The sequence below is a fragment of the Heloderma suspectum genome, chromosome 2, assembly GCF_057233095.1.
Source record: "Heloderma suspectum isolate Gila_16-S chromosome 2, 16-S_ref, whole genome shotgun sequence".
Lineage (NCBI taxonomy): Eukaryota > Metazoa > Chordata > Lepidosauria > Squamata > Helodermatidae > Heloderma > Heloderma suspectum.
Genome location: NC_139459.1, coordinates 53,306,514 through 53,594,871, shown reverse-complemented (window position 1 = coordinate 53,594,871; position 288,358 = coordinate 53,306,514). Strand labels below are relative to the sequence as shown.

The following is a 288,358-nucleotide window of genomic DNA, read 5'->3' as shown; positions in this document are numbered from 1 at the left end:
CTTAAATAAATTATATGCCGCTTTTCCACAAAACATGCCCAAAGCAACTCACACCCGAATACAAAAACAAGAATGGATATCAATACACTACTTTAAGAAGGATGCAGACAAACTGGACAGGGTTCAGAGGAGGGAGATGAAGATGATCAGGGGACTGGAAACAAAGCCCTGTGAGGAGAGACTGACAGAACTAGGCATGTTTAGCCTTGAGAAGAGAAGACTGAGGGGAGATAGGATCGTGCTCTTCAAGTACTTGAAAGGCTGTCACAGACAGGAAGGCCAGGATCTCTTCTCTGTCATCCCAGAGTGCAGGACATGGTATCATGGGCTCAAGTGACAGGAAGCCAGATTCTGGCTGAACATCAGGAAAAACTTCCTGACTGTTAGAGCAATATGATAATGGAACGGATTACCTGGGGAGGTGGTGGGCTCTCCCACGCTGGAGGCGTTCAAGACGAGGCTGGACAGCCATCTGTCAGGGATGCTCTGGCTTGGATTCCTGCATTGAGCAGGGGGTTGGACTCGACGGTCTTGTAGGCCCCCTCCAGCCCTACTGTTCTATGATTCTATAATTGGAATAGTATGTCATTACAATAATAAACAACCCAAACAATCAATTTCACTAATACTAACATTATAACATTTTCAATTCACTACAAATTCGGCGATATTTACAACACAGTATAACTGTTATTATTTATCAGTAAAGTGTGAGCCAGATCCAAACATACCAAACCTTTCATGGCTCATACTGTTCCATCAGAGCAGATCTACTCCACAAACACATAGTGATTTTATGCCAGTTTAAGTGGCATAGCTTTTCCTGAGGAATCCTGGAAACGTGGTTTAGTGACATTCTGAGACGACTCTGTTGAGAAACCAGGGGTTTCACTCCAATGGGGCTTCAGCACTCTAGGCTGATCACGAACTGAATACCACCAATTCCAGGCCAACCGAGCAGAGCATAGAGACACAGAAATTGAGCAGCACCACAATCTCCACTCTACGCACATTCTGCTCCTGCTCAGGAAATGGCGGTTTTCAGTTGGGCAACAGAAGTATAGACGTGCAGAGTTTTCTTTGCTCTGTGTCTGGACAACCATGGCCCCACCCACCCCACTACTCTTCCCAGGCTTCCCACAGGCAGCTTTTTGGCCACTGTGTGAACAGAATGCTGGATTCGATGGGCCTTTGGTCTGATCCAGCATGGCTCTTCTTATGGGGTGGGGGACACCATCTTGTCCTTTACAAAATGTCTTGGGCTGGTCCTGTTTAGAAGGCTAGCAGGAGTAGGAATCTGGCTAAAACTGAGAAGAGTCTGAAGATGGGGCTTGTGGACGAAGGGCCCTGCCTCCCCTTAGTTTGAGCACTGTTTATTATTTCTTTCTTTATTACATTTATTTCCCATCCTTCCTCCAAGGAGCGCAGAGTTCCACCACCACCACCACTTAACCTCACTACAATCCTATGAGATAAATAAGCTTCATGGCTGAGTGGGGATTTGAACTCTGGCCTCCTCAGTCCTAGACCAACGCTAACCATGATGGCAAGCTGGTTGAAGGGCACGTTTCACCCACTCTCAATTGTGCCCCAGGCTGTATCCCATTTACTTTAGTCCTGGGGTCTCCAACATGGTGCCTATGGGTACCAATGTGTCCACGGACACCTCTCTTGGTGCTCTCGGACCCTCCTGGTTTTTATTTTATTTCTTACGATTTTTTTTCAAAATGGGAGGGTGGCATGCATGCATGCTGCAAAGCAAAGTGCTGTCCTACAGTAATATCTGTATTGGGGTTCAAAAGAGTGGCTTTGTGTTTGGGAGCTCAGATCCCACTTCTGCCTTGGGCAAGTTTTAGTCTCAGCAGTTTGCCTTGTGGGAATTATTTATATTTGGTGGCCAGCCTTGCCCCTCATGGCAACTATTTTTATGAACGGGCAAGGCTTCTATGGCAGGCATTTTGTAAGAGTGTCTATAACAATCAAGATTCCAAAAGCGCCCTCTGACCCAGAAAGGTTGGAGACCCATGCCTTAACTCATAGAATTCAATATTGGCTGTTGAAAACTGAGGCAGCCCCTGTCTGTACAGTCTCTCTCTCTCTCTCTCTTTACTTACTTACTTACTTACCTACTTACAGGATTTATATATCACTCTCTATCTGGCAAGATTCCTGAGTGGTGAACAATAAAAAGAAAGAAAAAGGAATCAAAATACAGAATTAAAACATTTAAAATCAGATTATGCTAATAAAACCATGTCTGGTCAGTCAGGAAAGGCTTGTTTAAATAAAAATGTCTTCAGTAGGCACTGAAAACATAGCGACGAAGATGCCTGCCTGAAATCAACAGGCAGAGTGTTCCACAGAGAGGGAGCTAGAACACTGGAGGCTCTACTCCGAGTGGACTCTAAATGGACCAGGCCCATGTGGAACCACCAGGAGCACCTCTTCTGTTGACAGTGATTGGTAAGGGAGAAAGCGCTCTCTGAAATATTCTGGTTCCGAACTGAAACCTTGAGTGTTTCTTGGTCTGATGATAAACAGGTAGGGCATATTGCGACTGAATCTTAATCTTATTAATTGACAGACAGACAGACAGACAGACAATGCATATAGCTTCACTCCCTGTTCACAGACTAAAGACCCCTGGACCACCATGGTTTTTTAACCACCTGATGCTGACTTTTAATCATGCTACTATTGCCTAAAAGAGTCAGGAGATGGCTAGCAACATGCACTGAGCTCAGCACAGCTATTGACCGCCCTTGGGGAGCAGTTTCCACATACATTTCCACATATGATTGGATCACATACGATTAGATATGATTCCACATACGATTGGATCAACGTATGGGCTGATGAAAAGCCTGGCTGGAAAGGGCTCAGGTTGTGAAAATAACTCTTACATTATTGCACAAAGGATGTTCTTCCTTGCTTGTTTGAAGCTGACCATTTCTGATATCCCTGCAATGACATTTCACCCAGTGGCATTTTGCCGGGAAATAAATGAATGAATGAATGAATGAATAAATAAATGTCATACAGTTTGGTATCACCACCATTGTTTTTAATGTGCTGGATTGGGTACTCTGCTCCTGCTTCTATGTGGCAAAAATAGCAAGCCATATCTGGGAATGCCTAGCTTTACAACTACATTTATTCAGAGAAAGAGGTAAATGCACATCTATCAGTTTGTTCGAATTAAATAACTAATTTTATAGGAATTCTAATTAAACATTGCTGTTTCAGTGTTCTGTTTCTTGCCAACTATATTTGCAAATTCAATAAAAAGCTGTGCTGAGAACAAAATGCATTCTTCATATGTACTGCAAACATCTCAATGCATGGTCTGAAGACACATGATACTGCCAGCTTGCTAAGCAGGTCAATGTCTAGTCAATGCCTGGATGGGGAACCAATGACTGGATGGGGGACCACCCCATGTATGCTGCTTTGAGTTCCATGATGGAAGAAAAGTGGGATCTAAATGTATCAAGAGGTGCTCTGTTTCAATCTGGCTTCACATCTGGATATCGGACAGATACAGCTTTTGGTCACCTTGGTAGATGATCTACACCAGGAAATAGACAAGGGAAGTGTGTCCCTGTTGGTTCTGCTTGGTCTCTTAGATTTTCATACCATCAACCATGGTATACTTCTGGGTTGTCTCTCTGACATAGGACTTGGAGACACTGTTCTATGGTGCCTCCAGCCCTTCCTGGAAGGGAAAACTCAGAAGGTGGTGCTGGGGGACTCCTGTTCAACACCCTGGCCATTGGCCTATGGTATCCCTTAGGGTTCCATCTTGTCCTCCATGCTATTTAACATATACATGAAATTGCTGGGAGAGATTGTCCAGAGTTTTGGGGCTCAGTGTCACCAGTATGATGACACCCAACTCTATCTCTCCTTTCCATCTAATTCCAAGGAAGCTATTTTAGTTCTAAACTGTCTGATGTCAGCAGTGGAGTGGGTGAGGGAGAACAAATTGAAGCTTAATCCAGACAAAACAGAGGTGCTCCTGGTTAGTTGAAAGGCAGATCAGGGAACAGGGATTTAACCTGTGCTGGATGGGTTTACATTACCTCTGAAGAGTCAGGTTCACAGTTTAGGTGTGCTCCTAGGTTCAAGCCTGAACCTGGATGCCCAGGTTTTGGTGGTGGCCAGGAGTGCATTTGCATAGCTGAGCCTAGTGGATCAAGTGTGCCCATTCCTGGAGAGGTGTAATCTGGCCACCATGATGCATGCCTTCGTTACATCCCATTTGGACGACTGTAACATGCTCTACATCCCGATGCCTTTGAAAAGTGTTCTGAAACTTCAGCTGGTCCAGAGTGCTGTGTTCAGACCATTGACCAGCCACATGACTCCCTTGTTGCAACTTCACTGGCTGCCAGTTTGTTTCTGGGCACAATTCAAAGTGCTGGTTATGACCTATAACGCCCTATAAGACTTGGGACCAGGCTACCACACACTTTTCAGAATATGAGAAAAGAGAGCTTGCTGATCTATTTCTATAAATATTTGTTCATGAGACGAGACTAAAGGCTGATTCACACAAGACAAACAAAAGGGGTTTACACAATGCACCTCAACTGAACCAAGTCCTCCACAGATGCAGATGCAATTTTACAGGGACAATATGAACTTGTGAAGAAATAATAGTAATAGTAATAATAGTACAAAAGGAACCCTCTTGTAATGTGGGAATTGATCTCAGGTATTGTGAAACTTGGCTAGAGATTTTGTTCTTTTGTTCAGGGCATGTTCTAGCCCACTTTACAGTCCTAAAAAATTAACTGGCCAGCAACTAAAAGGACTCCTGAGCCTCCCTTATAGTCTTCTCATGCCAGAAAAGATGGGGGGGGGGTGTTAGGAAAGAAATATCACCAATCCTTTCCGACATGAAGGGAGTTCTAAAGAAAAATAAGTTTGTAATTGCTAACTTCATCCCCTTCTCTGCCAGTATCATGGACTGTCCAACATTCACAGCTTTTCCAGCCAGGGGTGTTTCCCTCTGAGGTTTACCAATCCCTAGTCCTTGAGCACCAGGGTTCTTACAGCATGATGTGGGAGGCCTCCCTATGGAGGTACAAACAGCTATTGGCGGAGGCGCAAGCTTGTTCCAGCAAATACGTGACACCTTTCTGTATGCCTCTTGAGTCATCATGCTGAATGAAGTCCCAACTCTCCCTCTCATAATCTCTCATGAGCTTTTAATCTATTGTGCAACAGTGATGCCTATGGTGGGTGCTTATTTGCGGATGTGCTGTCCCTTTCTTGTTGAGCTCCCTTTTCCACTGATTCATTTGGTCTTGTGTTTGGACTGCATCCTGTTTGTTTTCTCTTAATTACACTTGGAGAAGTCCACACTTTTTGTGTCTTGGCCCCAGGAACGTTGTTTACAGTAAAGGTTGAAGAACTTCTGTTTTAAATCATTCAAGTCTACATGTTCTGGTTTCTTGGATGTCTTCTACGGTCTGGTTTTTACCTTCTGGGAGTTACTTCCCTGTGGTTGCTACTACCCAAGATCACGTGTGGCGGGGTTAACAAAGCAGTGGCCTCCCATGCCAGCACTGCTGCTTCTCGGGGATGAGGGAAGCTGGTGTAGCAAGTAACCATGTTTTTATCACCTCCCACACAGTCTCACAATTTCAATATTCCCAGAGTGGAATGGGAAGGAGCTATGGGGGAAATAATCAACTACGCTACTCTTGCAGCATAAGCTCTGGCCTAGGTTATAGGATGACTAGTTGGCTCGATTCTAGGGATTCCCACTGAGGCCACAGAGGAAAGGATCTGTTAGTGCTTCCATGTGTAGGTCTGCACTTAATTATTCTGAAGAGAAAAAAGAAGTTTAGTCTGCTATTACTATCTATGGTTGCTGCTTCGTTGCAGGATTTTCTGCCTGTTGCTTAATACTCCTGATCCTTGTTATTTTCACAAATCCTGGACTTCATGGGAACAGAAGAGAATGTTTGCACTTTGTGTTCACCATCTCTCCAGAACAGAGTTAGAGAATGTGGAAAATAATACACTATACCCCAGGGCTGGTGTCAGGGATAGGCATTGCTGGGCACTTGTTGAGGCCACACCCCAGCAGGGGACCAACTTACTGTCACTGCCTGTTCACCTGTTCTCACAGCAAGTGAGCACTAACAAGACAGAAGGGATGGAGCAGCATCCTGCACTCATCCTGCCCTTTCCCTCATGGTGGCTCTGTGGACTAGGCCCAAAGGAAGAGGGCAAGCAATTGGGGAGCAGTGCCAGCAGCAGGGAGGAGATGGGCCCACTCAGGGATAGGGAAAAATGAGGGCATCTTGACCAAGCGCACCCTCCCCCCAATACCAATCCTGGAACAGTGTATACTACCTCGCGCCAGTTCCAGGTTTTGGGCAAGACACCCTCAATGGGCCCCCTGCCTCAGTGAGCCTACCTTCTCACCACCATTGTCACCAGCTTCCCTTGCTCCTCATCCTCTTTCTCGTCGTTGATACCACTTCCTTCTTTGACAGGAAGAGAGCCAGTGAGCAAGCAGGCAGCGGCACCTGCTCCTCCTCCTCCCACCACCCTTATCCGGGCCAGAGTGAGAGGTAGGTGAACAAGCAGGTTGCGATGGTGAAGAGGAGGATTGTTTTCAGCGGGTCCCTGCCAGAGTGTGGGCCTTCAGCAGGTGCCCGACCATGCCTACCCTTGACACCAGCCCTGATACTCCCCCTTTAACTCTAGTATATGAAGGATGCCCAGACAAACTTCAGAACCTTTCAGGTATTACAAAAATAAAGCTTAACCCTGAACTACTGAGTGGGAAGTGTGAGCCTAAGGCCACGGTCACATCTTCTTGCAAGTTCTAAACTATAAGCATGTTTACCTTTAAAAAGAAGCAGATGCCACTGTCCTGCCATGAAAATCTGTAAGGTTGGCAGCCACCAGAGGTAAGGCCTTCTGAGAGGTGGCCCCTGCCCTATCGAATGCCCTCCCAGGAAGTATAGAGATGGTTGCATCTGCTGTTGTTTTAAAGAAGGTTTTAAAAGATGGTTTGTTTTCTTTGGTTTTTAACAAAAAGTGTGTGTGTGTTTGTGTGTGTGTGTGTGTAAAAGAGAGAGAGAGAGAGAGAGAGAGAATGTCTCTATATGCTGCTTTTGTTAGAAGTTTATTTTAAAATTGGATTTAAAATTAATGTTTGATTTTATGTAGTTGCTATTCTGATATAGAATTGTATGTTTTATATTGTAAGCCACCTTGGGAAAACAGCAGTCCTGAAATGCATTAAAATAGCATCTAAGAAATGTATTTAAATAAACAAATAAACAAACAAACAAGTGATGCAGGAGGGTTCCACGCTGATGTGGCATGGCACGTTGTACAGAGTGCATGCAGCCATGCCAGCCCTACAATAATATTACATATCCAACTGTCATGATTTCAGAGACTGCTCTGGGTGACCCACATACATCTGACTCTAAGAACAGCTGTGGAGTAACAGTTAATGCTTATGAATGAAGGTGCTTCCAGACAGAGGGCTCCGAGCACTACCAATCGGAAGGCACTGTGCAGCAATTCCATCTTTTCTTCCTTAATAGATTTTCTGCGGTAAGAAAAAAGACAGAAGAAGTGGTGGGAGAACACGGGAGGGCTATAAGCAGTGGAGACGGGTGGCTCCAATGCCAGTGGAATGGTGAATCCACTCTGGGTTTCAGTCAGAACTCCAAAGGAGGTATACAAAGCACCTTGGATAGCTCCATTAGAGTTATCCACATTTCATCTGACTGAAACATGGAGCGGATTCACCCCACTGACATCAGAGCCACCAGCCTCCACTGGCTGTGAGTGGAAGACATAGTTCTGGGCCAGATCTACATGGAAACGGAATAAGAAGTGCGTTTCCGTTACAGCCAGATTTACACGGAATCGCTTTAGTCTGTCAGGGGCACATGAAGCAAGAAAAGCAGAGTATATGGTACCTGAAAACCTACTTTCACGGGTCACACAGCACGTGAAAGCCCCATACTTTGGGGATGGGTGGGAGGAATAGAACTGAATATCATCAACCCCATAGGTGCTGCTCAGCGAATGAGAGAGGCTTGTTCCCCACCCCTGTCCACGCTCCCCTGCTCAGGGGAAGTTTACTGGAAGTGCTGAATTAAGCTCCCATAGTTTATCCCACACCTCTCCCCTCTCATTTGCCACTAGGATACTGTGAACGATTAAAGATTAAAACTGGGCTTATATGGATGGGGAAAATGCACAGGCTGCATTCTGTGAATCAGTAAAACCGGTACTGCGGTATTTTGACCAATTGGAACAGCGAAACTGCAGTTTTCACTACATGATCTCAGTGGGTAAAACAGCTTGTGAATGCTTGTGAACGGGAAGTAGTGCTAAGTGGGAAGAAGCTTGTGCCCAAAAGCGCTACTGTGAATGTAAAGAAGCTACTTTGGTATTCTGAATGATTGAAACAGCGTTATTCTGATACTGTGAATGGGGAAAAGAGGCTATTCTGAATGACTGCAACTACCAAGAGGCATTACTGTTCTTCATAGCTTCGTAAGAGTGGAGCTTTGCCTTTGAAGCAACAAGCTTCAAAGCCTGTTCAGAGTGGAGCTCTGAAGCAACAGGTTTCAAAGCTCCACTCCAACACCCACCCAGCTGACTCCAGGGTATTATTAGCTGGCTGTTGGGGATGACGGTGGGCGGGGGGGGGAGAAGACAAGTCTTCCAATCCCTGCCCTCTGGTCTGTGGTCTAAATGCTGGACACAAAGACAGACAGGAGGTCAAAAAGCTTCCAGGGGAGTCCTGGCAATGCTCTTCCAAAGTAGCTGTTGCTGCAATGGTGGCAGAGAAATGGGCAGCAGAGGAGAGGTGGAGGCAGTGAGAGACCTCAGTGCGCATTTGCTGATCTGGAAATTTGAATTTTCCCGACCCCTCTCTGCTCCCATGTTCAGCAAAGTGCAACTGAAGGCAATGAGTTACTTCAGAGTAGCCATAGCCTCGTGTCTACCCTTTCAAGATGCAAATGGGGAAAAACCTGTGTCCCAAAAGCACACTACTGCCAATAGTGGAAAATAAGGAAAGGGGGGGATAGCTCCACCCGTGGACCGAAGGTCACAGCCATGCACAGATGCACCGGCACCCCTAGGCATGCCCAGCATGCAGGATTTAATTCAGGTGAATGGGGCTGTTCAGCATATTGGATAGCTCCTTTAGAGTTCTGGCTGGCTCTGTCTGAAATCCGGAATGGATTTACAGCTCCACCGAAATCAGAGCCACCAGCCTCAGCTGGAAAAATCTTTTAAAAGGCAATTAAAAAAAAACGTTTCTTCTTCTTCTTCTTCTTCTTCTTCTTCTTCTTCTTCTTCTTCTTCTTCTTCTTCTTCTATAATAAAAGTCAACGTATGTTATTGTCCAAAGTGGACAGAGTTACTATAGAAAACAGAAATGGTTTCATGTGGGCCTTTTGCCTGAATTATTTCAATTTATCAGTTCCTAAAATAAATGCGTACATTTGAGGGGGTGGGTAGGAATTTCCCTTGAACTGATTCCAGACAAAGAGCATTTCAGAGGGCACATGATTTCCCCCAATTCTGCACCCCTGCCACCTTGCCCTTGATAAGTTCTCTCTGTTTCTGTGCTGCATAAAAAGCTTTTTCTAGAATTTAGCTAACAGAAGCAATTGCCTGTAATAAGCATGTATTATGTAAGTCTAGTGTCGTGCTTAACATGGTGGCATTTGTTTCTTTGTTTTAAACTGTGACTACACTGTCACCAAAACACTGATGAATGCTGTTGGCTTGGCCTCAGCATTTGGGACACCCTTTGTTTCTGCAATGGACTGATCATCTAGGAGAAGGAGATACTGATTCCATGATCAAAAGTCTTCATAACAAGCATGTTCAGATGAACACAAGGAGGGTGGGCCAGGGATGTGTGAAAGAACCTATGCACAAATGGCAGAGTCCTTGCCGTGCATAGAGGACCAGTGCACATCAGTTTACCTCACAATCTGTGCAGCTGAAGGTGTGGAGGTTGTGTATGTGTGTGTGGGGGTGTCAGTGGACATGATCCTATAATCCCCTCCAAGCATTCAGCATTCAGTCAGTGCAAAGAGACTCTGTACAAAGGCCCAACAGAGGTTTATAAACTATGGCATGCAAATTAGCCAAACATAATTGACCGATTATTACAACCCAAGATTTAATAGGTTATTTCACAACAATATGCCACATTTGGCCTGTCTGCTGTGCCCTTGACCTCCTGACCCTCAACTATCTGCCTCCTTCACCTCTTGGCCTTCCTGTTCTTCCTTCCCAGGAACAACAGATAGCTTCTCCCCCCTTTCTCTAGCTCTGAAGTTCTCTCTCTCTCTCCCTCTCCCTCCTTCCCTCCCTCCCTCTCTCTCTCTCTCAGCAAATCTTATCTTTTCCCTTTCCTCACATCAGCTGCACGACCAGTCAGTATTACATGACTGACCCTTTCATCTCAGCAATTAGGTTGGTTATTAACATGCTGTGATATCACAGCAGCTCAGCTGTGTGGAGGTGGGCAGCAGGGTTGGGGGAGCTCCCAGGTGAGTGACAGCTATCCTTGACTACTTAATAGGCTATATGTAAAAGATTCGGTCAGTCAGAGACATCCCATTTAAGAGGCACTTAAATGGACAATTCCAGCACCCATTACAACATGTGGTTTGGAAATCTAAGTGCTGCACTTGGGAAGAGGAGGCCAGCCAAAGGCCATACCCCCACTTGGGAGAATCTCATCTTTAGATAACTTATATCTGTACGTGTCTTCATTTTTAAGCCCTTCTGACACTAGAGGTTGGGAAAAACCAGCAGTGAGTAGCAGCTGAGCCTGAGCTGGGAAAAATGGGCTTGAATATTGAAGCAAGCAACAGTTAGGCTGGATAAATGGAAATATTTTGCTATAGTGACCAGATTCCTTTCACTGGGTTGGATCCAGATTTGTGCTCAGGGGGGTTCTGCGAGTGCTGGAGGAAAGGGGCGGGGAAGCAATTTTCTTTGATTTCCCCCTTTCTCACGCAGCCATCAGCACCGACTCCCACACTCTTTTGGAAAGTTGAGGGATGCTCCAGAACAGCATCGGAGGTAGAACTGAGGTTCCAGGAGGAACAGGGCATCGGAGAAAATGGCGGCCCTGCCCCCTTCCACCAGTAGGAAGCCTTCACTGGATCCCAGTTCCCTCCATGAATAAAAGGAGCCCTTCTGTTCAAGGAGGGGCAAGTTAAGATCCAATTTGTAGCAAATTGGATTTCTAGGTGAGAAGACTTGCACTCTAACAGACAGTGGAGGCTGGTGGCTCCAATGTCAGTGTGGCAGTAAATCCACTCTGGGTTTCAGTCAGAAGCAGCCGGAACTCTAAAGGAGCTACTCATGGTGCTGAGCCCGAACCTCAAAATGGGTTCAGCACCTTAGATAGCTCCTTTAGAGTTCTGACTGAACCCCAGAGTGGATTCACCACCCTGCTGACATAGGATCCAGCAGTCTCCACTGCTAACAGATAATAGTTTATGAGCCTGAATATGGATTCAACATTAAGCTTTGATTAAGCTACCTAGAAGCAACTGGAGAGCCAGTGAAGAGCCAGTGTGATACCTTATCTTTAGGGCTGCTGTTGTTGTTTTTGGTCAAGGTTACGAATGCCTCCTCTAAAATTTCGTAGCGGATCATCTGCACTTCTACAGTGGTGTGTCCTTCCAAATCACTGCTGACAGACATGAGGGGAGGGGGAAGGAAATTGTAGTTCCCATACCCAACCCACAGAGCTCTCTCACACAATGTGGTTTTTGCGCTAATTCTGTACCTTGTAAGTCACTTGGAGATTATTCTTGCAGAAAACATCAACACATAATTGCAAGGAGGGATACAGTGTCAGCTCCAAGTTTTGGGGGCATCTTGGGCAAGATACTTTCAGTGGGGCCCTCTTGGAGTGTGCACCCCTCCTTCTCACACTGCCACCGATGCCTGCTCACTTGCCTTACCTGCAAGGCAGCCCAGAGGGAGAGTGTAAAGCAAGTCGGGGACACCCCTCCGTCTCTCCCCACTCTTCTCATTGCTTGCATGCTCAGGGCAGGCAGGCAAATAGGCAGTGACAGCACAGAGAAGGAGGAGGGACAAGGCTAGGAGCCTCTGCCAGGGGTGCTAAAATGGCCCCTCCAATCCACCTCCCCCTGATTCGCAGGTGGCAAATTGGGTTGGCCATTTTGGTTCCAATTTGGAGTCACCATCTGACTCCCAACATGGTTTCAGGGGACAGCGAGTTTACCATCCTAGCAGTGGCAAAGGAGGCTTCTTCTCACACCCTTTTAAAAGCTGCTTTTAAGGCTGCCGCCTTTGCCAGGGGCTTCAGCAACATGGTAGCTGCCAGCACCCTTCCCTGAGCCACCCTGGAAAGGCAGAACGGCAGCTCTGCTGCCACACCACTGAAGCCACCAAAACACCTGGCAACTTCAAAAATGGTTGAAAAAAGTTGGAAAGGAAAGATAAGAATCCAATTGTAAACCACCACCACCACCACCACCACATCACCTCCTCTTAAATCTTTACATCTTGGGAGCTCACCTCAAAATGCCCCACCAGAATTCTGGCAAATCCGCAAAACCAAACAAAAGGAGACCAGCCCCAGTAGGCGGTGAGCAAACCTGGCAGGTTGTGGGCCTGAGCAGGTGCCTAGGGTGGCAGTTCTGTATTTGAAGGCCTGTCCTGTCCAATTCTGGTTAAAGATTCTAGAAACACATGAGAACTTTCCCCCATCGACTGTTAATATCTGGACAGCAGACTGAATAGGCAGGCACACAGGTCACCTGGACACAGTCTTCCACACTATGGTGAGATTGACTCTATTTATATTTAACTTATAATAAGTTCTAAATTTGTATCTACAGCTATAAGTTAGCATATGCAAATTTTATGCAAATCACTGTCCTCTTTTTGGGTGATGCTTTTCCTCTTTTGGGGCAATGCATAAGTGGCCACCGTACTGACGATGCCAACCCCTGACACCGGCCCTGTGAAATGGTTAAATGAATACTAATATTGTTAATGTTAATCTCACTAGCCAAGGGAGGCAAAGAGGTACTAAAGGATTTCCTCAGACTTTTCAGAACTAGTTTTTTAACCTATTTCTGACACCCTGGGACTCACTCCTCCCTATACATCCACATAAATCCACTCAGGGAGCACCCACTCAGTGGGCACTCTGTGGCAGCAGCAGAGGATGCCGCCACAGCCCTGTTAAAGGACTCGTGGTTTTAAGGGGGATATGCTTTGCTTTGAAATAACATTTCTCCCATAAATGTCCCAGACAGTCCAGTCCATGGCCTATGAACATCATTGGGTACATAACATTTTCTGCATGGAGGAAGGTGGGTTGTTGGGAGGAATTCTGCAGATGGGAGCGTGTGCATAGGAGAGATGGGGGAGGATTCAGCAGACACCATCTGCGGAGTCATAGGGTATGGCAGATCTGCTCCTGAGTTTGTAGGCAGAGCTATGACCTCTGTGGGGGAATCCAAATGGGGATATCTCCCCCCTCACTCCTCCCAGCCACTATGGAAAGTTCCATGGTGATTCCTCTTCTGAGGTCACAACAGTGACCTCAAAAGAGGATTGGGAGGGTGGAAAGGGGCAAGATGGTGGGTGGGGAGGGGAGGGGAGAGGAGAGGAGAGGAGAGGAGAGGAGAGGAGAGGAGAGGAGAGGAGAGACTTGGATTTGCTGGATCCACAAGCCTCTTGGACTTCATCCCCATTCCCCCAAAAAGGTAAGTAAGCTAGATGGGCTGAGAGGCTCATCTAGCCAAAAATATCACACAGGAGGAGTAGGAGGTGAAAAGGTCTCTGCCGTTCCTCCTGCCCTGTCTCTCAGGTCTTAGAATAGATGCAGGGCTCTGACATTGGAGCTTTCCATCTATATAGAATCACACTTTTCATGCATATATTTGAATAGCTATCTAACCATTATTGTTTTTAGCATACTGCTCTTATATTAGATTTTTTAAACAATCTTTTGATTTGGAACACAATGATAACAACAACAAGCAACCCCCCCAGCCAAAAAAAAAAAAGAAATAAAAAAGTGGGGAAGAGGGGAATTCATATCATGAAACATATCAATATACATATCAATATTTCTTCCCCTGCCCCTTTCCCCCTTTCCCCTGTAGATAATGATTACTGTTCTTATATGTCTATCAGGTTATTTTTTTGTGTATGTATGTGTGTGTGTTTTTGTTGTTGTTTAGAAAAATGATCCTTAAGATGACGTTTACAAATAAGAGGTTTAAAATATCCAATGATCCAATAGTATGAATTTCAATTATTTTAGCAGCTGTAGATTTAAAATGTGAATTTTGGACTGGGCATTCAAAATGTCGTTCAGTTCTGATGAGGCTGCTGCAAACTATCTATGAGTGTGCCTTTTCATTCAGGCCACAGATATTATTTCCAGATCAATCAGTCAATCAGTCAGTCAGTCAGTGGTGACTGCTAAACTGTTATCTTTCTTCAGTATGCCCCTAAACCCCATCTGTCCTGAGACAAAATAATATTTGACTGCATAATTCATAATTACTCAATTCAGAGCAAGACAGTGAAGTGACTAAATCAATGTTCAACTTATTAACTGGCTTGAAAGAAAATGCTATTCTTAAGATGGGAATCCCGAGAAAACTCCTGTTGGTTCATATGCTGGTCATCACCACAAAAGTCCAAAACAGAGTTACCAATTTATTAAAAATTGAAAGTCACCATATAAGACTGTGTTATTTTTCTTGGGCGCTCTAACAATTTCTCCAATAATGGGATCTCACTGATTATTTACTCCATAATAGTTTAAAAGCAAGACAATGAGATTTTTTTTTTTAAGAAATAATCAGATGACAGGCTTACAAAACAAAAGGTGTAGGAATCAGGACTCTCTTAGTATGAGCTTATCCACTTTCTTTCCTTTCAAACCATTGGCCATGGACTTTTTCTCTGAGGCTGCTGTGCCCAAGCACAATGTAGCAATTAAAGGAGAAACTTTCAGCCTTCACTTTGAATTTCCTTGCAGATGTTGGCTTAAGCCAACCCCTTAACCTCTCTGCAACATAGTTTTTGTGTGTGCATTTATGAAGCCTCTCTCCCCCCCCCACCCACTTCTACCACCCTCCTCCAACTCCCCCTTCTCTCTTGACTGTAGATCAAACACTTCCATGACATATGGGCAAAGTATTTGCCAAGAAATTGCTGTTCTCACGATGGGAAATTGCAGTTCCATTTCTCCCTTGTTTCACACACCAACCATGTCCAGCTCCCCCACCCCACCCCCTTTTAGGGCAGGCTGAGAGGAGAATAAGGATGAATGGGAATAGTTTCCTATTGCCACCCTTAAGGTCTTGTTTTTACAAGGAGATCACTCTTCTGTCCACCCCCCCTCCGTTTGCCCAAGTAATAGGAAAGTCATCTCTAACCTCAGTTAAAGAGGATGAGGGAGGGGGAGAAGTCGTGAAAAGATATTCATTATCTTTACAGTTCTGTTAATAGCTAGTCCCCAGGGCCTATTCAAAATATCATTAACAATGGAGCTCAACAGAGGTATAAATGTCAGAATATGACCAAGGTCAGGCTGCTTTTTATAAGCTTATGCCTTTCTTATTACAATTCTCATGTGCCTACTTTATTACGCACTTTCCACTTTTGCCTGTTAGGTACACAGCTCTGCTCTTGTGCTTGCCAAAACAGTTGGGGTGGGAAAGAAACACATTTGTTTGTAGCAAATGTGTAACATAAATGAAGTGTTCCTGGTCAGTGGTATGTCCTTAATTTTGGGACACAACATCCTACAGAATGAAATTTCTTTCAAAAATCAGGAGCACCCCCCTTTTTTTATAAGTGGATCCACTCCTACGACACACCCCACTACTGATTCAGCATATGCTTGGCAACACTTAAGATTGCAAAACACCCATTTTAGTCTTATTGGGTGACATCCAACATTGTATGAGCGGGCCTCTGCTCATGCAACAGGACTTCCTCCTCCTCCCCTTTACCCCTGTCCCTCAAATCTGCTCGAGAGGGTCCCCCAGAGCAGATTTGGGGGGCTGTAGGGGAAGGGGGAATCCATTCCACCAGAAGGGCCTGTTCCACTAGCAGATGGACACAGTTGGATACAATCCATTATTTATTTTTGCCAATCTTTTTATGTTTTCTCTGTATACAAACCAGCACATTTTGGAAGAGGAAGTTACTTTTTGGCAAGACAGTTGTTTTATTTAATAATGACAAGTTTAATACGTTTCAGTGTTCTATATAATTCTGTAAGGATCTTTTGTTTTTGCTTTTTAAAGAGATGATAGATTTTTTCCTACACAAGTGTGCAAAATTGCTAACCAGATATAGTCTGTGGTACCTAAGTGCTCTTCCCGCTCCCCCATCAATGCAGATTATTAATCCAGTTTTCCATTGAGGACTCGTTCTTTATTAAGATTAAAATATAGCACATCTGATTAGCAGTTAGCACACCTGCCATTTTTTCATAGATTTCAATTAATTTTCTCAGTTCCCTTGTTGATTGCTTAATACTGTAGCAATACAAACTTTATTACTTAGACTTTTAGCTTTGCTGTCTTAAATCTGTATTTTAAACTCCTGCACTGCTGCTAGGTTTTACTGTGGTTGTATTGTTATATTGTGGTTTTAATGTTCTATATATTTTAAATTGTTCTATTGTGTGCTGTTTGGTCTTAATTTTTGTGAACCGCCCAGAGAGCTTCGGCTATTGGGTGGTATAGAAATGAAATACATACATACATACTTAGAGCCATAGGAAATCAGAGATAATTTGTCTGATCATGGTTTCATATAATACTGTATAGCCTGCATATACTTTTATTTTGATCTCATGTGTTGTAATCTGTATTCCTCCGATAAAATTACTTTCTCTCATATATACATATATATGGCTTCACATGGGTTAGAAAATCCTTAGTTTGATACAGTGAAGCCTTCAAGCAAAGTTATGCAGCCGTCAGAATTGGGTATGTTGTGCCCACCCTCTCTGAGAGGGCATGGCACACAGGCACAGCCCCTGCCATATTGCCTCCTGAAGAAATGTCTGATAGCCTTGTCCTCCATTAATTTGTCTAATCCCCTTTTAAAACTGACCATCTACGTCTTATGTCATAAATTGAATTCCATCATTTAATTATGCACTGTGTGAAAAAGTACTTTCTTTTATCTCACCTGAATCTCCCGCTATTCAGTTTCATGGAATGACCCTGGGTTCTAGTATCATGAAGAGGGAGGAAAACTTACCCCTATCCACTTTCTCAACACCATCCATAATTTTGTTCACCTCTATCATGTCTCCCCTCACTTACCTTTTCTTTAAGCTAAACAGTCCCTAATGTTGTAACCTTTCCTTGTAAGAAAGTTGCTCCAGCCCCTTGATCATTTTGGTTGTCCTTTTCTGACTCTTCCAGTTCTATAATATCATTTTAGGTGCACTGACCAGAACTGTACACAGTATTCCAAGGAGAATCACAACACAGATTTGTATAGGGACAGTATGATATTAACATTTTTTTCCTGATTCCTATGAATCCCAACATAGGGTTTGCCTTTTTCATGGAAAAATTCACTGGGTCAACATTTTTATCAAGCTGCCCACCACAACCCCAGGATCTCTTTCTCTGTCAGCCACTTCCAGCTCAGGCCCCATCAGCATATATGTGAAATTCAGGCTTTTTGCTCCAGCATGCATCGCTTTACACTTGCTTCAATTGAACTGAATTTGCCATTTTTGATGCCCATTCTCCCAGTTGGAGAGATCCATTTGAAGATCACAATCCTTTTTTTTGTTTTGTTTTAACCACCATAAATAATTTGGTGTCATCAGCAAACTTGGGCACCTCCAGATCATTTTTGAACAAGTTGAAAAGCACTGGTCTAATACAGTGCTATTACACTGGTCTAATACTGGTCATTGGGGGACCTCACTGTTTACATCTCTCCATTGTGAGAACTGGCCATTTATTTCTACTCTCTGCTTTCTCTTCTTTAATCAGTTACCAATCCATAAGAGAATGTTGCCTTTTACCCCATGTCTGGAATAAGCAGATTATTAATCATCTTTCATTATCATCATTAGCAAATTGTTAAACAGCCTATAAATTTATTTAATCAGCTGGCAGCATTAATAAGAACCATTAATTAAACTTGGGGAGAAAAAAAAAAGCATATGCATTATGAGTCAATACTACTAGGCTTTACACATCTGGGATTAGGGAGAAAGATTTTCAAGCCAAGATGTCTACAGATTTCTGAGCCATGAGAGCTCACTTTAGATTTTAAGCACTCTCCATCTCATAACTCTGTCTATAGTTGCTATGCCATCACAAAACTATTGAAAGTGGGTTGGCACTGGCAACATTCATGAATGCTTTATCTCTAACTCAAGGTCATTCCAGATTGACACATTCACCGTGTGTCAATTTGGTTCAATGAATTGGATCTTATTTGTAAGCCTGGCAAGAAGCCAGTGGAATGTGTAAGTGAACCCATTCACAGAAATGGATTCCATTAACACCACTGCCACAAGGGAACTGTGTGAAACTTGTCCTGCAGTGAATAACCAGCTATGTGAATTGGCTGTCAGTGGTGCTTAAAGATTTCAAAACGTATGGGAATCTAAAAAAAAAAAGGAGAGTAGGCCTCATCCTAGAGGTGGTGCAGGAAGGAACATTGGTCGATATTGGTACCTATGAGATTAGCCCCAGAACTTATTTCCAGTATTGGGCCTGAGCCTTAGAGCATGTGAAATAATTATAAAGTGCCACTGAGCATATGCAGAGTATATTTCTCTTAACAGTAAGTAACTGAAAGCCAACCAGATATATTTGAGATTAAGAGGTTCAGCTTCCAGGTAACAGGGTGCACATTTAAGGCATGGATATGCTCTGATATATTCTTATAAATGAACTGCCGGGGAGGAAGAGCAGAGGCTAGCTAAAGCTGTAGGGGTGGCTCTCCGGATGTTTTGGCCTACAACTCCCATCAGCCCTAGCCAACATAGCCAAAAGTAACTGCAGGCCAAAACTTCCGGAGGGCCACAAGTTGCCCACCCCTGTAATGGGACAATTTTGCAGGCACACCCATACTTAGCACAGCGGTTCCCAAAATGGCACCAGTAGGCACCCCTAAGGGCACCCACGAATGAGTCCCTGACATAGGGCCTCACCTGTAATGGCACCTGTGGGCCCTCAACATCTTTTTTAAAAATTGTAATTATTTTTTAAAAATATACACATATGGATTTGAATGAAATGCATACAACTTCCCAACAATTATACATGGAATTCAACAAATTCTGTGGACCAAGTGGACCAAATATCCAAATAAGTATCCATTTGAAGGTGGCATCTATACATCACCAGTTCACATATTGAAAGCCTTGTAGGGTCCTCAATCCATTGCATTATAGGAGGTGAGTGTTTATCCTTCCGGTGTTGTAATATCAGTTTTTTAGTTGTCGAAAGGGTGCAGAGAATGCATTTATGCTGACCATTTGTTAATTTCCATGAAGCAGGTAAATAATTTAAAAGATCATGTACACCAGTGAATATTAAAGACTGTTCCAGTACAAAATTTATCTGTGTAATAACCTCTTCCCCAAAAGAAGCAACTACCGGACATTGCCAAAACATACGTTTAAAAGAAGCATTAGCTGTATTGCACCACTAGCAGTTAGCTGAATTAGACAATTGCTTATTAAAGGGACATTGTGGTGTGAAATATACACAAAACAAACATTTTTGCTGAATAAGATGCCGCCTAAGATCCATAGATATGACAAGTAGATGCAAATGTAGTGATCCACTGATTAAGCATTTTGTGGTGGTGCATGGTTTCAAATTCCCAAATGTGCCCACAGGTCCAAAAAGGTTGGGGACCCCTGACTTAAGGGGAACTAGAGCTTATTGCCATTCTCACAGGATCTGTTGTTTTCCAGAAAGCCTAGAGACAGCCCTAACAGCCACGATACATAAGCAAGGAAGGCATGGAGAGTACTAGCAAAGATCACAGCTGGGTGGGCAAAAGTACAAGTTTGGAAACCGTTCCTGGTATTTTCTGAAAGGGAGACATTCATTGCATTCTATTGAAATGTCATTATATGGAAAAGGAACAATGGACATGTGTCAGGAAGTGATGCTGTTTGCACACCTGTTCTACAAAGGGAAATAGGTTCAGGTGTTATATTGGTGGGTTCCACAAAGGAGAATGTCACACACAACATCCTTTTGTGGATATGGAACCAGATACAGTTGGAGATCCACACAGGAAGTTGGATCCAGATTTAAGTTGGATCAACGCTACAGGCAGAAATGGACTTTCCTGCCCTCTCCTTCCCATGGCAGCCCCTCCAGCCCACAGAAAATGCTACACAGAGAGTCAGGAGGGTGAGCTGATTTGCTGGTTGAGCTGCATTACTATAAAAAGCCAGACACCAAATTACCTAAGGAAAGATAACATTTCTGTGGCAGCTTATCTGATGGACCTCCAGAGTTCTCTTGATTTTACATAGCGCTTGACCATGATCCAGTTCCCAAGAAACTTGTACTCCATCCTTTTTTGCAGAAAGTTTATACTATTGGACCAGATAATAAATTGACTAATATTGTGTGGTCACTTTTTTAAAAAACAAACCAATTGGAAATCCAGCTCTAGCCATGAAATAATATACTACTTGGTGCAAGCAATGGTACCCCAACTTATCTCTGTGTCAGGTATAAATGATAGTCTGTTTTGCTCTTATAGAATTGGGTCTGTATATTTAAAGAATAGACTTATTGTAGCCTTTAGAGAAGGGTTTAAAAGGTCACAAGCTACTTGTTTCCTTCTGCACAGAAGGAACAGAGCCCAGTCAATTGAGGGAGAGAAACTTATCACTATCAAGGGGTCCCAGTCACAGTGAAGTACTGTGTTAATCCTTACTGTCTCAGACTTCCTCTGATAAATTTCACCCCGGGCTCATATTATTTTTGTTTTGATAATGCAGAGACTGCACCATAAGAGCTGACGCAGAAGTAATACCGGACAATCAATTGTGGGTTTGTTCTTTTTCCTTTTACCTCATGCAACCAGACTTTCATAATTTATGATATGATGTTACCACCGTTGTGCAAAAGACGAAGGCTGGTTCCACACTGATAGGAAGGCTCTTGAACCAAGTCAAAGAGAGGGCCAGCCAGTAATCTTTCCCCTGAGCCTCTCTCTGTCTCTGCTAAATGTTACAATGAACAGAAACTTGATCCAAATTCAGGCAACTTGAAGGAAAATTACCATAGGGTCCAAATTAACTGGGAAATTCCCCTGCACAAATTCCATGGAAATAAATGGGAGCTGCCCAAATGGGGCTTGTGTGGAAGGATCTCTGTGTGGATTGTGTCCATAGGTTTGAATCATCATCTCTTCCATTTTATTCCAGGTAAACAGGAATTTACCAGGCAGGAACCACAGTGTTCTGAACGCATTTTTTCCAGAAAGATGTACAGTTGGTTGATCAGCTGAAGCTGACAGAATGCGTTCCTGCCACAGCCCTAACCTGGTCTTCTGAGAGGATACTTGGATCAAGGCGGGCATCAAAGGTAGGCGTGGTTGGGCATCTGCCCAGGGCCCACACCCCAGCAGGGGCCCACTGAGAAAAGCCCCCTGTATTTACTCCTCCTCTTCACCATTGGAAGCTGCATATTTACCTACCTCTCACTCTGGCTCAGGCGATGGTGGTGGTGAGAAGGAGGAGCAGTCGATGCTACAGATGCTCACTGGCTCTCTCTGCCCAACCAGCAAGCAAATGGTAGCAAGGATGAGAAAGAGGTGGAAGAGCAGTAACAGCTGGGGATGATGGTGGTGAGAAAGCAGACTCAGTGAAGGAGGGAGCCCATTGAGGGTGTCTTGCCCAAGGACCCCCCAAAACTGGGAGCTGGCAGTGGCTTGGATCTAGGAGGACTCCCAAGCTATGAATCTGAACGTCTTTTAGTGGGACTGTTTCTATGTCCACTTCTCCACTGGAATTAGTGCTGCCCATCATGAGCAACTCTGTCTTGTCTATTGCTGTTCAGTCGTTCAGTCGTGTCCGACTCTTTGTGACCCCATGGACCATAGCGTGCCAGGCCTTCCTGTCCTCCGCTCTCTCCTGGAGTCTATATTGAGTTTCAATTTATTCACCCCCATCCAATCCCTTACTGAATTGAGGCAGGTACCCAGCAGAGACTTCCCATCACCTGCTTCAGATGGAAAGGGGAAAGAGAGCTGGGTCTCATCAGCATGCAACTGCACTTATGTACATTTTGAAGAATTGGCATGCTACTAACTGGCGCTTCATTTGACGGAACCATCACATACCTTAAGGTTATTTACCATATATACAGTAACAACAAAATTAAAAGTCATTTGGGATAATCAGATTCAGAACTAGAAATGATTTGGATATTTAAGACCATTTCTATGGATTGCAACAAGGATTATGGATTGCTATCTCATTACAGAATGTAGATGGCTCATTTGGTGCTAGAGCTAATGTTTCTGGTTTGAGGTTCCACTTAGAACAGGGTGGACACAGACGGTAGATTTCTGGACAATTTGCAGTAGATTGGCAGGGATTTCTGACTCCCAATCGTTTAGCAATAGCAGCAACAAAACACTTTCTCTTTCCCCTGCCCCACGCTAAATTATGCTACTGAAAAGAAGAAAGCCTGGGGTAAACGAGAGCGAGTTTTTGTGAGCTCTATTCAGTTCTGCGACCCAAAACAAATTCCTGAGCATTGGGCTCAGAAGTCTTTAATTCTAATGCCTTTTGTACCAGGCTCTGGTTGGTGGGTCTCAGGGTTCTAGCAAAAAACAAAGTAGATCATCCTGCAAGACTGAAGTCTGCCTACCTCAGCATAGGCTGGGCCATACATGGATGTACTCACTTGATTTCTTGCCCCTAAATCATTATACTTGGAATGGCTAAATACTAAAACCAAAACAAAGACTGTGGGGGTTAAAAAGGGGAAGGGAAGTCTACATTTCCCTCATTTTTTAAACCATTCCCCACTAGCTTTCAAGTATGGGCTAACAAAGTAGATATGAAATCTGGACACTTCCGGAGAACTGTCTTTGAAACGTGGACCATAAGGACTTCAGGTTGGGGAAACTGTGCCTACATAAATTAGGGGAACTGTAAGGATTAGAATGTTGTCCACTAGGTGGTGCTTTATCTCTTACGTTACTTACCATAATTACAGTGTAATTATTTGATGCTGATAAGGATTATCCACACCTCTTTTATCTAGTTAATAAACAGCACAGTGTTGTTGTTTGGGTTAGTGTGTGAAAGGCAAAGAAGTCACTAATTAGGGTCTTATGCAAAGCGATGCTTCGTAGATTAGAGGATCTTAGCATTGCTGGAGCGACCTCAATCAAAGCTCATGGACACAAGCCATGCACTTCAGCTACCACATCAAACACAACATCCCGTACCAAAAAAAAATGGAGCCCAGCATCATGCCGACTTTCAGCAAGGTTAGATTCACATGATTCGTTTGTGGATTTATTAATTTCTGAGCACTGATTTTCACTTAAAACTTGCACAGTTGTGTATGGAAGACTACGTTATTTCTGTTAGAAAAAGAAGGGAAACATTCTCCACATGCTATGTCAGTCTGCCTTTGGAAAGGTTTGGAATCTTCAACTAGTCCAAACTTCTGACCAGAGCTGGTCCTTTTTGGAGCATGTGATGTCTCTATTGTAATGTCCAGGTTGTGGAACTCCCTGACCTGGGAGATCCATCTGCCCCATCCCTACTTCATTTTACCACTTCCTCAAGACATTTTTATTTTGACAGGCATTTTGCCTGACCGGAGGCTGATTATTTCTGACCCGCATTCTAGGTGTATCCCAAATTTGTATCTGTTACCCTTTGTAGGGCTGTGCAGGGACCCCCTGAGCTGACTCAGAAGCCATTTTGTGGCTTCGGAGGTGGGCCCGATTCGGCTCAAGCTAATTCCAGGGGGCCCTGACCCAACTCAGCCCCAAACCCAAAGTGGGATTTGGATGGCCGAATCCTGCTTCGGGGGGCCCTGACACCCTTGCGCAAACCCCCAGCTCCTTACCTTGCCACCTCCTCCTCTGCCACCAGCTCCTCGTCCTCCACTGCCGCCGCCTTCTCCACTGCTGTTGCCTCCTCCTCCTCCATCGCCGCCACCTCTGCCATCACCAGCTCCTGAGGCCTGGATGCGTGCCAGCTCTTATTGCACGGAGTCGCCATTTTTAAAAAGGAAGTTGCCACTTTAAAAATGGTGACTCCCTGCAATAAGAGCCAGCGCACATCCAGGCCTCAGGAGCTGGAAGCAGCGATGATGGCAGCAGTGATGGTGTGGCAGCAGTGGCAACAGACCCAGTGGTGGAGACGGCAATCGTGGCAGTGGAGGTGGCGGCAAGGGAGGCAGCAGCGGAGGTGGCGGTGGAAGCAACCGTGATCCAGGCGGCTCTCAGGTAAAGGCCTGGAGGTGCTGGTGCACCTGGGCCGGGGGTGCCGAAGCACCGAAGCTCACTGAGGTGCTTCAGAGAGCCCCTGACGCACTCTGGGTCACTTCGTGTCCCCTCCGCTTCGCCTTGGAAGGGGCTCGAAGTGACCTGAAGCAGCCCACTTTGACTCGGCCTTTGGGCTTTGGGCCGAAGCGGTGTACAGCCCTAACCCTTTATATTCTCTCTCTCTCTCTCTCTCTCTCTCTCTCACACACACACACACACACACACGCACACACACATACACACACACACACACACACACAGATGGCATGTTTTAGTTTTTATTTTCACTGTTTTTTATTTTTTCATTTGTTAGCTGCATTGGGCATTTATTGAAAACAAAAAGGGAAAATTAAAATATTCTGATGAATAAATAAATATGCAAGCAGCAAGCATAACAAATATGCCATCAGCCCTCAAGGAGGCAGCAATAAGACTGCTCTTAAAGAAGCCCTCCTTGGATCCCCAAGTTCTGAACAACTTTCGCCCAGTCTCGAATCTGCCATTTTGGGGCAAGATCATTGAGCGGGTGGTGGCAAGGCAGTTGAAGGCACACTTGGAAGAAGCTGATTATCTAGATCCATTTCAGTCAGGCTTCAGGCCTGGACATGGGACAGAAACAGCCTTGGTTGCTTTGGTGGATGATATGAGGAGGGCTTTGGATAGGGGTGAATGCTCCTTCCTTGTTCTCCTCGACCTCTCAGTGGTTTTGATACCGTTGACCACAGTTTCCTCCTGGACTGCCTGCAGAGGATAGGCATTGGAGACATCGTATTACAGTGGTTCCAGTCCTTCATCTCTGGCAGGTACCAGAGGGTAGCACTGGGAGAGGAGGTGTCGGACCCATGGCCGCTCACGTGTGGGGTGCCACAGGGTTCCATCCTCTCCCTGATGCTATTTAACATCTATGTGAAGCCGCTGGGGGCAATCATCAGGAGGTTTGGGGTGTGGTGTCATCAATATGCGGATGACATGCAGCTCTACTTCTCATTCAAATCTTCACCAGGGTTGGCCATGGAATCCCTGTCTAAATGTCTGGAGATGGTGAGTGGCTGGATGGGGAGGAATAAGCTGAAGCTGAACCCTGACAAGACCAAGGTACTTTTGGTGGGAGACAAGAGGAGGTTGGGGGATGTTGACCTGGTGTTGAATGCAGTACGGCTACCCTTGAAAGACCAGGTCCACAGCCTGGGGGTCATTTTAGTCTCCCAGCTGTCCATGGAGGCTCAGGTGTCAGCCGTGAGCTGGACAGCATTGTACCAACTCCATCTGATACGGTAGCTGCACCCCTTCCTTCCCGACCATCTGCTCCCATCGGTAGAACATGCCCTGGTCTCCTCTCATCTAGACTACTGTAATGCATCTATATGGGGTTACCCTTGAAGATGATTTGGAAGCTGCAGCTGGTGCAGAACGCGGTGGCCCACCTGATTAAAGGCAGCTGCCCGTGTGATCACATCACTCCGGTGCTGAAGGAGTTGCACTGGTTACCAGTTTTTTTCCAGGCCAAATTCCACGTGTTGGTTTTGACCTTTAAAACCCTATACAGTTCCGGCCCAGCCTATCTCAAGGAGCACCTCCAACAACACCGGGTAGGCCACTTAACAAGATCAGCCTCGGATGGCCTTCTGTCCGTCCCATCAGCCAGGACAGCTAGGCTGGTGAGGACGAGGGAGAAGGCCTTGTCTGTGGTGGCCCCCACTCTGTGGAACTCCCTCCCTAGGGAACTCCGCCATGCCCCTCTTTAATGAGGTTCCACCATGCACTGAAAACTTGGTTATTCAGGCAGGCATTTGGGGTGGGTTAGGGTATTTTTAAATAATGTTTTAATGTATAATTTTACTGTTTTAAATTGTACCATTGTACATCACCCAGAGTGGCTGGGTGACTGGCCAGATGGGTGATTAAGAAAATCAATCAATCAATCAATCAAACAAACAGAGCTGTGCCAAAGATTTCTTCCACATTTTCTTTTTAACCATTTTCATTCAATTTGATAGAAAAGAAATGGCTTTCAAAAAGCAATTCAAAGGAGAAGAAAATTTCAGAAAAATTCTCATGGATATGGGTTCACGGTTCTTGTGCTTACCTTACATCTGACATGGCTGAAGGGTGTGCACAATTGTCCTGTCTTTCATTGTACAGTCATCTCCACTGTAGGCCCCTTGGCTTCACACCCCTCAGTTAAAGCCCAGGGGAAGAGATCATGAGGTAACTCCTCCCCGCAGGTCTTTTTCAGATTAGGCAGGCAACCTGGGAGACTGCAGAACAATGGAGAGATGTGCAATAGAAAGAAAACACACACACACACACAGCCCCCTTAGCCGCCATTTGAGCTTACACCACCAAAAGAAATTCTAAATAAATTATAAAATGCCCTGAGAAGCAGGCAGAAAACTGAAAGCCTCTTTCATAGGGGAAGAAACTTTCAAGAAACTGGAGGACAGATTTTGGCACAGCACTACTCCAACTCTTCCCTGGAGCTTGACACAACACTGCTCCCCTCACACCTGCTTTGTGGAGGATGCAAAATGGGGGCTAGGATGCCAACACATTTGCTGCTGTTGCCACTTGCAGTGGCAGTGCAAAAAAGCAAAAACCCGTCAGAAAGAAGAAAGAAGCTGTGCTACAGCCCCTGCCAATGGTTGAGCCCTACCTGTGAAAAACTATTGGAGAATTTTTCCTCCCCCTGGAGAAATTTGGTGAAATTGCCTCCCCCCAATTTTGCCCACAAATAGTGTGGATAATTTCAAGAGGCCATTTGTACACCATTCTAATAACAAATGCTATACCTGAACTTTAAAGGCCTACAGTTATTATTATTATTATTTGCATTTCTATACTGCCCCATAGCCGAAGCTCTCTGGGTGGTTTATAGAAGCTAAAACATTAAATACAATATAAAATGTTTAAAAACCATTTACAAAAAAGCACATAGAATCATAGAATAGTAGGGTTGGAAGGGCCTACAAGACCATCGGGTCCAACCCCCTGCTCAATGCAGGAATCCAAGTCAGAGCATCCCTGACAGATGGCTGTCAAGCCTCATCTTGAAGGCCTCCAGTGTGGGAGAGCCCACCACCTCCCTAGGTAATTCATTCCATTGTCGTATTGCGCTTACAGTCAGGAATTCTTTCCTGATGTTCAGCTGGAATCTGGCTTCCTGTAACTTGAGCCCATTATTCTGTGTCCTGCATTCTGGGATGATCGAGAAGAGATCCTGGCCTTCCTTTCTGTGACAGCCTTTCAAGTACTTGAAGAGCACGATCATATTCTCCCCTCAGTCTTCTCTTCTCAATGCTAAACATGCCCAGTTCTTTCCGTTTCTCTTCATAGGGCTTTGTTTCCAGTCCCCTGATAATCTTTGTTGCCCTCCTCTAAAAGCACATACAAGCACAGACAATATACACAAACAACATATAACTAAAAACAACACTGAACATCAGTCATAACTAAAGACACATCCAGGACTTATTAAAACTCATCATGTGCTACCAAATGCCTGGGGAAAGAGATAGGTGTTAACTTGGCACCTAAAAGAGGATAATGTTGGCACCAGGCAGACATCATTAGAGAGCTTGTTCTACAGATGGGGGGCAACCACTGAGAAGGTCCTCTCCTTTAGTGCTGCCTTCTGAGCTTCCCTTGGAGGAGGCATATGGAGGAGGGCCTCAGATGCTGAATGTAGTGTACAAGTAGGTTCGTTTTGAAGACAATTTGAACAAAATTACTTAAAAATACCTCAGAAAGATTCCAGGCTTTAGAGAATCATCACAACTAAGCACAATGATAGTGGAGCACTTGTAGGGGTACATTTCAGAGATGGTTTTTCTACCATATTTGGCATTTTTAGAAGTAGGCCTGTCCAACACAGTGAGCTCAAGGGTATTAATATCTATCTTGCATGCTTTATAGGTAAGGGTCGGTCGGTGTCTGGAAGAAGTCTATAGTCAATTGGAGTATTATTTTAGGTATATGAGAAGCCTCCATGCAGACAATATGTTTGATCCAGTCCAAGTCTGGTATAAAGAACCATAAAGAACCACAAGAAAGGGTGAGCAGGAGGAGGCCCATCAACAGTTAGCAGCTGGACAGCAGACTGAACAGGCACACGCGTCACCTGGCCACAGTTTTCTCCACTATGTTGAGAAGTTTTGCATTTCTATTTAAATTATAGCAATTATTTCAAAATTTGCATCTATACGTATCCATTAGCACGTGTCAGTTTTATGCAAAACTTTGTCCTGTGGTCCTCTTCTGTGGCAATGTCTAAGTGCCCCCCTCAATCTAATTGTGTATAGTAAAATATAAGTAAATATTCCTTTTCTGCACTTTGCAAAGGAAGTCCTGAAGCTCCAATCAGTAAAGTAAGTCTTACAGTCTTAGCTGCTTGCTGCTAACTCAGGTAATCAGATTTGTGATCCATCATTTTGGGTGTTTAGAGGCAATCTTAAGATTCTAAAACCAAGCAAATGTTTTTCAGAAGTATGGACCCATCATTTCATTTTGATCACAGGCAATAGAATATTTATGCTGGCACTTAGGAAAATGTCCACTGTATTCAATGGATATCATCAAAGGCTACCATCACTTATTTCTATCCAAGTAAATATGCTTAAGATCAAGATGCATCAATCAATGAAACTACAGCAAAAAAAAAAAAAAGTCTCCTATGCATTGGCCTAAACTCTGTTGTTTTTCAAGAGACCTGCATTTGTTTATCAAAGGAAGATTGTCTTTCTCAACCTGCATGAAACACAAATTGTAGTTGTCAGCTCCACTGCTGGTGAAGCCTGTTCATGAGATCCACCACTTTTTAAAAACAAAGTTTACCTATTGCCTTATGTACATATGGAACTTACTTGGATTTGTCATGGATATCTCTTCTTCCCTTTCCTTGAGCAAACATTTTTTGTTGCTCTACAAGCAAAGGAAATCCTTCCTGACTTATAATTTGTGTTTGAGTTCTCACACTGCTTTGCTTACAGTATCCCAGGGCACTGATGGAGAACAGGATCCTATTCCACATTGACGCGTCCCCCCACCCACCCAATCTCCTCCAGATTCTCAGAGTTCAAATTGTTGACAAGATGGCTGTGTGTATGTGTGTGTCTTTTAATGCAGGGCACATTTCTCATTCATTCCCTGCATTCTATCTGTGGCTTATCATCTTCCAACACTGAAGACATATTTAGGCATTTAGTACCGTTGGCACCAAATGTGTGAAGGGGCAGGCACAAACATGCAAGACTAGCCTCACCCCCCTCAACGATGCCTGATGGGCCAGGGTTCCCATCCCCGTGGAGGAAACCCTACATGCATTGAAGTGGCTCCCTTCAGACTGAGCTGATCCCACATTGGCTGAGAGGGGTTGCTAGTAAAGATGACACCATGAAGAGGTTGGGGCTAGGCCCACACGTTCAGGCTGGCCCATTCACATGTTTGGTAGTTAACGCCTGAAGAGGGCTTATGTTCCACTGTAAAATTACTTTCAGTCCTGACACAAAAATAATGTAATGCATAGGAAACTGTTGTTGTTGTTGTTGTTGTTGTTGAAATCATAGATCTGAATCTGCATCATTTGAACCATACGTTTCTTAGGGATGGTTCAAACATGCATGTTCATTATGTGATGACTGTGGCATCTAATATTTGTCTGCATGAGTAAATGAGCAACCACATATCCAGTACTACGGACAGAACTTTCCATTTATTTCATCATCATCACCATCAATCATTGTCAGCCTAGCAATAAGCACTTTTACGTCACTCTTCAGTCAGTGAATTTATGGAGGGAGGCATTATCCCCACTGTGACTGCTGGTCCTGCCTCCCCCACCAACCTCCCCCACCAAGATTATGTTTTTAATCTTTGTAAACTGCTCGGAGACCTTTGGCTATGGTGTGGTATAGAAATGTAGTAGCAGTAGTAGTAGTAGTAGTAGTAAGAAGAAGAACAACAACAACAACCTCCACACTTTTTGTGAAAGGTGTGAACAGGGTCTCTACATGCTTACAGCTGTGCATGCATAAAGTCTTCCAATTGTATGGATGATCTTATGGGTATACAGCTGTACATGTGTAGAGGTCCCTTTCATATCTTCCATTGAATGAGCAGAGATCAAGGGTGGGGCCAGTGGGTGCAATCTCATTCCCCGCTCCACACGTTCAGTGAATGCATGGAGAGAATGTGCAAAACAACATGTGCAAAAAAGCCACGAAATTTAGTCTTACACAGTGGCAGAGGTTCAGGAGGGGTGAAATTGGCCCTGGAGGGTTCTGGGGGTTTGAAATTGGCCCTGGAGGGTTCTGGGGCCTTGCAATTGGTCCCCAGAGCCCCCAAAGTTGCCCACTCATATATGTAATCTTGTGGGCTACCATCCTTCTGCCCCTAACTAGCACCAGTTAATGATAGTTACACCATTATATCCTATTGTGCTCATTTAATGGAAGCCATTCATTCTCCACCATGCAGCATGCTCAGAAAATCACCCAATTTACATAAATTACTGGTTAAAGAAGCACTTAAACAAGATATTTGCAACTCAGGGTCACACCAATGTAAATAATCCCATTGCATTACTTGCAGTTACCTTCAAGAAACCATTTCTTTTAAGAGCACAGTTACTAAAAAACCTTATTGTATTAGACAGACAGTAACATGCACTTCCATTAATATGATTTAATTAATTGAAGGTTAAAAAAAAGGAAAAAAGAAAAGAATGTTTTATGCAATCTGTAGGAAAAGCTACAACAGACCTAAGAACAAGATTCTGTAACCACAAATCTGCTGTTCTTACTATCCAGCCATCCAGCAGCCACCCAGAGCTTATCATGGAAAAACCGGGTTTCCTGAGAGTGCTTAAAGTCCAATTCTTTTCCTTAAGTCAGGTTCTCTGCACTATAGTTGCTGTGTGCCCCAACCCCCGCATTGACCTCGGGTATGCTAGCCTTGCCCAGGGGTGTGCTTTTCACCATGACCCCGGTCAAGGAGTGTTTCCTGCCCCTGTGTTTCCCAGAACAAACCAATTAGTGTCTACTCAGAAGTAACTCCCACTGTGGTCAATGAGGCTTGTCCCCTGAATGTGCACATCAGAATTTACAGAGATCCCCCCCAAAAAAAATTGAAATAGCATGTTTTAAAGCACTAATTCCCTAAAGGCTGGAAAGTGCTTTCTGGAAGCTGCAATTCTCCATTGTTTGGTTTATTACCATTTGGAAGTAACTACGTCCACCTTTGATCATCTGATCCTGCACAGCATTGGGTTAGAAAGGGGGCTGATTGCCCATCCCTTTATTTCTCCTCCCTGCCTTTCCCAGAACAACATAAGTGTGTCTACTCAGAAGTAATCCCCATTGTGGTCAATGAGGCTTGTTTCTGAAATGTGCACTCCTGAAGTTACTGAGGTTCCCATGAATAGAAATAACACATTTAGGAGCCTTAATGTCAAAGCTTTGAAGTTTCAATTGACTGCAACACGGCAGGGACAACGCTGTGTTCTTTGTTGCTTTAAGGAGGTAATGAAGTGGGGTGGGGAGAGAAGGAGATTGTTTGAGCTTCAGCAGGTTCAAGGCAGAGAGAACACTCTATTTTTGTAGTGATGGTTGCTTTAAGAGAGTAAGTAATGGGGTGGGGGCAGAGAGAGAGAAGCAGAGTGATTTTATCAAAGGAGAAAGGGGGAGCCTCTTATTCATTGAGCACCCCCTGCCAGTTAGATGACATTCACTACAACCCCCCCACTCCACCTGGAAGTATGTTCTGTGAAGTGACTTATACTGTGCGGTACACTCACTCATAGCGATGGCAGAGAATTCAGCCACGGATTCCAGTGAGGCTGGATTCTTTAGAATCCGGCCCCCCAGAATCCGTGGCGGAACGGCCTCCTGCCCCCCGCCCCCCCCGTGGAATCCCCCGAGATGGAACTTACCTGGGGCGGATGCGGTGGATTCAGCGGTGGCGGCGGCGGCGGCCCCCGGTGGCGGCGGCTGGTCTCTTGGCCAGCCGCGGCCGGGCTGCTGCAGCCGCCATTGCCATCCTTCGAGCCATGATAGGCTGCGTAAGTCTTTACGTAGCCTATCACAGCTGGGGAAAAAAAAACGGAGTACACAAATGGTGGCGGCTGCCATTTGCGTTCCCTATTTTTCGCCGTTCCAGCCTACGTAAATATTTACATAGGCAATTATGGTGAAAAAAAAAGGGAATCGCAAATAGCATAGTGGGCGCTATTTGCATTCTTTTTTTTTTCACCGTTTTATCCTACGTAAATATTTATGTAGGCTTTTACAGCGAAAAAAAGTGAAACGTAAATAGCGCCCACTATGCTATTTGCGTTCCCCTTTATTTTCGCTGTAATAGTCTACGTAAATATTTACGTAGACTAAAATGGCGAAAAATAAGGAACGCAAATGGCGGCTGCCGTAGCTGCCGCCATTTGCGTACGTGGTTTTTTTTTGTGTTTTTTAACCCAGACATGATAGGCTACGTAAGTCTTTACGTAGCCTATCACATCTGGGTGGGAAAAAAAGACCAGATTGCAAATGGCGGTGGCGGCAGCCGGTCAGAAGACCAGCCGCTGCCGCCACTGAAGCCGCCGCCAGAGCTGCCACTGTCCGGAATATCCGCCCCAGGTAAGTCTCGTCCCCGGGGGGGGGGGGCGGGGGGCAGGCCATTCCGCCATGGGGCAGGCCGTTTCGCCATGGATTTTTGGGGGCCGAATGCCAGTGCATTCAGCGTCACTGAAATCCATGGCGGAATTCTCCGCCATCCCTATGTTGTCATGGAGAACCCCCCCAGACAGTTGCCTATCAGGGTCAGATCTGTTTAGCTTCAGCAATAGAAATGCATCATGTGCATTTACATCATGCTCTGAGTCAATGGAAAAGCCCTACTAATGCGGAAGCTGTGTGTGCACATTGTGCTCAAGGCAGTTTACAATTTAAATAGTGGCAGTCAATCTAAGAGACACAATACCAAAAGGGAAAAGGGAACATGGAAGGGAGATGAAAATAAACAACTTCAGGAATCAGTTCTTATGGTTCTTATTGTTACACAGGAACAATGGCCGTTGCAGGATACAATTACAGGAGAGGAAAAGCTGATGGCAGTTGGTCCCAGCCAAATCAATGGAGTAAGCCTCACTGGCTTCATTCGCACATAATGTTAATCCATGGTTGTTGTGCTGTGTGAACTCAGGCCATGGTTTGTTAACCACAAACACCACAGAAAGAGAACCCATGGTTTGTTCTTGGGTTGTCAGCTCTGTGAACCCAGAACCGTGGGTTGTTGATGGGTTGTTTCTGCAGGCTACAGAGGCAGCGGGCAAGTGCTGTACATGCCACTACTATAATGCTGTAAAGGCATTTGGGATACAGGGAGGGAGCAGGTAAAGGAGGAGGGGAACCACCAATCCAGGGATTGAGAAAACAAATCACAGACAAATTGTGGGTAGGGCAACAAACCATGGGTTAAATAAGCCATGGATTAGCATTATGTGTGAACTAGGCTGTTGTCTGGCCTCTCCTTCTGATGACTTTGGACCAGGGTAAGTCTTCTTTGTTTTCTGTAATTCATGTACAGCTCACTCATCACAGCCTAACTCCTGTGTAATGAGTCCGCTAATGGCCCAGGGATTTTTGTCTACTTCAGCAAAAGAATAGCGCCCCTTACAGACTGGTAGCCGGCTGCAGTTCTTTTTGGTGGTGGAAGCAAATCTCATAAGAAGTACCGGCCCGTATTTATGGTATCTATTTCTCTCATATTACGATGGAAGCATTTGTCAGCCAGCTCTCCTTGGATGCTCTGCTTATGAAGACATATGGCGGCTTTAAAGATTAGCACAAATATAACAGCGCAATACTTTGATTTAGTCCCTCTGTTTGAAAATATTTGATTCAGTGCCAGCTCTGGCTATATATCTTTGCTCAGTATTACTGCAAACACCCCACCAAAGCAAATGGGAATGGGTTATCCAACAGGTTTTCTCATGGCCTGGAGCAAAGGATGTCATCTATTTATACTTTTGCATCTTATGCAGATGCCATCTGGCTAGATTTCTGTCAGTTATTCATTCTATCAGTTAAGCTTGGTGAAGGAATGAAAAGTAGTTTTCTTCTGTCTTCAGGTCCCAAGCGAGACATGATGGATGTGTTCTTTCTTGCCCCAGGATGCTGTGGCTCCTAAACTTCATTGGTCGGTTTGCCTTCAAGCAGCATGATGTCACCACCACTGCTGACTCAGTGCAGCCATACATAAACAGCAGCCCAAGGTGACATATATGTTGCTGGACTGGACTACTTCATATTATAATTGGAGAGACTGGGTGTTTGAATGCTCCCCCCTCCCTAACATGCTAGTTTTGAATGGGCAGGGTATTAATAATAATAATAATAATAATAATAATAATAATAATAATAATAATTTCAGTCCCCTACCTCAGCCTTCCCCAACCTGGTGGTTGGATGACAACTTCCATCATTCCCATTCAGCATGCCCACTGGTCATGCTGGCCAGAGATGAAGGAAGTTGTAGTCCAACACATCTGGAGGATACCAGGTTGGGGTAGGATGGTATAGATACTACTGAGCTAGATGGACCAATTGTCTGACTCAGTATGGAGTAGCTTCCTGTGAGCAGGATGAGGCCATAGGCAGTGGAGTATAGGTTAACCTATTGTGGGAGGTAATAGAGCTATGAGGAAAGGGCAAACAGTCTGCCATGTAGCTAGGGATCACACACACATATCCCCCTGAGGGGGAGTGAATACAAGTAATGTACTGGGCCCAGAAGATCTTGTTGGCAGTCTTGAGGAACACCCATAACTGGAAGAAGCAAACGGAGTTATGATACAGGCCTGGTGTCAAGGGCAGGCATGGTTGAGCACCTGCCAAGGCCCCACACCTCAGCAGGGGCCCACTGACAAGATCCCCCTGGAGTTGTACCTCATCATCACCATTGCAACCAGCTTGCTCTGGCCCAGACAACGGTGGTGGTGAGAAGGAGGAGCAGTAGATGTCATTACCTACTTACTCATTGGCTGTCTGCCTGTCAAGCAAGCAAGTGGAAGCAATGATGAGAAAGAGGATGTGACTGAGACGAGCTCAGTGAGGGAGGGAGCCCATTGAGGGTGTCTTGCCCAAGGGCCCTCAAAAACCTGAAGCCAGCACAGTTAAGACATACTGGCCTGGTTCTCATGTCACAACAACCCAGGGTTTGGGGTTATTAAGAACATGGCAATGTGCTGGTGTACATTACCCAATTACTCACTCTGCAAGCAGGAGTCACTAAACAGCCTGTGGGTGCTCCGTACCTGGATTGTTTAGCATGACTTGTGATCCGGGGACCCTGGGTACCAACTCTAGCTTGTCTCTCCCCTAAAAAGCCAGCATTCCTGGTTTGTATGTCATGCTAAACAATCCAGGGATGAAGCATTCCTGGGTTGTTTAGCCACCCCCACTTGCAGTGGTGGTTCCAGGTATGTGAAGGTCTTTGGGCAAGACCCCCTTAGTTGTCCCTTCTCTCAGTGAGTCTACCTTATCACTGCAATTGTCACCAGCTGCTTTTGGTCCTCATCCTCTTTCTCATCTGTGAAGGTTTGAAGCCTACAGAGGCAAGGAAAAGGAAAAGGTCATGCCTAGAGGCCTGAAGTTTTTGTTGGAAGGGAGTATCCCTCAGAGGAGTAGTTCAATTTCCCTGGTTAAGTGTCAGTTTCATTTCCCCAGTTAAGTTTCATTTTTTTTCAGGTTTGAAACAGTACTTTCAGTTTTGAGGGTGGAGGGTATAAAAAGAGAGCAAGGTTGCCAATAAGAGTCAGCGAGAACAGAACATGAAGAGAGAGCAGGAAGAAGCAGTCTGAAGAAGTATTAGCATAGCTAGGGTAAAGGAACTTGCATTTCGCAACTTTTATTTTCTCTTAAGGCCTTTGTATCACTCAGCTCTATTGTGTAAATAACTTTAGTTGTGATTTGCTTGCTTTAATTTACCAGTAAACTGTTGTGGTTAAAACCCAAGTGTCTGAAGTGCCAATCACCCCCATGTCTACAGCCTAACCCCCATGTTATTGGAGAGGGGAAGGTAAAAGAAGGAGGGTGGGGCTCTTAAGGAGGCAAGAGTTCCTTAAGGAGTTGCTCAGGGGGTCCAGGTCATAAGGTGAAACCCTGGCATTATCACTGCTACCACTTGATTGCTTGGCAGGCAGAGAGCCAGTGAACAAGTAGGCAGTGGCATCTCTTGTTCCTCCTTCCCACCATCACCATTGCCTGAAAAGCCAGGGTCTGGGTTTGCATGTCATACTAAACAATCCAGGGATGAAGTGTTGCTGGGTTGTTTAGTTACTCCCACTTGCAGTGGGAGCAATCAGGCAACATGCATCAATGTGTTTCCGCTTTCACAATAACCCAGGTTTGTTTGTTTAAACTGGGTTGTTGTGTGTGAACTGAGTCAATATGTCCATTATTAGATTTTGTAAATAACTCTAGCCAACTCAGTTCAAAAGAAGGGAAGCTTACTTAAACACCTCTCATCTGAATATGACCTACCATTTTCCCCTTGGTTAATCAATGGGTATTGTCTCTGAGTATGAACTGCAGGGTGAGGACCTTTGAGTAAAGGTTATGATAATAAACCCAGCTCTTTCATGAACATGGGCAGAAAGGGGCCTTGGAAACCACCATGGTTTTCTAAACAATGAAATGCAAGTTTACTTTAGTGACAGATCTAGATAAACAGACTAAGGCAGCTGTAAAAAGAATTCCCACTGAAAATGTGCAGTTTCCACAAACTAAACAGATCTCCAATAAAGAAACCACAGAATATTTAGATGCTGCAAAGGATCTTCCTCGAGGGTCCTTCAGATTTTAAGAGGAAGAGGCACACATAAAAGGCATGAAACCTCACATTTAGTCAAGGAGTCTGATTTAGTATTTACTGTATCAATACACTTTCCTTTATCAGCTAAGCCTGAAATAGAAAAGATACTCATGGTGAACATGGATTAAACAAGTATGTTAATCAGACTGTTGTTGTTGTTCAGTCGTTCAGTCGTGTCCGACTCTTCGTGACCCCATGGACCATAGCACGCCAGGCCTTCCTGTCCTGCGCTCTCTCCCGGAGCATGCTCAAGTCCATATTCATTGCATCCGTGATGCTATCTAGCCATCTCATCCTCTGCCATCCCCTTCTCCTTTGGCCTTCAGTCTTTCCCAGCATCAGGGTCTTTTCCAGGGAGTTTTCTCTTCGCGTTAGGTGGCCAAAATATTGGAGCTTCAGCTTCATTATCTGTCCTTCCAATGAGCACTCAGGGTTGATTTCCTTTAGGATGGACTGATTTGACCTCCTTGCAGCCCAGGGGACTCGTAAGAGTCTTCTCCAGCACCACAGTTCGAAAGCATCGATTCTTCGGCGCTCAGCCTTCCTTATAGTCCAGCTCTCACAGCCATACATTACTACTGGGAAAACCATAGCTTTGATTAGACGGACCTTTGTTGGCAAGGTGAGATTCCCTGCATTCAAATTTATTTCTACGATATTGTGAACTAAAACTATTTCTTAATGATGACGCCATGATAGGAATCAGCATAAAAGTCCAAGCCATGTGGGATAAATCATCTCCTTGTGCCAGAGCTGAGACCCACCACTGTTCCCAGTGCTGGTCCAGGAACAACCATTCCAGCATAAACACTCCTTCCTAGCAGTTCCTACTTCCAACACGGCTAAGAAAGGTCACTCAGGAGCCAGAGTGGCCCAAGATTTTGTTTTTCTTTACAGCACTGGTCAAATTGCAATTCTCATCACCACCTCACCCACATGTGAAGTGTCACTGCTGAACATATAAGGAATATCTGTAGTAAGAGAAAATGCCATACACAGCCCCTGTTGCCTCCTCCTATCGACCTCTAGGCTACTCGGGATCCTTTCATTTCTGTTCAGTGCATCCACAGTCCTTGGCACAGGTTGGATTTTTTTTCTGGACAGGATGTTGCCAGCCCTATTTGAATGATGCTCAATCCATTTTCATATCAAAGACAGCTTATTATCCTTATTCCTGCAGTGTGATGTGAACTATCTTGAACTTACATATGAGCAAAGATACGGGCTCCTTCACAAGTCACGTCAAGTGGTTTTTCACTATGTCAATTGCTTGTCTTCACGATGGATGAGGCTAAAACATTGGATGGGAGCACGTGTCTGTAAAAACGCAGTGTGTGCCAGTAAATCATGGCCAGTTTGCAGCTCCCCAGCACATGTCCACAACCTCTTCACAGATGTGTCTCATCCCTTCGGTGTTTATTGCAGGAGATGCTGTAGACACACTGATAACATGCTTGCTGTGTAAAGTACAAATTACAGTATGAAGTGAACCTAATCTGGATACCTCTTTCCTAGACCATGGGAAATAGATTTTGCATCACAAGACTTCACAGAATCCTTAGAATATCTTCAGTGTCTCCAATTGAGGTCTTTCTGTTTGCAGTCAGCAGACACCACCATCTGGGCATGACTAAGCCAGTTTCACACCAGATAAGCCCAAGTGATATTTTTGTTCTCTTCACAATGTGTCCAGATTTTAATGAGGTAGTGTGAGAGGCAAACAGAAAATTAGATATTACAGCCATATATCCTCCTAAATTACCAGGGCTAATAGGAAAAAGAACAAAAGCAATAAACCTCCTAGTAAACAAAGCAATAGATAGAGAAGGGAAGAAAATAGGCAATCTCTGGGGATAAATCCTTGAATTTGTGACTAAGACTATACTACTGTAAAAGATAGAAGTTTTGGAACGTAGACCTTATATGGCAACGTTCATACTAAATGATCGCAAAGCATTTCTGTACGTGAGTATCATATTACTGGCCCAAGGACTGCAGCTTCCTCTGGAATGGAGAGAAGCAATTGCACATATCATTGATCTACAGTGTTCAGAGCAAGTTATATCTAGTATTATGATTAAGCAATGGGAAATTAATTGGTAAAAGACCAAGTTGGAATTTGGTTCAGTTAGGTTTTTAACCGCTGCTTCTATGGAAAGAGCCATAAATAGGGCTGCAACATTTACTTGATTAATGGATTGGATTGATTAAGGTGCTCTTCATTAATTAATTCTATAGTATTATATTTAGGATTCGATCTAGATTTAGTTATACTTCAGACAACCCACTGAAATCAGTGGAAAGAAAGTTAGTCCCAACTCAATATGATTAAATCTGGTTCCAATCTATTTATTAATATAAGTACTTATAAAGCTATAGCTGGCAGGCAGCATCTTAAAAGAGGTATTCCCCTTTTCTCTAGGAAGGAATATCTATTCTAAGAGGATGGCTGCTATGAAAAACATGTCTATCATCTAAAAACAGAGAAAGTATGCTTCCTTTTTCTGAACTATTGTTTTTATTCATGCACAAATTTAATTGACAGATTAATCAATTAAAATCCATATGATTAATCAAATAGTATTACTTCAGTTGGGTGACAGCACTGGTTATAAGCTCCGCAAAACTATGTTTTAGAAGAATTTGTGTGAAACAAACATTTTTCATCACACCACACGCGTTAATTAGTTTACCAGTGCAATACTGTCTGTGTTAACAACTGCTCTGTAAATGCATTTCATTTCCCTCCAACTTCACTGTTTACATGTGTATATATACCTGTAACTCAGGACAATACTTCATGCATCTGATGATGTGGACTGCAGTCCACAAAAGGCTATGCTATAATAAATGTGTTAGTCTTTAAGGCAGGGGTGGGCAATGATGGGAGGTCTGAGGACCATTGTCAACCCCTCTCATGGGCTGCACCACCCTACCCCATGGTGCCAAAAACAAACAAATGGCATATGTAGTGGCTACAGCGTGCCCAAAGGGTCAACATTAACTTGTGTGCAAGTTAATTTTGGCCCTTTTGGTGTGTCATAGCCATTCCATTTTTTTCTGCAGTATTGCCCACTCCTGCTTTAAGGCAAGGGTGGGCTACTTGTGGCCTCCAGCTGTTTTGATTTACACGTATTATCAGTCCTAGCCAGCATAGCCAAAGGTTTATACTTTAAGGTGCCACAAGACTCTTTGTTGTTTGGGCTGCAACAGACTACCCCCCCTCACCTTCTGGAAATTGCTTGATCGCTTATTGCATCCTTGTATCCCAGCTGCCTTTCCCTTGGTTTCTTGGACTTTGCTTCTTGAATCACATGTCCATTATTGTGCTGCTCACTACAGTAACGTACATTCTAAGTGCTCAGTTCCAACATTTATTTTTATAGTCCTAAGTTCTTTTTAAAATAGGCTTTAGAACTATGGATTTACAACAGTATTTCCAGATGTACTATAACCTCATTTGTTTATTTTTGAGGCAATGTTATCATCTACTGACTCACAAATTTCCTTCTACACTTATTTGGCCCTGGGAAACCTTGTATTCATACACCTAATCTTAGAACCATCCATTCAAGGGCCAACTAGGACACTTGTTGCAGCCTGTCCAAGAAGCAGAGGTGGAAACGCTGACATCATCTCACAGTGGAGGCAGTAAGAACTGAACGATGCGTTCAGAACTTCTTATCAAATCAACTGTCTTGGGAATGTACAACATCAGAATGTACCATCTGAGTATGCAGAACCAGTGTGTGTTGGCCAGCAATAGAGGTTCTCCTGAAGAATAATCACGTTGGTCTGAAAGATAGGGCGTGGCGCTGGCTCCTTTGCTTTACACAAAAAGCATCCTGGTTTCAACATTTTTATATGGCAGCCTCTCCCAATGCGGTGTCCTCCAGATGTTTTGGGCTACAGTTCCCATCAGCCCCAGCCACACGGCCAATGGTTGAGAATGAAGGGAGTTGGTCCAAAACTTCTGGAGGGCACTATGTTAGGGAAGCTGGCATTTAGTGATATTTTGACTAGCCAAAGCAATTGAAAATATTCTTGATTCATTCATTCCGACTTTCTCCCACTCTCTGTGCATTCTTGGCAGGAAAGGACAAAGCCACTGTTTGCTTCAGACGTATTCCCCTTTGCCCCACTACTCTCTCCATATGAAGCTCTCTGAGGTATGCTACAATCTCCCCAAATGTAGGATTGTTTGCAGTAGCCGCTAATTCACAGTTCCTACTAGCGACAGTGGCCCAGATAGAAAAGACAGCAAAATAAGTAGAGCTCTGCTGAATCTAATTAAGGACCCAGGTCTGTCCTGTGGCCCCCCGCATGCATTCCAGGAGCCCACAGCAGTTCAGGAAGGCAACAGCCCTCCTGAGCTGTTGCCCTCCCCCCAGTAAATGTCATTGAGTGGACCACTGCCTCTGATGGAGGTTCATTTAGATGTCATGCCTAATAGCCATCCAGCCATTTTCTCCTTGTGTTTGTATAGTCGCCTTTTAAAGCCTGCTAAGCCCGTGGGCATCCCCATGACTTGGGGCAGTGAATTCCACAAACTGACTACACTTTATGTGCAGAAGTACTTTCTCTTACCTGACCTGAATCCACTAACAATCACTCTCCTGGGGTAACCACTATTTTTATTATTATGAGAGTGGGAGACATCTCTATCCACTTTCGATACAAAACACGCCATTTTATAAACCTCTGTCAGGTCCTCATGGAGTTCCCCTTTTTGCTAAACTAAAGAGACCCAATTGCTTTAGTCATTCCTCATACAGAAGCTGCTCTAACTCCTTGATCATTGTAGCTGTCCCTTTTAGGGCAGAATTAAAATAAGTGGCCATCTATACACCTGAAGTTCTTAGTTTTTGACCCCGACAATGAGGATCCTAGCATCTCTTGTAGAGCGAGAGAAGGTTGAAGGTCGATATCTTCATATCAAGGACGAATTATGTATTCCACATTTTTGTTGAAACACATGAAGACTTGTCCTGAGGGTTCTGTCAGGCTCATAGGGCAGATGCCCTATGCTTTTCTGACATCTTCATCTTCTGCTTTCATTTCCCTCTTTCACAGCTGCCAGCAACAAGCATACATAAACAATGACTCACATTTCCACCTTCCCAACAAGATTTTGACTTCAAAATGATCAACTTTGAAAATGATACCTTTTATAGATGCTTTAAAATATGCCTTTAGGGTACAATCTAAAACTTTGGTTGGGGATTGTGGGAGTTGTAAACTAAAGCATCTGGAGGACACCAGGTTAGGGAAGACTGTTATAGGAGATTATCAAATGCTGGGTAATATGTCTCCAAATTTCAGCCACTTGCCTTATTTGGTTTTCTTTCTGTACACAAGAAGTGCCTGGGACAAAAAAACAACCCTCCCCCCCCCCCAACAACTGAATTCTTGGTTTGAGGATTTATTTAATTTTTTTGTCCTAAACAATGTAACATGCTGGGTAAAAATTTTCCAGCAAAACCGATCCAGGGAAGTGGATCTGACTACCCTTATAGAGTTTTCTTACTCAGACAAAACCAAAAAGAACCTGGGACAAAAAGTACCTTAAAAAAAGATTGATTTTTGCTATTTAGGCACTTCTTTGTCCCAGCCAACATTAACATATTGGCATAAAAAAATGCCCCAAGATACAAATAAGCAGAATTAAGTGCAGTTCTTCAGTAACTACACATACAGCTTTGTTCTAGGGACATTTTACTACCCTTAGATACATTTGAATGTGACTTTGGGTAGCAAAAAACCTCTAAAACTATTTATGCTAGTTTCTTTGGTTTTGTTCCATGAAGATTTAGAGCATCTCTACACCAGCCTAAAATCCTAGATTTAAAATGGGGCTTTCTGCTTCCATTTTAAATGCAGGATCACAACAGACACCCTTTACACATGCTTCCTTTCCCCCTCCTTCTCCCCCTTTATCTGAGTCTTCCATATGTTTCATTGATCTAGCTCCTTTTCTTGCAGTCTTCTTTTTCACAGAGAGAATTCAAAAGGAACACAGGTGGGGTAATTTGATACCTCATTATCTCCGATCTATTTAAAAATGGAATAAAGGTCATTTAGTGCAGGAGATGCCCTGGAGCTTAATGGCATTATCTAAAGGGCCCACAAACTTCAGTGAGTGAGCAATCTCAATAGCAAGATAAAAGCTCCATGTGAAGAAGCCCACAGACTAATGAGTCTCATAGTCAAATCAAGACATTTCTTCTAGCAGAGGCAAGATCAACTCAAGTCAACCTGGGCTGGATCTACACTTAATGCCTTTTTTTCCACTTCCAATGAGGTTTCACCACCCGCCTTTCACACTACGCAGTAACCGCCTCAAATTGGAACCGGAATTTCCCACTTCCGTGCTCCCGCTTTCAATACCCTATTTCACCTTAATGTGCTCTGATTTTCTGCCTTCACTACCATATCCAGTCGTAGTCCCCTCCCCTGCCTGCCCATATACAGCAGTGTTTGTATTTCCCTCCTGCCCAATCACAGCTCTCGACGGCCCCATGTCTTCTTCCAGCTACTGATTGCATAGCTTCCTCAGCAGCCCCCATTTTCTCAGCAACAAGCAAAGGGCTGGATGTGTGCATGCTTGTCTGATCTCGGAAGCCAAGTGGGGTCAGCCCTGGTCAGTTGTTGGATGGGCGACCGCCTGGGAAGTAGGCTTCCTGCACTGAGCAGCAGGTTGTTATATCCCTTCAAATGAGACTAAGTTTTACCCCCTCCTATCCCCCACTCCAGATTTTTTTTTAAAAATTAAGGCGTTATCCTCACAGAATCAGGGCTTCTCCGCGATGTTTTTTTTTCTAATTCAGGCATGATCTTCAAAGAGTCGAAGTTGTGAAGTGTCAAATCTTCAAAGATCCTGCCTGAATTAGAAAAAAAAACATTGTGGAGAAGCCCCAATTCTGCAAGGATAATGCCTTAATTTAAAAAAAAAACATCTGGAGCAGGGGATAGGAGGGAGTAAAACTTAGTCTCATTTGTGGGGATACAACAACCCGCTGCTCAGTGCAGGAAGTCTGCTTTCCCAGGCGGTCGCCCATCCAACTACTGACCGGGGCTGACTCCGCTTAGCTTCCGAGATCAGACAAGCGCATGCAGGAAAACAGCAGGAAAACAGCACAGTGCTCAAGTGTGAACCGAGCTCGTGCATTCAATGAAGCACTGCAACGGGGAAAATGGGTGAGTGTGAATAATCACATTTTAATGTGAGAGCGTTTAACCTGACGGGACACCAAATTCATTGCGATGGTGGGCACAATGTAGATCGGCCCCTAGCTAGATAATATCTTGTGGGGCAAATGGCAAGCCATTAGGCTTAGGAGTGAGGTTCCTGGAAGGATTTAGAAGGTCTTGGAAAAGTAGACCTCACATTCAGTGACACTTTGACATGGCTCTTTTCCTTCTCTGTTTGAATACACTTCTTAAGGAAGCGTATCCAGAATGCATCTTGGAATACATTGGCTATGGCAGGTAAGAAGTACAGGCAAAAATCAAGTATGGTGAATGTGCTTCCCATGATTTTTAGTTATATAAAGAAGTTAACATATTGGCTTTGGAATGATGGCCTTCCAAGAGGATCTCAAAAGTGGCTGTCTTGTGTGAAGAGAAAGATGGTTTGGTTCTCAAGTTTAATTACAACACCCCGCTGATTCACCTATGATGGCGTTGGGGCCATTTTTCTATGGTGTGATCTTCTACTGCTTGAAAGCATGGAGAAAGAAGCAAACATGTAGGTGGGGCAAATTGTATGGGCCCTTCCCATCTGATTGGGCCAGAAGGCAGAGTGACAATTGAATAGAAAATACCTGCGCAGCTGGACATGTGGTTGCCCTGTCACAGACACTCGCTTGCAGTGTGGAATCACAGCATGGAGGAGCGGCTCCCACACCACTACAAAGATGTGTAAAGGATGCCTAGGTCAAGTAGACTGAAATATAAAAATAAGGGAAGGAATAGGGCTACAAAGACCTAAGCAGGCTTAAAGACCCCAGAGAAGTGGAATGAAAAGTCTGCAAAAGAAGAGGGAAGATGTCATTATGTCAGTAGCCCACAGCTAAACTTTTCATGGATGAAAAATAGGTAGGCATGAATGGATTAGGAGGAATGGGCAACTTGTGGCCCTCCAGATGTTTTGGTCTACAACTCCCATCATTCTCCAGCATTGGCTATACTGGCTAGGGCTGATGGGAATTGTAGGCAAAAATATCTAGAGGGCTACAAGTTGCCCATCCCTGGAGCAGCTGCTGCTGTTGGGCAGCCTCTGTGGACTTCAGCAGCTGACACGTCCTGCTACAGCACTGAAAAAAAACTAGTCTCAAAATGGATATGAGCATCTAGAAAATATTTATCAATCCATTTAGAAAGTCTGTAAAGTGCCCAGATTGTCAGATTGATTATGTACTTTGCAGCCAAAGATGGAGAAGCTCTATACAGTCACTAAAAACAAGACCTGGAGCTGACTGTGGCTCAGATCATGAGCTGCTTCTTGCCAAATTTCAGCTTAAATTGAAGAACGTAGGGAAAACCACTAAACCATTCAGGTATGACCTAAATCATATCCCTTATGAATATACAGTGGAGGTGAGGAATAGATTTAAGGGATTAGACCTGATAGAGAGAGTGCCTGAGGAACTATGGACGGAGGTCCGTAACATTGTTCAGGAGGCAGCAACGAAATCCATCCCAAAGAAAAAGAAAGGCAAGAAAGCAAAGTGGCTGTCTGAGGAGGCTTTACAAGTAGCTGAGGAAAGAAGGGAAGTGAAAAGGAAGGGAGAAAGGGGAAGATATATCCAACTGAATGCAAAGTTCCAGAGAATAGCAAGGAGAGACAAGAAGGCCTTCTTAAATGAACAATGCAAAGAAATCAAGGAATACAATAGAATGGGAAAGACTAGAGATCTTTTCAAGAAAATCAGACATCTCACGGGAACGATGGGCATGATAAAGGACAAAGAAGGCAGGGACCTAACAGAAACAGGTGAGATTAAGAAGTGGAAAGAATACACAGAACTATACAGGAAAGATCTTAATGTCCCTGATAGCCATGACAGTGCGGTCACTGAACTTGAGCCGGACATCCTAGAGAGTGAAGTCAAGTGGGCCTTAGGAAGCGTTACTAACAACAAAGCTAGCGGAGATGACAGTATTCCAGCTGAGCTATTTAAAATCCTAAAAGATGATGCTGTGAAAGTGCTGCACTCAATATGCCAACACATTTGGAACACTCAACAGTGGCCGCAAGACTGGAAAAGGTCAGTTTACATTCCAATTCCAAAGAAGGGCAATGCCAAAGAGTGTTCAAACTACCGCACAATTGCGCTCATTTCACATGTCAGCAAGGTGATGCTCAAAATCCTACAAGCTAGGCTTCAGCAGTATGTGAACCGAGAACTACCAGAAGTACAAGCTGGGTTTCGAAGAGGCAGAAGAACTAGAGATCAGATCACCAACATTCACTGGAGGACAGGAAGGCCTGGCGTGCTATGGCCCATGGGGTCACGAAGAGTCAGACATGACTTAAAGTTAAGAACAACAAAGTGCCCAGATTTGTGGTACGACACCAATCTTGGTATGGAGCCATACAACTGACTTATTAGTTCAAGGCCTGCATCTTTCCCTTAGCCACATTATCCCCACCACACATACAAGCACACAATGCAAGTGGGGAAGGGGCGCCCTTCTAGTAACATAGATAGAGATACTGTTCTGCAAAGGAGGCTGGTCAGACAATTTTTACTTGCATTGAGACATTCGTCAGCCTATCTTGTTTTTGTTTCATTATATTAGAATGGAAAGGAATAAGATGGTTCTGGCAGCGAAAGAAAGAAAGAAAGAAAGAAAGAAAGAAAGAAAAAGAAAGAAAGAAAGAGGTTATTTCAGATCTGTATATCACAGTTGAAGGTGTAAAAATAACACCTCGTTGCAGTTTGCAGCTCTGCAGGTGAACTGCATGTCAAGATCAAACTGAAAGGAAACCAGCTTACACTGCATCTCATTGCTGAGTTGCCCTCATAAATCAGAATCACTCTCACCTTGCCTGATGGCTTCCCAAAGTCAAGTGGGAAGAAGGAACACACTTAACCTGATTCATTATTCGGAAGACTGCCAATTTGCCATGGATTTCCAGTGCCCAGCAAGTGTATGTGAAGAAGGGGCTATTTTGCTTTCTCTGCAATTATTTCCATGCATCACCACTGATTAAATTATCAGAAATGTTGCTGAGTTTAAACACCTCCGTGGCACTCGTTTTCTGGAACCACATTACGTTGCCTGAAGGACAGCTTCTTCTAGTTCTTTTCCCCCCTCTTTTTTTCCCAGCAGCAGCTTCCATTACTCATCCGAATAGAAACTTACTTAACAAACACACACTGTATGTATCTTTAAAATGCAGTTAATAGCTCCCAATTGTGTAGTGGAGGGAGAACGCAAGGAACAGCAGCCCCAGAACTTTTTTTTTCCAGAGTAGGAATGATAATATCAACTGCCGGGGTAACTGATGGACCATCCTTGCTCTGGCAAAAGAATAAGGTGATAACCAAGCATTTACGTTTTACTTAAATTGTTTTTCCTACCCTGAGATCTTTTGATATAGAACACGTTAGAAATATTGTAATGAATGAATGAATGAATGAATGCATCTTACAGATTAACACAGAGGAAATCAGAGAATAAGGAAAATAATGAATGGGGGGCTGGATACTTCTTTCCTTTTCTTTGATGGGGTTCCTTCTTCGCATCAGCAGTTTAAATGGTAACACTTCTCTGTAAGATTGTTTGCATTTTTATTAAAAATCTAACCATTGCATTTCAGCTGGCTGAAGATCTTTTGTTATAGCTTGATGTGTTTTACAAGTTGAACCTATGCAGTCAGAAGAAAGCACCACTGAATTCAGTGGAGCTTACTTCCAAGTAAGTATGCATAGGATCACAGTCATGCCAAGTAAACTGTGGTATTTTGTTAGTGCCTTCTTTGTTCTGGATGCCTGTGTTTTATGACGGGGTTTTTAACCAGAGTGTTAGCTCCTTTGAGTATAAACAACAGAAAAGCAGGTTATAAACACATCCCGGGTGCTTGACTATGGGTTCTCCTTGGGGGTGTGGCATGGGGGCTGTCATGCTGAGCTCTGGCACTTCAAAATTTACCATTACACCCAATGATAGCTCATGTAAGAGAACCACACCAGGATCTATTGTTGGGAGGAAACTGGAAAGCCAAGAAAGTGTATGCCAATGTTTTGCATATGTTCAGATCTGGACACTTTGCCTATGATTTCATAGTTAGCAGCACCACTGTCTGAGCCTTTCTGTAGAAAGCTAGAATCTATGAACGACTCAGTGGCTCATCTGGCAGAGTGCCTCATCTTTTTGAACATATCCAGGGCCTGAAGGTTCATACCATGTTTTCCCCACTGCTTCTCAGTCCAGACTGTTCAGTTTACTGGGTCTGAGAGAAAGAGGAATCACTGTGCTGATGTTGCTAGGCAACTCAGCAGACATCACCAAACACCCAGTGCTTAATTTCTAACATTTGGAGGCACTGGAGCTTAAACTTTCCTGGAAGCCTCTTTCCCAATTCTAGAAATGTGAGAGCTACTTGAGGCTACACAGTGACAAAGGGAAAGCATTCTGTATGTGCTTCAAGGAACTCTTGTATTATTAAAATGTTTTATTCACAGATTCTATTCAAGACCTGGGCTGCTAGCATTAGAACAGGATCCAGGGCTGAGCTTTCTCTCAAATTCATCTTTTGGGGAACATTAGCATTGTGGCTGCCATTGTTGAGCAGAATGATTCTTGTCCTTTCCTTTTCCAAGCCCAGCAACAGAAGAGAGGCAGAAATCCAGGATAGCTGGGTAGAGTGACACCGGGTCAGGCACAGTGCTCAGAGAGCGCGCAAACCCAGGTTGCTCTCCAGGGCAGTGCTCAACCGTAGAGAAAAAGGTACAGGGACTTTTCATGAAATGCAGCCAACCCCACATTTATACAAATTATGCCCCCCATAGCCTTTAAAAAGGTGCTAATGGGACATCACAAAAGGAAAGTGGTCCAGGGTCCTTCTGCCTCCCACCTGTAATGTCAGCACTGCTCTGGGGTGCTCTGTTTATCAGGCCCTAGTATGGACATAAACCAGAGAATTGTGTGGTTAGCTCCCTAAAGCGAGTGGGGTTTGGTGCGCACATTTCTCAAATGGCAGCCTGACTATATCCCAGACTTTTCATTCATTCATTCATTTCATTTCTATACTACACAATAGCCAAAGCTTTCTGGGTGGTTCACAAAAATTACAACCCACAGATACAAGATTATAAAAACATAATAGAAAATCAGTAACATACAAAATTTAAAAACCATTTAAAACAGCTAAAAACAGTTCGAGTAAGATACTGGGACCAAATAAGACATATGCCATCAAATGCCTGGGAGTAGAAGAAAGTTTTAACTAGGCACCTAAATATGACAATGTTAGTGCCAGGTTGAGTTCAGTGTGGAAAGCATTCCACAGTTGGGGGCCCACCATGGAGAAGGTCCTCTCCTTTGTTGCATCCTCTGAGTCTCCCTCAGAGGAAGACTTCAGATGATGATCATAGCATCTGGAAACAGGTTTTGAGGCGGTTCTGTTTAATAGAGATTTTCATGAAATTGGGTTAGCTCCTCCAGGGCCAAACAGTAGCTAGTAATGTGGTGTATACATTAAAAAAAAAAAAATCTGTTTGCATGGGGCAAACAAGTAGAACTGAATGTCATCAAATGGGTAGGTGTGAGGAAGCAAGGAGGCTTACTCTCTGCCCCCTGCCCTGCTCAGTTAAGCATTTAAAACCAGTAAAGCTCTGCCTACCTTTGCACTTCTAAACATAACAGCTTCATTATGTTCCCCTCTCCACTCAGAGAATATTTAAAGGGACAGGCAGCAATTGAGCACAGAGCTGCATCCTTTCAAAGCAGCTCCCCACTCCTGTGTTCTCAGTGAATATTTAAAGGGGCAAGCAGCAACTGAGCGCAGGGTCGAAAGAGCATCCTTTCAAAGCAGCAGGGCTGAGTCCCATCCCCAAGGCAATGAGTTACTTCCTGGTAGAGATAAGCCCCTGCCCCAAACAATTCTTCTTTTCCGCAAATCAGTGCCAGCTGAAGCTAGCTGCGGTCACATGGACTCCTAAACTGCACTGAAGCCACTGTGGCTGGAAAACCTGCTACAAACAGAGTTTCAAAAACAAAACCCGGATTTAGGGCAAGAAATGCCACATTACTATGGGGAGAGGCATCCACCACCTGACATGATTGACTTGGGGGTGGAGCAGAACCAGAGTAAAAGCCTGGTGTAGATGAGCCCTGGGTAGGTTCAGATGTGGGTAAGTTCAAAACTCCAGCAGTTTCAAAAACGGTGTTCAGTATTGTCCGAGGCGGATGTGTGTGTGCACCATTTAAAGGAAAAGTCAACCATCTCACTAACGCCCTTAGCCGTACCTAAAGCTCTCTGGATTGGATCCGATATCTGAGAAATTACATTACCATCATGCATAAGCATCTTCGCAAGCCAATTCTCCTGAAAGCCTCAGCAGCTGGATGAACACGACGACTTAATAACACAGATCTGTTCCATCTCTCTCTTTCTCTCTCTCACACATATGACAATCTTTTTTCCCACTAGGCAATAACAATATCCAAACAGCTGAGCTTCCTCACTGCTCCAGCCAAAGTTAGCTCCCCCCCCCCCGCACTTTTCTTCCAAGAGACTTAAGAATGACAGCAAACAAGGTTTATTTTCATGCTGTCCCTTTCAGGCGCTGAGAAATCTCTAGAAAATGGACTGCAATTGTTTGCAGTTCATGTTCCATCCTCCTGCTTAGCCCTTCAGAATGACTGCTTTCACTAACCCAGACATAATTTTTTAAAGCTAACTTTGCCCTGTTGAAGTAGTACCTCCAGGATACTGTTAAAATAAAACTAATATTTAAAACTACACTTTAATCGTCTTGTTAAATGAAAGAGAACATTGTATAAGCTTAGCGGGAGGGAAAAATGGAAACGCAAGGCTAGGGGGGAAAACAAGGGCAAAAAGAGCTTTGATCCAATAGAGGATTCATGTTCAGCCGGCATAATCAGAACCATATGCAGAAACTACAGGATTTTCAGCTGCTCTTTAATTAAATATCATAAAAACAACCTGACATCACTTTGTATACAGAGGCACTTTGCATAAGTGCTTAACACTAAGATAATTAGCATTATGGAAAGGCCTGCACTATTCAAACAAAAACACCCCAGTTCCTTAGACAACATTGATCTAGTCTACATAAAGTTCTGTGGGCCAATTTCTCCAAGTAGGACATGCACTTTGCAAAGCAAATAGGAGAAAAGATAAGCAGACAAACATTTGTTGGGTTGGCTATACAGAATATGCTTAAGCTCCTTGAGTGCAAAGATAAATAGGAGCCACTCAAAGGCAAGTTAGATGCTAACAATTTCCCAAATGTTTCTGCTTTCTACTTGGGCTCATTTCTTTGACAGTGTTTCTTTCAAATTGATAACAAAGTTGGATAATAGGGTGCCTCCAGATGAAGCTTTTGTTGTGAAACTTCCCTGCTTCGTTCACAGAATTCTGTGGGGTGATCCAAAGGACAGTGTCCTCCGTTTCTAACCATCCTGTGGTTTCCCACACTACATCTTCTGTTATTTTTCTTACCACAGAAAATCCATTAAGGAGGGAAAGACAAAATAGTTGCACAAGGCCTTTCAATTGGTAGCACTAGGAGGCACCATAGGTCTGGAAGCACCATCTGTCTGAGTGTGCAAACCTTAGCCTGCAACACCGGGGGTGGGTAACTTGTATGGCCCCATCCAGATCACTGGGAGGAGGGGGCAGAGGCTTCAACCTGACCATCCTTCCAGTGATTTTGATCCAGGTAGCTGAGATGGCAGCAAGGTTAAAGCCTCCTGCCTGCCCTGTCCCAGCAATCCTGTTGGGAAAGGTGTGTGGGGATGAATGTCCTTGTAGACCCTCTTTCCCAGAACTGTTTCTTAGGAAACAGGAGAGTCATTATAGTATGCCTGTTTTGGTATGTTCAACTTTGTGAGATCAATTTGATCTGCCGGCTTCAGCGGAATGGCAGTACTTGCAATTGAAACATTTGTTGGTATCTAGATTTGGTCCTGCTGCTTTTACTATCGTGGAGTCTCCTTCACTACTGGAGTCTCCTTCGCTATTATAAACATTTATTATCAATGAATAGATATGATAAAAGTGGTTTGCAGTAGGAATGGGACAGGAATTGGAACGTCCTATTTTGTTTAATCAATGGACTGCCGTTTTGGCATCTGTATCGGACATTTCAATGGATCTTCAGTTACGCCTTATTCAGCAAAAGCTCTTGTTTTGGGTCTATTGGACACCACAATGTCTTTTTAGGAAAGACTTGTCAAGTTTGGCTAATTGTTGGAGGAGTAATGCAGTCAATGCTTCTTTTATTCATATGTTTTGGAAATGCCCAATGGCCATCTCCTTTTGGGAGGATGTTATTGTATGGATACATTTTGTATTGGAAAGCTCTTTAATATTTACTGATGTAAATGTTCTTTTAAACTATTTACCTGCTTCTTGGAAGGTAACACATGGTCAAGGATTTTTCGTGTCAATGGATTTTTCATGCCCTTTTAGTTGCTAAAAGACTGATACTATGATACTGGAAGTATAAAAGCTCACTGCCTATAACACAATGGGCTAAAGACTTAATAACATCAGCAACATTTGAAGGAGGGGTATATAGGTAACTTGCAGATGGACTTATATGCAGATATTTGGTCTGCTTTTACTGAAGTTTATGTGTAACCTATCCCCCCCTTTTTCCTTTCTCGAATATTGTAATATTAGAAACTGAGGATTTTTGAACACGTATTTTTATGTTTATTTCATTCCTTTTTTTTTTTTAGGTTTTGTAATATTTTCAGTTTGTTTTGTAAAAATTCACAATAAAAGACAGGGGGTGGGGAATAGTATGTCTGTTTCCCAGCAGAGCCACCAGCTGTTTAGCAGACTGGTGACTGGTGAGAGCCAAATTCTGCAGGGAAACAGGGCAGATGGGCTTGGATCTCCTCGCATACACTTTCCCACCAGAACTGGTTTTGCTGAGACAACAGCGATGTGAGCAGGGGAACTGGGGGTGGGAAGAAAGGCACCCACAGCAGGATGCATACAGCCCTTGGGCCGTGAGTTGCCCATCCCTGGTATACACACTTACTTGGGAGCAAGTCCATTGAACTCCATGGGACTTACTTCCCAGTAGATGTGCACAGGATTGCAGTGTTAGGTATTTAATTATCTATCGTGCTGCATTTAAAATTTTGACCAATGCACACCAGTTTTTGGTGCATCTGAATTATTTTAACTTGACTTTTATCTGTGCTTTTAAATTTTATCATGTCTTGTCCTGAGCCTGAACAGGTGAGCTAAAAAAGTTGATGCAGCACAAAATTTTAGTATGTATGTCATAGTGCTGCTTTTGCGGATGAAGGAAAAATGCGCTAAGGCAGCCTTCCCATGCTGGGGCCCTCCAGATGAGTTGGACTGCAACTCCCATAATCCCCAGCCAGCATGACCAATGGTTGGGGAAGGCAGAGCTATGATGATACAACAATAAGAATCAAAACCACAGGAATGTTTTGTATCAAAATATGTGGTATTTGTGCACATTTGTATCCTGCTTTCCTCTAAAGGAGTGCTTTGCCCTATAAATTAAGTGAGGTATAAACTGGGAAGGGAAAGTGGTTCAAAGTAAAGCAGTGAATTTCATGGCAGAGTGGGGACTGAACTAAGGTCATGCCAAACATTTTCTTAGAGAAACCTTAGTCTTGCAAGTTGGGAGGGGGCAAAAAAGGGTACCCCGAAACTGGGGAATTATTGCTGGAAGAGGGCAATAAAAAAATCCCCAAATGTTTCAGAGGCAGAGTGGTGGCAGAACTCCTTGCTATGGTCAACCACCATTTTAGTCCCCATAATGCCTCTGAAATTATGCTACCATCATTGCAGAAGCATTCTGTGGGAGGAAATGATGACTACTGGCCAGTGCAAGTTCTGCTGGCACTGCCATAGACAGCAGCAAATTAATTAAATAAATAAATAATACATGATGATGGGACTACTGCCATTGGCAAATGGGAGGGGGGAGACCAAAAATACCAGCATATTTCAGCTTAAAGCTCTTACTGCCAGTAACTAAGAGCTTCACCACATGAGGCTAAAATCCCGTATCTTTACCAGGGCTTCTGCTTCCGGATTCTTTGCAGGATTAAGATGGGCTCCTTTACACAGGTGGACATGTGCTGTTTTTATTTCCTGGCAAATTCTGTATGTTTCATTTTACAGCCACTAGATGGCACTGTTGTTATAGCGCCATTACGGAAGTACACAGCAAGTAAAGTGCTTCATCGCGCTTCCTAGAGAAAAATTGGACTTTCCCTGCATTTTACAAAGGAGGGATGAAGATAATAAATTACGGGAGGGGCCCTGGAGGTTGACAAAGCGTAAAGGCCATGTAAATTTCCGTAACAATCTTGATTGCACAATAGAAGCCCATGTGGAGAAGCCCTAAGCCTTAGGAGAGGCATTTCAACCTTTTAGAATGGAAACAAACCTGGGAAAGCTGGTAAACCATGAAATGATTGGCAGTTGGGAAAAGGGGGTGTGTCTATCTGGAGGGCCAAATTTGGTCTGCAGGCCCGAGGTTCAACACAGCTGCCCTAAGACGTCTTAGCTGTTATTTGGTTTTGGCTTTGAACTGAACCTTGCACACTTTTTACAGAAAGGGTCGTATTTTCATCCATATTTTTATACTTTCATAACTTGGCTTCAATATCCTATTTTCAGATTAATGTATTTTCTTCTTCTTTGTTTAGCCCTACATGGTTCCGGTGTATTAAGCAAGCTGAACTATTGTGGAATTCATACAGTGCTATAAAATGCGGCAGCAAATGTTAAAGTTAGCAAAACAAAACAAACACATACTAGAAAACCCTAGGGTCATGAAGAATGTAGAATCATAAATTTGTGACTGCTGTAATGAGACTTCCATATAACAAATATAATCTTGTTAATTTTGGCATTTATTTTACTTCTGCCCAGTTTTGAACTGCACCATCTGTCCCAGTAGCAACCAGCATAGACTAAGGCTGAGCCAAAACTACTCAGTTTTTCAGAAACATTTTGGTAGTCAAAAATGCTCCATTTTTCTACAAGTTTTGCAATGCCTCAAAACATATTTGCCTGTCAGTTTGCACTTCAAGGGCATTTGTTTGCCTTCAAGGGTATTGCCATGTAGCTAAATCTCATAGACAATATAGTATAGTTATGTCAACCCATTCACAATGTGATCCCCAAAGAAGGAAGAAGTAACTGGGGGGCCGGGGAAGCACTGAAGCAACTGCAGCAAATAAGAAAAACAATGACATCAAACAGAATAAAAAAGATATTCTCACCTTCAAAGCATTTGGGGGAAATACTTTTACCCTGCCCACCACTGCAATTTTCAGCCTGAACACTGAAAGCTTAGAATAGCTGCTGCAGCTCTAGCATCATTTCCTCTAATAGCAAACTCAGGTGGCTGAGTGCCTATCAGTTTGGAAGAAAAGTGGGACTGCCCAAAATAAAGTAGTAATTTCCAGTTCTCCATACTCAAGAGGATTCAGAAGTATATAAACTGGTAAATTCAAAGAAAAATCATGGTTAAAACAAATAAAAAAAACTGGCAAGGGTCAGAGAGCATCTCAGATATATACTGACATGTAAGATGGGTGGTGGTGGTACAAAATGTGTGTGTAGGGGGAATGAGAAGGAATTAGCCTATAGTAAAAAAAAAGAAGAAGAAGAAGAAGAAGAAGAAGAAGAAGAATCTTATAGTAGTAATGTGGGATAAAGGTTTGGGGATGTCATGAGATTAAAATTCTCCTCTCCCTGTACATGCTTCAGGAGGAAGGAAAGGAAAAGGAGACTTTTTACTTTTTCCCACTCTCCACACCGCTGCCCCACTATAAAATGCTCATGTTCAGAGGAAGGATGGCCACGTTCAGGAGAAAGGATGGTCACATAAAATGCTCACACTCAGGAGGAAGGAAAAGGACCTTTTTTACTTTTTCCCACTCTCCACACTGCTGCCCTGCTATAAAATACTCACGTTCAGGGCTGGCAGAACCAAACTTGAACTCGCTAGTGTTACAGGCATATAAGAAGTTGCCTTATCCCTGGTCAGACTGTTTGTCCATCTAGCCCAGCATTATCTAGTCTGACTTGCAATGCCTCCCCAAGGTCTCAGGCGGAGCTCTTTCCTGCCTCTTGATCCCTTTAGAGCACAACAAGGGAAAGCCTTCGGGGGGGGGGGGGATGAAAAAAGGTGTCCCTTACTTCTCCCCTCTCCTGAAGCTACCCATTCCTAATGAGTCCTGAAAGGTCCACAGTGATTCTATTCCAGGCTCACAGGAGGATCCTTGAACAGGAACACTCCTCTTAGGGTACAATCCTATGCATGTTTAGACAGGGAAAAGTCCTACAACTCTCAGCATGCTTGGAATTGTAGGACTGAGAAAGAGTTGTAGGACTTTTTCTGTCTAAACATGCACAGGATTACACCCTTAGGGGCTAGGGACACACTGCAACATTTCTGTAGTACATTCCACCTGAAGACTACTACCTCCAATCAAACATTATACAATGGCAGGTGGCATACATCAGAAATTAATAGTCCAAAAGAAAATAGCCTTCCACTCACACATTCCCAACCATGGAATTCCTTTGAAGGTTATTGCAAAAAACTCCAAGGCTCTTGTCCTCCAGAACAACCTTCACTAAAAAAGAAAAGAAAAAAGGGCTGTATGGGAAGGCTGAAGAGTTATGATTTTGTACTTTGCTCTGTTTTGTTGTAGGAAGTGGTATGCCAGATGTTATTCAAAAAGATTCAATGAGATTGCCTTGAAGAGGAGAGCCTTCCTTTGTCAGATATCGTTCTATGGGCTGGGTGGAAAGCAGGGTGGTGGCCACTTATACATTGCTAAAAGAGAGAGGACAAAAGTGGATACAGATTTGCATAAATTTGGTACATGCTAATTTGTATGTATAGGTGCACATTTAGAACTAATTACTATGGTTTAAATAGAAATACATCTCAGGATAGTGGGGAAGACTATGACCAGATGACCTGTTGAGTCTGTGGTCCAGGTGCTCACTGTGAATGGGGAACTTCAAGGCCCCTTCCTGTTCTCCCTTCTTTCCCCACATGATATTTTATTTTGAAATAAAGTTAAGAAAATAAAGGCAACAAAAAGAACATACACATTCATAAGTCAAGATCACTAAAGAAACAAAGGAATTAAGTAATTTAGGTATATGTAGTCTTTGTGTATACTGGTTTTTATGTTTTTAGATTTTGCATATTGTATTTTTAATGTTTTTAATCTTTGTTAGCTGCCCAGACAGCTTCGGCTATGGGGTGGTATGGAAATGTAATAAATAATAATTATTCTTATTCCTAGGGAGCAATCCTATCTATCTATCTATCTATCTATCTATCTATCTATCTATCTATCTATCTATTTATTTATTATTAAATTTATTAATCACCCATCTGGCTGGTCACCCAGCCACTCTGGGCGATGTACAACATACAATAAAAACAGTTTAAAACAATAAAATTCTACAATAAAAACATTTTCTAAAATACCCTAACCCACCCCAAATGCCTGCCTGAACAACAACGTTTTTAATGCACGACGGAAGCTCATTAAAGAGGGGGCATGACGGAGTTCCCTAGGGAGGGAGTTCCACAGAGTGGGGGCCACCACAGAAAAGGCCCTCTCCCTCATCCCCACCAGTCTAGCTGTCCTGACTGATGGGACAGTGAGAAGGCCATCCGAGGCTGATCTTGTTAAGCGGCCTGTCTGGTGCTGCTGGAGGCACTCCTTAAGATAGGCTGGGCCGGAACCATATAGGGTTTTAAAGGTCAAAACCAACACCTTGAATTTGGCTCGGAAAACAACTGGTAACCAGTGCAACTCCTTCAGCACTGGAGTGATGTGATCTCGCCGGCGGCTGCCTTTAATCAGGCGATTAAACACTGTTAGACACTGTTTAGAGGGCCATAGGATATGCTGTTTTCCGGGAACCGACCTCTGAGCCTGTGCTCCAAGGTTGGTTCCCGGAAATCTGACCTCCCCCCTCGTCCGTGCTGCCTCCGAGGCAGCACGGAGAAGCCCCGTCCTCCGCGCTCAGAAGATGAGCATAGAGCAACTGAAAAGGGGCGTTCCGGGGGGGGAGAGCGGAGCTGCACGTATGACACATCCAATGTGTCGTACGGCAGCTTCCTCTCCCAGTCGCTCCCCCTGCCACCAGACAGCCGAAAACGGCTGTCTAGCGAAAAATAGCAAGGCAGGACAGGCATGGAGGGAACAATCCCCCTGTGCCTCTCCTGCCTTGCTTAGGATAGGTGGTCGCCTCTGAGTTCGGAGGTGGCCGCCTATCTAGTTAGGATTGCGCCCTTAGTATATAACTGATATGCTTGTAGAACATCTCCAGTAAAACAGCTTAAGTAGGAGCTTAATACCTAATGAAAGAGTAAAAATCTTTAAACCGGACTTAAACTGGACAGCCCTTCAAATTGTCCTGTTCAGCTCCTTGCTATGCAATACGTATGCGCGCGTGTGCGTGCACGCACACACACACACACAGAGTTAGTTGCAATTGAGGAGTCAATTAAGCAGTGCCAAGAGTAAAGCAGAGCTTTTACTGTCAAATAAAGATTTTTGAGAGATAAGTTAGGGACGTAGCCAAGGTCAAGCGCACAGGATAGCAGGCAATCAGAACCCAGAGGCAGCGTCAGGCAGAAGTCCAAGGTTGATAATACCTTGGACTTCTGCCTGACGCTGGTCCCAGGGCATAGCCTGAAGGCACATGAGGCAGACACCTTGCTGAAGCTAAGCAGGTTTGGGTCTGGTCAGTGCTTGGAAGGGAGACCATCTGGGAACCACATGTAGCCACCTTGAGTTCCATGAGGGAAGAAAGGTGGGATATAAATGTAATAAATAAATAAATAAATAAATAAAAACAGAGGTCCAAAAATGAGTTAAGAGCAGGATACATGAAGCTGGAGCTGGGAACCAGTGATGCTTTCAGCAAAGCCCAGACAGAAAATGCAGGCTTATATTCCCAGGGCCGCTCAGCTACAGCAGCTGCAATTGGGGCTCAATCCTTACTCCTGAGGAGTTCTTCCTTGGAGTCAGGTACTTTGTCTTAAAGGATCCTTACTGCTCTGCCTCTTAAGGTGACAGCGCCCTCTGGGACTGGGTGGACACTCAGCCTCTGCAACACAACTTTCCTATTCTGGCAGGGGCAGACCTGTAGTCTTCTCCCCTGAGGGCCCAGGCTCCCCCATGTCTCCTGACAGAGGTGGCTCCAGGGCTTCGTCTTTCTGAGGGAGTTCTAGCTCCTCAGAAGAGGCATGACACAAATAGAGGATACCTTCAAATAGAGGACGGCCCTTGTAAAGTAGACACATGGCCACTCCGGAGTCATTTAAACACATTTTACATGACAGTTCTAACCATGTTGAAAGCCTCATTCTGTAGGCCATGGGTGAGGAACACATGTTGCTGGACTGTAGTTCTCATCAGCCCTAGCCGGCATAGCCAATAGTGCGGAATAATGGGAGTTGCAGTCAAACAACACTTTGCCCATCCCTGCTGTAGGCTCTAGTAATACAGTGAGCCCAGTTTTACCTTATCAGCTTAGTTCACTCCATAACTGGAGTATGCAGATGATGAGTTTTCCACCTAGAGACATCACATGGGACTTTTTAAAGTGGTTGCCAAATGGAAAGAGGTAACCTGTTTCCATCCAATATACTAGAGTTGGGGTAGGCAACCTTTTGGGGCTGGTGGGCACATTTGACAATTTGAGAAACTGTCCTGGGCACTACCACAAAATGGGCACACTGCAGATGAAAGCACCAGCTTGCAGCCACCTGCCATCTTCATTTCCTAAGAATGTCTCTGAGCCCCATGTGGGGCCCAGAGGCATTCATGGGAAAAGAAGATGGGAGCAGCTAGAGGATCTCACTTTGCTTTGAAGCATTCTCAGCTGTCAGTAAGAAATGTGGTTACTTTAAAAAATTAAAACAAACAATGGGAGGGTAGGACACCTCGGCGGGCACCAAGGAAGGTGTCCGAGGATGCATGATATTAGAGCGATACATATGAGAGGCTTTGTCAACCTTCTTTTGGGGGAATATCTTACAGCTACTCATGAAAATGATATAGAGTTTATAAGAAGACACCTTTTTTCCCGAAGCTATGGACTGCAATGTTTACTCTCCCCTTAGTTTTTATTGCTGCTGCTTTGGTGGTCTGGTTAATTCTCCTTTCTAACCCCGAGGGTAGATCAACTGTAGGCAAATCAACTGTCTGAAATCTTTAAAGTCTTGAGTGAAAAACGCTGGCCGCTAGGGGGATCACATGCAAAAACTTTATTAGAAAAAGATAAACCACTGTTAAAAGTTCTCCTAAAGTACATGTAACCCCCCCGCCCTCCTTTGTAAAATGTTTTCTTTGGAGTAGATAGATAATTAATTGGAGTTTAACAAGATATACTAAAGTCACAGTCTTCTTCCAGATTGTTCAGATATCATCGAAGAGGTCTTCAGGATCACCAGTGTTTTTTTCTGCCTCTGAAGGCATCCCTTTTGATGACCATGTGTTGACTGATGATTTTGATGAAGCAGAATCAAGTCTAGAAATTTAAAGCAGATACATCTTATTTATATTGCTTATTCTGAAGAAAGATACAGAGACAGAAAGGAAAGTTTATCTTCTAACAGCCTCTTTAGAGATTGTATTCAAGTTTGGGAAAGATAGAATTCTTTGTATGTCTCGCTTAGTCCACTGGCAAAACCAGTAATTAATCATTCAGGCAGAAATCATTCAATTGTCACTTCTCCATTTAATTTGTTGCTTTCCAATCCTGTTAGCCCATTCAAAATGACAATCCAACCTGTGATGCCAACATGAAGCATAAAGGAGAAGCTAGTAAGTAAATGGAAAACACAGCTAAGCGGCATGATAACTAAGCAGTTAGTTGGCTGGATGTTTCCTTACTTTTCTTGTCTGTGACTTATAGCTATATTCTAATATTCTGATATTTAGAGGTAAATTCCTAAATTCCAAATTTTGGGTCTCTACCTTCTGTGTATGCCAATATTTCAGATATTTCTTTAAAGAAGAAATACTTGCAGATGTCAAAACCCCATTTTAAGTTTGCTGATATATAAGGGTTCATCGGGCCTATTTTGTGCCATTTAAGTCTTGAGAAACATATTTTTTAGTGATTCCCAATTTCTTTAGCTGTCATTGCTGTTGTTGTTTTAATTAGAAACATTAGAAAATTCTTGGGCTTAATACATTCACTAGGAGCTGGCATTGGAATTTCATGGAGCCTCCTGCCTTTTACCAAGTAGAGAGTATCCCATGTAAAGCGAGAGCTCTGGTCATGCAAAACCCCTAACCCTCTTCAGACAAACTCTTCACATGTTCAAACAGGGCCATGTCAGCTAGCCACACCTCCAACACCAGCAACATGCCCCAACATCCACATGTTCACCTGACTCAGTAAAAGACCTGCTATACATATACAGTCGTACATGCATAGGGACTTCAATGCAATCATGACCTTTCTTAGCCACCCAACAATAAATGGGGTTTTCAGTATCTGGCACATACTGTTTTTGCTGCCACCATTATATTACCTAATATAGCTTATAATAGCATAGTAACTTGACTGACACATTTAAAAAGCAATCCTATGGCCACTAGACACTGTCTATAGGGTCAAAGGAGTTTTTGGTTTCTGGAAACTGTGCTCCTCACCCCCTTCCCTTGAACCCAGTGTGGTTCCTTCCATGCTGCCACTGCCTCTGCATTCATAAACTGAGCATGGAAGGGGGTGAAAAGGGTGTGGTCCCAGAGGTGGGGAGGAGACCATGAAAGTTGCTGTACACAGCTTCCTATTGGGTCTCCGGGCCCCTTTCCTCCCTCTCCTTCAAAATGCACATTGAGCCACAAATGCAGGATGGCTGGAGCATGGCGGAGAGGCTCCCCTCCATGCTTCATCTGCCGTGCATTGGATAGGCATCAGACTCCGAGGTCGGAGGCTGATGTCTATCTTGATAGGATTGTGCCCTTAGCAAGATTGACAAGGCATCAAAACGTATATATCCAAGAAACAGGTAAACTTTATCTCCACTGTGGCTTTCCAGTACTGTTTTGCTTTATACATTTCTGCCATAGATGAAGAGCATCTTTTGGGAGTATGGCATTTCCAACATCTGAAAATGTTTGTACAGGGTATATTATCACATTTCAAGGAATTAAATATAATCTGTATAGAAGCTTGGTTAAACAGAATGACATGACACAGGCTTTAAATTGATTCACAGAGTTTTTGGAGACTTCAAATCCTAAGTTCACGCCCTTTCCACTGCTTCTTAAAGCTATCTGTAATTTGTTGTAACCTATCATTATATTGCATAATTTTAACACTAAATCTTTAGTCAGTGGCCCAGTTTGCATATCAAGATAAGCCACGGTTCCAGAGAATCCTGGCTTATCATGACTGAGCAAGCGTGTTGGTGGACACTGCCTGAGAAGCCAGGGTTTCCTGAAACCATGGCTTAGCGGGACATGCAAAAATGGGCCCTCCATCATAGCTTCCAATATTTTTAACACAGTGATACATTCTCTAATTGATTATTAGAGCTCAGTTTCTGCAAGACAAATGCTTACACTTGAATATATCAACAGAAGATGGTGATCAATCTGGAATTATTTATCTTGTTTATTTCATAAATATTTTGTAAATATTAGAGAATTGTTTACAATTAGCTGTTCATACCTAGATACGACTATTTTTTTTTCTACTCAAACATGTGTCCCCTTTTCTGTGGGGATAAATTATTCAGGCAAAAACTAGATGGAATCCTTGAGAAAAAGGAGTTCAGGGGCTGTGGGTGGTGCAAGAGAGGTAACTGTTATAAGTCACATGGCAGGGGGGCACAGAATTATACCTCCATGAGAGTCCATTTATATGGAAGATCCACCTCACACAGGATGTTATTTGCATCGAGGATGAGCTCGAACCACACCTATGCCATATTTTAGAACATGCTCCTGGTGAATGTATGAACCAATACTGTTTCCTTTTTATTAAAGCCCTGCTACTTCTCCAAAATGTCCTTTTTATTAAAGCCCTGCTACTTCTCCAAAATGTCTTATGGGTTCAAGGCTAACATATAGACGTGTTTTTCAGAAAATGTTATTACCTGTTAAAGTTAAATGTGAAAAGAATCTTCAGCTTGCATGAATTCCCATTGACTTGTTAGAAGTCAATAGAATTGTACGATACGTTGAGTTAATGGGGGCGGCAATAAACCTACTGCCAGAACCCAGGGATACACTTGCCTTCTAACCTCAGTACAGTTTAGCACCTTCCAATATATAAAAAAATAACTCTTGACTATGAGTTGTGTGCCAACTGTACAGAAAAGCTGGGCCATGATTTGAGAGGAAGTAACAGCATTGCTAGGTATTTGTTTTCTCAGCTGAAAGTGAGCCACACAAAACTGAAAAAGCAGATGTGAGACATCTCAGTAGACAAAGCAAAGCACCCACTAATTATGTAGGGTGACGGAGTGCCTATTCTAATGATGGCAGAAATGAGGTGATGTGACAGATAAAGTAACTTAAATACTCTTACACTCACATGAAGTTCATAATTGCTACACACATCTCAAAATTTCAAAGCTCTTGGGATATTTAGCCAAAACTCAGATATATACTGACATCTCTGAACAGACATGCCATACGCCACTATTAATAAGACAAGGAATAAATTGTTTTCCTTTCTTTGAAATAATTTCAGATTAGAGGCAAAATTTGCCAAGACTTTGCGTAACATCCGCATATGTGTAGAATTCTTGGTTTTTAACCATCCTGGCACATCCATCATGTTATGTGCTGGCACATCCATCATGTTATGTGCTGACATATTTACTGGAGCTTTGTTCTCAAATTCCCAATGGAGGATTTGAAGGAATATATGTTGCAGTATGGTCCATGTATTATGAAACATTTTTGTAGAAATTTTAACAGCTACACTGGAAAACTACTTGGACTTGGTTATGTTCTCTGCTCTATTTAAATTTATTATTAGTTAACCTCTTCACTGGATGAGGATGATGTGAAACTGTCTCACAGGATAAAGGTTTGTATTTCATTGTGGCGTTTTCAGATGTGGTTCCTTCACATCCCATCACTCTGCAGAATAACACATTCTATATACTTATTCATGGGGGGGGTTCCTTATTAAGGGAACTGCCAATGCAAAATTCTCATGCCCAGCATACATGACTACAAAATGATAAGAAATGCCCAGCCTATTGGCAGATATTGCAACCAGGAAGATAAGCAATCCTTCATTACGTTGCAACCTGCACTTAGCCACTTAAAGGTATGGCTGACCTGAAACTATCCAACCAGTTTCATTTTTTGTTATCAACATGTTTTCCACATTTTTAAAAAAAATCTCTTCAAAACTGTCACCATTTTTCATTTGAGTAAAAGTTGGTTGAAATCCTGGACACAAAGGGGTCATGGGGATGTTGGTAGAGCAAAAGATTGAGTTGTTGTAAGCCACATGGGTGCCAGGTTGGGGTTCGGGAGAGAACGTGTAACTACACAGGTTATATAACAAGGGAGGCTGGCTGATATTTTGCTCAGTTTGGTTGGGAAGTTTCTGTGAACTTGCTCCTTGCATAGTTCAGGGTCTGCACAGCTTTCTAGTTCCCAAGACTCTAGAGCTTCCCTAGTTTCAGTCCTTGTGGGAGTGTACAGCTCCCTGAAACCTTGCAAGAAAGCAACGAGAAAACAGTCCTTGTGGCTTCCTGAATAGCTCTCTGTGACCAGTGTTGTGTGGCCCAATCTTGGACAAACTATATATACATTCACATAATGTCTGACAAAAAGAATTCACCTCATGAAAAAAATTCCCATTGAACCTCAAAGCTCAACATGGAAACCAAACTCACAGAAATGTAGTTTTACCCAACAAGGAGGCTAGCTTGGCTGCTCCCTTCCCTTTCCTAGCCACATGACTAGGAGAGAGGAGCAGGAACCAAAGCTCTCTAAATATATGTGACAGTGTGGGGAATAGGTAATGGTGGGATGCCAAAAGGAGTGACAGTTTGTTTTTTTCACACACTCTCTAAAGTCATTTTCAAAATAATCCACAGGTAATGTAATGGTCAGGAAGGGATTCAAGACTACGTATCCAGCATAAGCTTTTGGCAAAAGTAAAAACTGCTCCTACATTAATATTAACTACAACAGGCATAATGTATCTGGAATTTCCCCATAAACAAGATCTAAAGGCACTAATTCAGCAAATCACATGTGTGAATTCCAGACTGAAAGCTTCATAATGGCCACATATTTTGCTTCTTTCAATGGCTACATTACATTTAACATTTGGGTTAGATTAAAGAAATGCATTCACTGAAATATGCTTGGATGAAGCTAGGGGGTTATTTTTAAAATGATAGGTGCTATCATAGAAATTAATTTCTCATAAATACACACTGCCCTATATAAATAAAAACGTCCCCCCCCCAAATGTCAATACTGTAAAAAGAAAAGTCTGAACTTAAGTATATTCATTTTGAATATATAAAGTTTAACAAATAATTCTGCCCTTAACTACCTCACATTGCTCAATGATATAATATTAGGAAGTTTCTGTTGTGTAATTCATTGGCTTGCATCCACTGGTGTCCATCCTCCAGCAGTTTTGGGGAGTACAGGGGAGAGGAGAGGAAGGGAGAGGCCCTTTGCATGAACGGCAGTCCATGTTGGGTGTAGCCTATTATTATTACATTAGGAGAATTAACATAGTGATATATAGCTTACTATATGTAGTTAAACCCATTGCTGCTTGGTTATCATAAATTCAGGCTTTGAGAATTAAATATGTACACCATAAAAAAATCTACAGGCCTGAGGTGTGTTAACAAGAGACATACATTCTTGTGGTTCATTTACACTTAAGCTCATTCCTACATAAAGAAACTCGACCACACATCTTGACTGGGAAATACTTTTGCAGCCACTGTCTTGGGGGTGGGGGGAGGATCTGATTACTTAGTCATAACCACAAAAGTATACACAGCACAAACTATTTGGTTTGCCTAGCTATTTTGACAAGGGCTTTTACAAACCCAAGACATTATAAACTCTTCTCTAATATTGCAAGATTGGCTTTGCTACTTAGTTTCTGATTATATTTACAATGATATGCTGATGCGCAATACTTTTTTCCATGGCAGCAAATCTACAGCAGCTAATCATCTTGAGCAAACTCAATCTTGTCAGACAGCGTAATAGGAACATGCTGCTTATGATGTCATATTTAAAGGCGTCACTATCAGCCAAAAGCTAGAGTTTAGGAGCAAGATTAAGTTTGATCATCTTCTTAGATACGAAGATTAGGGATGGGGAAAATATTTGTTCGGTTTGTTTGTAATTATACACTTTCTAACCTATATCTCAATTGAAATTCAGTTAATCCTTTGAAATTCACATTTCTCCAAACTTTTCACTGGAGATTTCCAATAAAAAAGGTGTACAAAATATGTACATTAGAGGAAAGTGCATATAAAAATGCAGATAATAGTGAAAATAATGCTACAATGCTTATTATGGGAAACTGCTTTCAAAATTGTGTATATTAGGCAAAATTGCATACAAAAATACATGTTTTAGGAGAAATGTATGCAAAAATATTTCATGTAAACTCCCCCCGCCAACCTGATGTCGAAAAAGGATGAACCAAATCTAAGATTGGAGAAATGAGAAACCCAAATTGACAGATTTGTCTATCCCTAATCAAGATACCACTATTGCTCAGCTGCCTGTGAACACAGACTACTCATCTAAATTTTTTGTTTTATTATGTTGTATTTTATGGTTTTAATTGTTGTGAACTGCCCAGAGACCTTTGGCTATTGAGTGGTATAGAAATGTGATAAATAAATCTTGCTGGGTCAGGAGGACAAGTGTTTGGGACCCAGGCGATCTCCTGTAAATCTTCCCTTTACATTGTTTTCCCTCACCCAGTTAGCTGCTGTGACTGGTTCAGAGAGAGTGCATAAGAATGCCCAAGACCTCACCGTATAGGGTTTGAAAAGTGTTTCCTATTTGGCTGTTGTGCTAAAGTAGTCAAGGTACATTCATTCAGAAGATGAAGATCCTGGGCCAGATATGACAGTGCCTTGTACCAAAAGACCAAGTAATAATTAATATGGGAGGCAACTCCAGACTTCTCTTATATAGGAACTGCTAAACTATGATATTCAAGTCTCATGCATTTGAATTGGGTTTGAAGGAGAGAAGTTCTTTGTTGATTTCACTAATGCCCCCTAATTCAGAACACCATAAGAACTTGCAGTGATGCAGAAAATGATGTAGCACACTGTAGTTCTTTGAGGCAGAAAATTGGCAGGGTGGGATCATCCCTATCTGTTGCTTCAACAAACTGAGATTTAACTGGGCTTCTAAAAACTTCTTAATATTTTAAAATTGATCTCTCTCTCCATTCTACTCTGCTTATGAGCTTCCCAGGAACATCTGATTCACCAGGGGTGAACTCTGGAGACAGAATACTGGACTAGATGGTCTCTTGGGGTTATCCTTCTTAATCAAATCATACATGACCTTGAATCTCCTTAGACTATTCTCCCCTGAAAAGAGATGCTTTCTTGGATTATTATGAGAGAGTGACAGGTCACGTGCTTCTATGAACACTAGTCCTAATCTTTTAAGATGAAGACATATCTTCGTGTAGTGCCAAGGCACATGATATTATTTATTATTTATTACATTTCTGTACCGCCTCATAGCCAAAGCTCTCTGGGCAGTTTATGGAAGTTAAAACATTAAAATACAATATACAAAGTTTAAAGCCATTTACACAGACAATATACAGAAACAACATATAACTAAAAACATTCAGTCATAACTAAAGACACATCCAGGACTTAACAGCCACCATGTGCTGTTTTTTAATGAATAGAGATCCTCCTCTATTCATTGAAAAACAAAACAAATCCCTTCTAGTTGCAATGGAAACTTGTTTTTTCCCTCTTTAAGCACTCAATCCTATACGTATCTACTCAGAAGTAAGCCCCATTTACTTCAATGGGACATAGAATCATAGAATAGTAGGGTTGGAAGGGACCATTGAGTCCAACCCCCTGTTCAATGCAGGAATCTAAGTCAAAGCATCCCTGACAGATGGCTGTCCAGCTTCATCTTGAAGGCCTCCAGTGTGGGAGAGCCCACTCTCTCCCTACGTAATTGGTTCCATTGTCATATTGCTCTAACAGTCAGGAAGTTTTTCCTGATGTTCAGACGGAATCTGGCTTTCTGTAACTTGAGCCCATTAATCCATGACCTGCTCTCTGGGATGATCAAGAAGAGATCCTGGCCTTCCTCTCTGTGACAACCTTTCAAGGACTTGAAGAGCACTATCATATCTCCCCTCAGTCTTCTCTTCTCAAGGCTAAGCATGCCCAGTTCTTTCAGTTTGTCCTCACAGGGGTTTGTTTCCAATCCCCTGATCATCTTCGTTGCCCTCCTCTGAGCCCTCTCCAGTTTGTCTGCATCTTTCTTGAAGCGTGGCGCCCAGAACTGGATACAGTACTCCAGATGAGGCCTAACCAGTGCTGAGAAGAGGGGAATTACTACTTGACGTGATTTGAAAGCTATACGTCTATTAATACAGGCCAAAATATCATTTGCCTTTTTTGCAGCCACATCACATTGTTGACTCATATTCAGCTTGTGATCTACAACAATTTCAAGATTCTTCTCGCTTGTAGTATTGTTGAGCCAAGTATTGGCCATCTTGTACCTGTGCATTTGGTTTCTTTTTCCTAGGTGCAGAACTTGGCATTTATCCCTATTAAATGTCATTCTGTTGTTTTCTGCCCAGCGATCCAGCCTGTCAAGATCACTTTGAATTCTGTTTCTGTCTTCCAGGGTATTAGCTATCCCTCCCACTTTTGTGTCATCTGCAAATCTGATAAGCATTCTCTGCACCTCCTCATCGAAGTCATTAATAAAAAATGTTGAAGAGCACTGGGCCCAGGACTGAGCCTTGTGGTACCCCGCTCGTTACCTCTCCCCAGTTTGAGAAGATCCCATTGATAAGCACCCTTTGAGTCCGATCCTGTAGCCAACTGTGGATCCACCTGATAGTTGCAGATTCCCAGGTAAGTGTGTATGGGATTACCGCCCAGTGGTGCAATCCTATCTGCGCTTACCTGGGAATCAGTCCCATTGAACATGCATAGGATTACACTATACATGTTTTAAAACACATATTATTGACACCTATAAAATATCTGCATGCACGGCTTAATAAAGCTGTCCAAAATGCCAATAGGGTTGTTACCATCTGGGGGAATGAATGCTTCAATCTACAAACGACTGCCATCAATTTTTGTAGTAGACCAGTCTGACTCTTCCTGCCAAGAACGCTGCCATGAATTCTTCATAAACTTGCAAAGAGTAAATTATTTAACTTGGAAGCAGGTTTCCTGTCTGCAAACAAAGGCAGAACCAACAGAGGAATGCTCCGTGAATCGCAGACTAGTACTTCACCCCCTGTGGTATATTAACATCCCAGTAAGACTCATGGATGCTCTTTCTGTCCTCTTAATCCAGCTGTAGAATTAAGTATCTCCTAGTAGGGTGACGATATCCAACCCTGGAGTCACTGTTTGTCCCTGGAATGTTGAAATTCATTCTTTGTGAGAGCTGCATCCCTGTTAGTTTCACAGAGCTCACCTAATGAAACAGCAGGGCTACTACAGACATGTGGGGAAAACAAGTACAACATATCTGTTATCTGGAAAAAGAAAAGAAAAGAACAACAACCCACAATACAGCAGCTTTCCCCAACCTGGTGACCTCCAGATATGTTGGACTACAACTCCGTGCTGACTGGGGGATTCTGGGAGTTGTAGTCCAACACATCTGGAGGGTGACAGATTGGAGAAGGCTACACTACAGTCAGGAAAATAATCCTTGTCACAACTTCCCCCTGCACCCATCCATCCCACTTCTAACCCATGACAAATGAGGGGAGGTCTCCCTACCTCCTGGCTGTATGTGGCTAAAAATATTGCCCAACTGGTATTTAGTCTGTCAGTTTCTGTTATTTAGACACTATCGACAACTTCCTACTATGCAGTAATATACTGTTTTAGCCTTTGATTTCATCTCTCACTACAAAGTATATGAAATCTGTTTGGTCATTGCAATTGCAACACAAATCTAACCTGGTGAACTTAATTCTGCATATTTTAAGATTGCGGGAGAAAGAAAAGAAGGATGCTAAATGAACTTGCATGATATGAACAAGACTGACACAGCAGTGAGCACAAAGCAGCATGATGACGAAGGACATTTCTGCTCTCATTACGACAAAGCTGATTTTTTTTTTTTTTTGTAACTGATTACTTTTATTGTCGGTTGATTATTACTTGTATTGTTGTTTTATTATAAGCTGCCTTGAGGCCTATTTCTGGTGGAAGGACAGGATATAAGTGGAAATATTAATAAATAAGAAACTCACAGGGCATGTGTGGACCAGATGCAACCTATGTAAAATAAGCCAGAGTGTTGCACAGATGAATCACTGAAATACTAATGACCCATCACTCATGGATTATTAGTAACAGGGCCTCTTATCTGAAAATCCATGTGGGTTTTATCCCCCCCCCCCCACAATAGTACAGAGAAACAGGAAGAATGGCTGGCTGACATTTGTCAAGCATCAGTCTCTCACTTGAGGCCTTCACTTTCTTCTTCCGGAGGATAAATAGCAATTGTATGTTTATGGTTCAGCATCACAGTGAAAGCTTTCATCTTCTGTCTTTCATTAACTAGCTGTGTGTCAGTATTTACATTGTAAAACCTGCTTTTAATATATGTGCTGAAAAATGCAAGATATGAAAACATGGCATCCAGTTTACACATTGGAATAATCTTTCATGCTGGACAAAAAAAAATCCAGAGAGACCTTAATTAATGGGAAATGACTGAAATCAGCAAAAAAAATTTCTGATTTACTTGCTAAGGATTTTTTTAAAAGTCTTACTACATTTATCTTTCTGTCTAATGAATCCAATGATAATTAGATTATGAAGCCAGCAAAATTTAGCTATTTTGGTGGAAGTCATATAGAGCGTTGCTAATGTTTTTGCTGATACTGTGGCAAAATAAATTCAAAATTTATCCATGGTCTGTGGGTATGCCATTATTCCCAGATCATAACGACCACATGATAGAGCTTTGCACACAATCTTGTTGTTAAATTTGGTTACACCCATAACCAGGACAGCCCAAGTGTGGAGGCAATTTCCCCTGGCACCCTGCAAAGCAAGGCCCCTCTTAGCTCCTGTGTATACCATTGGCCTCTGCCCCAGCCCTGCCACATTGCTCACCACAGCCCTATACATCCACAGGTCCTTGTAGGGGGCAGTGGCAGGGCCTCCAATATCACATCTGCCCATGGCTCTATAAGCCCTCTGGGCAGCTCTGGATCCTGCACTGGTTTCTCAGCTGTGCACATGACAAATTTGGCTGTTGGAAGGCTCAGAGGCAGGTGATAGTCTACATGCCAGAAAGATGTGCAAACTTCCATGCATTATGGAACTCTTTATTCCTGACATCACTTTCTGCAATTCTAAACAGTGCTCTAAAACACCAGATTGAAAGCATGGAAACTGCCATGCAGACTATTGCTTTAAAGCTAATAGATTCCATTATCTGTGAGAGTTCTGGCTTTCCCAGGTCATTATGATCATGTGACTGGGCTTCTCACACAATCTTTGTAATCATGTCATTAAATCCATGACCATGAGACAGATTTTGAGTAAACAGTACTAAGTGGCATTTGCTGATTTTAATCCCTAGTTTAGTAGACTTTTTGTTTGGTTTTATCTTTGTATTTTTAGTTGTTTTAATGAATTTTGGACACTGCTTTGTAATTTAATAATGAAGGGTGGTATATAAATATTTCAAATAAATAAATGTTACAATAGTTATGCAGGTATTAGAACAGTGTATTTTCTGCAACTGAATTAAGTATTAGCTCATAGAAGGCATTGGTCTTAAAGATCTAATCCAGCATCATAGTCAGGAGGTGATTTAGAAGAGGCAGGGCCAACCCAAGATGTTTTGCTGGTGGAGGTGGAGGACAAGATGACGCCCCCACCCTATTCCATGTACAGAAGCCAACCAGCCTGGCAGTCAAATCTTCTTCAATCCTGGTGATGCGACAGTGTCCTCCACTGTTCCTGAGGGAAGTAGGCTTGTGTAGGGACCCCAGGACAGGCTGTGTGGCATATGCAGCTCTGTCCTCACTCTGGCTAATGGTAGGGCTGGCCCCAACAAGAGGTAAATTAGGGACTAAACTTTTGTAAACCGTTTTAACTTTTGTAAACTGCCCAGAGAGCTTTGGCTATGGGGCGATATAGAAAAATAATAATAATAATAATAATAATAAATCCATAAGTTCCACTAATCCAGCCCTGTACCATAAAGCATCTAGTCCTTTTTACTCTCATCATTGAACTCAGTGTGTGTGTGTGTGTGTGTGTGTTGTCTTAGTGAGAGGAGACTGGTTTAAGAGCCATAAGCATTTTCTTATGACGTTTGCAGCTGTACACAAAAATATAGGTTTTCTATAGATTAAAATATTATTCAATAATAATCATGTGTACCCAATTCTTGAGACAGATTGTTATTATTATGTTCATAGATTTTGCTGGAGGGGATTCTGGATGTGAATGTGCTGGTTCCAATGTAATGATTATTTCCTCCATGGATGACTAGTAATTCTGGCTAGCATGTCAGAATTAGCCTAAAGCCTTGCTCTTAAGGCACTGAATAAAGGAGATCCACATTATTTCCCCCTGTTCTGCCACAAAAACCTTTGCAGACCTAGATACTTCACTCTAATGTCCTTTGCTGTTGCAGTGCCAGTTCTGCGAGCGTACTGTATAGAAATGGTTCTTCTATAAGTCTCTTAGGAAGTACATTAGTTTTAGATAATCATCATATGACAGAGGTATGAATACCTTTATATAGGTATTCATTTCTACTCCTGGAATAATATGTGCATATTAACAGTTTAGGGAAACAACAGGAGTAAAAGAGAGAAGCAAATACTAATTTAACTTTAAAAAGTGTAAGATATGCATTGGAAATTGTTTTTTGTGTTTATCCAGTGGAGCAAAGAAGAGATATGTACAAAGTATAATCAATCAGTCCATTATATGAAGCACAGGGGAACTTTCATAAAACTACCATCAATAGCATTGGCTGGTGAAGTTGGCTGCAATTCTCCCTCCCCTCTCCCTTAAATTGCTAGGGGTAGCCAAAACAGTGACAAAAAGAGTAATGTGTTGGGTAGACAAGAGGTTTAAGGAAATGAATTGAGAAGATGTTGCCAGCAGACAGCAATGGCTAAATGTAGTCTCTTCTAGATAGGAGACAGCTGTATTCCTAAATCTATGGCAGACAACCTTACTCAGGATTTCTAGCCACACAGGGCTTTTGATTGCAGGGGTCTGTAAAAATGTTCTAGAAGCAGCAATATTACTAACAAGCTTTCATATCTTAGGTAGGAACAAAAGAAAGATGGATTAGAGAAGTACAATACTGAAAATGTAGTTGTGCAAACATATGACCATCGGTTTTGCAACCATTTATCACAAGTGACATGATAGCTGCCAACAAGAAATTTCAGAAGATCATGTAACTATTTAAATATACTTACTGAACATTTATGAGCCCTTCTCAGACACCTGATCTAGGTGGAGCATGTGCACGTAACAGAAGATGGGTGAAGCAAAATTGCAGTGGTAGGCTCCATCCCCAACCTATGCACTTTCAAAAGTCTGTGTAGCAGCTTCTCTCTGCCCGGCACTTCCAGCATTCAGGTTTTTATCCAATGCTTCTGCCCCACCACCACCTCCTCTCCTCCCTCAGACTGCTTAAGCTATTTGAAGAGCCCCTGCCCTGATTCCCTTTCCTTCTATTTAACCAGCCCTAACTGTGGCTGGCTATTGTTGCTGGGCAACCCATACAGTCCTGGGGGATTGTATGGTGATCCCCGATGGCTCCTCACAGCGGTGAATCTAATAAATATATATGTATTGACATTGGTTATATTAACTGCTTATTGAAATGCTGAAAGCAGTTATCAGCAAATGTGTGAAATCTGGAGACTGGTAACCAATTATATTTCTGACTAAGTTTAATGTAAATAGTGCTAATGAATCAATGAGCTAAGGAATTAATAAACCAATGACCTCTGACTCTGAAGTATAATAATACTTACTTAGGTTTCTGTCCTTTTAAGGTGAATAGTGCTGTTGCGTTATGAAAAGTGGAATGGGTGTTCTTTTAAATACTTGCAGGTTTGGCGCTGTTTCGGTGTATTTTATGTTTGTTTTTGTGTAAACATAGTAATTTCTTATACCAATATTGTATATTCTTCTTCATGGTCTCTGTGCAAGCACATATATGGGATCTGTGCCCTGCACAGCAACATTCTGAGAATTCTAGAGCCTTCAGACTTTACCCTTGATGTAGGAAACCCTGTACCTCAGCATGGCTCAAGGGCAAGGCCAAGGCACTCTCCTCAGTTTCTTTTTGACCACTGCCTGAATGGCATAACAGGGAACACTTTAAAAGAAACAAGAAGTCAAGTTTTAAAAAATCAGTCTAATTTTTTCTTCTTGTTTTTCTGGAGCCATGAATCTTGCTAAGTTAGCAGGTTATGTGACTACGGTTATTGTAGCATCTGTAACATCGTAGAGGATTCCATCACTTGGCTTGTGATGTTACTATTTTTTTCCAGGGACTGCCTATGATGTTACACTGCTTTGCAGCTGCTTCTTTCAGCCATCTCATAGTCTGAAGGCTACAGGAGAGTGGGCAAGGTTGCAAATGCAAGCAGGAATGGCCTGAATATTTTGTACTCTGGCCATAGGCTGTGCAGATTAGTGCTGTGCTGAAACCCTACTTGCCCTTTTGCAGCCTCTTCATTTCCCTTGGAGACGGTCATTTTTCTGCTTCTTCTGTTGGGGTGTTGAGAATTTTGGAGAATTTCCAGCTGCTTGAGCTTCTTGGAAAGCCCCCTAGAGGACTTAACCAGGACTTCCTCCCTTGTGGTTTCCCTGTGCTGCTGCCTGCAGAGTGCCTGAAAGCTGAGAGAGGCATTTCTGGTTTTTGCTTTGTTATTAATAGTTATTAATAGTCCTTTTAACAACAACAACAAGAACTCCTGGTTCAGCTTCCAGGCACATAGCAGGCAGCAGCACAGGGAAGCCCCAAGGGCAGAAGTCCTGGTTAAATCCTCTACGGGGCTTTCTACGAAGCTCAAGCAGCCAGACAGGCTGCAAGGGCAGAACAGGGGAAACATGGTAAAAGAATGAGCATCCCCCCGCCCCCCGCTTCAGCCACCTCTTCACAGTAAGGAAAGTACTGAAGCCCTGCACCCTGAGAAATTTCTCCAAAACTCTCATCCCTTCCCACAATTTTTGGGTGCCATTTCTTTTTGCCCATCCCCGCCAACGAATGGTAAAAAATAAATAGACCAAAAAATTTGACACAGTGGTACTGTAGGCCTCCTAAGCTAACTCGACAGAGAGTGACTTGCTCAATACTGTCATCCTCCATTCTCTGACATGAAATGGAGACAGAGGTGGTATAATAACAAATAAGCCTGGGGTTTCCAACATGGTGCCTCTTTTGGGGCCCGCCAGGCTCCCTGCCTCTCCTATTTTTATTCTATGTTATTTCTTAAGATTTTTTTTAAAAAAATAACTGGGAGACTGGGATGCAAAGTGAAGGCTGGGATGCAAAACTGGGATGCCCTCCAGCACCATCTTTATCTGTGTTCAAAAGAGTGGCTTTGTGTTTTGGAGCTCAGACCCCACCTTTGCCTTGAACGTAGGTTCCTGGGCAAGTTCCTTTTCTTTTAGTCTCAATAGTTTGCCTTATGTGAAATTAGTATTTTGTGACCAAACATGCCCATCATTTTGTGAGAGCATCCTCGACACTCACATTTCCAAATGTGTCCACTGACACAAAAAGGATGGGGACTCCTGAATAAGTAAAGACAGTAAAACTTTTATGTACCACATTTTATATATGCTAGTAATAATAATAGTAATCAGTGCAATTACTTATCTGGAGATGAGTTCTTGACCTATAAGGGAGTGGTCAGATGAAAAACACAATGGGAAGGTTTCCACCATAAGAATCTGGAGCAAACTTCCCCTGAATCTATTATGATGAATGGCTGAACACTAACAGCCCCCCCAGTTAAATATGTTAAATCATTTTGTGTGACATGCCATTAGTCTGGACCAATTGGTAACCTGGGGAAACCTATCACTAACACATGTTACTACATTGTGGGTTACTCCAGACAAAATTGTTTGCCAGGCAGAGGTAGCTACCATGCAGAGTAACTTAAATCAGCTATTGCCTTGGATCTGTTCATGTGTAACCTCCAAAGGTGAATGCTGGTACCATCTGTACAAAATAACTGCAAAGGAGACTATTCAAAGAAAGTGCAAAAGGCCTTTGTCTCTATCCAGACACTGATACTAGGCAGTACTCCTTGGAGAATATGTTTAATTTAACAGTTTGTTGTCAGGCTTTCTTGGTTGTTCCTTCACTGAATAAAAGATAAAAACTGTTGTCTAAATGTTCCTCATGCACATAGTACAGATCAATACAAGACAAAGAGGAAGAATTAAATCGATAAAAGAATAATGAACAAAACTAACTCTGATTAAATCACGGAACACACATGGATCAAACAGCCTCTTAGGTACTTGGCTTGCTTGACAAATTTAAGTTAACACATCTCTGCATAGCTGAAACCCCAAAGCTTTCAGAGTTATTGTATTGTATTTATTACATTTATATCCCACCTTTCTTCCATTGTGGAACTCAAGGTGGCTACATGTGGTTCCCAGGTGGTCTCCCCTCCAAGCACTGACCAGACCCAGACCTTAGCTTCAGCAAGATGGCTGTCTCATGTGCCTTCAGACTATGCCCTGGGACCTATTCATTTATTCTCTATCTAGCAAAGATGGTTCTGTTAATGGGGAACCCTCTTCCTTCTTACATTTTTGAAGAGCAACTTCAACAGTCAAAATATATATGCCTTTTTTTAACCTTAAGTCTCAACAAAGCATTCAAACTGTGACAGCTAGGTATTCATCCTCATTCTTGTGACAAGGGCTGACTTCAAATTGCTGCACCAGCCTTCACCTAGTACAATATTTTAAGAAATGAAAGCCTTCTGACTTTAAGGAATGATTTCTTTAAAACAGCTTCTCTGTAATATTGAGCCAAATAAGTTTTCTTGAAAACTGTCAAGACATTATGATAATTCATGGGAATCCATGTTCTCTGCGTTGTAACGTTATTGGATATCTAGGTGCAGCATCCTCTCATTTCCCAGCACATGTGATTAATTTTTTCCTGCTTTCTGTCATTATTTGATTCACCACAGAATATACAACCCTCATCCTCCGAACAATAATTGCTGTTTTGAGATTAGAGCACCTTGATGGTCCAACTCTCTACAAAGCACAACCCAAATCTGCTTATCAAATAAAAGACAGGAGAAAAAACATGAAATAATTCTGATTTTATTCAGAGGCATAAATTAGTTAAAGATACTGAATTTACTGGAACTTTTACAAGATGCAAGTTTCTGAGTAATCAGGCAAGTTGGAAAAGTAGTTAGCTGTCTATGTAGGCAGAAAAGTTGTTTTGAGATAACAGCTTCCATTACCTTTCATGGCTTGAACAGAATAGTTCATGGCCTGAACAGAGGCTGGGCCAGTAAAGAAAGAAACAAACAAAGAAACAAATAAATACAACCCCTCACCATATTTTGTGTTTCCTGTTCTCTGGGACTAGCACAGAACCAATGGTTGGTGCATCATTAACTGGTTCTTTTCAATTATCTAGGAACTACCAGATTTTATTCTTTCTAGTGTTCTTTGTACATCCAGTCATATTGTCTCCTCTTATCTTCCTTTATACATTCTTTGATGCACAAACAGCTGAGCCAGAATTTGTAGCTTGTTTGAAATTCTGTGTGTCATCAGCAGACTGATGGCAACACACTCCAGAACTCTTGATGACCCCATTCAATGGTGTCATGTAGTTGTTAAATAGCATGGGGGACAAAACCAAGCTCTGTGGAATCCCATACTGGAGAATCTATGGGGCCAAGTAATATCCCCCAAGCACCACCTTCTGCAGCTGACCATCCAAGCAGGAGTAAAACCACTGTACCGGAGTACCCCCCACTACCAACTCAGACAATTGCCCTGGAAGGATATAATGGTGATGGTACAGAAAGCTGCTGAGAGATCAAGGAGAATCAACAGGGTCACACTGCCCCTGTTTCTCTCCTGACATAGGTCATCCTACAGGACGACCAAGGCTGTTTCCATGCCAAAACCCAACCTGAACCCCAACTGAAATGGATCCAGATAATCAGTCTCCTCTAAGAGCATTTGGAGCTGGTTGGGAACCACCACCTGCTCAAGGACCTTGCCCAGGAAATGAATATTTGCCACTAAATACAAAAATTTTATCTTGGAAGTGCTAAGATATCATAGCAGGCCTCTGATAACTCTACAGTGCCAGCATATAATCATCCTCAAACAACCCTGAAAGTTCTGCTGGGTGGCACATAGAGAACTCAATAGAGGCAGAGATATAGTGTTTCTTTTCAGCCTTCAGTGTCCCTGAATATACTTGACCATAGGCACATACCAGTATTCGATTGCATCTGTCAGTTGTTTTCCTCCGCTTGTGCATGGATGAATGGGAGGAGGGACAATGCAAACTCAAAGTTATACTCATGCTCATAACAGCAAAACATGCTTCGCTTTTATATCTGAATGTAGCAATTGAATTTTCACTGACTATACATTGTGATAATACACACTGGGCCAGTTCATACAATCACCGCAGCTTAAACAAGCCACAATGGCTTGTTTAAGACATGGTGCGTGCTGAGCACAATTCGAATAATCACTGCCTGGTCGCAGCATGCTGTACCATCCAAACATGGTCTCCTTAAACAATCCTTAAACAAGCCATGGACTGTTGTTGGGTTATTTGTTTAACCCTCCAAGAAGCTATGTTGGCCAGGTTCGGATGACATGACAATCCACGCCTAGGCAGTGATTATTCAAATTGTGCCCGCTGCTCACCACAGCTTAAACAAGCCATGGGGGCACCATGTAAATTGTATTTATGTATCACAAATGCAATGCATATGTTTTTACTATTTTCTGATTATCATTTTTTCTATATATTTTTGTACCTGGAAATAGTGGTTGCAATTTAATACATTTATAATTGAAGAATTTGTCTGTTACTGAATAAATTTCTGCATCTCTATTTTTGGGAGACTTTTTGTTCTGGTACATTTTCTATGTGGACATACAGAAGTGACACAGAACAACCCTGCTGAGATTTGCATATTATAATATAACTTAATAAAAATGGGGACAGCTTTAATGTCATATCTTTGTGGAAGAATAAAGCTCTACTCTTGGATAGTAAATTTATGCTAATGACTCCATAGCTCATCTAAAATGAGAGGCAAGAATGAAACAGTATAGTGTCAAAAGCTAGATGATGGTGACCCTGTAGGCATATGCCACTGATCAACTAATTACTGTGATTCTGAAGGATTGGAAGCCCCTGGAAACAGCAAGCAGTTGACTGCCAGGACAGAGACATTGCATATTTAACAGCTGAAATCTGCTGAATGAGAAATTGTCATGTGCCATGGTACCTTGTGCCTCTTCGGGGGAGGAGGCATTTATTACCTAACACCATCATATTAAAGAACAAGACGCATATTCATAGATTGATACACAATATTTACTGTCTTCAGGCAACTCTGCATTGACTTTATGGTTAAAAAAACCCCGAGTGATTATTTTTTAAAGAGATAATATAGGAATGGGGAAGAGTTAAAACATGTTTGATCTCTGATTTTGAAAGCTGCCCTCCATCTGAATTCCAGTTGCTTTCAACCAAAGTATCCTCTTCAAACAAAAACAGCACACAACTGATTATCCAGTTCAAATGAAAGCCCCTCTTTCACAGAGAATGGTAGTTATTATATAGAGGCTGTAAATTGCAGAGAAAAAACAAGCCAAGTATCTGCAATCCTCTTCAGAGATAAATGCACCTCAGTGGATTTCAGTGTATTTAGACAAACCTAATTCTACATAAGATTGGGCTGAATTCATCTGAACACTGTGAGTGCACTTATGACTACAAAATTAATTCTAGGCACAAGACTATTAATTCACAAATCCAGTCTCCCAGAATCTGTTGAGAGTTGTTACCCACTAGAATTTGCATTCACAGGACTTGCTCCCACATATGGCTTCCTACACAAAATCATATTGAGAAGTGATTTACAACAGAATCTTCTTTGAGTCTATAAGTAACAAGTTGCTCAGTATTCTGAGCCAACAGCACAGAAATCATTCTTACAGACTGATTTTATTTTATTTTCAGTGTAGTGAAATTAGGAGCACTCCCTTGGAAAAAAAAGGACTCTAACAGGATAATTGGTTCTATTTTACCCCTCTTTTAAGCCACAGAAACAAAAATAGGGACTGCATATGCGAAACAAGATTGTTTTACAGCACTACTCATTTTAATTGCCTAATTTCTTCTCCATCAGAATTCTTTCAAGAAAGATTTGCTCCTTGGTCAAATATGCCATGTGCTAAAAGCTAACACAAAGAGGTTCTTCAAAGCCAATAATAGTACATTTTGGAAATGAGTTCCAATGTGCTAATAAACCTTTAAGTACAGAAGTGGCAGCAGGTGTCTCTAATAACATATGATGTAAAGATCTATTTGAATATCAAAGAACATATTGAAATACTTTCAAAATTGCAACCATTCAGATGATATAAATTCGGGAGGGGAAGAAATTTAATAACTCCCCTACCGCAATGCTTTCTTACTTTCACTACAAGTAAAACGCTCACAAATTACTTGAAATGAACAGGCCTTACTGGGAGATGACAGTCAAAAATTGAACATTAGCGCACTGTTATAGAACACTTGCTTCATTGTTTGTGCTTTGAAACAATTTCTTTAAAAATGACATCATCAGACTTCAGTAAATAACTGCACTTATGCATCTTTTTATCTTATACATAAGACATGAAAGAACAAGGCAGGAACACTCATGAGGCTGCCAGCTGCTTAGGAGGAACTGTAACAAGGTCTTAGCAGCCCATGATCACTTGTTGTTGTTGTTCTGTCGTTCAGTCATGTCCGACTCTTCATGACCCCATGGACCATAGCACGCCAGGCCTTGCTGTCCTGCGCTCTCTCCTGGAGCATGCTCAAGTCCATATTCATTGCATCGGTGATGCTATCTAGCCATCTCATCCTCTCCCATTCCCTTCTTCTTTTGCCTTCAGTCTTTTCCAGCATCAGGGTCTTTTCCAGAGGGTTTTCTCTTCGCATTAGGTGGCCAAAATATTTGAGCTTCAGCTTCAGTATCTGTCCTTCCAATGAGCCCCCGGGGTGATTTCCTTTAGGATTGACTGATGTGACCTCCTTGCAATCCAGGGGACTCGTAAGAGTCTTCTCCAGCACCACAGTTCGAAAGCATCAATTCTTCGGCGCTCAGCCTTCCTTATAGTCCAGCTCTCTCAGCCATACGTTACTACTGGGAAAACCATAGCTTTGATTAGACGGACCTTTGTCGGCAAGGTGATGTGTCTGCTTCTTACTACGCTGTCTACGTTTGCCATAGCTTTCCTCCCAAGGAGCAAGCGTCTTTTAATTTCATGGCTACAGTCACCGTCTGCGGTGATCTTGGAGCCCAAGAAAATAAAATCTGTCACTGCTTCCATTTCTTCCCCTTCCATATGACAGGAAGTGATGGGGCCGGATGCCATGATCTTCGTTTTTTTAATGTTGAGTTTCAAACCAGCTTTTGCACTCTCCACTTTCACCCTCAACAAGAGGCTCTTTAGATCCTCTTCGCTTTCTGCCATTAGGGTGGTATCGTCTGCGTATCTGAGGTTGTTGATAATTCTCCCAGCAATCTCAATTCCGAGCAGTGATTCATCCAACCCAGCATTTCTCATGATGTACTCTGCATATAAGTTAAATAAGCAGGGCGACAATATGCAGCCTTGTCGTACTCCTTTCCCAATTTGGAACCAATCGGTTGTTCCATGTCTGGTTCTTACTGTTGCTTCTTGACCCTCGTACAGGTTTCTCAGGAGACAGGTAAGGTGGTCTGGTACTCCCATCTCTTTAAGAATTTGCCAGAGTTTGTTGTGATCCACACAATGAAAGGCTTTAGCATAGTCAATGAAGCAGAAATAGACATTTTTCTGGAATTCTCTTGCTTTCTCCATGATCCAGCGAAAGTTGGCGATTTGATCTCTAGTTCCTCTGCCTCTTCGAAACCCAGCTTGTACTTCCGGTAGTTCTCAGTTCGCATACTGCTGAAGCCTAGCTTGTAGGATTTTGAGCATCACCTTGCTGGCATGTGAAATGAGCGCAATTGTACAGTAGTTTGAACACTCTTTGGCATTGCCCTTCTTTGGAATTAGAATGTAAACTGACCTTTTCCAGTCTTGTGGCCACTGGTGAGTGTTCCAAATTTGTTGGCATATTGAATGCAGCACTTTAACAGCATCGTCTTTTAGGATTTTAAATAGCTCAGCTGGAATACTGTCATCTCCGCTAGCTTTGTTGTTAGTAATGCTTCCTAAGGCCCACTTAACTTCACTCTCGAGGATGTTCAGCTCAAGTTCAGTGACCGCACTATCATGGCTATCAGGGACATTCAGATCTTTCCTGTATAGTTCTTCTGTGTATTCTTGCCACCTGTTCTTCATCTCATCTGCTTCTGTTAGGTCCCTGCCTTCTTTGTCCTTTATCATGCCCGTCTTTGCACAAAACATTCCCTTGAGATCTCCGATTTTCTTGAAGAGATCTCTAGTCTTTCCCATTCTGTTGTTTTCTTCCATTTCTTTGCATTGTTCATTTAAAAAGGCCTTCTTGTCTCTCCTTGCTATTCTCTGGAACTCTGCATTCAGTTGGATATATCTTCCCCTTTCTCCCTTGCTTTTCGCTTCCCTTCTTTCTTCAGCTACTTGTAAAGCCTCCTCAGATAGCGACTTTGATTTCTTGCATTTCTTTTTCTTTGGGATGGATTTAGTTGCTGCCTCCTGAACAATGTTACGGACCTCCGTCCATAGTTCCTCAGGCACTCTGTCTATCAGGTCTAATCCCTTAAATCTATTCCTCACCTCCACTGAATATTCATAATGGATATGATTTAGGTCATACCTGAATGGTTTAGTGGTTTTCCCTATGTTCTTCAATTTAAGCCAAAATTTTGCAAGAAGCAGCTCTTGATCTGAGCCACAGTCAGCTCCAGGTCTTGTTTTGACTGACTGTATAGAGCTTCTCCAACTTTGGCTGCAAAGGACATAATCAATCTGATTTCGATACTGACCATCTGGTGATGTCCATGTGTAGAGTTGCCTCTTGTGCTGTTGGAAAAGAGTGTTCGCTATGATCAGCGTGTTCTCTTGGCAAAACTCTATTAGCCTTTGTCCTGCTTCATTTTGTACACCAAGGCCATGCTTGCCTGTTATCCCGGTGATTTCTTGACTTCCTACTTTAGCATTCCAATCCCCTATGATGAAGAGGACATCTTTTTTGGGTTTTAGTTCTAGAAGGTGTTGTAGGTCTTCATAGAACCAATCAACCTCAGCTTCTTCGGCATCAGTGGTTGGGGCATAGACTTGAATTACTGTGATGTTGAATGGTTTGCCTTGGATTCATACTGAGATCATTCTATCATTTTTTAGATTGTACCCCAGTACTGCTTTTCCCACCCTTTTATTGACTATGAGTGCTACTCCATTTCTTCTAAGGGATTCTTGCCCACAGTAGTAGATATGATGGTCACCTGAATTAAATTCGCCCATGCTTGTCCATTTTAGTTCGCTGATTCCCAATCCCAAGATGTTGATGTTCAATCTTGCCATCTCATGTTTGACCACCTCCAGCTTACCTTGATTCATTGATCTGACTTTCCAGGTTCCTAAACAGTATTGTTCTTTGCAGCATCGGACTTTCTTTTCACCGCCAGACACATCCACAGCTGAGTGTCCTTTCAGCTTTGGCCCAGCTGCTTCACTTTTTCTGGCGCTACTTGGAAATTCCCTCTGCTCTTCCCCAGTAGTATATTGGACACCTTCTGACCTGAGGGGCTCGACTTCTGGCGTCATATCTTTTACCTTGTGATACGTTCCATAGGGTTTTTCTTGGCAAGAATGCTGGAGTGGGTTGCCATTTCCTTCTCCAGTGGACCACATTTTGTCAGAACTCTCTGCCATGACCTGTCCGTCTTGGGTGGCCCTGCATGGCATAGCTTATGGCTTCACTGAGTTACGCAAGTCCCTTTGCTATAACAAGGCAGTGATCCATGAAGGGGATGATCACTTGTGCTGGTGGGCAAATCTTCTGGTCCTTCCTGGTTTTCTCCTGCTCAACCCGAAGCTAGTGCAAGGGAGAGGCATCTAGGGCGGCCACTTATGTGTCACTCAAAAAAGAGGGTGCACATCTGTGTATGCTAATTTATATGTCTAGATGCAAATTCAGAAATTATTATAATTTAAATAGAAGTATAATACATCTCACCAGCGTGGGGAAAACTGTGACCAGGTGACCTGCCAGCTCAGTCCACTGTCCAGGTGCTGATGATGGGCAACTTCAAGGGCCCTGCTATCCCTTCTTAGGGTTCTTTAGCTTTAAACCTGACTTGGACCGGTCAGCCCTTCAAAGAGAGGATGCCTTCAAACAGAGGACCGTCCTCTGTAAAGTAGAATACATGGCCATCCTAGAGACATCTAAGGATCATCCCTGGCCTTGGCGTGCCACATATGGTTCAAGAGATTTCTCTGCTGGCACTACTCTCAGTTGAGGATCATGCTGAGAGGGTGGCAGCTCATGCATATGATATGAGCAAACTTATATATTTCTCAGTTTTGCTACATTACACATTTTTGGCATGTTGGCATACATTCTGACACAGCAATGCTGTTTATCACTAGATGTGTTGAAAAGTTACTATGAGACACTGTTCATTACAAAACAGTGTTTCTTCCCATTACATTTTTTTTCTGCCAACGCTTTGATAAATCAACATGCTTTAACAGCATGTTTAGCTCTAAAGCGATGAGAGGAGGCATGTCTCTCTGCTTTGAAATCTCAGAGTCCAAAATGAAGTATAGAAAAGGAACAACATCCATTTATTCATTAATGGATACTTTGGTACTGTACTAAAATTATTTATACTAAGCTTTGGGGGAGGACAACACAATTTAGAAAAAATAATTTTTTTCTCATAGCAAAAATGAATACTATGAATAGTACAGTTCCCTTAGGGATCACCTCATCCCTTGTGTCCCTGCCTGGTCTTTGTGATGTTGGAAGGAGAACATAAGGTATATGGGGATGATGTCCAAAATAATTTTTCCCATCCTCTGTGCTCAGGTAGACATGCTTCACCGCTTGCACATGAACATTTTGGATCTCACCCATTATGTATAAACTCTGATCTAAAAATCAGCCACTGTTCTTTACGATCTGATGTTGTCTCAATAAAGCAGTGCTCAGCAGGAAGTGTGAGGGCCAAATTAGACCTATCATGTAAGATCTGTGATCAGGATCTCTTGTATGTGTGTGTGTTTTTAAAAAATAATTAGCAGCCCTTTGGAAGCTTTCATCTGATGTGAAATGAACAATGTTGCCTAGGTTAGCCAAGCTATCTCCCTCCCACCACCACCCCAAACTTGCCACAAAAGGAGACAAAACCCCAAAGCTAGAAATGAACACTATCAACCCAGAACACTAACTCTAAGCGATGTAGCACACCATCTGTTTCATTTTAACTGAGATAAATTCATTTTCACTTTTAGATTATCAGACGATATCGGGGACCCACAGTAGTTTTGGCTCTATAAATTAGGTGATAAACAATTGGGGTTTTACGGGATTCTGAACTCACCAATGATACAAGCCAAGCTAAGCAATGCAGCAGGGTGGAATAACCTCTGCATCTAATAAATCAGTGGTGGATGAGAACGGAGGACACAGGCAGGCAGTTGCCGGCCAGTACAGAGCAGTTCGTCCCCATTTGATGGTGACTGACTGTAACATGGCTATGGGGTGACCAGGAAGACCAGACTGGCTAGGACTCCTTTTTGGGAATACATTCTGTGGCAAACTTAGGTTTGCTATTGTATAATACATGAGCCATTAAAAGGAACCTGATTTAGAGATCACTTTACACTCACAGAAATGCATAATGTAAGTAGGCTTTTCATTCAAATATGAATAGGCAACCCTGGTTTCCAGAGCTCTGAATAATGCCCAGTTGACATTCACAATGCCACAACTCAATACACCATTATGTGTGCTAAGCTGCAGCTATGTATTCTGGACACAGCTTGTTCTGACCTCTGCTAGTATAAAGCAGGTGTAACAGCACTGGAATTATTACCTTACTCTTGCATCTATCCTAAGTTAAAAAGAAACAATGAATTAGCAATAGTCCATCAGAAAATACACTACTTAATTTTCTGCACAAAGCACCTATTGTCAGGGTGGACACTGAGCCCATAGAATCCCAGAGTAGTTCTGATGCTGAGGAAGAGCAGTCGCTCCTTCGGGAGAGGAGCGCGCTCCTTTTTTACCAGGACCAACAGCTGACAGAGATTCCTCCCACCCACATTCCTAGTTTAGAAAGCAGTCCAGGGAGTGACTCAGCACAGATAGCAGATTGGGGGGGATGCGCGGTGCAGACGCAGAGAGCGGCGCCAAATGGTTCGCGCTCAAAGAACGGTTGCGCCCAGAGGATCCAAGGGAAAAGGGGAGGGATTCTCCCTAGTCCTTATATTCAGGGGTCTGCCAGTAATTGCCTTTCAAACGGGGACCAACTGTTCCAACTTAGGGCATAGGGATGCTGCTGCTCAGATCTAGTTGCTACCTGTAGAGTTGTAAGTTGTAAAAGAAGAATAAAGCTTTGAAAAGAATCCCTTTGTCTGCGCCTGGACTTGGCTACTGGATTAGACTGAGAGAGCCCTCCAAGGAGCCCTTGACACCTATTGAACATTAATGGGTTATGAATGACTTCTTACCCAAATGGGCAATGGGTTCAAAATGGGAACCTTGACACTTCAAGGTACCTACGATAGCTTCAATCTAATTTAAAAAGTACATAATGCATGCCATCAATTCTGCAGCACTGCAACAGAGGAGGGAGGAGGGAGCAGAGAAGAAAATAAAAAAGGTAAAGGTAAAGGTGTCCCCAACCAGTCGTGTCCAACTCTAGGGTGTGGTGCTCATCCCTGTTTCTAAGCCGAAGAGCCAGCGCTGTCCGAAGACGCTTCCGTGGTCATGTGGCCGGCATGACTGAACACCGAGGTGCACGGAGCGCTGTTACCTTTCCCGCCAAGGCGGTACCTATTTATCTACTTGCAATTTCTTGCTTTCGAACTGCTAGGTTGGCAGAAGCTGGGACTGAAGATGGGAGCTCACTCCATCATGCAGCACTCGGGTCTCGAACTGCTGACCTGCTGACCTTCCAGTCTGCAGTTCAGCGTCTTAACCACTAAGCCACCACGGCCCCTCAGAGAAGAAAATACTCTTATACATACAGCAGGATATAAACTTATGCCCACTGCCAGAAATGTAAATTAACCATATCATAATCTTAGCCTATATAGTTATTATGTTCCATTCTTCTTTCACCACGCAGGGTGCTGTATTTAGTTTTCAGTAAAGATTTATCCATTCCCAATTGTTTGTGAAAGGAGGAAAAGTGACATTTATGGTTTTCCACTTCACTGAGATACTATATCTTATATGGACACTGTCATTAAAACGTCTATGGGCACTGTATTGTTTGATTCTGTTGTGGCAACTACAGTATTTTCCATACGGAAATTCTGAAAAGTACTTACTAAATCTTATGTCATTTCTGCCACAATGAAGATAGTCATAAAAAACTAAATAATTGTGTAAAAATACACTGAATTTTAAGAACTTTGCATTTTTGTCATTAAAATAGTTTATTAATCTTATAGAAACTGAAGGCAAAGAAATGATATAAATGCTAAGGTAAAATGTGTGGCATATTCACACACAAACATATTGATCAACTTGAAATATGTATGTAGTAGCAAGTATTTCTGCTGTGAGAGTAGAAACGACTGCATAAGACAGCATAAAAACATAAGGAGAGCCAGCGATGTGGGATCAGACCACAGACCTATCAAGTCCAGATTCTGTTAGCACAGTGGCCAGCCAGATGCCTACAGGAAGCCCATCACAGGATAATAGCACCCTCACACTTGTATTCCCCAGAAATTGGTATACAGAGGATCCTGCCTCTGATATTGGAGGTAATATATAGCCATCATGCCTAGTAGCCTTTGACAGTCTTTTCCTCTATGAATTTGTCTAGTCCCCTTTTAAAGCCATCCAAGTTGGTGGTTATCACCAAGACATACAACAGATTCTCCAGTTCATAAGAAGAAGCAATGTAAAATATGCTGTTATTCACTGAATTCTACTTTCTAAAGATCTGCAATTCTGATTTTCAGGAACAGTAGCTCATAAATATTCCTTGTCATGTTTCCTTTCCAAGGCTGAACAAGCAACATATACTTAGAAATAAACAAATCTTGGCATGACAGATAGAAATAGTTAATGAGACATATGTAATGATGGAGGGGTCAACAAAAAGGGCCTGAAACTGAGGAAGTAATATGAGACATAACCAGAATCTATTTCCGATTGCAATCAGTGAAATATTGGCAAGTATGTGTAACTTTATCTCTAACCTGAATGCTGATTCATGCATTCTAAACTAGGATGTAAGCAGGTGTCAGAAAGATGGATAAGTATGCATTGTCTTTCTCTAAAATGTAATCTCTTTGAATAAGGTTTGCAGAGCTTTATATGTACCATTTGAAGTATCTTTGTATGCCTATCTGGGTGTCTGGAAGGAACATTTCTACCGCAAATTGGGTGGCCTAGCACCTTAAACTGTAAAAGAAGAAGAAGAAAGAAACAGTACCCCTATCCCTTTGAAAAGATCACATGAATAAGTCACACATTTGGATCTAGGAACTGAAATGGAAGATTTTCAGTGGAACTGTTTTTGAAGAGGATAAGGTCAGCTCTTAAGAAGAAAAGTTAAAATAAAGATATTGATTCAGTCTTTGCAGGATTCAGAGTCAAGGCATGAAATATTGATAACAATCGATAGAGCAGCAATCAAAGCAACTGTGTAAGGTGGGAACAGAGAAAAGCGACTAACCACATAAGGGTGGTCTGTGCTTTATATTTATGAATACTGATGGCATATAGTTGCATGGTTCTCAGTTATTTGAATTCTAATTTGTTTGCTGTTACCTACATTGAAATTGTCATGAATCTTTAAAATATTATAGATACATGGAAAAACTGATCTTATATACTTTATTAGCTAGTTGGTCTCCAGCTATTCTCACTTTCAAAGTTCTTTAAATTATGTTTTGGCTTAGCTGGGAGAGCTGGTGTAGCCTGACAAAGGTTCTTCAGTATATAACGAAGCTGTGGCTTTGGACGTTATTATCCAGCCAAATGGAATCACTTCTGTATGGCTAACATCACTACTTGCAATGCTTGAAGGGGAACTTACATATTCCCCTGCACATCCTTTCAGTGTGGGGACAGATTGTGTATTACATGGAAGTTGCTCATGTTGTCCTTAAGTGAAAGTGTATTTAGCTGGAAACACCAGCTCAGCAATGTCAGAAGCCACCCTAAGGCTGCAATCCTAAACACTTCCTAGGGAGTAAGTCCCTACTACACAATGGGATTTATCAGTGCTGGGTTCAGGTTTTGGTGGGCCCTTGGGCAAGACACCCTCAATGGGCCCCTTCTGCACTGAGCTTACCGCCATTATTAACAGCTGCTATTGCTCCTCTTCCTCTTTCTCGTCATTGCTATGATTTGCTTGTTTGACATTACAAGTTTAGGAAAGAGGTATACAATTGTTAGTATTCAACTAAATGCATGGATCAAATGAAAACCCATTCCTAATGCCACGTAAATTAAAGTATTTTGAAAATCTGCATAAAAGGCTCTATGACACTTTCAGTACATATTTTCAAAGTACTTCTTTGCCTTGTCCTCCATATCCCTTGTAATCCTTCAAACAAATGCCTGAGCTAAATATAGTTAAATATAGAAGCACAGTATAGATAATTTCTTTTGCCATTTTCTTTCATTTTTATCTTGTAGTTTTCCTCAAGTAATCATACTATCCACACTATAAAGGCATCTATTTTGTCAAAACAGATCAGGTTATTGCCTTCAAGAGTTCTCCTACTCTGACCCATTAATTTATATCTTGGTATAAACATTTTAAAGAAATACTTGGGTTTTGATATTCCTTCATTTCACTGGTTTAGACCAGCAAGCTATGGTTTTCCCTGGCCTACAGTTATGACATAATTGCTGAGAGAGAGAGAGAGGAGAGATGACCTAGCTATGATTTAAGAGAATACTAACATCTCTAAGGGAAAGCTTGTAAAAGGTCACTAGTAATACCACAGTAAATAAAAAGTCTGGAGGACAAATATGCTAATTGTTGGAGCAACAATTCTTTTGCTTACCACCTGGTTTCATCTGTGTCATTCTGAGTCTGCTGGATTTGCATCATGTCTGATTTTTTCCTCCTATGTATGTACATTAAAAGCAAAACAGACTAATATGTTTATTTATTATTATTATTTATTGCATTTATATCCCGCCTTTTTTCCTCTTGCAAGGAATCCAAGGTGGCTTACATTATCCTCCTCCTCTCCATTTTATCCTCACAACAACAACCCTGTGAGGTAGGTTGGGCTGAGAGTCTGTGACTGGTACTACCCCATGCTACATGTCTAGAAAGTCTTACCTCAATCCCATTCTCTCATGGGCATAGTTTTTACTCACTAGCACAGACTTATATCCATGGCATTAAGGCCTATTCTTGTGGAGCTTGGATAGTCCCCCGATTCTCAGTGGACCTATGTGTAATGAGGCAGGTTGGACAAGGGCAAAAGCATAGGTGGTGGAAAATTCTCTGCAAAGACAATCGAACATGGACTAGAACACATGATCGTGCCTACCATGTGGTGCTGAGGACTGCAAAAAAGGGTTTCTTCACTGCCTCATTGCATCCTCAAGTTGCTCTGTGTAGTTCAAGTTCTTTCAACATCTACCCCAGTAAATGGAGTGTTGGAGCCCACGGATACTTGCTGTGACATATTTGCAAGGCACTTTGGGGATAAAATTGTTCACCTCCAGGCTGATGGTGCCACAGATGATGCTCCACCTGGTCCATCTGTTCTGATATTGTGGGGTCATTTTCAGCTTTTGAGGCCTGATGATATGAACAAGTTGCTTGAGGTGGTGCATCTAATTACTTACCTTTTCTACCTTTGCCTAAAGGGCTAATTTGAACTAGATAGAGGGGAGTGTCCAGGTGTGTCCAGTGTGTGGTAAATGCATCGCCGTGGGAGGGGCGGGTGCCTGATGTCTTGAAGGAAGCAGTGGTGCACCTGCTTCTCAAGAAATCCACACTGGACCCAGAGGTTCTTAAGAACTACCACCCGGTCATTAATATCCCCTACTTAGGGAAGATGCTTGCAAGGGCACTAGCTTCACAGCTTCAGACACTCCTGGATGAAATAGATTATCTAGACCTTTTGAGTCTAGGTTCAAGCCTGGTTTGGGAATTGAATCAGCCTTGGTCACCCTGACAGATTACCTGTATCAAGAGAAAGACAGGAGGAGTGCAACTCTGTTGATTCTCCTTGATCTCTTGGCAGTTTTTGATACAATTGACTACAGTATCCTTCTCACCGGTCCCACAGGTTGGAAGTTGGGGGCATGGTGCTACAGTGGTTCCCCTCCTTTCTCTGGGGTTGACTATAGTATCCTTCTCACCAGTTCCACAGGTTGGAAGTTGGGGGCATGCTGCTACAGTCATTCCATTCTTTTCTCTGGGGTTGTATCCAGAGGTTAGCATTGGGTGACCATATCTTGGGTCCCTGGCAGTTAACCTATGGGGTCCTGCAGGGTTTTATTTTGCCTCCAATGCTATTCAACACATATCTGAAGCTACTGGGAGTGATCATTAGGAGATTTGGAGTAAAGTGTCATCAGTATGCTGATGAGACCCAACACTATTTCGCTGTATCATCTGAGCCAGAAGAGGCTGTGCAGGCCCTGGAACAGTGTTTGGTTGCAGTGGTGGGCAGGATGATGGCAAGTAAGCTGAGGCTGAATCCTGAGAAGACGGAAGTACTGTGGATAGTTGGTGCCCTTGGCTAGGAACTAAGCAACCTGCCTGTTCTGGATGGCATCGCACTCCCTTGGAGGGAGCAGGTGTTTGAACACACTCGTAGATACAACACTGCCAATGGAGGCACAAGTGGCCTCCTTGGCAAAGAATGCCTTTTTTCAACTTCAGTTGGTTTGCCAACTACAGTTGTTCCTGGACAGGGATAGCCTGGCCGTGGCGATACATGCACACCCTGGTAACCTCAAGATTGGTCTATTGCAATCGAATTTATGTGGGGCTGCCTTTGAGTCTGGACTGGAAGCTGCAGCTAGAACAAAATTCTGTGACTCAGCTGCTGAATGGGACAGCCTACCGGGAACATATTACACCAGTTCTGAAGGGGTTGCACTGGCTGCCAATAAGCAACCGGGCCAAGTTCAAGGTGCTTGTGCTGACATATACAACTTTACACAGCTTAGGACCTGGATAACTGATGGAACACTTTCTCCCTTATGTAACTGCTTGGATATTAAGATATTAGTGGAGATGCCCTCTTGACAGTGCCATGTTTGCCTGGGGTTCAATACATGGCAACTCAAGAGAGGGCACTCTTGATATAGGCACCCAAATTGTGCAACCCCCTCCCTATAAAAAGTCAGTGCTGAGTATTACAGACTTTCAGAGCCAGCTAAAGACCTCTTTGTGCACCCAGGCTTTCAACTGAATCTGTGTTGTGGCATCTTGTAAACTTAAAGGTAAAGGTGTCCCCAGCCAGTCATGTCCGACTCTAGGGGGTGGTGCTCATCTCCATTGCTAAGCTGAAGACCCAGCGCTGTCCAAAGACACTTCTATGGTCATGTGGCTGGCATGACTGAACACCGAGGTGCACGGAACGCTGTTACCTTTCCCGCTGAAGCACTACCTATTTATGTACTTGCAATTTCTTGCTTTCCAACTGCTAGTTTGGCAGGAGCTGGGAGTGAAGACGGGAGCTCACTCCATCATGCAGCACTCGGGTCTCGAACTGCTGTCCTGCTGACTTTCCGGTCTGCAGTTCAGCGTCTTAACCACTAAGCCAACACAGTCCCCTGTAAACTTACCTCCCCTGTAAACTTACCCCCCCCTTGTAAACTTACTTAGGCACAATCCTATTGGGTTTGGAGGTGGCCACCTATCCAATGCAGGGCAGGAGAAGCACAAAGGGGATTGTCCCCTCCACATTTCAGCAGCCCTGCATTCATGGCTAGACAGCCGATTCTGGCTGTCTAGCTGCGGGAAGGTGGAGCTGGGGCGGGGGGGACGCTGGCCGACACATAGGAAGCATCAGAGTGGCACTTCCACCCTCCCTGCCCTGGCACACCCCGAGGATCACCCTGTTTTCGCCACTCCGCTCCTCTTCCAAGCACGGAGCCGTTCCGCAATGGCTATGAGGCAGTGTGGGAGGGGATGGAGGTCGGTTCTCAGGGAACTGACCTCAGACCGTGGGCTCCAAGGTTGGTTCCTTGGAACCGACCTATCCTATGGCTGTCTAGCTGCTGACTAGCAGCCATAGGATTGCACCCTTACCTGTGTTTCTGTTCTCCACTGTTTTATCAGTTTATGTTGTATGATTTTATTGTGTTTTATTAGTTTTGTACCCCACTTTTGGATTGTTTTATAATGAAAAGCAGGTAATGCATTGTAAAAATAAATAAATAAAACACCTGTCACTTTTGGGGCTGGTTTGGGGGGCTAGTTTTTGGAACTGGGGCGACACCTTTCCACTGCTTCCCCTTTGAACACTGCTGCCAGCAAAATAAGTACATGACAAATAAGTGATTTCTTGGTTCCCACAGAGCTTCTTCAAGGAACAGGCATTTAACACTCCACGCTATTCAAGAGGAGATGCAGCTGTCCTTTTTAATGCCATTTGCCTTTATGTTATCATTCTGATCTCAGGCTTCCTCTCTCACAATTTTTCCAGGTAGTGTGCAACAGCTGTCAGTCTCCCTCCCACCATCTAGACTTCTTAGCCTCTGTAAATTTGGAACACCATTTGGCTTCCTCTCAGTCTCTCCACTTTCTCTCATACTTCCCCCTTATTCTGGTTCACAGTTTATAGAAAAAGGAGCAGTCCTTCACAAAGATCTCAGAAATGATATAGAATTACAGAGGTGGGAGCGGGATGTGGACAGCACTGAAGCCTTAGCCAGCACATAGGGCTTTGCAGTTGATAATTGCAGTGGCTAAGACAGGAAACTAATTCAGACAAACTAGTTCATCATTTTTCGGAGTTGAAAACAGAGAATAGTCTTCTCCTAGATCTGAGTACTGGAATGTCTGAATATCCTCTCCATAAAACCTCACCCTGCAATGTGCAGTACTTTATTAACTAGGAATTAAGGGCTGGATCTCACTGTTACTCCCATGTGCCAGGTGTTCAGTATAAGTCATAGCTACTTCAATTTTGGCTTCTATTAATTTTGACAACAAAATTGCTTCTATGGCAAGTAATGTTTATAAATCTGGAGAATCAATTTCACTGTTCCAGGATGGTTGGAAAGAAGGCTAAAGGAATACTAATATGCCTCCACCCACCACCAGAATTCAACCGCACAAAGCCCTAAGGAATTGCCAAATGTTCATAAATTCAGCAGTGGCAATAAATGGCTTAATATTTTGCTTTCAAATTTCCTAGCTGTCATTCTGACAACTGATGCAGACTGTCAAAAGTAGGACATGAAGGATATTATTACAGTTAGGGCTTACATTGCTTGATTAATTTTCAGTTATTGGCTAGGGCTGCATATGGGATTAAGTTATTCTGGCAAAATTACTTTTTTCCTTTCCTTTTCATTTCTTTCATTCAACAGGCAGTAATGAACTATCAGTTTTAACACTCAAGAAAAATAATACCTGATAGGGATTTAATTCATGGCATGGCAACAAACTTATTGTCATGCTGCTCTTCAATTCTACCTTCTGCAAAATAATTCATGTACTTGAACTATGGGATGCACCCAACATTAAGATATAGACATTTAAGAAGGAACTTTATCAGGAGGAGCAGTCTGAAAAACATGGCAATATTTCAGTTTTATGATAAAAAATTAACAGAATTAAAAATTCGTATTTGCCTTAAAAAATCAAATCAAATGAGACTTTCCTTTTGAAAAATTGATTTCATCCTTTGAAAATGTAGAAAAGAAAACTGAAAACTTCTTTGAACAGAAAAGTCAGTGATTTTATGATTATTTATTACCCTTTTCATTTCTAGCATGAATATCAAGTGGTGAATTGAACTGAATACTGCTAATTTCATTTTATAGCACAGAACTGGAAAAGTAAGACGCTGTTCATTATATTAAAAAAAAACCCTAGCTTTTAAGATCCAGTGAAAAATGTTGGAAAATATAGCCATTCAAAATTTGCTGCCTGTTAAACCTTCAACTAAAATAAAAATAAGATTTGTGCACAATTAATCATGAGTTAACTGTCCCAGCCAGAAACTACTTTGTAACATTCACTGTTTCAAAGAGGAAAATAAAATCTGAGAAAAAAGAACCTAAAATGGCTTTTTTTTTTTGCCTCACACATAGATACAAACTATTCACCTGGAAAAGGAGCCTTTCCTGTAGACCAAAGCCTTTGTTGGATTTTCATTGTAAGTCTCTGAATACCAGTAGGAAAGCAAGGACAATGTTAAATCCGGAAGAAAGGAAATTGTCTGTTATCAGGGAACTATTGATTGCTTCCAAGTCATGATTTCTTCCTTTATTCAGTTGTCTGAAAATACATTGCCTTGGCTGTACTGAAAAGAAATACGCCCTTCCTTTGTTTCTTTATTGCAGCCTGGCTTTCGCTTTGCTAATTTTATAGCTTGTTATAGCACTTTGGAGAACCTATGGAAGCCACATTCCTAGACTGGCTGGTAGTTAGGGTAAGGATAAGAGATGGCTGCTTTTATTATTTCCCTCATAATTTCTGCTTTATTGTACAATGAAAACTATGTTAGTAGCCAAAATATTCTAACCCATCCAGGGACGTAAGTCACTCTTACTATCACACAGGAAGCCAGTATCTCCATCTCAGATCTGTGGCTAAAGGAGCAATCCTATGGGCACTAGACACTGTCTAGAGGGCCACTGGATTTTTCAGTTCCTGGGAAACTATGCTCCCCACCCCCTCATAGCCAGAGCTGTTCTCTCCCCGTCAGCTATGTTTCTGCGCTTGGAAATGGAGTGCAGAGATGGTGAAAAGGGGCAGTCTCAGGGGCAGGGAGGAGACCACAGAAGCCACATTAAGCTGCTTCCTATGCGCTGTGTGGCCTCCCCCCTTCCTGCGCCAAAGCTTCCCAGCTAGACAGACAAAATTGCCTGTCCAGCCAAAAATCAACAGCCACCCTGCACTGGATACTTGCCAGCCTCTAAGTTCGGAGGCTGATGAGAATCTCCATAGGACTGCACCCTTAGAATATAAAAAACTGTATTCTACACACTCCTGAGGATGCTTCAGTAGCTGGCATCCAGTCCTAAATCATACTGGCTTCCATGATCTCCAAAGAATGAACTGGCAAACTTAGCTGTCAAGAGCCAGTTCTCAACCCTAGGCAGGCAATACTTTGGGTAGGCACCCATGCCTTTTAACTCACTCATACTGAACCACCCCTTTATGGATGCACATTAGGGACTTAACAAGTCTTGTTTGACTGTTTGTGCAATCAACTGGTTTTTGTTTGACCAAGATTTTCCTTATGGTATTTATTGTGTGTTTACTTTTAATAAAGAGCTCATTTCATAAAGTATAGATTTATAATAAAATACAGGACATTTATGGGCATAGGTGTCTGCAGAAGTCCAAACAGTACAATCAATAAAATCTGGGGACCACAGAATCTGGGCCTACTCTTGTTGGTTTTATCTGCATTTGTCCTGTTCAAACATTATGCCAACGAGTGCAAGTCCAATGGCCTTGGAGGAGGGACAGATGTGCCAGATGGGTGGAGGAAGGAACTCGCATTCTTGCTAACATACCATACAGATGAGAGAGATTAGGGAGGGTATTGTACAAAAGGTAAGTGACTTTTTTCCAGTCATCCAACTGCATTGTGTTCAGGTATCTATTTTATTTGATCAATACCCAATGATATTAACATAAATTACATTCAGCCTTGTAGTCATCAAACATGTTTTGGAAGACTGCTAAAAGCCTCATCTTTCTACCACTGTTGTGTGAACAAAGGGGTGAAATATTCTAAAGTGAAACACACTCCAAGTAAGCAGGGATTTCAAGCCTCAGTATTAGTATTAAGAATTGCCCTTTTTCCAAAACATTGCAGGCGTATGTGCATTATTTGTTATTGTTTTTTAAATGAATACGTTGCTCTTCAATATTTCTACTTCCAAATCATATAAGATAGCTAAAACAATACAATAATGTTTCTGTATAGAAGAATTTTTTTTAAAAAAACCCCAGAGCAACAGGCTAAAACAGTTTAAATGATATGTAAAAAAAGGCTTGGGGAAATTAAAAAGTCTTCCCCCTGTGCCAGAAAGATATAAGAGTGGACAGGTCAGCCCTCCTTGGTCGGACATTCCAAAGAGCACAGCTGAAAAGGCCCCTTCCTCAGATGTCACTTGCTGAACCTCAGAAGATTGAGGTGGGGTGGTGGTGATGGTTACTAACAGAAGGGTGTCCAAAGATGATCTTAGTGTACAAACAGGCTTGTGTAGAAATATTTTAGATGAATATACATACAAGCTGTGCCTTACTACAGAACATTGTAGTTCCATAGCATCCATTTATCAAGGGAATTTTGATCTGGCAACTCCTAATAAGCCCCAGTTTTTTCACACACACACACACACACACACACACACATACACACCCAATTAATGCTACCAACTAAAGTAAAATACAAGGTATTAACTAGAAAGGGTTTAAGAAAAGAAAACATCTTCCCTCATTTTCCATTCAAGTAATTCTTCTATTCAGTTAAAAAATTATCCTCTAAAAGGTTCATGCAAGAAGAGAGGAAATCATGCTATGCAAATGCAACTACCTTTTCTCACGTTGTACAATGTCATTCTCCTAATGCTAGAATCCTGATGCTAGAATCCAGCATATTGGGTTCCATGAGTGCTAGGCTCTTGCACAATGTTCTGCAACATGTGCGCTCTTACTTTAAGGCCAGATTTCAATCTGTGCATGCTGCGCTACTGCTTGCACAACATTTCAATGGAACTGCGCTCCTCTGCAAGCACATATCTGAATCTAATCTTAAATGTTTCATTGCACCAGGGGCAGAATTCTCAGCATTTGGCAAATTTGTAGCTTTACATAAAGATATGCAGTAACTTCTAGGAAAAGAGCTACAACTGTTATGATCAGTTACTTTAGTGATCCTTTCCCATACATGCACTGAAGCAAGGATCAATGAATAAATGAATACAGATGTCACACTAAGTGATGGAGAGAAAGCCTCTGTTTGAGAAAGAGCAGAGCATTATTTGTTTTATACAGCATGATACCATCTATTTTTGAAACTTATTTTTGTTAGTTTGAGTTCATGTCAAATATTGGCCACTTCTGCTAACCTATTTAGATCCTGTGACTTTCGAACAACAGGCTCAGCTACAGCTATAGTTTCACTAAGAATCTCCGATGCTTTCCATGAAAACATGGATTAAAGGGGCATGGTCGGAAAAAAGTTCTGCCATTATATGCCTCGCAATTCTATTGCTTTTAAAAATGACACCTGTTGTGCAAATACTTTGAAAAATAGTATCCATGATCTACTTGGCAAGGTCTACGAATGTGCCAAATTTCAAATTGGTCTGATTAAAATTAAAACAGATATAGCAAGTTAAAGAGTGCTGAACACTGATACATTTGCCCTTTTTACTCCAATTTTTGGGCAGGCATATAAAATTCTTTCATATTAGTGCAATATGAAAACTACTGCTATACTTTATTCACATGTCCTTCCAGCTGAAGGAATGCTTTTTGATGGGCAAAAGCATACTGAGCTATCATCCAGAAATCCCTGTGTGAGCCCAGGTATGCTCCATTACAGGCAAATAACTGTACATATGTATAGGCTGGCAATCTGTGTACACTGTACATGGATTGTGCAAGTTGGATGTTACATGTGAATGACTTTATAGTGTATTGAATGTAATGTGTGAACACCCCTGTTCTCTCATCCTCTTCTACACCACCGAATGGTGGTGTAGTTTGACTCTAAGAAGACTCTCACAGGGAGTACATAAAATATGAAGGTAGAGAACTATCCAAATTGTTGCAAACGGGCAACAATTTGGATGGCTTTATAAGGGGATTAGACAAATTCAAGGAAGATAAGGCTATCAATGGCTACTAGTACTGATGGCTATATGCTATCTCCAGTATCAGAGGTAGTAAGCCTATGTATACCAGTTGCTGGGGAACATGATCAGGAGGGTGCTATTTCACTCATGTCCTACTTGTGAGTTTCCCACAGGCAGCTGGCTGGCCACCGTGAGAAGAGAATGCTGGACTAGATGGCCCCTTGGTCTGATCCAGCATGGATCTTCTTATGTTCATTACTGATCATGGGACACCTCTATTAAGGCATCAGCGTTAGCTTCCAATTTCCGGGCTTTGTGGAGCTTGAGGCAACATGAGATCACCTTAAACTAGCAGGTTTTTTGATCATTTAATAGTCATTAAAAACAGTTAATCCAGCTTTCTGCATTTAGAGTCCCATAATAACTAACAACACAGATCTTATCCTCCCATTTTAATTCATTGGCTTAAGTTGGAAACACAAAACATGAGGCAATGGAAGTATTCAATAATACAGGTCATCGGCTTTGCAGAATGCCAAATTCAGCAGCAACTACAGAAGAAGAAATACAGTATCATAATAGTTTGCCAAAAATTAAACGTGGACACTCCTGTGACATTTTTGCCTGCTTTTGTGCTTAGGCATTCAGGAAAACCTTGTTACATTTATACACATAGAAATCTACAGGTGGCCCCATTTACAAATTGGCAAGTTCTGCAGCTATGGGGGAAGCCATAGCAATGCCCTTGATTTGCCAAATATCATTTAACAAGGAAAGTGGAATTTAGGTAAGTTTCACTGATGGATTCAGAGGAGATAAGAATATTCAGTTTGAACTGCCTGCATTAATTCACTAAGACAAATCTGAAACATTAATACAGGTATTTTAGTTGTTTTGCATCAATGTATACCAATAGCTTAGCAGGGAGTTTCAAGAGCTATTGAAAATACCTGAATCATAGAATCATAGAATAGTAGGGATGGAAGGGGCCTATAAGACCATCAAGTCCAATCCCCTGCTCAATTCAGGAATCCAAGTCAGAGCATTCCTGACAGATGGCTGTCCAGCTTCATCTTGAAGGCCTCCAGTGTGGGAGAGCCCACTCCCTCCCTACATAATTGGTTCCATTGTCGTATTGCTCTAACAGTCAGGAAGTTTTTCCGGATGTTCAGCCGGAATCTGGCTTCCTGTAACTTGAGCCCATTATTCCATGTCCTGCACTCTGGGATGGCCGAGAAGAGATCCTGGCCTTCCTCTCTCTGACAAGTCTTTCAAGTATTCGAAGAGCACTATCCTATTTTCCCCCTTCATGGATCACTGCCTTGTTGTGGTGAAGGGGCTTGTGTAACTCAGTGAAGCCATAAGCTATGCCATGTGGGGCCACCCAAGACAGACAGGTCATGGCAGAGAGATCTGACAAAATGTGGTCCACTGGAGAAGGAAATGGCAACCCACTCCAGTATTCTTGCCAAGAAAACCCCATGGAACGTATCACAAGGCTAAAAGATATGACGCCGGAAGATTGGCTCCTCAGGTCAGAAGGTGTCCAATATACTACTGGGGAAGAGCAGAGGGTATTTCCAAGTAGCGCCAGAAAGAGTGAAGTGGCTGGGCCAAAGCCAAAAGGACACTCAACTGTGGATGTGTCTGGTGGTGAAAAGAAAATCCGATGCTGAAAAGAATAATATTGTTTAGGAACCTGGAATGTCAGATCAATGAATCAAGGTAAGCTGCAGGTGGTCAAACAAATGGAGACGCTCTATACAGTCAGTAAAAATAAGACCTGGAGCTGACTGTGGCTCAGATCAAGAGCTTCTTATCACAAAAGTTCGGCTTAAATTGAAGAACGTAGGGAAAACCACTACAGTGGAGGTGAGGAATAGATTTGAGGGATTAGACCTGATAGACAGAGTGCCTGAGGAACCATGGACGGAGGTCCGTAACATTGTTCAGGAGGCAGCAACTCAATCCATCCCAAAGAAAAAGAAAGGCAAGAAAGCAAAGTGGCTGTCTCATGAGGCTTTACAAGTAACTGAGGAAAGAAGGGAAGCGAAAAGCAAGGGAGAAAGGGGAAGATATATCCAACTGAATGCAGAGTTCCAGAGAATAGCAAGGAGAGACAAGAAGGCCTTCTTAAAAGAACAATGCAAAGAAATTGAGGAAAACAGTAGAATGGGAAAGAGTAGAGATCTCTTCAAGAAAATTGGAGATCTCAAGGGAACGTTTTGTGCAAAGACGGGCATGATAAAGGACAAAGAAGGCAGGGACCTAACAGAAGCAGATGAGATGAAGAACAGGTGGCAAGAATACACAGAAGAACTATACAGGAAAGATCTGAATGTCCCTGATAGCCAAGATAGTGTGGTCACTGAACTTGAGCTGGACATCCTTGAGAGTGAAGTCAAGTGGGCTTTAGGAAGCATTACTAACAACAAAGCTAGCGGAGATGACAGTATTCCAGCTGAGCTATTTAAAATCCTAAAAGATGATGCTGTTAAAGTGCTGCACTCAATATGCCAACAAATTTGGAACACTCAACAGTGGCCACAAGACCGGAAAAGGTCAGTTTACATTCCAATTCCAAAGAAGGGCAATGCCAAAGAATGTTCAAACTACCATACAATTGCGCTCATTTCACATGCCAGCAAGGTTATACTCAAAATCCTACAAGCTAGGCTTCAGCAGTATGCGAACCGAGAACTACCAGAAGTACAAGCTGGGTTTCGAAGAGGCAGAGGAACTAGAGATCAAATCGTCAACTTTCACTGGATCATGGAGAAAGCAAGAGAATTCCAGAAAAACGTCTATTTCTGCTTCATTGACTACGCTAAAGCCTTTGATTGTGTGGATCACAACAAACTGTGGCCAATTCTTAAAGACATGGGAGTACCAGACCACCTTACCTGTCTCCTGAGAAACCTGTACGAGGGTCAAGAAGCAACAGTAAGAACCAGACATGGAACAATCGATTGGTTCCAAATTGGGAAAGGAGTACAACAAGGCTGCATATTGTCGCCCTGCTTATTTAACTTATATGCAGAGTACATCATGAGAAACGCCGGGTTGGATGAATCACAGGTTGGAATTAAGATTGCCGGGAGAATTATCAATAACCTCAGATACGCTGACGATACCACCCTAATGGCAGAAAGCGAAGAGGATCTAAAGAGCCTCTTGTTGAGGGTGAAAGAGGAGAGTGCAAAAGCTGGTTTGAAACTCAACACTAAAAAAACGAAGATCATGGCATCTGGCCCCATCACTTCCTGGCATATGGAAGGGGAAGAAATGGAAGCAGTGACAGATTGTATTTTCTTGGGCTCCAAGATCACCGCAGACGGTGACTGTAGCCATGAAATTAAAAGACGCTTGCTCCTTGGGAGGAAAGCTATGGCAAACCTAGACAGCATAGTAAGAAGCAGACACATCACCTTGCCGACAAAGGTCCGTCTAATCAAAGCTATGGTTTTCCCAGTAGTAATGTATGGCTGTGAGAGCTGGACTATAAGGAAGGCTGAACGCCAAAGAATTGATGCTTTCGAACTGTGGTGCTGAAGAAGACTCTTACGAGTCCCCTGGACTGCAAGGAGGTCAAATCAGTCAATCCTAAAGGAAATCAAGCTTGACTGCTCATTGGTAGGACAGATACTGAAGCTGAAGCTCCAATATTTTGGCCACCTAATGCGAAGAGAAAACTCTCTGGAAAAGACCCTGATGCTGGGAAAGACTGAAGGCAAAAGGAGAAGGGGATGGCAGAGGATGAGAAGGCTAGATAGCATCACTGATGCAATGAATATGGACTTGAGCATGCTCCGGGAGAGAGCGCAGGACAGGAAGGCCTGGCGTGCTATGGTCCATGGGGTCACGAAGAGTCAGACACGACTGAACGACTGAACAACAACAATCCTATCTCCCCTCAGTCTTCTCTTCTCAAGGCTAAACAAGCCCAGTTTTTTCAGTCTTTCCTCATAGGGCTTTGTTTGCAGTCCCCTGATCATCTTTGTTGCCCTCCTCTGAACCCTCTCCAGCTTGTCTGCATCTTTCTTACAGTGTGGTGCCCAGAAATGGACACAGTACTCTAGATGAGGCCTAACTACTGCTGAGTAGAGGGGAACTAGTACTTCATAGGATTTGGAAGCTATACTTTTATTAATACAGCCCAAAATAGCATTTGCCTTTTTTGTAGCTATATCACATTGTTGGCTCATATTCAGCTTGTGATCAACAATTCCAAGATCCTTCTCGCTTGTAGTATTTTTGAGCCAAGTATTTCCGGACTTGTAACTGTGCATTGGTTTCTTTTTCCTAAGTGCAGAACTTGGCATTGATCCCTATTAAATGTCATTCTGTTGTTTTCTGCCCAGCACTCCAGCCTATCAAGATCATTTTGAATTTTGTTTCTGTCTTCCAAGGCATTAGCTATCCCGCCCAATTTTGTGTCATCTGCAAATTTGATCAGCATTCCCTGCACCTCCTCCTCCTCCAAGGCATTAATAAAAATGTTAAAGATCACTGGACATAGAACTGAGCCCTGTGGTACCCTGCTCATTACCTCTCCCCAGTTTGAGAAGATCCCATTTATAAGCACACTTTGAGTCCGATCCTGTAGCCAACTGTGGACCCACCTGATAGTTGTTTCATCTAGCCCACTTTTAGCTAGTTTGCTAATCAGGATATCATGGGGCACTAGAATTGTTTTAAAGTCTGCTACATACTTCATCCTTTCATTGGCAGAAATCTTCTTGCATTAAATTTATTATTCTTTCAATCAGACATTTTATTGGTAAACCAAGGGGGTTGCCATGGGCTCCCCTATGGCTCCAGAACTTGCCAATCTATAAATGGGCCAATCTCAACATCTCTATGCATATCACACCTCTACTCTCTTGTATATATTGTTCCACCCACACATTTCAGCCAGCAAAGCAGCTAAAGAGGCAGAACTAAACATGATAGAGAGCTGCATCTCTATCTGCAATGTACTTCCCTCATTTCCCTGTCAATTGTGCTGTGATACTCATCTGTGAAATGCACGCACTTCACTAGAGTGGTTAAAAATGAATAGTTTAAGAAAAATGTGAGATTGGATATTATATATTTTAAAGTATAGTAAGTTTCTTTAATTACCTGCATAAAAATGAAATTTGAATTTCTACACACATGGTAAAGCCTAGCCTCTTAAAATCTGAATCCTGACTATCTATTAAACACATTGGCTTGAATCCACTAGTGCTCTTCTGCTAGTTGAAAGTCTCTTTGACTCATGAAAGTGTTGCATGAGAAAAGTGACTCAAAATCTAAAACTCTTCCATTCATGTAACATCTTGCACAAATTTTTGCACAAGCTCTCTCTCAAGACCACTTGAATTTATACGTTTTAGTTTGCATCTTATTTATTCACCATATTTCCCATACATTGCCACCAAAGGAGGCCTATGGATTAGACAGGCTTTGAGCTTTTTCTGAGAACGGATACTAGGAAGTGAGCCAACAGCACTACCACCAGCCTTGTATTTTGTCACTAGCTTACTATCTAGGGGAGGAGAACCTCCGGCCTTGCCCATATAAGAACATAAGAACAGCCCTGCTAGATCAGACCAAGGGTCCATCTAGTCCAGGATTCTGTTCACACAGTGGCCAACCAGTTGTTCACTGGGAACCCATAAGCAGGACATGAGTGCAACAGCACCTTCCCACCCATGTTCCCCAGCAACTGGTGTACATAGGCATACTGCCTCTGATACTGGAAGTAGCATGTAGCCATCAGGACTAGTAGCCATTGATAGTCTTCTCCTCCATGAATTTGTCCAACCCCCTTTTAAAGCCATCAAAATTGTTGGCCATCACTATACCTTATGGTAGCGAATCCTATAGTTTAACAAAGTGCTGTGTGAAGAAGTACTTCCTTTTATCTGTCCTGAATCTCCCACCAATCCATCTCATGGGATAACCCCAGGTTCTAGTATTATGAGAGAGGGAGAAAAATGTCTCCCTATCCACTTTCTCCACACCATACATAATTTTGTGCACCTCTATCATGTCTCCCCTTAGCCTCCTTTTTTCCAAGCTAAACAATCCCAGCTATTGTAACCTCCCCTCATGGGGGAGATGCTCCTGCCCCTTGACAATTTTAGTTGACCTTTTCTTCACTTTTCTCAGCTCTACAATATCTTTTTTTAGGTGTGGTGACCAGAACTATGTGGCCCAGGTAGTCTCCTTGGATTCCTCCAGGGGACGGGGATTGGCTTCCCACTTCTATCTCTGATCAGAGATTGCAGAAAACAGCAGGGATATGGTCAGTGGGTGACTCAGCCAGCACCGGGAGGAGGGCTGCTCTTCCCACTGCTGACTGAGTTCATTTGCATACCACCGCTATGGGGATGATACGCACCGTGAAAAGCCAGTGACCTGGCCGATGCTGGGAGGAGTTACTGCTCCTCCCGATGCCGTCTTGAGTGCCTTTCTCCATTCTTAGAGAGGCAAAATGGTAGGGGCCATGCCCACTGACATCATCAGGCCTGCAGAGGGACCAGTGGGGGGCAATTCAGTCAACCACCCACCTAAAAATGGTTCCCCACCCCTGCTGGTATCTATAGGAGACAAAGAATTCTATACAAGTGAGTCAGTGGGCTGGCAGAGGAGGGGTGGAGCATTATTCCAGGTTATCTGAAAGACCGTATTCTCCCCTATGAACCTACTGGTGCCCTGATATCTTCAGGGGAAGCCCTTCTCATAACCCCACCATCATCACACGCACGCCTGGTGGGAATGCAGGAGAGGGCCTTCTCAGTGGCTGCCCCAAGGCTCTGGAACTCCCTTCTCAGGGAGAGTGGCACCCTCCTTGATATGCTTTTGCAGGCATGTACAAACTTTTTTGTTCCATCAGGCCTTTGGGGATAACTAGACTGGACCAGTGAAAATGGGACGTATGGATACTATTTTTGTTGTGGTGATTGTCTTTTAATATTTTGACAATTTTAATATGGATTATTTAATTTAATTTTAAACTTTTGTACAGTTGTATTTCTATTTCTAGGTTTTAATTGTATAAGTTTTAACGTTGTAAAGCCACCTTGAGTCCCAGTATTGGGAAAAAGGCTGGATGAATAATAATAATAATAATAATAATAATACTCCATCCTTCCTCTATGCCCAGCATAAAACTAAGCAGGCTGCCAGAGGAGGGATCCCCCTCCTCTGCATCCAGCATAGAAATTCTGTGAGTTGCTGCAGGAGCAAAGGAACTCTTGGTCCCTCCTCTGCCAGCCCCAGCAGACTAGTAATTTTTTTTTTTTGCAAGCTAGTAACTTTGTGGTTCTGACAAACTCTGAGAGTTCTGACAAAATGTGGTCCACTGGAGAAGAAAATGGCAACCCACTCCAGTATTCTTGCCAAGAAAACCCCATGGAACCTCTCACAAGGCTAAAAGATATGATGCCGGAAGATGAGCCCCTCAGGTCGGAAGGTGTCCAATATGCTACTGGGGAAGAGCAGAGGGTATTTCCAAGTAGCGCCAGAAAGAGTGAAGCGGCTGGGCCAAACCCGAAAGGACACTCAGCTGTGGATGTGTCTGGCGGTGAAAAGAAAATCCGATGCTGTAAAGAACAATATTGTTTAGGAACCTGGAATGTCAGATCAATGAATCAAGGTAAGCTGGAGGTGGTCAAACATGAGATGGCAAGATTGAACATCGACATCTTGGGAATCAGCGAACTAAAATGGACAGGCATGGGCGAATTTAATTCAGGTGACCATCATATCTACTATTGTGGGCAAGAATCCCTTAGAAGAAATGGAGTAGCACTTCCTGGCATATGGAAGGGGAAGAAATGGAAGCAGTGACAGATTGTATTTTCTTGGGCTCCAAGATCACCGCAGACGGTGACTGTAGCCATGAAATTAAAAGACGCTTGCTCCTTGGGAGGAAAGCTATGGCAAACTTAGACAGCATAGTAAGAAGCAGACACATCACCTTGCCGACAAAGGTCCGTCTAATCAAAGCTATGGTTTTCCCAGTAGTAATGTATGGCTGTGAGAGCTGGACTATAAGGAAGGCTGAGCACCGATGAATTGATGCTTTCGAACTGTGGTGCTGGAGAAGACTCTTACGAGTCCCCTGGATTGCAAGGAGGTCAAATCAGTCCATCCTAAAGGAAATCAACCCTGACTGCTCATTGGAAGGACAGATAATGAAGCTGAAGCTCCAATATTTTGGCCACCTAATGCGAAGAGAAAACTCCCTGGAAAAGACCCTGATGCTGGGAAAGACTGAAGGCAAAAGGAGAAGGGGACGGCAGAGGATGAGATGGCTAGATAGCATCACGGATGCAATGAATATGAACTTGAGCACGCTCCGGGAGAGAGCGCAGGACAGGAAGGCCTGGCGTGCTATGGTCCATGGGGTCACAAAGAGTCGGACACGACTGAACGACTGAACAACAACAACAAAACTTTGTGGTGTTATTTATAAGGCTATACTTAGACTGATCAACCATGAAGCTGAATGTGTGACTGCTATGTACGTGTGAACAATGTATAAATATAATATGTGTATGGATGGGGGCCCAGCATCTCTGCAGAGGCACCCCCCAACAGGGGTGATTCCAAGGGGGAGGGGTTTGCTGAGGCATGAAGGTTGCGGGAGACTGGCAGTCCAACAGCGGAGGTTATCCACGTGCAAGCTAATCAGTTGGATAGTAGCCATCCAGGGCCCTCTTCACCCACAGGGATGCCAGGGCAGGGGGAGAGGGAGTTAGAAATACGAGATCCCAGGGTGAGATGTTGGGCTAGGCAAGAGGAATGTCAACATGTGAGGCGTTCCAAAAGGCTGGCTGCACAGGGAGGTCCCTCAGGAAAGATCTACCCTAAGGGAGGGGCTTAACTAGCCACTTAGGTTGTCAAAGAGATGGCTGGCCCCAGTTTTTGTTGACACTATCTAACATACTGCATTAACTAAAGGGAGCTGCTTGTAGGCAAAGTGGTCCTGTATTATGCAAAGCTGTCTAGGGACTTGGTGTTTCCTTGCTGTTTGAGGATTCTAATTGTAACCTGAGGCACTGCTAATCTAACTGTAGTTTGCATAATAAAAACAGTTGTTTTGCACTTCAACTTCTCTGATCAATCACAAAAGAGACCAGAAAAGAGACCCAATGCTGGGCACCTGAAAGTGTGTGAGAGTGGGTGTGCTAGTGCTGTGTGTAAATGGATTATGGATATAGAATGTATTACCCCCAAATCCCACAAACACATCCACAAATTTTATATGTATTTCCACATAAATCTAAATTTCATTTCCAGGCCTTGCCCCTTACAGCAAAAGCAGCTTGCAAATACAAAATGTTTGGTGCTACTCTTTCTTTCTTTTTTAAGTGGCACTTATTCCTTCAAAAGGAATACATTTTAATTGGGTCAACAAATTTGTCAAAGCTAACATAGCATTAATTTTAGAGCTCTGAAACTGGGTCAGATGTTGTAGCTCAATTTCTTTCATGCTACTTCATTCACAGCTTTGATGGATTCCACCAACTATTAACTGGGTAATTTCACAGCACATTACCTCTAGTCAATTAAGCAGGTGAACAGCCTTATTGTAACCCATATGACGCTGCCTGTGTGAGGAGCAATAACAATGTAGATGACAGACTTTCTCCAGAGACAAATGTACCACCTACTCAATTGCTTAGGGACCGGACCTGTTTGCCAGATAACACAACACAAAGGCTACCATTAATTGCAGTGACACTTGCACCAGTTCCCAAGGGCTCTATCAATGCTGCACATGTGGACTTCTGCTCATGCAATACAGCTCCCCCCGCCAGATATCTTAGGTTTGCAGGATCATTTACTTCTTAAGAGTTAAGCAGCTTTTAATATATTTTTTAAATTAGAAACTGTGCCAGTTTCACAAAGAAAATCTGATCCAGTGTTTTCCATAAATGGAAGATCTCTGCTACAATCTCTGTTAGCTGGTTTTCTTATACCAAAGGACTGATGAGTGGCCCGAGAACTGTTATAATGGTATTCTCGACTGCGGAAAAGTTGTTTAGTCACTGAGCAATTAAAATATGGCTTAGGCTGCATTCTTAGGGCTACTTCACAGGACCACTTTTGAGGTGAAGGACTCTCCACAAAATGACTCTTCTTTCAGTATTAATGTGATGAAATGGTCTTCTGAAGACATCCTATAATACTATAATTCGAAGTTACCACATCCTCAAAAACACTGGTTTTGTAGCCATTCTGACCATGTGGTAATATTTATTTTTACCTCGTCTTTCCCACAGGACCAAGGTGGCATAAAACTTATAATTTTACAATGTCTTGCACATGCTTTGCTGTGGGAGTACAACACCCCACAACAGATACACATCAACAACCTAAAATTAAACTAGAAAAGGGACTCCCTGGATTCATTGTGTGATGAGACTGTGATGGGTATATTCCCCACCTCACAGGTGATGTGGAAGCCCAATTTAAAAGTGATATGGACCATCACTTATTCACATATGCAGTCCATGTAGCTCCTTGTTTAACACCATGGGTTGGATCCAAACACAGTCATTCTTAGAGAAGACATACTGAAATCACTGAGACTTAAGGTAATGACCAACTAAAACTCCACTGATTTCAATGGGTCTACCTTCATTCTGACCAAGTCTGGATCTTACCCCAGGCGTACCAGGCCCAAACCCATGCAGCATATCAGCAGTGCATCAGAATAGGTCAGCATGCCAAAGGCATGTTATTTTTGCTTTATTTATTTATTTATTCATTCATTCATTCATTCATTCATTCAGTTCATTTCTATACCAAAGCTCTCCGGGCAGTTCACAAAAATTAAAACCACAAACTACAACTTAAAACAATATAAAACATGAAAGCTTAAAACTACAATAGAAAAGTACAACCAGAATAAAACCTAGCAGCAATGCAGACATTTAAAATACAGATTTAAAACAGCAGAGCTAAAAGGCTAGAGTGCTAAAGGTGCCAGGCAAATCTCCCTATGGCTCATTCACACGGGGTGAAGCTGAACATCTTACACAGAAACCATTTTTCCATGTCACATTTAAAAGGAGACCTCAGAAATTACAGTGTTGATTATCTGGTAAATGGTGTGTGTGTGTGTGTGTGTGTGTGTGTGTGTCCATGTGTCTCAGAAGTGCCAGATTTTGTAATGAAACAATTGCTACAAGAATGTCCCAAAATAAAGGTGATGGAATAGTAGGCTTTTGCTCCAATTAAACCACCACAATAAATGCGATGCCCACAGTAGGCCAGGTAATGTAGAGAGACATCCATAAACCAGATTGTTGGTAGCACACACAAAAAATGTGTTGGGTTGCTTAGAACAAGGGATTGCTGTTCTCAGTGGAAGACTTAGGAACACAGGAAGCTGTCTCATAACAGGTCATGCTACTTGTTCATCTCGCCCAGTAGTGTACACTCTGGTTGGCAGTGGTTTTCCAGGCTTCAGGCAAAGGGCTTTCCCTTCACTTGCTACCTGATCCTATGAACTAGGCACCAGGGACCATCTGCATGCAAAGCATGTACTCTGCTACTGAACTATGGTCTCTCTGTAAATCACAGGAGCTAGAATATGAGGGGTGGGGAACAACTAAAGGTCAGGGATGGGTCTGGTACAGGATGTGAAAAGGATTTAAGCTCTGGTATTATGGCATATATCAGGCTGCATTTCCCTTTCTAGGATCAATGCATCTGGGAGACAATAGCCCCAATCCACTTGTATCATTAGTCATAACTCAGTCTGAAAATGGATCTTGAATTAAGCCCCACTGAACTCTGTAGCAATTACTTCAGAATAGACCTTCTTACAATTTCTTTATAAATTGTACAAAAGCAGTGGGGATTAAGTTAGTTACGATTAACTTGTTTCAATGGTACTTTGCCATATTGTCAGACTGCCAGTCCATTTCTGGGCCCAATTCGAAGTGCTGGTTTTAACTTTTGAAACCTTAAATGTTTGGGGCCAGGTTACTTGGAGGAACAACTCCTCTCATATTTACCTATCTGAATATTAAGATAATCATATGAGACCCTCCTCCAGGTGCCTCCATCAAATGAGGCAACGTGGGTGGCTACAACAGAGGGCCTTTTCAGTGGTGGCATTCCATTTGTGGAATGTTCTTCCCAGAGAGGCTGGCCTGGCACCTACAATATATTATTTCCAGTACCAGATGAACACCTTTTTATTCTCCCAAGCATTTTAAGAACTGTTTATAGTGTTTTTAGTACTTCATTCCATTGCTGGTTTTTAAATTTGGTTTTATGGTTTGGAATGGTTTTGTTCTTTGCTGCTGCTTTTATCTTGGTTTTATTCCATGCTGTTATTTTTGTTTGTTTGTTTTAATATTTGTATTTTATGTTTTTAATGTATTGTACACCACCCAGAGAACTTTGGTTATTGGGTGGCTTAAAAGTACAGCAAATAAAATAAAATAAATACATACATAATATCATTAGGATTTATCCAGTTAAATTCTCTCAGCATTGATAGAGAACTTTTCTATTTCCAGAAATCAGGTTTATTCTCAGCTACATTTCATATACATTGGTTACAGAGTTGCAAGAAAGTTTTTGTATCCATATAATACTTAAAAAATAATAATTTTCAGCTAACTTTGGGGATGGGGTGGGGGAGTGAATTCCACTATGCATGGAAACAAACAAAATATTATGATGAAAATTCTAATCTACATGTTTGAGTTTTCTGTTTCTCACACAATTATTATGAAATCCTGTGGATAAATCTTGTCTAAGTTTTTACAACACAGCTTAGACTTGTCAATTATGCCTTAAAGTTGCCTAATCATTTCCTGAGCAGGTTTGTATCTAAGTTACAAAAGGAACTTTTGCAAAGCAGAAGGACTGAGGACTTATCTTTCTGTTTTCTAACGAAATATCAACATAGAATGCAGAAGAATTATATACATGAAGTCAAACTATAACACAACAGACTGGGTTCTAACTCTATGTAAAGTCTTACATCTTTGTAACTCCCAACGTAATAAATCTATAACTGATTCTACCCAGTGCTATTTAGATAAGTGTAATGAATAACAGTATATATTCTCACACAAACACACACTACTCATGTTGATTATTTTTAATCACTCCTTTCAACTTTCTGTACTTTGAATCATAATCAGTTATTTCCTGTTGTCATACTAGGACACCAATATATAAACTCTGAAACAATTAAGTCCAGTGACCCCCTGGAAAAAGGCAAAGAAAAGATCTTAAAGTTAAAAAAAAAAAAATCTTAAAAGCAAGGAAAAATGTTCAACTGCATTAATCTTCTTCTAAGTTCTTCCAGCATGTATTGTTGATATTTCTTCCATCTTCTCCCCCCACAATCCTGACCCTACTCTGAAACTGAAAAATATGAGTTATATGCATAAAGATGTGAACTTCAGGGAGTAGGGTTTAAAACATAACTATCTTCCAATGGAAAAACTGGAAATGTTGAGGGGAAAATGGAAAAAAAATCCCTCTTATAAAATGCTTTTTCCTTCAGAATGAGTGAAATGTTTTTTAAAATAGTGTTTTAAATAATAGTTACAGAGCCAATTCACAACGATGAAAATGGCTTTAGATTCAAAAGTAGTAATGTTAGTGATTTTAATGCACCTGCTCCAGTATTTGATAGGATTACTACATGAGCAACACTCAGCACTGATGTTGGGCAAGTATTTTCAATTTTTTGAGAATACAAAGCATAGGGTTTACAAAAACAAACAAACAAAAACCATGGAAACGCTGAGAATACAAAATGTGGGAAATCAGGCAGAAACAAATTCTGTGAGTGAGCAGAAGATGCCTTTGAATGATTTTCTGTGATCTCCCCTTTCTGCTTCAGCCACCTTGAGGGAGATGGGGGGGAGGGGGCCTCTGGAGAGGAGAGAATGGGAAAGTCAATTTCCACCTGCCCCTTTTCATGGGCAGATTTCTGGATCCTACCCACTGTCATTTGCTTGGTGCAGGAGTGCAAACTGGAGTCTGTCAAGAATAGCGCCCCTAAAGTATGATGGAAAGGTCTTTACAAACCTTCCAACATTTCACAGATGAAGATATGGGCACTCTTGTGCCTGAGCGGGCGGGGCTTGAGTGGTATCTGGTAGACAATGTCAGGGTTGCACAGCCCATGCTCAAATGTTCCACAAATAGAAATCGGGAAATAAATGTGAATACAAGAAGATGGCTCCAGAGAACAAAAGCATTGAGACAAGCCACACACTACACAGCAAGTCAAATATATATAATACACATATATCTAATTATCTTACACACTGATATTATTTAGGGGACACTGATCTCATTTTATAGTTAAGCAACAATAAGCAAATACATTATGTTTGGGTTGAATTAATTTTTTGCTTGTATTTTGAAAAACCATTTAAAAAAACCATTAAAAAAAAGAATACGATGCATGCCTACTTCTTTGCTTGTTTCAGATCCAATATTTGGCACTGCCATAACTAATAGGGTTTCAAAAAGACAGAGGTGTACGGACTACCTTGGTAGGCAGCTTGTCTGTGATATAAAGAGAGAGAAAGAAAAGAGGCAAACATAGTTGTTTCTCGAAAACTGGAATGACTGGAAAATGAGGTTTTCCTCAGGACAGGGCTCTGAAAACTACGGCAGTCCTGGCATAATATGTAAAAAGAGCAAAGAAGCTTTTTTTTTTTTTCAATTTGTGCAAACCTTCTGTTTCTAGAGTCCATGAAGCTCAAAGTGAAAGTTTTCAAGGCTATGGGCAGAATCCAACAGGGTGCTTATGCCCCCGTCAACTCTTTTCCACCCCACCGATTCCCTTCTGCAAGTGCGAGGAGGAGGTATTCTGCAAATTGCATTGTGCAAGCAGGACCCACTGCTTACGCAAGGGAGATGTAGTGCTTCTTAAGAGAAACACTCATTTCTGGAAGGAAGCAGGTTGACGGAGCTCCCTTATGCGAGTTTCGCCGACCTGCCCCCTTCCAGAAACGAGTGTTTTCATTCGTTTCAGGTTGCCCTGGAGGCACTAAATCGCCATTGTCCAAGCAATGGGGGCCGCTTACACAACACAATTGGTGAGGTGGAAGAGAATTGGTGGAGGCGTAAGCAACCGGTTGGATTCTGAGCTATATTATTATTGGGATGGGATAGGATATAAACCTAAGAAATGCATAAGGATTCTAATTTTACTATCTACAATATCTATGCCACTTGCGGATTTTGATAATCAAACAATGTTGAACTCTTAAATAGTAGTAGAATGGTGCAGTGGTTAGAGTGTCAGATCAAGACTGGGGAGATTTATGGCCTGCCCTTGGGCCCTAACCAACCTTACAGGGTTGCTGTGAGGATAAAATGAAAGGGGAGAACTATGTACAATGCCTTGAATTCCTTGGAAGGAAAGCAGGATAAGAAAGAACCTGTAAGTGAATATCTAAATGTATCACATTCCTTAATTACATTATAGGTACTTATTTTTGAGCTTCCCCCCTTAAAAATATGAAATTGTTCCCTTTGTCCTTGTTAATGCTGAGACCTGCATAGAGGGTCTACCCCAAATAGTCCAAATAAGAAAACTCTCCTTTTGTTGACTACAGTGTTGATGGTTTTCATTTTCAATTTTTATTTTATTCTTATTTCCCAAATGGAAACGATAAAATATATATAAGTGCATCAAGGTACAGCTTGCAATTCTAAAACTGCGTATACTTGTAATTAGTATTGTACTAATTCGTATTTTATGACATTCATACTTTTAAAATCCATAAATATACTGCACAGTATATTTATGTGCTAAGCTACACATAATATATTTCATATTCTTCAAGGATTAAATGAAGTATTACACAGAGTTCAATTTCCCCCAAAATTTCTAGGTCTCACTACCAACCCCCAGGAAAAGTAAAGCTGGTTTTTGACAAGAACAGAGGAAGCTGCTTTAGACTAAGTTAGTGCATGTAGCTCAGTATTGTCTGCAGTGATGGGCAACAGCTCTCCAGATTCTTCCCAGCCCTGTCTGAAGATGCTACAGATTGAACCTGGGACCTTGTCCATGCAAAGCCTATGTCCTCCTCCCACTGAGAGGCTCAACCTTCCAATAAATTTAAATGCATTCCTGCTCTGACACTATCACTAAATAACCTATTAGAACAGGGGTTCACAAACCTTTGGCCTGCAGGCTCAGAACCACAGTCAGCCCTTGAGGCCAAATAGATTGGGCACCCCAGTATGAGAGACTCTGGGCTTCATATAGTCCATGTATGGGCATAGCACCTGTGTATGTAGTCCCACAGAGCTCAGTGGATCCTTATTTCCCCTTGCCTCCCTGGCCCAGCTTTGTCAAGCAAACAGGCAAATGTACAGACAACACAAGGGACCATGGCAAGGAATGGAAGATTTCTGGGTGTCTTCCACATGTCCACCTGGTCCTCCTCTCTGTTCCATGCAAATTATTTTCATAGTCTATTCACAGGCTACAAAACAGGCATGGGGAATCTCTAACCCGTCGGTTACATACAGCTTGCAGATGTTCCCCATCCTGCCCACTGCCTTCTTCCCCAGGCCCTACTCCTCTACCCAGACAGGGAAAAGCTCAGATCAGCAGCTGATTGGAGTTAACAGCTTTTTCTTGCTGTGCAGTGAGAAAGAGACTTTTGTCTCAGTGCAGCAGGGAAAAGCTTCCACATCCGATTACTGGCTGATCGGAGATAAGAACTTTTTCATCCCTACTGTGGTGAAGGCTTTCCTGTTTAAACCTCCCCACCCAGCAAATCATGAAGAGGATTAAAATCCCACCCCCACCCCAGCTGATCTGCATGGATCACCTGAGGAGGGGGGTGGGAAGTGCATGGGTAAAAGAGAGTATCTGTGAATGGTGTGTATCTGTGAGAATGGTATATGGCCAGTTGGGTGGCCATGCCTACTTTGAGCTCAGGCCATGCCTACTGCTGGCATGCAGCCCTTGGGAGGTTTCCCATGCTCCAATCTGGCCTTCTGGCCAAAAAGGTGCCCCTCCCTGCTGTTATAAAAGGACGGTGAACAGACAAGGTCCATGGTTATTGGGATAAAATAGTAACAATAATATAAAGACTGACTCTGGCATATTTTAAGGTCTCTATTAAAAAAAAAAAAGGTTAGATCCAGAATGGGTTCACTCTAAGCATGTCTACATCTGGATTCAATCCAGTATTTTGAACCTTGGAACTTTGTTTATTACCAAACCAGTTAAGTATATTTCTTTGTTACACATTTGATGTTCAAGTACCTCACTGCCTTGTTGTGGCGGAGGAGCTTGCGTAACTCAGTGAAGCCATAAGCTATGCCATGCAGGGCCACCCAAGACGGACAGGTCATGGTGGAGAGTTCTGACAAAATGTGGTCCACTGGAGAAGGAAATGACAACCCACTCCAGTATTCTTGCCAAGAAAACCCCATGGAACCTCTCACAAGGCTAAAAGATATGACGCCGGAAGATGAGCCCCTCAGGTCGGAAGGTGTCCAATATACTACTGGGGAAGAGCAGAGGGTATTTCCAAGTAGCGCCAGAAAGAGTGAAGCAGCTGGGCCAAAGCCGAAAGGACACTCAGCTGTGGATGTGGCTGGTGGTGAAAAGAAAATCCGATGCTGTAAAGAACAATATTGTTTAGGAACCTGGAATGTAAGATCAATGAATCAAGGTAAGCTGGAGGTGGTCAAACATGAGATGGCAAGATTGAACATCAACATCTTGGGAATCAGCGAACTAAAATGGACAGGCATGGGCGAATTTAATTCAGGTGACCATCATATCTATTATTGTGGGCAAGAATCCCTTAGAAGAAATGGAGTAGCACTCAAAGTCAACAAAAGGGTGGGAAAAGCAGTACTGGGGTACAATCTAAAAAACGATAGAATGATCTCAGTACAAATCCAAGGCAAACCACTCAACATCACAGTAATTCAAGTCTATGCCCCAACCACTGATTTCGAAGAAGCTGAGGTTGATTGGTTCTATGAAGACCTACAACACCTTCTAGAACTAACACCCAAAAAAGATGTCCTCTTCATCATAGGGGATTGGAATACTAAAGTAGGAAGTCAAGAAATCACCGGGATAACAGGCAAGCATGGCCTTGGTGTACAAAATGAAGCAGGACAAAGGCTAATAGAGTTTTATCAAGAGAACATGCTGATCATAGCAAACACTCTGTTCCAACAGCACAAGAGGCGACTCTACACATGGACATCACCAGATGGTCAATACTGAAATCAGATTGATTATGTCCTTTGCAGCTAAAGATGGAGAAGCTCTATACAGTCAGTAAAAACAAGACCTGAAGCTGACTGTGGCTCAGATCATGAGCTTCTTATCACAAAATTTCGGCTTAAATTGAAGAACGTAGGGAAAACCACTAAACCATTCAGGTATGACCTAAATCATATCCATTATGAATATACAGTGGAGGTGAGGAATAGATTTAAGGGGTTAGACCTGATAGACACAGTGCCTGAGGAACTATGGATGGAGGTCCGTAACATTGTTCAGGAGGCAGCAACTCAATCCATCCCAAAGAAAAAGAAAGGCAAGAAAGCAAAGTGGCTGTCTGAGGAGGCTTTACAAGTAGCTGAGGAAAGAAGGGAAGCAAAAAGAAATGGAGAAAGGGGAAGATATACCCAACTGAAAGCAGAGTTCCAGAGAACAGCAAGGAGAGACAAGAAGGCCTTCTTAAATGAACAATGAAAGAAATCGAAGAAAACAATAGAATGGGAAAGACTAGAGATCTCTTCAAGAAAATCGGAGATATCAAGGGAACGTTTTGTGCAAAGACGGGCATGATAAAGGACAAAGAAGGCAGGGACCTAACAGAAGCAGATGAGATGAAGAAGAGGTGGCAAGAATACACAGAAGAACTATATAGGAAAGATCTTAATGTCCCTGACAGCCATGATAGTGCAGTCACTGAACTTGAGCCAGACATCCTTGAGAGTGAAGTCAAGTGGGCCTTAGGAAGCATTACTAACAACAAAGCTAGTGGAGATGACAGTATTCCAGCTGAGCTGTTTAAGATCCTAAAAGATGATGCTGTTAAAGTGCTGCACTCAATATGCCAACAAATTTGGAACACTCAACAATGGCCACAAGACTGGAAAAGGTCAGTTTATATTCCAATTCCAAAGAAGGGCAATGCCAAAGAATGTTCAAACTACCATACAATTGCGCTCATTTCACATGCCAGCAAGGTTATACTCAAAATCCTACAAGCTAGGCTTCAGCAGTATGCGAACCAAGAACTACCAGAAGTACAAGCTGGGTTTCGAAGAGGCAGAGGAACTAGAGATCAAATTGCCAACGTTCGCTGGATCATGGAGAAAGCAAGAGAATTCCAGAAAAACATCTATTTCTGCTTCATTGACTATGCTAAAGCCTTTGATTGTGAGGATCACAACAAACTCTGGCCAATTCTTAAAGACATGGGAGTACCAGACCACCTTACCTGTCTCCTGAGAAACCTGTACGAGGGTCAAGAAGCAACAGTAAGAACCCGACATGGAACAACCGATTGGTTCAAAATTGGGAAAGGAGTACGACAAGGCTGTATATTGTCGCCCTGCTTATTTAATTTATATGCAGAGTACATCATGAGAAACGCCGGGTTGGATGAATCACAGGTTGGAATTTAGATTCCTGGGAGAATTATCAACAACCTCTGATATGCAGACAATACCACCCTAATGGCAGAAAGCGAAGAGGATCTAAAGAGCCTCTTGTTGAGGGTGAAAGTGGAGAGTGCAAAAGCTGGTTTGAAACTCAACATTAAAAAAACGAAGATCATGGCATCTGGCCCCATCACTTTCTGGCATATAGAAGGGGAAGAAATGGAAGCAGTGACAGATTGTATTTTTTGGGGCTCCAAGATCACCACAGATGGTGACTGTAGCCATGAAATTAAAAGATGCTTGCTCCTTGGGAGGAAAGCTATGGCAAACCTAGACAGCATAGTAAGAAGTAGAGACATCACCTTGCCGACAAAGGTTCGTATACTCAAAGCTATGGTTTTCCCAGTAGTAATGTATGGCTGTGAGAGCTGGACTATAAGGAAGGCTGAGCGCCCAAGAATCAATGCTTTTGAACTGTGGTGCTGGAGAAGACTCTTACGAGTCCCCTGGACTGCAAGGAGGTCAAATCAGTCAGTCCTAAAAGAAATCAACCCTGAGTGCTCATTGGAAGGACAGATACTGAAGCTGAAGCTCAAATATTTTGGCCACCTAATGCGAAGAGAAAACTCCCTGGAAAAGACCCTGATGCTGGGAAAGATTGAAGGCAAAAGGAGGAGGGGATGGCAGAGGATGAGATGGCTAGATAGCATCACCGATGCAATGAATATGGACTTGAGCATGCTCCAGGAGAGAGCGCAGGACAGGAAGGCCTGGAGTGCTATGGTCCATGGGGTTATGAAGAGTTGGACACGACTGACCGACTGAACAACAACAACAACAACCAGCTTCTCCATATAAGCTTTACATGAAATCAGACCTCTGTTTCATATAATTGAAAATAGTAAGCTGCTGTAATGCCAAGGCAATGGAATTCACAGGGGGAAAAATTCTGTGCAATCCATTTAGAACTTCCACAGCATGATCAAAGGCTTGTACTATGAAAATTAGCTGATGCTATTGACATGAATCATAATGAGCATCCGAGAGCCATCACATCGTATTTAATAAACATGACATGAAAAGTTTATGCAAAATAAATGTCCTCTAGCTGGCTGCTGTAATTGAAAGCATGCTATGCTGCACATTAGACAGAGAAACCCCAATTTCATGGTTGCAAGAGAAAAATGAATAGTGAGGTACAAGCAAACAGAAACGATACTATAGGTCTAACTCTCTGGCCTCACACTATAAGAAAAATTAAAAGCATTAATGGAAGATTCCTCTTGCCTCTCCCAAACTTGCAAAATATTTTACAACCATTTTGCAAACAAAATTCACAGCAAGCTGACAAATTATTCCTTGCACAGTAAGCATTCCACCTCCACCCCAATCAGGCCAAGCATATTGTTGTTTAATAACAGCGAACATGATTTAGTTATTGCAGTAAGCCGCTGACTTCCCTTGTCTCATTAGGGGTATGGAAATATATTCTTACATAAAGGTTATAATAATTCGATCTGTTGCTTTCTGTTTTCCCCTAAAAGAGATTCATCCCTATATGGCTTGGATCCTAATTTAGGGAGTGCTTCTCCTCATAGGAGGCAAGCCTTCCAAACTACTGAAAACTGTAGCAGGGATTCTGCTTAGGACCCCCTCACTTAAAGAGGTAGGATGGAAAACCAGAGCTTTTCTTGCTAGTGGATCCATTGTGCTGGAGGAGCTCATTATCTAAATCAATCCTCTTCAGCCCATGTCTGCAGACTTCAGAAAGAGATGTAAAACATCACTATTTTGTCCAAATGACCCTTCACATTACTCTTGACAGCAGCAATATTTAACTTCTTTTTTGCATGATGTATAGATGTTTCATATGATTTTATACTTTTAAATGGTTTTGTGATCGGTTGTAGTTGGGGATACCTCCGTTGAGTTGTGTGAAAGGAATATCAACAATTTCTTAAAATAATAATACAATGTGCATCAAACCACTTCCTCCTCTCCTTTGGACCTTTTACAAGATCCTCTCACTTAGTTCTTTAAAGCTGACCCTGTGGTCAAATAAAAATATATTTAATCATTTGCAGATTAACTGTTTTCAATGTCTGAATGATGCAATATTAGCTCTATGAAAAAAATGTGTTTTGCCTAGGACTTAGAGATGGATGATAGCTTATAAATGACAATGACAAGAAAATGAATTAGATGCACAGTAGTTTAGATTCAGTAATTGTGGCCCTTTTACTAGATTAAACTTTAATGTTTTATATATTTTATATTGTTTTATTGTGTGCTCTTTGGTTTTAATTTTTGTGAACCGCCCAGAGAGCTTCGGCTATTGGGCGGTATAGAAATGAAGTGAATGAATGAATGAATGAATGAATAAATAAAATAAACTATGCACCTAAACTGGTCAAAGTATCTCTCTAATTTGAGGTAGCTCAATGTCATTAGTATGTGGAAACCTTACAGAACAATCCTATCTAGACTAATTTGGAAGTGGGCTGCAGTGAGTCCAATGGGACATACGCCAAAATAAAAATATGCATAGAATTGCACATGCAGCACAGTCTTATACGTGTTTAGTCAGAATTCAGTCCCAGTGGCCTGGTTCACACATAATGCTAAGACATGGTTTATGTTACATGTGTGAGCCCTGAACAAACAAAGCTAAGTTTCTGGCTCTTGTGCTCTCCATCCTCCTGTGTGGCCAGGAGGACTTCAGCAGAGTTTCACTTTTCATGAATGATGGTTTGTCGTTACATTCAAACCAGAGTTCATGGTTTAAAACAAACTCTGATTAGTTTAACAAGGCAGGATTTGAAATTAGCTTGGTTTGAAACAGGCCAGAGGTTGAGTTTTCATAAAGTGAAACTAAACTCATCTGGAATCTTCCTCCTAACCATGTAGGAAGAGGAGCAGAGAGTGCGCATGTGAGCCCAAGTTTCTATGTAGTAGTACTAAGTTCTTGCTCTGTATTACATGTGAACCAGTCAAATGTATTCAATGGAGCTTACTCACTAGAAAATGTGTTTAGGATTGCAGTCTTGGACAGCAATTGTATGGTCTCTGGAGAGAGTCCCAGGGAACATAGGATGTTTGGGATTCCCCACCCTGCAGCTGTAGACACTGCTATGACTTCAGAAGGGAAGCTGCAATATCTGATTTACCGCCCCCCCCCCCGCCAGCCATGGAAAAAACTGTTGTGTCTGCTTCCTGAAGTTGCAAAAGCGGCCTTGGAGGACCTCATGGAGGTAAAAAAGGGGGCATTCTAGTGGGTTGAGAGAGGCTGGAATATGGCCTCTTCAGCTGCACCCCCACCCCCAGCAGTGCACTTCCTTTAGATGGGCTCAGAAGCCCATCCAGAGGAACAAGGGGGGCAGGGGGGAGGACAGAGAGCCAAAATGTTCTTCCTGCCTTGCCAGCAGCAGCCCAGCTAGGCATTGGACATCTGGAAGCCTTTGAGATTGGAGGCTTCCTTCTAATGGGTGGCAACCCAATACAGTTGTGCCCTTAATCACATTTTTTTTTTTAATGTTGCCCATTTTCAGCGTGAGAGCTGAGCGGCCTTCCCTCTACCTTCCCCACAGCAATTAGGCTTTTAAAAATCTCCTTTGGTGCCAATGCAGAGACTTAAAAACCCAATAGCTGTGTAGGGAACCATGTGCAAGGTGATCACTGCCAGGGAGGGAAGGGCTAACCTTTTCCTCCTCCCTGTGCATTGTGACCCTCCCTTGAAAAACTGTGCTCCTCCACATAGCAATTAGGCTTTTAAATGGCCTCCACTAGCACCAATGCAGGCTTGTAAAAAGCTGAAGCTGTGTGTGTGTGTGTGTGTGTGTGTGTGTGGTGAAAAAGGGTGGAGAGAGAGAAAAATATGGGGAGAAAGAGAGGGAGGGAGAGAGAAGGGGGAAGGTGAACATGTACAAATGTGTGTGCCTACTTGCATGTGTGGGAAAGCATTTCAAGGGGCTCTGACCTGCCCACCATTGCCATGTGGCCCCCAGATGTTTTGTCATGAGAGAATTCAGTTCTTGGGCCCAAAAGAGGCAGTACTTGGAGAGGCAGGGTGGTGTAATAGTTAAGAGTGTTGGACTGGGACTCGAGAGATCTGGGTTCTAGTCCCCACTCGACCATGAAGTTCACTGTGTGACTTTGGGCCAGCCACTGACTCTCAGCCTAACCTACCCCACAGGGTTGTTGTTATGAGGGGGAAATGGAGAGGAGGAGGACCATGCAAGCCACCTTGGGTTCTTTGCAAGAGGAAAACAGGTGGCACAGAAATGTAACAACAACAACAACAGGTTCCCCTGAAACACAGTTTCTCAATATCTAATCTAATCTAGTCACTAATCTAATCTAGTCACTTACCAAAGCATATAATGAAAAGCATAGGCATCAATACTGTCTTACTTCATCTTGTTAGGAATAATGTTAAAAGGACTTTGCATGTGTCAGTGTGTGTGTGTGTGGGGGGGGTAATGTAGGTTTAGCAGACATCTTATAGGTGTTCCAAGAAATCTGTGCAGATACAGTTTGATTTCTCATATTGTATAATCAGTTGTAAGAATGTACAAGGCAGTCTGTCCACATAAGCATTGCAAAACAGAAAGTTATGTAGTTTTCACCTTAATTTCCTTTACCTTGGAGATTAACTTGCGCAAAATTATGATCTGCATAATTTACATCACGATTGATGAGTTATATCAGAATTTATGTCACAGAATTCAGTTTTTATTCAGAATGTATACAGACACACAACACGCATTACCTAGGCACAGAATTTTCATTAAAAACAGCCACCACCACCACCTCAAAGTATATACAATCCTCTTCATGATTTTTCCCTATACTTGAGTCTGTACCGGCTCTGGTCATGTTCTTGCCTTAGGCCAGTCTTGACACTCTCCTGCTGAGGCCCATGTGTAGGAAGAATCCATAGAAATGTCTCCTGCACATCTTTCACTGCATTGCTCATAATAGTTTTGTCTGTGACCCCATGAGGCACGGATCAGCAGAAAATGGTGATTTAGCTTGCTAGGCAGAAATGCCCCTGCAGGGATGAACTAATCTTGAGTGCTATGATGTACACTGGATGAACCCACAGAAATGAAAATAGTTACTTCAATAGTTACATTTTACTTCCAAGGACAAAGGAACAAAGCAGATTGATCAAAGCAGATTCATATATACAACAACCTAAGTCCTTAAAAAGCATGCATTTTTCTCATATAGAGTTGTGTTAGAGAGGCAGTCAACTGAGAAACAATGTATTTGTACTGTTTTCATGCAAGCAGTCCTGAATGCTACAGAAGCAGAAAATGGGTATGAGGAATTCAACTCTCCTAGAGACCTTGTGTCATAGGATCAAGGAAAATAATGCACATGTTCCCCTGCTCTTTGCCTGTTGCAGCTATGGCTTCCTTCCATTATTACAGGCTGCAGAAATGGATAGTGACAGAGTAGAGATGTCTGCTGTTTGTAGGGCTTATTCACACAAGCCATTTCCCCTATACCCAAGAGGCAGCAACTCCTCATTCATCTGTGTGCCTGTAATCATGCATCCCAATATTGGACTGTGCGTACATTTCTGTGAACTACTATGGCTATATCCATGGACTGCCAGGTTCCCTCTAGTATTACTCCATGTAATCATAGGCACAAGCATGGCCAAGGAGAGGTTCTGGCTGTTTGCATGTCAGTAACTGCCTTTGTGAACTGGCCCTTTCACCACCAACAGTAAAGATTCCACTAACATGAAAAACATATGATTCAGGACTTCTTTTACTTATATACAAAATGAGGTGGAGACTATATTGTGGGGTTGTTCACATAACATGCTAACCCACAGCGGTTGAGTGTGGGTTGTTTTGAACCATGGGTTGTTTGTTGAACTGTGGGTCAGCGTGTTGTCTGAATCATCATCATCATCATCATGGCGATCACTCATGACTGAGTAAGATTGTCTTCCAGGGGTAGAATCTTAGCAGTGAGTCTGCAGGTGGCTGTGAAGGCCGATTCTGGATACACACAGCCTCCCACAGTGAGGACATAGGTTTCCAGGTGGAAGGCGGTCACGGTGAGGGTTTGCTTGATGTGCCTTCCGCTGAGCTCGTTTCTCCCTTTTGCCTTGTACTCGTGCTTCTTCAAAGTCCATAGCGCCTTTAATAATAGGCTGACCTCCAGTTGGAATGCTCATGGGTTAGAGCTTCCCAGTTCTCAATGCTTACGTTACATTTTTTTTAGATTAGCTTTCAGAACATCTTTAAATCTCTTTTGCTGTCCACCAATATTCCATTTTCCATTCGTAAGTTGGGAATATAGTAGCTGCTTTGGAAGACGATGGTCAGGCATTCGAACAACATGGCCGATCCAACGAAGTTGATGTTTGGAATAATTGTTTCAACGCTGGTGGTCTTTGCTTCTTCCAGTATGCTCACATTAGTCCGTCTGTCTTCCCAAGTAATTTGCAGAATTTTTCGGAGGCAGCATTGGTGGAATCTTTCGAGAAGTTGGGAGTGGCGTTTATAGATGGTCCATGTTTCACAGGCGTACAGTAAGGTTGGTAGTACAATGGCTTTGTAAACAAGCATTTTGGTCTCCCTGCGGATGTCCTGATCCTCGAACACTCTACGCTTCATTCGGGAGAATGCTACACTCGCAGAGCTCAGGCGATGCTGAATTTCAGCGTCTATGTCAGCTTTTGTGGAGAGATGGCTGCCAAGATAGGAAAAGTGATCGACATTTTCCAGTATCACACCATTAAGCTGGATTGATGGCGCTACAGAGGGATTAGTTTGTGCTTGCTGGTAAAGCACTTTGGGTTTTTTGACGTTAAGTGAGAGGCCGAGCTTTTCATATGCTTCTGCGAAGATGTTGAGGATAGTTTGAAGATCTGCCTCTGAGTGTGCACAGATTACGTTATAGAATCATAGAATCACAGAATAGTAGGGATGGAAGGGGCCTACAAGGCCATCGAGTCTAACCCCTTGCTCAATGCAGGAATCCAAGTCAGAGCATCCCTGACAGATGGCTGTCCAGCCTCGTCTTGAATGCCTCCAGTGTGGGAGAGCCCACTCCCTCCCTGTAATTGGTTCCACTGTCGTATTGCTCTAACAGTCAGGAAGCTTCTCCTGATGTTCAGCCGGAATCTGGAGTCCTGTAACTTGAGCCCATTATTCCGTGTCCTGCACTCTGGGATGATCGAAAAGAGATCGTCGCCTTCCTCTCTGTGACAACCTTTCCAGTACTTGAATAGCGCTATCATATCTCCCCTCAGTCTTCTCTTCTCAAGGCTCAACATGCCCAGTTCTTTCAGTCTCTCTTCATAGGGCTTTGTTTCCAGTCCCCTAATAATCTTTGTTGCCATCCTCTGACCCCTCTCCAGTTTGTCTGCATCCTTCTTAAAATGTGGTGCCCAGAACTGGACACAGTACTCCAAATGAGGCCTAACCAGTGCTGAGTAGAGAGGAACTAGTACTTCCTGGGATTTGGAAGCTATGCTTCTATTAATGCAGCCCAAAATAGCATTTGCCTTTTTTTGCAGCCACACCACACTGCTGGCTCATATTCAGCTTGTGATCGACAACAATTCCAAGATCCTTCTTGCTTTTAGTGTTGTTGAGCCACGTATCCCTCATCTTGTGACTGTGCATTTGGTTTCTTTTTCCTAGAACTTGGCATTTATTCCTATTAAATGTCATTCTGTTGTTTCCTACCCAGCACTCCAGTCTATCATCACTTTGAATTTTGTTTCTGTCTTCCAAAGTATTAGCTATCTTGCCCAATTTGGTGTCATCTGCAAATTTGATCAGTGTTCCCTGCACCTCCTCCTCCAAGTCATTAATAAAAATGTTGAGGAGCAGTGGGCCCAGGGCTGAGCCCTGCGGTAACCCACTCATTACCTCTCCCCAGTTTGAGAAGGTCCCATTGATAAGCACTCTTTGAGTCCGATTCTGTAGCCAACTGTAGATCCACCGGATCATTGTTTCATCTAGCCTACTTTGAGCTAGTTTGCTAATTAGGATATCATGGGACACTTTGTTGAAAGCTTTGCTGAAGTCAAGGTATATGATGTCTACAGCATTCCCACAGTCCACAAGGGAGGTTCCTTGATCAAGTAACCTCATCATCAGCATATTGAAGTTCTTTGACAAAGGTTGTAATTACCTTCCTTTTTGCTTTCAGCCTACTGAAATTTAAAAGTTTTCCATCTGTTCGATATATGATTTCTACACCAGTGGAAAGTTTCCCTTCAACAAGGTGTAGAATCATAGCGATGAAGATAGTGAATAAGGCTGGAGCAATGACGCATTCCTGTTTAACGCCTGATCCCACTTTGAATGGATCACTTTGAGAGCCATTGTTATCCAAGATTGTTGCCATCATGTCATCATGAAGGAGCCGCAAAATGTTCACTAATTTATTAGGGCATCCAGTTTTCAGTAGGATGGTCCAGAGAGCAGTACGGTTTACAATGTCGAAGGCCTTAGTCAGATCAATAAACGCCATGTACAGGGGTTGATTTAGCTCCCTGGGTCTTTCTTGGAGCCGTCGTGTGGTGAAGATCATATCCACTGTCCCCCTGAAAGGGTGGAAGCCATTTTGGGATTCAGGGAGGATGTCTTCTGAGATAGGTAGAAGGCAGTTTGCGAGGATCCTTGCCAGGATTTTGCTTGCTGTAGCTAGAAGGGAAATGCCTCGATAGTTTCCACAATCTGTTCTATCACCCTTTTTGAAGACAGTGATAATTATGGCATTCCTGAAATCTGCTGGGATCTCCTCCTTCATCCAGATTTTTTCGATGAGCTTGTGAAGCTGTTGTGTAGCTTCAGGCCCACCTTCTTTAAAGACTTCAACAGGGATCCCATTGGGTCCACTAGCTTTGTTATTTTTCATTTGGTTGATGGCTTTACTGACCTCCTCCCAACTAGGGGATACTGCAAGCTCATGTCTGGTTTGTTTTTGTGGGATTTGTGAGAAGATCTCATCAGCCACAATAGAGTTATGGTTAAGGAGGTTGTGGTAATGCTCTTTCCAACACAGTGCAATAGACTCTTTGTCCTTTAGAAGTTTAGCACCATCTATTGAGCGTAAGGGGTTTGTACCATGGTTTGTTAGTCCATAGATGGCCTTTGTGGCATTAAAAAAGCCCCATGCTTCATGAGCATCTGCAAAATGCTGGATTTCTTAAGCTTTCTTTATCCGCCAGGTGTTCTTAAGTTCTCTAGTTCTTCTTTGGACCTCAGCCTTTGCACTGGCATGGATTTTTTTCTTAGCAGCACAATTGATATCTTTTTGCCATATTTGTAAAGCTTTCCTTTTCTTATCAATAATATGTTCAATCTCCCTGTCATTCTCATCAAACCAATCCTGATGTTTCTTAGTTTGGTATCCGATAGTTTGTTCACAGGCTGCAATAATGGAAGTCTTCAGTTTAATCCAGTGTTCCTCGACATCTTCAGGGGTTTCCATAGGTAGATGTTCCTTGAGAATTGTTTGAAAGCAGGCTCGCTTAATAGGATCTTGAAGGGCTTGGGTGTTCATTTTTTTCATTTTACGCCTTGGAAAATGAAAATACAACCAGGGAAATACAGCCAGGGTGGCTTGTTAACCATGCAGTGTGACTTATTTTCTCGAACAAACCACCTTGAGATCCCATGGTTTGTTGTTGGGTTGTTCAGGGTGGTTAACAAGCCGCACTGCATGGTTAACAAGCCACCCTGGCTGTATTTCCCTGGCTGTATTTTCATTTTCCAAGGCATAAAATGAAAAAAAATGAACACCCAAGCCCTTCAAGATCCTATTAAGTGAGCCTGCTTTCAAACAATTCTCAAGGAACATCTACCATCTATCAAGGAACATCTTCTGACAACATGATAACCCACCTTGTGGAAAACATGCTGCATTCAGACAATACCCTAACCCACGGTTCAGCAAACAACCCATGGTTCAAAACAACCCACACTCAACCATTGAGTGTGGGTTAGCATGTTTTGTGAACAGTCCCAGTGTGTCATGGATCAGATGAACTGATCTTTGGATTAGGAACCTGCTCAAAGAAACCTCAAAAACTCCACACACACATACCCCAAACATATTTTATAGTGGAATCTAGTGCATGGTGCAGATTTAATTTTGGAGTTGAAGAGTTAAAATTGGTCCACTTGGAATGGAGGGATTTTGCAATGTAACCACTTGTAAATTTATGGTTGCACTTTCCAATCTGCAGCACCATGCATAAATCATAGCAATGTTTATAATGCACAAATTACCACCACAGAAATCACATTTATTGGCTTAGCTTACATCTCTTCATTTTGTGGGACTGCATTCTACATGATTACCTAAACTTTTAATATAAGAGAAGGGATTTTTCAGGGCAATGTTATTGACCACAAGATTATAAAGTTGTGGTAGATTTGTCCAGCAGGGAGGCTAGAAGTCAATGTATATGTAAACTACACTGTTCTTAATATCCTTCTGGCAAATATTACATTACATCCATAGATGTACACAATTGTCCTCTGGGATATTCTTGAAAGATTTGAGGTGGATATGTTTACTTTTAGAGCCTCGTGTGGTGCAAAGGGGTAGGTGGCAGTATTGCAACTGAAACTCTCCCCACGACCTGAGTTCGGTTTACTTTATTTGTATTCTGAGGGCTGGTGTGAATAACAATACTTTTAAAAGGATAATGTAAAGCATCTTGTTAAAATCAATTCAAAGCTGTTTGTAAATGAACAGCACTGCTTTTTAAGGTAATTGTTATTAGGAAAAGTTCTTAAAAGTACTCAAGCAAGGTCTCATAGTCTTGGTTTAGAAAATACAGGTGCACCAGGTAGCAGCATGTATAGCACATTACATGGCTATTGGTGGTTGAATAACCTAGTAGGATTACGGGGCAAAACACCAACACCAGAGATTCAACTTTATATAAATATTTTAGCTGGTTTTAGTAAAACTTTTTCTCCATCTATAAGGATTTTGTATGACACTGAGGCTCAAAACAGAAACTCGAAGATAAACCCTTGTTTGCAGTACTGTTTCATGCAAAGTCTCTCCCTGACTCCCAAATAAAACAATGGTTACCTGTGTTAAATTGCTATAGAAGCTCACTATATACAGGTTCTAAACAGACCTTTAAATTACAATAAGTAAATCTTTCTAAAGTGCAATGACATGCTAACAGGAAAGTCTGAAAGAAAATAATAGCTTTTTTAAAAGGGTGACTGTAGTGTAAACTTCATACTCTCACTGGGCAATGAAAAAGGTTGATGCCTTTTTAAGTGGCATCTAATTTCACAGAGTTAAACCGTTCCAGTAAAATATGGCTTCATGTGAGACAGTAATGCCAACATCTGCATGGTTCTCTGAGAAAGCTGAAATTCAAGATAAGCCAAAGCTTTTGCTACTTGAATCACTGGTGGTAGCAAACCACATTTTAAACAAAGGTTGAATTCAGTGTTTAAAAATGCGAGCCACAGGCAATAAATTAGGCAAAAAATAGATATAATCCCAAGGGAATCCATGATGTACAGCAGACTTGCCATGCTTTTAAGGAGGCAGGGGGTTATCAAAAGAAAAGCTGTTTATGCCCTCACAGCATTTTGAAGAAAATCCTAGGCAACTTAAGCAAGACATTTCCCAAGGAGATAATATAGACTGCTGAAAGGGGGAGCCACACAAAGCAGTGCACTTATAATTCTCATGAGAGCTTCTTGGTAGAGAGGGTCAAGGTCACATCCACAAGGAGGGGAAACCCTAATTTTTATCCCTTAAGTTTCCATTGATCTCAACAGAGTGTTTCTGAATTTGCCCTTGCTTGTAACCCATTCTAGTTCTGGGGATAATTGGCAGAGAGAGAGAGAGAGAGAGAGAGAGAGAGAGAGAGAAGGTTCTTGATACCAGCTGCAAAGCCCTGCTTCCCAGGCATTAGAGGCTGAAACAGACCTAGTATGCTTCAGCACTCTGCCTTGTAAAGCAGTAGTCATCTGCTTTCCATGAACTATGTAGGTTCATGGTCTGAGCTGCAACTATATATGTTGGCTTCATGATAATGGCGTAACTCCTTCTTCAATTAAAAAATTCAGAAGCCCAGTTACCCATAAGAATGTTACATCTCTGAACCGATATCTTACCCTGCCACTTGATTAGCCCTAAGGTCAGTATAGTGCACAAGTTAAGAGTTTAGGACTAGGATGGGGAGAACTAGGTTCAAATCCCCACTCAGCCAAGACTTGGGTCAGTCTCCATTTCTCTACCTGACCTATCTCACAGAGTTGTTGTGAAGACAAAGGGGTAGGATGAGGTCCTTGGAACAAGGATGGGGTAATGAAAACAAATAGCCCTCTGTGTCTAATAGCTCTGTGATCACATAACCAATCTCATTAACTTCCACCTAGATTGTTATTACATTTTTGCCGTTCTCTACTGCTTGCATTCTCAGGATCATTGACTCTCTCCTCATAGTCATTCCTTCTAGGATTTTGGATAATCAAATTTTCACTGGGTGTTTATGGTCAACCACTGACAGGATGTCAGTGTGTGCACTCCTTAAAATTCGGCAATCTCAAATGAGAGAATTGCTCAAGGTACAGCTAACATATTTATTATATTTAGACCCTGCTTTCCCTCCCCTAGAAGTTTAGGAGAAATCAGGAAAAAAACATACACTGGCTAATGGTCCTTCTTTCTCCATGTATTTGACAGATATCCTCTTGAGCTTCCTCTACCTGTTGATGGAGGAATCTTCAGAATTCTAAGCAGAGTTGGGCTGCTTTCATGTGATGAGATTAATGCATAGTTGGGCTTGAATTAAATCTAATCTTGCCCCCCAACATACCTTATTTTAAAATCCTGAATCATATTCTAAAAAGTGCTCATCTAAGACTTTTTTTGATTAAATGTATTTATCCTCATGACTACACAGCAATGTCAGTCCTTAATGTTCTCAATTTTACAGCTGGGGGAGCTGCTTGCCCATGGCCACCCAGTGAGTCCATGCCTGAGCTGGGATGTGAAACGAGATTTCCCAGGACCAAGTCTAACAAACGATTCACTGGACCACACTGGCTTTCAGATCCAGATGCAGCATGAGTCATGACCCTGCAAACAGGCTGAAGGTTCTTTGCTGTAGCTAGGATAAACTTGTCATGTATATTTGCTAGCACTGAAAAGGAGTTGTCTTTTTTTTTTTGAGTTGGCATGCAAAGCTCAATCTCACTCCATTCTAAGGCGCCTTTTTTTTTTAAATTAAGAAAGGGGTATAAGGTAACAAATGCCAGCACTATAATCTGAAAAAGTGTCACTGCTTCCAAAGCTGTTCCTCCAGACTCGTTTAGCCCATTTCCTGGACTTCTGTCTCCAGCATCAGGTCCCTCCTTTTATACTCATCTGACTGCATATCAGCTGATACGTTAGAACTATTTCTGTGCCAAATACAATGATGTAAGAAAATGCTATTATATTGCTATGCTGTTATGGGCTCTGTCATGAAAGAGTCACCACTGCCAGTAATCAGATTTGGAGTAAATAGCAAAAACATTTGGTATTATGCACAGAAGGTAGCTGCTTGCTCAAACAAACTTTTCTGCAACAACCTATGGTGGTCTTTATTAAATGATGACATTTCTAAACTGATTTGCAGTAGGAGGTCTTATCACATCTCAGACATTTCTTTTTATAATTTATTTGTCCCTGTATTTCCATAGACACTTTATTATTTGTAAAATGCCACAAATTCTAGTTAGTCATCACTTTCAGAATTAATTTGCCATGTATTTTGAAAGATTAGTTTTCAATATTATTATCCACTCTCTCCAGAAGCTCTTATGAACTCACTGATTCTATGCACCAGAGATCATTTGGAAATGCTTTCACAAGACAGCAAGAGTATTAAAAGGACTGTCTTCCAAGACAGAACCCCAAGGTGGCAATCGTATGCATCATGAGGCTGCTTAAATTCCAGTGACTTCAGTGGGATCTAAGTAGCCTAACTACAAGTAGGATTTCAGCCTAAGAACTTATTTGACTGCTTATTTTATAAATATGGTGAAATAGCTCTTTACATACTGTGCACTACTTTATTTGAATTGGAAGTTAATATGAACTATGAACTAGATCTATGCTGCTACAAATTATATTTCTCCTGTTATTTTAGGAGTCACTGCCATTTTCTCATTGCTTTTTTTGTCCCATAAAAAAGGACAATGAAGGGCCATGAAATGTACTGTGACACTGCAGACAAAGAAATAACACAGGACATTAAAAAAAAAAATCAGTAACTTCAAATATATATTGACGGTGAAAGGACATGAGAAGGGCTTTTCTCCTCATGAAAGATACAGATTCCTCAAAAACATCTGAATATCATTTATTTGCATTTATCTTATTTAGAATGCTAAATAAGGACGGAGCACTCTGATCTCAGAGCTCTTGCTAGCAAGTAGAAGGAATGGCAGAGGCATTTTTTGCCTTTCAGTACTCCAGAAAGGGAAAATCAGGCCTATACAGACCGCATGTGTGCCTTCTGTCTATGGAACCAGAACACAAGCCATATAGTGAAAGGGATGGGATAGTTTGATGGGCAAGAGTGAGGGGAACCCAATATATTAGGTTCTGTTATTTTAAAAGTATAACAGAACTTAAGCTCTGGAAAATAATAGTGCACTACAACCCAGCACTGCCTTAGTTGCAATTAAAATACTAAAGCTAGGTTTGGTCACAGCACCTTTAGAAAGCAAATTGCATATAGTTCTGACAACAATTGGTTTAGGTATAATATCCTCTGGTAGGAAAAGGGTATACTTAGCTCTTGGAAAATTGGGGTTGAGGGTGTTAGTTTACATTTACTTTTTATTGGCCATAAGCCAACAACAACAGCAACATAAAAATATACAAAAGCTACTGGAAAACATCAAAAAGTTATAAAACCATTGCCATCATTAAAATGTTGGAGACAGTTAACAATCATCAGATACATCCAAGGTATAATCAATTGCATAAGTGTCAAGAAAAGCTCCACAGTATTTGGTGGCAGCTAATACAAAGATTTGGTGGCAGCTAATACAAAGATAATACCCCTTAATGGATCACTGCCTTGTTGTGGCGAAGGGGCTTGCGTAACTCAGTGAAGCCATAAGCTATGCCGTGCAGGGCCACCCAAGACGGACAGGTCATGGCAGAGAGATCTGACAAAATGTGGTCCACTGGAGAAGGAAATGGCAACCCACTCCAGTATTGTTGCCAAGAAAACCCCATGGAACGTATCCCAAGGCTAAAAGATAGGATGCCGGAAGATGAGCCCCTCAAGTCGGAAGGTGTCCAATATACTACTGGGGAAGAGCAGGGGGTATTTCCAAGTAGCGCCAGAAAGAGTGAAGCGGCTGGGCCATAGCCGAAAGGACACTCAGCTGTGGATGTGTCTGGTGGTGAAAAGAAAGTCCGATGCTGGTATGCTGGTTTCTAAACAATATTGTTTAGGAACCTGGAATGTCAGATCAATGAATCAGGGTAAGCTGGAGGTGGTCAAACATGAGATGGCAAGATTGAACATCGACATCTTGGGAATCAGTGAACTAAAATGGACAGGCATAGGCGAATTTAATTCAGGTGACCATCATATCTACTACTGTGGGCAAGAATCCCTTAGAAGAAATGGAGTAGCACTCATAGTCAACAAAAGGGTGGGAAAGGAGTCCTGGGGTACAATCTAAAAAATGATAGAATGATCTCAGTACGAATCCAAGGCAAACCATTCAACATCACAGTAATTCAAGTCTATGCCCCAACCACTGATTTCGAAGAAGCTGAGGTTGATTGGTTCTATGAAGACCTACAACACCTTCTAGAACATGGCCTTGGTGTACAAAATGAAGCAGGACAAAGGCTAACAGAGTTTTGCCAAGAGAACACACTGATCATAGCAAACACTCTTTTCCAACAGCACAAGAGATGACTCTACACATGGACATCACCAGATGGTCAATATCGAAATCAGATTGATTATGTCCTTTGCAGCCAAAGATGGAGAAGCTCTATACAGTCAGTCAAAACAAGACCTGGAGCTGACTGTGGCTCAGATCATGAGCTGCTTCTTGCAAAATTTCGGTTTAAGTTGAAGAACGTAGGGAAAACCACTAAACCATTCAGTTATGACCTCAATCATACCCCTGATGAATATACAGTGGAGGTGAGGAATAGATTTCAGGGATTAGACCTGATAGACAGAGTGCCTGAGGAACTATGGACGGAGGTCCATAACATTGTTCAGGAGGCAGCAACTCAATCCATCCCAAAGAAAAAGAAATGCAAGAAAGCCAAGTGGCTGTCTGATGAGGCTTTACAAGTTGCTGAGGAAAGAAGGGAAATGAAAAGCAAGGGAGAAAGGGGAAGATATATCCAACTGAATGCAGAGTTCCAGAGAATAGCAAGGAGAGACAAGAAGGCCTTCTTAAATGAACAATGCAAAGAAATCGAGGAAAACAACAGAATGGGAAAGACTAGAGATCTCTTCAAGAAAATTGGAGATCTCAAGGGAACGTTTTTTGCAAAGACGGGCATGATAAAGGACAAAGAAGGCAGGGACCTAACAGATGCAGATGAGATGAAGAGGTGGCAAGAATACACAGAAGAACTATACAGGAAAGATCTGAATGTCCCTGATAGCCATGATAGTGCGGTCACTGAACTTGAGCCGGACATCCTAGAGAGTGAAGTCAAGTGGGCCTTAGGAAGCATTACTAACAACAAAGCTAGCGGAGATGACAGTATTCCAGCTGAGCTATTTAAAATCCTAAAAGATGATGCTGTTAAAGTGCTGCATTCAATATGCCAACAAATTTGGAATACTCAACAATGGCCGCAAGACTGGAAAAGGTAAGTTTACATTCCAATTCCAAAGAAGGGCAACGCCAAAGAGTGTTCAAACTACCGCACAATTGCGCTCATTTCACATGCCAGCAAGGTGATGCTCAAAATCCTACAAGTAGGCTTCAGCAGTATGCGAACCGAGAACTACCGGAAGTACAAGCTGGGTTTCGAAGAGGTAGAGGAACTAGAGATCAAATCGCCAACATTCGCTGGATCATGGAGAAAGCAAGAGAATTCCAGAAAAACGTCTATTTCTGCTTCATTGACTACGCTAAAGCCTTTGATTGTGTGGATCACAACAAACTGTGGCAAATTCTTAAATTGATGGCAGTACCAGACCACCTTACCTGTCTCCTGAGAAACCTGTACGAGGGTCAAGAAGCAACAGTAAGAACCAGACATGGAACAACCGAGTGGTTCCAAATTGGGAAAGGAGTACAACAAGTCTGCATATTGCCAGCCTGCTTATTTAACTTATATGCAGAGTACATCATGAGAAACGCTGGGTTGGATGAATCAGAGGTCAGAATTAAGATTGCTGGGAGAATTATCAACAACCTCAGATATGCAGACAATACCACCCTAATGGCAGAAAGCGAAGAGGATCTAAAGAGCCTCTTGTTGAGGGTGAAAGAGGAGAGTGCAAAAGCTGGTTTGAAACTCAACATTAAAAAAACTAAGATCATGGCATCCGGCCCCATCACTTCCTGGCATATAGAAGGGGAAGAAATGGAAGCAGTGACAGATTTTACTTTCTTGGGTTCCAAGATCACCGCAGACGGTGACTGTAGCCATGAAATTAAAAGACGCTTGCTCCTTGGGAGGAAAGCTATGGCAAACCTAGACAGCATAGTAAGAAGCAGAGGCATCACCTTGCCGACAAAGGTCCGTCTAATCAAAGCTATGGTTTTCCCAGTAGTAATGTATGGCTGTGAGAGCTGGACTATAAGGAAGGCTGAGCGCCAAAGAATTGATGCTTCGAACTGTGGTGCTGGGGAAGACTCTTACGAGTCCCCTGGATTGCAAGGAGGTCAAATCAGTCAATCCTAAAGGAAATCAACCCTGAGTGCTCATTGGAAGGACAGATACTGAAACTGAAGCTCAAATATTCTGGCCACCTAATGCGAAGAGAAAACTCCCTGGAAAAGACCCTGATGCTGGGAAAGACTGAAGGCAAAAGGAGAAGGGGATGGCAGAGGATGAGAAGGCTAGATAGCATCACCGATGCAATGAATATGAATTTGAGCACACTCCGGGAGAGAGCGCAGGACAGGAAGGCCTGGCATGCTATGGTCCATGGGGTCACGAAGAGTCGGACACGACTGAATGACTGAACAACAATACAAAGACACCTACTGATCAGATACAAGTCACAAGCTCTGTTCTGAAATTCACACTTTGCAGCAGCTGGATTCTGACAAGAAAAGTAGTGTCAACAGAAATATCATAATTATAAATAATTTGGATTAATTTCTGCAACCAGACATTTCTTTTAAGTTGAGAAACCATCCCAAAACTTTGCAAGGAAACTGATTTTTGGTAAGCTCATTTTCAATAGATGAAAAATTGGGGCCAATAATTGAACTAATAAAATGCACTGCCATTTTAAGAAGTAAACTTTTGTTTATGATTTAAGACTACATAAATGAAGAAGGATTAATAACAATATCCATGCACCTACAACCGACACTATGGGCAGAATCTAATGGGGTGGTTATGCCTCCATCAATTCTCTTGCACCCCACTTGTTCTGTTGCGCAAGTGGTGTGTCCCACTGATTGCATTGCACCAGCGGGACCTACCACTTGCACAACAGTGACTTAGCGGTTTCCAGAGGAAGCCCTGAAACAATGAAAATGCTTGTTTCTCAATTGGGGCAGGTTGGCAGAGCACCTTTATGTCAGCTCCGCTGACCTGCCCTGTTCCAGAAACGTGTGTTTTCACTCATTTCCAGTTGCCCCAGAAGTTCTAAATCTTCCTTCTGCAAGCTGTGGGTCCTCCTTGCGGACAGGAATTGGTGGGGTGTAAGGGAATCAGCAAAGGCATAAATGCCCTGTTGGATTCCATCCTGTGATGACAAAGATTTTTCCCCCTATTCCCATTGGCAAAAAAAGGAGACAATTGGGTTTAAGTGCAGATAGCTAGGATTTGTTTTATTTTGAATATATTTAGTTCTTATAAAATGTTTATGATTAGACAAACTAACAAGCTGAGAAATTAATAGTGAAATCCTAAACATTCAGTAAGCCCCACTGAATTTTATGAGACTTTTGTTGTTGTTGTTGTTCAGTCGTTAAGTCGTGTCTGACTCTTCGTGACCCCATGGACCATAGCACGCCAGGCCTTCCTGTCCTCTGCTCTCTCCCGGAGTGTGCTCAAGTTCATATTCATTGCATCGGTGATGCTATCTAGCCATCTCTCCCTAGTAAATATGTTTAGGATTTCAGTGTAAGGTTTCAAACCTATGCACACTTGTCCCTAGGAGCAAAAAGCTCCAATGAAAACAGAACTTACTTTTGAGTAAATATGCACAGATTAACACTGTAAGTCTAAACCTATATTAAATATGCTGGAAATGTTACCTTTGTGAATTAATATAAATATTAAACCAGTCTTACTTTTCATTTGCTGCAATTTGGGACTCATACAATGTCATCTTCGGTTCTGCACTTGAAACTTTTCGTGCCCGTTGTCTTCTCTTTCTCCTTGGTGCAACATCCATAATATCTGGACAACTAAGTAATGAGTCACTTCTGAGTTTAGCTGCCATAGTGAAAGAGCAGGGAAAATGACAATTTAAAAACAGATTATCACTTTTGGTAATGCTATTAAAGTATTTGTAACTTCCACTGCAAATAATTTTTTCAGGCAATATGAACAGCAACAGATACAAGGGGGGAAAGTGCTAAGAAGTTATTTTCACAGCTATCTGTCCCTCTGTATGAAATTTAGGTCTTTCCTCACGGCTGCTACCATGTGCGCCACCACCCAGCATATTATGTCTCCTTTCCATTTAGCCACCCTACTGGCAAACATCAAAAGTCTGCCATATCTCACAAATATAGCAAACAAAATGAAAATTAATCTGGTTGTATACTGATTCTAGCAATAAAATTTGTGTTTGGTAGCTAACAGACATTAACAGAATTTGGGAGGATTTTAGACTTCAGAATTCTAGATTACAAGAATGTAAAAGATGAATCACTCTGCTAACGGTAGCTCTACCCACTTGCTTAACTTCTTTGTTGGATCTACTTTTTCTTAAAGGAATTTATTCCAGAATACACAGGCTGCAACTTGAAGAGATCAAAGTTTGCATGGGAAGAAGACAGGAAATTCATTTTCCAGACTTGCTTGCCTTGTTTTGCAAAGCAGCTGCATAGCATATAATGTCATTTTTATTCCTCCCTAGGTGCAAATCTTAGAGCAGGTTAGCTTTTTTCTCTATTACTACTTCATGTATTGGACCACTGGATTGTCCCAGTATCTACATTAATATATAAAGGATATATTAATTCAAGATTTTAAAGACAGGTTGTATAATTCCATTCCTAGACAGGGCATCCTAAACACTTAAGTGCAGGATTACTGCCTTGTTGCTGTTGTTGTTGCTTATTAAATTCAAGTTCTCACAATGCAGTTTGAGTCTTCTCCATCATATAAGACATACATTTCAAGTCTTCAAAGCACTACAGATTTAAAATAAATGTCTTGAGAACTTTATATGAAACAATATAAAACATATTATTCACTATGTTAATACATACATACATACATACAACGCATTTTCATACAAGATGCTGTACAATGGCCCAGTTCACACATCACGACTACCCGGGGGGATTTAAACCATGGGCTCCAACTCTGAGTTGTTTCTCCCATAGCAACCCAGAGTTCCAGGGTGAATGAACAACCCAGGGTGGTTTAGCTCAGCATACATGATTGTGAGGCCAGGAGCCAGCATGCTCACTTGTTTCTGCCGATTCACAGCTCATTCACCCTGATATGAGAATCAGGTCCATATATAGCATTAAATTATCAAAGACAAAACCCTGTCAGCAGGTTTAACAATGTAAACAGATGATTTAATATTTTAATATCTTTCTTGATACATAGCTGCTACACTAAGATGCACAACTGATTTCTTGAACAGGTGGGGATGCTCAGACATGAAACAAATCCACTAACACAAAATGGATGGGGTAGTTGCTTCAAGCACCGCAAACAGATCACCCAGATAAATCAAACATCTGCTTTTGCTGGTGCAGAACATTAAAAAATATTAATTTACTACTCTATTCCATTTTGCAGAGGGTTAAGTATCAAAGGCTTTACAAATCACAGATTTTATAGATACTGTAAGCTTTATACTCCCAAACCCCTTAAGTATGGCTTGGAGCCAGAGTCCCTTTCTCCTTTGCACAAGGAGTGGGGTTTCCTCTGATTTCCACCAATTCCCCACCAGTTGTAGTCCTGGCTGTATCATATTCTATTTCAGAGGTGACCTCCATGAGCAGCTGGAGTGGTGTGCGGGCTCCATCAGAAAGAAAGAGGCAAGAAAATCCTGTTTGTCTGCAGAATGCTGTCCACAGTACTTTGGTTCAAAGCCTATTATTTCCTATTCAAAACTGATTTGCTTTGCTTAGACATACTCTACTATAATGTTACATAGAACTTCTTTGGCAACCAAGCTACCGTTCTACTCAGGATATCTTCCTGAAGGTCTTAATTAACCTAGAGAGGTACATACTATTACATAAGATTTGCTAAATGAAAAGATGCATTACTTTGTTATCGCTAATAATAACAACACAGTAGCAATGCAACTTCAAGAAACGAAATGAAGCCAAGGTTACATTTGGTTAACAACCAGAACAAATACTTGAGGTTGCAAGTTCATTGTGTTTCAAAGTGAATGCGTATTTCCACCACATGTCTGCCTTACAGTAATCTGCCATTAGAAACCCTGCCACTGCTTCACATTTACAGGAATTGTCATGTCTACAGGGAAGAGTAGGGAGGTGTTTTCATATACAGGGGAGATATCTCACAGTCCACTTGGATAAATAAGATAATTTACCTCAGCGTTGATTTTTGTATTATGACTACATGAAATCATTGGCCCTTGCACCACAATTAGTTCATGTTGCAGTAAACAGTGGCTTTGTGCCACTGCAGTTAAGAGAGCACCCTACAGACCAATGCAATAGCATAGAATTCATGTGAAAAAGAAGGGGGATGGGAAGAAAAGGCTCCAGTAGTAGAGGAAGTATGGTCAGGGGCCAGTGTAAGACTGTTCACAGAACTCCACCATGTCTGCACATAACAACTAGTATTTGCATAATGCTTTGGGTTGGGATCTCAAAGTACTTCACATACACTATCTCAGCAACCCTGACAAGGGACAGCCATTATTGCTATCCCCATTCTACACATGGGGAGTGGATGGGGTGCTGAGTGTAAGAGGTAGCTGCTTGTCTGAGACCACCCAATTTGCTGAAGGCAGATTAGTCAGAATCTTTTGCGCACACACAGTCATACACATACAGTCAGGAAGTGGAACATAAACACTGACAGATCATCGAATATGCTGTAGAGTGCTGGTCTGGATGTACTCCTTATTCCAGTTCTGCACTTATGGGGTAGAGCAAAGCCTGATTATTCTATTCAACTTACTAAGAGCAGAATCCTAAAGAACTGATGCTCGATAGATGGGGGGCGGGGGGCACTGATATGAAAGTTCTCCATCTATTTAAAGTCCTGCCTGATAGGGCCGGGGGAACAACACAGGGTTATTAGCCTCCCATTCCTCCCTAAACACATTTTGAGCTAAATGGGCTCAGAGGCTCTAACTCTCCTATCTTCCTGGGGGTTGAGGAACTGAGAGGTATGTGGATTTGGCAGATCCATTTTCTCTCCTCAGCATGCCCCCTTTCTACCCTCCCCGTTCTCCTCCAAAGTTGCAACAGCAGTCTTGGAAGAGGAGCCGCCATGGGGCTTTCTATGGTGACTGGGAATGAGTGGTGATCTACAATCCTATGGCTCCTATCATGCTACCTGGGAAGATACAGGATTGCTTTTTAAGCCACAAGCACTCTCAAAGCAACTATGCAGGTTTAAGACAGTCTCCATGACCAGAAAGCCCCCACAAGGGGCACTATCTAATGCTGCTGCTGTGCTCTCACCATTTCTGTTGTGTTTGTGGGATCTACCACTTGTGTAACAGGAACTAGTGTTTCCCACACTAATCTGGGAAATGAGCAGAAGGGCTCATTTCCAGAATGGGACAGGTCAGCAGAGCTCCCCTCTGAAGCTCTGCTAACCTGCCCTGTTCTAGAAACAAAAGTTTCACTTGTTTCCAATCACTGCAGGATCTGCTAGCTTCCGGGTTCCACAGGTGTGTGGGCAGTGTTGAATGCTGACCATGATATACAAAATGGGCATGGCACAATTTCACCTTCTTCCCAGGGAAAGGCCAAGCAAATTTCACCACCAAATACACAAAGTTGTAAAGATGAAGTACTCCTGTGAAAAGAGCTGCACTCCTTTGCCACTGGGTTGGATCCAAAGGTTCTTCCTCTGATGGAAGAACTCTTTCCACTGATGGAAGTTCTTCCATTGGAGGGCACTCTGTTAATTAGAAAAGAGAATCTTTGGATTCAACCCAAGTTTTCTAGAAATATGAGATAATGTATGGATAATGCGAAATGTTTAAAACTCAGTGTATAGTTAGTGCTTAACTCTTCACATTTTATTCATTAAAGTAAGTACTTCAATGCTTTATAAGATATGTGTCTTTAACCAATAATATTAATAACAGTGACAGAAACTGTCATCTTGTTAACATAAAACATTTAAGATATAAAATGAAACCCCTAAATTATAGGTTCATCAAGAAAAACAAATCTAATGATAGGAGCCTATAAAAATGTTTTGATTAAGAAAAGCGTTAGCGTTTGTTTCAGAATACAACAATGAAAGCTTTATAATAGGCTTTGAAACCTCTGTGACATGGATCGCAGGTAAAAGCTCCATTACAAAGCTGGTGAAAGCTGAGGAATTATAATTTCGTTATCTGAAACGTCTTGCCCACCAATTTTTTCCCCCAAATTATTTTCTTTCAAATGCTTAGCAGAACTGGCAGTACATAACTATATTGAGATGAGAAACATTTCTTGCTCTATGAGTGTGTGTGTGTGTGTGTGTGTGTGACAAACCAAAAGTTGATGAATGACAGGCTGTTCATTAATATAATATACTGCTTGCAATATTGTCCTGGAAATTTTGACATATTGAGCAAAGTTAAACGTTTTCTCCATACTTTTCTAATTTATAAAGTTTACATTTTCAACACAGTTTCATTTCAACGTTTTGTTCCATTCAGTTCAATGAAGTTCAGCAGTATAAACTAATTTGAGGTCCTGACTAACCCAAAACATTGTTTGGCTAGCTTCTGTTGTAGCCAGAATACCTTCCCTTCTCACCTAATTTCCCAACTTCTTCAAGCTAATTATTAGAAAACTCAATAATATCACCTCACATTAAAAACAGAGATAGCTATGAATAATGCAGTTGTTCTAAAGCAGTCCTGGAATAAATATCTGATCATGCAAAAATAAAAATGAAGCCCTGTTTTATTTATTGGTATTTATTTATTTACATTATTTATATGTCACCCTAAAACAAAAGTTCTCTGGGCATAGTTTGTGTACTATGACATATTCTTATTTTTTTAAAACTTATCTTGATTTCTGAACTGCTCAAACAGCAATGAATGGGGGTAGATAATACTAAAATGACAATATTATAAAGTGCACAGTGTAAATCAACAATACTATCTGTTGTTTTCAGGGCCGGCCCTGCCCTCAGGGTGAGAAGCAGGGTGAGGTGCTTGCACCAAGCGGCAGAATGGGAAGAGCAGTGGATTACTCTGTTCCCCGTACTGTCCCACCCCATGAGGGCCTGTCACTGCTGCTGCTACCCCACTGCTTCAAGTGGGTGCTCTGGGAAGCCCTGCCGGCTGCTCTCCCACTCTGGCATTTGCCACAGCAAGGGAGTGGCTGGTGGGGCTCTCTAGATCAGCCACCAGCCCTTTGTTTACTTCACTGTGCAGAGATTGGTGCAGCCAGAAGAAGCAGCTGCAGGGGTCTTGCGAGAGCTAGCTTTGCTCCTTCCAGCTGCACGGCTCTCTGCATGATGAGGCAAACAGAGGGCAGGCAAACAGCGGCAAACATAAACGGGGGGCAATGCAGTGGCAGCAAGGAGTACATATTTTCTCCCGCCTTGGGCAGGGAGAGACCTTGCACCAGGGCTGTTTTTATTGCTTGACTGTCACTTTATCACCATGACTGTATTTTGTAGAGAATGTTGTAACACAGTTTTGTATTTACTGTTGTTATTCTGATAGATACAAGCTACTTGAAAATTCTTTGAATTATAAGTTGGGAGTGTCACAGAGTATGAATGTGGTTCGTCTGCCCGGGTGGTTTGCCCAGGTGGTTCGTCTGCCCAGCTAGGTGATATTCAACCTGTTCTGGAGGGGGTTGCACTCCCCCTAAAGGATCGTGTTCATAGTTTGGGGGTGCTCTTGGATCCAGAACTGTCACTTGAGGCACAGGTGAACTCAGTGGCACGGAGCACTTCTTATCAGCTTAGGCTGGTATACCAACTACGCCCTTATTTGGACCTACATAGCCTAGCTTCATTTATCCATGCTCTGATAACTTCTCGTAGGGATTACTGCAATATGTTATATGTGGGGCTGCCTTTGAAAACGGTCCAGAAACTTCAGCTGGTCCAAAACAGGGCAGCAAGACTGTTAACAGGGACTGGCCAGCGAGCTCATATTACGCCAGTACTTTTTCAGCTGCACTGGCTGCCAGTCCATTTCTGGGCCCGATTCAAAGTGGTGGTATTAACATTTAAAGCTCTTAACAGCTTGGGGCCAGGTTATCTGAAGGATCACCTCCTCCCATATGTGCCTGCCCGGACCTTAAGATCATCCTCAGCAGCCCTTCTCCATGAGCCCCTGCCAAAGGAAGTGAGGTGGATGGCTACTAGGAGGGCTTTCTCTGCTGTGGCACCCCGGCTGTGGAATGAGCTCCCTAGCGAGGTTCGCCTGGCGCCTACATTGCATTCCTTTTGGCGCCAGGTGAAGGCCTTTTTATTTTCCCAGGCATTTTAGCTTTCTAGACTTTTAGCTTTGCTGTTTTAAATCTGTATTTTAAATTCCTCCAGTGTTGCTGGATTTTATTGTGGTTGTATTGCTATATTGTGGTTTTAATGTTCTATATATTTTAAATTGTTTTATTGTGTGCCGTTTGGTTTTAATTTTTGTGAACCACCCAGAGAGCTTCGGGTATTGGGCGGTATAGAAATGAAATTTTTTAAAAGATGTAATGTGTATTGTTGATAAGAATTCATTGTACTTCATAAGAGTGATATTCCTAATAATCAGTATGCCAACTGTAAGTGATCAGTAACAGATGCTATTAGTTCTTTGTGTGTGTTGTGAGATAACTGTGAGTAATGAAATGTATTCTAGGAAATGAAGGAAGGCTGCCACAACTGGGTGCTTAGGTGCTGGAAGCAGAAAGCTGCTTAGCTTAGCCAGGGAAGCCTTCATCTAGGTGTTGCTGATGTCAATGGCAAACCTGGCTACACTGAGAAAATGGGAATAGTGGTACAACCAGGTCTGAAACTTAGGATGAGGTCATCCACGACACAAGGGTTATAAAAGCAAGAGTTTGAACTTATTGCCTAGAGAGATCCTGGGGGAACGAGAAACCCACCATACGTACTTAGGCTGGTTTCGCCCACCATGCTTTCCATTTAAGTAAATATGAAACTTTGATATTGACTTTTAGATTGAAAAGAACCTAGGTTTTACTATGTTAACAATATGCTTTCTATTATTATCATTATACTTGTAATGATTATAACTTGTGTGTATTTAGGAATGTTTGTAATATGCCTCATTTTAGCTAAAGCTTGTTATTCTCTTAGACTGTTGGAGCGATAAATATATATTCTTTAATATCATATTTGTATTGCCCGGCTTGAGAGAGGTTTCAAGGACCACTACCCAGACATTAATTCTTGAAACCCTAAACACTTGGTAAAGATTTGTGAATCTATCACTGAGTGGGGTCTGTCCTTAAAGCTGTTGTGTTCTCTCTTGACCTGGTGAATCTCACATACACCCATTCAAGTTTGAGAAACAAGCTAGACAGCTGGAGCGAGAAGCTACTTTTCTCAGGAGTATGTATCAAAATTGACACTTGCTTGCAAGCCATTATTGCTTGTAGCAGGTTTAGCTGTTTTAAACCCCCTTTCAGTTTATTTTAATAGTAATATATCATAAAACATTCTTCCATGCTGATTGGAGCTCAGTGCTTCAGTGACCCCACTCCTACCTGACAGGTAGATTCCAGAAGACAACACAAGAATACTTCTGCTCTGCCCTATGGCATTTAGATTTATGGGGTCCTACAGGGCTCTATTTTGTCCTCCATGCCACTAACAATATGAAACTGCTGGGAACATGCATTCAGTGATTTATCTGTTTGTGAATTATACCCAACTTGATTCCTTCTTTTCATCCAATCCAGGTGTAGCTGTAGATGTCTGGAGTAAGAAGTGGGCTGGATGGCATCTAATAACCTTAAACTCAATCTGGACATGATGGAGGTGCTGTTGGTAGGTAGTTTACCAGACCATGGAAACAGTATTTGACTTGTGCTGGATAGGGCTGCACTCCCTCTTAAAGACTAGGTTTGGTACTATTAGATCAAGCCTAATTTATGGCCACATAAGTGGTGTCCATAGCTTGTAGCACTTTTCACTACCTTCGGTTGGTATGCCAACTGCATCCCCTTCTGGAAAGACTATTTGACTACAGCTATCCATGGTTTGGTAACATCCAGACTTGATTACTGCAATGCATTAAATAATGGGTCTGCCTCCAAAAAGCATTCAGAGACATCAAATGGTCGAAAGTATAGTTGATAGGTTTTTAACTGGGATTCACTGTGGTGAACATATTTAATCAGTACTTATAGATGTCTCCAGCAAAGGAGATTGTTACCTTGTCGTGGTGCTGGAGTTTGAGCACCTCAATGACGCCATGAGCTAAACCGTGAAGGGACACCCAAGATGGGAAGGTCATGGCAGAGAGGTCAGACTAAATACGATCCCTGGGGAAGGAAACGGCAACCCACCCCAGTATTCTTGCCATGAAAACTAAATGGATCAGTACAACCAGAGATATGTCAGTATACCATCAGAAGATGGGACTCCCAGGTCAGAAGATGGTCAAAATGCTACTGGGGAGGAACAGAGGATAAGGTTAACTAGCCCCAGATGTGATGACGCAGCTAGCTCAAAGCCGAAAGGATGGCTAGCAGCCGATGGTGCTGGTGGTGAACGACGAATCTGATGTTCTAAAGATCAACACACCATAGGAACCTGGAATGTAAGATCTATGAGCCAGGGAAAATTGGATGTGGTTATTGGGGAGATGTCAAGATTAAGGATAGACATTTTGGGTGTCAGTGAACTGAAATGGACTGGAATGGGCCACTTCACATCAAATGACCACCAGATCTACTACTGTGGACAAGAGGACCACAGAAGAAATGGAGTAGCCTTCATAATTAATAATAAAGTGGCTAAAGCTGTGCTTGGGTACAATCCAAAAAATGACAGAATGATCTCAATTCGAATTCAGGGTAAGACATTTAACATCACAGCGATCCAAATATACGCCCCAACCACAGATGCTGAAGAAGCAGAAGTAGATCAGTTCTATGAGGATCTGCAGCACCTACTGGATAGTACGCCAAAAAAAGATGTTATTTTCATTACAGGAGACTGGAATGCTAAGGTGGGTAGTCAAACGACACCTGGAATTACAGGCAAGCATGGCCTGGGAGAAAAAAATGAAGCGGGATATAGGCTGATAGAATTTTGCCAAGACAACTCACTGTGCATAACAAGCACTCTCTTCCAACAACCTAAGAGACGACTTTATACATGGACCTCACCAGATGGTCGACACCGAAATCAGATTGACTACATCCTTTGTAGCCAAAGGTGGCGGACATCTATGCAGTTGGTAAAAACAAGACCTGGAGCTGATTGTAGTTCAGATCACGAACTTCTTATTGCACAATTTAGAATCAGACTAAAGAGAATAGGGAAGACCCACAGACCAGTTAGATATGAGCTCACTAATATTCCTCATGAATATGCAGTGGAGGTGAAGAATAGATTTAAGGGACTAGATTTAGTAGATAGGGTCCTGGAAGAACTATGGACAGAAGTTCGCAACATTGTTCAGGAGGCGGCAACAAAAAACATCCCGAAGAAAAAGAAAACCAAGAAGGCAAGATGGCTGTCTGCTGAGACACTGGAAGCAGCCCAAGAAAGAAGGAAAGCAAAAGGCAACAGTGATAGGGGGAGATATGCCCAATTAAATACAAAATTCCAGAGGATAGCCAGAAGAGATAAGGAATTATTTTTAAACAAGCAATGCGCGGAAGGGGAAGAAGATAATAGAATAGGAAGGACAAGAGACCTCTTCCAGAAAATTAGAAACATTGGAGGTAAATTCCAGGCAAAAATGGGTATGATCAAAAACAAAGATGGCAAGGACCTAACAGAAGCAGAAGAGATCAAGAAAAGGTGGCAAGAATATACAGAAGATCTGTATAGGAAGGATAATAATATCAGGGATAGATGTGACGGTGTGGTCAGTGAGCTAGAGCCAGACATCCTGAAGAGTGAGGTTGAATGGGCCTTAAGAAGCATTGCTAATAACAAGGCAGCAGGAGATGACGGTATCCCAGCTGAACTGTTTAAAATCTTGCAAGATGATGCTGTCAAGGTGATGCATGCCATATGCCAGCAAATTTGGAAAACACAAGAATGGCCAACAGATTGGAAAAGATCAACTTATATCCCCATACCAAAAAAGGGAAGCACCAAAGAATGTTCAAACTATCGAACAGTGGCACTTTTTTCACATGCCAGTAAGGTAATGCTCAAGATCTTGCAAGGCAGACTCCAGCAATTCATGGAACGAGAATTGCCAGATGTACAAGCTGGGTTTAGAAAAGGCAGAGGAACTAGAGACCAAATTGCCAATATCCGCTGGATAAAGGAGAAAGCCAGGGAGTTTCAGGAAAACATCTATTTCTGTTTTATTGACTATTCTAAAGCCTCTGACTATGTGGATCATCACAAATTGGTGGGATGGGGATACCAAGTCATCTTGTCTGCCTCCTGAGGCATCTGTATAACGACCAAGTAGCAACGGTAAGAATAGACCACAGAACAACAGACTGGTTTAAGATTGGGAAAGGAGTACGGCAGGGTTGTATACTCTCACCCTACCTATTCAACCTGTTCACAGAACACATCATGTGATGTGCTGTGCTTGATGAAGCCAAGGCTGGAGTTAAAATCGCTGGAAGAAACATTAACAATCTCCGATATGCAGATGATACCGCTTTGATGGCTGAAAGCGAGGAGGAGCTGAGGAACCTCATGATGAAGGTGAAAGTAGAAAGTGCAAAAGCTGGGTTGCAGTTAAACCTCAAAAAAACCAAGATTATGGCAACCAGCTTGATTGATAACTGGCAAATAGAGGGAGAAAACGTGGAGGCAGTGACAGACTTTGTCTTTCTAGGCGCAAAGATTACTGCAGACGCTGACTGCAGCCAGGAAATCAGAAGACGTTTACTTCTTGGGAGGACAGCAATGACAAATCTTGATAAAATAGTGAAGAGCAGAGACATCACACTGACAACAAAGGTCTGCATAGTTAAAGCAATGGTATTCTCCATAGTAACCTATGGCTGCGAGAACTGGACCATAAGGAAGGCAAAGGAAGCCAAAGGAAGATAGATACTTTTGAACTGTGGTGCTGGAGGAAAATTCTGAGAGTGCCTTGGACTGCAAGAAGATCAAACCAGTCCATACTCCAGGAAATAAAGCCAGATTGCTCATTTGAGGGAATGATATGAAAGGCAAAACTGAAGTACTTTGGCCACATCATGAGAAGACAGAATACCCTGGAGAAGATGCTGATGCTCGGGAAAGTGGAAGGCAAAAGGAAGAAGGGCCGACCAAGGGCAAGATGGATGGATGATATTCTGGAGGTGACGGACTCGACCTTGGGGGAGCTGGGGGTGGCGACGGCCGATAGGAAGCTCTGGCGTGGGCTGGTCCATGAAGTCATGAAGAGTCGGAAACAACTGACCGAATAAACAACAACAACAAACTTATAGATCTTCACTGGCTCTCAGTTTGATCCAGGACACAGAGTACTGGTTTTAACCTATAAAGCCCTAAATTATGTTGAACTCGGATACTGAAAGGATTGCCTTCTCCAATATGAACTTGTCTCAAGCTGAGACTCTTCTCCAAGAGTTAGCGGTGGAGCCAGGATTCAAAGTGTCAACGCACCGGAAACAAAATTTTGATTATCAGGGATGATGACATCATCTACCATCCCCCTAACACTTCCCTGTTCACTTGGAGCTTACTTGCCATTCACACAGTAGCTGGGAGTGGAGAGAATGGATTTTCCCAGCAACAATATATAGTTGTGAACTATTCCTGTTGTTGGCCTGGTCTTGAATGGGCAATTAAGACCCATCAGCTTTACCAAAGACCTGCTCCTGGTAGAGAAGAAACCTGCTAGAAGTGGCTCATTGATTTAATTGTTGTCGATCACAAGCTGAATATGAATCAACAATGTGATGTGGCTGCAGAAAAGGCAAATGCTATTTTGGGCTGCATTCATAGAAGCATAGCTTCCAAATCCCGGGAAGTACTAGTTCCCCTCTACTCAGTACTGGTTAGGCCTCATCTGGAGTCCTGTGTCCAGTTCTGGGCACCACACTTTAAGAAGGATGCAGACAAGCTGGAGAGGGTTCAGAGGAGGGCAACAAAGCTGATCAGGGGACTGCAACAAAGCCCTATGAAGAGAGACTGAAAGAACTGGGCATGTTTAGCCTTGAGAAGACTGAGGGGAGATAAGTTAGCACTCTTCAAGGACTTGAAAGGTTGTCACAGAGAGGAAGGCCAGGATCTCTTCTTGATCATCCCAGAGTGCAGGACATGAAATAATGGGCTCAAGTTACAGGAAGCCAGACTCCAGCTGAACATCAGGAGAAACTTCCTGACTGTTAGAGCAATACGACAATGGAACCAATTACCTAGGGAGGTGGTGGGCTCTCCCGCACTGGAGGCATTCAAGACGAGGCTGGACAGCCATCTGTCTGGGATGCTCTGACTTGGATTCCTGCACTGAGCAGGGGGTTGGACTCAATGGCCTTGTAGGACCCTTCCAACCCTACGATTCTATGATTCTATGATATGGATCAACACAATTGCCTGAATTTTTGGACTCCCCTTGGGGTTGTGCCTATGAGGACTGTCATGATGGGTGCCTGCACTTCAAAATGTACCACTATCCCACTGGAGGTTAGGCAGGAGACAACCAGAGGCATGGACTTCTCTGTAGTGGTGCTTTCTTTATGGAAGCTGCTCCTTAGTATATTTATTGACATGCTCTTAACTGCTCTTTACTTTTGTTGACATGTTTACTTTTGCTGGCTTATAATTACCTTTGCTGTTTATATTGACCTTTCCTGGCTCTGCTTTACGTTTGCCGGCTTATAGCTTGTTCTATTCAAATTGTTTAATTGTTAGTATTATGTAGCATTTTACACTGAATTTGTAAGCTGCCATGAAGGCTGTTGGTGGGGAAAAGAGGATGGAACTCTTTAAATAAGGCTACAATCCTAGATCCATTTACCTAGGAGTATATACAGATGCTCATAATACATGTCCACCTACCTAAAACAGAAGGTTATAAATGCATTCCTGGCTGTGTTTAGAGCCTCAAGGGTATTCTAGCCATTTGAGAAAATACAAAGACTCCACATACTAATGGTTCTCAACCTGTGAGGTAAGTCTATGGATGTGCAAATTCTCCACATGGGTCTTTTTATGTATGTCTAACTTGAAACAAAAACTACACATCTGATCCTTTCTTCCTGATATTGTTGATAAAACTTGGAGAACGGCACCAGAATGTTCAGTAGCCGACTGATTATTATTTTATTTTTTTAACAAGGCCAGATTCTGCCATACATCATAGTTATAACCCAAATGATCTTTTCTCATAATGATCTGATCTCTTCGTACGAACAAGCAGAGAAATTTATACAAAGTGGGTTGAAACATATGATTAGAATAATATCCAAAGTCCTCTAAATATGGAGGTTGCTTTCTTACACTTTGGAGAAATGGGGAACACATCACACTGGTTTTAAAGAGTAGGATTATTGTTTCCTTGAAGAGGAACTGAGCTGGTCAGTGAGCCAGGATGGAGTAATTGGCAGCATTCCTAGGAGAAATGGGACCATTTTGCCAAGAGATGATAGGAACTGAAGCAGCGTTCCAAGAATCACAAGTCTCCAGTATGCTTTCCTATCCAAAAGGAAACAAAATGATGTTGCATCATCCTTTGACTTCTCATCACTCAGGGAAGTGTGGGGTATATAACTCTATTAATAAGCACTACTCTGCTGCTATACCTTTTTGGAAAGAAAAGAAAAATCTCCCAAAATACCAATCCCAAGATCTCCATGAGCTGGCAGTGCTCTTAAGGACACACACATCTGTCAAGTAGAGGTTTTGCATAATGGGAAGAGTGAACTTTATTGTTTAAAGATGGGAACTTTATTGAGTTCACAAACACGCACATACACTTAAACACAAGGGGAAGGGAGCTTCATAAGCACAGCAACAAGGATAAAGCTCCGGTCTGTGCTTGCAAAACTCTTGGACAGGGCTGGAACCACATAATCAAGTTTGGGTGATGGGATGTGATTTTTCTCCCTTGCAACACTGTCTGTTCCTGTTTTTGGTGGGGTCACAGAAATAGGGGTGTCAAGGTTCCACTTATGATGTGAACCCCCAGAGCAACTCCTTAAGCATCTCTTGCCTCCTTAAGAGTCCCACCTTCCTTCTTTTAAACTCCCCCTTCCCAACAATGTGGCATTTAGGCTGTAGATGTGGGATGACTGACACTCTAGACAAAGGGTTTAACCACAAAAGTTTACTGGTAGATTTAAAGCAAACTAATTACAACTAAAGGTAGTTACACAATATTGATGAGTGATACAAAAGGCATTAAAATAATTTTTTTTTTGCAGAATGCACGTTCCCTTACCCTAGCTGTCCTTCGACTTTTCTAGGCTGCTTTTTCCTGCTCACTCTTCAGACTCTGCTCTCACTTCAGACTCTGGCTGTCTCTGCTCTTACTGGCTCTCTTGCTCTCTTTATATACCCTCCTCCCTCAAAACCGAAAGTACTGCTTCAAACCTGAAGAAATTAAACTTAAGTTGAGAAATGAAACTGACACTTAACTGGAGAAATGAAACTACTCCTTTCAAGGTTATCCCCTCACAACAGAAAACTCCAGGCCTCTAAGCCTGACGTTTTTCCCCTTTACCTCTGTAGGCCTCAAACATTACAAGGGGTTACACAGATATAAGGCATCTGAGTACAATTTTTTTAATAGCTAAAAATACCATTCAGTGTTGACAAAACAACATCTGATCAATTTTACCACTTTCCAGCAAGATTAAGAGCTTGTAGCAACCCATTTGCAAGAAAACCCTTGTTTTATTTAACAGACAATCTATTTACCAAGCTGCGAAATGTTTCCTCTATGCACATTCCCACTTAAATTTACTGGCCTATGAGCAGCAATTTCCATACACTCTTTAATCTTTTGCCTGCTTCCCACCCCTGAGGAAAGTCACACTAGTTTCTGTAGCACAGGTAATTCTGTGTTCTCGCAGTCATTTATTTGAAATAATAAATCGTTTTCAGGCCTGAGACAAAGTCCAACAGAGCTGTCTGACTAGAGGGTTAAAGATCAACCCGGAGGAGGTCATGCCCTGATGCTACTAAGGATTCTCATTCAAGGAGCTGATCTTTTGCTTTTCTTCTAGCTTACACTAATGCCTATTTAGTCTCATTTCAAGTCTCTTATTTCAATCTTACCAAGAAAGAAAATAAGCAGGTCCCAGTGATTTACTCTTCCATTGGCTCTTTACTACCAGAACACCTGTTATGTTCTCCAAACCTGTTTTTACTCATAGCAGAGCTGTGTTGATTTTGCTACCCAAGGATATTGAAAGACCATAAAACAAACACCACTCTTATAAGGAACCATGTTCCGATTCTCTTAGATAGCGTAAATTGCCAATATAACACAAAAGCAATTCAACTTTGTATTTTCTCCCCAAAATGTATTTGAAAATTTTTAAACTTCATATGGTTTACTAATATATGCTACCACAACTTAAGCTGTATTTTCCAACTGTTTAACATAGTTGAACATGATACTATGAACTAAGCTTAAGAATAAAAATAAGCATATGGAGCTCATTGGTATAGTAGAGTATAGGAGTTCTTGAAATGTATTTAAATTGAAACCCCTCAATATGGACCACCATTAAAAAGACTAGGGGCCTATCTACATTGTGCCCACCATCGCAATGAATTCGGTGTCCCATTTGGTTAAATGCTCTCGCATTAAAACGTAGTTATTCACACTCACCCATTTTCCCTGTTGCAGTGCTTCATTGAATGCTCGGTTCACACTTAATTTTAAAAAAAACATCCTGAGCGGGGGATAGGAGGGGGTAAGTCTCATTTGAAGGGATAGAACAACCCACTGCTCAGTGCAGGAAGCCTGATTCCCAGGCGGTTGCCCATCGAACTACTGACCGGGGCCGACCCCGCTTAGCTTCTGAGATCAGACAAGTGTGCGCACATCCAGCCCTTTGCTTGTTGCTGAGGAAACGGGCTGCTGAGGAAGCTATGTGGTCGGTAGCCGGAAGAAGACATGGGGCCATCGAGAGCTGTGATTGGACAGGAGGGAAATACAAACACCACCGTATATGGACAGGTGGGGGAGGGGACTACGACTGGATATGGTAGCGAAGGCAGAAAATCAGAGCACATTAAGGGGAAATACCGGGATATTAGGGTTTTGAAAGCGGGAGCACAGAAATGGGAAATTCCGGTTCCAATTCGAGGCGGCTACTGCGTCATGTGAAAGGTGGGCGGTGAAACCTCATTGGAAGTGGAAAAAGGTGGTAAGTATAGATCCAGCCTAGGTCTCATGATATGAGTTGGCATTATTGGCATTAAGGGCTAATAAGGGCATTAAGAACAGTTTCTCCATAATATCTAGTAGTGGCACTTAACTTGTGTTGTAAAGTCACAATGTTCTTCCCTGTACCACATCACTGGCTGCTGCTTGTGATGGGGGGAAATGCACAATATGATAACAGTAGGAGGCAGCCAGCCTTTACTTGATGTTATAAAGAAAAGAATTAGACAAAGAGCTGCCATTTTTAACGGCAGCTGCAAGTTTAGCGTAATGTCTAATTTGGATCAAAGGGGCACACAATATGAGGATGTTCTATTCAGTCCTAGGATGTGACTGTATATACATAAGAAGATAGAATAATCAACTAAAATCAGAATACTGTAACAACTAGCTTCATTTGGAACCAGCACTGGTGCTTTTATTCTTCCATATAATAGATTGTTCCAGATCAAATTACCCAACAAATAAGTAGTGTTTTAGTGTAGTGTGAAGCTTGCTTTGTTAAGTACCACTGCTTACACGTGGTAAATTTAGACTTTAAAATGAAGAAACCACCGACCCAAGTCTTTCTGACTCCTGAAAATGCAATCAAAGCAATCTGTAAATATGCACCAGATATTACCCAAGTAATGAATAGAGTGCTTTTATTAGTAATTTGTACCAAACAGCAACACTTAAATGTTATGAGAAAGAATGACAAAACGTAGGATAAAGTACTCTTTGCGGATCAGAGATTTGCGGATCATTTTGCAGAAAGACAGCTGTAATAGCCCAGTCTGAGTAGCAGTGTAAGTAAACAAAATAAAACTGCTTCCCAGAGCTGCTATGCTTTGCCAAAGAAAGCACAGTCAGGTAAGAGCTATAAACAGCTGGGAGACCTGTAAACATTATGCTCTAATTTGTTTTGAACACACAAGAAAGTAAAATGATTTACAAAGATCTTTCCAATTTCAGCTATGCACACATTGTGTCTGTTTCAAATCTACTTAAGACCAAACGTCAGAGCACTGACATTGCCTCAACATCATTTATAGGTTTAAGAATTACTGGGAGAGCAATTTCCTAGGTAAAGTGCTAAGAAGTCTTTGTTTCTTTCACTGAAAAGCCTACTATGTTCTTGCTAATTCCATTCACCATAAGCTTTCAGTTTTTGTCAGAGACCTTGCAGTGTCAATGCATGGACATTTATGCGGTAATAAAGCTGGTTCCCTTTGCTACATAATGACATGCTTTAAAATTTGCCTTTGTAAAAGTTTGCTTTTTCACTTCAGTCTTGTCCAGAGGACATAATATATTCTGTAAAGGACTGCGCAGGTAGCACATGCTTGTCCATATTCTGTTTTTAGAAAAATATATTACTGTTACATTAGTAACAGTAAGGGACAAGGAACCCTGATGTAAGAAACTAGAATGGCTTAAGTGCATGAAAATAAGAAACTGATTTATAACAGCCAACTTCATACATTCAGTCAGACAACTGACCTATTTAGCCCAGTATTTTCTATTCCGATGGGCGGTGGTCTTCCAAGGCCTGAAGCAGAGGGGTTTTTTTCCCTGGTCTTGACTCCTGCAGCATCCTTCTGTCTAAAGATAGCAGGTGCTATGTCTCCTCCCATAAATTTTACTTACCTAGGATTGAGGGCCTTAAGCAGGAAAGTCTCCTGCCAATTTTTGTATCCTGAAAGGCAGGATATAAATAATGGTAATATAATGAACCAATAAACGTAGAAGCATGGCATGTACCTTATTGTTTATCCATTCATTCATCACCTTATAAAGAAACTTTTAAAGTGCATTTTTTTCCTGAGATATGGTGGTGGTAAATTTCCTGATGACACCACAGAGACCAGCCAATCAGCAGTGCCATGCCCACGGGTTTCTGTACACACTTGTAGGAAAGGTATGCTTGGTCTGAACATGAGAGTATGCTTCCAAATTGGCACACTTTTTACTAACTTGTAAGAACTTGTTCTACGTACGTACATAACTAACTTCAAGGTTGCTGTCTTTAATAATATGAATAGCCAAACAGACAACTTGTTTTCTTCTTCAGACACTTGCTCAAAGGATACAAGATGGAACTGTGGCTCTGTTCCACTTTCCCCAACCTAGTGCCCTCCAGATGTTTTAGACTACAACTCCCATCACTCCAAGCCATTAGCACTGCTGGCTGGGGCTGATAAAAGTTGTAGTCTGAAACATCTAGAGGGCATCAGGTTGGGGAAGGCTTCTGTATCACATGAGTAAGGCACTGTTGCACATGCTTGCCCTTTGGGGTGGAGAAAAGTGAATGGATTTTGCTGCTTTGGAGAAATTTCCAACTCTCACATGAGAGACAGGAGAATATTCTGTTCCTGACTTGTGGAATAAGAACTAGGTCATTTCCCATACTGTACTGTGAAGAACTGGAAACCTAATCCATTACTATCCAAGTAGACCATACTTCAAAGCTTATAAACCTGAGCCAGCATTTATTTACTCACATCCTGGTTCTAAACACAATTCTCATACTCTAGAAAGGAGGGCTCTATCCAGTGTCACATGACTGGACGTTCTCTCCCTCCTTCTTTCAGCATCCCCTTGAAGCTGCCCCCCAAATCCGCATCGGCGGTCCCCCAACCCTCCGAAGCAGCTCTGGCGGCCACAGGGTCCTACATGGGGAATCCATTCCACCAGTGACGTCCATTCTGCTGGTGAATGGACACCAATGGATACATTCCGTAGTCTCTAAACTGACAATAGGGAATTTCTGCTTTCACGTGCACATACAACAGATGTATCACTTCCATTTTATATGAGTAATTCCATTGGTTTCAACTGAATTGGCTTTTGCAGAATATGTTGATTACCTGGGAGTAACGGTTTTCAAAGCTATATCAAATATTCAGTTAGAATGATTTTTTTTTGTACATTACCATCAATAAATATATTCTACATATTCCCTAATGTGAAATAATAACACCCCAAATGTTATTCTAACTTATTTCTAATGTGAAACTAACGAGGCCCTTCACTTTAAGTATTGCATACTTTTGTTTCTATATTTCCCACCATTATGAAGCTGAATACAGATCTCATTGTGTTTGTCATTTTGCTATGCCTGCCTAACCCCCGCCCCCCATTTATACAATAAACCAAAAGGCTTCTACTAATAGAAGTCTGTGTTGACAGGTTCAATTTGGGGGGTGGGGAGGACTCAATATAGTAATGTTCCACAAGAGTCAGCTGTCTTTCAAATGTGTCTTATATAGCAACATCCGTTTGCAGGAAGGTTTTGGAATTAACAGCTTTGCTCTCCTACAATTCTGCCCATCATGGAGGTATAGATAATGAACAGGCTATTCCACACTTGCCATGAGAAACACATTTGCAGCAGCTCAGATATAGCAATATGGAAACTTGTAATTCATTTACAATTTCATTTAAGAACAGCAGCATTCTGAATATTCTGCTACTTTGGAGTCTGGTTGTACTTTAAATTGATAACAAAGAGGGATAAAAATTATTCATATTGATGCTGGCTTGCCTATTCTTATAACCCTCATATGCTAAATTTCACAAATCTTTTAACACCCTCTTGAAAGTATGTCTGTCATGCTATGCTGATGCAGGGAAAAGTGCCCTGTGGAGAGCTTTTCATCAAGAAGATGAAAGAGAGCTCCCAGGCCTTTCAGACTGAGACTCACTGGAACTCTGTGTAAAGACAGATGCTGTCTTTTTAATAGCAATTATTACTGTACTCTGGCACCATACTAAATCCTTCTCCGATCATTTGCATCACTTAGGAATTGCATTAATTATTCAGGGCCTCTCAAATTGGTGTGGATACCATTTCCTCAACAGGAGCGGGAAGGTTTTGTATCATTTTTAAAGTTAAGAATATATATATATTAAGTCAATTATCAGAACTATCACAGCAATTATTGTATTGCTTACATGGCAGGATAGCGTCAGAAGAAATCACAAATATGGAAAAACTTGAGGGAGGTAGTATGCATGAGTCATAGTCAAAAAAAATATTTGAGAATATAGTTAATATATAGAGAATATAGCAGGAGACATTGTTTGAAGTGAACGCAGTGTATCCAACTTTCCATGAACCTGGAATGGGATCATGGGTAAACTGCTGCTTTTCAATTAGTCTAATTTTGAAAAAACTGTGTTGAGAAATTTAGCATTCATATTCCCTATATGGCTAATCAACCACCATTATTCATCTGAAAACTCTGCAGTTCAGAGTATCTAAGCTTCTGAGTCACAGTCAAACATACTATATAAAGTAACTTAATCTGACCAGTACTATTGTTTCAGAGACAATTTACAGTACTTTCATTTTAAGTTGTTAGAACTACTTCTAAATGTTATCTTGCTAAGGGAGCAATCCTATGGCCCCTAGACAGAGTCTGGGGGGCTATAGGATACTTTGGATTCCTGGATCCGAGGTCAGAGATACTGCTCCAACCTCAGACCCAAGAGTCCGAGCTCTCCGCCCACTCCCCCTTGCAGCCAGTGTGGAGAGAACTGCACCAGCTGCCTCTCCAAGGCAAAGGTGACCACAGAGAGGAGGGAAGGGGGGGCAGTTCTGGGGGCTGTCAGGGGACTGAGGAGGCCATCTTACGCTGTATCCAGATGCCTCCCCAACCTCCTTCCCTCCCCCTCCTCAATGCCTCAGCTAGATGGGCAAAAAAGCCCATCTAGCTAAACTGCAGAGAGGGAGGCACAGTGGAGGTGAGGATCACCTCTGCTGCACCTCCTGCTCCACACTGGATACTCATAAGCCTCTGAGTTTGGAGGCTTACAAGTATCAAAGAAGGATCTGATAGGATTGTGCCCTAAGTGTTTCTGGATTCTTTGTAGCCTCTCTCAGATACATAAGAGATTAACAGTGCAATCCTAAACAAGTTTACTCAGATGATTCAGCCATCTTGGCCGAAGCTAAGCAGGTCAGAGTCTGGTCAGTGCCTGGATGGGCACTGAAAACTCCACGTATGTTAACTCTAGTACCATGACAGAAGACTGTATATAAATGTTCTAAATACATAAAAAAGCTAGAGCCTGATAAGTACAATTGGACTTACTCTCTAGTAAGTGTGCATAAGGTTGCAGCCTAAAGTAACTTCAAGTCTGATAAGTAATAAAGTATGCATGTAACAAAATATTCCCAAACCACTGACTACTCAAAAATTTCCCACCCCCAAGTGGTGATTCTATTTATTTGTTTGTTGGGGAATTCATGAACCACCTTCAGCATAAGCTCTGACTTCAGCATAAGCTCTGCTTATTAGCGAACATTAAAAGAATAAAATAGTAAAATAAATAAATCCAATAAAACAATATAAACACAGAAACAGCAGTTAATAAACTAGGCTGACTAATGAAATATTATCTTAAAGGAAAAGAAAACAGAAGAGAATTAAAGATGGATCCTTGCATTACTATTCTTTCCCTAAATACACGTTTTAAACAGCAGTGAGTTGCATTAAGTTTTGGAGATTTTTTTTTAATTCAGTGCTTTCAGTATTAACTTGCTGTAAAGTAGTCCAAGAGATATCTCAGATTTTTGGTCCTCATTATGTTATTATATTCCTTTAAAATAAAGGGTATGGCTGTGATATCTCTCTAATATAAACAACCTGATCTACCTTACCTGGCACTGATGTGGAGGGTTTTATCAAATTTTCACTTTCTTCATCTGTGGTTCCTTCATAATTTTCCATTTCAACTTTACTTTCAGATGAAGCCACCATGTCGCTATAACAATATGAAGTCATTTTTTAGTGACACAATGTGATTTTTAAATAATTCTTTACCAATAGATATGACATCACCATCTCAGTTCAATAGAATATGTGGTCCACATAAACAAGAACAAGTGTGAATTACATTAATTTAATGATGAATATTTCAGCGAAATGCATTTTTAAAATGCTTGTTGTTTTATAGTGTTGGATAACATTCATTCATTCATTCATTCATTCATTTAAAAACATGTATATCCCATCCTATATCATTTAGATCTCATTGATGATGGTTAGGTGTTTAAAAGGAAACAACGTTCCTTGCTAAAACCCTAAGGCTGGCTGCAGACAAACGTGTGCATAATGGGTCTGGTGGAAGTGGATGTCCTAGCCCTATCTTCTCCTCCCATGGTAATCCCCCAACCCCCTGAAAAGGCTTCCCAAGGGACTTTTTTTTGGGGGGGGGGGCACTTGCTGAATTGGGTGAGCTGTAGTGCATGGGGGAGCCAAAATTCAAGTGGTCTCCTCTCGTTTAGACTACTGTAACGCGCTCTACATGGGGTTACCCTTGAAGACGGTTCGGAAGCTGCAGCTGGTGCAGAACGCGGCGGCTCGCCTGATTAAAGGCAGCCGCCGGCGAGATCACATCACTCCAGTGCTGAAGGAGCTGCACTGGTTACCAGTTGTTTTCCAGGCCAAATTCAAGGTGTTGGTTTTGACCTTTAAAACCCTATACAGTTCCGGCCCAGCCTATCTCAAGGAGCACCTCCAGCAACACCAGGTAGGCCGCTCAACAAGATCAGCCTCAGATGGCCTTCTCTCTGTCCCATCAGCCAGGACAGCTAGGTTAGTGAGGACGAGGGAGAGGGCCTTCTCTGTGGTGGCCCCCACTCTGTGGAACTCCCTCTCTAGGGAACTCCGCCATGCCCCCTCTTTAATGAGCTTTCGCCTCGCATTAAAAACGTGGTTGTTCAGGCAGGCATTTGGAGTGGGTTAGGGTGATTTTAGAAATGTGATGTTTTTCATGTTGAATTTTATTGTTTTGAACTGTTTTTATTGTTGTACATCGCTAGAGTGGCTGGGTGACCAGCCAGATGGGCGATTAATAAATTTAATAAATAAAAAGTGGAGGCAATCTTTAAAGCCCTAAATGGCTTGGGCCCAGAATATCTAAAAGGCATGTCTCCTCCCACATGTACCTGCCTGGACACTTAAGTCATCTTTGAGGTCCTCCTCCAGGTGGCCCTGAAGGAAGCTAGGTGGATGGCTACAAAAGGGAGGGCCTCTCAATGGTGGTAATTTGTCTATGGAATGCCCTCCCCAAGTAGTCTCGCCTAGCACCTACCTTCTAGGTGCCAGGCAAAGACATTTCTCTTCTCCCAGGCATTTTTGAGTTAAAATTTTAGATTTAATGGCTATATGTTTCACGTTGCATTTTTCATCTCTTGTTTATTGTTGGTGCTTGTTTTTGTATTGTGTGGGGGGTTTTAGCTTGTTTTTGTATCATGCTTTATTCTTCTAGCTTTGTAATCCACTCAGAAAGTTTTTGTTATTGACCAGATTAAACAGCATTCAGTGACCTGGCTTGCACGATCGCAGGGTGATTAATAAGCTATGATGGCTTATTTCCCCTGCCATGCTAGTCGTGTGCCAGGAGGAATAGCATAATTACCCTTGGCAGCGTGGCTTGTTGTGTCATGCGAACCTGGCCAGGGTGGCTTCTTGCCATGGCTGCTGAGGGTAATTATGCTAATCACCCCAGTATGCTACTGTGTAAACCACATCACTGAATGCTCTTTTTAGAGCCGAAAGGTGGTACAGAAATGGCTTATAAATAAATAAGCAAATACAAAACTGAAGAGTGGGTCTCATATTGCAGGTTGGGGTTAAAGTTGGGTCCCAGTTCTGAAAAGACTGATGACTTAAAGAACTTTGGCCAAATTTGTGTGAAACACTCTCCAGTTAATTAAACTACTATTTGAGTGCTGGATAACTATTCATATTCAGTGTTTTCATTCACAGTGTATTATTATTTTGGCAGATGTTTAAGCAATTAATCCTTTCAGACTTATTCGAATACTCTCCTTTCTAGAATTCATTGTTTTTAGAGGACAGGGAACTTCAAGCTTAAGCACAATTTGAGACCCCTAAAGCTTTGTGTTATCATCTGCCAGAACACATATACAAAGGGAAGAGTAGCTAAATGGACCGTACACAGGCTCTCTCCTCCCGACCTCCCACCCATGCACTCCATTCTTTCCTCTGTCCTGATGCTGGCTAGCTACCAGACTAAATCGTCCACTTTCTGGAAATGTTGTTACTGCTCCTGTGTTGTGACAGGAGAGAACCCTCACCTGCAACTAGCTTAAAATGAATTCAGCATATGGAACAAGATCGCTGAATATTTATAACAGTGGGAAGCGTCAATGTGACTTACACCAGCCTTCCCCAACCTGGTGCCCTCCAAATGTGTTGACTACAACTGCCATCTTTCCCAGCCAGCATGGCCTATGGGGGATATAGCCCAACACATCTGAAGGGCAACAGGTTGAGGAAAGATGAGTTACAGCAGGGGTGGGCAACTTGTGTCCCTCCAGATGTTTTGGCCTACAATTCCTACCAGCCCTAGCCAGCATAGCCAATGGAGATGGATTATAGGAATTGTAGGCCAAAACATCTGGATGGCCACAAGTTTCCCACCCCTGATTTACATTATAGCCATGGCCTCTAACTGTCAATTACTTTACTAGAGTATTTCATTCTACAGCTCTGCTAAGCTTTTAGTAGTTTAGTGTGTCAAGACAATTTGCTGTTACAAATACATTCACCTACAGTCCCCATTAGCTTCCTCCATTTTCTTTCACTGGAGACAAAACATCAGTTTTACTAGAGAAAGTGGCCACCAATAACTCCTGTCTTCAGGCTCAAATTATTCTAAATGAGCTCTAATTGTGGGTGGCTCAGTTGATTGGAAACACCATTTTGCATGTGTTTCCCATAGGGACAAAAAAGTCAGTTTTGGGGACACAGCTAAGCTCCCCTTTGTCCAATCTGCCCCAAATTTTGCCCATAGATAGCTATGTAATTTTCTAGCAGATTACGTAGGTTTGGTGCATAGCAAAGCTTATTATGGGATGTTATAGGGAAAAAGGATTCACACCTCATGTAGGGCCTCATGGACGGAAGTTAGCATTGCCCTTTGAGATATAGGCCATGGGGAGTTCTTCTAGTTCACAGGCTATGGTAGAAAAAAAAATGAGTGAGAAATTAAAAAAAAAAAGAGTGAAAAGGCGTGACCAACAGCCTGTCTCACGAAATACGGATGGAAAGTGACCAAATTTGCCAGGCTCAGATAGAATGGGCTAATTAACAGTGAGGTTGAAACCCAGCAAGATTGGTCAAGGATTAGGGGAGGTATGAGCTTCCCCCGGAAAACCCCATTTGTTTGCATTGAAGGAAGTTGGTTGGAGGCTTTGGAACGTTTGCGCTGAACTGTGGCATTAAGCCAGGGAAAGGGGGATTTAAAGGGCCTTCTGGAGCCCCATGGCAGAGCAGCTTGGTCCAAGTCAATCAATCAAGGCAGGGAGAGAGAATTAAAGGAGCTGTTCCCTGCCTCTGCAGAAGGGCGGTTGATTCACATTTTTTGTTTCCATGGGGTTGTGACTGAATAAATAGGGGTTAGGGGAATACACCCCTTCATGGATCACTGCCTTGTTGTGGCAAAGGGGTGTGCGTAACTCAGTGAAGCCATAAACTATGCCATGCAGGGCCACCCAAGACGGACAGGTCATGGCAGAGAGTTCTGACAAAATGTGGTCCACTGGAGAAGGAAATGGCAACCCACTCCAGTATTCTTGCCAAGGAAATCCCATGGAACATATCACAAGGCTAAAAGATAGGACGCTGGAACATGAGCCCCTCAGGTCGGAAGGTGTCCAATATACTACTGGGGAAGAGCAGAGGGAATTTCCAAGTAGCGCCAGAAAGAGTGAAGTGGCTGGGCCAAAGCCGAAAGGACACTCAGCTGTGGATGTGTGTGGTGGTGAAAAGAAAGTCTGATGCTGTAAAGAACAATATTGTTTAGGAATCTGGAATGTCAGATCAATGAATCAAGGTAAGCTGGAGGTGGTCAAACATGAGATGGCAAGATTGAACATCGACATCTCGGGAATCAGCGAACTAAAATGGACAAGCATGGGCGAATTTAATTCAGGTGACCATCATATCTACTACAGTGGGCTAGAATCCCTTAGAAGAAATGGAGTAGCACTCATAGTCAACAAAAGGGTGGGAAAAGCAGTACTGGGGTACAATCTTAAAAATGATAGAATGATCTCAGTACGAATCCAAGGCAAACCATTCAACATCACAGTAATTCAAGTCTATGCCCCACCCACTGAAGCCGAAGAAGCTGAGGTTGATCGGTTCTATGAAGACCTACAACACCTTCTAGAACTAACACCCAAAAAAGATGTCCTCTTCAACATAGGGGATTGGAATGCTAAAGTAGGAAGTCAAGAAATCACCAGGATAACAGGCAAGCATGGCCTTGGTGTACAAAATGAAGCAGGACAAAGGCTAATAGAGTTTTGCCAAGAGAACACGCTGATCATAGCAAACATGCTTTTCCAACAGCACAAGAGGTGACTCTACATATGGACATCACCAGATGGTCAATATAGAAACCAGACTGATTATGTCCTTTGCAGCCAAAGATGGAGAAGCTCTATACAGTCAGTCAAAACAAGACCTGGAGCTGACTGTGGCTCAGATCATGAGCTGCTTCTTGCAAAATTTTGGCTTAAATTGAAGAACGTAGGGAAAACCACTAAACCATTCAGGTATGACCTAAATCAAATCCCTTATGAATATTCAGTGGAGGTGAGGAATAGATTTAAGGGATTAGACCTGATAGACAGAGTGCCCGAGGAACCATGGACGGAGGTCCATAACATTGTTCAGGAGGCACCAACGAAATCCATCCCAAAGAAAAAGAAAGACAAGAAAGCAAAGTGGCTGTCTGAGGAGGCTTTACAAGTAGCTGAGGAAAGAAGGGAAACAAAAAGCAAGGGAGAAAGGGGAAAATATACCCAACTGAAAGCAGATTTCAAGAGAATAGCAAGGAGAGACAAGAAGGCCTTCTTAAATGAACAATGCAAAGAAATTGAGGAAAACAATAGAATGGGAAAGACTAGAGATCTCTTCAAGAAAATCGGAGATCTCAAGGGAACGTTTTGTGCAAAGATGGGCATGATAAAGGACAAAGAAGGCAGGGACCTAACAGAAGCAGATGAGATGAAGAAGAGGTGGAAAGAATACACAGAAGAACTATACAGGAAAGATGTGAATGTCCCTGATAGCCATTATAGTGTGGTCACTGAATTTGAGCCGGACATCCTCAAGAGTGAAGTCAAGTGGGCCTTAGGAAGCATTAGTAACAACAAAACTAGCGGAGATGACAGTATCCCAGCTGAGCTATTTAAAATCCTAAAAGATTATGCTGTTAAAGTGCTGCACTCAATATGCCAACAAATTTGGAACACTCAACAATGGCCACAAGACTGGAAAAGGTAAGTTTACATTCCAATTCCAAAGAAGGGCAACGCCAAAGAGTGTTCAAACTACCGTACAATTGCGCTCATTTCACACGCCAGCAAGGTGATGCTCAAAATCCTACAAGCTAGGCTTCAGCAGTATGTGAACCGAGAACTACCAGAAGTACAAGCTGGGTTTCGAAGAGGCAGAGGAACTAGAGATCAAATCGCCAACGTTCGCTGGATCATGGAAAAAGCAAGAGAATTCCAGAAAAACGTCTATTTCTGCTTCATTGACTATGCTAAAGCCTTTGATTGTGTGGATCACAACAAACGCTGGCAAATTCTTAAAGACATGGGAGTACCAGACCACCTTACCTGTCTCCTGAGAAAGCTGTATGAGGGTCAAGTAGGGATGTCAGAGAATTTCGCCACGAATCTCAGGGAGGCCGAATGCCAGTGCATTCGGCCCCCCGAAATCGGTGGTGAAACGGTCTGCCACCCCCCCGCTCCCCCGGGACGGGAGTTACCTTGGGCGAATCTCCCTGGCGGCGGCGGCTCCGGTGGCGGTTCGGCGGCGGCTGCTGGTCTTCCGACCAGCTGCCGCTGCCGCCACCATTTCCAAGTTAAAAAAAAAAAATGTGATAGGCTACGTAAAGATTTATGTAGCCTATCACAGCTAGATTTTTAAAAAATACCGTGATAGGCTATGTAAATGTTTACGTAGCCTATCACGGCTGAGTTAAAAAAAAAACAAAACCCACACGTATGCAAATGGCGGCGCCCATGGGCGCCGCCATTTGTGTTCCTTATTTTGGCACGTGTAGTCTACGTAAACATTACATAGATTCCGGCGAAAATAAGGGGAACACAAATAGCGTTCCCCTTATTTTCACCGTAGTCTACGTAGTCTATGTTTATGTAGACTACACGTGCCAAAATAAGGAACGCAAATGGCGGCGCCCATGGGCACCGCCATTTGCATACGCACTTTTTTGGGGTTTTTTTTAACTCAGCCGTGATAGGCTACATAAACATTTACGTAGCCTATCACGACTGACTGCAGGGACACAAACGGTGGCAGCTACGGCCGCCGCGATTTGCAGACCCGGCTGGCAGGATTCGCGGCGAGAGGGACGGGGCGCCTCCCCCCCACCCAGAATTTTGGGGGGGAGGGATGGGGCGCCTCCCCCCCGGCCAGAATTTCGGGGGGAGGGATGGAGCACCTCCCCCCCAACATGAATCAAATTTCATCACAGGTAAGTGACTTTCGTACATCCCTAGGAAACAACAGTAAGAACCGGACATGGAACAACCGATTGGTTCAAAATTGGGAAAGGAGTACGACAAGGCTGTATATTGTTGCCCTGCTTATTTAATGTATATGCAGAGTACATCATGAGAAACACCGGGTTGGATGAATCACAGGTCAGAATTAACATTGCCGGGAGAATTATCAACAACCTTGATGAGAGCTGGACTATAAGGAAGGCTGAGTGCTGAAGAATTGATGCTTTCGAACTGTGGTGCTGGAGAAGACTCTTACGAGTCCCCTGGACTGCAAGGAGGTCAAATCAGTCAGTCCTAAAGGAAATCAACCCTGAGTGCTCATTGCAAGGACAGATACTGAAGCTGAAGCTCAAATATTTTGGCCACCTAATGCAAAGAGAAAACTCTCTGGAAAAGACCCTGATGCTGGGAAAGACTGAAGGCAAAAGGAGAAGGGGACAGCAGAGGATGAGATGGCTAGATAGCATCACTGATGCAATGAATATGGACTTGAGCACACACCGGGAGAGAGCGTAGGACAGGAAGGCCTGGCGTGCTATGGTCCATGGGGTCACGAAGAGTTGGACACAACTGAACGACTGAACAAAGGGGAATACATTTATGTCTATACTGCCATGTTGTGTAAAAATGTATTTGGGCTTGGGGAGTGGGTGGCTGCAGGGAGGGATTTGCAAACTGATGAATTCTTACATGTGTGTCCGAGTGTTTTTGTGTTTGTATACAGTCCTTGGTGTGGGTGGATTCTATCCTTAATACAAATCCTTTTCAATTTATTGTGGTGCAACTTAAGATGACACTATTATTATTATTATTATAATTATATAATACACATTGGTATTATTTGCTTGGGTGTGCCAAGTGCTTTTAAATGATGGGATATATACAGCAATCCCATGCAGATCTATTCAGAAACACATCTCACTGCATTTGATGTGACTTACTCCCATGTAAGCATGTATATGTGTGTGAGGAATTGGGTTCCCCCCACCCACTGCCTTTGCTTTCAGTGTTGCAGAAGTCAGTTATGCTAGAAATTTCTTTATCTGTGTTGTTACTCTGGATACATTTGCAGGGGAGGGGCTGGTGTGTTGAACTGTTTGTAAATTTAGGCCTGCAATTCATTTTGTTTTGCTACATAATGCATCTGAGTCACATTGTGAACTTGTGGTTTTAAAAATCCTTTCTTTCCTTTTGGTGGTGTAAATTAATATATATTCCTGGCTAAATTCCTATTAAATGTTTCCCAGGCCACACTTAAAAAAAACAACCCTGGGATTATGTAACCTAAACTTACAGTTATGGACTCCTAACTGCCTGCAATCTCAGTTTGCCTGTGTGTAAAATGGGTTTCTTTATCCCTCCCCCCATTGCTTTCAATACATGGGCTCTGCCACAAAATACTTTCTCTGTGCTGTTATTCTAGAGAAATGTCTGGGAGGGGGAGGTTAGCAGGTTGACTATGTAGCAAAAGGCTTGTGTATAGGAAAGTAGGTGCTGTTGGGTCCACCTCCAGTGACCCCCTTGGCTCTGCCTCCAGTTAACAGTTTGACTCCCATTAGACTGCTGCAACATGAATGGGCAAACAGCCCGCCCCTATAGTCTCCACCCCAGTTCTACCTGCTTGTAGGAGTGCAGGAGTTAATCCCAGACAGCTCCAGTCACTGGCTACAAATGGTATGGGCTCTTTGTTTATAGTACTAGGCTATCAGTGGCTCAGGATACATTGTAGTAGCTTGTAACTAGCTGGGGATGCATTTTCAGCTACAATGTATCAACTGTTGAAGTCTCTTAGCTACTACAATGAGTACTGCCTCTGCAACACTATATGCTGCTAGCAGCTTCTGCTGATGGCACAAGATTGGGAGAATTGGGAAAAACAGGGAGAGGGACAAGAACTATAGGGGCTGTTAACCCCTGCAGTGGTAGTGCAGCCCAATGGGGGCCAAACTGCTAACCTTGTACTGCTGGTCGCTGGCTTTCTCTCTATATCCCAACTTCCTCTCTGCTAACCAGCACTCAGGCTAACCCCTTCACTTTTGTTGTTCAGTCGTTCAGTCATGTCCGACTCTTCGTGACCCCATGGACCATAGCACGCCAGGCCTTCCTGTCCTGCGCTCTCTACAGGACTATTAGTAGCGTGATCTTCAGGTAAAGAGAAGACTACAGAAGCAGACACCCAGAGATGCTTAATCAACATGAAGTGAGGGGACAACTCTGACTTGGCATGAATAAAATCTCACAGGTCCCAGCACTCAGGCCATTGAATGATAGATCCCAAAGCCCTGTGGTTCAACAGTCACATGTGCATCCCAATGGGCTCCTGCCACACGTGTGCTGGTCCCTTTGACCAAGGTGCATTGTGGTTTGAAAGGGGGCTGGCATTATGGTTGAAAAAATGATTTCCCAGCTTTTGTGTGTTCGGTTCAACCACAACTCACAACCCACCATAGATTTTGCAAGTGATACTCCCCCCCCCCCCCATTTACAGGAAATAAACCTTAACCCTGACTGGTCTCTATTCTAGTAAGCCTTAGTTGTTCAAATATTTTCAAGGAAAGCCAAGTCTGCAGATCTGATCTCTCATTAGCTAATCCTTTTATCCTTCTTTTAAAAGCAGGATTAAATTTAGACGTCAACCATACAGTAAACAAAATGTTTGATAGTTTCCAATGAAGATTCAGACTCAGTACTTCACTACTAGATGGTATTAATAAGATTCAATTGCAGAATTACTAAAGGCATCTGTTCTTCAGATCTACATAAAAAAGAACATTAAAGCTTCATAGTCTCTACCAGACAAGAGAATAGAGAGGCCCTTCTCATTTGTGAGGACAGTTAGGAGGGCAACTACACAAGAGAGGGCCTTTTCTGCAGTGGCCCCACACTGCTGGAATAAGCTGCCATTGCGGGTCCACCAAGCCCCATCATTGCAGACTTTTAGGAAGGTGCTGAAAACCTATTACTTTACTCAGGCCTTCCCTTGATTATGTTTTATTAGACTGGGTAGTAGCTGTAGTTGTATGTGGTAGGTTTTGTTTTTATGAGGCTGTTTGTTGTGGGGGGGGGGGTTAGAATGTTTGCTGCTGTTGCTGTTTTTACTGTTTTTATTACCTATCTGTTTTTATTATGTGATATTTATTGTTGTACACTGCCCTGAGAGGGCTTCTGCCCTGAAAGGCATCCAAGACATATTTTAAATAAATAAATAATACATTAAATAAATACATACATTTATTTCAGGCATGATCCTTGGTAGCACAAGGAAAGTAATAAATAGTACCTTGCTTGTGTAGTTTTCACTACAGCTTCTTCAGCTTCATTTAACTGTTTCAGTAAGCTTCTTATCTTTGCCTTCTTTTCATTGAGGACCAAGATAAATCGTTTATAAAGCTCAGTCTCTAGTTCTTCTTTAGCTTCAACACATTTTTGTAACCTTAAAAGTAAATGCATATTTCACTTTTACAATAAAGAATAAATGAGGCCTCTAAAACAAAAGGATGGTCTTAAAACTTAAATCAAAAGCAACTTAAATCAAAAACAACTTAAATCAAAAACAACTTAAATCAAAAACAACTTAAATCAAACAACTTATCAAAAAATCAAACAATTAAAACAATGTAAATCAAAAACATGTGGCATGTCAGAAATCACATGGGTAGGTGTGAATGTTAACTACTATAATAAAGAAAAGAAAAATTTGTTAGTATTTGTCCTGTGTAGACATAAGTGTTATTTATGTTATATTTGGAAGTGATATGGTGCTTTGTTTTGGTAGGATATCAAATGTTATATACGTAAACCTTTAAAATGTCTCTAAGTAAAATCTTTTAAACAGTTTATGAAAAAGTCTGAAGGCAGAATGTTTGACTGGGCTGGGATGACACGTTAACTCATGATGGTTTATTTTCCTGAGTAACCCATGATGGCTTACTGTGTTGTCTGTGACCTCCTTTTCTCACCCGTGGTGGGTTATTTCCTTCAAATAAGCCACCTGTGAACCCACTGTCTGCAGTAAGCATTATTTTACCTATGGTGGGTTAGCATGTCATCTGTTGTATCAGCATGGTTTACGGAGATTGCCTACAGAGCTGCTTGGCAACAGCGTCCAAAAACGCTGCCACCCTCTGCCCCTTATGAGCAACCTCTGAGAAAACTTGTTCTTCTGCTACATTCAGCTGTGTCTCCATCTCTGACTCCAAATCAGGTGTTGGTAAACCCCTGCGCAGTTCCCAAATGGTTTCACGTGTAGGTAAATCTTCATTTTTTCATGAAAATGTGAAATCCACATTTATCCAGTAGTGCAGGGGTCCCCAACCCCCGGGCTGCAGACCGGTACTGGGCCGTGGCCTGTTAGGGACTGGGCCGCAGTAGGGGTGAGGGAACCCCCCCCTTACCTTGGGTCCGTGGGGGGGGGGAGGCAATCCGCCCCTCCCCCCCGCCTCAGAATCCTTGCTGGCCCTGGCTGGCTCCGCTCTGCGGTGAGTCCGCAGAGCTGCCGGCTGGCTCTGGCCCTGTTCTTTGCAGTAATAGCCTATTACTGCAAAGAAGAGGGACGCAAATGGCGCCTGTTGCATCCCATTTGCATTCACAGACGCCATTTGCATCCCAGCGACTGGAAGTCCTCCCCCGGCCGGAGCCAGTCGGCAGCTCCGTGGCGAGTCCAGGGCCGGCAAGGATTCCAGGAGGGGGAGAGACGGATTGCCCCCCCCCATGGACCCAAGGTAAGGGGGGTTCCCACACCCCTACTGCGGCCCGGTCCCATCCCCCCCCCCGGTCCATTGAAAAATTGTCTTCCACGGACCGGTCCCTGGTCCCAAAAAGGTTGGGGACCACTGCAGTAGTACATGTGGTGGCTCCCCATAAGGGGAACCTGTATATTAAATTTCATCCAATTCCTGCAAACATTCAAGGAATTAGAGCCCCCCCCCCCTTTTGGTGCAATGTTAGCATCCCACCGTTCCAGTCAGGCCACCCCTCTCAAATCAGCAGAGGAGGAGCGGGTAGGATTGTGAAGGGAAGGGAAGCAAATGGTTTGTTTCGAGTGTGAATAAATCCTCACTTTTTCATGAATATGCGAAGTCCTGCATATGTCAGTAGTGCATGTGCTGGTTCCCTATGAGGGGAACCTGTATATTAAATTTCATTCCATTTCTGTAAACTTTCAAGGAGTTAGAGCCCCCCCATTTTTGTTGCACAGAGGCAGAGAAAGGGGACCCAGCAAAGGCTTGAAAATCCACAAAGGAAAATGGGATACCTGCCCGGCTGGGCAGGAGGCCTACACAGGGAGGAGGGGTGGGGGTGGGGGGAAATAAACTATGCTGTGTGGATTATTTGTCCAATTGTGTGAGGGGGCACAGTCGGGTGTTTGCAAAATAAACTGCTGTGCGTAGCTTATAAGCCACCATGGCTTAACATGACGTGTGAACAGCCCCTTCGTGTAGGATGGACAGACACCATTGTATCCAAGGGTTTCCATCGTCCAGTGGAATAGATACCACTGGCACATGGATTCCTCCATCCCGGGGGCCCCTTCTCCTCCACACACATATCTGCTCCAGTAGGTTGGGGGACCCTTTGGAGCAGATTTAATGGGGTGGCAGTGCAGGGAGAGAAGTGGAGGTATCCTTGCAGAAGCAGAAGCTTTACAATACTGGATGTAGCCCATAAAATATACCTCCAGTAAAAAACTGCACTGAAAACTGTATTTAAATTTTAAGCTAAAATATAGTAAAAAGCTGCTAAAGATTTCATTCATTATGATGCTAAAAGTTGTAAGTGCCAGTAATATAAGAGGGTTTTTTAAAAAAAAACAAAAAGGAGGATTCAACAACTTCATTAATAATAGTCCCTATTGATAGAGATGACAGTTGTGTTCTTACAAAAACTTCTGCAATATGATCTTCTTTCAAAAGCTGGAAATTAATAGTGTAAATATTTAAAGTCATTTTTAGTCAACTTTTAGCCAAGCTGCTACAAGCTAAGCCAAGCATATGATAGCTCACAGAGATAAACCCAGATCATATCATCACAACTACTCAAATAACTGTGGTTGTGATGGTATATGAGACCGTTATCTGCAGTGAGCTCAGCACATGCTCAGCCCACAGCCAGCTCAGCCCACTTCCACACAGCAAAAAGTCAACTAAAATTCATGGCTGTTGTGGGCTTACATGATTTAATGACTAAGTTCAAACAATCATGGGAATTAGCCCTTATGCTGGTAAATCACAGCAATATAACACTGGGCAATGCAGAAAAATGGGACACTTCCAAATAACAAAGAGACTGAAAGTTCAGTGTAGGTGGCTGAGTTTGCTCTATACTATCTCATCACCTGGGAAACCAAATGATTGCCAAACATGCCCAAAATGCAAAATTTGTCATGTCACTAAACGAGCACTGGGAATGTCTATGCTAGTACAGTACTGGCCAATTTTTCATAACTTGGGAAAACACAACATTCTGACACCATAAAGCCTTTAAATGCCTCTTCTAAACTCCACCCCAAAATAGTAGTGCATAACAGATTTCCCATATATTTGAAAATCAGACCACAGGCAAACAATAAAAATGTGCCACAAGATGAACATCTTGTATTCGTCAGTCATACCAGAAGGCATAGTGACTAAAGTACTAATTCGAAGAACCTTGCTAGGGGTACACTGAATGCTACTGGGACTCTAGCCATCAAAAACCTTCCACATGCAAAAGGATTTAATAGTGTTGCCTGTGCTGTTCCACATGCAGTATCCATCAGTGAGCATTTCTAGTTGACACAATTGTTCCTGAAATGGAATACTGTCCCTGGATTGGGGCAAATGTCTACAAATTAAAATGTTTAAATGAGGTTTTTTCATGCACATTCAACCATAAAGACCCCAAATATCAAGCGTATAATGGTCAATCGGATATATAATGAGACCTTTAGAAGACTAGCCCATGTTAAAATACTAGCAAATATAGATTTTACAGCTTTACATATAAAATGTTCATAAAGGAAAAAATAATCTTATGAACTATTAACTTAGTCCGACCTGATATGTTTTATGGATATGTTCAATAGCTAATAAATAATTCATCTAATTTAAATGCAAATGGCTGAGTATTATTACCATATACAGCAGCTCAGTAACTCCTTAAAAAAAGATCATATGCACTAATCAGCTACAGGAGAAGTTCCATGTATTAATCAAACTTTAACTGTTTAGTGGGGGGAGGTGGGGAGTACTGAACAGAAATGCTAAAATGCAGAGATTAACATAAAAAAAAAATCCTTACACAGTTAATTAGGAGAACAAATAAAAAAACATTTTTAAAAGTTAGGACAAATTGATAGAGCTTTTTCTATTTTGTGCCAGTAAAGTTCAAAAATTTCAGCCCTGTTTATATACAAATGATGGGAAATTATCAGCTGGAAAATACACTTCTATCAGTGCCTGCAGTAAGGAAAAAAACGCTGAAAATATTTGTATTATAGCCATTTAAGCTACACTCCTATACCCACTTACATGCAAGTAAGCTCCACTGAACTCAGTGGGACTTACTTTTAAATAGACTTGTATAGGATTGCACTGTTAGATGATAAACAAAAACTAAAACGGATGTAATTCTGATTGTATAAATGGCTAAAAGCAACTGATTTAAATTAACATCACTAGCTCTCTATTTATTACAGAGTACTGACATACAGGGATTCTGGGTTAATAAAAACTAGGCAGATGCTTCCTCTTTGTAGAGTGAGATCCTTCTACTTAGAAAATGACAAAAACTTCTTAGATTTAATACAAAGATTTTTACACATCTGAAAAATTGAGATTGCATTCACTACTTTCATCCTTTGTTGCATTATGCCTTGATTTTATTTTATCTCCTCATTTTGGTCTAGAAGTGATGGGCTTGACCGCTGATGAACTGCTACTTGAGTATCTGGCAATCATTTGCAGGTAAATTATTCAACTGTCTTAACACCCAACCTGCATTTTTTAATCTGTATAGTTTAAGTGATCTGTCACTTCTAATTGACAGTTTGTCTGATAAAAATTCATTTACATTAATTTTGTTGGCAAATGCCGAACCACAGATGGAATAGACATGTAGCATTGAACTATGGCTAAAGGAAATTGTCTGTGTATTATTACTTTTGTTTTACTATATCAACAAGAACGTAATAATGGGGTGGTATGATTTACACATTGCATACATTCCACTCAACTGAAGGTATCTACATCTGTGAAGCTTGTTTGCAAATTTCACCCTAAGAAGTTCATGGCATGTTCCTAAATCCAAGATAATGCCCATCAATTCTAATATATTATGCTACCTAATAAACATATTCAATAGTTATATATCCATATTTTAAAAGTACAGATTAACATGCATATTTCAATACTTAAATAAGTGGAATAAAGTGCGCAATAATGAAATAGGCTAGTATTACATCTGCTTGGTAAGTAGACTAAAGGAATTAATACAAGGACCCCCCCCCCCCCCAGAATATCCCATGAATGTTATTTTTCAACTTACTGCCCCTGCATGTCATCCAGATCACTTAGATGTCTTTCATTTTCTTTTTGTAGCTGCTCATTTTTGGCATGCAGTCCTACTATGCAGTCTAAGCAATAGCTAATCAGCTCGCTGATGACTTCAGCTGCGCTTGAGACTCTTTGTAGTGTCAATGATCCAAGCCTAAACTAGGACAAAAGGAAACACCAAGTTACTTGGCTAGAAAAAGTCAGAAAACCCATTTTCAATCAAACATATGCAATTTACATTCTACAAATGATTTCCCATTACAAATGGTATAGATGAAAGCTTTTCTTTCCTAGCATTTACTCTGAAAAAATGTCTCTTGATATCTGAGAATGGCATTTTGGACACTGGAGAAGGAGTTAGCTTCATTTCAATTGCAAATGGAGCTCTACCGAAACAAGGAATGTATGTTGCGTTCTTCTGTTTCAGAAGAAAAATAACCAAAAAATATCACAATGCCTTAGGCTGCAATCCTATGGTCCCTGGAAGTATATAGGGACTCCATGGAGAGGGAGTAGAGGTGGACCTCCTTCTGCAGGTGGAGAAGGGAGGTCAGTCTTTGCAAGCCTTCCTGTTACGGGTATGGAAACCACCACTGCCCTTGCTGCTCTGCCATCGGTGTTTTGATTCTAGTAATGGCAAAATGAGGGTATTCCAGGGGCCTGCTGGAGGAGGCTTTGGATCTGCCAGATTCAAAGCCCCCCTCATTCCCCTGATATGCCCTGGAACACAGGAAAAAGTACACCAGCTGGAGCTGGTTGAAAAAAGATGAGGGAAGGTGCTGCCCCTTCCTGTCTTTTGCCCTGCTGGTGTGAGCCTGGCAGGGCTTTGGTGGTTCCTCTGCTTTAAATTCTCCCTCACCTGCCCACACAGGTTGCCCTGTGTCTGTATAGGATAAACATTTGTTGTTGTTGTTGTTCAGTCGTTCAGTCGTGTCCGACTCTTCGTGACCCCATGGACCATAGCACGCCAGGCCTTCCTGTCTTGCGCTCTCTCCTGGAGCGTGCTCAAGTCCATATTTATTGCATCAGTGATACTATCTAGCCATCTCATCCTCTGCCGTCCCCTTCTCCTTTTGCCTTCAATCTTTCCCAGCATCAGGGTCTTTTCCAGGGAGTTTTCTCTTCACATTTGGTGGCCAAAATATTTGAGCTTCAGCTTCAGCATCTGTCATTCCAATGAGCAGTCAGGGTTGATTTCCTTTAGGATGGACTGATTTGACCTCCTTGCAGTCCAGGGGACTCGTAAGAGTCTTCTCCAGCACCACAGTTGGAAATCATCAATTCTTCGGCACTCAGCCTTCCTTATAGTCCAGCTCTCACAGCCATACGTTGCTACTGGGAAAACCATAGCTTTGATTAGACAGACCTTTGTTGGCAAGGTGATGTCTCTGCTTCTTACTATGCTGTCTAGGTTTGCCATAGCTTTCCTCCCAAGGGGCAAGCGTCTTTTAATTTCATGGCTACAGTCACCGTTTGCGGTGATCTTGGAGCACAAGAAAATACAGTCTGTCACTGCTTCCATTTCTTCCCCTTCCATATGACAGGAAGTGATGGGGCCATATGCCATGATCTTCGTTTTTTTAATGTTGAGTTTCAAACCAGCTTTTGTACTCTCCTCTTTCACCCTCAACAAGAGGCTCTTTAGATCCTCTTCGCTTTCTGCCATTAGGGTGGTATCATCTGTGTATCTGAGGTTGTTGATAATTCTCCCAGCAATCTCAATTCCAACCTGTGATTCATCCAACCCGGTGTTTCTCATGATGTACTCTGCATATAAGTTAAATAAGCAGGGCGACAATATGCAGCCTTGTCATACTCCTTTCCCAATTTGGAACCAATCGGTTGTTCCATGTCTGGTTCTTACTGTTGCTTCTTGACCCTTGTACAGGTTTCTCAGGAGACAGGTAAGGTGGTCTGGTACTCCCATCTCTTTCAGATTTTGCCAGTTTGTTGTGATCCACACAATCAAAGGCTTTAGTGTAGTCAATGAAGCAGAAATAGAAGTTTTTCTGGAATTCTCTTGCTTTCTCCATGATCCAGCAAAAGTTGGCGATTTGATCTCTAGTTCCTCTGCCTCTTCGAAACCCAGCTTGTACTTCTGGTAGTTCTCGGTTCGCATACTGCTGAAGCCTAGCTTGTAGGATTTTAACCTTGCTGGCATGTGAAATGAGCACAATTGTGCGGTAGTTTGAACACTCTTTGGCGTTGCCCTTCTTTGGAATTGGAATGTAAACTGACCTTTTCCAGTCTTGTGGCCACTGTTGAGTGTTCCAAATGTGTTGGCATATTGAGTGCAGCACTTTAACAGCATCATCTTTTAGGATTTTAAATAGCTCAGCTGGAATACTGTCATCTCTGCTAGCTTTGTTGTTAGTAATGCTTCTTAAGGCCCACTTGATTTCACTCTCAAGGATGTCCGACTCAAGTTCAGTGACCGCACTATCATGGCTATCAGGGACATTCAGATCTTTCCTGTATAGTTCTTCTGTGTATTCTTGCCACCTCTTCTTCATCTCATCTGCTTCTGTTAGGTCCCTGCCTTCTTTGTCCTTTATCATGCCCGTCTTTGCACAAAACATTCCCTTGAGATCTCCGATTTTCTTGAAGAGATCTCTAGTCTTTCCCATTCTGTTGTTTTCCTCGATTTCTTTGCATTGTTCATTTAAGAAGGCCTTCTTGTCTCTCCTTGCTATTCTCTGGAACTCTGCATTCAGTTGGATATATCTTCCCCTTTCTCCCTTGCTTTTCACTTCCCTTCTTTCCTCAGCTACTTGTAAAGCCTCCTCAGACAGCCACTTGGCTTTCTTGCATTTCTTTTTCTTTGGGATGGATTTCGTTGCTGCCTCCTGAACAATGTTACGGACTTCTGTCCATAGTTCCTCGGGCACTCTGTCTGTCAGGTCTAATCCCTTAAATCTATTCCTCATCTCCACTGTATATTCATAAGGGATATGATTTAGGTCATACCTGAACGTTTTAGTGGTTTTCCCTACGTTCTTCAATTTAAGCCGAAATTTTGTGATAAGAAGCTCATGATCTGAGCCACAGTCAGCTTCAGGTCTTGTTTTGACTGACTGTATAGAGCTTCTCCATCTTTGGCTGCAAAGGACATAATCAATCTGGTTTCGATATTGACCATCTGGTGATGTCCATGTGTAGAGTCGCCTCTTGTGCTGTTGGAACAGAGTGTTTGCTATGATCAGGGTGTTCTCTTGGCAAAACTCTATTAGCCTTTGTCCTGCTTCATTTTGTACACCAAGGCCATGCTTGCGTGTTATCCCAGTGATTTCTTGACTTCCTACTTTAGCATTCCAATCCCCTATGATGAAGAGGACATCTTTTTTGGGTGTTAGTTCTAGAAGGTGTTGTAGGTCTTCATAGAACCGATCAACCTCAGCTTCTTCGGCTTCAGTGGGTGGGGCATAGACTTGAATTACTGTAATGTTGAATGGTTTGCCTTGGATTCGTACTGAGATCATTCTATCATTTTTAAGATTGTGCCCCAGTACTGCTTTTCCCACCCTTTTGTTGACTATGAGTGCTACTCCATTTCTTCTAAGGGATTCTTGCCCACAGTAGTAGATATGATGGTCACCTGAATTAAATTCGCCCATGCTTGTCCATTTTAGTTCGCTGATTCCCAAGATGTCGATGTTCAATCTTGCCATCTCATGTTTGACCACCTCCAGCTTACCTTGATTCATTGAGCTTACATTCCAGGTTCCTAAACAATATTGTTCTTTACAGCATCAGATTTTCTTTTCAGCACCAGACACATCCACAGCTGAGCGTCCTTTCGGGTTTGGCCCAGCCGCTTCACTCTTTCTGGTGCTACTTGGAAATTCCCTCTGCTCTTCCCCAGTAGTATATTGGACACCTTCCGACCTGAGGGGCTCATCTTCCGGTGTCATATCTTTTAGCCTTGTGATACGTTCCATGGGGTTTTCTTGGCAAGACTACTGGAGTGGGTTGCCATTTCCTTCTCCAGTGGACCACATTTTGTCAGAATTCTCTGCCATGACCTGTCCATCTTGGGTGGCCCTGCACGGCATAGCTTATGGCTTCACTGAGTTATGCAAGCCCCTTCGCCACAACAAGGCAGTGATCCATGAAAGGGAGGATAAACCTAAATCTCTCAAATAACCTGACTTGCCTATTGGCTAACACAGTGGTTAATAACGCAGCCCTGTTCATATATACTCAGAAGTTAAGTCCCACTAAGTTCAGTGGGGCTTACTCTCAGACAGGTGGATATAGGACTGTAGCCTAAAACAATTGTGGACTTTCTGCTATATCACTATGAACATGTGGATACTACAGCTGCCTCTCACTAAAATAAGTACAGAGAAAACTGTGCAAATTAAAACAGGGCTTGTCACAGTTCATTTATACTGTAACATGTTCTTTCTACATAGCAAAAAACCCAGTAGTACCACTGTTCTGTATCACTGGCAATTCAGACATTGCCATTTAAAAAAGGAGCAAGTCATTCCATTACCTAAAGCATAGGTGTGACTGTATTGTTTGAACTGCATGTTGCTCATTCAACTCCAAGAGAAGAGCTAGAGTCCCTTCAAGTTTGTGCTTAGGTAAGTATAGGAATGTTTCCATTTCTTAAAATTCATAGTCAAGGTGATCCATAGACCATGCACAAGAGATCTACAAGTGCATTGAGGAGTTTCTTCTTAACTTTCCTGGCAGCCACTCCCACTTTGTCTCATCCTTAAACACTTCATACAATATTAAAAAGTATAACAAGCCACGCTTCTATAGACAGTAAAGAAGAAACCATATATGCATGTATATGTTGCTAATTGATAAATACAATGGAAAACACAGAATGTGTTTATCAATAAATGTATAAATCCAAGGAGCCCAGGATGGTATACATGGAACTTTTCCTATTTTATTCTCAATCCTTCGGACATAATGTCAGACTGAGAAACACTGAAGTTGGTCCAGTAAGCTTCATGGCAGAACAAAGATCTGAACCAGATCTCCTTAGTGTAAGTCCAGCACTATCTACTACACTACAATAGTCCTGAATCTTAACAACCCCAATGTGGTCACACGGAGCCATAAAGATAATTAACTTTAAAAATAATTTAAATTATTTAAAAGATAATTAACTTTTAAAATAAAAAAGAGTAATCCACTCTTTTTTATTTTAAAGAAAGAAAACACATGGATATTAGGAAAGTAGGGAGGGATCTAGTTGTAATAAAAAGGTAAAGGTAAAGGTGTCCCCAACCAGTCATGTCCGACTCTAGGGTGTGGTGCTCATCTCCATTTCTAAGCCGAAGAGCCAGCGCTGTCCGAAGACGCTTCCGTGGTCATGTGGCCGGCATGACTGAATACCGAGGTGCACGGAACGCTGTTACCTTTCCCGCCAAGGCGGTATCTATTTATCTACTTGCAATTTCTTGCTTTCGAACTGCTAGGTTGGCAGAAGCTGGGACTGAAGACAGGAGCTCACTCCGTCATGCAGCACTCGGGTCTCAAACTACTGTCCTGCTGACCTTCCGGTCTGCAATTCAGCGTCTTAACCACTAAGCCACCACGGCCCCTTCTAGTTGTAATAGGAACTGATAAAAACATTTTTTAAATGTTACAAAACGAAGAAAGGCTGTGTGTGAATATAGCAGACCACAGTGTTAGTTCATCATTCCCAGAAGGATGCAAACAAGCTGGAAAAAGTTTTCAGAAGATCAACAAATGTAATTATAAAGCAAAACTATTTCAAAAATATCTAAGTAATACATTGTACAGAACTGTGTTTTGACTTTCTAGTTTAGGAATGATTGAAAACTCAGGAAACCTTGAGAAATCTTGTGTACAACACGTAGGCGGCTCACAAGTTTCTTTTTTCTGATATCCCAACTTCCTTCCCCAGTGGAGTAGATTTCATCCCCCCACACACACAATAAATCCCATTTCATTAATATCAGCACATTACTGAAACCTCTATAGATCATTTTGTATCTTCCTGCTGCCTCTCCAGCTGTTTGCAGCGATCTAGTTTTGTATCATGTGTAAATGTAATTTATGTGTTTTCCACTTTCAGATTACTGACATAAAACATTTAGCAATGTTATAAAACCCTTTTATCCCTTGCAGTAGCTTATGCTTTCAAAGTGAGAATGAAAAACAAAACTATACCTTCCTTTTCATTTTTATACTGATAAAAATAATATAATGTATATTGTAATACATTATATTATTTATAATTATAATATTATAATGTAATATTATATGTAAGCCGCCTTGGGTTCCTTGCAAGAGGAAAAAAGGTGGGATATAAATGCAATAAAGAAATAAAGAAATACTGGTTTTGCTCTGTGCTATCTTAAGAAGCTTAGGGAGCAATCCTATATGTTTAGACAGAGAAAAAGCTTACAACCAATGCTGGGAGTTGTAGGCCTTTTCTCTGTCTAAACATGCATAGGATTGCACCCTTAGTTGTTTTTCTCAAATATGCATTTTGTAGACAGAAGGCAGGAAAGACTGAAATGCATAATCCCTACCTTCCCAAAAACTCAAAATTGGATACAGAGATTCCAGGAGCAGAGTTCCAGACATGGAAATCACCAGTCATGGAAGGCCAGGGTGGTGGTGGTATGATTTTCACTGTTTTCCCTTTTGATCCCTTGCACTACCCAAAAATCTGTCCCCAAATGTTGGAATGCCCTCCAGAACAGCATGAGAGGTGGCATAGGACAGAGATGGGAAACCATGAGCTAGAACCAGCCTGCAAAAGTTCCCCAACCGACCCACAAATCTCTCACTGACCAGAGAGAAGAGCTCGGATTTCCCAAGAAAGACAGCCTCTCTTCAGCACAGTGCAGGGAAACCTCATTCTTATCTCCAATAAGTGAACAGAGATAACAGTAATTTAAGGGCATGTAAACTTTAAATACCCTGCTAAGTGTTTAAAGTGTAAATACCTTCAACTTTTAGAATTGAGTTATACTTTGTATGCCAGAAAACTGGGGATTACTCCTGAGACATGCCCAGAAGTACACTGTGGCTTGTACGCTTGGTGGGAAAATGTCCAAATGAATTACATCTGGCCTCACCCATTTTGCTTTGGCGCCACCCTCTGCAGGAATGTGGCCCCAAATTGGAATTCAACCCCTGGGCCAAAAATGGTTCACCTCCCTGGCAGAGGAGGAAGGGAGAATTGGTGAAAATTGCCTCCACTGGATTACCAGCCATTCTGCAAATGGAAAGAGCCCTTCTGTTTGCATAAGGGCTACTCTGAATCCAGGCTTCTGTTCATAAATAAGTCTTTTACCTGCCATGGCTCCTGAAATATCCACTACACAGAAAAATTATGAATAGATAGAAACATAACCTGTTTCACTTCAGCTGTAAGCACTCTGTACAGATATATTGCAGAAGAATCCATTTGGTACAAAACAATTCTAGATCCTGTACGGTACAAAAAAACTATTTTGTAACAAAATTATTCTTCTGTAATTTAAGAAAATATGTTAGAAATATTTTGGTACAGAGAAGTCTGCTACACTTTATTTTAATATATTTATGCCCCTCTTTTCTATGTAAAATATTCAAAGCAACTAATATGTTTCACTTAACAAAACACAAAAAGTATGAACTTCATGTCCCATTGAGCCTATACTTATGAGATTGTGAAACTAAACAACACTTTAAAAACACTTTAAAAAAAAGCGTTATCTTGTGTTTTAAAGATCACTTCCCAAGTATTTGTATTTGAACTTTACACAATGAAAAACTTGTTTTCACAAAGTATCCATCTGGAAAACATTATGCCATTTTATTTCCTAAGTTAATCAGTGAGTGGTCCTGACATTTTTTTAAAGTTGTGCCATCACTATCTCCAGGGATAATGTTCAACAGCAACCATGTCATTTCTGGGTGTGGCAAAGAACCCATATTATTACACAATGTACTTATGAAAATATAAAAGCAGAAGTCACTTTCTGTTGGCAAATTCAGGACAGAAAGAAAATTTCTGTGTCCACAGTGAATAAAAATATTGGTTACTATCCCCTAGCTGCTTCATCAACAAAAGTCCATTGAATTATATGAGTTTTGTTTTAATGCATTACTTTTATGTGTATGTGTGTGTGACAGACAGAAAGACAGAGGTTTCCTATTTCTTTCCCTTGACAGCCAAGGCAGATAATTCCTCATTTGAAGTGAGGATAGGGGTGGGTGGGGAGGTGTTATGTACTAATTGAAAGGTCTATGAACTAAAGAAACACTTTTGGTTCTGAACATGTGTGTGGGAGGGGTTAGGTTTGATCAGCTGGCCCCGCCTACTCTATACATGAACACCTGAACAGAGACCCAGTTCACATGACCACCGCAGTCCACTGTGGCTTGAACAAGGGCACTGGGTGGTTTTTGAATATTCAAGCCACGGCTTTTCATGGTGTCCAAGTGCAGGCAGCGGGGGTTGTGCAAGAGTTCAACAGCCCGGCATAACCCATGGACAACGGGTCTAACCCTCACACAATCCCTCCCACATGGGTCTGGATGACATGACAAGCCATGGCTTGAATATTCAAAATGGCCACCCACATGCACTATAGCACACATGCCATTGCCCACTGTGGCTTAAATAAGCCAAAGTGGGCTGTTTGATCATACGAATCGGCCCAAAGTCCACATATGTACAAACTAAGTCTAGGTTTTGTAGAGTAACTGGCAACCCGCCTCCCAGCTGAGCAGAGCGAAGCAGAGCAAGCTTCTCCAGCTGGTACAGGGACTACAGAAGCAAGCAAGCTCCCAGAGAGCGAGCGACCAGAGCGAACGAACAGGGGGAGCAAACAGGAGTTGGCCAGGGGAGTTGCAGTGGTTGAAGAGACAAAGGAGACAAAGGAGAAAGAGGCTAAGAGGTAAGTGGGCTGCAGGAAGCCCAGGGGGCTGCCCTTTATCCTTCTGATTGGCTGTGAGCTCACCAGGTGCTTCTGAGAGCTCCAACTGAATTGGGGGAGGGGAGTGGCCTGAGTACTCCCAGCAGCTGAGTGGGCAGGAAGCTTCAGTCTGTTTCCCGCCTCCCAGCTGAGCAGAGCAGAGCAGAGCAAGCTGCTCCAGCTGGTCCAGGGACTACAGAAGCAAGCAAGCTCCCAGAAAGCGAGTGACCAGAGTGAGTGAACAGGGGGAGCAAACAGGAGTTGGACAGGGGAGTTCGGCAGGGGAGGTCAAGGGGGAGGCTCCTAACATTTTTTTTCATTTTTTTATTTTTAACTAACTTTTTTCCATTTATTTGTCTTGTAACACACACTTTCACACAAGTGGGACTCTGCTCTACTGAGTAGAGGAACAGGCACAGGCTAGTCTAGAACAATCACAAAGCTAGACACAAAAAGGGAAAAAAGGCTATGGAAGGACAAGACTCTCCAGTAGTGCTGACCTGCAAGGTGTGTGCAATGTTTGTTTTCTTGCCTGAGAACAACATGGCCTACACCTGCAACAAGTGCAAGTTGATCACGCTGCTGGAAGAAAAAGTAAGTGGACTGGAACGGCGACTGTCGACCCTCTGGGGAATAAGAGAACATGAAGAGTTCTTGGACAGAATGGGGGAACTACAGCAGCAAAGGGAAGACCAGAAGCTTGAAGAGCAACAGCAAGATGAGGCAGTGGGAAATGCTGAGGTGAAGAAAAATGGAGTAGAGGATACTCCTTGGAAAAGGGTGACAGTTAGGAGAAGAAGAACTAGACGCCACTCTGCACCAGTGGAAGCAGTGGAGCTGTGGAACCAATTCCAGGTACTTGCGGATGAGACTGGAGGACAGCCTGCAGAGGAAGAATCACAGGGGAACCTACATGAGAGTGAGCAAAAGGCTGAAGGTCAGTCAAACAGAGTCGTTGAAACCCAGGCCTACAACAACAAGAAGAGAAGAGTGGTAGTAGTGGGAGACTCCTTGCTGTGTGGGATCGAGACCCAAGTATGTCGCGAAGACCCGTGGACTCGCCAGGTATGTTGTCTCCCGGGAGGACGAATTAGAGACGTGACTGAAAGGTTGCCTGCACTCATAAAGCCCACTGACAGGTATCCCTTTCTTCTCATCCATGTGGGAACAAATGATACCCCCAAGCGGAACTACAAAGAAATCATGTCAGACTTTGAAGCTCTGGGAAGGAAACTCAAGAACTTTGGGGCCCAGATAGTTTTCTCATCCATCCTTCCAGTAGTTAGAAGAGGGATAGAAAGGGAACGAAAAATACCCCGGGTGAATGACTGGCTACGAAGGTGGTGCTGACGAGAGACATTTGGATTCTGGGACCACGGGCTATACTTCCTGGAAGATGGGCTGTTGGCAAGGGATGGGTTGCACCTCACAAAGGATGGGAAGAACATGTTTGGCCACAGCATGAAGAACTTCATCAGGAGGGCTTTAAACTGAATCCTACAGGGAAGGGAGATGTAATGTTGGGGGTAACAAGGGACATAGGCGCATGCACTGCAATGGAGAGAACAGCTCTGATAGCACCCAATAATAGTCTTCAGACACATGTAGGAAGAAAGCCAGACTATGAAGGACATGGTCTTCGATGTCTATATACTAATGCCCAGAGTATGGGAAACAAACAGAACAAACTTGAACTCTTAGTACAGGAGGGAAATTATGACTTGATAGGTATAACTGAGACTTGGTGGGATGACTCTCATGACTGGAATACAGCAATTGAAGGATATAACTTGTTCAAAAAGAACAAGAGGAACAGAAAGGGAGGTGGGGTTGCACTGTATGTGAAAAATACATATTTCTGCACAGAAATACAGGAGGAGGAGCTTGGTAGCCCCATCGAGAGCATCTGGATCAAAATAAATGGAGCAAAGAATAAAAGGAACCTGGTGGTCGGAGTCTACTACCGGCCACCTAACCAAGGAGAAGATGAGGATGAAACTTTTGAAAAGCAAATAGCCAATGTTTTAAGGAAGCATGATGTAATAGTAATGGGGGACTTCAATTTCCCCGATATTTGTTGGGAGACAAATTCTGCAAAACATGGCCCCTCCAGGAAATTCCTGATTTGTGTGGCGGATAACTTCCTCCTACAGAAAGTAGAGGAAGGAACTAGAGGATCGGCTATCCTTGACTTGATCCTAACCAACAGAGATGACTTAGTGGATAAAGTAGCAGTTACAGGAACTCTGGGGGAAAGCGACCATGTTGTACTTGAGTTCTTGGTTCTAAGGGAAGCAAAAGCCGAGTGTAGTCAAATGCGTACCCTGGATTTTAGGAAAGCTGATTTTAATAAACTCAGAACAATGATCAGTAAGGTCCCATGGCAAGCGACTCTAACAAGAAAAGGAGTCCAAGATGGGTGGGAGTTTTTAAAAAAGGAGATTCTCAAGGCACAATTACAAACAATTCCAACAAGAAGAAAAGGTGGAAGACAACAGAAGAAGCCAATGTGGCTTCACGAAAAGCTTAGGCATGACCTGAAAACAAAAAAGGACACATATAGGAAGTGGAAAGAAGGCCAAGTAACAAAGGAAGAGTACAGGCAGGTAGCACAGAATTGCGGGGATGGCGTCTGGAAGGCTAAAGCTGAGAACGAGCTGAGGTTAGTGAGGGATGCTAAAAACAACAAAAAGGCTTTCTTCAGCTACGTGCATAGTAAAAGGCAGAGGAAAGAAATGGTGGTTCAGCTATTAAATAAGGATGGCAAGACGATAACAGATGACAAAGAAAAGGCAGAGGTGCTCAATTCCTACTTTGGCTCAGTCTTCTCCCAAAAAAGGGTCTATGACCCCCCTGGCAAAGGCAAAGTGCAGGCTGAAGGGGCAGGATTGCAGCTTGAGATCGATAGGCATATGGTCAAGGAACACTAATGACTTTGAATGAGTTCAAATCTCCAGGGCCAGATGAACTGCATCCTAGAGTCATAAAGGAACTGGCAGAAGAACTCTCAGAACCGCTGTCTATTCTCTCTGAGAAATCATGGAGGACGGGGGAAGAGCCAGATGACTGGAGGAGGGCTAATGTTGTCCCTATGTTCAAAAAGGGTAAAAAGGAGGAACCTGGGATCTACAGACCAGTCAGTCTGACATCAATCCCTGGGAAAATTCTGGAGCAGATGATAAAGCAATCCATCTGGAAGCACCTTAAAACAATGCCATGATTACTCGAAGCCAACGTGGATTTGTCAAAAACAAGTCCTGCCAGACAAATCTGATCTCATTTTTTGATCAAGTCACCTCCCTTGTAGACCGTGGGAATGCAGTAGACATCATATACCTCGACTTCAGCAAAGCTTTCGACAAAGTGCCCCATGATATCCTGATGAGCAAACTAGCTCAAACTGGGCTAAATGAAACAACGATCCAGTGGATCCACAGTTGGCTACAGAATCGGACTCAAAGAGTGCTTATCAATGGGACCTTCTCAAACTGGGGAGAGGTAACGAATGGGGTACTGCAGGGATCAGTCCTGGGCCCAGTGCTCTTCAACATTTTTATTAATGACTTGGAGGAGGAGGTGCAGGGAATGCTGATCAAATTTGCAGATGACACAAAATTGGGCGGGATAGCTAATACTTTGGAAGATAGAAACAAAATTCAAAGTGATCTGGATAGACTGGAGCGCTGGCCAGAAAACAACAGAATGACATTTAATAGGGATAAATGCCAAGTTCTGCACCTAGGAAAAAGAAACCAAATGCACAGTTACAAGATGGGGGATACATGGCTCAACAACACTACAAGCAAGAAGGATCTTGGAATTGTTGTCAATCACAAGCTGAATATGAGCCAACAATGTGATGTGGCTGCAAAAAAGGCAAATGCTCTTTTGGGCTGCATTAATAGAAGCATAGCTTCCAAATCCCGGGAAGTACCCCTCTACTCAGTTCCCCTCTACTCAGCACTGGTTAGGCCTCATCTGGAGTACTGTGTCCAGTTCTGGGCACCACACTTTAAGAAGGATGCAGACAAACTGGAGAGGGTTCAGAGGAGGGCAACAAAGATGATCAGAGGACTGGAAACAAAGCCCTATGAAGAGAGACTGAAAGAACTGGGCATGTTTAGCCTTGAGAAGAGAAGGCTGAGGGGAGATATGATAGCGCTCTTCAAGTACTTGAAAGGTTGTCACAGAGAGGAAGGCCAGGATCTCTTCTTGATCAACCCAGAGTGCAGGACACGGAATAATGGGCTCAAGTTACAGGAAGCCAGATTCCAGCTGATCATCAGGAAAAACTTCCTGACTGTTAGAGCAATACGACAATGGAACCAATTACCTGGGGAGGTGGTGGGCTCTCCCACACTGGAGGCCTTCAAGACGAGCCTGGACAGCCATCTGTCAGGGATGCTCTGACTTGGATTCCTGCACTGAGCAGGGGGTTGGACTCAAAGGCCTTGTAGACCCCTTCCAACCCTACTATTCTATGATTCTATGAACCCTACAAAACAACAACAATAGTTCTGCTCAGAAGATATGATGAATGCACATGTGGAAGCAGGGCTCACAGGCACTATCACACACCTCACCCATGTTATCAATACAAATACAGGATTAACAATACTGTAACAAAACCATTTCTAAACAAGGTTACAGTACTATAGTTCAGCCTTCCAAACCCGGATGTCCTCGAGATATTTTGGTGTACACCTCCCATCAGCCCCGGATAGCATAGCCAATAATCAGGGATAATGGGAGTTATAGTCCAAAACACATGGAGGGCACCCGGCTGGGGACTAGACCAGATAAACTGCTGCAGTTTATCTGGTCTGCCTAACAGCTGAGCTACATTTAGAAAATAGGACAATTGCCCCAAGCACTGGCAGTGCAGAGGATGATGAGCACATTGAGACATTTGTACATACCTTTAAGAAGAAAACAAGGATTCTGCTTGTATGGGAACATAATGCCTTTTCAGCTGTACCATTCCAGTGTTCAGTACATGCACGAGGAGGAGGAACATGTTAGCTCCACCCCCTGCTGTCACCATTTCTATTCTGCTCTACAAACAGAAGGTGGCTGTCAGAAGGGGACAACTTTCTCTATACATGGGAATGCTCCATGCAATTTGAAAGCCTGATTTTCCAGGCTGTCCCTTTCGTAAAGTTGCCCTCCCCATGTAGAAGGCGACGGGGGGGGGGGGTGCTAGCATGCTCCCCTTCCTGTGTGTTTATTGAATACCAGAATGGAACAACTGAATAGGGCTATAAAGGTTTCAAGATGTAGGTAGGAAGCAAGCAGATAGGTGAAAGCAAGGCAGACTGGTGAGGAGCAAGATACCAGCAACCACTGACCGAGAAGGCAGGTGAGACCCTCTCCAGCGGGCCTATCCACAAGCCTAGAGACTGTTCCTTCAGTTTGCGGATAAGCACCTTAGCAGGAAAGGAAGGGGGCAAGCAGTTAATGCTTACTATAGAGGCTCAGTAGTGTCTGTATAATTAAAGCAGATAAGTCAAACTACATTCTGCTAAATTTCAGACAGTTCTGTTGAGAAATAGGAGAGATACAGCGGGGTGTTTTTTTCCTTATCATTAAAACAATTTTTTTTTTTTTGCTGTATACAACTCTTTTTGCCCAGGCATAACGTATTGGGGGGTGGGTGTATTCTTGCCCCTTTCAATGCATCCAAAAAATTGAGGGCATAACAGTAGACTTGTCCTTTCTGGTTTTGTGAAAATCTGTTGTTTATCAAATTAGAAAGTTTTAAAACCACAACTTGGTCCAATTCTGGATTCTATTTTTTAGTCATGCTAGAGTGGGTCTTAATGTTGAGAACTAGCACTCACGAAGAGAGATGAAAGAATCTCAAAAGAAACAGCCCTTATAAATGCACTGGAGAGAGTTATAAACGTCATCTATGTCAAAAACTATTTGACATTTGGGCTGCTAAGATACAAATTAAGTCACCTCTTTTCAAGTAAAGCATCCCATATTTGAGTGCTTTATGGTTAAAGATTTTTAATCATTTAGTAACTCCCTTATTTCCTCTGAAGAATACTTCTAACATAGAGTAGAAGTAAATGTTGGATTAGGGAAAATTTACTGTTAAAGTAATAAAATGTTGCAATGCTCAGAAAGGGCATCCAGAGTCTCATTCAGTGAATGCTGTCGCTGACACAGGCACTGATCTATGGGAGCCAACATACTTCTTGTAGTCAGACCCAGTCCTGGATTGCACTTTTAACACACAAGAATGGGAGTAGATTATGTCTGTATCATTATTATTCTCTTTTAAATTGTAAAACAGCAAAATAAATTTATTTTATGAGGTGTTTAATAAATTAAATAAATGGACTAAGGACCCACATGTGGGGGGTGGGGGAGGACACACTTTCCACAAGGCTGGCCCAAGACATTTTGCTGCCTGAGCCAGAGCAGCAAATGGCACACCCAAGATACATGGTATCTAAAGCCAGCCAATTTATTTTGGTACATGAGGCAGAACATCTCATAAGCACCTCTCCCCATCCCTATAAGTAGAAATACAATTATAGCAAAGTAAATAACTAACAATTTACTTCCCTTTTATTGTTGTGAACCACCCAGAGAGCTTTGGCTATATAGAAATGTAGTAAATAAATAAATACAATTTTATGACACTTAAAATCTGGTGCCTGAGACGGCTGCCTCACTCTGCCTCCTGGTCCAAAGATCCAGGGAGACCCAGTCCAAGCTGCACCCACATTACCATGATGGGGTGGGACTGAGGCTAAACTGTAGATCATGCTTGAAGACATTTATGGAAACTTATTTCCCTGTATCTATTGCCTATTGTCCAGATCTTGTGAGATTGGCTGGAGTCAATCAGAAGCAGTGTTAGAGCAGAAGATGCAACATTCTGAACAGTGAGTTGTTGCCCCAGGCTCTTCTCTAGAACAGAGTATGTGCTTGTGCAGTTAAACTAGGACTTGTAGTCTGAGAGGCAAAAAGCCCTATGCAAGCATTCAGCCTACTCATGTGAGGCTCTAAAGTAAGGGAGGGGCTGTGGGCATGCTTCTGCCGATGGTCCCATCCTCTCAGTTCCCAAACTTCCTGTACTGAGGGGACAAGTCTCAAAGGCCCTCTACTTGCATTTGCTTGAATGAGAGAAGTCTCTGTGAGATTGGGGACCTTGCTTTATCAGGGTTCCCTATCATGTGAAGGCTTTAACCCACATTCAAACACCTGCCAGTAGAAGCCCCCTTCAGACCTCCCTTCTCAGCATGGCAGGGTCAAGGACTGAAGGGATGGGGATGCTCTCCCACTTTAAGCCTCAAGTGAGTAGGCTGAATAGCTGCCAAGGGCTAGTCAGTTTTGTGCTTCCCTATGTAATGTTCTCTTTTAAAAACTGCCAGTCCCAGAGTTCCTTGTGCACAGGCAGGAGAGAGAGAGAGAGAGAGAGACAGCTGGTAGGAGGAACAAAGCACCATAATAATCAAAGAAAGTGGGAGCCAATAGTGCTGGTAGGATTTACCAGCCCAAAATAGCCGTGAATAAATGTCTAGTTTTCTTTCCTGATTCATATGATTATATCTATAGGATAGGACCATGATGTATGTGGAGGAGGGGGCCTGCGTCACAACTTTGAACTGGGTCCAAAAAAAAAAAATGCTTCGGCCCTGAATAGAACTGGCATCTTAACTCAGGATCACCAATAAGTAGTCAATTAAGAATATTTTGACTATCAAATTAGGTGTCAGAGCCCTAATTTGAATTGCATAGTCATATAAATACAGACTTAGGTTTGCTATCATGCTTATGATTTACTGTCAAAGCACACTCAAGTTGGCAAAAGTAATACTTCCAGCACTTTAAAACAACATACCATCTTATGATGCAGTACCTGCTACATAAACAGAAGCATGTTAAAGCTACTTCTCAATCGACCATATTCATAAGCCAGACTGATTTTTTTAAAGCCTTAATAAAACACAACTGAAATGTCTAGCGTAATAAATGTCAGGTATGCAGAGAACATGTCTTGAGAACTACTTCCCTTTCAGGTGTTGACCTTTTGGTTTGAAAAGTAATGGAAACTATATAAAGTACCTCTTAAACATACCCTTGAAATTAATATGGCAGTGATGTGTAGTAACTGAAACCCAACTCTTTTTGAATATACAGTAATCAGAAAGTTAAAGCCTTAACAATGGGTGGGGCAGGGCGGGGGGGGGGGCTTTTCAGTTTTGTGTTTTGGTTTCTAGTTTGAAAAGTCAATGTATACCCCCGTGAATATGAATAAGCATGAGATAATGCCTAGACTGAGGCAAAATATACATGCTCCTAAACTGAGTTCTACAAACAATTTTCCTGTATGAGTAATAACACTGTGTTCATTTCAAACAATTATAGTCTGTTTTCTTGGTGTTTTCTACTATTTGTAAAATCCTATTGAAGTCTTAAATGGCACCTAGCTAAAACTGACTAGTCAATCATGTACTAATTGTCTATAAATTGATATAGTCAAGCACTTTATATGTGGCAATGCTTAATTTGTATTGTAGTTCCTGTACTTAACAGTTTTTTTAAAAAAAAATGTTCTAATTTATTAATTTATTAAAGTTAACTGCTTCAGTTCGTTTTGTTGCTGTTTCACAATTTAAATTTACTAGGTAAGATTTTTTTTACTTGCCAAGTAAAGACAGTAATTTTTAAAAGAATAATATCAAAAATATTTCTTCCACTTGTAAAAGATTCTTCTGTAAATTTTTCTTTTCATTTAAATACAAGTATCAAAACACAAACGAACAAACTTTGAGTACAGGTGATTTGGCAGAATGCTTTTTCACCTCCTACCTTCTTTTCATCCCTCATTTTATTTATTTATTTATTTATACATACATACATACATACATGGTTTTCCATTAGTTTGTTTCAAATTAACCAGTTAACATTAATCACAATTGTCAGTTTGGATGAAATTACATACTACAGTTAAGCAAAAATAGAAGTGAAAGCTTCCGAATGGGTTGTGCCAGGCGAGGAGGAGAAGGAAAGAGGAGCATGAGTCCAAAGCTTGCATAGGCTCATTCACATCACATTAAACCAGAAGCCTCCAACCCATTTCACAGAATGAAAATTGAGAAGGTGAACTGTTGAAGCTAAGGGCACAGTCCTATGCAGGTTTAGACAGGAAAAAGTCCTACAACTCCCAGCATGGCTGGTTGGAGCATGCTGGGAGTTGTAGGAGTGTTGTTCTGTCTAAACCTGCATAGGATTGTGCCCCAAGAGACTAGCCACTTGTCCAAGAAACAAAGTACGAGACAGAGGCTGTATCTGAGCTCCAAATGCCAAACCATATATTTCCCCCCACATAGGCACAACAAATCCCCATTTTATAGAAAGAAAACTAGCGATGTTCAGAGCTCTGCCCCCCAACCTCACAAAGGCAAAACTATCGAACCCCAGAAAGCAAACACACACACACACACACACACACACACACACAAAACTATCCCCACACACACAACAGCAAATACACACACAGGTAAAATATATCAAATATACTGAAAATGTACTGGTATTTGGTATTTTGAATTGCAATTACATTTTTTCCTGTTGCTTTTTGTAATTTTTATTTTGTAGAAAATGTTAGAAAGATATTCTTGGTGTTGAAAACAAGGAACAGTCAGGCGATCATTTTGAGGGATTTTCAAACAGATTTTTAGGCGTTCTTTTACTCACTAAATGCACAATGCTACATTTGATGAGCAAATGCTTCACTGCACATCAGAATCTGAGACGTTAGCTGAATACAGATTGCCAAAGAATAAATCAGTAATTGAATACAATGTCTCTACAATGTCTTATACACCCCTGAAAAATAATTTCATACTGTAGCTGAAAGACAATAGGAATGTAATAATAACAATCCAGGATACAATTACAGTTTGGAGCTTCTGATTGTTATTTGAGGATCTAAGATAGTGCGCACACAGATCAAGGGGGAGATTTGAAAACTGACACAGAACATCCACTGCCACTTGTGAACATGGCAAATATAGTCTCCCTTCAAGCTTATACTATAAGTAAGCCCAATACACTATTCAATTAATGGCTGAGATCCAAACTACCTGTGACTTGAACTCTGCAAATGGGAAGTTCCCACTGGAAGAAGGGAGGGTCATGCCCCCTCTTTGGATGATGACTTGGAGCTCCCTGGGTTGAACATGATGGAGGAGCTGCCTGTGTCAGGGACCTTGAAGCAGATCAGCAGCATCCTGGGCCCTTGGGGGAGATGGCTGTCGACCTGTCCCGCCAAGCCATAGTTAGTCCCCTCTCAGACATTGAGGCAGACTCCAAGTGGCCACCTAGCCCTATGGAGCCCAGCTGCTTAAAGGTTCAGGCTCAGCTGCTAGAAACACATGCCCACCTGAGGAATAAGGAGTCCTCATGAGTAAAGTTATACTCATGAGCGAAGCTCTGCTTGTGAGTTGACCATTCTTCAGGTGGCACTGATGGCCTGCAGCTGTGTTCTGGATAGGATTTTCATCAGTTTGTCCTTGCCCCTGCAGCCCTTGTAAGCCCTGAAAAGCTGCTATAGAGGATCGTGGGATGCTCCAGAACAACAAGGGAGATGTCATTGGGGGCTGCGGGAAGAACTGGCAAAAATCACCTCTTCTGTCTTCCTCCAGAGGGAACCTCTGCTATATCTTGATCCCTTCTGTGAATGAATGAATGTTTGTAGAAGGGTAAGTTTGGATCAAACATAATGTATTTAGTATTTATTTGGAAAACGTTATTTGGGACACGCTCAATAGTGTTCCCCAACTAATAAAAGAAGTACTGGAAACTACTGAAACTCTATGATTTTGCAGGCTTGTGGGTTGAATGTTGCCACCGTCACCATGAAACTGGCATATTTTATGGAGATCTGTAGATGTACCAGGCTACTGATTATTAGGGGAAAAAACTGCTGTTCAGGGAGTTGCATGTAAATCTGCTTGCGCTTTCCCTGTATTGTGCATTGCAAGAGATCAGCTGATTTTCAGGATAATGGAATTTTGTATGGAACAAAATACTTTCGCATGACAGTACCTATGTGAATGACTTGGGGAAGGCAATTTGCGCCACACTCATGTTTTGCTGATAATATATACCAATAAGTATGAGAGAAAATAGCAACAATTTCAACAACTACCGACCAATAATGGCCAAAATGAATAATAGCCCTGTCCATTAGGATAGTTAAACAACAGAGTAGGAACAACACACCTCTATTTTAAGCTTCATACATTTCCTGAAAAAGTTATAGGTTGCCATTTCATATAGTATATTTGAATGTTTAGAAAAGAAAAAGAAAACAATTTCAGGACTGGTGTAGATGTGACATTCTGTTAGCCTATACCTACCTTTCAGGGAGTGATGGCATCCTCCAACCTCCCAGTATCTCTCTCCTTGTGGGTATGTCTCTTCAGTACCCCTTTATTATGGTCACGTTAAATATAGTTAATGCAAACCTGGGGGCACTCTAAATTTAACTGCATAAATTCAGTTCCAAATTAACATCATATCTGCACCAGTCAAAACAGAGTCTGTCAACTTTATTCCAGATTTCTAAGGACTATAAACATTATATGTTTGAACATTTCACACTCTCTGCAGTCAGAATGTTCATGCAGATCTGTAAAGTATAGATTTTATAAGCATTTTGATATGTTTTTTAAGCCAAAAACTGCATCGCAAAATTTGGAGAGGTCTGGAATCAAAAAGATAACTGTGTTCTGCACATTGGTTTGGGAGGTGAGAATCAGGTCAGTTCATTTCCAAATTGTAGAACAAAAAAAAATTCCCAAGCATCCCTATTCACGAAAAGAAATGTTAAATTGGGAACCCGTAACTTGTCCAAGACTACCTAGTGAACCTCTCTCATTAAGGATTTAAATACAGGTCCCCCAACTCAAATATTACAATTTAACTATTATACCACACTGGCTTTCCACAGCTGGTTAGAAATGTTTAAAACCTCAGGGGGGCGGGGGGAGAGAACTCAAGGGGTACTCTAGTCTGTAACACTATGGGTGGAACGACATATGAAGGTTTTAGCCCCCAAAAGCATCTCAGTGTGCAGTACTCACTTCTCTCCCAATAATGTTTAGTAATGGAAACATTTGATGTGACTGTGGAATTTGTAGAGCGAGAATAGGGAAATGCATAATGTCACATCATGTGCTTCTCTTACTAAACATTACAGGAAGACAAAGGACAAATAAGGCATGTGTTGCTATTTTCACTTACAACCCCCATGATCAGCATCACGTCTGGTCCTTCCTTAAACTGCAGGATTGAATAAAGAGTGTAATGCAGAGTGACCAACAGCACTCCTTGTAGTAAAGGGGAGTTTCCTTAATTCTCTTGTCTCCAAAACTCTGACCCCATTTAGCTTTCAAAATCAGAATATACAGTCACAGTCTGGCAGGATATAATGTGCTAGTAAGCCAGCATTATCATTGTTTCCAGAGACGTTGCTGTTCAATTTCAGTGAAATACAGTGGTATTTTCTGGTAACTATGTAAATAATGACCCTGCTGCCCAGCACCTAGCTGTTAATGGTCATTAAAAACAAAGGTCTAATTCAAGCCTGGTTACAATATCAGCCACCACACAGACTATGGATATGAACTTCAGCTGTAACAGCTTTGAAAGCATTTTGAATCCATACCATTTCAGAGGGTTTATATGTTTACAGTGCCCTACCATTAGGCAGCAATCACAGAACATTTCTGATGTCAAGGGCTTCATTATATTTGCTTGTGTGCAAGTGGAATTAAAACATCTGTCCCAAGATTAACAAAGGTGATACTCAAGAGACAGTCATTCCATTGCTTTATTTATTGGGGGCTTAACCAAAAATGTATATTGTACACACAGTATACATTTGACACAAACTGTGTCCAAAGCTTTTCTTTTAGCCTCATACAGCACAAGTTTAGAAAATAATAGTTTCAAGGTACTTAATTCTAGCAGTATTTCAGATTGGATTGGTTACTATATTCATAACACAGAAAAATGAATGTTCATTTCTGCAGCTGTACTCAAAGTTGAATATACTCAAGAATGCATCCTATGTGCAGTGGGCTTCAAATTTCCTCAACAATGGCAAAGTTTTCTATACTTCTTTAACAAATTAATTATCTGTTCAGGGATCCACACTCTTCTGTATTAAGACTGCAATCCTATGCACATTTATTTGGGATTAAGCCCCTTGAACTCAGTGGGATTCAGTATGCAAATCTATGGTGGAACCACACTTAGAATATAGTGTACAGTTCTGGTCACCGTACCTAATTAAAAAAAAAAAAAGATATTGTAGAGCTGGAAAAAGTGCAGAGAAGAGCAACTAAAAATGATCAAGGGGCTGGACCATCTCCCCTATGAGGGAAGGTTAGAACAGTTGGGATTGTTTAGCTTGGAAAAAAGAAGCGTAAGGTGAGACATGATAGAGGTGTACAAAATTATGCATGGTGTGGAGAAAGTCGATAGGGAGACATTTTTCCCTCTCTCGTAATACTATAACCCAAGTTCATCCCATGCAGCTGATTGGTGGGAGATTCAGGACAGGTAAAAGAAAGTACTTCTTCATACAGCGCATAGATAAACTATGGAATTTGCTACAAGATGTAGTGATGGTGGCCAATCAGAATGGCTTTAAAAAGGGGTTAGATAAATTCCTGGAGGAGAAGGCTATCAGTGGCTACTAAACCATTGATAGCTGTGTGCTACCTCCAGTAGCAGAGGAAGTATGCCTATGTACACCAGTTTCTGGGGAACATGGGGGAGGGGGTGCTGTCGCACTCGTGTCCTGCTTGTAGGTTCCTGGTCAACAGCTGGTTGGCCACTATGTGAACAGAATGCTGGACTAGATGGGCCCTTGGTCTGATCCAGCATGGCTCTTATGTTCTTTTGATTTACTTCTGAATAGACATGTAGTGGTAGTTTAGTCTAGTTTTCAATTCTGCCTTGAAGCACTAGCTTCCCATTGCACTAGAAGTCGTTCCCACTAGGGCTGTGCGCCGCTTTGGCACGAAGCTCTACATGTAGAGCTCCAGTTGAAGCGGGGTGCTTCGGGCTGCCTCCAAGGCGAGGCAGAGGGAGTCCAAAGTGGCCCAAAGCAAATCAGGTTGCTCTGAAGCACTTTGGTGCACTTTGCTGTGATCCGGAAGCTCAACCACCACACTGCCACCACTACCACCACCCAGCCCCCAGCTCCTTACCTGGGTCCTATGGACCTCCCAATTAGCCAAATGTACTAAGCAAACATAAACTGGCCTTTTTCTCTGGAATTCATTAATCTGTATGAGAATAAAGGTCATCTTACACTCCCCCCCGCCCACATGCAAACAGTCCCAAACCTTGGGTATCCCAAACAATTCTTGGGTATTTCTTCACAGAGAAACCAGATTATCATAGATGTGGCCTGCAGCAGTTTCCATTACTGCAGTGGTTGGAAGAGTGTTGTGATCATGATCACCTCCTCAATAAGAGGGCTGACATAGTACATCTGTATATCCAAGGGAAAGACTGAGTGATCTTGAATGAATTATCTTTATTATGGTTATATGAACCATTCACATTGAACATGCAAGTGTTTCCCAATGAAGACTGGGACTACCAAGTCAGGAGGGTGGGGGGTGTATTGTGTAAATCAGTTCTTAACAGCACAACTGCATGGATGTTTACTCAGAAGTAGGTTCAATGGGGCTTACGCCCAGGACAGTGGGTACAGGCTTAGAATTTAAGTCAGACAATAGATGCACTAAGGGCACAATCCTATCTAGATAGGCGGCCGCCTCCGAACTCGGAGCTGACTGCCTATCCAAAGCAAGGCAGGAGAAGCACGGGGGGGAGGGATCATTCTCTCTGCGCCTCTCCTGCCCTGCTTTTTCTGCTAGACAGCCGTTTTCGGCTGTCTAGCCCTGGGGGGGGGGGGGGGCGAGCAGGAGAGGACGCTGCTGTACGACACATAGGATGTGTTGTACATGCAGTTCCGCTCTCCTCAACCCAGAACACCCCCAGCCCAGCCCCTTTTCAGCCACTTCCAAGCGCAGAGGGTGGGGCTTCTCCACGTTGCCTCCGAGGCAGCACAGATGTGAGGGGAGGTCGATTTTCCGGGAACTGACCTCGAAGTGCGAGCTCTGATGTCAGTTCCTGGAAAACAGCATATCCTATGGCCATCTAGCCGCTCTCTAGCAGACACAGGATTGCTCCCTAGGTCAAGTATACATTTGTTTAGATATTTGACTGAAGAACTGCAAAATTAATTAGGAATGATATTCCATAGATGTGAGCTCTGTCTAAAAGCAAAAAATTGCAGGCCATTTAAGAGAAATGTATTAGATATGTTTGAAAGAGTGTTGCTATACTGTTTCTTGCTTTATAAAAGCCAAAATCTAATCAGCACTAATGAAAAAGTAAAAAAGATGTGAACTGAGTAGGTCAATGATGCAAGCTTTTCCACTGTTACTGTCCAGCCAGTGACTAACCTGGGCTGGCCACCCTATGACAGACCAAAAACAGTCCATACTCCAGCACAGTTACTCACTCCTCTTCAGTAGCAATACCTTGTTCCTTTTCAAAAGGTACAGTGGCATCCCTGTTTTACTTTTCTTAATCTGACCTAAACAAAAGAGCTAATTGCTTTGTAAATTCATAGAACTGTCTGTTTTAATTACCTTGATCATTTTAATGCTTTTGTGTTTTGGATTATTTATACATTATTATTGATTGAGCGGAGGACAGGAAGGCCTGGTGTGCTATGGTCCATGGGGTCACGAAGAGTCGGACACAACTTAACGACTGAACAACAACAATTGATTGTTTACACTCGGTTTTCATTATAAATGTATAATGAAATATTATATATATATATATATATATATAAATATGAATAATATGAAATATTATATGTAATATGCATTATATATTTTATTTTTAAACCACTTTTTGATATCTGTTGTAGAAAAGTGGGGTAAAATGAAACTGCACTGTTTTTCTTTAATATCTGCCCCCAATTCATAGATACTCTAACAAATACCACATATAAAAACAATGCAAAATAAATTAGACCTACAGTGCAATCCTAGGCATGTCTACTCAGAAATAAGTCCCACTGTGTTCAATGGGATTTACTCCCAGATAAGTGTGTACAGGATTGCAGCCTTTAGCTGAAACATCAAGTACTAAAACCAAATCCACATAATGCTACTCAGGATTGGATTTTGACAGTTCTCCTGGCAAAACGGATTTCAGAGATCTGGCGCAGTCGCTATACATCCACCTTTTCCCCGACACAAATCTTACCCGGTAAGGTAATTGACAGGGTACAACCTTCTTTAAAACAACTACAGCAATGGTAAGCGGGCATAGTGGAGCTGAATTATTACTGCTGCTTACTGCCCTAGTGAGCAGTGTCACTATCCTGTTGCTTAATACTGCGTGAAATGTCCTGTGAACTTTATTATACGGCAGAATATAAATGCCATATATAAATAATATCTAAGGGTCCCTAGTATACAGAGGGCCTAAGATCTTTTCAATACTGATTTCTATCAATCATGTCCGAGATACTTGGTCTGTAAAGTGTCCCATCAGCATTTTGGCCACCCCCACATATCTTCCTTCACTCCTCTCATATGAGAGCTGGGATTATACACATTTCTCTTTATCATCACAGGAGTTTACAGTTCTGACTAGAGGCTCGGAATCTTATGTATGGACATGTGTTTTCCCTGGATGACACTGGATGCTGCAAAAGTCTTTTCGTCACTATCCCAGCAGGATTGGGCAGGGAAATAAAAGAAACCTCCATCAAAAAATTACATCAAAATTACATCAAATACAGGGATCCAAACAGGGATCAATGGAGAAGGGATTCAAACAGGTCAGTCTCCTTGTCCACTTAATCATCAGAACTGTGAAGACTTGAGCCATAGTCCAACACTACCCTTTAGAATGCCTTTCTGTAACAGCAACGCAGAGTACACAGCTTCAAATGGGATAGCTCATTATCCAGCCTCGTTCCCCACAAAGTTATTCAGGGATATTAATTGCCCTTTCAACCCAGCACTCTTCTTTACATTGTCATGACAATACCCAAAATTGGCTACAATTATTTTGAATAAAGCTTGACTCCTACAAAAAGATTTATCCATTAGGATATTTGCATCACTGCCCCACTCCCTTCAAAGTTTTGGCAGCAGGAGAGTAACAGGTAACATCACAAGATCACTTTTTACTTTCAATAATAATGCAATATGACAATGATAACAGCAAGAAAGTAATGAAGGAAATTATATTTGGGACCACTGCAAATCAAACCTGGGTGATGATTGCTCTCAGATATGAGCAACTTGCATATTGCTAGGGTTTACAAAGCCAGTACAATAAGCGCGCAATCCTATGGAGCTAGCTGTCAGCCTCCGAACTCAGAGGCTGCCGACTATCCAATGCAGGGCGGCCAGAGCATGGAAGCAATCCTTGCCTCCATGCTCCGGCAGCCCTGAATTTTTGGCTAGACAGGCAATTTCACCTGTCTAGCCAAGGAGCTTCAGAGCGGGATGGGGGGAGGCTGCACACTGCATAGGAAGCTGTGTAACACGGCTTCCGTGGTCTCTTCCCCTCCTCGCCCCTGAGACTGTCCCCTTTTCCCCATCTCTGTGCTCCATTTCTGATAGCAGAAATAGCCAGTGCAGAGATAACCATGCCGGCTACAAGGGGCCAGGGGAGGGGCACAGGAGGGGGTGGGGAGTATGGTTTCTGGGAACCAAGTTGGGAGCTCTAGCTTCAACCTCAGTTCCCAGAAACCAAAAAATCGTATGGTCCTCTAGACAGTGTCAAGTGGCCATAGGATTGCTACCTTAATTGGTGATGTCTGGTTTCCACAGCAATACATTGCCTGTTTACTTTAAATATTACAGCTTAAGAACATTTTTAGACAGTTTTTTTTTCAGCATTGAGCCAAAAGGGAACACAAAAGGCTAAATGCATGAAGAATTAGTGAGATCCAAAATGAACTTCAGCCAATCCCACAGGCTTTCAAGACCAAAAAGTTGAACTACAGCTGTTCTAGCTTAATGCAGGGATATATTGCTCAGCATACTTCCATTATCATGTTCCCTACTTGAAAAGAAAAAGAAAAAGAAAGCAATATGCAATTTGTAAAATAGTAAAGAGGGAAGGAGGAACCCCAAAAATATTTTTAAAAGATAAGGAAGTATTGACAGTTAATGTTGCTAATAAGTTTGAAAGGGTTGTTGAAGAAAGTGGGAGAGAAGGAGGGGGAGAGGGAGAGAAGGAGAGGGAGGGGGAGGGGGAGGGGGAGAGAGAGAGGGAGGGGGAGAAATCTGGATCAGGGAGTTTAATCTATTTGAAGAGGAAAATGGAAGTAAAGGCTTTGTATAAAGCAGTGGAGTTCCATCTACTTGGTGAGCGTGCCACATACTGACTTCAACGTATTAGACTACCACTTTGGAGCACACATGACTGTACATATGTAGTTGCTCTAGCCTACTCAGCACCATGCTGGAGTGACAGGCAGGGTCTGGTTCTATGTCTTGGTGAGGCCCATGGATCCTCTAGTTCCTGCCCAAGAGGGTCATAAACCCTACGTCCCATTGCCAGTTGTAGCAACTGTGTCACAGGATGGCCTCCATGGTATAAAGCATTGAAATATATTACAATATAACATCAAAGTACTGAATCCCAGAATACACACACACACTTTATTTGTTACTGGATGTACCTCACAAAAAAGAAAGTTTTGCTTATTAATGCACATACCGATTAATTAATTAAAAGGCAGGCAAGTTTCAGCATCTTTAACCTGCTTCTATCCAGTCTCAGAACACTTTACCACAGGGGCGCGGAATATGTTTTAAATGGTGGACTGATTTGCCTCCATCGGGCTCACTGCATGTTGGATGGGATCATGCCCATGGGTTGGATGAGACTGATGTCAGCACCCCCCCTCCCCTCAACCCATTTTGCCTTTCACTCTGCTTGGAGATCCGTATCTCTCTCAGTATGGAGAAAGGGACTCAGATGATGCTGGGAGGAGTGGCTGTTCCTCACACTGGCAGCCAAGTCCCCCACTGCCTGCACCACCCACTGTTATCTCCAATTTGTGATTGGAAATAACAGCAATCTGTGATCAGAGATAAAAGCAGAGATTCCCCTACACACCACTTGCCCTCCCAAGGGAGAGCGGCATGTCAGGGAAACCAAGTGAAATGGTGTTGGACATCAATTATTCATATTCCATACATATCACTGAAAATGAAGTCTTCCATTAGATAAACGTTTCAGTTGGTTATAGAGATTATCTCACTCCCACGTCTTTATCTTGGCCACGGCGGTGAGTTTACTACAACTATTAGGTCCATTTAGATTGCAACACCATTATGTATTGATGGGCAACCTCAAATGGGGAAAATTACATTATTTACAGTGCATATGGTACTGATATGAGTATGTGATGTTTTCATTTTCAGTTTGTATGATTTTTACTTCTGAGGAAGTCTGTTGCAAAACAGGAATATATCCGGATTCCTGAAAAACAGGAGTCCACAACCTCCACAGCACAGTTCTTCCAGCTGCAAGTAATTACTGTTTGTCCTTGTAGCATTTAGCCAGTTTCATCTACATTTTTACAATTCTGTTCCTTGCATTGTGCTGTTACTCTTGTGGTCCTTTTTGTATACATATTGTTTTTGTCCCCTTATATTATAATATCATATACTTTATACTTGTGTGTTCCAGTTGTGTGCCATTTAGCATTCTTGGGTCCTGGCTATAGAAGTCTGCCACCAAGTGAATGAAAATGGTACTGCAGGCTTCAAACACACATTTAAATTAGTTAAAATTAATTAATGCATTTTAAAAACCAAATAACCAAGATACACCCCCCCCCAGGTCCCCTTAGTATGTAAGCCAAGTTTCAGGTGTCTAGGTTTCATTGTCTTGGAGGTATAGTGCTAACAGACAGACAGACAGACATCCTCTTATTATTATAGAACACGTAAGCAGCTCCAAGACACTTTCGGCTGAAGTATGGGGTGAATGCATTAAATAAATAAAACAGCAACATTTAAGAAGAATAATGTATGGTAAAAAGAGTAACCACCTTTTTTCAATCAAAATTATCTAAACTTTTTGGAGCCCCATAGTCCATAATGCATTTCTAGTATAATCCATTCCAGAATTTGACAGCTCACAAGGTTTAATTAAGAGAATGATGCCCAGCCATAAAAAATAAATCTTGTTAGCAGGTTTATGTAGGAATTCAGGTTCTGGGAATCCAGGTGAAGGATAATGGAAGGGAAGAGTAGTATAAAATAAATCCTGACTTTATAAAACATATAAATAATGTTGTTGTTGTTCAGTCATTAAGTCGTATCCGACTCTTCGTGACCCCATGGACCATAGCATGCCAGGCCTTCCTGTCCTCCGCTCTCTCCCAGAGTGTGCTCAAGTTCATATTCATTGCATTGGTGATGCTATCTAGCCATCTCATCCTCTGCCGTCCCCTTCTCCTTTTGCCTTCAGTCTTTCCCAGCACCAGGGTCTTTTCCAGGAAGTTTTCTCTTCGCATTAGGTGGCCAAAATATTTGAGCTTCAGCTTCAGTATCTGTCCTTCCAATGAGCAGTCAGGGTTGATTTCCTTTAGGAGTGACTGATTTGACCTCCTTGCAGTCCAGGGGACTCATAAGAGTCTTCTCCAGCACCACAGTTCAAAAACATCAATTCTTCAGCGCTCAGCCTTCCTTATAGTCCAGCTCTCACAGACATACATTACTACTGGGAAAACCATAGCTTTGATTATACGGACCTTTGTCGGCAAGGTGATGTCTCTGCTTCTTACTATGCTGTCTAGGTTTGCCATAGCTTTCCTCCCAAGGAGCAAGCGTCTTTTAATTTCATGGCTACAGTCACTGTCTGTGGTGATCTTGGAGCCCAAGAAAATACAATCTGTCACTGCTTCCAGTTCTTCCCCTTCTATATGCCAGGACGTGATGGAGCCAGATGCCATGATCTTAGTTTTTTTTAATGTTGAATTTCAAACCAGCTTTTGCACTCTCCACTTTCACCCTCAACAAGAGGCTCTTTAGATCCTCTTCGTTTTCTGCCATTAGGGTGGTATCGTCTGCATATCGGAGGTTGTTGATAATTCTCCCGGCAATCTTAATTCCGACCTGTGAGTCATCCAACCCGGTGTTTCTCATGATGTACTCTGCATATAAATTAAATAAGCAGGGCGACAATATGCAGCCTTGTCGTACTCCTTTCCCAATTTTGAACCAATCGGTTGTTCCATGTCTGGGTCTTACTGTTGCTTCTTGACCCTCGTACAGGTTTCTCAGGAGACAGGTAAGGTGGTCTGGTACTCCCATCTCTTTAAGAATTTGCCAGAGTTTGTTGTGATTCACACAATCAAAGGCTTTAGCATAGTCAATGAAGCAGAAATAGAAGTTTTTCTAGAATTGTCTTGCTTTCTCCATGACCCAGCGAACTTTGGCGATTTGATCTCTAGTTCTTCTGCCTCTTCGAAACTCCGCTCTGTTCTCGAAAGGAAGGGGTAATTTCCACCAACTCCCCTGGTTGTCCATCTGCAGCCTCCTACACCATATCCCACACCATTCCCAAGGGTCCTTACTCCCAGGAGCAGATTTTCAGGGGCTGCAGGGGTGCTGCAAAGGGAAGGTGAGGAATGACAGTCTATGAACATGAACTCTTCCATTCATGAAAGGAAAGTTGGAATCCAAGCCAATGTCACCAAAGGGATATTTTAATCATATAAACTGATCGTGCCCTGTTTCTTACATTGTACAAAGTTGCTTCCCTTGGAGAGGGAATGTGGGGCAGATGCTCCCTAGCTAATTCCATCAGGTGTGATGATATATAAAAGATGCTCCATCTGGTAGGCTGGAGTAAGCCATTAGTAAAACCAGGGCTTTGAATTGTACCCAGAAGCTTACTGGTAGTCACAACCAATAAAAGCCATCAACTACTATTGCTGTGTTCTCATGGCATGCTGCCACTACTATGATGTAGGCTGGTGAACTCTGCAGAAGCTAGTTTTGATCACTCTTCTAAAGGCAACCCCATGTAAATCAAGCTACAGTAGTCACTCCCAAATGCTATAAAAATGTGTAGGAGAGTCACCACATCCAGTCTCCAGCTAAAGTTGCATTCACCAAATGAGGCAATGATAGTAGCTTCCATCTTTTGACAGCTTTTATCCACATGCAGGTGTTTAATTAAGTTTTAAATCATATATAGATCAAAGACAGAGGGAAGAATCCATTGCGGCGCTTACACCTGTGCTGATTCTCTAATCCCTGCCAATTCCATTGTATGAGTGGCCCCCACCACTTGTGCAACATTGATTTAATGCTTCTGGGGCAATCCAAAATGAGCAGAGTTTCTGAAAGGAGGCAGGTTGGTGAAACTCACATAGGACAGCTCTGCCAACCTGCTTCCTTCCAGAAACAAGCGCTTCTACTCATTTTGGGCCTTCCTCTAGGAATTGCTAAATCTCTCTTGTGTAAGTGGTGGGTCCCGCTTGTGCAATGGAATTCGTGGAACTCGCTGCTTCCAGAAGGGAATTGGCAAGGTGGAAGGGAATCAACGAGGGGGTAAGCACCCCACTGGATCCTGCCCAGAGGCCCCCATCAGACATGAATAGCATGAAGGGGCATCATACATAGGAAAGGGATGCGGGGCTGTGCCACTCCTCAGCCACACTCCTGATATCCACACATAAAATGTAGATATCTGTAGGGGAAAACCTATGTACATTTCTCTCTGTGTGCATAGGCTTTCCATACAAGAACAATCAGAAGCTCTAGCTCACATGGAAGGACTATATGTGTAGGCTTTCTCCTGTAGACAACCACACCTAATGTGGAGACATCAGGGGCGTGGTCTCACAGCCCCTTCATCTGATTTACCCATTCAGGTGGCTAGATCATCAGTCATTCTATATTTTTATCCCAACCCCTTCCTACCTAGAGATGTGAAGGCCTGGAACCAAATAAATATGGAAAAAACTGGGGGTACCCCCCATTCCCCCCCCAAGGATTCTTTCTTTTTCTTCAGAATGGGAAAAATTGGGAAAAAATAGTATTATAAAATGAGTCTTGGTTCCCCCCCCCCTCTTTTTTTCCTCAGCTTTTTCTGAAAATGAGTGCTTTGTGTGTCGGCATGCCACTGTGAAGACAACTAAGTTCAAAATACATAATAATTTTCTTTGTTTTATGATAACATTGATGGTTTCTTCCAGTTTCAACTTTAACTTTTTGCCTGCTTCTCATAAACGGCCAAAAACTAAGAGATGCTAGATTCCTTAGCATTCAGCAGCATGTGGCTTCACTTATTACAAAAATTTAACACATTTAAAAGTAAATGGAATTAGAAAAATTGTAATCATTGTCTGAATAGATCCAAACACGATAACTTTATGAGCAGACCAAGCTATGCATAACACATTTTATGTTCCTAAAGTGACAAAGTGGCTTTAGATCTGTAAAGGAAACAACAACAAAAAAGGATTCCATGTTTTCTGATTTCCCCCTAAATTTCTGGACCCCCCCCCCACCACAAAAACCCACATTTTCCCCCATGGCTTCAAAATTTCCAAAATTTTACATCACTATTTCTAACTTAATTTGCAGCCTGTAATTATGTAATTAACTGGTATAAGCAGCCTAGTCAACAAGATAAACTTGTTGTGGCAGCAATAAATAGCATACATCCCTATAGAGAATGATATAGCTATTTGTTAATGCTTTAAACTGAGCCTCTAAAAGAAAATGTGATATTTGAAAGTCAAGATATAATCATAGAATCATAGAATAGTAGGGTTGGAAGGGGCCTACAAGGCCATCGAGTCCAACCCCCTGCTCAATGCAGGAATCCAAGTCAGAGCATCCCTGACAAATGGCTGTCCAGCCTCGCCTTGAAGGCCTCCAGTGTGGGAGAGCCCACCACCTCCCCAGGTAATTGGTTCCATTGTCGTATTGCTCTTACAGTCAGGAAGTTTTTCCTGATGTTCAGCCGGAATCTGGCTTCCTGTAACTTGAGCCCATTATTCCGTGTCCTGCACTCTGGGATGATCAAGAAGACATCCTGGCCTTCTTCTCTGTGACAACCTTTCAAGTACTTGAAGAGTGCTATCATATCTCCCCTCAGCCTTCTCTTCTCAAGGCTAAACATGCCCAGTTCTTTCAGTCTCTCTTCATAGGGCTTTGTTTCCAGTCCTCTGATCATCTTTGTTGCCCTCCTCTGAACCCTCTCCAGTTTGTCTGCATCCTTCTTAAAGTGTGGTGCCCAGAACTGGACACAGGACTCCAGATGAGGCCTAACCAGTGCTGAGTAGAGGGGAACTAGTACTTCCCGGGATTTGGAAGCGATGCTTCTATGAATGCAGCCCAAAAGAGCATTTGCCTTTTTTGCAGCCACATCACATTGTTGGCTCATATTCAGCTTGTGATCGACAACAATTCCAAGATCCTTCTCGCTTGTAGTGTGGTTGAGCCACGTATCCCCCATCTTGTAACTGTGCATTTGGTTTCTTTTTCCTAGGTGCAGAACTTGGCATTTATCCCTATTAAATGTTATTCTGTTGTTTTCTGGCCAGCGCTCCAGTCTATCCAGATCACTTTGAATTTTGTTTCTATCTTCCAAAGTATTAGCTATCCCGCCCAATTTTGTGTCATCTGCAAATTTGATCAGCATTCCCTGCACCTCCTCCTCCAAGTCATTAATAAAAATGTTGAAGAGCACTGGGCCCAGGACTGAGCCCTGCAGTACCCCGCTCGTTACCTCTCCCCAGTTTGAGAAGGTCCCATTGAGAAGCACTCTTTGAGTCCGATTCTGTAGCCAACTGTGGATCCACCGGATCGTTGTTTCATCTAGCCCACTTTGAGCTAGTTTGCTCATCAGGATATCATGGGGCACTTTGTCGAAAGCTTTGCTGAAGTTGAGGTATATGATGTCTACAGCATTCCCACGGTCTACAAGGGAGGTTACTTGATCAAAAAATGAGATCAGATTTGTCTGGCAGGACTTGTTTTTGACAAATCCATGTTGGCTTCGAGTAATCACGGCATTGTTGTCAAGGTGCTTCCAGATGGATTGCTTTATCATCTGCTCCAGAATTTTCCCAGGGATTGATGTCAGACTGACTGGTCTGTAGTTCCCAGGTTCCTCCTTTTTACCCTTTTTGAAGATAGGGACAACATTAGCCCTCCTCCAGTCATCTGGCTCTTCCCCCGTCCTCCATGATTTCTCAGAGAGAATAGACAGCGGTTCTGAGAGTTCTTCTGCCAGTTCCTTTATGACTCTAGGATGCAGTTCATCTGGCCCTGGAGATTTGAACTCATTCAAAGTCATTAGGTGTTCCTTGACCATATGCCTGTCAATCTCAAGCTGCAATCCTGCCCCTTCAGCCTGTACTTCGCCTTTGCCAGGGGGGGTCATAGACCCTCTTTGGGGAGAAGACTGAGCCAAAGTAGGAATTGAGCACCTCTGCCTTTTCTTTGTCATCTGTTATCGTTTTGCCATCCTTATTTAATAGCTGAACCACCATTTCTTTCCTCTGCCTTTTACTATGCACGTAGCTGAAGAAAGCCTTTTTGTTGTTTTTAACATCCCTTGCTAACCTCAGCTCATTCTCAGCTTTAGCCTTCCTGATGCCATCCCTGCAATTCTGTGCTATCTGCCTGTACTCTTCCTTTGTTACTTGGCCTTCTTTCCACTTCCTATATGTGTCCTTTTTTGTTTTCAGGTCATCCCTAAGCTTTTTGTGAAGCCACATTGGCTTCTTCTGTTTCTTCTTGTTGGAATTGGAATCAATCAATATTGATCCTGAAATGTCCTATGCCTTTTCGTTATGCCAGCCGCCTATAAACATACTTCTCTAGCATAGTCCAAATTCCTTATATTCAGTGAGGACCCTGCTACAGGCACATGGAAACATTATTTCAAGCAGATAATTCACATTTTGCAGTTAACCTACCTACTCCTGTATACTGTTTTTAAGATGTACTCTTTGTGAGTGCTATGAATTGTAATATTTACATGTAATTCTATGGTCTTGTTGTTTTCTGTAAACCACTTAGAATATTATTTTGAAAAGCATTACACAACACAATGAAATAAATTAGTAACACTAGGAACTCCCATAGCTTTATAGTCATCCTCTTTGGTGACTAATCCATGAACATGAACCTTTACTTCATTACTCAGATTGTCAATAGACTCTTGACATTCCATCAGTTTCTTCTTCTCCAAAGCTATAAACCTATAAATCAAAAGCATTGCACTGACTGCAGATGAATAGTTACTAAATTCACCTTAATCAGTGTTATGATGAATAGAATTTTCAAGCTTTATAGCGATAGAAAAGGCCATTCACCTTAACTATAGAGTGGCTGTATAAATATAGCACTTGGCAGTTTCATAATTAAATTGACTCAAATATTTTAGGGTCTGAAAATCTAAGCTTCTTCTGCTAGATGCTTTCAACTAGTCATAAGCCTAATCATGAGGCTCCAACAATTAGTAGTTAAATCAGAGTTCACAAATTATTGCACAAAGACATTGTCATAAACTACCATCACAAACAAAGCCAGGGCTGAAGGGATATTATGAGTTATGACAACAATAAATACTCACTTATGTTTCATCTATACAAAATAGAGAAGGAATTGTACAATGTAAATACTGCCTAAGACAATATTTTGTAATTTAGAGGTTTTTCATATGCTATTAAAATCCCTCTTATATTGGAAGATCAGGGATTGAGTTCATTTATCATTCTATTGTATTGTCATGACTCTGGGGTCTGACTCTCCATCTTTGGGGAACAAGAACATGGTTTCAGAGGAAGTATTGGAGTGAGAGAGGGAACTGCCCTCAGATGAAGCTGTTTTGCCGACCCCTGCGCAGCCTGAGGAGGTTGTGTTGTTGTCCTTGGCCTAACCTAGAAACCCCATCAAAACCATGGTTTCCTATGCAGCTAAGTCAAAGACTACTCAAACAGGCTAGGCCCTTTTAATTAAAGAGGCTTCACTCACTCAAGGCAGAGCTAAGTACCCGGATGGAACAGCTTTTCTGTTTAAGGTTCAATCTGGGTTTGCTTTTTGCTGAAGCAACATTTAAAGTTCATATGACTCGCCAGCTTTAGCTTCACGTGGAGCTATCCAGGGTCCTACCTGCTTTGCTTGGACAAGCCTCCCCCAACCTTGTGCTGTCTAGATGTGTTGGACTACAACTCTCATCACCCTGAGCCAGTATGACCAATGGTCAGTGAGAGCATCGTGAGGCAGAGCACATCATTTACTGCGTCTTTGTGTAGACCACCAGTGGGGGCCACCAGTGAGTGCCAAGTAAGCTTCATGGCTACTGGGATGAAGGAAAGGTAGGGAATTACTAATTTGGGGGAGGCACAACTTAGTTGGGATCCCATGCATTATGTGTGAATTTCCTTTTTAAAGGGAGTGGGAGGGGAGGGCGAAGAATGGCAAGGTAATGGATGTTACTCAAAAGTAAATCCAACTGTACTGAATAGTAATTAGTAACAGTAATTCTATCCTGACAATGTTTGCTGCAATCATGTATTGGACTGGATTTTCAGAACCTAATTCTAGCTCAGTATTCAACCATACATCCAGTATGCGAGAAAATTGACAGAAAGCAAGCCTTTATTTGGGATTATGTCTAACCAGCAACAGGATGAGTGCATTTCCAAGTTCAAAGAAACACATAACACGTTCATAAGGAGGACAACTTTTTTTCACACTTGTGAAATTAATCTGCTGCTTCAATGAAACTCTACAAAAATATTAAATCCAAACACAAAAGTATGTTGATAACTATCCAGAAAATAATGAACTTTGTAAGGCCAAAGTAAGGGAGCTGAAGTCAAGCTTGAAAGCTGAGTAGACAGACTTCACCAAATATGTGGCAAAATCAAAGGCAGTAACAGTGGCTTCATTTCGGCTAAGTGCATATTCTAGCCAAATATTAAAAAAAAAATCTGAAGATAGGGAGATGATTAAAGAGGCATTCCTTCAGGCGGATGATTCACTACTTGGGAACTGCATTTAGCTGAATTTCTCTCATGTATTACTAATCTTCAGCTTTCACAGAGAACTTTTATCCGGCACATAGAAGCCATGAACTCTCGTATGACTGAGCAGCTGCAAAATTTCATTGTGGGGCACATCTGCTTTTCCCTCCAACGTGATGAGTCCACTAACACAATTGACCCCTCTCAGTTGTCCATCCCCATCAGAATTGTTTTTGATGATTTCAAAATAAAAGATCTGTTAAAAATTATTCCAATGAATGGGTAAACTCCTGGGGAGGGCATACATAATGCTTTGAAACAATATATAAAAGAAAGCAAGTTGCCCATCTAGACATCTCTCACCACAAATGGACCAGCCTCCATGACTGGTTGAAAAAGTGGATTTCCTGCTCTCTGCAAAGGAGATTATTGCTTCTCTGAATGTCTGTCTTATCACTGGATATTTCATCAGCAGGTTTTGTGTGGCAAAGTGACTAATGCAATGGATACCATCATTAAAATAAGGGTTAATGGTGCTGTAGCAAATTATCAGAGACGTACAGCCCATCCTGGAAAATGAATCCATTCTCAGAGACATAATGGGCAGCCACCTAACCTGAAACAATTGTTGATCAGGGACAAAACCTCATCACTGGACTCAGAGCAAGGTACTAGACCTTGTAGTAAACCTAAACTGTCCAATTAATAAACACCAGTTATATTGTAAGTGGACCCAATGGGGTTATCCACTTCATCCAGGGCAAGAACTCCTGTACATCATTGAGTGTTGTATATTTGATCTCCTGCATCAAGTGCCCGAAAGCCACTTACATCAGCCAAACAGGACTCTCTTTAAGACAAAGATGAAATGGGCACAAATCAGACATCAAGCATAAGAACATTAATAAACCTGCCAGAGAACACTTTAACCTCCCTGGACATACCATCACAGATCTCAGGGTGACAGTTCTTAAGAAACTAAAACCAATGGAACGTGCGGTTGGAAACGAGATGATAAGGAAATCTGGTTGGGTTAATCAGAGACCCAGTAGGAGTACGGTTTCTATGCACATGATAAAGACTTTTAGTAAATTTTGTGGTTTGTAACTGTCACTTTAAGAGAACAGAATGCTTGTTCCTACCTGTTTAACTGTCTTTTCAGATTCAAAACTTCCAGTTCCATCCAGTTATACATTTGAGGAAGTGGGTTGTAACCCATGAAATTTCATGCACATTTATTAAACATCTGAACAACTACAACAGTCTATATGTGCTAAACTTAATCCTTAACCATGAAAATAGTTAATTCAGTAAGAGCCAGAAGTTTGCAGAAGCAACTATTCAGGCCACAATGGGAAGAAAAAGACCTGCAATATGGAGAGCTTGAGCACCATACAGACTTAGGGCACAATCCTATGCATGTTTAGACAGAGAAAAGGCCTACAACTCCCAGCATTCCTCAGGCACTTGGACTCCTCCTTGAAATTAGCTATTAGCCATTATGTACCAAATTATCCCAAACTTGCAAACAAAACATAATACAAGAGTTCTACATCTGTTTCTACATGAACTTCACTTGGGCGAACCAGTGTCGGGATAGTGCACATGAGATCAGGTAACTTATGGGGATCAGGGAACTGATGGGAAACTGATGGGGACTTATACAAGTTTAAAGTTTTTGCACTTAAAATAACATTCAAAAATATAATCACTGTACCTAGGTCTTTCTATATTTTCTTTAGGGTAGGGATGTCAGAGAAATCTACAACAGAATCAAATGTGTTTGGATTTCTATGAATCCAACCTCTGGATTCCACAGCAGAACAGCTTTTCCCAAGTCACACAGATTTTGCAGACTTGCAGACCAATTTTTTTTTTTTTACTTTCCAAAATGTTATGCAAATGTAGCCATAGAAAATATGTAAAATAAAAAACACCAGCTGAAAATGTGTATTTCCCCCATAGCCTAAAGCATGAAAATGACCATTTGGGGGGAATTTGTGCATTTGGGGGAGATTTTCATTTTTTTGCAGGTGCAAATTTGCACAAGTGCAAATCTGGGTACATTTGGGAAACTGGAAAAAATCCAATTCTGTGAATGAATGGACAATGGAACAAAAGGCACCTGACAATCTGCGAAATGCAAACAGAATGGATTTTACAAAATCCATACATCCTTACTTTAGGGTTTGATATTAGAATCTCTGATCTGTAATAACTTGGACCTGCAATGTGTATAATTACAGGAAAGCCAACCCCGTGTGTAGCTCATCATGAGATACAAGATAATTGTGACTGGCTCTGCCCCAAGCTGCCATTTTGCAACTGGCTCTGGCTGGTGGATCTGGAGACTCTGGCAAAAAAAAAAAAGTAGATCCTGCAGCCTGCTCACCCCTGATTTAAACAAATAAATAGGGGATATTTTGAAGCTAGTTTTAGTCAAAGTAACTTTTTCATCTAATCTTTTGTCATATACTGAAACAACATGACTTTCCACTCCTGACTGAACACCACAACAACATTCTCTAAATTGCCTGAATCAAGATGTGGAAAGTTAAATATTGGAACCCCCTAGCGTTTCTCCCTCTGAACGTATTAGATCTCCCTGATCTTTCCAACTTGTCATCCTCAGGATATTGATAGATTTGTCCTAAAATTAGGTAGCTACGAACTGGCAACCTAACACAGGCCTAACAAGGACTGAAGAAGGAGCTAACAAAGGCTGGCTACAGTAATTCAATGGAAAGGAGGTATAAGCCATAGTGGAGAATAACTGATCTTGTGTATTTGATTTGTAAATCAGTAGGGCAGGAGAATTTTTATTAGCCAAAATTCTCTCTCTCTCACACACACACACACACACACACACACACACAGTTCAAATACTGTTGTGAGAAGGGCACTAATCTACCCCACCTCTCAAAAGCAAATAGATAAAGCCTCAGACCTGCTCGAAAAATAGCAATTTATTATTTGAACACTGCCACTGAAGATCATTTACAAAATGTTAAATCTTCAAATAATAAGCGAGGGGGCATGTGTCCACCTGATGGAGGCAGTGGGAGGAGTGTTGGGGGCCAGAACATACCGAGGCTGGGCGGCAGGCACTGGCGGAGTGCTAGGGGCAGGCCATGCCAGGTAAGGGGAACAAGGGAGAGATGTGTAGTATCCGTCCCCTGCTCCGGGCCTGTCCAGAGCCAAAGGATGGCTGGGGGAGGCGTGACCCCATCTTCTGGCCTTCGTTTGCTGCTCTGCAATGCCAGGTCTGTTACCCAGAAAACCTCCCTCATCCATGACATGATCCTGGATGAGGATGCAGACCTGGCATGTATTACGGAGACCTGGCTGGCCGAGGCTGCTGCTCCAACCCTTGCAGCCATGTGTCCAGCTGGATTTTCGTATGCACAGCAGCCGAGGGCTGGGGATCGGGGAGGGGGAGTGGCTGTTATCTACCGAGAGTCCTTGGTCTTCACCAGACCCCCTCTCCGGGAGACCAAGGTTGCTGAGTGCATGTACTGGAGGTTGGGCCCGAAGGGCAGTCTAGGGATTCTGCTCGTGTACCGTCCACCCCGCTGCACGACTGACTCCCTGGCCAAGGTGCTTGAGGTGGTCTCTGATGTGCGTGTACAGTCCCCTAACTTACTGGTGTTGGGGGACTTCAACGTACATTCAGAGGCCATCCTCACAGGAGCACCTCGGGACTTCATGGAGACCATGGCCTCCTGGGACCTGCACCATATTCTAACTGGGCCCACCCATGTAGCCGGTCATGCACTAGACCTTGTGTTTGTTTCTGGAGAAGCGGGGAGTGATCTGGAAGTCGGGGGTATATCCACCACCCCCTTGTCATGGTCAGATCACTATCTGGTGACGTTGGACTTCTCGGTTCCACAACCCCTCCGCAGGGGTGGAGGACCCATTAAAATGGTCCGCCCCAGGCGTCTTATGGATCCAAATGGATTCCTGAACGCGCTTGGGGATTCTCTGGGGCATGCCAACGGCCACTCGGTCGAGACCCTGGTGGGTGGCTGGAATGCTGCAATCACTGGGGCATTAGATCGGGTGGCTCCGAAACGCCCTCTCCCCCTGAACAGGGCTCGGACTGCACCATGGTTCAATCCGCGGTTACGAGCTCTGAAACAGGAGGTGAGACGGCTAGAGCGCCGGTGGCGGAAGTCTCACTCCAAAGACGATCAGACATGGGCTAGAGCTGTATCTTCAGCCTATCACATGGCAGTGAAGGAAGCAAAAAAGGAATATTATGCTGCCTCCATCGCGTCTGCAGAGTGCTGCCCCAGGAGGCTGTTCCAAGTGGTCCGGAGCCTGGTCGGTCCTGTGGCTCCGGAACCACTGGAGCATTCTAAGGCCTCCTGTGAGGCTTTGGCAAGGCACTTTGCAGATAAAATTGATCAGATTAGGTGTGTTACTCTGCACACTGTGGATACAGTTAGTGAGCAAGAGGTGGCCTGTGGCAAACCGGTTTTGTGGGATCGGTTCCAGCTTCTTCCTCCTGATGAAGTGGACAAGGTGCTTTCATCTGTAAGGCCGACCACCTCCTTACTTGATCCTTGCACATCTTGGCTCATTATGAGCTGCAGAGAGAGACTGGGTGAGGGGATCAAGGTGGTGGTGAACGCCTCCCTTGAGGAGGGAGTGATGCCATCAGCCCTCAAGGAGGCAGTGATAAGACCACTCTTAAAGAAGCCCTCCTTGGATCCTCAAGTTCTGAACAACTTTCGCCCAGTCTCAAACCTGCCATTTTTGGGCAAGGTGATTGAGCGGGTGGTGGCGGTGCAGTTGAAGGCACACTTGGAAGAAACTGATTATCTAGACCCATTTCAGTCGGGCTTCAGGCCTGGGCATGGGACAGAAACGGCCTTGGTCGCCTTGGTGGATGATATGAGGAGGGCTCTGGACAGGGGTGAATGCTCCTTCCTTGTTCTCCTCGACCTCTCAGCGGCTTTTGATACCGTTGACCACGGTATCCTCCTGGACCGCCTGGAGGGGTTGGGCATTGGAGACACTGTATTGCGGTGGTTCCGGTCCTTCCTCTCTGGCAGGTACCAGAGGGTAGCACTGGGAGAGGAGGTTTCGGACCCGTGGCCACTTACTTGTGGGGTGCCACAGGGTTCCATCCTCTCCCCGATGCTATTTAACATCTATGTGAAGCCACTGGGGGCCATCATCAGGAGGTTTGGGGTGCAGTGTCATCAATATGCGGATGACACGCAGCTCTACCTCTCATTCAAATCTTCACCAAGGTTGGCCGTAGAATCCCTGTCCAAATGTCTGGAGACGGTGAGTGGCTGGATGGGGAGGAATAAGCTGAAGCTCAACCCTGACAAGACCGAGGTACTTTTGGTGGGAGACAAGAGGAGGCTGGGGGATGTTGACCTGGTGTTGAATGGGGTACAGCTACCCTTGAAAGACCAGGTCCGCAGCCTGGGGGTCATTTTGGACTCCAGCTGTCCATGGAGGCTCAGGTGTCAGCTGTGAGCCGGACAGTGCTGTATCAACTCCATCTGATACGGCGGCTGCGCCCCTTCCTTCCCGACCATCTGCTCCCATCGGTAGTACATGCCCTGGTCTCCTCTCGTTTAGACTACTGTAATGCGCTCTATGTGGGGTTACCCTTGAAGACGGTTCGGAAGCTGCAGCTGGTACAGAACGCGGCGGCTCGCCTGATTAAAGGCAGCCGCCGGTGAGATCACATCACTCCAGTGCTGAAGGAGTTGCACTGGTTACCAGTTGTTTTCCGGGCCAAATTCAAGGTGTTGGTTTTGACCTTTAAAACCCTATATGGCTCCGGCCCAGCCTATCTTAAGGAGCGCCTCCAGCAACACCAGACAGGCCGCTTAACAAGATCAGCCTCGGATGGCCTTCTCTCTGTCCCATCAGCCAGGACAGCTAGACTGGTGGGGACGAGGGAGAGGGCCTTTTCTGTGGTGGCCCCCACTCTGTGGAACTCCCTCCCTAGGGAACTCCGCCATGCCCCCTCTTTAATGAGCTTCCGTCGTGCATTAAAAACGTGGTTGTTCAGGCAGGCATTTGGGGTGGGTTAGGGTATTTAAAAAAAAAAAATTATGGTAAAATTTTATTGTTTTAAATTGTTTTATGGTGGGTTGTACATCGCCCAGAGTGGCTGGGTGGCCAGTCAGATGGGCGATTAATAAATTTAATAAATAAATAAATAAATAAAAATACATTGTTATTTTTTTAAACACCAGTCTAAGGCTTTGTCTGCATGTGTGTGTGTGTGTGTGTGTATGCGCACGCGCGTGTACACACGCATGCTGTAATATTATTAAACCATCACAACCAAATGCCAACTTTGAGGCTGTCATTCAAAATCTAACAGGCTTTCAAATCTGCACATAAATCAAGCATTCATACTGACACATTGTGTATTCTCACAATACATTCACCCTTTAATTTGAGAAAAATGCATGCATGCATGCATGTGAATGATTCTATGTAGCCTTCAAACAACAAAGCAGACAGTGCAAGTGAATCTGCAAGCAAAACACAGTTCAGAGCCTTTATGCAAAGAATCACTTATATTGAATCAATGAAATAATGTGCAACTGGAACCTGCTAAAAATTGAAATTACAGCAAGGGTTTCTGCAGAAATCTGCTGTTCGAGTTAACAAAATGGAACTGAAAGCCAGGGGTTGTGTCCAATAGTATTATTCTGCTAGTGCAAATGATGTTGCGCTAGTGGGAACCAAAATTCTGAAGCAGGCAATGGGAAGAATCCAACTTCTGCTTGCGCAACTGCTGGCAGATCTTAGGTTTAAGAGAGGTTCACTTGCACTTGTGCAACCACTTTCACAACAGGAAATGGCAGCAGAGCTCTGGTAGTGCAGCAATTTCTTCTGATAATGGTACATTGGATTTAGGCCCAGAATTCCTCCGTTGGATGTCTCATATGCCCAGTATAAACTCAAATATATAGAAACACAATCCTGCCACTGAAGTCGTTAGACTAGGGAATTCTTGTTCTCTTCCAGTTGAATGAATTAGTCATGATTGAGCTCATGGCACAGTCAAGGACAGGGCATCTCATTATCAAGAGAAAATTGTGAAATCTTAAAGTCAATATAAGAATAAATTTCTTTGTTTCATTATCTAAATCACTTTCAAGTTTCTCTTCCAAAGTGCCATGTTCCTTAAAGAGTCATCATTAGCGGTTAAGCACCTTTGGAAAGATCCCCATTGGTAGCCCTACACAACTTGAATTATGATCTGTAATCTTTTTTTTTAGCAGAGAAAAATAACCATTTTGATAAACTGCAAGACATTTTGTGGAACCATGATTGCTCTCTTGAAACTTGAGATGGAGTTGTTGTTTTTTACTGTGCCAAGCCCTTTCAGTGGGCTCATAAAAGTATGGTCCTTCTCTCTGGTTATAGGTGACTAAATCAAGTTTCCAGAAATGAAAAAGTTACTGAGTTCACAACACCATAAGAACTGCTAGAACTGAACATGATTGTTTGATATAGAAATTATTTGGCACCCAATATATTGCCTTACAGGGCCCTATTATAACAAGACCAGATTTTCTACTCTCTACACTTCAGCTAGTTTATTCAGTATCACATCCCAAACAACCTTTAATCCAGTCACTGTTACATAGCATGTAAATGGCTAGTTCATTCCTGATAATGACATGCAGAACTACTGCTTTGCTGGAATTCATTTGAAATAGTAGCCCAGGCTCTCCATAAGTCTCCAGGAACGTTTCAATTCTATTTCCTATGACTCTTTGAGGCAGGCTATTATCACACTCATTTTTTCAGATGAGGGAGGCTTGCTGTCTGATAATGAACCTGAAAGATGTTTTTGTTCCTGGTTCCTTGAGAGATATAGAGCTCTATCTCAACCAGGAGGGTGCTGTTGACTAATCTGCTTTTGGGCTTCCCATGGGTATCTGACTGACCACTGTACAAACAGAATGGTGGACTAGCTTTGGTCTTATCCAGCATGGCTCTTATGTTTTATATAATCTGAATTATGGAGGGCACAATCCTATCTGAAGTTAGAGGCTGAGGAGTATTCAATGCAGATCCTCACCTCCATGCTCCACCGCCCTGCATTTCCCCTAGGCGGGTGATTTCACCTGTCTAGGTGTGGCTTCAGGAATGGGGAGGGAGGACTGCCCCCTTTTCCCTGTCTCCGTGCTCCGTTTCCGAGCACATAGACGTAGCCAATGCAGAGAGAATCGCATATTCTCTCTGCAAGTGGATCAGTGTATAGATGTCCTTTGTAATCAAAATCTAACAGATCGTCATTATTTATTAAAAGTATGTTCATCCCACCTTGTCATTAGAAGAAATGTTCAAGAGGCCTGACAGGAGGTCACAGTATTTTCCCCGAAGCAGATGAGCAAACAGTCTTGAGTTGTCTTTTGCATTCTCTTGTAACATGTAGTTTAATATATCTGGACCCCTTCACTAAACCGCTAATGGAATTACACAGACAATACTGGTGTGTCATCCTGTTTGCCAGTGCTCTTTGATTTTGGCACACTACCATCTGGATGGTAGCCATGAGGAATTTGCCTTAGGGCAGGAAGACTGGGATTAAATCACAGGAAAGAACAACACTATTTTATTCCCCAATGGAAATGGCTCACATCCTGAAAAGTGCAAATACAAAATTATCTGCATGACTGGGGCCTAAAATTACCTGAAATTCTCATCCAGATCTACAGTGTCTAAGCACCCCACCTCTCCATCCCTTTACTTCTGTGGTGAATAGCTCGATGAAATCTCCACCGAGTGTATGGCTGCTGTGAAAAAGGCAAATTCCATGTCAAAGATAATTAGGAAAGAAATAAAAAATAAAACTGCCTATATCATAATGCCTTTGTACAACTCTATGGTGCAACCACACTTTGAACACTCTGTACAGTTCTGGTCACAAGTCTCAACCCCTCAAATTGTAGAGCTCGAGAAATTGCGGAAAAGGGAAACCAAAATGCTCAGGGGGCTGGAGCAACTTCCCATGAGGAAACATTACAACGTTCCCAGTTCTTTAGTTTAGAAAAAAAAAAAGGCAAGTAAGGGGGGACATGATAGAGGTGTATAAAATTATGCATGGTGTGAAGAAAATGGATAGAGAGGGTTTTTCTCCCTCTCTCATATATTAGAACCTGGGATCCTCCAACAAAGCTGAATGGTGGAAGATCCAGAGAGATAAAAGGAAGTACTTCTTCCCACAACACATAAACTATGGAATTTGCTATCACAAGATGTGGTGATGGCCACCAATTTGGATGGCTTTAAAAGGGGATTAGACAAATTCATGGAGGAGAAGGCTGTCAATGGTTATATTACATCCAGTATTGGAGGTACTTCCAGTATACCTCAGTCACTGGGAAGTACAAATGGGAGCAATCATGTCCTGCTTGTGGGCTTCTCAGGAGCATCTGGTTGGCCACCGTGGGAACAGAATGCTGGACCTATATAGGGGTTTGGTCTGATCCAGCACAGCTCTTCTTATGTTCTTACTGGGGTGGGGTGCTAAGTGAACCACTTACCCAACTCTTCAGAGTTGTGGGTACATTTTGGACTGAAGTGTTCTTGTCTGGGGGGGGGGGGGCATATTTCAAAAGTCCCACATTGTCAAACTCCACAAATAATTAAACAAGTGATTATACACTAAAGATGCAATCCAGAGGACATTATCCTAAACAACTGCACAACATAAATGAGAGTTACACAAGTAGAGGCTACAGTAGGGTGCTCTAAATGTATGTTTCTAAAGTAATACCAGAATAGTAATACAACAACAAATTTTGTAAATAGTGAACTTCATGAAGCCAGGATCTTTGGCAATCAAGTGTTCATGGACACGCACAACTGGGCTTTCTTCACCCCCCACTGCATCATAAATCAGTTTTGAAACTCCACTTTATTTTAAAAGCAGTTTTCAATGTGGGAGGTACCCTGTCTGGTGTGGGGGAGACTCTAGCTAGGCATTTTTCTGGACTGCAGCCATTACCATTGGAAAACCATGTCGAAAATTTATACCAAAAGGTTGAGAAAAATGCAGAGATGAACAACAAGGACCAGCATTAGGCCTACATAAGCATTCATCGATGACAATTACTTCCTTTTATTTTTCCTTACGTGCTTTAATGTTTTGGCCATTATCCAAACTATAAAATTTAATACCAGTATGTCCTCTGCCCAAAACATCTTTAGCTGCCCCGACCCCCGCCCATCTTAGATAAACTGTTATATAGGGGATGGAAATTAGGTGAGGTTCAAGCAAATGTATGCTTAATTTTCATCCTGGCACTATACTTGCTACATACATGTTGTCCTTGTTGTCTATCTCTAGGAGGTGGCCTTGATTAAAGCCCATTGTTCAGGAAACTAAATACATGTGTTTCCAGATAGCATAAATATGCTGCAATGACTAAACAACATTTGATGAACACATGCAGCATTGGAAGCATGCCAGACGCAAACCTTTGTGCTTAAAATGTTATACAAATACTGTCTGGCACGTCTGATTTAAATTACATGGCAATTAAAATCCACAAGCTTTCAATATCCCTGGGTTTAACCCGTCATGGCTATCATCACTACTCTAAAGGCAGCATTAGCCCTAAAGGTCAAAGTATACAGTACAAGAATATGATTCATTTAAAGCTGGGGGAAAAAATCTTCTCCTGGTCACAGATGACTATGAATTTCCTTGCCTGGTTATGATCAAGCATTTTAAAGTGATTACTTAACAAGTAGAAGGATCTCTTTCTTGGATGGTTTTCCTTTTGTTTAGTTTTTGCTTCTTTAACTCAGAAAGTGAATGCCGCAGCAGTAATGATATTTAAGTAGAGTTGTTCCACAAGCACAGCAACTCAGGACACTGCAACTGTGCCCACGCTGCATCATGAAAGGCCTAGTAAGAGTCAGATATGGGTGAAGTGGGGGTGGGCAATGTGGGAGCCCTGTAGCAGTTGTAGCAGTAAAATCCCCAGACATGAACACTAACTGAAAATATATGAGCAACAGATGGCAGGAAAGGCTCATAGCCCAAGGAGATCCCACAGAGAGCAGGCAGACACACAAATGACAATGCCATGCTATGCACCTACCATGAAACAAGGCTGACTACTACTAGGCATCCACCCCACTGATGCCCACATCTATATGAACACCACAGACTTCTCTGGCACTATCTGCTTCACATAAAGAGCCACTGAGCATGCTCCAGTGCCATGCACTGGTGCAGGAAGCACAAACATGCACGCAATGCAAACATCTGAACTTTGCTTTCCTCTCCTAGCAATTTGAGAGCTCCTAGCAAGAAGTTAGTTAATTGGTTACAACTCTTCAAAATTGTATTTCTCCCATTTTCCACACTAACTTTTAGGCTCAACATTCAAAATATTAATTATTTCCACATCATTTTGTAAAAATATTTTATGTGGAACATGAATAATGTTTGCTAGTTTAAGTTTAATATCCACAGCTGTTAATACTTTAGAAAATTATCTGGCTACATGTGCTTTTCTCACATCTGTCAGATAAGTCACAATGCCAGATGCAGAAGAAAAATTACAAATTTTACATAAAAGCTTTTGTGGAAAGTAAGATCTTCATCCCCTTTCTAAAAATCTGCAAAAAGCGGACCAGTCACAATAGCTAGGTCCCTGGAGAGGGTGGAGCTGGAATACAAAGTGAAGCTGAAAAAAGATACTTCCTAGTTACAGATACCACCTGAACATTAAGCCAAAGAGCCAGGTCCAGAAGCACCAAGCATTTCTGTGCTGTAAATCTGGCCCTTTCAAGGGAATAGCAACCCCATCCAGAACAGGTCTACTACCCAGTTCAACTGGCCACCCATCATTAATATCTAAGGGTGCAATCCTATTCATGTTTAGACAGAAAAAATATATCCTACAATGGCGGGCTGGGGAATGTTAGGAGCTGTAGAATTTTTTTCTTTATAAGCATGCATAGGATTGTGCCTTAAGTTTCATTTGGAGTGAGCACATCCATTAGAATTCATACAGCCCATTACTGATTCCAGGCATTGGATTCACTAAACCATCACCTCAGTGGGACACCCAGAAAAGAAGAGGTATTATTAGGTGTCGTCAACATACTGATGACACTGGATTCAAAATCCTTGAGCAACCTCTCCCAATAACTTCATGTAGGTATTGAACGGCATAGGAAAGAATAATGAACTTTGTGGCTTCCTACAGGAAAACTCCCATGAGGTATAGCCGCAATCTCCCAGGACTAACTTCTGCAACTTGCTTGACAAGTAATTGGAACCACTTCAAAGCAGTGACTCCCTCCCCCCGCACTGCCAGTCTTACCAGTTGCTTCAGAAAGATCCTACACTCAATTATTTCAAAAATCCCAGAGGTCCAAAAGAACCCACAGGGACACAACTGCAATCTCTGTCTCCCGCAGCAAAGATGATTGACCAGGCCAGTTCTGTCTCCAAATCTGATCAAAAGCCAAACTAAAATGAGATCGTTTAATCACTTTGATCTCAGGGAACCTGGAGTTCACACACCACGACTCACTATATAATTGTGCGTAAGTGGAATACTGGATATTAGCCAGACACTTCTCATAACTGATTAATCCAAGCGAGGCTTCAGGAGAGGTTTTACATTTGACCTCTTTCAGGCCCTCAAGGAGCCCTCCCTCAGAAAGGGATTTACCAAAACTAATGTGTATCTCCCAGCAAGCTAAAATTAAGCAGGATTGGCAACGGTCTTTGGAAGAACACAGGGTGTTCTACGAAGCTACAAGGACCTTGTCCACATATTCAGGCTAAAGGAACTGAAAGTTACAAAAGCAACGTGATAAGATGAGGGCCTTGACAGCTGATGGGACAGCTTCGCAACCAATATAGACTCAAAGTCTGAGAATTGTGTCTGCCTTCCAGGCACAATGGGCCATTGAGCAGTCATCCAGTCCAGCAGAGGGTCCAGCCTCCCAAGGCCTTGAACTACTATGAAAAGCTCCACCGGATGATACTGCACTGATATAACAGTGATGTCACTTTGCTGCTTCTACTGCCATGAAGTAGCCTCTAAAGTGAGTTTTAGCTTGTGCTGGCTAAAATTTGCCCCGAGTATTTTCCCACCTGCATTCTAGTTGTTACCCCTACTGCTCCATCACCTGCAGCTCCCTATTGTACCAAGGAACTGCATGGGATCTACTCAGCAGAAGCTGTAGTGCTATAAATGCCACCCACATGACCCATACAGCTCTGTCCATCCAGGCTCAAGGTGGGTTTAATATTTATCTCCCACCTTTTAGAGTTTTTTTACAAGGCAACTTATAATAATATATAAATTAAACAATTTATAAGACACCACAATACACATGAGCACTTTGGCTTGTGACAGGGTTACAGAAGTTTCTATCTGTTATGAGAAAGTCACTGGTTTTAAATTCTTTTCCTCAAAGCCCCACCTAGTGATGAAAGCTGGCTGCCACAACTACATTCTACCCATTGTGTAATATTCCTGCAAGTGACGTTTCCATAACAGCAGCAAGATAGCCACATCCACAAACAGAAGATTGCAAAGGATGGAATGGGGAAGAAACAGTATCTCTTATCCTGTTAGTACTGCATATTCACCCTCTACTGGCTATACCATACAAGATAGATGGCAATAGAAATCAGCAGTGCCATGGCCTCATTATTCCATCCTACATGAATAAGAATTTAACTTCTGAAAGTTTATTGGCTTTACTCATAGATCTTAAGAGCTAGAAACAGTCAATGGCTTATGATCTGCAATTTTTCTTGAACAACATCTTGATAAGACTTATATTAGTCCTTCGTGGTAAACATCAGGTTGTTAATGAGGATTGTAATTGTCATTTGCCAGATGCAGAGGTTGATGATCTTTGACAATGTTCCCAGGACTTATATGCTATGCTGAAGACTACATACTTACAATCAGAGTTGTTTGTTTAATTTAAATCTCATTTTAGTAATGAGGGTCAGAGTTCCAGATATCAGGAGATGACAGAGGACTCTCCTGGGCATTCTTACCCACAAGATATACTATGTACAGGAATCCAATATATGTGTATGAAACAAAAGAGCACTGGTGGAAAGTAATTGACTTAGATTAGAAATACAGCAATTGCTCTTGAAATGTTTGTAATAATTTAGGTAGGTAAACAACATGCACTGCAGTGTAAATTTACTTCTTCTTCCCACAACACATAATTAAGTTATGGAATGCACTACAAAATCTGGTGATGGCCACTACCTTGGATGGCTTTACAAAGCCAGATCTAAAGATCTGACAAATTCACAAAAGATAATGCCATCAATTCCTATTAACATCAGACCAGACATGATATCAGAGCTTTGTGTTTGGGGATCCCAACACCTTTTTCTTTCTCAAAATGCAGTCGGGGGGGGGGGAATTTGGATCAGGGGCACAACTTGTGGGGAGAAGAGTTTAACACTTTCTCCTGTATCCAAAGCTCCCCAGCACAGATGTTGCTACTGGCTGCAGAAGGGGAAATGTAATGGCTTAAGAGAATACAAGGCTAATAGCAACCCGGAGTGGGGATTTAATTTTTTTAACCTCCTTTGCTGATTTTACTAAAAAGAAATTGTACTTCTGCAAACCTCTGGGTTCCCCCAAGCATGCTAATATCTTCCCGTCTTATGTGTGGGTGATGCTATTTTTGCTACATTAACTATGGACACTCTAACCTGAACTTCAGAAATAGAGGTAGTTATGATTAAATAATTTTTAAAATGTATTTCTACCAACAGAAAAAGCTAGAAATTCATAATTTGAGACAGAAGCCATTCCCGTAGTAATCTGTTTCCAGGACCCTCTAGATATTTCTTTACGGAAGCCAAGTCTGGCCTGGTCAATAGCCTATGATTTAAAGATTTTTCCTTCCACAACTTCTTTCATGACAAGAAGTGAGTTTTTTACTCAGCTGAACAAGTAAATGTAAACACTGGCTTGTAATAGCAAGAACTGTAGTGCACAGCATGTATTCCAAAACAGGAAAAATGAAATGTACAACTTCAGTCATTTGACATTACCATTTGGGAAGCTTTTAGAACCACACAGATTCTACTTCTATTCCACCCCACCGCACCCTACCAACAATTGTGGAAATACATATTTAAGCACACATATGACTCGATGCTTTAATCAAATTGAAAATTAAAATTATCCTTCTGTTCTATGACCTATATTTTAGAACACTCTGCAAAAAAAAAGATGTTGCCTTGGAAAAGCTTAAACAAATTATGAGAGTTTCTTTCTTCAGCCTGGTTAAGTCATGCAGTTTTCCACATGGTGGTAGAACATCTTTGGCTAAAATGTTACTAATGTTCCTTGGGGGAAAAAAAAGAGAAAATACAATACCTGCCACCTTATTATAGAGAAAGGTTTGCTACCCTCAAATACTGTTTATCAAGAGCGCTTTAATCAATTTAATTGCCACCTCCAATGAGAAAGTCTTGCAGGAGTCCCATTATTTGCAATATGCAAAGAGTTCCTAGCTGAAGTACTTGGAAAGATTTACTTCCAAGTGGTCACCTACTTAGATCAAACAGTAAATCACTGACTCTTGTTATGGTGTTTGTTTAGGTGGCAGCAGTTTAACTGGCCAAGCCCCAATGGCCCCTTACTGAGTTCTCAGTGTGTGTGGCCCATTTTGCTCTGCAGCTGCTTTGACACAAGCCTTACTGTGTGCCATGCCTATTGTTATTCTCATGTAACTCTCAACAGTCTAGTTTACCCTTACCAACCTAAGAACATTTCAGAAGAGCAGCATGTTAAACACTCTTGAAACAAAGACACCTGTCTTAAGAGACAAGATAGTTAATAAAGGATGGTATGAGTTGGTGACTTGAAATGCAACTAATACAGATCCCTCATGTTTTCTGATATACTAATAACCCATGTCCTTTGATTGCAACTTCAAAAGCCTAAGAACATCTCACAGAAACAGAGGAAGTGTTATATACCTGTTCAGTTTCTTCATTATATAGTTTAAAACCGGGGTCCCCAGCCTTTTTGGACCTGTGGGCACATTTGGGAATTGAAAAACTGCTGAGGGCACCACCACAAAATGGCTCCCACAGTGTATGTGGCTAGTCATATAACGGCTGCTGTGGGGGCCTGGGTAGTCAAAATATAAGAAATCCACTCAAGAAATGGAGTACAAGTAGAAAAAGCATCTGAATTCCAAAACCAATCCACGTATTTCATCCCACAGGAGCACAACAAAATATCTTTTTAAGGTTGCAATCCTATGCACACTTTCATGGAACTCAGTGGGAATTACTGAGAGAAGGGGCTGGGAAGGGAGAGAAAAAGAGCAAGGCTAGGGGCTGGGAGGAGGAACAAATTGCAAGACAGTGGGGTAAGGGAGAGAAAGAACAAATTTAGAGACTGGGAGGGAAACAGAAGTAGTGAGAGAAAGAGCAAGGCTAGAGGCTAGGATGGGGCAGAAACAGCGAGGTAAAGAGATGGGGGGAGATGCAAGGCACGAGGCTAGAGGATGGGAGGGAGGGGAAATATCAAGGCAAAGCGGTAGAGGGGAAGAAATAGCGAGGGAAGTGCTTGGGAGCGGAGATAAACAGCAAATTAAAGGAGTCAGTGTGTGAGAGAGTAAGGCTAGAGGTTAAGAAGGAAGAGAAAGAAGAATACTAGGGACAAGGAAGGGAGAGAAATAGCAAGGAAAGGGGTTGTGGAGGGAGAAATACCAAGGCTAGAGGCTGGGAGGAGAGAGAGAGAGAGAGAGAGAGAGAGAGATCAAAGGGGAAAGGTCTGTGTGGGTGGAAGAAGATTGGGCGGGGCCAGGAACCAACTCTTTCCCTTTCTTCTTGCCAGAACAGCTGATGAGTAGCAGGTTCAGGAACAGGAAGGAAAACCTTGTGCTTTAATGTTTTTCAAGGTTTTTAAAAATTTAAAAAAAAAATTGTTGAAGAGGGCAGGGAATGGAGAGCTTCCTTGATGCTGTTAGGGATCCCAGCAGGCACCACATTTGGTTTGAAAGAAGGAATATTCATTTGAAAATTGCTTGAAGTTGTCCAAATCTTATTAAAGTTGAAACACTCCATCAATATTAAATAATTCTCCTCCATTGAAAATATACCTATTTGCAGTAATTGCAATCTTCTTTTAGCAGATGTCTAAACTGCACATTAATCTTATCCTCTGACAGCACTATTAATGAAATATAATTTCATAGCGTTCTACATCTATCAGGATATTTTTCAACCAGAAAGGCAAATGAAGTTTTATTTTGTTCTTCATGAAAGTGGGAAGATACTTCCTATTGTATTTGATAGAGTCACTTAATGATAACAAGTTGGTTCACAGAAAAAATTCAAATCTAACAAAAGGTTTAACTTAACTAACTGCATTTATTGAAACATTCAGAGTGTTACATCTTTTATCTTTACAAAGCTTCATTAAATACACTGTTCTTGGTGTAAACTCCAGGGCGGCCACTGTAACGTCCTTATTCTGGTCCATTGACAACTTGAATCTTGAGGTTTGCCAATGGGTGCACATAACTCATGGCAATGTACAGCTGTCCATGGCAGAAGACAGGTCTAGGCAGATAGATGCCATCTTGGTTTGCCAGGCTGCAACATGCGCCATGCCAGGACTCCATCCAGCCTCACCATGATAGTGCAGCAAAGGGTAAACCAAAGGGTCGCCATGACTCTCCATGTAGGAGATCTTGTGGCACTGTCCACCTTTAGGGTATACTACCAGTCAGCGATCAGCCAGAGGAAAGCCATCCGAGGTAACCAACACAGCAGCAGCTTCAGAGACACGGGGAACGTTATAACGTCCAGAGTGAGCCATAGTGTTCATCATTCTGCAGTCGTGATGGGAGCACAGTGATTCGTCCATTGGTGCACACCCAGCAGCAAACGCGGCAGCATTCTCGTGCTCAGGGATTTCACTGACATGCTGGTATTAGCGTATGGGTTAACATTAAGTAGCAGGTTAGTGAGTGACTCCAGCAAGGTGCGGTTCAGTGTGCTGTCCTCTACTCACTCAAGGTGAGCCATAGTGGCCTCGTTGGTGTCAAGAATGTACAGCCAGCTGTAGGCTGGAGTCTCATCTGACTGCAAAGTGTCCATCAGATAGTAAACTTGAACCTTGCATCTTGAACACGAATGGACCAGGACCTCGCAGCTATGCTGTCTTGAGTGGTGCGTAGAAGGAAGCAAAGCCTAGAGCACTGTTGTACTTGTGAATGTCCTTCAGGAATTGCTTGCCAAGGATGGAGCCATCAGTGACAATGTTGTGGATGAAGTCCAGAACCAAGAACGGTGGTAGTGAAAACTTTCCTCCATGTCAGCAAAGAGTTGACAATTCACCATTGAAAAGCAAGGCACTGCAGTGTTCACAAACCTTGACACGGCTGTAAGGATGGACGGAACACTTACCTTCCATTCCGTTCCCACTGGGGGGGGGAGGCGCTCCGTCCCTCCCCCCGGAATCCTTGACGGGGAGGGAGGTGATCCAGTCCTCCCTCTCAGAATCCTGCCCAGCCGCAGCTGGACATCCAGCCGCTGGGCAGCCCTGCAGGGACGCAAATGGCGGCTGTCGTAGCTGCCGCCATTTGCGTACACTAGGGTTTTTCCCCCCTGCCGTGATAGGCTACGTAAATACTTATGTAGCCTATCACGGCCTCTGCAGGGATGCAAATGGCGTCCCTGCATTAGCCGTGATAGGCTATGTATTTTCGTAGCCTATCACGGCTATGAAGAGGAAGTGAATGGCGGCCGCAGGACGGCCGCCATTTGCAAAGCAGCGCGGACAGGAGCAGGTAAGTGCTCCGTTTCGCGCGCCTTTTGTGGGTTGGGGGCGGCGGGGACTTCGTCCCGTGCGCCTTTCGTGGGTTGGGGAGGCGGGGGCTTCGTTCCGCAACGGATTTTGGGGGGGCGAATGCACTGGCATTCGGCCTCACCGAGATCCATCGCGGAATTCTCTGACACCCCTACACAGCTGCGGATATCAAACCTGTGAATATTGGTTGCAGGATGCATGCCAACAGGCACAGTGTCCTCTAACGCCTGGGCCAGTTTGAGATACTGACAGATGCAAGGCTGGCCAGAGCTTTGCTGTCATCAAAAGACCGATAGGTCGCCTGCATATGCAAGCTTGCCAAGGCGGGCGTGGCAGCATCTAGACAGGGGCACAAAGCTTCTTCTCTAGGGGCTGGAGGAGTGGAATTAGCGCTGTGGTGTGCGGTGGGCTGAGACTCGCGGTTCACCTGCTGGTTACTGTTACCGGTAAGCGTTTGACAGCTAGGGTTCTCATTTCTGCACCAAGTAAAAACATGGCTTTTTATCAAAACCTTTGAGGGCTAAATGTATTCCCTAAAGTAGCACACTGTTTTAACTGTTTTATTGTTTTAGATTTTAATTGGTATTAGCTTGTTTAATGGTTTAATATGTTTTTACCTGTTTAAATTATTTATTGTTTTATACTGTTTATACTGATTTTATCTGTACGCCACCCTGCCATCTTAATGATATAGGGCGGGATACAAATGTTTTAAATAAATAAATAAATAGGGGTGTTAGTAATGTGTGGAATATATAAATGTTGTTAAATTTAACAGCAAGAGTCTTCCTTTCCTTCCTCCCTTCCTTTCAAATTTTGACTAGGTTACTTTTAACTATTGTTGTTGTTCAGTCGTTAAGTCGTGTCTGACTCTTCGAGACCCCATGGACCATAGCACGCCAGGCCTTCCTGTCCTCCGCTCTCTCGCAGAGTGTGCCTAAGTTCATGCTTTTAACTGTAGGTCTCTCTTAATCCCTTCATGATTTGTTTACAGGCCATATGTTACTGGTATATCATTGTACTTTGGCCTATGCCTCTGTTTATAAAGCTGTACAGATACTTTTTTGTGTGTTCATATTTCATTTTGCTCCAATTTGCAATTAATTATGTTTTTTTAATTATATTTTACATTTTTGATATTAAAACTAAAACTTTATAGTACAGAAGATAGCTTAATTCTTAAAAGAAAAGAAAAAGCTTTATGGACATAAGTAAACTCCTGACTTTGAATTATAGTGAAAACCATTGTTATTCATGGAATCTGCATGTCAAACGCTTTCCAATGAAGTGTGTTTCATGAGAATCAGTCAAAAAGGGATCACCAACTAACATCCAACTTTAAATTATATATGTTACCCTGCCTAAAGAGAAATAGGGTCTATGAGCACAGCTTATTTATTTATTTATTTATTGCATTTATACCCCGCCTTTCTCCCTCTCGCAAGGAACTCAAGGCGGCTTACATTATCCTCCTCCTCACCGTTGTATCCTCACAACAACAACCCTGTGAGGTAGGTTGGGCTGAGAGTCTGTGACTGGCCCAAAGTCACCCAGTGAGCTTCCATGGCCAAGTGGGGACTAGAACCCAGATCTCCCGGCTCCCAGTCCGTCACTCTCACCACTACACTACAGCTGATGCTCAATTGGGGCTATAACTGCATCCACTTCTTAGTGATTCTATGGACACCATTGAACTGACCAATGCATCTTTTTATGTGGATTGGGATGTACAGCCCCACCCACAGTCACTGCATTGCAGCCTATTGCAGAAGGATGTACTGAGGGAGATAAGGGGAGCTGTTCCCCCAGCCCTGGTGAAGGTCACCTCCATGAAGGCTCCTTCTCCCTCAACTGTCACCACCAGCAGCCATTCCAGCAGGCTGAGCTGAGGGAGATGAAAAGGGGAAGCAGGGCCATTCCACCAGCCTGCTGAAATGATGCAATCCTACCTAGGGTGCAGTCCTACTAAATCCGCCCTGGGCACTTGTAAGCCTCCAAAATATCCTCCTGCTCTGCATTTTAGCTAGACAGGTGTTTTCGCCTCCTTAATGTGCATTTACTTCATTTGTAACCCACCTTTTGTCCAACCAGTCCTGATGTGGTTAACCAGGTTTAAAACTACACTTCACACACACACACACACACACACACACACACAAATACTTATAATATTTTTTTTTAATATCAGCAAGACAGCTTGGGCATCATTAAGCCCTCCCTTAATCTCAAGGAATAGAAAAGCTGCTTTCAAAGGGTTAAAATAGATATAGCCAAGCAAGTTTCACAAGGGATGGCATTTCACAATCCTGGAGCCACTAGAGAAAAGCCCCTGTCCCCAATATCTGATAACGTAATTTCCGCAAACAATACAACTTGGCACAGGATCTTGTTAGATTATCTGAATGCACATGGGAACTCATAATGAAGAAAACATTATCTCAGTTGGCAATGGGAAAAGCTCCTTCAAAACTGGTGTTACATGCTCCTAGCTGCTAACCCCTTTTAACGAGTGGACAGTGAAAATCTGTTCTGGCTGCAGTTTCAGAACTGTTTTGAAAGGCAGCACCACTTAGAACAGCAATATAATACAATTAGCATTTCACCTTAATAGCTCAAGAAAGCTCCTTGGTGGATATTGCAATACAATTTATTTATTTGCAATATTTGTATACCGCTCCACATCCAAAGACCTTGAAGTGGTGAACAGCAGACAGGATAAAGAAAAAAAACATCACGTTAAAATAACTTTTAATTTTTTTTAAAAAAAGAAACAAAGTTCTTATAAAACCAAGTTTGATAAACCATAGCTGGTCTCTTGAGGAAGGCTTCCTGAAATAACAATGTTTTCAGGAGACGCCGAAAGCAACACAACATTAGTGCCTGCCTGACCTCCAAAGGCAGGGAATTCCATAGGAATTGCAATACATGTCAATATGCAATACATGCCAAATTATTTTCTTTTTAATCAGCTTTCCTTTTTAAACTATCTTAGAGGAATTGGGGTTATTGAATATTGATATTTTTCATAAAGTAAAAACAAAAAAATCATGAATTTTCTTGTACAGATTGTACTTCATTACAATATAAAAAGTTTTATTATTTGTAATGTACTTTGTAATGTACTTCATTACAACATAAAAACAAAAAGTTTTATTATTACATTAATAGCCCACATGATCCCAAACCTCAGTCATGTTGGTCCAATGTTGAAATCAACACTCATAAGTATTTTGTGAGGACTACCCTTGATGCTCTCCTCAATCTCTTTATGCTTAATTCATTAATTTTCTTGTATAGATTGTACTTCATTACAACATAGCTGCCTGGAAGACTTTTTATATCTGCCCCATGTGTGGGCTAGCAATCTCAACATTCTAAATTTTTAGAATGCAAAACACCTAATTAGGTCATGAAGTGTATTTTGCTGCCAATGCAGGACTGTTCTGAAGGGTGAATTTTCCAGTGCTTTGTCTAGTTACAGTAGAATGACTCAACAAAGTACACTGCTGCTATTTCCTTCAACAAATATTTCCAAAGACAGACAAATTTTGCCAAGTGAACACATTCTCCAGCTATCAACCCATATTTTCCTTTCCTTCATTTTAACCCATTACCTCTGCTTTCTTTGGGTTATATGCTTCAGTTGTGGATATATTTGACAGATAAAATTAATTGGGTTTCCTTGAAAATTTCAACTAGAGGCTTAAGGAGGTAAGTACTACATTCATTATACACCCCAGAACACCTACTTGAATGGGATAGTAACGAAAACTATATTGTTTGATGTATTATCCACATCCTTATCAAGTTAATTTTTAACAACCCATTAGTATTAGGCATGCTTGTTAAGAAGAATGTTAACACTTTAAAAGCAAAAATAAGAGCCCTGGTTATTGTCATTATCAGTACACAGGACTGTCAGCCTCACCAATCACATCTAGATTTCCTGGGTCCCCACTCACCCACGAAGCTCACTGGGTGGCCTTGGACAAATAACTAGGTTACCATGAACATAAAACACACACATAGCAGGATACATATGTGATAGATAAATAAATATAGCTACCCCCATTCTTAAACATGTTTAGTCAGAAGTATAACCCACTGAGATTTCAACAGTATTTCTTTCTAGTGATGTACACTTAAGGTTGCCAGCCTGATTTTAATTAGTCACTGCAGCTTTCATGGCACAACGTTGACAAGCGGAGTACAGCTTTCCAGTTCTGACCTACTTACCTGACAAACCACCTTCTGAACCTTATGGTTCAGTGAGCTAGAACTACAAGTCCAAAAAGGTTATTTGAATGGGATGGAAGAAAAGAGGCATCAGTAGAGGGCCACTCTACTGCTTGCTGTACAGGAGACAGCGCTAGTGGTGCTACTTTACCAAATATGTCATAAAATTAAAATGCTACCGGAGGCAGCTGTTCTAGTACTGGAGAAGGGTATTCAATGCCAGCACAATACTTCAAGCTGCAACACCATGTCAGTTGAGCCTAGAGCTTGATTTCTAATAACGGCTTTGCAGACACAACAGCACATACGAATGGGTGGATTTCCTTCCATTTCTCCCCCCACCCCCCAAAATATTGCTATTTGTGATTCTTTTAATAACCCCAAATAAATGAATATTTTCCATCAAACAGAAGGTTATGAAACTGTTCAGTATAAATACCCATATCTTTTCCCACACAAGATGGACAGCATCTGGTGGTGTGGGGGGAGGACAATTTGAAAGTGACAGAGAGGAAAGGGTTAAGAAGCCACACACATTGGTGCCTCACTGGAGACTGTAACCTGGGTGGCTGCTTAAGAAAGAAAGAAAGAAAGAAAGAAAGAAAGAAAGAAAGAAAGAAAGAAAGATTCAGCGGAAAGACTACATGTGACTAAAATTATGTGTAGTTTGAACCTTAGTTAACGAAGAAACACTTTTTACTAACATCCCAAGGACAAGCACACTACCAATCTGCAAGCCATTATGGATTATGGCAAGCCACAGTTTACCTCATGTGATAAATATTCTTTTGTGTACATTTGGTCAATGCTACCCACTTGCAAGCAAATTCTGTCATGTTTCAAATCACACCAGAAATGCAATAGTCTATAAAGATTTGATAGTCTAAAGCAATAAATTAACTTATTTCAGATTAAATTCCCACAAGGAGGGTAAATACAAACACCCTTAACCATTTAAGCTGCTCCCATTAATTTAATTTTGTTTTGGTTGCCCTTGTCAGGGCAAAAATACAGAGAGCTAAAATACGCTTATCTTTAACAAAATGACTCCCCGCTTTACCAAACTTTTAGAATCAAAAAGCCAAATAAATATTTATATTGTTCGTAGTTTAAAACATTCTTATAAGCACCATCTTTTTCCTCTAGTTAAAAAAAAAAATTGAACAATATGCTGAGAATTAGATACAGCCAGGGCCAGAAATATTGGAACAAGGATAACTGTTTTGGCAGTTGGCCTCTGTACACCACCACATTGAAGCTGAAAGGAAACACACCCAGATGGGAGCAAAGTCAGGACTTTCAGTTGTAATTCAAGGGGTTTGACAAAAGTGGGCACTAACCATTTAGGAAGTACAGCCAGTGGCATACACACACACCCATCGTTGGTGGCTCATAAGTAATGGCTGACAAGCAGCTGCATGGCCAGGTATGGCCTGTTTCCTGGCTACCCCATGACCAATCAAGCACATAAAAGGCCTGGAGGTGGTTCTGAGCATTACATTTGCATTTGGTAGCTGTTCACTGGAACTCCCAACATGAGGTCCAAAGAGGTGTCCATGTGAGTGAAGGAGGCCATCATTAGGCTGAGGAAACAAAATAAACCCATCAGAGAGAAAGCAATAACAGTGGGAGTGGCCAATACAACAGTTTGGAACATCCTGAAAAAGAAGGAATTAACTCGCGAGCTCAGCAACAGCAAAAGGCCTGGAAGACCACGGAAGACAACTAAAGTAGATGACCGCAGAATGCTGCTCAGGGTGAAGAGGAACCCTTTCACAACATCTACCCAGGTCAAGAACGCTGTTGCGCAGGTAGGCATGTCACTGTCAACATCTACAGTCAAGAGACGGCTTTATGAATGTAAATACAGAGGCTTCACAACAAGGTGCAAACCACTGGTAACACTCAAGAACAGACAGGCCAGATTAGCCTTTGCCAGCAAACACCTAAAAAAGCCTGCCCAGTTCTGGAATAAGATTCTTTGGACTGATGAAACCAAGATTAACTTGTACCAGAATGATGGGAAAAGTATGGAGAAGGAAAGGAACAGCTCATGATCCAAAGCATAACACATCATCTGTCAAACATGGTGGAGGCAGTGTTATGGCATGGGCATGTATGGCTGCCAATGGAACCAGGTCACTGGTGTTTATTGATGACCTGACTGCTGATCAAAGCAGCAGGATGAATTCTGAAGTGTATACTTTCTGCTCAGATTCAGCCGAATGCTGCCAAACGGATAGGATGCCGCTTCATATTGCAGATGGATAATGACCCAAAACATACAGCAAAAGCTACCCAAGAGTTTCTCAAGGCAAAGTGGGATGTTCTCCAATGGCCAAGTCAGTCACCTGATCTCAACCCAATACAGCATGCTTTTCACTTACTGAAGACAAGGCTGAAGGCAGAAAGACCCACAAACAAGCAGCAGCTGAAGGCAGCTGCAGTAAAGGCCTAGCAAAGCATCTCGAGGGAGGAAACTCAGCATTTGGTCATGTCCATAGGTTCCAGACTTCAGGAAGTCATTGACTGCAAAGGATTTTCATCCAGGTATTAAAGGCGATCCTTAAGTTTGAAATGATGTTGGTTTGTTCCATTATTTATGAGCCACCAACGATGGGTGTGTGTGTATGCCACTGGCTGTACTTCCTGAATGGTTAGTGCCCACTTTTGTCAAACCCCTTGAATTACAGCTGAAAGTCCTGACTTCGCTCCCATCTGGGTGTGTTTCCTTTCAACTTCAATGTGGTGGTATACAGAGGCCAACTGCCAAAACAATTATCCTTGTTCCAATATTTCTGGCCCTGACTGTACTTGTCCATTACAGAATTCTTCAAAGCTACGGTTCAAGAAAAGACTTCAAGTGTCCTCTGTTATTGAAGATTTATGGTCTACTATTCTTGAACTCTGTTGGAAAAACAGTGTAATACAGCAATACTTACAGAAACATCTTTCAGATTCTTTTCATAAGAAAAATGAAGGCACTCTCCATTTCCCCCTCCTTTAGAAATATCAAAATTGTATATATCCGCCAGTCCTTCTCTGAACAACAACACTTTTTTTAGCTCTTCAATATATTTCTCTTCCTCCATTTCCATGTCAGCAGCTTCCTTGGAAATCTCAACTTTGGGCACTGAAGGGGGTTGAATTGGAAAAATTAAAATAAAATTCAGAATGAAAACAATTTAAAAAATCAAGTACTGCTGCTTCCTCACACACCTCCCTTTTTATCTATCGATGGTTCTGAAAACATTAATGTCAAAATTCAACTTTTAAAAGTATTACACCAGTGTCAAATCTTTTAGGATTTCTTCCAAATACAGAAGAGGGCAAGAAGGCTTGCCATGATTTGTTTCATTCAACATAAGAACATAAGAAGAGCCGTGCTGGATCAGACCAAGGGTCCATCTAATCCAGCATTCTGTTCACACAATGGCCAACTAGCCACCCATGGAAATCTAGAAGCAGGACACAAGTGTAACAGCACCCTCCAACCCATGTTCCCCAGCAACTGACATACATAGGCATACTGCCTCTGATAGGAGGCAGCATAGAGCCATTCCTTCCCTTCTTACTTTCTGTGACTTACCAAACACTTTACAGATCAGCCATATTAGTGTTGACCTGTTGAGATATGTAATTTAAGAAGCAGGACGGACAAAACAAAGTACTTCTTCACCCAGTGCTAATGTAAACTATAGAATTTACTACAACAAGATGAAATTATTACCACCAACTAAAACAAATTCATGGGGGCTATCAATGTCTACTAGTCATAACGGCTATGCATGATCTCCAGTATCAGAGGCAGTATGCCTTCCAGTACCAGTTGCTGGAAACACGAGTGGGAAGGTGCTATTGCACTCGTATCTTGCTTATAGGCTTCCCATAAGCATCTGGTTGACTACTATGGGAACATAATGTTGGACTAGATAAGCCTTTGTTTTAAACCAGGAGGACTCATCTTATGTTTTTATGTACGAGTTTAGATTTTCTAAAGCAACAGAAATATGAACAGCCTGATCCTATGCAGAGTTAAGCACATCCAAAGCCACTGAAGTCAACAGGCTTAGGTGCATCTCCCTATGCCCAAGACTGTAGCCTAAAATCCAGGATATGAAGAAAACCTCACAAAGCCCATTTATTCGGGAAGAAGTCCCATTGCATTCTGAGTGGACATGTATAGGGTCCTGTTATTAATCTCTAAGACCATATATCCAGAAATCCATTTATGTGCAGGTGTGCACAGACAGAACTTTTTCATTTTCACTGTCACATTATCCCATAGCAAGCGAGTCAAACCACTGCTCAGTTTTAAAAGAAATTTGCTTTGTCAGCCTTGGGTTATATGCAGCGATAAAAACCTAAAGAAAACACCAAAGCTCTTCCACAGATTCCCTATACACATACAAACATTTCCAATGTATTGCAGCCTGAATAATTTGAGAGATGGGAAGATGTTAAAAAATAAAGTTATGTCTTAAAATATTAGAACACCTAGGTTAAGAGTTGCACATTAATTTCAAACAGCATATATAGGATAAAATATTATAGAAAGGTAAACCATCGGAAGATATTTGCAGCAAATTTCTAACAAATACCAGAAGATGTCCAGCCTTTCTGGCTATACATATATGTAAACAGCAGAAATCTAAAACTTTTGCTATGCATTTGAGCCATGGCAATGAAGAATTTGGGGATGTCTCAATAATTGTGTGCACGAGTTGCAGAAAGTTGGGCTATAAATCCTTGTAATAAATAATAAATAAATTGTAAAATAATTTATCATATATCACCTCTCCCAGCCCAAGCTGATTGGCCGTCAGTGAGTACAACATCAAAGCCAGTGCCCAGTTCTTCTTGCCAAGCTATTTGCAGAAAGTACGTTGTTCCTGGATCAGAAACAGGACAGATTCGACTCACTTTCTTCTCCATTATTCTCCAGCAAGCTGTTTTGGGGGTGAGGAAGAGCAATATTTATATATTTATATATATATATATATATATATATATATATATTTATTTTTGTAGTTCAATAAAAAATAACAAGAATATAAAATTGGCCAGCAATGCCTACCAGAGTTCTATAAATTAATAGAGTTCTATTTTTAAGGGAGACAAAATGATTTAAAGTTCATTTATTTTTCCTGTATAACCTCAAGATCCAATACACAAAACCTGAATATCCTTCATAATCTTAAAAAGAATTGAGTGGCCCAGTTCCATTATCACCACAGCTTAAACAAGCCTAAATGGCTTGTTTAAGCCTTGGCACATGCCAGGCACCACTTGCCTAATTACCCACCCGGGTGTGGCTTGTCATGTTGTCTGAACCCGGGCAGCATGGCTTGCTGAAGGGGGGGAAAACCCTCAAATAACCCATGAGCTGCTGTTCAATTATTTGAGGGTTGTTTCCCCCTTGAACAAGCCATGCCACCTAAGTTTGGATGACATGACAAGCCTTGCCCAGGCAGGTAATTAGGCAAATGGAGCCTAGCATGCACCAGCACACACCACAGCTTAATCAAGCCACTGCAGCTTAGATGCTTGTGCAAACCAAGCTCACTATGTTCTAGAAGAGACATTTCAAATAGCTAGTTTGAAATAATGACTGAGGATTAAAATAAAATAAAATATTTTCTCGTATCAACAAGTGGGATAAGGAAGAGCTTTGATTCACACTCCTTACCTCTCCCAAAGCATGTTCAAACAATATACAGTCATGTGAAAAAGAAAGTACACCCTCTTTGAGTTCTATGGTTTTATGTATCAGACCATAATAAAAATCATCTGGTCCTTAGCAGGTCTTAAAATTAGGTAAATACAACCTCGCATGAACAACAACACATATTTCACTGAGTCATTATTTATTTTACAGAAACCTTAGCATGGAGACAGGAGAAAGTGGGCAGTCCTGGGGGCAGGAAGGAGACCGGGGAAGCTGCCTTATGCAGCTTCCCATGCTTGCCCCAGCTTCCTTCCCAACCGCTCTGAAGCACTGCGGCTAGACAGGCAAAATTGCCCATCTAGCAAAAATGCAGGCCAGAGCACAGAGGCGAGGATTGAATTAGGATACCCGGCAGCCTCCAACTTTGGAGGCTGCTATCAACAGAGGATTGCACCCTAAGGCAGGCAATCTCCTAGGCCTTGGCACATGCTAATGATGTTATTGATATGCACAGGATCTAAAGAGACTTAAAGGTCTCCCACCCTATGGAACACCCTTCCAACTGAGAACAAGCATGTACCTACACTACTTTGTTTTGGGTGTTTGCTAAAGACTTTTTTTTTTCAGGCAACCATTTCCTGACTGATGAGAAAACTCCAGCAACTATTTTATTAATGTATTTGCTTTTACTGTAAACTTTTGTATTTTAATTTATTGTGCATCTGTCCAATCTTTTGATGTAGTTTATACATTTTATAATAAATAAATAAAGCCTACCAGTCTGATGCAATATGGAGGACCTTAGTGAGATCCAGAAACAAACTCCCCACAGCAAACCCCCAAATTTACAATTGAATTCCAGGCGTATGCAGAATTCTGTAAAAATACAGGTTAATGTGATTCTGTGTGGCACAAGCACTTTGTCCTTCCAAGTCAGGTTTTTCAGATTTTGGTGGGAAATTACAGGGAAAAAGTATACTAGACCCCTAGATATTATGATTTAGGAGTTCATATAGTTAAAAAAAAAAAACCAAACCACTCACATTCCATCCCTTTTTCAGCATTTGTCCCTAATATATCCAATAGTTTATTCAAATGAATAATTGTTAATTCTTCTGAAGGTGTTTAAATAAACATTACACACAATTTGCTTATATTTGACACTGAAGGGAAAAAAGACCTATAAAAATCTTTGTAAGTTTTTAAAAGCAGCTTTTGAAAATGTCTGATATGGTAGCCAGCTGAGTAATGGCTGTTGGGATTTTCCTTTTACATTATCATCACTGTTTAATTAAGCCAGACTGGCAAAACCAAATATTTACTAGCACCACTTCATTTTGAAGATATTGAAATCAGACCTATTTTTTTATCCAATAATAAGGGCATCTATGAGCCAGTAATAGCCAGATGGAGTATTCTGGAATGCCTTTAAAGATTAAATAATGCTGCTTCTGTAGATTAATACATTTGCCATCTCTGTAAAATTAAACCACTCTGTCTTGATTAATACAAAGAAATGCTTTAAGAAAGCTGATTGATTATAGCAATAGACAGGCCAGTGTTTTCCTCCTAAGGGCACGAGGAGTCATATTACATATCAACACCTCACCATATAACTGCTAAGTTCCAAAGATTGACTTGCAGGTGGGAAGAGCAGAGTTCTACCCCAAATTTGTACATCACTGGCTGTATTGAGAGCATCAGACAGTTGACAATTGAGCTGCTCGTCTTTAGTACTTTGTGTCTTTAGTGTTTGGCATCTATGATCTTTATTAGGCAATGCTTCCTTCTGGGGAAGAATCAGCTGTTAGCTGGCGTGTAATTAGTTGGAGTCTACTTCCTGAACAATGACAGTCCACAGTCCCAATGAATAAACAAGACAGCTTAAAAAAATAGTTGACAAATGATTTTGTATGCTGCTTTGGACAGCTCTCAGGCACAATACAGGAGCCAACTCTTAGGTTTCGTTCACTGCTCCACAGAGTGTCATTGATATTTCAACTTCAGCTTTTCATTTCTGGCTTGCAGAGCTATCTTTTGAGAGACTGACTTTGAGAAATAGGTTTCAGCAGCAGGTGTTTCAGACCTCAGCCATTATGGTTTGGGAACGTACAGATCTAAAAGAGAAAGCATTGCAACTCTAGCGCAATTACATTTACAGCCAAATCCTGTCCACGTGGCACATGGATGCAAGCCAATGTTGCCACATGGCAAGAAGCATGTGAATAAGAGAACATCAAGAAGCGCCCTTGCATCCGCACAATACATGTTGTGTGCCAAAGCAGCTCTCCGGCTCCTGCACCGCACCAGTGCAAGCAATGTGAGACTACAAGACTTTGTGTGATTCACAAAAGGGCATAGAAGGGGCAGGGGAGCAAGTGCAAATATCACCCAATTTACAATTGCAAGAATCAACTGCGTCATACCTTGGGCAAATACAACACTTAATACCTGAGAAAACATAGGGGCAGGAAACACAGTTGCTGCATTCTCTCTTGGTGCCAGAGCATTTAGAGATATAGGTGCAACCTCTGGGTGAGATCTGACAACCCTAGGCATCCATCCAATTCTCCTACAGATTAAGTAGGCGACCTACCTAGAATAACATTTGCTAGATCTTCACTAGGAGAGTTTTAAACTTCTTTAAAATCAGTGTTTCTTAACCTTTTTGGACTAGTGACCCTTCTCGACAAAATAAGAAATTTCACACACACCTTCCACCCTGAGACTTGAAAACCGAGTGATTCCCCCACCTTAGGAATCATAATTATTAATACTCAGCTAAAACATATTATTGATCATCTTAACATAAGAGCCATGCTAGATCAGACCAAGGGTCCATATAATCCAGCATTCCGTTCACACAGTGGACAACCAGCTGTCAACCAGGAACCCACAAGCAAGACATGAGTGCAATAGCACCCTACCCTAGCAACTGGTGTACATAGGCATTCTGCCTCAGATACTGGAGGTAGCACATAGCCATCAGAACTAGTAGCCATTGACATCTTTCTCGTCTAGGAATATGTCTAACCCCCCTTCCATCCAAACTGGTGGCCCTCACATCTTGTGATAGCAAATTCCATAGTTTGACTATGCACTTTGTGAAGTATTTCCTTTTATCTGTCCTGAATCTCCCACCAATCAGATTCATGGGATGACCTTGGCCCTAGTATTATGTGAGACAGAGCAAAAAGTCTCCCTATCCACATTCTCCACACTATGCATAATTTTCTACACCTCTGTCATGTCTCCCCTTACTTCCCTTTTTCCCAAGCTAAACAAGCCCAGCTGTTGTACCCTTCCGTCATAGGGGAGTTGCTCCAGCCCCTTGATCATTTTAGTTGCCCTTTTTTCTACTTTTTTCAGCTCTACAATATATAGACATGGTGAGCAAAACTATACACAGTATTCGAAGTGTGGTTGCACGCGTTTTGTATAATGGCAGTATGATTTTGGCAGTTTTATTCTCAATTCCCCTCCTAATTATGCCTAACATGAACTTTGTCTTTTTTTACAGTGGCCACACACTGGTTCAACATTTTCATCTAGCTGTCCACCACAACCCCAAGATCTCTTTCTTGGTTGGTTACTGCTAGCTCAGATCCCATCAGGTTATACTTGAAGTTGGGATTTTCCCCTCACAATGTGCATCACTTTACATTTGCTTACACTGAACAGCATGTGCCATTTGGATGACCATTCTCCCAGCTTGGAGAGATCCTTTTGGAGCTCCTCACAATCCCTTTTTGTTTTAACCACCCTGAATAATGTTGTGTCATCTGTAAACTTGGCCACTTCACTGCTCACTCCTAATTCCAGATTATTTATGAACAAGCTGAAGAGAATTGATCCTAATACAGATCCCTGTGGGACCCCACTATGTACATCCCTTCATTGGGAGAATTTACCATTTATTCCTACTCTCTGCTTTCTGTTCTTTAACCAGTTAGTGATCCATAAGAGGACCTGTCCTCCTATCCCATGACTACTAAGTTTGCTCAGGAGTCTTTGATGAGGGACTGTCGAAAGCCTTTTCGAAGTCCCAGTAAACAATATCTACTGGATCACCCCTGTCTACATGTTTATTGACACTCTCAGAGAACTCTAAAAAGTTAGTGAGACAGGACTTACCTTTGAGGAAGCCGTGATGATTCTTTTTCAGCAAGGTCTTGTATTTCTATATGCTTATTAATTTTATCTTTAATGATGCTTTTCAATCAATTTACCCAGAGGCCTGTAATTTCCCAGATCACCCCCGGATCCCTTTTTTAAAAATTGGTGTTACAGTGGCCATCTTCCAGTCCTCTGGTACAGATGCTGATCTTAGGGACATGTTGCATATTTTGGTTAGAAGATCAGCAATTTCATATTTGAGTTCTTTGAGAACTCTAGGATGGATACTATCTTCAGGGTCTACGTGCGACACTGAGGGTGCAGAATTGGAGGGTGTCTTCATAGGGGGAGGGTGTCTGTAGGGCTAATGAATGCTTCTACACATTGTAGAGAACTCCCAGTCCCTGCAGAAAAATAACCCCCCACTTCTCACAGAACCCACATGCATGCTTCCCTGTAGCCTCTGGAAATCCCAGTAGTGGGGGCCAGCAACGTGATACTAGCCACCAGGGGAGAAAACTGTTGTCAGAAAAACTTCAAGTCAGTTATGACTAATTTAAACTGCATTAGTTTCAATGGGCCTACTCAGAGTATGACTAAATCTGGCTCTAACCCAACAGGACTTGACATTTATTAACTCTGGCTGATTACACCTTGTGTTTCTATAACTATAGTACTATGCTAAGTTCAGCATGTCAGGAGGTTGGACTTGATGGGAGGGGTTGGACTCGATGGCCCTGTAGGCCCCTTCCAACCCTACTACTCTATGATACTATTCTATATATAGCCTGACCCACAAAATACATAAAAACAACATTTTAAAAGCTCAACAAACCCATGGGAATAATACTATTGTTGTATATGACACCATAACCGCTTGTTCAAAAATGGGTAGGTTCTCCCCGCACCCTTTGAAAATACCTATAGATGGATAACTGTTATGCTTCCATGCAACAGAACACCTCTGAATTTGTGAAGCACCTAAATCTTTGAGGCACGTTTCTTTTTTATCCCACCATCAATGAATTTGTACAAATCAATAGCAACTCAACATCAGCATTACAATTATAAAAATGCTATGACAATATTTAGACATTTAACTGAAGCTGACACAAAATGTATATTACAGCAAAAAAGTAATGCGACATATAGACAGTTCTATGTAGCTATGTCTTTCCTGTGTTTTCTGCTTTCTTTTGCCAAAATGTCTCAGAGGGCGTCTAAATTTCACATTCTCAGGTCATTTATTTTTTCTCCAATAAAGGAAGCACATTTTTCATTTTTGAGAGTAGATGATAGACCTAAAGCAATACTTTTGTAAACAGTCATTAGTATTGTAGATCATTTCCCCCTTAAGATGGAAGGGATAAACCTCAATTCCCCAGCATGTTTTATAGCGAAAAGACCTTTAGATCTCCTGAAGGCAACTGAAGCCAACACTTATCGAAGACGCAAACTCAGCCATAATCAGTTTCCTGCCACCTGTACTCCTCTGTGTATTGGATGGGATTTAATTTGGCCTTTGTCCGCATAGCCACGTGGGATTTCTGGATCATTTTAAATAATTTTCCATTAAACATTCAAACTGGAACTTCAGCTAAATGTTCAAGCTGCCAACTCAACTTGATTGCAACTCTTGTTATATGAAGGAAGTGTAATTAAAATTAGAAACAAAATAGAAATTAATAAACCAGTCTCAGGTGTGGCCTAAATCTTGATGTACCTTCTGAACTCTAGAGGGAAGGAAATAAGATTTTTTTAATTGAAATGAAGGAAATAATTTAATGACAGCAAGATAGGCAGCAGTCTTTTTGCCAGAACACTAAAGTCGGTTAAGAATTAATGAGCTGAGCCAACAACTTGGAAGGGTTGCTTGAAGAGAGCCATGGTTGTAAAAGTTGACATTTACAAGTGGAAAGGGTTCCACCCTTAATGGTAGCCTAACTTTATGTTAAATAAAGATCTGTCCGATAACATTGCAAAATATATAAAATCTACACTCAGATTTTAGAAGACATATTTAGGAATTAATTTAGAGAGAGAAATATAGGTATTTCTTCAAATGCAAAATACAAGTTGATATTTCTTCCCTTCCTATTTTGGCCATTCACATCTCCCCTCATCAGGAAATATGGACATTATTGGCATGTTTAAATAAACACTGTTGCTGAATGTTCTGAACCAGTGATACCTCTATAAACCCTCTCTGGTCCAACAAGGGGGTGAAGCAGGGAGGAGGGCAGTTTGGGGTAGTGGAGGCACCCAGTCCCTTGCTTCAGAAGGTGTCATGCATACAGTTTGAAAGGCATCTTTGAAACAACGGTAGACCTACATCCACAGGATTTGTAAACAATGTCAATAGAATGAAATCCTCCTGGATTATTTTACGTTTATATCAAACATCCAATTTATATAAAGCCATTACTAAAATGGATCATACGTGAGTATTCCTGAGTTAAGATGGTCTCAGACAGTATTGACTTTCAAGCTAAAAACACCTTGTTAAACATGGATCAAGACTTCATGACAGCCTTGACAATGATTAGACTTTCCTAAAGAGTCATCATTACCATGTACATAAATAGTAACACAATACTTTGTGTTCTGTTCTTATCTAGATCTGGATGAAGTATATATTGTGGGGGCAAGGGGCTGGTTAGCACTCCCTTATCATTACCTGTTTAAAGTAATATCCCATCAGTTTTAATCCTCTGTTGAGATGGGAAATCTATTAGAATGAAAGGTAAAGGTAAAGTTGTCCCCAACCAGTCATGTCCGACTCTAGGGTGCGGTGCTCATCCCCGTTTCTAAGCCGAAGAGCCAGCGCTGTCCGAAGACGCTTCCGTGGTCATGTGGCCGGCATGACTGAACACCGAGGTGCACGGAACGCTGTTACCTTTCCCACCGAGGCGGTACCTATTTATCTACTTGCAATTTCTTGCTTTCGAACTGCTAGGTTGGCAGAAGCTGGGACTGAAGACGGGAGCTCACTCCGTCACGCGGCACTCGGGTCTCGAACTGCTGACCTGCCGACCTTCCAGTCTGCAGTTCAGCGTCTTAAACCAATGATCTGCTCCCAGAGATTGCTGGGTCCTATTAGTTCCCAGAACTCTATGGGGGATTTTTCTACCAGTTCCACTGACTCTTCTGGCTCTGGCCTTGTTGATACTTGGAATAAGTAATTGACATAGGCCACTGAAATGGTTACTCCTAGGCAAGCTCTCCTGCAGCTTCACAGTAAGACTGAGGAACTGAGGTTAATGAACCTGCAAGAATGAAAGACAGAGCAAAAATGTCACAAACCCCAGTTTGACTCTGGCCAAATATATTATAGACCTTATTTGAAAGCCTATGTTGCAGTGTCAAAGAGAACTTCTCAGCTACCATTGCATTCTATAGGATGCTGTACAGTAGAGCTGTTCTTGCGTCTTGAAGGGTCTATTAAATCATTTTTCATCAAACTTAACAGCCTGCTGTAACAGGTTTGCTATACATTTGCAGATAAATTGCTTGCATCCATTCTAACTTCTTGCTGTTGTGTCTGTAACAAGGTGCACAGCCCAGGTGTTCTCTTATATCCAACATTACTCCAGGATGCAGTAACATCTATGGGTGTAAGTAGACAATAAGGGATATAAAAAAAAGTTTTTGAAGTGCATATAGCTAAAATCATTAAGAGCAACAATAAAAAAATTATTTAAATACAATGTATGCAGAAAATGGGATAGGAATACAGTTGTACCATTGAATGGCAAGGAAATTAAAGATCTGTTAAAGGAGGATGAGACCACAGAAAAGAAGAATTAATTGTGTCTCTCTTCACTGTGGAAGATGTAGGGCAGTTACTCATGCTAGAACTGAAGCAGATAGTAGTGAGAAGATGAAGTTCTTGGCCAGGGGTCCCCACATTGCGCTCGCAGGCACCATACCACCTGCAAGGGACTCCAATGGTACCCACAAAGCTCTCCACTCCCTGACCCCTTCAACAATTTATTTTTAATTTAAAAACTTGAAAAATGTTAGAGCACCAGGTTTTCTTCCTGTTAGCAAAACTGCCGCTGATCAGCTGTTCAGTGAGCAGGAAGAGAAGAGTTGCTTCCTGGCCGCACCCAGTCTTGTTCTGCCCACACAGAACTTTCCCTTCTCTCCCTACTCCCACCAATAGCCTCGCCCAAATCCCTTTACCTCGCTCTTTCCATCCCCTCTACCACTTTGCCTTGCTATTTCTTCCTTCCTCCCAGCCTCTAGCCACTCTATTTCTCTCCCTTTATCTCACTGTTTCCCCCTTCCTAACCTCTAGACACGCTCTTTCTCTCTCCTCCACCTTGTTATATCTCCCTCTCACCCAGCCACTGGTCTTGCTATTTCTCTCCACACCTCTTTACCTTGCCGTTTTTCCCTCTCCTAGCCTTGCTCTTTCTTTCACTATTTCCGCCTCCCTCCAGACCCTAGCCTTGCTCTTTTTCTCTCCCTTCCGAGTCCCTTCCCTCATTTCTCTCTCTCTCTCTCTCTCTCTCACTCACTCACACAGGGGTACGGAGCACCAGATAGGGAATGGAGTGGCTGAGTGTGGGGCTGGCATAGGGGAAAAAAATCTTTCTTTTGGGGGCTGGGGAAAAGGGTGTGTAACCCATAGGCTGTTGTTGAGCTGTTTCCCCCTCCAACAAGCCATGCCGCCTGGGCTCCGCCAATACAACAAGCCATGCCCAGGCGGGTAATTAAGCAAATGGCAGCCGGCACATGGCACAGTTTAAACAAGCCACCATACATAGCTTGTTTAAGCCATGGTGACTGTGTGAACCAGGCCACTTAAGCAAAAAAATCCCAACTTCACATATATACCAATGGTGACTGACCAGTACAGAGATCTTGGGGTCATGGCAGATAGTTCAATGAAACATCAACCCAGTGTGCAGCAGCTGTGAAAAAGGCTAATTCCATCCTAGATAGAAAATACAACTGCCAATATTGTAATGCCTTTAAGCAAATCTATGGTGTGACATTTGTAATACTGTGTACAGTTCTTGTACCCACATCTTAAAGAGGGTATTATAGAAAGTGCGGGAAAGGACACCCAGAATGATCAGGGGGCTAGTTCAACTCCTCTACGAGGAAAGGTTGCAACATCTGAGGCTTTATAGTCTAAAAGGCACACAAGGGGGGACTGGACAGAGGTTCATAAAATTATGTATGGTTTGGACAAAGTGGATGTGTATTTCTCCCTCATATCATAGCAGAATCCAGGGTCATCCCATGAAGCTAAATGGTGATAGATTCAGGACAGGCAAAAGGAAGTACATCTTCTGCCCACATAACTAGTTAAACAACCACAAGATGTGGTGACAGCCATTAACTATCAAGATAAGGTAAGGCTATCAATAGCTACTAGGTATGATGGGTATATGCCATCTCCAGGATCAGAGCATGTCTCTGAATACCAGTTGCTGGGAAAGAGCAGCAAGTAGGGCTTTTGCCTTAATATCTTGCTTGTGAACTTTCCAGAGGAATCTAGTTGGCCAGTGTAGGAAACAGGATGCTGAACTAGATAGATCTTTGGTCTGACCCACAAGACTTCTATGTTATATTCAATATCCTAAATACTACTTAAATATTTCTACAACTACTGAAGGACAAATACCAAGCTGCTCTTAAAAAATCAGGTGCTTTCCTAAATCCAGAGTATCACACACATTAGCAACTTTCATGAAACACAGCAGTTCAATACATATTTCCACAAAAGTAATAGCATTTGGGTGAGCTGTGTGGATAAGGTGTATATACAAATACTGTTATTAAAAGGATGCTTATTAAGACCAGTTTTCTTCAACTATTCATGCTTGAGGTTTATTTCACTACTGTTTATTGGTGTGCAATTTAGTATTTGTAAATATGGTATATTGTTAAACATAGGAAGCTGTCTTATAACCAAGTCAAATCATTAGTCCATCTAGCTCTGTACTGTGTGCAGTGACTAACAGTGGCTCTCCATTGTTTCAGACAGTTCCCGATTCTACCTGGAGATGCTAGGGATTGAACCTGGGATATTTTGCACACTTTACTGGACTAGTTGGACCTTTGGTCTGATCAAGGTAATTCTTAGCTTCTTGTGGAAGCAGTAACGTGAATCTTTTTATTTTATATAAATTATATAAACAAACACATGGCCTGTGATAGTCTCTTTCCCCAAACAAGTCAAGGAAGAACATGCCATTTAGAAGGCTTTAAAGACAGAGAAGATTGATTTGTAATGCAATCCTATACTGACTGAGTTCAATGGGGCTTATTCAAAATAAGCGTGCCTAGGAATACATCCTAGAAAAAAGAAAATCACCTTTTGGCCCTATAACTGTTTTACCAAAGGAGCAATAATCTCATAAACAAAAATCCAATTTGCTGAACAAGTATATTGGACAGCCATCTATCAGGGATGCTCTGACTTGGATTCCTGCATGAGCAGGGGGTTGGACAAGATGGTCCTGCAGGTCCCTTCGAACCCTACTATTCCGTGATTCTATAACCCTATTAGCATCTAGAATACCTTCCAATAAACAGATTACCATACTCCTCCCCCCACAATAAAACACCTCATGGGGGAAAGGGGTCTTCCTCATATATATATTTGAACCAGTATTCTACACCACAGAGTCAATGTGGTATAGTAGGTACAGCAGTTTTTCAACCAGGGTTCCATAGGTCAGTCTGAACAATACATTACTTATTACAATTGTTAAATATCTATTTGTATGTGTGGGGGGGGGGGCATAGAAAAGGGATTGGGTTCTGCAGGAAATCAGTTGCAGGTGATCCCTCCCCCTCCCCCAAAAGAAGAAAACTGAAAACCACAGGGCTCAGAACAGAGATAACCAGATTCAAACCTCCCCTTAGCTATGAAGCTCACTGGGTGACCTTTGGACAGAAATTTCTCAGCCTAAGCTTCCTCACAGGCTCACTGAGAAGATAAAAGGACATGTCCAGTGCTGTGAGCTTCTTGGAACAAGTGTGGGATTAAAAAGCAGCAAGTTAAAAAAAAAAAAATCCAGGCCATCACCCATACAGGAAGACCTATCTGGCACCCCTCCAGCAGTGCAGTTATGTCTGGACCTTGAGGTGGAAGTCCCCAAACAGACCCAATGTCAGCAACTTAGCTAACATGGGTATGCCACAGCCCACTGGGACTGACACTGCTCACCATAGCATCCTTTCTTCGTATTTTTGAAAGCATGTTACAGTCAGGGGGGTAGCCAGCCAAGCATGTACATGACAGATGCTCATTTTATTACTTTTACTTTAAATATATATATATTATCCTTTTCTACAATAAAATAGTGCTTAATCCTAAGCATGTTCAGTATCGGTGGAAGGCGGATGGCAGCAAACGTCATTTTACTCCTGTCGTCACGATGGTACTATGATCTGAGTTTAAAATGCGAAACTGCATATGCTCAGGGTATTTCTTTCTTTTATCTGGGCTGGCTAACATACCAGGAGGGTAGAAGCAGCTGAGACGCATGGAATTGTGTGGAGGGAAGAAGCGAAATGTTTGTTGTGTGTTTCACAACTGAAGATTACTTCAGTTTAGAGTACACACGGCACTCTAAAGGGCCTCCCAGTAAGACCATGACGTCCAGGGCCTAACTTTACCTAGCCTGCACCAGGGCACCACCTCGTTCCACGACACCTCTCTCCCCAGAGAAGATGCCTTCATTGCGAGTTCTGACGACTGCTGCATCACGCGAGTTATTGCTAGACTAAACCGTCCCAGGTTGACGAAGTTTTGCTCCGCGACCACAGCGCACGGACGACACGGTGAGGTAAGAGGGGCGAGCTGAGCAACTCCAACCGCCCTGCCCACGCAGGCACGCGAGCGCCAAAAGAACTCCAAGCGACCTCTCTGCCTACGGGGAATGCCAGTCCCCACCCCGCCACAGGAGGAACACGAGGAGGAGCAAGAGAAACGCTTTAATAGAACAACTCCTCCTCCTCCTCTTTTACACGCACCCGCTCAAGGAGCCCCGGGGAAGGAACTTCTCGGCCTGCCAGTCCACCGCCTGTTATTAAAATGGCAGAAGAATCCCACTGCTCCATTAACACACTTCCCTTCCTCGGCCGTCACTTACCTACCTCAGAAAATCCCACTTCCGGCTTCTTTAATAATAATATTCTTTAAAGCGCCCTCCCCCTTTGCTTTCTTCAGCCAACGACATCCCAGCCCCGTCCCGTTGCCCCACCCACAACCTCCTACTTAGCCCGTCCCACCCACCTCCCGCCTCCACTTCCGCCAACCAGAACACCGATCCCGTCTTCGCGGGCGCCTATCCGGGGACTCACTCTACCTCAGCCAATGAGCAGGCGCCTGAGGGGTCTGTGTCCTCCGTGTCCCGCCCCTTGGCTACCGGATGTGTGAGGTGGCTCGCGGCGGTGCGTAACTATGGTAAGAGCGGCGTTCGGGGGCGGCTGAGGGGGGCTTTGTTTCCCCCCTTCAGTTCGGACTGCCCGGTCATTGCCTTCCCGCGTTTGTAAGGCTCGGCGCTTAGCGATTCGGCTGGGGGTGGGAATGAGGCCATCAGGCTCCTCTCAGCGATGGGCACTTTGATGCCCCCCATGGAACCTTGCCCACCTTCTGCCTCCTCCCCAATACAGTCTCTCCCTTGGACTGCAGTAGCGGTCTAGCCTGAACAAGACTGCTAGTGTCGTGAAGGGCGACGCAATGCTAATCCTTTTCCCTGCCATCTCCTCGCCCGCGCGCGATGCGATGGTGAAATTCTCGTGGTAAACCGCCCCCCACCCCTTTTTAAAGTCTTCTCCGCTCTAGTTAGTTATATACTGCTGTCTTACCTGGAGTTTTAACCCCAAGTATTCAAATATTTTACTTTTACATAACTCCAGAACAGCACTGAAATTCTTTGCAAGTTCATTAATACTCTTATTACTGATGTACTTCTGTAGAATTGCGTAGTTTTCATACAGTTCTTGTGTGTTCTCTCTAGGTTTAATGATTTTGCTAATTGCTGTCTGTGTCAAGTAGCAAGCAGCATCCACTACATCATTATTTATTTATTTTGTATGCCACCTTTCTACTAAAAAATAGCACTCAAGGCCGCTAGAAACAGTAGATTCTTATATCTGTGCGGTGCAATCCTTTCAGTGTTTACATAGTGGTGAGTTTTACTATTTTCAGTGTGGCTTTCTCCCAGGTGAGAGTGCATAGAATTGCAGCCATAATGTTTCTGGGCACTTCGTATTTAAGTTCAGTAGGACTAAACTGTACATTCTATTGTGTGTACATGGATAAACAGGGGAAAATTGTGGTGGTTTCAGTTATGCATGCTTAGGCTTGATTACAGGCTTAGTTGCAATAGGGCATGGGAACTGGGTTGAGCCAAATCAGCTGAGACAGTAGAATGATCCTGCTTCCCTTTCCTTTTTTAATTATTACATTTATAACCTACCTTAGACAGCTAATGGTGTCAAGGCAGCTTCTGCTGCAGCCTGCTAGGATGGTTGATGCTGGATGATAGTTAAAGGAGAGGAAAAGCCTGATGGAGATGGTTTCTCAATAGAGCTTATGAAGGTCCTGCCTCCTTTCACTCCCTCTGCTACAGCCTCGTGTAATGGCTGCTACCAGGTGACGAGTGATGGAGGGAGGGTTAATTTGATTGGGTTCAAAGTGTGCATACATGGACCACGATCAAAACAGCTACGTTAGGTGAACCCTGGGGACTTTGGTTGTGCTCATCACTGGCGTTTTGATTGTATGAATAGCACAATACCACAAATTGCATTTGAAACTCTCCATAGTTTCAAACGTGGTTTGTCATGTGGCATGCGTGGCTGCAGCTTAAGAGTACAAGTCCCCCATTCGGTGTACAGAACTAGTTATAGGACTTTGGATCTTGGCCATAGCAAGTGAGAACATGGATGTTCTGCTGTAGCAGAAGTGGGGAACCTTTTTCAACCCGAGGGCCAAATTCCAATGTGGAAAAGGTCTAGGGGGCTGCATTCCATCTGTGGGCAAGGCCAAGATGTGATTATTACTAATTTTAAGCCTACTCATAAGTAAGCATGACAAGGCTTTTACATGTCTGCTCAGAAATAAGCAGAACTGAATCGTAGCAGCACTTTCAAATAGCATTCCAAATACCAAGCTTCTTCATATTTACTCACAAGTAAGCAAGATAAGCCTTGGAAGTAAGTAGCTCTCTCTCCTGGGAGAGGGGCAGGGCCTGGGGAAGAAGCTGGCAGGCTGGATGGAAACCCCCTGCAGGCCAAAAGTTCCCTATCCCCATGCTATAAGCTCTGCCTTTTCTCTGTTCTAAAGTTAAGTGGACTTTTCACTTTATACTATTTATATCACTCTTTTGTCTAAAATAGGCTGACATCTGTTTCTTGTATATCAACTTCATCTGTTGAGGCTTGTAAGTTAGAAGCTATAGCCAAAATGATATTACATGACCAAATCCAAGTATCTCTACATACAAAGGCAGGTCCCAACATTCAATCACACTCAAGCATAACCAAGAAATAGAATCCATGATGAGGCTATGCAGGTAGGAACAAAAGAAGAAACTATTCGTCTATATAGCTCCCAGTCTTGTTGTCGCTGTCTGGCAGTGGCATTCCATAATTTCAGGCAGGAGACTTCCCCAACCTGGAGATGCTGGAATTAAACCTCAGACCTTGAGCATGCTGAGCATGCACTCTGCAGCTGAGCTTATTGCCCTTATCCAATGACAGGAGAAGACTTGGTTCTTAGTGGCTGATGGGAGCAGAGGTAGGCCTGCCCACTTCAATGATGTCTCCAAGATTAACCCTTTAATGTATACCCCAGTGGCTGTAACTCACTCCTATGGTGTTTCAGTGAGGGCAAACTCTTCCCTCCCCTCCTATCCCTTCTGAAGCTTGCCTCTCACTGATGGAGTGTGGCCAAGTGAGAGCAGTGTATGTCTGAGATTCACTGTGCCCCAAAGTGTCCTTGAAATATACAGGTCCTCCATCTGTGTACACCCGACCCATCATAATGATGAGCTACTTGTATAATACATGTTAAGCAGTAAATCAAGAGCTTTGGATTGCTTTTTCATTATCTATTTTTGTTGGTTTTGCAAATTAAAACTTCAGGTTAGTTTGTGGTCCATATGCTACTAGTAAAGGCAACCTTGTTTTGGAAAAGTATCTGTGTTTTCTTTTAGGCAACTTAGGGTACAACCCTATAGCTGCTAGACAGCTGTAGGATTGTTTGGTTTTTGGGAACCAACTTCGTAGCCCATGCTTCGAGGTCGGTTCCTGGAAAAGCGCCTCCCCGCTGCCTTGTTGGCAGCACAGATCGTCTCTGGGCTTGGAAGAGCAGAGCAGGGCAAAAGGGGGTGTTCCTGGGGACAGGGAGGGGCGGGGAGCACAGAAGTGCCAGTACAATGCACCCTATGCATTGTCTGGCCCTGTCCCCTCCCCCCACTCTGAAGTCTCACAGCTAGACAGCGGAAATTGGCCGGCTAACTGCAAATGCAGGGTGGTGGGAGCACGGAGGAGAAAATCCCTTCCACGCTTCGCCCACCCTGCATTGGATAGGCAGTTGCCTCTGAGTTCAGAGGCGGCCGCCTCTCCCCATAGGATTGCTCCCTTAGGGAGTGTGGATATACTGGAGTGGTTCACAATGTAAAAATGTAACGGGCCCTCGAAAATCTCCTTTTTCTATTCACTGGCAGGGATGGAGGAACTAATGAATGGGACAGGAAGAACTTTTAAAGACTGAGTCGTAACTCTGATTTTATATTACTTTTTTCTTTTAGTCTGCGATCTTCAATTTTCAGAGTCTTCTGACAGTAATCTTGCTGCTTATATGTACTTGTGCATACATAAGATCCTTGGCTCCCAAATTACTGGATAACAATCAAACTGGGTATGTGAATATCTAAAAATTTGGGGGAAGGGGAAATACATGTAAATTACTTGTATTAATTTTCTTTGCAAAATGTTATGATTGTCAACACATTTGTACTAAGCACTGTTAATCCTTGAAAGCTTAACTCCACAGTTTAATTCATTTATCATTACAGTTAATTTTCATCTCCATAAAAAGGAGACCCTTCTTTTAAAGCAACTGTGAGATTTTGCTCCTTGGAATATTGGAGAGAGGAAATTGGAGGTTAATTTCTTATTTATTATAAATGCCTTATCCCACCTTTCTCTGTGATGAATACACAAGATAGCTTCCAATTTAAACTAAAATATAAATCAAATAAAATCTAATAAAAGAGCAAATAGCAAACACAGCAAATCCTAAAAGGCCCTAACAAAAAATGGCTGCTGAAACAAAACTGTCATAAGTGCCAGTTGAAAGCAGGCAACGAAGGAGCCAGATATATTTCCCAGGGACCTCACTCTATAATCTGAAAGGCCCTTCCTTTTTCTGCACCAAGTGAAGCTCCATCAGTAGAAAGACTATAAGAAAGACCTCAGGAGCTAAATGAAGTTCTCAGGCAGGTTCATGAGACAGAGTAATTCCTAGGATACCCTCCTTCCAAGCCAATTACGGCTTTAAAAGCCAACAATGGCACCTTGAGTTGAGCTTAGAAACAAATTGGTAGCCAGCAACTGGTACACAACTGACATAATACAATCTGTACTCTGTACTGTCTTCAGGTGCAGCCCCACAAAGAGTGCATTACAGTATCCAACGTAGACATGAATGGCTATGGCCTGGTCTCACTTCTCCAGGGAAGGATCTGATGAAGTTGTTTAAAAAAAAAACACCAGTCCTAGCCGCCGCCACCACCTGCATATGCAGAAGGGTCTGGATGGATCTAGGAGCAACCCCAAACTGCAAGCCCAAATTGCAAGCCTGTTTCTTCAGGGGAGTGCAGTCCTACCCCAAACAAGCTGAAATCTCCTCTGAAACCATCAGAACCACCGACCAATCGTACTTCTGTTTTGTCTGGATTAAGTTTCAGTTTGTTCCTCATCCGTTCCAAAACTGTCTCCAAAGAGCAGTTCAGAACTTCCACTTCCTCCCCTGGGTTAGGTGATTGCAATTACCAGAAAAAAACTGTGTTTCAATGTGAATAGTATTATGTTAGAAAGATTCAAATGCCAGTAAGAAGAATTTCACAATTCCTCCCCACAATGGCCAGAAAAGTAAACTTTGTACTGTGTGGCTTGAGATAATAAAAGGAACAGATTAGACAGGGACTTTTTGCTGGTTTTCCTTAGTAGATTGGGGCAAATACCCATCTCATCTATATGAATAAAAGAATGGGTTAGTATTTTTAAAAGTGCAGCTATCCCCAGGGGGTCTTGAGGACTTCAGAAAAAAACATCACCATCACCACAACCCAAATAAGTTGCATGACAAACTGAGGGAACATCTAAAGCAGTTTGTGATATAACAATGGTGGTTTCTTTTTCAAATTAAAAATGCAAAAATCCAACAAGGCATGCCTGAATCTTTAGGCATGCTTAAAAGCCACTTTTTGGATCCTAGCCATGGGTACCGTATCTCCTATTTAAATTGTATAGAACTGTCAGAGTTAAAATACAGAATGTTGCATTTTTTCTAATTTTTCTTAATATATTTTCAGATTATTGGGCATATTCTGGAAGTGTGCCAGGATTGGTAAGTGTGTGTGTTCTGCCACCAAGAAAAACTGTGTGTGTGTGCGCGCGTGCACGCACACACAGGTGGGGTGGTGGTGGTGGGTGGGTGACGTCTAAGCATGCCTATATTTGCTTTAAAAAAAATGCCAGTGGTATATTTTTGGTATATAAAAAACTCTTTTCTGACATTTCAGCTTCTGTAAAGAGATTTCTTAATGTATGATTACTAATATTACAAATTAATATCTAAGAGCAAAAATGTCCTATAGGCTATTGCCTAACAAAAAGGCCAGAGGTAGATTGCTTTAGGCTGGAATCCTGTGCACACTTAACTGGGATTGAGTCCCATTGTCCTCATTGGGGCTTTTTGCTGAGTAGACATGCATAGAATTGCACTGTTAGAGTAATTTACCTCACAAGGTTGTTCTGAGATTAAAATGAGAAGACTGCATATATGCTGCTCTGAACTCAGTGGAGAAAGGGCTGGATTTAAACCTGATAGATAAATGTGAAGAGCAAGGTATTTTATTTTTTATATATTTCTTACATTTCTATACTGCCCAATAGCTGAAACGCTCTGCGTTCACAACATTTTAAGCAGTAATTCTTACCATGAAGAAATCTTTAGTTATTTTTTCCCAATAAAGTTCTGTTTGTAGCATACAACCAGAATTGATGTGGTGTGGGAAATTTAATGTCTCCCACAGGTTTGGTTTTGCTAATTAATAGTCTAACCCACTGCGCCCTGCTTTTCACTCTGTGGAAGGGGAGAAAGATGGGCACAGCATCTGGATATGTCTTTCTCTGCTACCATCAGAGAAAATGCAGAGAGGGGATGCGGGTATTTTGATGGAGAAAAGGGCACAGGAGGAAAATGGTGAACAACCTTTCCCAGAATGCCAGTTTTTCATTCCTCAGTGCCACCTCATGGGGTTATTAATTAGCACAATTGTCTTGTCTAGTTTGACCCAAATATATGGTAGATTTTATATGGCCTTATTATGATTAGAACAAGCTACAAATGAGCTTCTTGTCTGAAGATTCAGAAATTCTAGGACAGTATGTGATTTGAATTTTTCCTCTTCTAACTATTTTAACACTTCTTCTCTTTCTATAAAAGAAAAGTGCAAATCTACATGAACGTAGAAGGCAACTCTGCCCCTTGTGTTTCATCAGCCTTTTGTATGTCTGTACGTTTAATCAGACAAACTTGCCTATTTGCAAAGTGGTGCTAATGGACGTTTCATCCTAATGGATGATAGATACCTCTTTCAAGAAAATTAAGAGCAGAAAAGTACAACACATATGAAAACTGTAAAACTGTAGGAGGTGGGCTTCCTCAACATTAATTCTAAACAGATGTGAAATTGCAGACATTAATTCACACAACTATTTGCTATTTAATTAAATGTGTGCCAGATGATGACAATGTCTTGTAATTGTGGTGTCCTTACTTATGGGAAGAGTCAATGCACTGTTTATGGCTGTGGAAAGACTTCTTATGCAAAGTTGGGCAGCCAGGGATGTGTGAGAGAATACTTGTATGCCAATTCATTTGAGCACACCAGTATTTTGGAAGCTTTGGCCATTTTATTTATGTATTTATTCAATTAATTCGGGTATTACAATCTTTCTTCCATTAAAAGAAGATTTTTTTTAATGTTACCAAACATATATACTGCAACAGTTGTGTGTTACATTATTGCCCAAGGTAATATCTTAAACATTTTACTGGCAGTACATATTGGTTAAGAGTCTCAGATGGCAAATTCATGCTCTTGTGTGCAAGGGGAAGGCTGTACTGTGTTTCGCTAGCCGTGGAAAGGGATGACTCTGGAGGATTGCAACACACAACAAAAGTGCCCTTGATCCAACAGTGTTGTTGATGTCATGGCTCACTTCGCTGAAGCTACACTCCGTTACTGGGGTCAGGGCTATCATTAGATATACCACTTGCCCTGAAGAAAGCATTCTCTTCTCCCACCTCCCCCACACTAGTTTCTTTCCATTTGCTGCAGAGCTTCTGAAACATGGAGAGTATTTCTTGAGACTCTTTGTAATGCTGCAGATTTAGCATTTCCAGGGTATTCCTGTAATCTTCACTGGAACTGATTTAGGCAGAAAATTAGGTTGAAATTGACATTTTGCACATCTTCCCTGTTCCCTGTGGATACTGAAGTGGGAGAAAAACTTCATCTTAACCTGTTGCCTGTAACTCTCATTTTCTGTATTCTTTCTCTTGCTGATCTTCCTGCTTCACATTATTGCATTTGTTCAACAACAAAAACGTTAGACTTGCTTGTGTAATGAGAATTAGCCAGTAATTCAATTTTGTCTCTTATTCCAGGTGAGCGAAAGAGCCCTTATGTAGCTGTGTGCTGTATTGCAATGGCCTTCAGTATTCTGTTTGTACAATAAAAATTGGAAAATGTCAGGAATACATTGCTGTCAAAACTGCAGTGGAATAAAAGACTCGGGGAAACACAAAAGATGAAAAATGTGTTCTATACCTCGAATTATTTGTATCTGTTGGACAAGATATATCTTCCACTATTTGTTCCACAATTTTCAGTTAAAGCAATGGTGTCTTAAGTTATAAGAATGCAGCTATAATTAACATGGTCATATTTCTGGATTATGCAGAGTTCCTTGATGTGAACTGTCTTCTCAATTTCAGCTAAGTCATTTTAAGACAGACAACTATAAACCCAGTTAATACTTCTCTTTGAGAGCTGAGCTGATATAAAAACCCAAACCCTTTAAAAACTTTTACTAAGTTTTTACAAAATTTTCATTTTTAAATTACAAATGCAAAAACAATAAGTACAATCTTAATGTGTAGATGGAGAGAGACAAAGTAAAATCAGGTCAATATTAGTGTACCAGTATAGATAAAAATATATGTGGTGGTCTAACTGTGAGAGAGACAGATAAAGACAGGCATAAGAGCAAAAACTCGGAGGATTTCAAATTAGAAACTTTTTAATTACACATTTTCTAATGAATTATATGTACTGCAGGTTGAGAATGTTTTAAGATTAGATCTTACAGTGATAAAATGCCTGTACAATAATCAAAAATAATTTTACAGGGAATGAATCTTGTTCACTATGATTTCATCAAGCAAATGCTTTTCTGTGTTAAAGCCAACACTTACTATCAAATATTTTTGGTTTAACTTGAACCTAATTTGATTTTTAATAAAAACAAAACAAAATGATGTGCTGTGCTGTGCATTGATGATCTATGTGGGGAATTCAATTCTGGAACTTTTCTGAATGCATGAGAGATGTATTTGTTTCCGCTGTTAGGAAATGGAGTAAAAATCCAGATTTTCTTTCCAGAAATTTTCCTGAAATCTGGCTTTTAAATTTGAGCAATATTTAGTTGTCTACTAGGATTTTCACTACAATTCATACAAAAACTGGAAAAGCAGTCCATAAGATAATAACAGTCCAGGATGGACTAAAATCAATGATCTACTGTGGTCATCTATTTGTCTGGCTAGCTGCTTATGTATAAGTATTTTGGGTGGGGTGGGGAATAAATCTAATATTTCTTTGGAGTTTGGTCTTATCTAACAAGTAATATAAATATTATGTGATCCTCAAATGTATTTTTTACCTAGTGATTTTTACAAATTATTTGTGATGGCCTTTTCCTGAGAATTCTCAGAATATAGTTGTATATTTCAAACTTAATCTGTGTAAATAAGGATGAACAAGCATAGAATAAAAAAGGATTGTTTAGCAAATGTTGCTGTACTCTGAAGTAGAAAATGGTGCAACCTGGTGTATATTTTGGAGAATGTTTAACGGGCAGTAGTTTTCACACAATTAAGATGTAAATTTATTCATGAAAACGAGGGAGATGTCAGCAGCCAGTGGATTCAAATTCTTTGCAAGAGATGTAACATGGCATAATCTTACATGCAGCTTTTGCAGAACAAGAATGCAAAGAACTCTCAGTATGCAATTCACAATTTGTGGTGTGTGACGTACCTCAAGAGCGGACTACAAGGGGCTAACCATAGTCAGCTCAGAATTCTGTGTGTAGAGCCTCTCATTTTTATCACTGATAAAAATTTAAGCTTTCCTATTCTTTGTGTTCAAAAGACCTGTTTCTGGCAGCTTTTTAAGAGAGAGGCAATTGCATAACCACAATCAAGCTTCCAAATACAAAATGTTAAAAATTTTAACATTTAACTCAATGTTCCTGTCTCTTCATTTTAAAATGTGATCGGGCAATATAACATGCATTACTGTAGTGTTCTCGCTTGTACAAAACCATATTCACTAAGTAGTTCATAATATCCAGTGTGTTGGATTCAAATTTAGGTGTGTGTAACTGGAGTGGCAGAAGCAAATGTCTCTGCCCTGCCCTTTCTAAAAATTAGAAAGGCGTCTTTTGTCAGCAGAACTCCATTCGTGGAAGGTGCCTCCATCCAGCTCTCCATTCTCCCCACACCCTAGCTTACCCCATTCAGTAGGGTCGTCCCCTCCAACCTCTGTGTATCATTTTTGGAGGAGCTGCCATGGGGAGGAGAAAGCGGGGAAGTCTGCTTCTACCAGCCCAGTTGCATGCACCTAAATCTGGATCCAACCCAGTATCTATAATGCTTATTAAGAATTGAAACAAGAACAAAAGCAGTTGCAGTCCTTTTTTTAAATGCAGCTCAAGAATCCCAAAGCAGAAATCTCTAGGTAGTGTTTATTAAAAGGTTCAGTTTCTACCCAAAGTCTTAAATCGTATCATAAGTCTTTAATATTAGATTAGCTTTGGCATGTATTCCTACAGCAACCTTCAGGCTTCAAATAGTATACATTTGGAAGAGAGTTACAATTTGAAACATAAACCAGTCTTGTTAAGAGAAAAGTAGGTCTGTCGTGTAGTTACGGGGGGGGGGGGGGTTGCTTTTTGAGAGGAAAGGTATGTTCAAGGATGAATTTGGAAGAAGTCATAAGTTTCAAGACATTTAACTAGAAAAATTAAAACTTCAAATGACAGGTTATTTGGCATATATACAAAATGAAGGGATGGTGTAAAATACAGAATGGAATGGGCTGGAATGGCCCCTTCATTTAAGGAAACCATGCCAAAAATAGTGGCATGTGTTAGAGACACTTTAGAAGAATATTTTAGGACCAAAACCCTTGCAATATTATATTATTATTAACACCATAATGCCCAGAACACACACGGAATGGAATGGCCACTTCTGAATGAGCCAAATCAACCAAACTCTCCAGTTGTGCATAACTGCATTGCAGGGATGCAATAAGCCACAAAACATCCACACAAACCATGTTCTAATACCCATTCTGGGAAATAGTACTTAATCAAGAAAAATGGCCTGGAATGACAACTTCCATGTGAGACAGCTCAACCAAACTCACCAGTCACATATAACCTAAAGGGACTGATGCAAGAAGAAACCAAACATCCACAGAAACCACACACACTTCAGTAGCCATTCTGGGCAATAGTCCATTTTCTGCAAAATGGCCCGGAATGGCAACATCCAGTCAAACAAATTCACCAGTCACAAATGAATAGATGGGATTGACATAATAAGCTACAGAACTTCAAAAGAAACCATGTTTCAGTACCTATTCTGCCAATAGTTTATATTCTGCAAAACATCCCAGAACAGCAACTTCCAAGTGAGCCAAACAAACCACATTTACAAGTTCCACATAACTACATGGGAGGGATGTAACCACCCAGAAAACATCCAGAGTAATCACGTTTCAGTAGCCCTCAGACTGGTAGTAGCTGTCTTAAGGTTTCCACTGCTCCCCTCTGTCACCCCCAGCCTTGTTACCTGCAGTTCCTTTAAATGAAAGGTTTTTCTGTATCAGCCTCATGTGCTCTGTGCAATAAGCAATAGTCCCTCCCATAGATTCCTGTCCTGAATAATTAACAAGTCTTCTTTTGAAACTAACGATGACAGACAATTCACACAAGTGAACTAGTGAGGCTAAAGGACAAGAAACAGCCCAAAACCTGAGTACAAGACAGGTGAGAGTTTGAGTTCCAACACACACAGGGACTCCTCTGGACCCAGAGTTTTCTACTGCAACAGGACACCCATTTTACAGATGATAAACTCTGTCTACCACCTCTTTCCCTCTTTCATAGAATCATAGACTAGTAGGGTTGGAAGGGGCCTATAAGACCATTGCATCTGACTCCCTGCTCAATGCAGGAATCTAAGTAAAGGCATCCCTGACAGGTGGCTGTCCAGCCACATCTTGAATGCCTCCAGTGTGGGAGAGCCGACTACCTCCCTAGGTTATTGGTTCCATTGTTGTATTGCTCTAACAGTCAGGAATCTGGCTTCCTGTAATTTGAGGCCGTTATTCCGTGTCCTGCACTCTGGGATGATCAAGGAGAAATCCTGGCCTTCCTCTCTGTGACAACCTTTCAAGTACTTGAAGAGCGCTATCTTATCTCCCCTCAGTCTTCTCTTCTCAAGGCTAAACATGCCCAGTTCTTTCAGTCTCTCTTCATAGGGCTTTGTTTCCAGTTCACTGATCATCTTTGTTGCCCTCCTCTGAACCCTCTCCAGTTTGTCTGCATCCTTCTTAAAGTGTGGTGCCCAGAACCAGACACAGTACTCAAGATGAGGCCTAACCAATTCTGAGTAGGGATGTATGAATTGTGTACCTTCCATGCTGCTTGACTTCCGCAGTTTTCGGCCAGTGTTCCATTCCGCCGTTCACAAGCCCCCGGAATTCTCCTCTCTTTTTTTCCGTCCCGAAAATTACGAAGATAAATCCATACTAACAACCGTAATTCTGGTGCCCAGCCGTCTCCGTGAGTCTGCATAACTTCCATAAGAATCGCCATTTTTCGTAAATATTTACTTCTTTTCTTTTTTAATTGAAATCCTCCATCTCCGTTTACTTTCAGCCAAAACGCTTTCTCTTCCTTGTAGGGGCTTCCCAAAACAAGGCTGTCTTAGGTGTGCCTGAGCGATAAACTATTTGTTTAAAGCAACACTGTTTTAAAGAAAGAAAAAACCTTTTAAAAAAACTTTGCCGATCCTGTAGCAGCATGGTCATTTTAAAAGGTTTTTCCTTTCTTTAAAACAGCATTGCTTTGAACAAATAGTTTATCACTCAGGCACACCTAAGACAGCCTTCTTTTGGGAAGCTCCTAGGAAGAGGAAGTGTTTTGGCTGAAAGTAAATGGAGACGGAAGATTTCAGTTTAAAAAGAACACCCACAAACAAGGCGGTGAGCACAATTCATTTTTTAAAAAAATGTGGGTATTTATTATCAGAATATACTACACTGCGTTTTTATTTACAAAAATTTCGCAACTCTTTGCGGACGACGGGAAAAAAGCCGCATGACTGCTGGCTCCGCAGGACCTTGTGGTGCTGTTCCGCAGAGGATTCCGTGGCACGGACTGAAGGGAATTCGATCCCATTTCAGTCCATGGCAGAATTCTCTGACATCCCTAATTCTGAGTAGAGGGGAACTAGTACTTCACGTGATTTGGAAGCAATACTTCTATTAATGCAGCCCCAAATAGCATTTGCCTTTTTTGCAGCCACATCACATTGTTGGCTCATATTCAGCTTGTGATCTACAACAATTCCAAGATCCTTCTCACTTGTACTATTCTTGAGCCAAGTATCCCCCATCTTGTACCTGTGCACCTGGTTTCTTTTTCCTAGGTGCAAAACTTGGCATTTATCCCTATTAAATTTCATTCTGTTGTTTTCTGCCCAGCGCTCCAGTCTATCCAGATCACTTTGAATTTTGTTTCTGTCTTCCAGGGTATGAGCTATCCTACCCAATTTTGTGTCATCTGCAAATTTGATAAGCACTTCCTCATCCAAGTCATTAATAAAAATGTTGAAGAGCCCTGGGCCCAGGATTGAGCACTGCGGTACCACACTCTTACCTCTCCCCAGTTTGGGAAGATCCCATTGATAAGCACTCTTTGAGTCCAATTCTGTAGCCAACTGTGGATCCACCTGATAGTTGTTTCAACTAGCCCACTACTAGCTTGTTTGCTAATCAAGGAAATCATGGGGTACTTTGTCAAAAGCTTTGCTGAAGTCGAAGTATATTATGTCCACAGGATTCCTGCAGTCCACAAGGGAGGTTATCTGATCACCTAGGATCACTAGCCATAGACACTCTTTTTCACCCTGGATCTGATTCTCTCTCAAACACCAGCACATACCCCATATACCTATCACACATACACATTCACACTCACACCTCCTTCTCCCTGCACCCTATCCTCAGAAATCTGCTACTCTTCCAATCCTCCACTGTTGCTCTGCTGCCCATCCCTGCTCCCTGCTGGCCTGCCCAGCCTTCCAGTTCCACCTCTGTCCTCAGCCAGGCTCCCCAAGTCCCACCACCGTAGCTTCCCAGGCAGATCCTAAGAACATAGAGTTGTACCCCATGACTTCGTGCTGCTTAGAACAGACCCACTGAAATCAAAGGGTTAAGTTTACTAGACTATCCATTGTCAGGAACTGGTATCAGTATATATGACTTCTCAATTTGTGCAACGTGCATTAGAACTATGAATTTTGGACTAGGCTAGGTGGTTGCTTTAGTCACATGGAGGGTTATAATATTATGTGTCTTGTTCATTTGCTTGTAGGAAATATCCCAGAAACTTAATAATATATTTTTAATTTTTTATGATAAACAGTCTAATCCCCAGAACTAGCATCAGAATTGTATTTCATTTCAGTATTTCTATACTACTTTTCTTCCAAAAGGTGTACAATAATATCCCCAAAACAAATAAGTGTACCAAAGAAAATAAAACAGATAACATTCAATACAGTTTCCACCGAATACCTAAAAAAGGAAAACAGGTCAGTTGGCCAGTGAAGAGAACAAGGCCAAGAGCTCTTTACCTCATGTCTCCAGCAACATATTATTTATTTAATTGCTACGTTTATATATTGCCTATCTCCAAGAAGCTCATGGTGAAATATAATGGTCTCCCCCAATTTTGTCCTTGCAATACCCTGGGTGGTAGGTTAGGCTGAGAGATGTGAATGGCCAAAGGTCATTGTAAGCTTCATGACTGAGTAGGTCTCTCCCACTGTAGTCTGATCTTTTAAGCACTAGACCACACCACACCTATGGGCTTCTGAGTAGAAGGAGTAGCAAACAAGCAGCAGACTTTGTTGGAAACTATATTTGCGGATCTTTCCTCTGGATTCTGTGAAGGTTTCCTGATTAACTGCATCAGTTACATCTAGTACAATGACAGTGGTGTATTTGGTTGCCATTCCAGGCTATTTTTCCACAATAGTTTGTGGCTCATTTTGCTCAACAGGTCAACAGATAAGCCCAATAATATATGGAAAACCAAATCCACCTTCTTGAATTGGACGTTCCATCCTTTTCAAACATAATCATGGTAGAGAGGAATCCTCAAAAGAGTATACTTGCTCCATTGGTAGACCTGTTGTGAACCCAGGTAACCTTCAAGTGGACCCCTTAGGCTCAAACTTCACCTCAAAAACAGTTCACCTCAGCAAGAGTACTCATTTATCCTGACGCAAGAAAACCATTTATTGTAGAGGTAGATGCATTCAGTGTGGCCACTGGAGCCATTTTATATCAGCCAGGACAGGATGCAGAACCTCCCTGTCTTATGTGCTTCTCTCAAAAACTGACCTATACCATTTGGGAGAAAGAGCTACTGGCCATCAAAGTAGCCTTCAAAACCTGGCACCGCTATTTAGAAGGAGCACATTACCCCATGACAATTCAAACTGATCACTGCAATCTTGATCACCTTCAAGCAGCTAAAAAAACTCGACAAGCATCAAATGAGGTGCTCTGTTTTTTCAGCAGATCAACTTTCAGATTGTGTACATTCCACTCAACCAAAACTGCTGGGCTGATGTTCTTTCTCGGAAACCTGAATATTTGCAGAAAACCAAGGACACACCTCAGGTATGCCTCTTGCAGCAACAGAATTTTGCAGCCACAATCCAGGACTCTGACTTGCTAACCCTTGCCCCCCAATAGCAGCAAAAAGATGCTTACAGCCAAGTGCAGATTCAAACAATGGCAGAAGATTACAGTTCTCCTGTAGGCAATTATGTATCTGATGGACTTCTGAATATGCATTCTTGCCTGTATATCTGTGCTGGTCTTGCTCATTGTCAGGTTCTTGGCCCCTTGCATGAAGGCCCCCCGACAGACCACTTTGGACTCCTTAAAACACTCCATGAAATAATGAAGGGATTTTTGGTGGTCACACATAGAGATGTATGGATTCCTCACTGTCCGTTCCAGTGGGGAATCAGGGGGGGGAGGCAATCTGTTCCTCCCCTCCCCCTGGAATCCTCTCGGAGCGGCTCTGATCCGCGAGGATTCCTCAGAGCTGAGGGCCTGAATCAACCGGAGCCTTCACCTCCACACCGATCACCATTTTTTTTTAAAAAAAAAAAGGCGATCGGCAGGATGTCCTCATAGACTTATATGCAAAATAGAGCCATGAATCTTGCATATAAGTCTATGTGTCCTTTTTTTTTTTTAATGGCGATTGGCACGGAGGCGAACGGCTCCCAGTGCAACAAGCAGCTGTGCCGTCCCGCCTGGAATCCTCCAGGAGAGGAGGTAAGTGGGGCTGATCTGCCGTGGATTCTTGAGGCCGGATTCCAAAGAATCTGGCCTCACTTGAATCCGCGGAGGATTTCTCTAACATCTCTACACATTAGGGAAGATGCACAATATTATGTTACATCCTGGGGGGATGTACACCCACGTGAAGGATCACTATGGGAAACCAGGGGGCCTGTTACAACCCTTGCCAACTCCAGAAGGACCCTGAAAAACGGTAACCCTGGACTTTAATACAGAGCTACCTCTGTCTCAAAAACACACGGCTATCCTAGTGGTAGTTGATGCCTTTACCTTATTTTGTACCCGGCACAAGCACATCTACACTAAGGGGAAAAGCACAACTGTACTTCCAGTGTATATTCTCTCAACAAGATCTCCTGGACCAGCAGGTGCCTAATTGAAGGCCTCACTTTTTGGCCAAATTTTGGAAAGTACTATTTCAGGCATTGGATGTAGGAGTACAGTTCTCCTCTGCTCATCCACCCCAAAGAGACAGGCAGATGGAACAGATAAACTCTGGAATAGTATCTGCACTGTTATACAAGTCAGCCTATCCACAAAACAGCTGAACTTCACTATTACCCATGAATAAGTTTGCCTACAACAACATTGTTCATGAATTTCGCCATTTTATTTATTTATTTATTTATTTATTTATTTATTTATTTATTTCTATACTGCCCAATAGCCGAAGCTCTCTGGGCCGTTCACAAAAATTAAAACCAAACAGCACACAATAAAACAGTATAAAATATAGAGAACATTAAAACCACAATATAACAATACAACCACAATAAAACCTAGTAGCAGGGCAGGAATTTAAAATACAGATTTAAGAAAGCAAAGCTAAAAGTCTAGAAAGCTAAAATGCTAAAATGCCTGGGAAAATAAAAAGGTCTTCACCTGGCGCCGAAAGGAATGCAATGTACATGCCAGATGAACCTCACTAGGGAGCTCATTCCACAGCTGGGGTGCCACAGCAGAAAAAGCCCTCCTCCTAGTAGCCACACACCTCACTTCCTTTGGCAGGGGCTCACAGAGGAGGGCCGCTGAGGATGATCTTAAGGTCCAGGCAGGCACATATGGGAGAAGGCGATCCTTCAGATAACCTGGCCCCAAGCCGTTAAGGGCTTTAAATGCTAATACCACCACTTTGAATCGGGCCCGGAAATGAACTGGCAGCCAGTGCAGCTGAAAACGTACTGGTGTAATATGAGCTCGCTGACCAGTCCCTGTTAACAATCTTGCTGCCCTATTTTGGACCAGCTGAAGTTTCCGGACCGTTTTCAAAGGCAGCCCCAAGTATAACGCATTGCAGTCCATTACCATGCCCAGGCACTGATTCAGAACAGCCACTGCCTCACCTGGTTTTGATGAGAAAGAGAGGTAGAGCTGGGTGTCATCTGCATATTGGTGGCACGTCAGCCCACACCTCCGGATAACCTCCCCCAGCAGTTTCATGAAGATGTTAAAGAGCATGGGAAATAAATCAGAGCCCTGTGGAACCCCAATGCACAATTGCCCTGGCACAGAGCAATAATCCTCTAGCACCACCTTCTGGAATTGGCCATCCAAGTAGGAGTGGAAACACTGCAGTGCAGTGCCTCCAGCTCCCAGCCCAGACAACCTATCCAGAAGGATATAGTGGTCGATGGTGTCGAAAGCCGCTGAGAAATCCAGAAGAATCAACTCCCCCGTCCCTCTCCCGGCAGAGGTCATCCCACAGGGCGACCAAGGCAGTTTCCATTCCAAAACCAGGCCTGAAGCCCGATTGAAATGGATCTAGATAATCCGTTTCATTCAAGAGTGCCTGGAGCTGTCCTGCATCCACCTGCTCAAGCACCTTGCCCAGGAAGGGGATGTTGGCCACTGGCCTATAATTGTTAACATCCTCCGGGTCCAGGTTAGGCTTTTTTTAGGAGTGGTCTGATTACCACCTCTTTTAAAGTGGCCGGCACCACTCCCTCTCTCAAGGAGGAATTTACAACCTCCTGGACCCAGCTGGACATCCCCTCCTTGTTTGATTTAATAAGCCATGAAGGGCAAGGGTCAAGCACACAAGTGGTCGATCAGACTTGGCCAAGCACCTTGTCCGCATCCTCAGGCCTCAATAACTGAAACATATCCAATAAAACTGGACCAGACGGTGCTCTGGACGCCTCTACCAATGGAACTGCATTAATCATGGTGTCCAATTCATGACGAATCTGAGCGACTTTATCTTCAAAGTGCCTTGCAAACTCATCCCAGCGTGCCACCGAAGGTTCCACCATCTCTCTCTCTGGCCCAGAATGTAACAGGCTGCGAACCACTTGGAAAATCTCCACTGGACAACACTGAGAAGATGCAATGCTGGTGGAAAAGAACTGTCTCTTTGCCACCCTCACCACCACAGAGTAGGCTCGATAGTGAGCTTTCTTACCTGTGTTCAGTCAGACTCAGCGCGAGTTTCCCTCCACCTGCGTTCTAGCCATCTCCCCTCTTGCAATGCATCTTATTCTTCCCAAATTATGGGATTCACCCCCGGTACTTCCCTAATCCCTGGTGATGTACTGCTGTACCAGTGGCTGACCAATTCCTAGAAGAGTTGCATGGGTACAGAAAAACCATAGAAAAGTATGGGAACAAGCAAAATAGTCATATAAGGCCCAGGCTGATAAGAAATGGCAACTAGGCCAACCCCCTAGAAATAGGACATAAAGTCTGGCTCTCCACCAAGTATCTCAAAAATGTTCACCCTGTTGGAAGCTGGATTATAAATTCCTGGGGCTTTTCCCATACCTCATCACCAATCCTGTGGCTTTCCACCTCCACCTCCACCTTCCCATCTCCATCAACATTTCATTCATTCATTCATTCATTCATTCATTCATTCATACATACATACATACATTCATTTCACTTCTATACCACCCAATAGCCAAAACTCATCCAGTGTTCCATCACTGCTGACTTGGACCGTATCAGTATCAAGCAGCCCCACCTCCAATACAAACAGATGGAGAAGAGTTTGAGGTCCAGGATATTCTGGACTCCCAGGTACAGAGGAGTGACTCTCATATCTAGTTAATTGGAAAGGTTACAGACTAGAAGAGTGCTTGTGACAGCCTCCATGCATGTCCAGGCACAGCAATTCATCCAGAAATTTAATGAACAATACCCGTCAAAGCCTGGAACAAGTCAACTGAGATGGGGTGTGCCTAGAGAGGGTAGTGGTGTCTTGTCCCCTAGTTTTGAGGCTCCACAGTACCCTGTGGATGACTCAAATTAAGACAGACCACACATAATTCCACCTCAGGGGGAGTCCACAGCACCCCCTTCTATACCTGAACCTTCCCCTGTTATAGGGACCAAAAGCATGAGACTACAGAAACTGACATCACCCCTTTAAACACTGCAGTTCATATGCAACACAGCGGGAGCCACCAAAAGACCTGGCTCAGCCAGCTTTCTTAAGGCCTGCGTTGACTGCATACCTGAGGAACAGCTCCTTATGGGAGAAACTTCCAGTCAACACTTCATGCACAGCGCTTTCCAAGATCCTGCCCTGCCTCCAGCCTTGCCTCCAGCCTTGCCTGATGTCCATATTGCCTTGCTCAGAGTGACCCAGAAGTGAACACTGTGCAGATCCCTTCATGTGGGCCTGACACCAAGCCAGGAAACCCCTTCCTAAAGCTTCAGGGGAAGTATTCAAAACAAATGCCCCTCCTTTCATCCCGTTCAGAGAACATCTCCATCCTCCTCCCTCAACTCTATCTTCATGCGGCACAAATAAAGGTGCTTGTACTTGGAATTTGGTGAGCTTGCAATTGAGATGGAGTGTCAAGGTCAAGTGAGTATTGAAAAAGGTTGCCTCATATCAAAGTTTAAGCGCCACCCACTATTCAAATGGACAGGTGGCTTAGTCCTGCATCTCCCAGAAGTCCCACCCCATCCCTGGAAGTCCCAGATGGAGGCATCACCTGATGGGGATCATGTGACTCCTCTATGAATTCATCCATTTAGCCCCTGTCATACATGTGAGGGACTGGAAGCAGTTAGATACAGGGGTTAGGATGTCTGTTGCCAGGAAATCCAGCCCTTTGGGAGCTCGCTGGACTTCCATGGCACACCTGACTTGGCTTGCTTTTGTGAGCCAAGTCGTGTGGTATCCCAGAGTTCCAGGGACTTTTTATGCATTTTTTGTGGGGGGACTCAGCCATAATTTGCACAGATACAGATTTGCATAAATTTTGACTGTAATTGTGCAAATTTGTATAATTTGTGCAAATTATGGATGTAATTTGTGCAAATTATACAAATTTGTGCAATTTACACCTGAAATTTGTGCATTATTTTGCACATGTCAGGGTTCACCTTATGACCTTGACCCCTTGAGCAACTCCGTAAGAGTCTTGCCTCCTTAAGAGTCCCACCTTCTTTTAAACTTCCCCTTCTCAGTAACATGGGGTTTAGGCTGTACATGTGGGGTGATTTGACACTCTAGACACAGGGTTTAACCACAACAGTTTACTGGTTAATTAAAACATGCAAATCACAACTAAAGATATTTACACAATAGAGCTGAGTGATACAAAAGGCCTTAAGAGAAAATAAAAGTTGCAGAACTCAAGTTCCTTTACCCTATCTGTACTTAGACTTCTCCAGACTGCTTCTTCCTGCTCCTTCTTCCTGCTCTGGTCTTCTGATTCTGCTGTTACTGCCCCAGTCTTTCTGACTCTCTTTTTCAATGCCCTCCTCCCCCAAAACCAAAAGCACTGCTTCAAACCTGAAGAAATGACACTTATCTGCGGAAATGAAACCAAAACTTATCTTGGGAAACGAAACTATTCCATTAGTGGTTCTTGGTCCACTAATGTTCTGCACAGCTGGTGGTAATGGAGGGCTGTAGTTATGTGGACTGCGTTTATAACCCCAGCCAATGTGGATGTTAGCAAATCTCTAAGAGGAAAAAGTGAATAGTCATAACATTAATTTAAAGTTAAAGTTAGTCATCATCCTTTGGGGGATTGGGGCTAGAGTGATACCCCATGCAGGTCCTGCTAAAGGTTGAACTGCCAGATTTCCTCCTCTTCCTCCTCCTCTCCACCCCTGTCACCCACAAAGGTTAACAGTACAATCCTAGACATGTCTTCTCAATATTCAATGAGTTCAATGGGACTAACTCCCAGGAAACTGGGTTTAGGATTGCAGTCTTTAAAAAGGAAGGCCTATGATATGTGACACGGCCTTTCCCTGTTCCCAGGAGTGGCAGCCTGCCAAGCTCAGTGAGGGCATGGAAACTCGCAACACAATTGCATTGTATCATGCTCCCCCAATCAATCTATGAGACTCCATGCACCTCTCAGTCCAGGTGACAGAGATATGAGGACTGCTTTCTCCTCCTCCTCTGAAATTTGATGAAAGAGAAACCTGAGGCAAGACAGGTTGCTTCAGGGACAAGTACAAGAGGGACAAGTGGGAGCAACAGCAGCAGCTACCCTACACACTCTTTGTTTCCTTCCGGCTACCTGCCTTCTCACTCTGGTGCTTGAAAATGTTTGGAAAATTATTCACACACAATGCACCTCCCCTTGAGAAGGTTATGACCTGTCCGGTTTGGACCTCTCTGGCTCATTTGCCCCTTACAGGAACATCCCACAAAGATGGGGAAAAAAATACAGTCGGGATACCCAGCCAATCATATTTCCGTGACAAGGCCTGGAGATGATGTCAGGGCATTCCAGCAGGTTGAGCTGAGGGAGATGAGAGTGAGAGCAGGGTCATTCCACCAGCCCGGCTGAAGGATTTCATTTTTTCTAGGACTGTTCAGGCAACAGTCTATATTTTGTAAAATGGCCCAGAACAGAAACTTCCAAGTGAGATAAATCAACCAAACTTACCAGTCACACAGGACTTGATGGGATTGATACAATAAGCCAAGCATTACCACTCAATATTAGAATTAAAAGCTATCTTTAATGTATATTACAATAACAGAATCAAACCCACCTCAAAAATTACGTGTGTCTTTTAACTTTTAACCCCACCAAGTCACATTTGTCATCATCAAATTAAACGTGTCTGTTGCTAAACCAGCATAATTTATATTCAACGATTTTTTTAAAAGCCTGCTAGTTTAAGACCAGAGTTAAAGCTATCTCATGTTTGCTCAAGGTCCACAAATCCAGGAAATTAGAAGCCAAGTCTGGTGCCATAACTGACATGCCCCATGATCAGCAATGATGTTGTACAATGTCATGAATTATGCTTGCTTACAACGTACCCTCCATGCATCCGCATTTTTCCCAGGTCTTTCACAGGGAGGATGGAGCGACTGGGACCAACAAAGTTTCCCCATGTTGTCCTGTATTGCCTTATGAAGCATCTGAGCCTTACACTATTGCTAGAGGAGCCCTTCCATGAGTTGAGCTAGGCCTATTTGTTAGCTACATCAGCAGCTGGCAGGATGGGTTAAACAATGAGAAGGAGACTTCTAGCAATAACACTAGATGCTTCATTAAGCAATATACAGAGTGGCCCAAAAGTAGGTATACAGTATAGTTTATTTGCATTTTATTACATTGTTTATTACATTTACATTTGTTTAACACCGTTTAATCTTGTAAGTGGTCGAAATGTATTCCATCAACGTTGCAACATTCCTCGAACCTGTCCAGAACACTGTGATACATGGTACGACACAAATTCCGGTCCGCATCAATGTCCATAAATGCCTCCAAGATGAACTCTTTTAATTTGTCCACTGTCCGGGGATTCCTCTCAAAAACCTTATTCTTTACTATGTCCCCCCAAAAGAAGTCCATTGGTGTTAAGTCAGGTGAACGTGGCGGCCGTTCAATGCTGCCACGTCGTCCGATCCAAAGCTGTGGGAAGGTGTTGTCAAGATAGTCCCTTACTGCAAAAGCATAATGAGGAGGTGCCGCCCAATCTTGTTGGAAGAGCAGTTTGGCGAAGTTAGCCACGGTTCTGAGTTGTGGCACTACACGTCGCATAACATGTTTAGGTAATTGTTATTATCCACAGTTGTATCGAAGAAAACTGGTCCTACAACACCTTCGCTGGACAGTGCACCCCACACTGTGACGCCTGGCTGGTTCAGCTGAGATGTGATAGTCAAATGAGGATTTTCATTGGCCCAATACACACAGTTATGCCTGTTCACATGGCCTGACAACTTGAAAGAAGCCTCACCTGACCAGATGATCTTATCAAGAAGGTCTGGTTCGTTAGAGATTTGGTTACATATCATCTCACAGAATTGCAATCAACGGTCTGGGTCGTCCTCCAGAAGACCATGTAACAGTCTTGGACAGTACGGCTTCAATTTCAATTTACTCATTAAGCGTTGCAAGGATGCTCTAGGTATGGATAGCTGCTTAGACGCACATTTTTCGGACTGTTCACAAATGTCAGAGCGACTTTCATCTCATTTTCCTGTCATAGACGTCCTAGGATGTCCAGATTTCGGTGCATTAGCCACTGCACCTGTTGTTTCAAATTTATTTCTAAGACGATAAATTGTCAGACGTGTTGGTGGAGGAGCGTCAGATGCTTCTTGCCACCCTGTGTGCACCCACTCAGCATTTTCAGTCTTCCAGTACTGCTTTAGAATCCACTTTCTTTGTTCTTGACTCAAGTTCGCTGCCATCATTCACAATTTCAGTAAAAAAACCCAAAAACTAAAAAACTGTATACCTACTTCTCACTCCCCTCACTCTCTACACTTAACTGATTTAACTGTCACTCCCTGTCACTCACTCTTTCCAACTGTCATTCTGACTCCACCCACACATCTTCTACTCACACATTCTCTCCCCCTCCCATCAACATTCTAAACAACTGTATACCTACTTTTGGGCCACGTGGTATGTATATAATTTTTTTCAAGCGTTTCTATCCTAAAATATTGTTCTCAGGTGTCTCTAACACATGCCATAGTGTTTGACATGTGTGTGTGTTTTTAAATAAAGGGGGCTTTCCGTCCCGTTCCATCCCATTCCATTTCAGCTTTTACATTGTTCCCAAAATGAGGATGTTACTTGATGAACGGCGTATCCTTTTATTATGGAGGAAATAGCGAGGGGAGAAGCTTGTTTATTTCGTTATTTGTTCATTGTGGAACATCTTGTAGAAACATCTTGTGAAACATCACTGGTTTTGAATAAAAATGTAAGATGAAATATTCCTGGCAGTGTTGTGACTTTTCCTGTAGTAGCAATTAATACAAATAACTATACCAATTAGGAATATATGTGACATGCCTGGTAAAGGAGTAGAAACTGAAACTAAACCTCTGTAGTGTGATAAATGAGAAGATCGATGGTTGCAGTTCTATGAATACTTGGCTGGAGAGAGAGGTCCTTGGGGGGGAAAAGCCCTTTGGACAAGAGTTGTGAGGAAAAGTGGTCCGTTGGAAAATGTGATTTTGCATATCCTTGCATGCACCACAGCTGGTTGTTTTAAGAATGTTATCACAAATATCTAGTGCCTGGGTTTGCTTTTTTCCTCTTCCCTCCCAATCCCTTTTTCTCTTGTATCTATCTTTTAGGTTGTAAGCCTGAGGGCAAGGTCTGCCTTATTGATCTTTGGAAGCCACTCTGGGAGCCTTTCGTGGCTGAAGAGTAGGGTACAAATCCTATAAAGAAAATAATGTAAGCTCAACCTAATCTCAAGTAGGGATGGGCAGATTCCCTACCTGCTGGTCTGGCCAGGAATCCATCCTTGGGGGGAGGCGATCCCCCTGGAATCCTCTACAGCCAGCTCCGCTCCACGGAGATTCTGCGGAGCTGCCAGCCAGCTCCGAAGCACCAGCAATACGGCCGCCATGCTGTATTGCTGGCTGAGGGGTATTGACTGCAGATGCAAATGACGTCCAGGACTCCATTTGCAGCCGTAAAGGTCTTAGTTTAAGGTAAATGCAGCCGTAAATGGACGCCATTTACTGTTTTTTTCACGTGATAGGCTACGCAAATATTCGCATAGCCTATCGCATGAAAAAAAAGCAGGGCCGCAAATGGCGTCCAGGATGCCATTTGCGGCCGTAAAGGTCTTAGTTTAAGCTAAATGCAGCCATTTATGGCTGCATTTACCTTAAACTAAGACTTTTACGGCCGCAAATGGCGTCCTGGACGCTATTTGCATCTGCAGTCAATCCCCCTCAGCCAGCGATATAGCATGGCGGCTGTATTGCTGGCGGTCTGGAGCCGGAGGATCTGGCCAAAGAGGATTCCGCAGGGAGGCGGAGGTAAGTGTTCTGCTCTGCCACAGACTCCGGGGGGCTGGATTCTTTAGAATCCAGCTTCATTGGGGTCCGTGGCAGAATTCTCTGCCATCCCTAATCTCAAGAGACTCAATAGCTTACACACTTGGGACTGATTTGGAGACTCAAAAGGCTGAAAGTGAAAAAAGGCTTATGTCTGTTTCTGGAGCTCTTGGCTTATCTCTGTATTTCCAGATAAATGGCCTAAAACATTGCACAATGCATGCCCAAGATCACCAGCTCTGGCTTAGTTGTTCTTTACGACCTTTTACCCATCTAGTCTTGTTCTCAATCAAAATACTTAACAAGTAGGAAAAGAATAGGTTTGTTTCTCTTTTCAGCACCTGTTTATGACTGTGGATTTAAAACTCTGTATACCAAACTGATAGGCAGTATCAGATTCCTTACCGTGAAGCAAAGATTCTGAGGCTTAACCTTAGATTGACCATTTATTTATCACTGCAAGATATATGCTGTAGGTAAATAATGCATATGGCCTCTATAGCTAGCTGGTTTTTAGAGACATTTATGCTGGACAATGGTACAAAATTATTTTTCTTTCTTTACAACATTGGAACCATTGCTGTTCTAGAAAACAGAAAGAGAACCAAAGGCAGAATTCAGTGGGGCACTTACACCCCCGATGATCCCTTTCCACCCCATTGATTCCCTTCCGGAAGTGGTGGGTCCCATGAATTCTGTTGTACAAGTGGGAGCCACCACTTACACAAGGAAGATTTAGTGCTTCCTAGGGGAAGCCCCAAAACGAGTGGAAATGCTTGACCTGCCTCCCACTCATTTCTGCTCCTTTCAGGTTGCCCTGGAAGCACTGAATTGCCATTGCGCAAGCGGTGGGGGCCACTTGTGCGATGGAATTGGCGGGGCGGAAGCACCCCGTTGGATTCTGCCCCAAGTGTTCTGGCTTCACACACGTTAGGCTGTGTGTTTATCCAGGCAGCTGAACTCACATCCAGTCCACTTCCATGTCACTCAAATCTTCATCTTTATGAAATGCAACATAACAACAAATAATAAGTGCAGGATCAGTGCTTAGCTGTGGAAGGAAGTGGAATGGCAGTTGAAAGAAATGGTACAGATGGTGCGAAAACACAATGCAATGCTAGGTCTTCAGCTGTAACCCATGAAAGTAACAAAGAACAGGGCCAGAGGGAGTGTTTGTGTTTCCCCCCACCCCCATAAACTGAGAAACAGCCAGTACAAATCAGATTAAATTCTTCCTAGGTACAACTAATCAATGCATGGCACCAAGACCTAAGCAGTTGCTGACAGATTCAACCTGGAAAAACTAGGGCAGTTACAAATACAGAACCTAGGGGGCAAAATAAGAAATACCATAATGCCCAGTTGGAGCTGAACACCAAGACACACTCTTGAACTGAATAGGAAGATTCATTCTTGCAAAAAAGATAAAGAAAAAAGCGTATCTTGATACTCACCACCCTGTAAGAACTTGCTAGTAAAGTGCTAATTTTGAGAGTTCCTTTTCAAAACAAACAAACATGTCTATGGAACAGGGTGGGGGTGGGGGGAGGAGGACCATTTCACTTCCCCATAGGAAGATTTTATTAGAGGTGGACTTGGTATTTTGGAAGGGAGAGAGGGGAAAAAAACCACATTTCCAGTTCAGTAGCAACTTGTGACTTATTTGTTTATGTGTGTTCTATTTTCTGATGATCTCTTTGCCCCCCCCCCCCACTCCACTATTTTAGGGAAGTGCCCATTTGGGAAGGAAAATATATCAAACATGAATTCAAAAATATCCATATTTTAGAAATTTCACAGCTGGCCTTTTCCATAAGCTGCAGAACCTCATAAATCCTTCCCAGTGCTGTGGCTGAAACTCTAGCAAAATGATAGATGTATTTTTACAAGTCCATCACACCCAGTAGAAATGCAAATAAATACTTGCAAACCACTGGTAAGCCCTGCTTCTCAACATATACCTCCACCAGGTTATTTGAATATGTATCATAGTTATGAATTAATGCAGTCAGATATGTTGCATTAACCAGCCGAGTTAAACGTATTTATTTACCTGCTGTTTCTGCTCCTCCCTCATCTCCTTTAATTAAAAAAGGCAGGGGACCGTACTACCAGATAGCAGGTCTTGCTTTTACTGGAATAAGCATTAACTGTGAAGTGTGAAACTCTTGGGCCCCACTCACACTGGGCTTTTACTCTGGGGCGGGTGCAAGTCAAGGTCCCTCATGACGGATGACGTAGTCGCAACTTTGCAGCCATCCGTGGTTTTTGCCTGGAAAAAGCAGAGTTCCAAGGAGTCGTTTTACTGCGATTTTTTGGGTTTGCTGCGGGTTCCCCCGCAGTTGCAGGCTGTCTGTTCCTTCCCCAAACTGACTTCACATCTTACAGTGTGTGTATTGTAGGCATGCATAGTGCCTGTGTCACTCTGTGGCACCCCTTTGCTCCCCCATCCCTTTGCAGCTGCACAGCTACAGAGGCACAGAGGGACGTTATCATTTATTTAATCACACTTTCTCACATATTTGCAGTTTTGTTTCCTCGCAACAGTTGTGGACTCAGTACCCAAGGGCTGGGGGGGTGGTCTTGGGGGAGGAACAACATCACTCTGGCCACCATTTCAGAGCGATGGCTAGTCACATAGTGCTATGTGACCATTGCGAGAGTCTCGGGCTGGGGAAATGACAAAATGATGCTGCGGAAATGAAGGAGCACAAAATACCCACTTTTTACCTAAAACAGGATCAGAAAGACACAGCAGAGCCCCTCAAATATAAAACAACCACTGAAGTTTTGCACCCCCACACAGCTGCGCATTTCAGTATAATGGCCAAAAAAAGGGCACGGCAAGTCTCTTAGGGAAGCCCGCAGTACATCACGAGTGTATCGCAGGGCATGGTGATTCGAAGCTGCATTGCTGTGCAATTGCAATGGGCTGGGGGGCCAAAGCAGTGCCATGTAGATGGGGCCCTGGTCTGCCAACATCAGTGGCAAACTTTTAACCAAGATCTTGTTATCAATTAGCTCAGGCTGGTGAAACTTGAAGGGGTGAAAAGGATAATTTCTTGCAAGCCATTATTTAAAGTAATATGTTTTGTACAGATCAGACATATAGAAACTTGATCACAAATGTGTGATTTTAAATTCTGCTTAATTGCTAATTTGTTAGAAGTTTATTTTGTAACCATATTATATGGACAGTTGTTGCCCTGTAGAGAGCTGCCAGTCAAAATAAAGGATAGAACATTCAATTGCCTGTGTTAACACCTTTCTCAAAAGTTGAACCTATGGGTGACCTCATGGGTGATTTGCTGCAAATTGGGAGCATTTTGAGGTCATTGGCAGCAGATGATGTTGTGGCCAATCTGCAGCTACCCCAGAGATTTCCAGTAAAATCTCTGGGGTAGCTGCAGATTTTCTGCAGATTTTCCTTTTACTCCATTTTATTTCTTTAATTCAAGTTCACACTTCAGTGCTGTGTGTCCTTATCCTCTGCATTTACTTCAGCATAATAGCCCTGCCCAGGGGTGTGTCTTTCACCTGGCTGTGACCTCATTGAGCCTTTCCAGCCTTCAGAATCGCCCTGCACTCCCATTTCGCCAGTAATTAGCCTCCATGATTATGCACTTCTCTGATGTTTGCATTACTTCACTCTCCATTGTCGTGTTAAATCACATCTCCAATATTGTGTAAATTCGCTTCTCCAGTCTGGTGAGGTCTTGGGAGCCTGTCATTGCAAGCAGGGAGAAAGTGCCCAGAGAAGAGAAAGGGTGTTGGTGGAAGCAATAACTCCGCAACAGTTTGCTAGAATGGGGCAATTTGGGGGGGAGGGCCAGCTCTCAGGGGGAGCCTTCAGATCCTGCACTCAAGAACCAGGTATTTGGGCTTCTCAAGCCAAAAGTGTGCACATGGAGAAAAATGGGGTGGGAGCAATAACTCCATGGCAGATTGCTGGAATGCAGTGAAATTGGGGTGGGATGCTTTCAGGGGGAGCCTTCAGATGCTACACTGGATAATCAGGGATTTTGGCTTCTTCAGGGAAATATGCACACATGGGGGAAAAAAATAGTTGCTCTCCATTCATAATATTGTAGTAGCAGGGGGTTGCCTGGACATGGGCAGGTAAAAAGTCTCTCTCATTGGTTGAGCATCCCCTGCCAGTTTGATGTCATTCAGTTCTACTCCCCCCACCCCACCCCACCCCACTCCACCCAGAAGTATGTTCCTTTCAAATTCTGTATGACCCCTGAAAACTGGATTTCAAAAGTATGATACACTTAGCTTATCTTGTTTCATGTGTACCTGACAGATCAAAGCTGATTCTACGAAAATCAATCTCCAACGCGCTTCTTATTCTGTTGTGCAGATTCCCCCCCCCCCATGCTCATTATACTTACCAGTGTAATTGAACATTAGCCTGGTTGCATGATCTGGAATGGAAGAAGATATGAAATTAGGATGGAATATCTTGAAATGAAATGACATAAACTGACCACCTCCTTGCTGTGAGTCAACTGGATTGCAGTTTTTCATGTAGTTACTAATGCTTTGATCTGTTGGAACAATGCTTTGTTCTGTTGGAAGCAATAGGATCAGTGAATGTATTATTGAATGTAAAGTTGCCATATAAGGCTGTCCTCCTAAGTAAATCCAACTGGTATTAATTACTTTACTTCTGCTAACCAAACATGCTTAGGATTTTATATCCTTTCCAGGCTACTCTTAAGAAAATATATTATAAAATAGGTGCATTGTTCTATTTTTATTCCAGGTGTATGTATGCAAAATAAGGGTGCTGCTGTTGTAGTTGGGCATGGGGAGGCATGGCGATAGAAGTGGAACAGTCCGGTAGAGGAGAATGGAGAGGAGATATCTTGTGGCTGTACCTCCCTCTGGTTTACCATCCAACCTTCAGATTCCTGATTGCTCTAGAGGAAACACATCTGGTCATAAAATGCTGCTGCTTAATGCTAGGTCAGCTAATGGGGAAAACATTGCAATCCAGGATTTAATCCCAGATGGACAACCTGACCTGGCAAATGTGGCTGAGACCTGGTTGTGTAGATGGAGGAGCCATTCTAACCCAGCTGAGCCCATCAGATTTATTCATGCAGCAGCAGGCTAGATCCAATGGGTAGGGCGATGGAGTCACAGTGATTTATTGTGAGTCTATCCTGTACCAAGGCACCCTGTCAGGAAATCTCTGAGAACTGAGTGCCTGCATCTGATGATAGGGCAGTGAGACAAGATAGGGATTCTGTTGGTGTACCACCCACCTCACTGCCCAATTGCCTCCCTGCCTGAGCTGACTGGGGTGGGCTTGGAGGTGGTGTTGATGTTCCCCAATCTGACTGCGCTGGGGAATTTCAACACCGAGGCAAAGGCCCCCTGGATAGCAATGGCTCAAGATTTTATGGCTTCCTTGGGCCTGTCTCAATATCTGACTCTAAACGTGTGGCAGGACACACACTTGATCTCATTTTTGCTGGTCAGGATGAAGGTGATCTGTGGGTGGGTAGGGTTGAAAAACCCCTGTTGTCATGGACATCACTACCTGGTAGAATTTAGATCTAGGAACTGTTAACCTCTGTAGGAGTGGGGGACCTATTAAATTGGTCCACTGTCTAATGAATCCTGAAGGATTCCTGAATGCTCTGGGGGATTTTCTAGAGCTGGGAATCCTGTCAAAGCCCTGGTTGATCTGTGGAATAAGAGATGACCAGGGCTGTTAACACAATCCCTCCCAAGTGTCCTCTCTACATTGTAGAGCCTGAGGTCCCTGGTTTTCTGAGGAGCTTAAGAGAATAAAGCATATGGGAAGGCAACTAGAGTAACAGTGAAGAAGAATTCAGGCCGAATCCAATTGAACCTGGGTTAGAGCCCATCTTAGGGCCTATTCTGTGATAGTGAGGGCAATGAAGCAGGCTCGTAGCCAGCCTAAAAGTCTGGGAGGCAGCGCCAAAAATGTAGGAGGGCAGTTCATCTGGTTTGCAGGCCTTTTAAAGACAACATTGGAAACTGTATTTTAATTATTTGTTTGTAAAACAAATTTAGGGGGCAGCCGCCCCCCGCCCCCCCCCCCGGCTATGGCCCCGCAGTGAAGCAGTCTTTCTTTTCTGCCTTTATTGCATCAGCACAATATCATCCAGTGGAGTTAATTTGGGTGGTTAAAGGGCTACTATATTCTGGTCCCAAAGGCAGTAAGGAGGAACCATCTGAAGTCTGCTGAGCCAAGTTTGCAAAACACTATGCTGACAAAATCTCTCAGATTCACTCCAACTTGTGCTCTGCTTTGAATACAGACTCTTAAGAGAAGATTGAGGCAGCTGCTTGTCCTATTGCTATGGAAGAGTTTCAGTTTATTCAGCCTGAGGAGATAGACAAGTTGCTTCGAGGGGTCAGGCCAACTATGTGCTCTTTAGACCCCATGTCTATCCTGGCTTATAGGAGCTGCCAGAGTGGGGTGTCCAACCATGTGGTGAAAATCGTTAATGCCTCCTTAAAGGAGGAGCATTTTTAGTTTCTCTAAAGGAGGCCATGGTAAGACCGTTATTGAAGAAGTCTTCACTGACTCCCGTCAACCTTGATCATTATCAGCCAGTTTTGAATTTCCCTTAAAAAAAAATGTCTTGGAGCAGGTAAGTAGCCTTACAACTCTGAGTTCTCTAGGATAAGGCTAATTATCTGGATCCTTTTCTATCTAGGTTCAGAACTGGTTTGGGGATGGAGATGGTCTTGGTCACCTTGGTTGATGACCTACCCTAGGAAGTAGACAGGGGGAGTGTATCCCTGTTGGTTATGATAGATCTCTCAGCGGCGTTCAATACCATCAAATCATGGTATCCTTCTGGGATGCTTGGCTGATATGGGACTTGGAGGCACGGTCTTGCAAACAGTGATTCCAGTTCTATTTGGCTGAGCGTTCCTAGAAGGTGGCGCTGGTGGACTGTTGTTCATCCTCTTGGCCATTTGCCTATGAAGTTCCTCAGGGCTCTGTTCAGTCCTCCATGCTGTTTAACATACACATGATGCTGCTGAGAAAGGTCATCTGGAGTTTTGGTATCTCATCACTGCTGATGATTGTTGTTGTTGTTCAGTTGTTAAGTCGTGTCCGACTCTTCGTGACCCCATGGACCATAGAAGCTCTATTTCTCCTTTTCAACTGATGCCAAAGAGGCTGTGGAAGTCTTGAATCAGTGTCTGGGTGCAGAGAGGGACTGAATGTGGCCAAAGAAACTGAGGCTCAATCCAGATAAAATGGAGGTCCTGTTGGTCCATAGACTGGCCAGCTTGGAACTGGAAGTACAGCTGTTCTGGATGGGGTAACATTCCCTCTGAAGGATCATGTATGCAGCTTGGGAGTGCTCTTGGATCCAGTGCTGCTCCTGGATGGTCAGGAGTGTCTTTGTCCAACTTCAGTTGATGTGCCAGTTGCATCCCTTTTGGGGGAAGGTGAATCTGGCCACAGACATCCACACTTCAATCACCTTACATTTAGATTACTGTAATGTGGTTTATGTGGGTCTGCCCTTGTAGACTGTCCAGAAACTTCAGCTAGTACAAAATGTGGCCAGATTTTTGTCTGGTCTGCATTTTATGGACCATATAGCACTGATTTTGAAACCACTGCACTGGCTTTCAGTTTGTTTATGAGCTGAATTCAAGGTGCTGGTTCTTACCTATAAAGCCCTAAGTGGCTTGGGGCCAGAGTATCTGAAAGACCACCTCCTCCCATCTGAGTCTGCCTGAAATTTGTGCCCAGCATCTGAGGTCTTGTTGCATGTTCCATCTCCTAGAAAGGTGAGGCTGGTGGGGACTTGTAATAGGGCCTTTTGTGTAGTGGCACCCCAG

The 288,358-nt window shown here is 42.5% G+C and overlaps 2 protein-coding genes across 8 annotated transcripts; one reads left to right on the top strand and one right to left on the bottom strand.

The window, feature by feature from the left end:
* Window positions 1–60,919: 60,919 nt before the first annotated feature.
* XRCC4 (X-ray repair cross complementing 4) lies at window positions 60,920–255,294 on the bottom strand. 7 transcript variants are annotated; one of them, XM_084833601.1, is made up of 9 exons: window positions 255,148–255,293; window positions 250,415–250,636; window positions 242,043–242,195; window positions 240,189–240,379; window positions 177,150–177,316; window positions 171,907–172,059; window positions 161,712–161,815; window positions 139,479–139,623; window positions 60,920–61,204 (listed from the first exon to the last, which is right to left on the bottom strand). In XM_084833601.1, the coding sequence occupies exons 2-9, from the start codon at window positions 250,485–250,487 to the stop codon at window positions 61,093–61,095; spliced, it is 1,098 nt and encodes a 365-aa protein (XP_084689727.1). In that variant the 5' UTR covers window positions 250,488–250,636; window positions 255,148–255,293; the 3' UTR covers window positions 60,920–61,092. The 7 variants fall into 7 exon arrangements, with proteins under 7 accessions (XP_084689727.1, XP_084689725.1, XP_084689726.1 ...); XM_084833599.1 differs by having other exon boundaries at window positions 254,672–255,154; XM_084833600.1 differs by having other exon boundaries at window positions 255,029–255,154.
* Window positions 255,295–255,424: 130 nt separating this feature from the next.
* TMEM167A (transmembrane protein 167A) lies at window positions 255,425–263,840 on the top strand. The gene is made up of 4 exons (XM_084833606.1): window positions 255,425–255,461; window positions 258,817–258,926; window positions 260,605–260,639; window positions 262,968–263,840. The coding sequence occupies exons 1-4, from the start codon at window positions 255,459–255,461 to the stop codon at window positions 263,036–263,038; spliced, it is 219 nt and encodes a 72-aa protein (XP_084689732.1). The 5' UTR covers window positions 255,425–255,458; the 3' UTR covers window positions 263,039–263,840.
* The last annotated feature ends 24,518 nt before the right edge of the window (window positions 263,841–288,358 follow it).

Excerpts from the sequence above, each read along its gene's own strand:
- TMEM167A (XM_084833606.1), top strand. Across the intron at positions 258,927-260,604 it reads CTGGATAACAATCAAACTGG|ATTATTGGGCATATTCTGGA; the intron begins GTATGTGAATAT and ends ATATATTTTCAG. Across the intron at positions 260,640-262,967 it reads CTGGAAGTGTGCCAGGATTG|GTGAGCGAAAGAGCCCTTAT; the intron begins GTAAGTGTGTGT and ends CTCTTATTCCAG.
- XRCC4 (XM_084833598.1), bottom strand. The coding sequence starts at position 254,759 with ATGCAGCAGTCGTCAGAACTCGCAATGAAGGCATCTTCTCTGGGGAGA. Across the intron at positions 139,624-161,711 it reads ACCCTCCACATCAGTGCCAG|CTAAACTCAGAAGTGACTCA; the intron begins GTAAGGTAGATC and ends TCACTATGGCAG. Across the intron at positions 61,205-139,478 it reads CAAATTGCAGCAAATGAAAA|ACTTGATTCTGCTTCATCAA; the intron begins GTAAGACTGGTT and ends TTAAATTTCTAG.